This window comes from Neolamprologus multifasciatus, chromosome 3 (assembly GCF_963576455.1).
Source record: "Neolamprologus multifasciatus chromosome 3, fNeoMul1.2, whole genome shotgun sequence".
NCBI classification, from domain to species: domain Eukaryota; kingdom Metazoa; phylum Chordata; class Actinopteri; order Cichliformes; family Cichlidae; genus Neolamprologus; species Neolamprologus multifasciatus.
Window position 1 is genome coordinate 20,112,300 of NC_140441.1, and position 288,358 is coordinate 20,400,657.

At 41.7% G+C, this 288,358-nt stretch overlaps 5 protein-coding genes and 2 long non-coding RNA genes across 8 annotated transcripts; 2 read left to right on the forward strand and 5 right to left on the reverse strand.

The window, feature by feature from the left end:
• Window positions 1-14,729: 14,729 nt before the first annotated feature.
• Window positions 14,730-18,735, reverse strand: LOC146521955 (uncharacterized). Of its 2 annotated transcripts, none has more exons than XM_085141426.1 (4): window positions 18,004-18,735; window positions 17,667-17,858; window positions 17,293-17,571; window positions 14,730-16,649 (listed from the first exon to the last, which is right to left on the reverse strand). In XM_085141426.1, exons 1-4 carry the CDS (start codon window positions 18,242-18,244, stop codon window positions 15,616-15,618), a joined length of 1,746 nt encoding a protein of 581 aa, XP_084997552.1. In that variant the 5' UTR covers window positions 18,245-18,735; the 3' UTR covers window positions 14,730-15,615. The 2 variants fall into 2 exon arrangements, with proteins under 2 accessions (XP_084997552.1, XP_084997561.1); XM_085141435.1 differs by having other exon boundaries at window positions 14,734-16,658; window positions 17,305-17,571.
• Window positions 18,736-25,306: 6,571 nt separating this feature from the next.
• On the forward strand, window positions 25,307-66,081 carry rell1 (RELT like 1). Its single transcript, XM_085139933.1, has 8 exons — window positions 25,307-25,861; window positions 36,475-36,672; window positions 40,548-40,619; window positions 46,888-46,942; window positions 52,623-52,871; window positions 54,883-55,015; window positions 59,606-59,649; window positions 59,728-66,081. The coding sequence occupies exons 1-7, from the start codon at window positions 25,837-25,839 to the stop codon at window positions 59,639-59,641; spliced, it is 768 nt and encodes a 255-aa protein (XP_084996059.1). The 5' UTR covers window positions 25,307-25,836; the 3' UTR covers window positions 59,642-59,649; window positions 59,728-66,081.
• On the reverse strand, window positions 60,757-101,680 carry LOC146521957 (uncharacterized). The gene is made up of 3 exons (XM_085139948.1): window positions 101,558-101,680; window positions 80,923-80,975; window positions 60,757-74,171 (listed from the first exon to the last, which is right to left on the reverse strand). The coding sequence occupies exons 2-3, from the start codon at window positions 80,952-80,954 to the stop codon at window positions 73,454-73,456; spliced, it is 750 nt and encodes a 249-aa protein (XP_084996074.1). The 5' UTR covers window positions 80,955-80,975; window positions 101,558-101,680; the 3' UTR covers window positions 60,757-73,453.
• On the reverse strand, window positions 81,253-164,649 carry nwd2 (NACHT and WD repeat domain containing 2). Its single transcript, XM_085139918.1, has 10 exons — window positions 164,004-164,649; window positions 162,450-163,017; window positions 161,295-161,466; window positions 150,096-150,184; window positions 138,358-138,474; window positions 123,903-124,106; window positions 122,778-122,928; window positions 120,307-120,896; window positions 101,558-114,719; window positions 81,253-89,929 (listed from the first exon to the last, which is right to left on the reverse strand). Exons 2-9 carry the CDS (start codon window positions 162,462-162,464, stop codon window positions 110,823-110,825), a joined length of 5,235 nt encoding a protein of 1,744 aa, XP_084996044.1. The 5' UTR covers window positions 162,465-163,017; window positions 164,004-164,649; the 3' UTR covers window positions 81,253-89,929; window positions 101,558-110,822.
• On the reverse strand, window positions 130,589-138,318 carry LOC146521959 (uncharacterized). The gene is made up of 3 exons (XR_014870539.1): window positions 137,136-138,318; window positions 131,420-137,037; window positions 130,589-131,378 (listed from the first exon to the last, which is right to left on the reverse strand). It is a non-coding gene; the product is annotated as an uncharacterized LOC146521959 (long non-coding RNA).
• Window positions 164,650-202,841: 38,192 nt separating the features above from the next.
• Window positions 202,842-203,789, reverse strand: LOC146521960 (uncharacterized). The gene is made up of 2 exons (XR_014873279.1): window positions 203,675-203,789; window positions 202,842-203,639 (listed from the first exon to the last, which is right to left on the reverse strand). It is a non-coding gene; the product is annotated as an uncharacterized LOC146521960 (long non-coding RNA).
• Window positions 203,790-238,011: 34,222 nt separating this feature from the next.
• On the forward strand, window positions 238,012-238,713 carry LOC146521961 (protein FAM200C-like). Its single transcript, XM_085154113.1, has one exon. It carries the CDS (start codon window positions 238,012-238,014, stop codon window positions 238,711-238,713), a length of 702 nt encoding a protein of 233 aa, XP_085010239.1.
• Window positions 238,714-288,358: the final 49,645 nt, after the last annotated feature.

The window sequence follows — 288,358 nt, forward strand, 5'->3', positions numbered from 1 at the left end:
TCGCGCGACTGGGTTAGTGTCCCACAACTGGGTTAGGGTCCCGAAAGACTGGGTTAATGTCCCGAGCGGTCCGGTGTGAGTCCGGAGTAGGCCTATTTTGTGTTGTTGTTGTTGTTGTGTTTGTGTTTGAGTGTGTTTGTGTGAGCGGGTGCGGAGCAGAACACGTGGTCTGTGACACCGGCTGTTGTTGTTATCATGGGTTCCTAAGCAACCAAGAGTGCGTCAGAGGGTGACAGACATTTACGCTGGACTTTGGCAGCGCAAAGTATTTAAATAAAAGAGAGCGACGGCTCCTTAGCTGCGTGGGTTTCACGCGGACCTGAGCCGTGCGGTTAATCGCAGGCTTATAAATGGAAGAGATTCAAATGTTAGAAGTTTTCAGAAAACACACCAGCCTTGAAGAGCGTGTGGAGAAGGCCAGCCCACATCAGCAGCACTTAAGATATGCTCTGGTGAATGGCTTTCCCCCACCCCTTGCTGACACAAAATGTTTATTCTTTAGCTTGCCCTGATCGACAACGGCCTGTGCTCCAGACCATAGATAGTACAATGACATATGAGATGAAGTAAAGTAGGTAAATATTTAAACTAATGATGTGCATAGAGGCATTTGACCTGTGTGAAAGACTGTCGTCTTATTATGAGCCATTGTTGAGATATAGAGCACACCTGTGAAAACAACTAATATGCTGAACCCTGTATGAAACAGCTGAAAATTACATGATGGAGAAACTGAATTGAATATGAAAGTGCAAGTCTTTGCCACTGTGGGGCAAAGCACACAACCACTGTGTGAGGTTGCATTGTGGTCTCTTGTGAGCTGATGATCAAGCTACACATTATCAGATCAGGAGCTGGCTGAGAACTCTTCAAAGAGAGGGAAACAGAACTATGATAACTGTGATAACTGGAGTGTGCAGAGTTTCCGTGAGCAGTTTTCCTGCATCTTGACTCATGTGTGTAGAGAGTTCATAGCATCAGCATCATGTTTTTGTTTATTTGTTTTGTTGGGTTGAAAATAATTAAATAAACTTGTGATCATATTTATGGATCACCATGGCACATGCCATTGGCCAAATGATTTATTTACGCAGATGAAAAAAGTGAGTGTGAATGTGTCTGACGTCACAGTGTTTCTGTGCGCTGTGTAAAAGTAATTGCCTCTGATTGTGAGAGCGGTGATTCTGCAGGTCACCAGCTATTGTAAAGAAGAAAAAAAAAAAGAGTAGAAAAGAGACAAAATTTACATTGTAGATGAAAAATAATCATAGGAAAAAGGTTTTGTGTTGATCAGCCAAGAACAACTACAATCTCATTTTCTGCTTTTAAGAAAGGAGAGTTCACAAAAACAGAGAGAGAGATGTGTGTTGGTTAAGCAGTGATAATAATAATGAACATGTCTTAGTTTGTCACTTTCAGATGAAAAGCAGACCTGAATCAATTTTCCACATGCAGCAGTCGGAAGAAAGTTATAGTTTAACATCATTGGAAACGTTCAGGCCAAGTTTCTGGCTGACTTATTTACAGCTCCATGTGTCCCTCAATCTCACAAGCGAGCTCTCACTCCTCCCTGAAGACAAGGAATGCAGCTCCAAAGAGCAATGACATGGCAGATAAAGAGACAGCAGCAAAGTCCTGAGCAAAGAGTCCCAGCAAGCAGCAGCAGTGTGGACAAACAGCATCAGAGAAGAAGAGCAAACCCATCATCCTGAATGATTGGATGAATGGCACTGTGTTTCCAACAAGCTGCAACTTCACTGTGCATGTGACAAGAACATTTGAGGAGAACTGAGGAGACTGTTGGAGTTTGACATTTGCCACCTTTGGAGTAAAATGGCAAGAAGAGACAGTGGAACACAGGACAAAGCTGAAGGAGAACTGCCTGCTATTGGACTGTTGAAGTGGGAGAGGACAACAGAGTGAGAGGGGTGGTGAGAACACATAGGAATTTTGTTTTTAATGTGGGAAATCAAAATTTGGGTTAGCAAACCTGGGAAAAGAAAACTGACTGCTTAAGTTGGAAAATTGTGAAGGAGTCTGAAACACTGCAAAAAGAAACATACAAAATCACACACACAAGCAAAACATGCATTAACCCTACTAACACAAACACAAGAGAGCTCATGAAGATTAGACAACATCTTAAGCATGTGAGTCTGTTTATCATCTTGTCCAAGTCACTTAGTGTGATGCAAAGACCAGTGGACTCATAGCACATTAGTTAAGAAATGATCAAATAATAGCAGAGAAGTGTGTAGGAAAGGCAGCTTTAAGAACATGCCCTGCTGGAGATGCAGCTCCACAGACATTGATTAAACCTGCCTAATAACACAAACACACATGCAATGAAGATCAGCTTGTTGTCTCTCATCAGTGTTAAAATAGTGTTAATTTAACAGACACTTGTTATCAAATACTGAATTTATCCAATGCTGACAATTAACTCTCTAGGTTGCAGGACAACAGTTTAACTTTTGTGAAAAAAAAAAAGGATTCTGGTTTGACCACCCAGTGATCAGACAATAAATTTAGTTGTTAATATAGTAAATTGGGAGGTGCTTCCTGCTTGATTGATGCAGCACAAGTAATTTACTGTATGAGGGAAATTCTATTTTTGTGATTACATTTTGAACATGCATTTCTGTTGTCCTGTCATCTTAGTGGGTTAATAGCTGATATGCAAATTAGTTGATCGTTCTTAGATTGAGGAAAGGTGACTGAATTCTAGCACGAGTGAATGGGATGTGTTGGAGTTTGTTGTGTGTTGAGTGGAGGCTCTAAAACACTGAGTTTCCTGTTTTGATGTGCGAGTGAATCCTGTACCTAAATACACAATTCTGAATACGTCAGAACAAACTTCTTTTGTGAAGTGCATGACAACATGTCACGTGTTTTATGATGAAGGGAAAAAAGGAAAACTGAATAAAATGGGTGTGTGTGGCCTAACTGAGTGAAGAGTACAGACCTGTGGATTAAACTCATAGCTAATAAGACATTAGGCTTATGTTGTGTGTTGTGCAGCTGATGGTTGGTTTGGAGTGAATCTAGCTGATGATTTTTCTTTTGTTGTGAAGTTGAGCCTGCCAATTAGTATGATGGTATGATAAACCATGCTGATGGTATGATTTACCCTCCTGAGATGAGGAGCTTGTGTCATGACTTAACAAGGCCTTTTTATTTTGATACTTTCACAGTGCACTGAAAGTTTTGTTCGATAATCTCTGTTTGAGCAGATCTGCACGATTAGAAGCGCTATACGATACGTCGTCGAGAAAATTGTTACAAGTGAGTTTCTCCACATTAAAATGGGCTCAGGAGAAAGTCACTTATCTGGGACAATTAGAAAGTAAGTTCCTGTCCAAAGAGGATTCAGCGAGGTAATCCGATCTAAAGTTCTTCTTTTTCTTTTTGAAATGACGTCATTTTGCTGAGAGTGGAAACGTCATGCGACGATCGATTCCACTATTAGCAAAGAAAGAAAGAAAGAATGAATGTATGAATGAATGAGTGAAAGAGAAAAAAAAAAACTGATTGGTAAAAGCTGACAAAAGCTGACAAGGCTTGACCACTACTCAAGGTTAACCTCCACCTAGACAGGACAAAGGGTGGATGAATCTATGTGTGTTTCCTTTTACAGGAGCAGAAAGATGACAGCAACATTCGAGGTTGCGTGATGATTTAACCTTTTAGGTGCCACTTTCTGTGTCTGTGCATCTACCAGGGGTGTTATTCACTACCTTGTGTTGCTCACAGAGGAAACTGTGAGAAAGAGTGTATACATCTGCGCAGCGCTAACATTTGCATTTTCTTTTCTACAGCATTACAGTTCTTCATGTGATTTGATCATGTGATTTATACCAGGACAGCTGGTTGATGTTTTTTCCTACTACAGGATTTCAGGGTTTATGTGTGAAGAAAACTGTGTTTATAGGTTATGAGTGGTGATGCTGTTACACTGTGTTTTTGGGAAAATGTGAAGGTTACTTTGACAATGTGAATAACATGTGAGAAATTTCCTGTGTTGAAAACTAGTGTCACTTCTTTCCACAGCTATGGATGGTTAACTTTATGGTCCTTTTATAGCACCTCTGGAACCTGTCGACCTGCGTCTGACCACTGGGATGGTCAATGTGTATTGCTAATGTTTGTTTTTCTAAGAGTACATGTAGAGGATTCAGCAGAAGCGGACAAGTGACATGAGAAAAACAAATAAGAGATGCAGTGTTTATGGAATAGTTGAACATGGGGCTCATTAGCTAGCCACTTTTGAGCTCCTAGTGATTGATGAGTGGAGTGACTTTGCTTAAGGGAAGTCACCGATTACATTAATGTTAACTGAGTACATGGGATGATCCATGTCTGAGGCAAATTATGGAAATACTTGTAGTTTACTGATTTGAGAAAACCTGCACATGACACTTGTCCTGCTGATGTTGAATGCTTTATTTCTCTTATGATACAATTGTTTATAGGTGTGAAGTTTGATTTCACTTCCAGATCTTGTTTTTCAGGCCATGATGGTGTGTATGCAGGCTCCTGGCAGAGCCAGTTTTTAAGCAAACTTAATATACAAAACACACTAACATTTTTTTATTGCAGGGTTATGGAGCTACTCCAGAGGAGACACCCTGATGTTGCCTGGGACATGATCTAGCTAACCTTTTTTCTTTAAGACAGGCATCTAGGTTTGATGAGTTGACTCATGGGAGTGTCCATGCGTCAAGAGGAGGGGTCCAGGATTAACATGAAACAATGTTTTCTATTATTGTTGCAGTGATTTGTGTGATTAACAGTTCATTTATGGGTATTAAACCTATGCAAGTGGTGCATCCATGTTCAGATGAGGCTTTGATGGCCTATAAGTGAAGTTCACTGAACTAAAGAATGTGGTTTGATGATTGTTGACATGCTCTCCAAATAGAAGTTTTTCCTCCTAGCAAGGAAATACAGGTGCAGCAGTCAAATTATTGCTGGAAGGAATCTCCTGAGAAATCTCCAGAGGCCCAGTGAGAAACAAGAACCATTCCAGGCATAGCTGACAGCCCAGGCAGTGGTTGAGGTCAAAGGTCAAGCTGGTTGGGGCCCATCATGAGATCAGACTTTGGAGCCACAGCAAGGACCACGAAGCTGCGTTGGAATGAGAGTTGTGCCAAGGGGGCTTTCCAGAGGCCAACAGAGGAGATTGTGGACAACAGACGGGCACCTGAAGGATGAGGGGAGCGTGCCAAGCTCCATCGACAGCGCAGAGGGAGTCCAAGGATGGCATCATGATTCTGTGAAAAGCACAGGAACCAGAAGCTATGGTGGTGATGACAGCAGTTTCCTATGAACATCACCTAATGCTGTGCCACTGTACTGTGCATATGATGACACTCTGAAGACTGCTGGGATCTTAACAGCAGTAAGATAACTGGACCCAGCACCCTTTCCACAGAGGGGTTTTTCTGCAGAGCATGGACAATGGAGGAGTCATAAGTATCTCCCTCGCAGGACGAAGGCCTGAAGTGAGGTGATGGGGGTTGGTAGAGGCCATAAAACTAGAGTGCTGACAAGGCCTGCAGCTTTCAAGATAACTGAGACCCATGTTGACAAACAACAAAACCAACTGGTATGTTTGAATTTCTATTCTACATACATTTGGACTCTGGTCCTATGGACAGTGATGGAAACAACTGGAAGAGACATTCATGACGACCTGCCGAACTAAAACCACTCTGCACAGATGATGGGTGATCATCGCAGAGCTGGAATGTTTTTGAAAATGTTACTTTCTTATTTTAACTATTAACTTAACAATTCATTTGTTTGCGCGTAGGATGCAGTTTGCCATTGGATGAGATCAATGAGGAATGGGATAACTGCTAATACATTTGTTAAACTGTGTACTTTTACAGTAATTTAGGGTGATTGACATATGCTGAGTATAAAAATGTTTGCATTGAAACTTTCAGACATGAGGTGATCATACCTGGGAACTTTTCTCGCATAAAGGTCAAAAAGGGGGGAATGTTAGGTTTTGCAATGTTGATTGTCATTTATGCTTAGAAATATTTAACCATATATGCTTAGAGGTGTTTAATTAATTGTGTAGTGATAGGATGTGTGATCTTTAGCAGGCTGCAAAGGCTTGGTGTGCATTCCAGAGTGTTCTGGAATCCACACCTACATCCTGGGAGCATGGGAAGAGGTCGTACCTTGTTTTATTGTTTTATGGTAGGATAAACGTAGCTATATCAGTTTTAGTCTGAGTGCCTTTTGTTTAGATGAACTGGTGGACTTTCCAGACCAGTAGGTTTAGGGAAGTCATTTATGGGGTCACGCTCTGACCCCCCACACACACACACACACACACCCACACACACACACACACAATCCTTTGTTCACATGTATACCTATGTAAGATGTTATATGTTAATGACCCTATGCATATTCATGTAACCACAATAAAATGAGTGCTATGGGGAACCTGGCTGAGAGTCTGATGGAGGTCAAGTGGTGGAACGACACTTGGCTCCAGGCAGGTCTCCCTCATGCATGAGTAACATGAAGAACTTTGCCTACTTTGGGTCTTGCTTTGCTGTGTAATTATATTGTCTTCAATGTTCCAGCGAATAGGTTTAAGCTACAAACCTATCAATCACCACCACCAACACCAATCCCTAAACCCAACTGCATGCCACGTTATTTTGGCAGCAATGCAACAGTTTTAAGGAGATATTGCAGGACGTGCCAGGATGCTGGCATCCCGAGGGTGAAAACCCCAATTTATTGTAGGGCTTTATTTCTCTGTTCATGTAAACAGTCATCCAATAATATTTAATATTCAATTATGGTGAGTAACTATTAACAATTTAGAGGTATCAAAGCTGTGTGCTTAACTTCTCCAACTCTACAGACCTATCCATGACAGAGAACTGCTCCAAAAATGACCCCCTAGTTACGTTAGACTCACTTGGAAATGAAATAAATTCTTTTTAATAATTCGCATACACACCCAGAGACGCAGAGGCTTGGAAGGACCTTTGATGATAATGTCATAAGGCCAGGGAACTCCTCACTGTAAAAAACAAGTTTATGTTATGGTTCTGAGTCTGAGGACTCAGTGTTTTGTTTTAATTAATATTGTCTTATGTTTCGGTTTAATTCTGGTTATGTCTTCTGCTAAGATTTTTAGTTCTTAGGTTTTGGTTCCCGTGCTCCCTCTGTTCTGCATCTAGTCTGTGTCTCTGTGCCTGTCGTGTGCTTCGTGTTTTATTTTGACAGTGCCTGCTCTGCATTCAATCCTGAAGTTTGTTTTCGACTAAGTCTTTGACGAGAACGCTACACAAGTTGACATTTTTGGAACACCATATTGGAGAAGAACACGGATACTGATTCGTTTGAAAACGTGAATCAGTCCCTGAAGGCTGATTTAACTCCAGATCCTCCAAGTACCAAATCTGAACTCTCCTTGGAGAAGGGTCTTATGGCACAGTTGCAAAATGTGTCAGAATGGCTGACAAAAAGACTGTAGCTATTAAAACAATGAAACATCAGAACCCAAAAGACCCGTTGGAAAACCAAGAGGTAAAAACAGCTGCCAAAAATTTCAGCTAGAAAGATGTGTGGAGTGAATGTAAGGACTGTGATGAAATGCCTGTAAAATGTTTGTTTCTGTTACACTAATGTAAAACCCATCTGTAACCTATTCTAGCTCACTGCCTTGTGAAAACTTAACACCTGTAACTCCAACAAACACAATATACTTGATTGGTACCAAGCTTTTGCAGACAGTGGACGTCTATGCCTTGAGTTTGAATATCTTGAAAAAGGTCTTTTTGACTTTATGAAAGAAAGAAATTCAAACGGCTCAGTTTCAAGGCAGTTCGTCCCATTGTCATGCAGGTATGTTTAACTCCATGATTCGCTACATTAATAAATGCTTTTAACATGGATACTGATCAAATTTGATCATAACATGACATATTCTTTGATACCTTTCAGATCGCAATAGCTCTTAGTCACCTCAAGTCTATTGGAACAGTACACGCAGACTTGAAATTAGAAAATGAAATGTTGGTGAAACATCACCAAGAGCCATACCGAATTAAAGTAATTGACTTCGGCCTGGCCTGTGACACCTCAGCTGCCAAAGTGGGCTCTTACATTCAGACCCATCCGTACCGGCAAGTAGCTGGAATCAAATTTAATCTCTTCCTCGCACTATGACACAAAATCCAGTGTTTGTGCTTTCTGTTATGGGTTTGTCAGCTGTAGTACAAATCATACTTATCCAAATCGTCAATAATAACAAAAAATGTAACAATCATTTCTCTTTGTCATCCACCAGGTCTCCGGAGATTATTCCAGGGCTTCCGTTTACAGAAGCCATAGACGTATGGTCTCTGGGCTGAATGGCACTGGTTTCTTGCTGTAGCCTGGATACAGTGAATAAGTAAATCAATATGACTAAATGCTGCTTTGTATTTCTTCTGAAGAACTTGATTTTAAGCTTTATTGAAATGATTGACAAGAAACTTTTGTGTTAATCCCTGTGATGGCATCAGACATGTCTTCCCAGGACAAGTTAGTCCCTAGGGGCTGATTCACCTCCAGATCCTCCAAGTACCAAATTTGAACTCTTCTTGGAGAAGGGTCTTATGGCACAGTTGCAAAATGTGACAGAATCACTGACAAAATTTCAAGCTTTATTGAAATGATTGACAACAATTGTATGTCACTTAGGCTACGTCCACACGTACCCGGGTATTTTTGAAAACGGAGATTTTTCTATGCGTTTGCACCTTTCGTCCACACGTAAACAGCGTTTTCGATCACTGAAAACTGAGATTTTAAAAAACTCCGGCCAGGGTGGATATTTTTGAAAACTCCGTTTTTGCATTTACATGTGGATGAGAAAAACCCAAAACTATAAATAATATTTAATATTTATAATTCAGGCTGAAGGGGTTTTAAAAGACAGTCATTTAAAGTGGAAAACAATAGTACAATGTAATACTTTTAAAAGCAGTTTTGTGGAAACTGCCATTTTTTTGTCCTTAGATCACGAATGTTAGTTTTACATTTGAGATAACAGAAAAAGTAAAAATGCACAAAAATCAATTTTGCTGCCAATCATTGACCCATCTAGGGCCTAATAAAATACAATAATTATAAAATCTATGAAATGTGTTTTATGGAAATTTTTATAAATAAAAAAAAAAGCAAGCTATCTAAACATACTAGCCTTTAAAGTGTTAATAATACATTTTTTTATATGTAAATTTCAGGTTGAAGTAATTTTAAAAGACTGAATCATTTAAAGTGGAAAAGAATATTACTATATAACATTTTTACAGGTGTAAAAAGAGTCAGGATTTTTAATGTTTTTAACCTCTAATGGTGTGTTTTTTTTAGGCTAACCTGTAATGGCCTCAGGCTACGTCCACACGTACCCGGGTATTTTTGAAAACGGAGATTTTTCTATGCGTTTGCACCTTTCGTCCACAAGTAAACGGCGTTTTAGGTCACTGAAAACGGAGATTTTTAAAAACTCCGGCCAGGGTGGATATTTTCGTTTTTGCATTTACGTGTGGACGAAGAAAACGCAGCGTCAAAGGTGTTTTGACGTCACACTGTGCGCCACGTTATTGTTTCGGTGAAATGAATTTTTACAATACTGTTACTGTTAATTGTACTCTCTGCAGTGTTTAAATGCTTATATATACACACAGTTACTGTCCCTCCACACATACAACTTGGTTCTGCTTCTATGCCCCATCTTTGTTTACTATTTCCCACGAGGCTTCTAGAGTTCTGATTGGCCAACATTTCTACACGGTTAGGAATATATCGCCACCTGTTGCTTTGGCATGTTCCTAGCAGCGTTTTTGCTTCATTTTAGCGTTTACGTGTGGACGGGATTATTTTTTAAAACGGAAAATCTCCGTTTTCAAAAATACCCGTGTACGTGTGGACGTAGTGTTAGTTGGCTAGCTAGGATGAGTAGTTGGCTCTCAGGGAAAGCCGTGGTCGTCAGCTAATCCATGCACATGAATGAATTTCCCATGACTAAGGAAATTGCTCTGAGCTTAAATGTAATTCAGAAATTGGCTCTGCTGATCTGAATGAACTGAAGGATTTTCAGACATGCAGTTGAAGTTTTTTAAAAAAATTAAGATTTAATTTCATTTTTTTTATGCTGTTACGTTTCATATGTCTGTTCAGTAAGTCCTCTAACACTGTGATATGCCAAAAAAACGATATCTACCTACCTTAGTTTAATCAAAAACACTCAAAATATGTTGGATGTTTTTTTGATTTCTGACTTCCTGGTTGGGAGAGGGGAAGAAGAACCAACTGTTTACATTTACAGTGCCATCTGGAGGATCTTTTCAGCATTACATACCTTAACCAAGTAATACAGATGGCTCAATTAGTTGGATTGAGGTTAGGCACTCTTCTTATTGAAATATAGTGACTCAAGGCATCTCTAAAGGTGGTCAGGGTGTCTGCGTTGTACCTGATCAACCAGCACCCAAGTTTAAACTCCACAACTGCAGCTTGCTGTGGAGCTCCTCAGTAAAGAGTCTGATAGTTAGCAGAGGTTGCAGGATGGAGTTCATGTATCACGTCTGGTTAGTAAATTCTTAAACAAAAGGTCAGAGCTCTTTTGAGCCAAACATCCCTTTAACGTTAACTAGTAATGACTTCATGAACTTCTTCACAAATAAAATTTTTATCATTAGAGAAAAATTTACCAATAATCATCCCACAGATGTAATATTATCTACAGCTACTCTTAGTACCATTGATGTTAAGTTAGACTCTTTTTCTCCAATTGATCTTTCTGAGTTAACTTCAATAATTACTTCCTCCAAACCATCAACATGTCTTTTAGACCCCATTCCTACAAAACTGCTCAAAGAAGTCCTGCCATTAATTAATTCTTCGATCTTGAATATGATCAACCTATCTCTAATAATCGGCTATGTACCACAGGCCTTCAAGGTGGCTGTAGTCAAACCTTTACTCAAAAAGCATCTCTAGACCCAGCAGTCTTAGCTAATTATAGGCCAATCTCCAACCTTCCTTTTATATCAAAAATCCTTGAAAGAGTAGTTGTCAAACAGCTAACAGATCATCTGCAGAGGAATGGTTTATTTGAAGAGTTTCAGTCAGGTTTCAGAGCTCATCACAACACAGAAACAGCTTTAGTGAAGGTTACAAATGATCTTCTTATGGCCTCTGACAGTGGACTCATCTCTGTGCTTGTCCTGCTAGACCAGGGGTGTCAAACTCAAATACACAGTGGGCCAAAATTCAAAACGGGAACAAAGTCGCGGGCTAACATTAATATTTATTGAAATATGTTTATTCCTCCAGATATAAGAATGAATCTTTTCTCATGGACTCAAACACATTTTGCTGAAAAACTGAATATGGAACAAGCAAAGCTTAATACTAAACAATACATATATTAACTGTATAATACCAGTAGGCCAGCTCTAATAGTAATTTGGTATGGCCAGAGTTTGACACCTATGTGCTAGACCTTAGTGCAGCGTTCAATACTGTTGACCATAATATCCTATTAGAGTGATTAGAACATGCTGTAGGTATTACAGGTACTGTACTGCAGTACCACAGCATGTCTTTATCCTGTCTTCCTTCTCTCACCCCAACCGGTCGCAGCAGATGGCCGTCCCTCCCTGAGCCTGGTTCTGCTGGAGGTTTCTTCCTGTTAAAAGGGAGTTTTTCCTTCCCACTGTTGCCAGAGTGCTTGCTCATAGGGGGTCATATGTTTGTTGGGTTTTTCTCTGTATCTATAAAGCGCCTTGAGGCGACTTTTGTTGTGATTTGGCGCTATATAAATAAAATTGAATTGAATTGAATGAGCACAAAGAGGATGAAGTCAGATTTTCTCCTCCTTGTATATGTTCCTGTTGCTCTTCAAATCACTGACTTTAACCTGATATTTGGCTCAAAACTGGCAGGAACGATTTATCTGTCACAGCTTCTTTCTCAGGTACAGCTTTTAGGGTTAGGAGATTTTAGGCTCAGGAGCTGAAGTGATGAAGCAGCAGAGTCTTCTTCCGGAAAAGCCCAAAGCACTTTCTCTTCTTTTTCAGGCACCGTTCCTGCAGATCTTTGTTCTGTACTGAGGTTGGTCATCTCACTGAAAAGTTCCTCATGCTGCAGCTCCAGTGTGTGGGACCGTTTCTCCAGTTCTGTCAGTGCTTCTTGCTTCTCTTGGTCCTTTTCTTGAAGTTCTTTGTTTCTCTTCCAGTTCTTTATAATTCGTATCCTGTGCTTTCTTTGATGTTGTCATTTTTTAGTTGTAATTTCTCATGCATGGCTTGTAATTTCTGATGTCTCTTCTGTATTTCTTCAAGCATGTCTTTATGTTTTTTCTCCTGACATTGTTTCTCCTCCCACATTTCAGTATTTGTGTACTGACTTTATTGCAAATGTGTATTTTTGGTCACCATTTCTTGAGTACTGCACTCAATTTCTGTGCATTTTGTCTCCAGTTGTTTCTCCTGCTCAAATCCAATGTTTTTCTCCTTTTCTTCATTATAAAATACCTCCAAGTCAGAATTCTTCTTGTCAAACTCGTGGAGAAGATCCTGCATCTCTCTCCGTGTCTCTTCCAGTTGTTCCTTCTCTTTCAACATCTCTGTTTCTTCTGAGTGCTTCATCAAACATCACTCTCAGCTGTTCATGTTTTTTTCTCCATGTCTTCATCTTGTTGTGTTGCCTCTTGCTTTTCCTTCTCTTTCAGCATTTGTAAAAATTTTTTGACGAGCTGCATCAAACGTTGCGTGAAAGCCTTGATTTTTCTTTTCCATGTGTTGGAGCTTGCATTGCATCTCTTGATTTATAGCTTCCATTTCTTGAATTTTGTACTTCATCAGCTGGCATGTTGCCTCCTGCTGTTCTTTGTCTTTCAGTGTTTGTGTATTTTGTCGCTTCATCCAACATTACTCTCAAGCCTTTCACTATTTTTTCTCTGTGGCTTAAGTTTGCAATGCACCTCTTGGTGTATAGCTTCCATGTCTTGAAGCTTGCACTGCATCTGTTGTTGTATTGCCTCCTGGTCTTCCTTCTCTTGGAACAATTGTGTATTTTTTGTTCTGATTCCAAAGTGTCATCTCTCTCTCTCCCTTTTTCCTTCCAACTGCTGTCAGATTCTACAACATGGTCTCTGCAGATGACCACACATGTGCAACACACACAAACATCCAATACACCATGATAGCCTTCGCCCAGTCTCCCTTGTATGCAATATTAGGTGCAATACCAAGTGCGTTTTCTTTTCTACTATAACAGTTACTGTATAATTTTATTTTATACAGTATTTTATTCATGTTGTAAAGTCTGTTATTCTATTTTATCTTATTCTATTATGTTTTTCTTAACTTTTACTGCTCTTTAACTTGTACTTTCTGCCTTGAACAAAAAATTTTCCACGCGTGGAACTAATAAAGATTTGTCTTTTCTTATCCACAGTATTCTTGAGTTCGCACCATTACCCCTGATTCATAGCAGAAGATGGCTTTTTCTTCCACTTGCGCTATTGTTGACAATTGCGGAATTACACCTTCACTGTCGATAAAGGTTTCTCTCACTGCAGTTTCTTTTACTCAGCATCAATGGCAACACATGGTTGGTGGATACACAGTAGAGATGTTTTAAAAGCAGTGAGGACAGTGCAGTAGTATGACGTTATTTTTGTGCCACTATTCTGAGCGCACATAAAAAAAATGTGAGCCCACATAAAAAAAATTTGCAGGTGCAAGTGTTGCATTTTAAGGAGAAATTTATTTTGAGCAAAGAAAAGCTAAATTTGAGTGAACAAAATGCATTGCTGCGTGCAAAAAATGTATTTCAGTGTTTGCTATTATCCATACACACCAAGCCTCTTCAAATGGTGGCCTGCGGGCCACATGCGGCCCAGAAGCAACCTCCAAGTGGGCCTGCCCATGGTCCTAGCAGAAACACAGAGAAAACAAAAATATATATATATAGAAAATACATTACAGAAAATACAACATAGTGTGGACTATGAATGCAACACTCCTAGTAGCCTAGCAATATTACACCCACAATGCACCGTGTTGTAAACAAATTAAGCTATCATCGTAATGTATGATGCGACAACAGCATGTCATTTTCAATCCACAAGCGTAAAATTGACAGTGAAAACCGTCAGTTTAACCCTGCCTGGACTGACAAGTACTTATTCATTTTACCGCAAAATCCAAATGCCAAACCAATGTGTTTAATTTGCAGTGAGTGTGTTGCGGTGTTACAATTTACGAAGACACCACAATGACAAACACCAGACTTTCTGCAAAAACTTTCCAGAGGGATCTCAGGAGAGAGCTGCAAAAGTACGGAGTTTAATTGCATCTTACAACCGGAGCTGTACTACCATGGTGAGGTCATGTACAGCCCAAGAGAGAGCTGCAGCAGCTTCCCTTCGTGTTTGCTGGATCCTGGCAAAGAAGAAAAGACGTTACACAGATTCTGAAAGAGTGCATGCTGGCCGTGGTGGATGAGGTGATAAACGCTTAGCTTAATTATAAATAAATTATTTCTCCTAATTATGTCCTGGGTTTTAAGTAATTAATAATACAAAAGGAAAAATCACAAAAAACACTTAAGGTCATGAAAATTAATTGCGATTTAGCAATTCAATGACACATCCACCTTATTTATTGAAAAGTATCGGTATTGGTATCGTTTCACTTCATCTGAGAAGCTTCTTCAGTTCTAGGGTCAAATGGTGAAGAGTCCCAGATTAAAGCCTGTGGGAGTGTCCCCCTGAGAGGGACAACGGACCCCCTAATGATCCTCAAATTAATCACATGAGCCAAGGTGTGAAAACAAGCGTGGGTCACAATCACCCAAGGTTTTGGGTGAACCCATTGTGAAACCTAGCCCCACCCTATCATTTGACTGATCGGGTCAAATGGCCCAGGATGTGAGTGGGCGCTAAGGCATCTGGGAAGGGATCTCAAAACTGGATTATAGATGGCAGACAACCGTTGTCGTAAACCACCGCCTCTGTTCCACTGGTCGCTCACTGTCCCGTCAGTTTTAACTGCTCTTAAATTAACATAAGAGACATTTTTCACCACCAAATTCAGTTCAGTGATTGGGTCAATGGGTCGTTCAGTAGGTCGTAAAACTGGGTCTTTCATTTTGTCATTCAGTGGCAACAACAACTACATTTTAGCATATAGTGGGATATAAATAACAAACTGACAACACTAACTGTTGAAAATAGTTCTGTATTTCTGTAATTTTCCAAGATAATAACAAAATGTCAAGAATGCACAACTAATTATTGTAGCTTTGAGAAAAACATTTGTTTCCACTTGAAGAGCACATTGTGGTTGAATAAAAAAAGTACTAATTGTTCAGTTGATTGCACTATATGAGCGCTTTCTATCACATAACCTTTCTTCTACAAAAATATTTACATCGTGTAGAACATAAGATAAAAACAGAGACCTGGAATCATTTACTCCCTCCAAATATGTACATCAAAGTTCTACCTTAAAATAAAATTACATTGGGTAACGATCTTGATATCCCTGAGTTTACGCTTGTTTACAACATGCACAGTTATTCTGTATCACGGATGAGATCCTCTCGTAGGTTGACTAGAGCAGCACATATCCTCAGAATCTTGTCTATTTTAGGAGCCATGCTTATGGGAACGATTTGTGAGAGTATTTTGTAGACTTTCAAGCGTCTGATTGCTCGTTCAACGTGGATTCTTACATTCGCAATACGACGCGTGTCTGTTACCTGTTCCTTAGTTAGCTGTCCACGTTTTTTTGTGAAAGAGGGTATTACTAATCCAACTTCTCTTTCAAAGAGCAAGTCTTTTAATGTTAAATCTCCACCTGTCATGACTTCATCACCAGGTTTAAGGTATGTTAACATTCCAGAGTCCATTGTGATAAATTTGTCACTACATTGACTGCCATATGCCGCAGACACAAACATGATTAGACCAGATGGTGCAACAGCAACCAAATATTTGACCGTGTTGCGTGAGTAGTAATGGCTGTACGAACGCCTTCTTGAGCCCACATTTCTGGGTTTCTGCAAAAGGGTCTCACTGCAGTCTATAATGCATGTAGTATTTGGAAAGGTCTTCTTGAAGGCTGCAGGCATAGTTGCTTGAATAGTTCCTCTTGGCAGCCATGGAATTAATGGCTGGAAAACCTCCTCCAGTTTGTCCAACCAGTGTAAGATGATCTTGCTGGCCATGCTCTGTGATATACGAAACTGGCGGCTCAGGTCGCCTATTACACGGTTACTCTTTAATTTCATAAGAGTCATGAGGACTTGATCTCGCACAGGCATGGTAAATTCATTGTCGTCACATCCTTCCAGTGTCGACACAAGAGTGTTAAATGTTTCCAAGGGTATTCCAGTGTACAGCAAAGCGTCTGCATCATTTTGAAGAATGAAATATGCAACTTCATCACACTGAGTCATCTTATCCTGCACTTCTTTTCTGGGAGACCTGTTGCAGTATTGGTGATCTTGTTGTGAAGGATCCTCCCACTGTGTGTAGACTGAGTGCACATGTGGCTCAGGGAGTTGTTTGGAGATGCTGACCTGGTCTAAGATGACTGAAGGTGCCACTGCACAGTCTGAATAACACAAAAATTTGATCAGATGTGCACTCAAAAAAACTTTAAGCATAAGAGAAACTGTCGAGTCGCACGCATTGTATTTTTGAGGGACATTTCTCATTCTACAATCTCTCAAACACATGGAAAATCAGAAACATTTTGACATTTACAAGTCCCCTGAAAATGTGTCAAAGTTTTATTAAATTGTGACTGTGATTAGATTTTAGTTTTCATTTTTAAATGAAAAAAAAAATACAAACTTTGGTTTGCAAAGGTTGCCTTTAAATTATTTTACTTGGGTTTTCATACAGTTGCAGTTGCTTTAAATACATTATAAAATAACTGCCTCTAATAACTTATTAGCATGTTCTTTATAAACCCAAACCTGAGACTTTTACAGCCATTGGGGCTAATCTCTATGGGACAAATAAATGAAGACATAGTTTTGTCAGCATGCGGCTGGTCTTAATTACTAACCATGGGCTTAAACTTTCTTTAAAATTAAGAATTAGCTGCTAATAACCTGCTAACATCCAGCCTAACACACTTGTTACTGCAACCAGCTAGTGCTGACTAACGCCATTCACCATAGCCTATTATTTAAGAAAAATAAAGAATTGCATGATTAAAATGTGAACTGTGGACACACCACATTTACACTCACCAGGTAAAGATGTGTCTTTGTTTGTGTTGCTGGAAGCTGTCTGACTCACAGTGGTCTGAGTGAGCTTTCTTTTCTTAGGTGGGGGCTGATCATAGCCCAGACAATGCTGAGTTGCTGCTACTACCTCTGCCTCCACTTGTCCAACACAACTCTTGCCCACAGCCTCCATCACGTGGTGATTATGGTGTTGGTCTTCTGTGGTGTCCATCTCTGGCAGCTCTTGTGCGCAGGCCTTACCCTCAGACTCTGCTGCTTCATTACCAAAGCCTGTGAGATGCAATGAGTGCATACATATGAGGCAAATGTTCACCAGAAGTCCAATGAAAAGTGCATGAATCGTCAAAAAGCTATGTGCTGATTACCGGACAGTGAGAGAATTTTTTCCATCTTGGAAGTGGGGGGGTTGTATTTTCCTCCGACTGCTGCTCTTTGTTGTTTTCGTTGCATTCGCCGACGGTGCCGGTCCAAGCTTGAAGCCGGGATTCCAGAGTGCCCCATGCGTAGCGTTGGAACCCAGTCAGGATTAGTTTCATCCATTTCATAGGCTGGTTTGCCTGCAATAATGCCAAATAATTAGCAACTCTATGAATAGAACGTCGTTCTGTGAAAATAGTCATTCATTGTTCTAATTTGCCATGACCTCGGAGCGTATCGAAAATAAAACCATTAGGCTATAAAGAGTACTTATTTAGAACTTACCCGAATGAAAATGTCTGGAACACACCAGCAGATATCTGGGGATGGTAGAGAATTGGATATCAGCTCGTCCCACAGCTGCTATCCAGGCTTGACGCCTTCTTTTGGTAACATCCGATACATGAGCTCCCTCATGTTGCTTCCAGGCGGGGAAAGAATGAAAAGAAAGCCCATTTTTAAGCTTATTCCCTTGTCGGTCGTGCGATCGAACATTACAGAAGACCACACAGCAAGTACGAACCATAGCTGATAATATTCGTGTGCTTTAGCTTCTCTCAATTGTTAGCACTTTGTTTGGCCTACACAAATGGCGCCTCAACCAAAACTCCCGTCCACGCCCCCTCCCGCTCAAAGCCCTATAAAATGAAGGGAGCCAACATAGGGGCTGTCTCGTACGTACTTGGCGTACTTGCGTTCGCGTGTACTCGTGATACGTCATCAGTCGGAGACCAAGTACTGTTCCGAGAACGCGAAAAATTCCCGGATGTGTTCTCGATTCTCTTCGGAGGGTGTTTGAGTCTTAAAGCTTCCAGCCACGCTAGTTTCCGATCCTCCTTCCGAGGCATAGCGTGCAGTGCGTATGGCGCTGGGCACGGCCAGGCCTTTCGAAGTTGTTGATGCTCTAAGCAAAATATTTCTAACGCGTTTTTCAGTTTTCTTGTATTACTGTGGCAGCCGATAACAGCACACCTTGAACACGATATCATCCTCGAATAGGTAAAGCCGCTAATTACAGCACAAGTGCCCTTTCTCAATTCTCAAGTACGCGAGTACGTACTCGCGTTCTCGGCGGGTACGTACTCGCCGAGAACGCACGGGAGTACGGACTCGCCGAGAACGCGAGCACGGACTCGCGATTTGTACAATTGGAACACCAGCGTACTTGATGATGTCACAGGTCCGGAGTTTTTACTGCCGTCCTTAATTTAACTGTGAGTAATATGTTATGAAGCTTAACTTTAATCACAGCCAAACCGGTTTACTCAGGAACAAATAAAAAGCCGAAATAAGCCAAACATTAACATTTAGAAGTGATCTAAGTGACTTATATATCATGTTTAACCTCAGTAGTGAAATCTCTATTAATAAAAATAGTGTACATGTACATACCTTAATAAAAACAAGCAGGTGAGATGTTAGAACGCTTTTATTTTTATTTTAGTGGACACTCAATACAATAGACAACTACTGGGGTTTGGGGTTTGTTTAACCTGAGTAGCGAAAAGACCGCGGGGGGGTTGAAAACGATCTGCCGAGAGTCCGCTGTTCTCGCCAGCTGTAATAATCCTCGACTTCGCTGTCTCCTATGGAGCTGGCGGGTCACAGACGTCTCCGAAAAACGTCGGACCTCGTTTGGAAATATATGATATCTTGATAAACTGAGCAGATATTCGAAGTTTACACAGCTACATTCTCGCTTGAAAAGAACTTAAAAGTTTATTTTGTGACCCAGAAAGAGTAATATTTAAACGTTTTTAGACCCGCTCGTCCGCCATTGCCGCGTTTGAGTTTTGGACGAAATGCATTCTGGGATATTTAGCTGTACCAAGTCCACACAAGTCACCACCGATGCATGCTCGATAAAACGGGCGGAGCGAGAACACATCCGGGACTTTTTCGCGTTCTCGGCTTGATGCGTACTTCGAATTGGAACAGTACTTGGTCTCCGACTGATGACGTATCACGAGTACACGAGAACGCAAGTACGCACAAGTATGCATATTGAGAAAGGCCCATGCTCTCGCTTTGAGTAACCGGAAGTATTAAAGCGAACGGCGGAAGTACTTGTCTGTTGTGGCAGCCTACACACGCTCTTACAGAAATCTGTGGATTTAAGAAAGCCATTGCCAAAGTGAATAATGCGGAGGCCAATTAAAAATATGACGGAGCCCACCAAACCTAAAACTTTATTTATTCAAAACAAATGTAAATGTTCCCAAAGATACTTATTTCAAGCCACAGATTTGACTCACATGTCCTGAATGTGCAGAAAGTTTTGAACATAAGCAGAAACATATCCCAGACATAACCCCAGTTATAAGTATCTCGCCTCCCTTACAGCTAGAAATGGACAGGATGTCATAAAAAGCTCCTGGAGGTGTAACGTGTTGGTGGTCTAATACTTCTGTTTCAAATTGTGCACGTGTACATATAATCTAACATCTTAATGTACCAGAAATGGAAGTCAGGTTAATAAAAGTGACTTTTCTGCTGCTTTCTGCAAACCTACTGTATACCCAGACCCTGCCCCTTGGGAGGCACTGCAGTTCATTACTAATTAATTAAACGTGAATTGTAATTGGTTGTTTGAATTCAAGATACGGTCAAATAGTCAGTTTTCCAAGTGCTGCAACCAGCTGCTCTCTTACTGTATCACGTATTTGGAGTCAGTGCTTTAAATTTGCATGTAAATATGTGTCAGAAATGTGCAATTGACAAAACATCATGTTATCACACAGAGCAAATCTGCATTTTGTTTTATTTCTTGTTAAGAAATGCTGATTGTATTTTTTTTTTTAATAAAATAATCTGTAAATGAAGTAATAACCGCATCGGTTCTGTTTATTCTGCTTTTTAGTTTAAGTACCTTTTCAGTGTTCATTCATTATGGGTAAAGTGCGCCACCTTGTGTACAGTCATTTGCAGTTCTATTTGAAAATGAACATTAGAAGGGATAGTTTATGCTCATTGGATCGGGGTTGGGCTTTTTTAGTGATCGGTTAAACAATACTGAAGTGTCTGTGTGGACCAAAATCTTTAGGTAGATCTTTGACTGATGTTGTACAGTAGCGAGGTACCAATTTATGTTTATTGGAAAGGGGAACTTTCAACCCATTTGCATTTGTGCTCAGGGAAAGGGGGAGACTGTCTTTGGTGCTGTTTGTGTGTTAACATTTTTGGCACTGTACAATAGAACCACCAAGAAAAAGGACATTTTCACCAATCTGTAAACATTTTGATCTCATAATACCAAATAAGGTTGGTGTTTTCCCTTTCCTGTTTCCATTTTTGCTCACTTGTCTTTGGAGTGAATTATGTTCCAATTCCTCCCTGAAGGAATCTTCAGGAATGAATATTATTATTTAGTTTATTATTAATTGATTATCCATTTTAGTATATCACACAAATAAACTTAATTTTAACTAATTCAAACCGCTCATCCTTAATATACATAAACCCTGCCCTCACATACATGTACACAAGCACTCCCACTGTCACGAGAACTTATATTTCACGTTTTTCACTTTTACTTCCTTGCAAAGATGATTTTTTTTTTTTTTTTTTTTTTAAATTTTGCATTTGATGCTATGTTAGTCAATGATATATTTTTTGTTAAGATCAAATACATTGGAATATAGACACAATATAGCACTTCATCACAACCTGGTAATGTGAAGCTTTCATCACTCATTTGGTGTCCAGACATCAGAATGAAAGAACTTAGTTCAGTCTCTCCCCATGCTCTTTATCCAAGTTGCCTGCAGTGGTTTTTGAAATCCTGCAGATGTCGCTCTTGAGCGACACACGAACACAGTGTCGACACAGCATGGGGAATGTGCCACAAACTCCACGAGGCGTCATCTACCCGTCACTAGCTGTTACTGTCATGTGGGGAACAACACAGAGATGAACATTCTGGACCAGTGTGTCCCAATCTTGTACAATAAGGCTAATTTGAGTTTTTGAACACAAAACAGGCTCTTGACCTGCAACTCAGAGGAACACATTCAAAGCACATGAGTTCATGTATGTGCTTGATAAGGTGTTCCTAGAATTTGCATGCTCTGCTTGTGTCTGTCCTTCCCATCTACGCTTCCTAACTTTGAGTTCAAGTGACTTTGTGTTATACTGTGATGATCAAGTGTTTCATCAGTTTTGTTTGTTTGTTTTTCTTTAGCGGTGAATGTGAATGAGGAGATGGAGGAGCAGTGGCTGTACTTTGAGTCCTTCTCAAATAATTTCTAGTACTTGTAACTAGGGCTGGGCGATATGACCCAAAATTCATATCTCGATATTTTTTACCTGGACGGCGATATAAGATATATATCTCGATTTTTTTTTTTTAAAGCCATAAAGTAAGAACAAAAAGAGAGTTCTTAGTCAAAGCTGTGTCCCAGATGTCACACAGGCACTTTTATTAACATAGAGCATAGATGTACATAAAATTTACTCCAAAAAAAAGTTATGAGCATTTATTAAATAATAATGCTCCATAAATAAAAGAAAACTATGTTGTTTTTGTGCATAACAAAAAGCTCACAATTGTGCAGTCAAAATGTAAACTAAAAGACGCTGAGCATAGTAACAAAGACAGATTTCACAGCTGCTCTGTTCCCAACTTCTACTGTGTGACTGACAGCATTGAGTTTGAAATCCTCTTCATAACCACGTCTCTTAACAGGTGCCATTTATGGTCCTTATACACAGTAGGGTAATATTACGTTGAAGCAGAGTACGTATCACTCCGCGAGGCTCCTCGGTAGCCGTAATGCTCTGACAATCTATCAACCGGTGCAGCACCGTAGCTTACCAAAGTCGTATTAAAACATTTTTGACAGATTGCTGAGCGCTGTGTACCACATAAAATCGGTTCGCGGCCATCAATCACAACCAGAATTCATACATAAGGCGCGCTGTCAACTTTTGAGAAAATGAAAGGATTTTAGGCTGTGCAGGGCCTCTGGGCTGCATGGCGTTAGCGTGGTTAGCTCGTTAGCGTGGTTAGCTAGCTAACACGTTGACGGCGTCCAGCCCCACGCACGGGGCGATGCGCAGTAACTCGTTAACGGAGATTTGCCGTGTCCATCTTGTCGCTTGCAGGTGAGGCGATGGGGGAGGAGGGGGAGTTGTGGACGAAAGAGAGGCAAACTTGCGGCTCCACAAGTATAGTTATAACGTAACATAGACTATATCGATATAAAGGATATTGTCACATCTTATATCTCGTATAAAAATATATAGATATTTTTTAAAAACTCGATATATCGCCCAGCTCTACTTGTAACCGTGCCCTCATCTTTCATTACACCCAGAGCTTGTGACCATAGGTGAGGGTGGGAAAGTAGATTGACCAGTAAAGTAAATCCAGTCTCCACTTAAAACGCTCTTGCTGTCCTTATTATTATCATTATTAATAGTAGAGCACTGAATTTACTAATGGATTTCTATACTCTTTCCACCACTGAAAGCCAGAAATGAACAGCAGAATTATGCACATTTGGTCAGATCTTCTGTACATTTATGATTTATTTTCTGGTGGTTTTCTACATGCATGTGCCTATAGAGACACTGTGGATGTGTACGAGGATGAGTAATAAGCACTTAACTGCAGTTAATAAAAATATAAGGAGTTTATAACAAAAACAAAATGCCTGAAAAACTAAATCAAAAACTGATTAAACAGGTTGTGTTTGATAGTAGTAAAGAAAATTGGCTCCATCTGCGAGGATGAAATGACCTGGAAGAGACAGACCTAATGGTACAGTGGGATGTTGCGGAGCACCCTGGAGTCATGCACTGACCCAGGAGGCAAAACCAGGCCAGCCCACATATGTATCCATGAAGCAGCCCTGATGGTCACAAACTGCCCGCAGGATTATGGAGGGGAACAATTTCCTGTTCCTGTAGCACTGACCATCAGGGCCACTGGGAGGCTTGATGCAGACATGGCAGCTGTCAATTGCATCAGCAGCTTTCAAAAAGACTCTGTCTTGCCAGCCCTGCTAACTCATGAGACACGACATCTAGTTCTTCAGGTGTCTGAGGGAGGTGGATGACCCGATGACGAACAGCATACCACCCCTGTCTATGACCCCGTGGATGATGCAGTGAACTGTGAAATGAGCTATTGCAAACACTCTGGAAACAACTCTGTAGGACGCTCCACGTGTCAGTCAGAAAAGAAAAACAAGACCTCAACTGTGGCACCCCAACCATGTGTCCGGTCCTGGTTAATCAGATTCAGCGGCACTTTTAGAGACTCCCTGCTCAGGCGAAAATCAGGTCTAGTGTCCTCATTATTAAAAAATCTGTCCAGGACTGGGACACTCAGTTTAATCCTGCAGTACAGTGGTCCGGCCTGTTAAAGGAAAAAGTGGAAAATAACAGAAATTGTTTTATTGTTGTCATCATTATGAATGTTGCTGTTCTGGTTCTTTAAAAAAAAGATTTTATGTGTAAATCATTGTTTTGATTATTACAGTTTGGAACAGCAGATGATGCAAATCTGAAGGCTAGACCGTCCCATGTACCTCTCACTTTTGGCATTCGTGTTATTGGCGGTCTTAGAAGGACCCGCAGCCTATGAATTGGGACTCAGCTAATGTATGTCTGCAAATACTAACTAATCCTTCCTATGTGCTTGAATATGTAGGCAATTATAAATGTGCTGAGTAGTTAAACGGTAAGGTTAAACTAGCAGGCTTTTCTTTTCCAACTGTTTTCAGAGGCTAACGTTAGCGTTTGTACTCAACAGCAAAAATAAGTCTACAACTTGGGCTCCTCCACTGAAGTAAAACATAAATTAAGAGATCGGGACTTTTATTAGAGTCTTAAACTATTCCTTTCTACCTGTACAGTTGTTGAAAGATTCTGTCAGTTTATGTAACAGCCTTCAGCTGTTTTAGCTAACTGGCACTCACAGCTAACTTCAAAAAATAAATCATGTTGAACCTAAAATTACCATCATAAAGAATAAGTCATCAAAATATTCCCCATTTATCTAGTAACCGCAGGAGTTAAGATAAAAAGATAGCAACTTTTTCTACATGCATACATTTATTGGTGGATTGTGTGTAAATGTTAATTAAAAGTGCTCTGGTATAGATAGTTGATGGAGACTTATTATAGTAAGTGATAGTAAGTGAATGACTGATAATTGTAGTACTGGACCATATACAGTTTAAATTAAAATAAAAATAAAAAAGTAGTCACTTAGTAGTCACTCTCCAAAAAAAGAAAACACACACAGTGTACTGAGCGTTTTGTTTTATTGCAATCCTTTTTGGGTTGGAACACACTTCTGACTTTAGCTTTCTTCCGGCGTTCTGAAGGAAAACCTCCCATCCTCTCCACTCCAGCTTCACTAAAAGCAGTAGAGAACTTCTCAGTGCCATCACCACCACCTATCCTCTTACCTACCTGGCACCGCCTCTTAAACTCACGGCCACCCCTCCTCTGCAGCTGAGCCAGGGGCTACACCTCTGTCACAAATACATTATGTCAAATGAAATTTTTTTACCTCAAACATGCGCTATGAATATTTTTGTATTGTTTTTGTGACCCATCTTTTTTTATTTGTAGCCAACAGCACATTTAAACAACAGAAGTTGACCCAAAGTGCTTCAGAGACAGGCACATTTACATTTCAGGTTTTACAACAAACAAAAAACAACAACAAACCCAGTTTCAAAATACACGAAAAGGTGAAAGGTGCGTTTTGTTGTGTTAACTAATAATTGTGGGGAAAAATAAACCAGTGATTTTGTGGTCACTAAGTGTGTTTAAAGCTTGCAAATTGATGATGATTCATCTCATAAATCATGACACATCAGTAGTTATTGGTATCGGCATTTTAAAAAATGTGCAATCAGGCACGGCATCGCTTAAGGCGACAACGAATGCGGAAGTGTCGGTGAGTGAGTGCTCTCGCTCCAGCTTGACTCTCTGTCGGGGACACTACAGGGCGTATCCGCTCTCTGAGAATCGGGAAACACGTTGATATTCGCTGCAACTTTCCGCTTTATTTTGATCAGTGTAATCGCTCCGTAGTGCTGACCGTCAGCGGCTGCCTAGAACATCGACACCAACACCAGCCTGCTGGATATCAGCCCAGCAATGAGCGACACGACCACTTCTAACGGTTGGTTTCTGAGCTTTCTGTAACTTGTGTGGGAATGAAACCGTGTTTCACCGCTGCAGTTCATGGTATATGGTACATATATTGCGAAAAGACCTCTGTAGTTTTCCATGTTGTGACATTGATGTCAGCCCTCCTGGAAAACTAACTTATTAAGCCCGCGTGTAAAGTTTCAGGAGGATATTGCGCACCTACATCAGATGCGCTGCAGAGCAGAGGAAAGGGAAAAGCTAGTAGAGTCTCGTCAGAGGCTTTGGGAAAACTATTGCTTTTGAATTATCAGACACACCTTATTAAGCTTTATTGAGCTATAATAACTTACATGCTGTCCCATTGTCACAGAAAGACTGTTAAAGCGGGTTTGAGCGATTGAAATATGTTTTTGTAGGTTTGTGGTATTTCGGCATCATCACGGCGCTTGCAAAGTTAACGTGTTATGTTAAGTTAACTCTTTGTATTACTTATCCTATTCTGCTTTTTAATATAATAGCTCTTTCAAGATGTAAGGGGGCGATCGTGGCTCAATAGTTCGTCTTGTAATCGGAAGGTTGCCGGTTCGAGCCCCGGCTCCGACAGTCTCAGTCGTTGTGTCCTTGGGCAAGACACTTCACCCGCTGTCTACTGGTGGTGGTCAGAGAGCCAGTGTCCGGCAGCCTCGCCTCTGTCAGTGCGCCCCAGGGCGGCTGTGGCTACACTGTAGCTTGCCATCACCAGTGTGTGAATGGGTGGATGATTGTGTATAGTGTAAAGCGCTTTGGGGTCCTTAGGACCAAGTAAAGCGCTATACAAATACACACCATTCATTTACCATTTAAATGTACTCAGTGTTTGTCCTGCTGCAGATTTTCCATCACAAAACTAATATTACTCAAAGCTGACTGAATAACCTGTAAGATTAAACTGAGTACTGATAAACTGAGTGTGTAGTTGAATATTTGCTCATCAGATAAGGACTCTTCGAGCTATGTTAATAACGGTTTCACAATGTCAAATCACGCTTTACTGCTTCCCGTGAGAAAATGTTTATTTCTTTCTTCTTCTGGTATAAAACAGAAAAGCATGAGTTTTGTGGTTTACTGTATTAATCAGCAGATTAAGAAATATTAACCATAAATGTCAGCTGCTTCTCCAAAAGTGCATCAAGTTTAATTTTATGTCAGAATGCCTGTGCCTAAATGTGTGAAGGTTGCTTTAAGGGCTCAAAACCAGAACCAGACTGACCCTGGATGTTTGAGGGTTGAGATCAACACTGAACTGCCATCAGTGCGACGCCGTCACATCTAAATAAACCGAAGCAATTAATGTTGGATTATTTTCTGTAAAAACAAAAAAGTATTCAAGGCAAATATAAATCATTGCTGCAAAAGGGATGGGAAAAAACAAATAAGAATTTGGAGATTCTCATTGGCTCTGCTTTCAGAGTTTCTAAGCAGCATATAAAGACATTACATTCGCTTAAATAATTTGCACGTAGTAAAATGTTTGTGCATGTTGGCGATATTTCCTCTCTGTGTTGTGATCAGTGTTGGAGTCATTACTACACAAAATGCTTTTTCTTTTTTAAAAATAGCGCAGTACCTCACTTAATTTCTCCCAGGACAAAGTCTATAAATGTATTACTCCTTAGATTACTTTCATGTTTCGCCATAAAATAACCTGAAAAGCATTATGCATAATTACCACTAACATAAATCCCTATCCTAACGAGGACACACGTGTGATCTTTCTCTTAGTACTTAGGTATGAGCACAAAGCCGATGACAAAAAGAAAAAATTAAAACTAGCATAGAGACTTCAAAGTGATCTCCACGGTGATTCTACCTTAGAAACATAGACAGGTAGAAATAGATGCCTGATTGCTCATCAGTTTGTTACCTGTTGAAGTTCATGGTCTGGCTGCTGGGCAGCGGTCGGCATTTACTCAACTTTCACCCTGGGTTTTCGGCTAGCTTAGCATTAGCATGCTATCTGTGCAAGGTGCTTGCAAAGAGCTGATTTTGTATTAACAGCATAATGCAGCTGTTTCTGTCTTGGGTGTTTGCACTATACAATTACTCTGTCCTCCTTTTGTGCAATAAAATATAAATGTCCATATGCACGCTGCAGACTGTGCCCCGATTTTCCTCGAATCAATAGGCAGGCAAACTTACAATTCCAAGGAATTGAAGAAATTGTCTCTCTGTAAGAACTGGTTCTCAGTTGCCATCTCTACCCGTAATATTGGGCAACATAGGAAGACATCTCATTTGGTTAACCAAAGCTGTTTAGAAAAATTGGTTTAGAAAAATACCCTTCTACCCGTGGGAAATTTCAGTGAATATCAGTGTTTGGGTTTGTGCCCATGACTGAGATGGTTACCACGCCTTCCAGAAAGACCAGAAAGTTCAGGTGGGAGCTTTGCAGCAAGCAGGAGTGCTTAGTTAGTAGGTTGCCCCTAGATCAATGTGCAGCTGCTTCTCTGAACTTTATCTGAATTTGTTAGCATATACCAATAATCTGTGCTTTTAAAATGGATCTCTGTTGTTATATGCTTGCTGACTTCACCCCTCTGAAGTTGCCTTACATAAGTGTGGCGTTGACTGCCTAATTGAAGCTTTGTTCGGGCTTGCCCTCACAGCCACAAGGAGGATTCAGTTACAGTAGACAGTAGAAGTTGTTTTTTTTTTTTATTCTTTTTGTTCCACATTATTTATAGTTTTTGACGTTAGATGAAAACACACAAAACGGCACAAAACCCAGATGTGCAGTTCACTATCCTCCAACACTGTGTACAACCATGAAGCTCCTTATTTACAGTGTCAGAGACTAGATGTGAGTAGGAAGAAAACAGCTGATCTGTCTTACATAAACTTTTATGTATAATCTTTAAAATATTGACTGTTTGACTGCAACAGCTTCTGAGGCATTTCCTTAGACAGATAATGAGCTTGGGTTTTTGTTTTTGTGACTTTAGTTTTCACAATCTGATCTGTGCATTTCATTATGCTAACTCTGATAGTATTCTGTATTTTTATGAGGATCGATGGCGATAAATAACTTATAAGCAGTGATTATTGCGATGCCTGTTGAACGGCAGAGTGCTGTAGTGTCAGTCTCGCTCATTTAGTTCCAGCCGATGTCTTCATAACCTTTAAAAAGTGGGGACTATTTCCATTTTTCCATGAGAGGTCTGTGGCTTGAAGAAGGCCAAAGCTCATTCAATTAGACCCACTCATCCAGTCCCTTAGTTTGGAGACAGGAAAACACTCGTATCACATGTGTTTGTTTATGTGTGTGTGTGAGTGTGCAGTACAAGTGTATGCCTTGGGGTAATTTAAGCTGTCGCCATGTCTTAATCCTGTCCTAATTACCAGGCAGAATGTAAACTCACTCCAGTTTCAGCTGGACACTCAGGCAGTCACTGGTGTGTGTGAGTCTGAGAGTGGTTCCCAGTTTAGTCGAGCAAACTCCCTCAAAGTGATTCAAAGAAAAGAAAAGTGTGTCTCAAAAGCTAGAAGGAAAAAAATGAGACTGGACTATTTTAGGTTTTTGAAGATGTCTCACCCAAGAGGTTTCTATATTTCTTTTTTCTTCTTTAACTGAACTTGATTTAATTAATCATTTGTGTCCTCACATGAGCCAGGGTGTGCAAACAAAAGCGTGGGTAATCACCACCAGAGGTTTTGGAGTGAAACCACCCTATCACGTGACCTATTGAGGTCACCTGAAGTAAAGCGTTTGTGAGGGTTGAAGGGCCTGGGAAGGAGCCTCAACGCTGCACTGTAGGAGGACATAGATTGCCTTCTTTACTCCTCTTTCACACCGTTGGTCTTCTCGAGCTAAAATATGAACACTGGCAAACTCAAATGTGTGACCTTTACCCTCTGGGTGCAGGTGCACAGTGTTGAGTACACCTGAGAGCTGAGTGTTGTCCTGTCGAGGTGGCTCTTCTCGCTGTCAGCCACAGAGTTTAAACGACCTCCTAGTGATCTTTCAAATTAAAAGTGACTTATAAGTTGTACTACATACATAGCTGGTCTCTAGCCACATACATCAGAGAAGGTTACCCCCCCCCCCCCCCCCACACACACACACACACAAATGTCACCACCTGGATTTAACTAAGCAAATACTTAAAACCCTTCCACTGGTTTGGAGGTCTAAGTTTGGGTAATGTTTTGTTGTTGTGTGCTTGAAAAATGTGGTCAACTGACTGCCTGAATATACTGAATGACCAGGTTTTTCCGTCAGCCATATTATTCCAAGATGTAATTGCCGGGATTCATCGGGCTTAAATTGTGAAAGAGTGGCTCAGGGACAAAGAGGCAACCATCCAGTGTATTTATCGTCGCTTCACATGTCAACGATGAGCATCCTTCAATCCAGCTGGGTAAGCTTGAGCCAAGATGTTGGAAAGAGTGACCTTTGGTCAGCTAGAAGCTTCTTTTTTTAAACACTTTGGTGTCAGTTAGGGGAGGAACAACAAATGCATTTTTTGGGTGTTAAACATTGGGAACTGGTTAAACTTTTTAAAAGTTCAGACTAAGCAGCTCAAATTGTTAGCCGTGTCAGCTGCTCACCTTAAAGCTTGACTCTACCTGGCTGCTTTACATTGTTGAAGTTCATCAATACAAGTTGCTAAATTTCATTATCATCTGTCGCTGTCTGGTTGCCACATCGCATCTCGTCACTTCCTGTCATGCATTTTCCTGAGTATGTGGAAATGAGAAGCCACAGTGAACAGAACTGCATCGCATTCAGTTGAAAACCTATTTCCCGTAACTTACCCGAGGGATAAATAAAGTTCTATCTCTCTTTAATTTCCTGAACAGTAGCAGTACTGTGCTCTTTCTTTATTTTGCTGGGAAAATGGGAAATAGTTTCCACATTTGTTAAAACTTGTACAAACATACATGGTAGGGCTGTGCGATATGACCAAAATCTCATATCCCGGTATAAGACATTTATCGTCCTGACAACGATATAAATCACAAAAATGTAATATTTTCTGTAAATTCTGTGAATCTCGGGCAGCTCGACTTGCGTGAAGTGTTTCCAGCTGGGCGTCCTTTAGCGTCCATCGTTTTGATGGTCACTGCAGTGGCTATATTAATTTTTTAAAGTTCTCTCTTTCTCTTATATTTAATATAACCACACTATGGACGGACAAGCGCCTGTTTTTACGTGTTGTCGTTAGCAACAACGACGGTAACACCATTGCGTGGCTCCGCTGTCCACTTGTTTGTTTTCCACGTAAACCTTTCACAATAAAGCTCAAGATCCTGTTGAGACTTTTCAAAATAAATGGAATCACGTGAAAGAGTATGCAGAGAGTTTACGGATGAGAAGCAAAAAAGAGCCGTCAGGTGCTAAAAAAGAATAAACCTTAGACTCAAACTTTGAAAGAAAACGGTGGCCGTTACAACTTATGTCTAAAATGTGTAGTTTCATGCATCGGTTAAAACACTCGACTCCAGGAAAAGGACGCCCAGCTGGAAAAACTTCACGCAAGTTGAGCTGCCCGAGATTCACAGAATTTACAGAAAATATTACATTTTTGTGATTTATATCGTTGTCAGGACAATAAAGGTCTTATATTGGGATATGAGATTTTGGTCAAATCGCACAGCCCTATATATATATATATATGTACCAATACATCTAAAATTGGTTCTTTGCTAAGTTGTCTCTTATGTGTAGACACAACACTGAGTCATCTGTTGAGTTAAGGTGACCTTTTAATACTTGAATGATTTACAGGTCAGTGTTAAGTGGTTTAATAAACAAGCGTTCCTCTTAAAATGATGGATGATGGACTGAAAATGAGTGAAAATGCAGCCAATGTCCAAAGAAAAAGTAACCATGTTTATGGTCTCAGGTGATTACGTCCATGCATGTCAGTACCTCAGGACCGAAACCTAGTGAGGAAACATTACATATGGTGCATTTTCCTATTGTATCCATAATATTGTTGACATTTTTATTTACTCCAATAAACGTATGACACTAATGTTATTTAGGAAAACCAAATGAATCCATTTGAGTGCAATCTGTGGAATTTCCCCCAATGAAAGAGAGGATATTTAAAGGTTAATGTACAACGTTGTGCTCCTTACTCATTGTGCTTTCACGAAATCCTGTGGACTTTTGAATACAATGAATCATCAAACATAGACAAAATGCAAAGAGGAAGCGATGCGGAGTAAACGTCATTAGACTGAAAGGGCACCGAATCCACAGGAATAAATAGCAACAGAAGGCTGATTATTGCATGTGGTCGCCTGCCGTAAATATTTCCCTGTAGCTGGCATCCAATAGTGTGAATATCGATAAATGGCATGAAAAGTGCTTTAATAATGTGCTTTTTCGCAATCTGATATTTGTTGAGGTGTTTGAATTCTTGGTTGAGTCAATATATAAAGTAAATACTTGTTAAAAACCCAATCATGACATCAGAAATGGGAATTTGGATAGAGTTTGATTGGTGCATACTCATTGCATTGTGCAATCAGGACAGGAGAGTGAACAGGTGGAAGGAGCAGAGAAAATTAAGAGTGCGGCACATTGATGAGACACCAAAACAGCTGAAAAAGTGAGGAAGAGGTGAACATCAATAAAAGGCAAGACAAAAGTGACTCGGCAGGAGCTGCGATAGCAGAGTTGGTAAAGTTTAAAAATTAAACTAACACGTCAGCATAAAGTCTGGGATACTCTCTGAGTGCTTCATAGACACGGTTTTAATGTTTTTCTCAAGGTTTAGTCCCTGCTGCTTAACAACAAAGCTGAAGAACTCAAAAAGATTCATTAAATGTCTCTTTAGACTCTTTCTCTGCTAGGAAGCTTTCTTAACTAACTTCAATCATTTCTTCCTGTAATGATCCACGTGTCTCTTAGGCTGTTCAACAAAGTCTTCCTATTAATTAATGCTACAATATTACATACAATCGAGTTATCTCTATCAGCAGAGTGTGCGCCATAGACTTCCAAGGTGGCTGTAATTACAGCACTACTTTAAAGTCTGTCATGGATCCAACTGTTTTAGTGGATGTTCACGAGCCGAACAAGGGTCAGCGATCAGATGACATGCACTTTACATTTCCACCCGTGTGATGGTGTTGCACACAAAGGGTCAGATTACTAACTGAATGTAGCTGAGTGCTTTAAATCTTGCAGCCGTCTCCGATTCCCTAGCTTACACTTTTTAATGCCCAGTTGCCAAGAAGTGACTCACAGAGTTTGACATTAAAACGAAAAACTAAAATGAAACTAAAAGGGCTCAAAGGGCTCAAAGAATGCAGCGACAGCCAGCGTGCTGCTCTTTTGTACAAATGACCCCAATTTAATGGCCTGTTCTTGGTCCCTCGTTGCCCTCCACATCTGCACCATTAATCATGAAAATTGAATATGTTTTGGTCTGCACAGACGGTTGGATAAAAGGAGAAACTTTTAGATATCAGCTTGAGTTCTTGGAAATGGTTATCGCTGCTGATATTTTATCAGTAATTTAAAAAAAAAAAAGCTCACAAAACTGCAACTTTAATCAAGAACAAAAAGAAAACGACCTCTTCATTCTACAGAAAATCCAAAAAGTCCAAATGTTTCTTAGAAGTTGTAGCTGGAAACAAATGTAACCCCCGCCCCGCTGTTGTTGCCGTTTAAATTCATTTTGTTAATCCACTTCTGTGAAGTGCTCATGTCTCTAGCTTTAGTTTGTAGTTCTCTCTCTTTTATAGGAGCTCCACCACAGCACCAGCTGTGGTTACAGAAAAGATGTCTGGTTCCAATTCAGAAACTCCTCAGTGATCAAGCCATTTGCTAGTCTCCAGTCTTATTTTATTTTAAAACAGTCATCTAATTGGCCCGTGATTACTTCTGAGTCATTTTAGAGGCGCACAGGACCGTGCTGTTCCAACAGTGTGGTTGCCACTGTTATTGCAAGCTCATAGACATGCAACTTTTGGTAACAGGCTGGTCAGTCAGCAGACAATGATCAGTGTGTTCAGTCTTGGGCACCAGGGAACTGGGACAATGGAGGAGCACAAATGTGTTTATGCATCGGGTGCACATAAGCTAGTATTTAGATACATGTCTCCGCGCGTGGTGTTGTTCTATAGTTCGTGCAGATTAGCTGTCGTGCAGCCCTCTCTGTCTGCGTCTCTCTATCAGACCCACCCCGAGTCTCTTTGTGCTGTGCACACACAGACCTGAGCAGACAAAAGCACTATTGTTTGTAGAGCTGGAATGCGTCATGTGGTACCTCACTTTTGAACTTTGACCTGATCGAGATGTTTGGTTCAAAATGTAATATTTCATAGTATCATCTGATTTATTCACACTTACGCTTTTATTGTTTTTACATTCAAACATTTACAGTTTTAGTCATTTTACAGTTTTACAAAAGTTGTGTTCTGAAAATATTGGCATCAGTAGCATTATTGACATTTCATATGTCTTCCATGGCTTAAAATGGGGAGTGGAGTAGTTAAGGTAGTGATAGTACTTATTGTAATAGTCCTACTGCAGTAGGCCTATGTTGGTGGGGTTGCCCCATGATGCACCTAATGTATTCACCTAATGTGTATATACTATATATATAATGTTCTTCCTCTACCCCCCCCCCCCCCCCCCCCCCCATTTTTACACATGTCGAGGAGCATGTCAGGTTACATTTCACTGTGTGTTATACTTGTATAACTATGCATGTGACAAATTCACTGTCTCTTGTATTATACACCAGTATTGCAGTTATTCATTACTGAACTGTGGCTCTGTCACACATAGTGTGTCTTTTGTCCTGTTCTTCTCTGTGCTCGCTTCCCCCTCCCATCAACCCCAACCGGTTGTGGCAGATGGCTGTCCCTTCCTGAGCCTAGTTTTGCCGGAGGTTTCTTCCTGCTTGCTCATAGGGGGTGATGTGACCGCCGGTGTTTCTATCTAATATTGTAGTGTCTTTACCTTTTAGGATATAATAAAAACCTTGAGGTGACTGCTGTTGTAAACTGGTGCTATATAAGCTGAATTGAATTGAATTGAAGGGACTTGTATTGTACTTGCAACAGCAAATCTAATGGAAGTCAGGTTAAAAGTTATTTTGCTCATGGTGTATTTTATTTATCATAATTAGCGGTGACACCATGGGTTCAGTGGGTGGCTGGTTTGATGAGCATCCCTGCTGTCACAGATTAGTGCAAGCAGTCCTCTGTTGACCGTGCAGCGTAAATACAATGAATTATGATTTTTAAGCTATTTCTTTCCCCCATGAGCTTTGGGTGAGCTTATAAGTTCATTCAGTGGAAGAGTCATCACTTGCTATCATGTGAATACTACAGTAAAAACTTACTTAGATCAGGTAAACATTAACACTGTTTACCTGCTTCAAGTACAGGCCTACCACCACTAAGGTAAATGTTACTGTTCAAGGAAATGTGGTATCTCTGTGTCTTTTAACAAGTAATTAAGTAATGGATACACAACTAAATGACAGATAGGTGCCTGTTTTTCACAATCTACATTAGAAATTTCTGTTTTTTACAATAAGTCCACAGTTTTGGGAAAAAGAACATTTTTTTGTGAAGAACAAAAACTTTCTGTTTTATAATTACTTGAAAACCTGGGCACCGAGCTACTAGCACATCATCTTAAATTTTGCACATTTATTTCTTACAATTTAAATGTAAGAAATACACGTGCAAGGCCTGCTGACAGGTTTCCTTGATTTACTGCAGCAATATTTCTTTGTCATGTAGAAAAACGGAGACATTCTGTTGAAAGTGCACTTCTTTTTTTATGATATGAAGACGTCTCAGGGTTTGAATGTGTAGTAAACTGGTTTGGGATTTGAGATCAAAGGAGGCTGTGTGTGGCCCATGATGTAAAGTGAGTTTGACATCCCTGGATGACTGTGGCAAGACCTCCTGAAATTTTTTTTATCTTCAAAATATATTTTTGTTGTTTTAATTGAAAGTACAGGATTTGGAGCCCAGGAGATGTTTATTGTACCCAATCCAATAATCTGGACTTTAGACCCCCGGGTAGGCAGGTAGGAGTGGGAGCAGAGGCAGATTGAGCTAAAATGGTGAGATGTTTACTGTCCTTGCGTCTGCTTTCTGCTGTAGTCTGTCTGATGATGTAACCGCCCCCTACGCCCAGGTTGGGTTACATCTGTTATGTTTAACATGCATTAAAGTCAGCTTAAATAAAACATGTGACTGACTGCTATCTCAGTTTATGGGACCCTTGTAAAGCTGGCTTACAGCAGCCTTACAGGAGTACCTGCTCTCCTCTCTCACTCAGAAATAAATCAATAAAAGGGGAAAAAAACAGTCGAAGACAGAAACTAAAAACCTTGGAAAACATTCCCAGTGTTCTTCACAGCTTTTGTTTTTGAAGTTTGCTTCCTAAATGCGTGCTCAAAGTTGTAAATGCGTCAAGTTCATGTTGCAGCTGATAACATTTGAATCCCATCAGCTGCTCGGCTCACCCTTCATGTGTTCTCCTCACACCCTTTGTAGAGATCAGGTTGCAGTGAAAGGTGCTGTGAGGACAAGGGTTTTGTTTTTCAGCGCCGCCTTACAAAAATGTATTGAATTACTGCTTCTTTTTTTTCTTTTTTCTTTAAATTGTTTCTCATCCTCTAGCTGGTGACAGTGCTGAAAAGAGCGGCGGGACCAATCCGTACTACATCGCCTTTGTGCTGGTGCCTATTCTCTTCCTTCTGGGCCTGCTCGGTGTGGTGATCTGTCATGTGTTGAAAAGGAAGGGCTACCGGTGCACCACAGACCATGATGAGGAGGAGGAGTGTAAGGAAGAGGTCAAAGATCCCGAGTTGGGCGGAGGTAACGTTTCAGAGATTCTGGTGGTCATTGGAGGTTCTGAGAAATTTGACAGTATCGTTGGATTTATGTTTTTATTGCGTCTAAGGCTTAAATCATCCATCGCCTATATACAATACAAGCCAAAGATTATCTCACAGCCAGGTCATATTAATCCAAGTGGACGTGAGGGAGGACAAAGACGATTGTTACATCGTGTTGTTGTGTTGCTGATGTGTCTTCTCAGAAAAAAAGGGCCTTTTTTTTCTTCTTTAAATAAGCTAAGGTAACACCAGTTCATTGTCAAAGATAGGACCGGTTAAATTAAAACAAGCCTTACAGATTCAATTTAGTTTTGACTCAGGTTTTAACAGGAAGAAACCTCCAGCAAAACCAGTCTCAGGGAGGGCCTAGATCATTTGGCGGATGCGGGGGAAAGGAGACGGGGGAAAGAAAGAGAAGACAAAAGAGAGTGCAAGGAGACGGGACAAAAACCCAGACTGAGGGAGACAGAGGGCAAAAATGTAATGATATGTTGCAGTGATGCATAAACACGCGGGCAGTTTGAAGAGGTGAGTGAAGGAGTACCGCTCAGTGCGTCACGTGAAGTCCCGCAGCGGACCAAGCCTGTCGCAGCATAACAAAGGGAGGCTTCTGATTCAGCCCTGACTATCAGTTTTATCAAAGAAGAAAGTTTCAAGCCTAATCTTAAATGTAGAGATTGTGTCTGTCTCCCAAATTCAAAACTGGGACCTGGCTTCACAGTTTCAGTAGCAGAACATGACTATGATGCAGATCCATGCGTACCCGGCCTCCTGCAGGCAGTGTCAGTGTTGTCGGTCCTTTAGCTTAGCCTCTGCACAACCGAGAAAACAATGAAATCAGTTCTCTTCACCCACTGTCTCTATTTCCCCTTTCTTTTGTTTTAAACATTTGTCATCTTTTTGGACCCCGCTGACGCTCCATTTCCAGCTTGAGACCGTGATTCAGGTCTCATGACATGTTGAGCTGGCAGCACGATTAGAGCTGTAAACCGAGAGGCTCTATTGTGTGCATTGTTTACCTCATATCCCTTACTCATCCAACGTCCGCATGATTCGAGGCACTGCGTAATTACGCATTGCTCGTCATAAATACTATCGTTAACTGTTTCATAATCTAAAAGGATTTAAAGTATTTATGATCACGCCTGTCCATGTCTCAGTAAATCCACTGTGATGCTGTCGCACAGCAGATGATTTTTTTTTTGCACGAGTTTCCAAATTAGTCATCGGCCCATGTGAACTTTTCCATTTGCCTGTCATGTGGTAATAAGACGTCTAGAAGGCAGAAATCACCTTCGTTCTGGTGCTTTCAACCCTGGACTACATTCCTGAATCTAATTACTTCGTGTGTGTTACTTAACGTAGACGCAGGCGGTGGCGTGTGACGTGAATGGCATCTCAAAGCAATAGCATTTCAAGCTCTTCCTGTATAACAGACTGTAAACAGACTGAACTTATTACGTTATTCTGTGTTTATGCGTTCAGAAGATGAAATAGACAAACGTGAGCTTAAAAATGCTTTTTTGGAGGTTGGGGTGCATTTTTAGAAGGGCTCTGTCATTTTATTTGGAAGCAGGCCAGCAGAAACCAGGAAGAATTTTCCCTTCATCCATTCATGTGGAGTTCAGTGAAGTGAAACGTAATTACTGTGGGATTTGTGTGCGCACTTCACTCAGTTTTCCTCCTTCTACATCTGCCGTGCCTGCTCATCTGTCTTTCTAGTAATTCTTGAGCGCATATGTGAAATCTCTGCAATCACCCTGGCTCTGTCGCAGGCATGAGAAATGTTATGGAAAGAATAAGCTGTTTACGCTGCGCTCTCCAACTTCCTGTCATCACGCAATGCACCGCACGCAAGTGTTTTCCCTTACATATGATGTCCCCACCATTCCCATTAATCTTTCCAGTTAACTGTGTGAATTACAACTCAGTTTCTTACGTCAAGCGCTGGTATTGGAAAAGTACAGGCGTGAAGCGAGTTTCGCTCATTGAGTATGTGCAAGCTCCCTCCCTGCCGGCAGCACAATAGTAATGAGTCCATTAGGGTTTTTCCCTGCCATCTATTTGTTTGTGTGTTTGTGTCTTCAAAAAGCCCTACCCTATCGTACGTCAGAACAAAAACACAACACTGCTTTTGTGTTGCGGCCTCGCTCGGTCAGTCAGTCAAGTGTTCCATTTTTTTTCTCCTCAGTGTCAGGTTTCCTGTTTGCAGTCAGCCTCGGCATACCAGAGGATTCCAATTTACGTTTATCAGCAGCGAGGAAAAACTGAGGAAGCGATCAAAAGGAAACTCCAGGAAGTGCCTCACAGGGGTGTGTGCTGACCAGTGGATTTGTTCTGCATAGTTGAATGATTACTGCGAAGAATTTGCAATGTTATAGAAATCGAACAATTTCCTTTTGAGAAATGGCAGGAAGTATTGTCCGGGGACGGCGTGAGCGAGGGACAGTCATTGATTCTTCCTGGCAATAATCACTCAAAAGGAACATTTTAGCTCTGTGTGTGATCGATAAACATCTGCCACAGAAGCGTTACAGTTGTGCTAAAACATATTTCTGATGTCAACAATGGATCAAAGTGCGATACGGTATAAGGGCCACAAAAAATCCACAGTGAATTTTCCCCGTCCCTTTAGCTGTACGGAGACTTTTAGCATCAGCTTGGCTTTACTTTGCTGTTTCGAATGCTGGCTTTAGACATAAAGAAATATGGAAACCAGAATTCAGTCCTAAAGAATGACCTGTTTTAGGTTATAGGCAACCTAAATGTGCCCTGTGCATCATTTTCCTATGCCATTAGGCTCAAGCCCAACCGCCTGAGCTGAGCTGTTTTTAGCTCCTTTTCCTTTAAGGCCACCTTCCCCTTTAAGCAGACTTTCTTCTTCTTTTTTCTTCTTCTTCTTCTTCTTACAAACGCAAAGCTTTATTCCTGAGAAGTTATAGAAATCCACTAACTTCTCTCTGCGCCATCCTGTAAAGCCAAGAATAGAAGAACCTGCATGAAGAGAGTATTTTTAGTCTGCGCTTCTAATTCTCTCTATGCATACTCTACACACAACATTGTAGTGTGAAATGTGTATATATATGTAAATCTGTATATTAAAATCCGATCAGTAAAGTAAAGGAGAAAGTGACTGGAATTAGTTCAGTGCAGCGTGAGCAGGAGACTGCAGTGACTGAACTGGTGCTGTGCTTTTACCAGCCTTGATTTGTTTATTGCTGACCACTACTTAACCACGATTTAAATACCAGCTTTTATATGAAAATTTACTGAAGCGCCATCCATTTTTTATCCTCTGATCCAACTCAAGGATGCCGCCTGCCCCAGCTGTCACTACTCACTTACATGGACCAGCTTCTCTTTTCTGATCGTCTCCATAATTTTCCTTATAACTGCTTTGATCGTTTGCTCATACCGAGGCTGCTTGTGGCTAGCTCTGAGCTCTGGATAGCTTTAGCATCAGCCACGTTGCCTTTGTTAAAATTCTGGGTGAGGGTGATTTAGGTGTCTGATTAAGATTAGGATTTTCACTTTGGAGATTTTTTCAGTTTTCACTCATGTAGAAAACTTCTAAACATCAGATGATATCGGCCTCTAGCCAATCAATCAGTGCATCTCTGCAGGAGGTTATAAATATAATTCAGGGTGAGGTTGGATGTTGGGTCCTCAGGAAACCCCTTTAGACTTTTTTCCTCTTCAGACGCAGGATTTTAGGTTTTAAGCTGCAGGAGTTGTTTGCTCCTCAGTGCCTGGCATAGTTGTGTGAGGCTGACTTTCTTTCAACATGTATCATGTTTCTGTAGCTCAGTGCCTAATAATACTGATGTTTCTATTCGTGTGTGTTTGTTTTTCCAGAGCTCAATGACACCTTCAGTGACAACAATGACACGGTTGGACAGATTGTCCACTACATCATGAAAAATCAAGGTATGAATTCAAGGCTTTGTGTTTGTTTTTTACATAAGAGCACCTGTCATTTCTGGTTGAAGGTGTGAACCTGTGATTTTGGGGAAATGGCCCCTGTTTGTCCTCCTTCCCTGAAGCGATTACAGCTGGCATTATTGTTTGGTACATTGTCACACGCTACTCGGGAAGGAAGTCAGTTGTGGATTCTGAGCTGTGTGTGTTTTCTCAGACGAGTCTGGCTCAGAAATGAAGCTTTTAGTGGAAGTTCAGGACAACGGCAGAAGAATCTGAGACCATTTGTTAGGACGTAGGTGTTTTCACACTTTCGAGTACAAGTCACACGAGTGTTTCATCTGCGATTTCATCCCATTCCTTCCCTTTGCAGGAAGCTAAATTCATGATAAATCACTGCAAACGCTTTGTAGCGTGTTATCCTCTGTAATCCTTTGTTGAGCCGCATTCAAACGCGGCAGCAGGAGAGACGAGGATCGATGTGGCATCCTATGTCTTTACTGACAGTGTGGATTGTTTTCCACAGCACCAATTAACTTCCCATAACTGTGAAGCGATGTTGAACTCAAAGAAGGGTAACAGCTGTCTGTGACTTTACTCCTTAAGAGAGGATGCTTTCATGTAATAGAAGACGTCCTGTTCCACTTGTTCACCCCCACCAAAGTCAAATATGCACATTTTTTTCCACTGGCCGAGCAGTTTATCCATCTTGATTATTTAGTTTTGAGTTGCTCCGGTTTTGTAAATACTGGCTGTAGATGTTGGCCTGCTTGTGAATAAAATGAAACTAAATTGCAGGAGCACTTTGCATTGTTGTGCTCAAGAAAACAGCACCTCTTCAAGAAGTCACGACCCCGTTACTCAGGAAAAAAGGAATGTTAGCATTATTTTCTTTTTTTGGACTGAGCAGTGTTCCTGTCCTGGCTTAGCTTGAGCCTCGTTTCACAGGTAGATGGACGCTTTCTTGTGCACAGTGATATGACTGGTGAAAGACAGCAGTTCATATATATTTAGTAACCAGGTCATGGCTTCTGCAAGGAGACATTGCTGCAAGAAAGGTGTCATTTAGTTCCATTATGTTCAAGAGAAGACAGCTAGCTGATGGCTCCAAAACTTGGCATCTCACACCGATCTATGGATGGCAACTAGCACCACAGGGCAAAGGAAAAAAAATGTTTTGGGGTTGTTTGGGTTTTTTTTCACGATATGGCCTTTTTAAAAAGTTGAAAAAATGCAGATGACTCAGTCTAAAGTTCAGTTTTAGGTCATTTTTAATCTAGAATTTTTCAAACGAAATATTTACTTCATAGGTTTTCTATTTTTTTTTCTCTCTCATCCTACAAACAGACCAGCTGAGACATTTATTTGCCGTTAGCCGTGATCAGCATTTTAAGAATTAGGTGTTTAACACAGAAGTGGCACTACCTCTTGCAGCGGAGGAGGACAGAAGGATTTATTCAAGTGTTTTTGCGGAGCCCAGTCTGAGTTCAGGATATATGTCTGTTCAAACTAAGAGTCAAAACAGACTTTTAAATGTTAAGGCCGAGAATTATACTGAGGCAGGAGAGGAAAGAGAAGAAAGAGACGGTTATACTTTGAAGATTAAACAGTAAAATTTAGCAGCGTTCTGCACCAGCTGTTAGGACGCTGTGTGTAGTCTAAGAGGCTGGAAAAGTAGCTGTTCACCCCGGTGTTTGGAGGGTTGAGGGCAGACAGAGGACTCGGTCTTTGACAGCGCTGCTCAAACTTTCCACCAACACTGTTACCTCACACCACTGTTCAAATGTACTGGTAGCAGGACACAGCGCTTAACACATTTATCAAAACGCCACCATAACTGAGACAATTATTTACTTGAATTCTCGAACAGGAAAAATTAGTCTTACTGGTTTAATGTTGTGCTTAATTAATTACTGTCAAGAATTCCAGTGTGCCGGCTCAAATTTGGTATAAAATGCATATTTGCATAATGAAGAATAATAATACAGTGGAACCCCGACTTACGAATACCCCGTTTCACGAAAAATTCAAGTTATAAAGGCACTGAGCGGCAATATTTTTGCCCGTGTTACGGTGTTGTGCCAAAAAGTGATTGTCTGCCAAAAAGTGATTTCCGGTATTTGCCAAAAACTGATTGCTCGTATTTAAATTGCTATAAGTAACTTGTTGGGCTATAATATGTGAAACATATGTCAAATGCATCCCTCATGGATGACATAAAGTCATATTGAGCTACAAACAACATTAGTGTAACAAGGTAGAAGCCGCAATCAGTCTTTGGCAGTGACTTTTATATAACCTTTATTTATGCCGTTAAGAAAAGTCTAATTAACATTAAAAATGTCTTTTGTAAGAAGTAGTTGGACAGCAGAAATGGCTCAAATATTACAATAGTTCTGTAAAAATATTTAAAGTGGGGATAAAGGACTGGATTGGTTATAATGTAAGTACAATAACACAGAGTTGTAAAGATACTTGAAAAAACAGATAATTTTTTAATGCCATATATAGCCCCTTTGTAAACGCTGTTCACCGAAGTCTATTTACCAACATAGATATTACACATAAAAAATACACGCAAACATTGGAAATCAGTTTTTGGCAGGCAATCACTTTTTGGCACAACAACGGCAAAATGCCCGTGTAACAAAATCTGCTGGCTCTTATTGGCTGAGCCTTCAATGCCCACAATGACTTCCAAATCATGTGACAACCCCTTCGCTGTTCCACTTGAACAGCGTATTGTTGTTGTAGTTAGCAATTAGCCTGTAGCCTATCGTTCAGCATCGCCTCAGTCAAAACGCGCGATGGGTGCTTCGACTTACGAAAGACCCTCGGGAACGAATTAATTCCGTAAGTCGGGGTTCCACTGTAATATGATTTTTTTGTTTTAAAGAAGTTTTTGACAGGCTTGTAAAAATATTCTGTTTTATTGGTTTTATGACAGGTTGTTTGCTAAATGTAAGCTCTGTATAGAGAATTTATAAATACCATATAGCAGCAATCCCCAGGCCACTGACCGGTACCAGTCCGTGAGTCTCAAGAGTCGAGGCGTGAAATTTAAGGTTTTCAGGGTTTTTATTGTTAACTCGGTTTCCCTGGGTCTTCTCCAGAATTGTAGTTGTGTGTCTTATTTTAAAGACATATTTACACGTTACCATAGCGACCAGAGAGCATTAAGGGGCGGAGAGGAGGACGTTACTCTCAATGTTGTTGGCGCATTTTCAGGAGGACGCTGCTAATAAAGTTACACAATTACACAGTGAAATTACGTTTATTATTATATTTACAAAATACCACAGTTTTTGTCTTGGTCGTATCATTTTATTTTGCTGTATTTATCCGCGACACCTTAAAGGCCTGTGAAAATATTGTCTGACATTAAACCGGTCTGTGGTGCAAAAAAGGTTGGGGACCGCTGCCGTATAGCAGCCATCTATAAGAAGTTATATCATATAAGACTTGAAAATGTGCCATGTCACTGTTGATTCTTTAAGTGTAATTCAATATTGCACTTTGACCCAATCCTGTGATACACAAAGGCTGTATCGTCTCATGATGGTGACTGGCCATCATTGTCCTGAGCTGTACGTTTGCTCTGGGCTGATTCACGGCTGTTTTATGAAGCAGTCATGCTCGTAGGTTTCTGATTATCGTGACTCGCCTACACGCTGTCAGGGTTAGGGTTAGGCTGTAGAGTCAGCACGTCATTGTGCTCTCTTTTTATAAATATCTGTTTTACTACGCCTTCTCTCACCCTTCAACATTGCTCAACTGATGGAAACTTGGCCGATGGTTAAGATTTAAAAGAAATCTCAGTAGCTGTTTTTTTTTCCTCTCTCTCTCTAATGAAAACAGGAAGTTGCTGTGTCCACTCAACATTTTTGAGTCTAAATAAAGAGAGGAGGAATTGACTGCTATAGCATGCACCGCTCTGATGGCTGATCAAACAAAGGAAAACACTGCCCTCTACTGATCAAACAAAGGAAAAGTCACTACCATGTTTGCAACCAGTGGGAAGTACTTGAACATGTACAGTGTGGAAAAACTTTACTAATTTTTATTGGTATTGTTGGTCAGATATCATTTAAAAGTAAAGTTCTTCATTATTTGAAGTTAATTTCACTTTATATTTTCCACCTGGTTTTCCACGCCCAATAGTGGGTCCCACTCAACAGTTTAAGAACCACTCAGCTACACTATTAAGACAAGTAAAGAAGAGAAGAAGATGTTTGAGAGTTTGAAAGCTAAAGTTGCTGAAATGTTTACTGCAGTTTGCTTCAGCAGTGTCACATACCTCACATTTAGGCACATAACTGCATGTTTTTAACCTCAAGATTATGTTCTAGGAATATTTCAGAAAGTCTTTCAGGGAAAGTTGCCTTGAAGTTGAAATCTTCAAAATGATCTTCAGGGAATGTTTTGTAAAGGGTTACAAAAACGTCTACAAGGATAATTTCCTCAAAATTATTCTTTTTCATCCAAAAGTTTACTTTGTAAAAGACGTAAAAGAACATTATCCGTTTCTAAAGTGATGACATAGTGACCCCTTTTTCCAGGTTAGTTTCACTTGGTTTCCAGAGTGGGTGTCATTATTTAGTTAGCAAAAAGTAAGCTAAAATTCAGGAGCAGTACACAGTTCACTACTTCCACGAGTTTAGAGGTTAGCCAACTGCTGCTAGTCAAATACACATGCATGATTAATTTACCATCAGCAAGTGTGAGCACCTCTATAAAAGCAGAGGTTTTGATAGTTTGCTGCTCTGGAGCATTCAGGTGTGTTTAACTATCTGTTAGCACAGTAGCAAGGAGGAAGGATGACGATTTTAAAGAAGCAACTGTTCCTGTCCATCCGTCTGAGAAGGGTTATGAGGGCATTTCCAAACAATTTGATATCCATCAAAGATTATTAACAAATGGAAAACATTCAGCTGTCAGTGATCCCGGGTGTGGGCGACCCGGTAAATTCACTCTGAGGTCAGACCCTCAGAGAAACAAAAACCCAGAAGCTGTATCTGAGACTCTACAGGCCTCAGATGGCATGTTAAATGTTAAAATTCATGACAACACAATTACAATTAGTTACAATAAAAAAACTGAACAAGGTTGCCAGGGGAAACCCTCTTCTAAAAAGCACATGACAACAATGTTTAACTTTTGTAAAGTTGCATCTTAACAAACCACAAGACCTAGCTAGCGCTATGTTTGGAGGAAACCAAATCAACCATATCACCACAAACACCTCATACCAGCTGTGAAGCACGGTGGAGCAGGGGTGATGATTTGGGCTTGTTTTGCAGCCACAGGACCCGGACACCTGGCAGCCACTGAGTCGACCAAGAACTCCTCTGAATACCAAATTATTCTAATGTGAGGCCGTCTGTCTGACAGCTAAAGCTTGGCTCAAACTGGTCATGCACAATGATCCCACTGTAGCAAATCTAGGAAGGACTGAAATTAAGAGAGCTGTGCATGAACCAACAATAGGCCAACATTTTATTTTCTTTCTTCTGACCACTACTCTTGCTAGGGCCTTCTTCTGGCAAAAACAAGTAGATAATGTTTTTGCACTAAAATTAACATCCGTTCACAGAGGCTTCCTTCATGACACGAGGAGGAAATTTGAGGCAGACGTTTGTGAACGCTGATGTGAAATCTTAACATGAAACTCCTACGTCCACCTACATGAGTCATCTGTGTTTGTTTGTGTGTGTGCAGCTCATTTGTCTCAAACTCTGCACAGATTTCTTTATCTGTGTACACAGCGGGCTGTCAGTGAAGTCAGTGAATGCATCGAGGCCTGGCCTTGGGGAAATGTGTCTCTGGGAGCAAATTATGTAAATCTGCGCCTGAGCTACTTTGTCTGCAAGCAGAGGTCGGGCGCTGTTGATCGTGCGCACTGTGAAAATTTTTCAAACTTTACCTCCGAAGACTGCGTTCTCGACGGTTATGTGGAAGTTTGAAACTTTTCTGAGTCACACTCTGAAGCAACTTTGCTCCAGACAAAGGTTTTCACGGTCTGGCAGATTCCTCCCACCCAGCCGAGGTTTTCTGTGTACAGTTGTTATGTGTTCAGTGATTGCATGTGATGTGCCGTTTCGCTGTGTTAAAGAGTTAATCTGCTCGAGCCATCTTTCAATAAGCGCTCTGCTTTTGAAGTCACTGGAGCGTACTCCTCACTAATTCCCAACACGACTTTTATCTCCCCCGTCTCTCTCCCTTTTTTCCCCCGTCTTTATAAGCGTGTAACTTTCTCTCTCTCTTTCTCCCTCTTTAGCAAACTCTGATGCCCTAAATGCCATGATTCATGAAAACAGCATTGATTCAGATGGGTAAGTGTGATCTCACGCTGTGAAGAACAAATCCATCTGTTATTAAAAAGGCTTTCTGTCTGTTAATTGGGCAAAGACTCTGTGTACTAACTGGCTTGACCACCAGGTGGCACCATAAGCCTCCTTGAGACTCTATGTGTCTGAGTGTGTCTGAACTGAGAGCATTCAGAGCAGGACAAGAGGCAATGAGGCCACAGTTTCCTCCTGATCCTATCCACATTGGCAGGGTCCGATTGGGGACACGTAGCTGGGGACCATTCCCAAAAAGCCACTGTGCGCCACTTCACTGTATTGTGGGATTATTAAAACATAGTAACTGGAGCTGCTGACATATTTCCTCATAAGATTCTTGGCTGTAAAATCAAGTAATTAAACAGAGTGAAAATATAAGAAATGCTGGAGGCTTAAGAACAGCAGAAGCGTCGGATGGTTAGTCAGTCGAGTCACTTGTCACTTATCACTTGTTAGAAGAATAATGTTCACTGTAGACTTTGAACTTCTGGTCAAATATAGAACTATAGACATTTATAGATCAAATCCACAGTTAATTGTTGGTTAACAAAAACTTGGCCTTAGCAGATGGCTGCCTCTCTCTTAGCCTGGGTCTGCTGGAAGTTTCTTCCTCTTAAAGGTAAGTTCTTCTTCCCCACTGTCACCAAGTGCTTGACCAAAAGGGATTGTTGGGATTTTCTCTCTAGTATTGAAGGGACTTGACTAAGCAATACAAAGCATCTTGATGTGTTTATTGATGTGAATTGACTTTATATAAATAAAATGGTATTGAACTAAATTAAATTAACCGACAAAATAAGTGAGAGTAACTTTTGAAGTTAGTAAACCTTAGAAGGTCTTTCATATATATAGTGTCTAATCTGTTAAGCTGAGTTATTAGCATATTGGCTGTATAACTTTCTAGTTTGGCTAAGGGTATTTGTAATTTATACAGTTAAAAATGTGTATTATGTAGCATTATTAAAACAGTTTTATGACAACTAAACTCATCATCATAAATGTCTTTTCTAGTAGTAGTTTGAAAATAGAATAGAATAAATATTAGATTTTGTTGCACATGTACAATGATAGCAAAGTCCATTCTAATCTGAAATGTGATGTTACCTTTGTTTTGTGGTTCCCCTTGTGTGTAAATCAGGCTGCCAAGCAAACTGATCTGATTTAAACTTTTGTTTGGTATTAGCTTTAGCTTGATGTCGCAAATATAGAAAGTTCCCGTTTTAAAAACCTTTAAGTTGTTTTAGGGTCAGTTGAAAATATAAAGAAACTTACATAACATAATGCTAACTAGCTTAAGTTAGCTTAAGTTGGCTAGCTAAAGCCAAAGTCCTTTGAGTCTTGCCACTTAGCAGTGCTATGAAATACCTGAAGTTCCTTATTTGGTGGTCATTTTGGACTATTTGAATTAACTTTACTTTTGAAGGTCACCACAGCATAAAAGCTATATCTAAAGAATCGGCAGTCAAAACTTGTTTAGCCATTTGATCTGAGCTGCCTCAAATAACATTCAAAATGTTTTTCGTAAGATGTTTTGACCAGTAAATGTGGAAAGAATACTGTTGTGTATTCATCACCCACTTTCACAGTGTAGATGGTGGTAAAAGATATATATCTGCTACATAAATTTTTTCCCATAGATTATCATTCTTCATTGAATAGCAGGTCTCCATGTTAAACGTGTGTTGCGGCTAACAAAACACAAAGCTGTTGGTCTGCTAGAAATCACACTATATACAGTATGAGACAAGAATTATTACATTAAATCACTTCTAATAGCTGCTCTTGAGATTAAATGGCATGTCTAGTATACCATGTGAAAACTGGGTAGCTATGAGCTAAAGCAGCTTTAGCTTGCTGCCTGTGGCCAGGATCACCCAGTAGTATAAAACCTGATGGCCTGAATGCATATGGAGTGTCTCCCACCACCCGTAAAAGAGCTATGACACGGTGGAGTGTGGAGGTGACGTAAAGACATTACTGGGAGTTCATAAGAGCTTGTTGTGCAGCTTTAAGTGCAATAAAAGCTGCTGATAGCAGGGAAACAAGCCACGGCTAGACCACTAGTAGCTCTCCCGCTGATAGCGTTACAACTGGACTCCCCCAACCAGCAAACACAGGATGATGGGCTTTGACCTAATACTCCTCTATAATCTAGCAGACTTATTTTGGTGAGGTCGCATGCAAGCCTGTAACTTAATGTCTTTACTCCTTGGAGCAATCATACCTCCAACAGAGAAAATCAGTGCAGGGGAAACACCGCTCACCATCCCACATACAGAGCCATGAGCAGAGGAGTGTACATTAACAAGTGTAGTGGTGCTTTGCCTCTAATACAAGGGGAGAAGGAGTTGGGCAGATAGATGGATTAGAGGAGGAGATGCTTGTGACAGTAGGAGTCTAAGTAAATCGAGTTAGTGGAGTATGTTTCCCCCTCTCTGTATCTCTCTCTCTCCTGCTGTCATCTTTCTCTCTCCGCTTCATATTGTGCTGGGCGGAAAGGAGATAAGAGAGGAAAGGTGTTTTCTTTTGTTGGGAGAAAACAGTGTGGATAAATGGTAGCCGTGTTGCATCTGTCAAGGATTAGGTACTGAGGTATTCTGCTGTGTCACACCGAGTGTCCTGTAAAAAGCGTATTAATACATAAAGGGGAAAAAAACTAGAAAAATCTGAATTGACACACAATCCCCAGCGTCACTTTCATGTGTCTCACTTCTTCAGTTCTCTCTCCAAATGTTTTCCTTCACATATTTCCACCCCTAGTTTGCCTTTCACTTTTTCATTTTGTTCAGATGGCTCTCTGTGGTAGTTTCTCCTGCTGTTATGTCCCACATCTGTCTTTCTCTCTCGCGCGCTCTCAGCCAGGATGGGCAGCCTGCCAGTGGATCACTTAGAGATGGCAGAATAGGAGGGGAAGAAAGGATATCAGTGGAGGTAATTTATTGGATACTTGGAGAAGGAGAGAGGGAGGAAGCAAGAGAGAGGGATGGAGAAAAGGCTTCAAGGAGGAGAGTGACTGACTGTAGTATCGCCAGGGCTCACTATCTGCCTCTCCAGATTCAGTGCTTAACTTCCGTTCTCCTGCCATCAGTCCTCCACCACCTCTCTACCGTCCTTTAGTCCCTCTCATCATCTTTCCACAGCAGTCCCTGTTCTCGTCACTTTATCTCCAACATCACGTCTTTTGTTCTTCCGGTGGACCAAAATCACATTTCGTACCCTATTATTGGCCAATGACTCCGTCTGCAGTGGCTGCATATGTTTATGAGCTGTCACATTTCTTGGAATAATTTTTAAAAGGCATTAAAGGCTTTCAATGTCCCAATAACCAGATTTGTTGAGGCTTAAAAGTACATAGTGCTCATTAAATTCGATTTAATTTTATTTATATAGTGCAATATCAACATCAACAATAACAACTCTCGTCTAAAGACCCTTTTTATCCATCCATCTATTCTCTTCCGCTGTCCTTATCAGGGTCGTGGGGGGGCTGAAGCCTATCCCAGCTATCATAGCTACCAGAGCCATGAGCACAGGTATCAGCAAAAAGCAAAGATGACGATTGATTCTACTATAGAAACATGAAGAGGTAGAAGCTGAGGCTTTAAGCTTCATCACTGCCTTTGTTACCTGTTGAAGTTCAGGCTCTGGCTGCTGGGCTGGGGTCTGCATGTGCTCGGCTTTACCATCACTCTAGGTTCTTGGCTAGCTTAGTGTTAGCGTGCTGTCTGTGCAGAGGCTTGCAAAGAGCTGAAGCAGTAGAATGCAGCTGTTCCTGTCCTGGACGCACACGAACTGAAATCAGCTGATTGTAGCAAGTACACATGTTTTTTTTTTTTCTTTTCTATTTGCCAGGCATGGATAATCTTTGTAATACAAGTCACAACGTAATTTTAACTGTAGCACGATTACTGAATTTAGTAAGATAACGCATTACAATACTGCATTACACAAATATGTAACTTTGTTCCAGTAATGCCACCTATGCACCCAGCACTGGTAAAGACTCCACAGTATTAGAAAAAAAACCCTCAACAAAGATGGCCTCCTTTGAGCAGCACTTGGTGACAGTTGATAGTTGTAGTTGAACTACTTTTAAAAGGAAGAAACCTCTAGCAGAACCAGGCTCAGGGAGGGGCAGCTATCTAATTCAATTCAATTCAATTTTATTTATATAGCGCCAAATCACAACAAATGTCGCCTCAAGGCGCTTCATAGATACAGAGAAAAGCCCAACAATCATATGACCCCCTATGAGCAAGCACTTTGGCGACAGTGGGAAGGAAAAACTCCCTTTTAACAGGAAGAAACCTCCGGCAGAACCAGGCTCAGGGAGGGGCGAACATCTGCTGAGGGGTGAGAGAAGGAAGACAGGATAAAAGACATGCTGTGGAAGAGAGACAGAGGTTAATAACAGATACGATTCAATACAGAGAGGTCTATTAACACATAGTGAGTGAGAAAGGTGACTGGAAAGGAAAAACTCAATGCATCATGGGAATCCCCCGGCAGCCTACATCTATTGCAGCATAACTAAGGGAGGATTCAGGGTCACCTGGTCCAGCCCTAACTATATGCTTTAGCAAAAAGGAAAGATTTAAGCCTAATCTTAAAAGTAGAGATAGTGTCTGTCTCCCGAATCCAAACTGGAAGCTGGTTCCACAGAAGAGGGGCCTGAAAACTGAAGGCTCTCCCTCCCATTCTACTTTTAAATACTCTAGGAACAACAAGTAGGCCTGCAGAGTGGGAGCGAAGTGCTCTAATAGGGTGATATGGTACTACAAGGTCATTAAGATAAGATGGGGCCTGATTATTTAAGACCTTGTATGTGAGGAGCAGGATTTTGAATTCAATTCTGGATTTAACAGGAAGCCAATGAAGGGAAGCCAAAACAGGAGAAATATGCTCTCTCTTTCTAGTCCCTGTCAGTACTCTTGCTGCAGCATTTTGGATTAACTGAAGGCTTTTCAGTGAGTTTTTTGGACATCCTGATAATAATGAATTGCAGTAGTCCAGCCTGGAAGTAATAAATGCATGAGGCGACGGGCTGGGTGTGAGGGGAGGGAGGACAAAAGTCACGCTGTGGAAGAGAGCCAGAGATTAATAATAACTAATGATTAAATTCAAAGTGGTGTGAGAACACACGGGGAGTGAATGAAGAAGAAACTCTCAGAGGAGGAAGCTGGAGACAAACATCATGTGACTCGACACCCTTCGTGTCTGCGTTGCTTCTATTTGTGGGCTTATCTAATTGTTTACTTATGGTGTGTCTGAAACTTCACCTGCAGCCAAACTCGGTGCAGAAAACTGCTTCCATTTTTCTTTAAAGATAATCACTGAGGGTGATTGTTCTCAAAGAGCTTGTCAGTAATTGTTTTGAAGTATGAAATATTGATGTGTCATTTCTGCAGCGGCGGGCTGCGATAAGGGAAGCACTGCAGAATTCAGCGAGCTTAAATGCTCTGGGTAAAATGGACTGAAGTCTTTAGCTCGTGTTGGGGTTTGTTCCTCTTACCTCACATTTTGGATGTTTACAGTTGTTGACCTATAAAAGATTTTAGTTCATTTCACAATATCAATATTGTATAATTAATTCATGAAGGCTTTTAAAAAGTGGCAAACTGAAGAAAGAGCTGCGAGGATCACACATTTCTCCTCCTTTATCTTCAAGTCCTCCGCTCACCCCCATCTCCCCCGGCACTCCCACTCCTCCAATGACACCTGTATCGCCGGGGGCGCCCCCGGGAGCAGCCAAGCACACCTGTAACCACCTGCACACCATCGGGGGCCTGGGAGGCAACAAGAACATCTGCACCCGCTGCAGCCAGAAGAAATGGCCGCTAATGAGGAAGCCGTCGGCCCGCAAAGCAGAGCTGCGGCACAGTCACTGTGTGGAGGTCACAGTCCTGGCTGTAGGCAGGTGGGCAAGTGTGTGTGTGTGTTTGAATCATAACTGAAGGACAAGACTGGGTGTATTACTGCCTTTTGATGATTTTCCTGCCTTTAAAATGTTCTCAGAATCGCACCACGAGGTGGTTTAATTAGCAGAAGTAAATGAAAAATGACACACTGTTTGCCCCAGAGGGACACTAGGCTTGAGTGCACACAGACACACACACGGTGCTAACAATCAAACATTAACTCTCGAAAATATTCACACTTCATTTAAAAGGCACAAGCCTCTCCTGCACTTTGATACCACACTGGGAGGTCAGAAACTTGTGGTCAGACTGCTCCACGTGCCACTGTTAGCAGCACAGGTCCTCACAAAACTGAGACACAAACATTAATAAGCAGACTTCTAATATCTTATTCAGGATATCACCAGGGCTGTCATGTTGACTAGTGAGTGTTCACCTAACTCTAAAGCTTTAATCGATGACAGGAGCTATTCTTACAATTTAATAGACATCAAGCTGCTTGCAGAAAGCATGTGTATTTGGTCCCCTTGTAGAAAATCATCACAACCACAGACGGTATAAAACATGACCTGGCTTCAGGTTGGAAAAACAAATCCTGAAGTACCTGCATTCTCTCTTAAAGCCACCAGATGGCGATAGCTGTGGTTCCAAAAAGAGTTCTGGTCCTGTAGAATTGTGTGAGAAAATTAGTTTCTGATATTACATGCTTATTGGCTAATGAGTTGTGGCTGACAAGTCATTAACCAGCGAGAGACATTTTGCAACAAATGTGAGGGTACCATAGACAGATAAAACGGTGGAATCACAGTGATGTCACTGGTTAGTGTCCTATTTTTTTTTAAAAAAGTAAAAGTATCAAGCATTTTTGCTGTCGCCTGCTTGTTGTTTAGAAACTGGACATGGCAAGGAGCAGCTCTGACTGAGCTGTGAGAAACCATAGACACTGCATGTTCATTGGCGAACAACTTTTGATTGAAAAGTTGTTCGCCAATGAACATAATCCTATTTTCTGGCTCTGGTATTGACCTGAAACTGGCAACTGAGCGCATAATGTAATCAGAAAGAGAGCAGAGGGCTGTTGAGGAGGACAAGTCGCCCCCTACTGGTCATGAGGGCAAAGGATGCAGCTTTAAGGCACTTCTCCACCGGGTTCACCTATGTCCATCTTTTACAATGTCTGTGCATGGAATTTGGACACCCTCATTATCAACCTGATGATCCTGCAGTGTGCAGGAATTTTTCTGGTTCTTCTTGTGTTTGTGTTCAATGTCCAGACTTTTAGTTTCAGTAATTATAAGAAGCATTCACCACAGTGAGAATTAAATCCTGGCAGTGTACTCCCATCATAAATCTAGTCCCGCTGTGTCCTAGATCCAGTTTAAAGTAAAGAGACCATTTCTCAATCCACCAGTGAGGCCGGGAAAGTGTGCAGCCTCTTCGCCATCACGCAGCCTTCCTCAATGTCCCGCTGAGAGCTGATTGGGATGCGAAGAGGTTTCTTTTCATTTGCGCACTTAGATGAATGCTGCCGTATGCAGAGGGGTCAGCATGACCTGGATACAAATATTCATTTGCTGATTTAATTAAAGCTTTAGAGTGGGCGGATGAGAGAGATGTCATGTTTAGGTGAGTAAGAAACCAAGAAAGAGTGTGTGTGTGTGTGTGTGTGTGTGTGTGTGTGTGTGTGTGTGTGTGTGTGTGTGTGTGTGTGTGTGGCTCTAAGAATGGCTTATGACCTGAGTTTCTGTCCTAGATCATTCAATAACAGACCATTTTCTGTTTTTAACTTGGTCTTTTTCCATGTTAATATAATATTTATGAAGTGCCACCTAAATTCTCTTTTATTTTTAGGTAAAAATACGATTCTTCATACACTCTACTGTATATATGTAGTCATTGTCATGTCAGCTGCTTAAGAACAGGGGTTTGAGCCAGCTCTGCGAACCTGGACCAGCTCTCTCATTTGGATCACAGGCTGCACAAACATTCAAACCCTTCTATCGTTCTCAGGTTCCGCGTGACAAAGTGTGAAAAACCAGCCAGGGAGCGGCGAACTCTGCTGATATTAGATTCTAACGGGAGCATCCCCGCATCGCCCACAGCGGTGGAGCCGAAGAGTCGACCAACATTCAAGTTCCCTCAGGTGTGTGTGATGAAAATGTTACCTGTTTCTGCTTTTGTCTTCCCTGCACAAGAGCTCCGTTTCTTATGTATCCATAAATATTTGTGTGCACATATCTCACATTCCTCTCTTTATAATATGCACTACATTACTCAACCATCCACATCATTGCATTTAGTTGTTTCAGTCACTTCAATAACCAAAGGTTTATAAAATCAACCACCTCACTGCTATGGTGTGGGGCTGATTTTCAGCAGTTGGTCTCAGCCCTTTAATGCTTCAGCATACCGAGATATCTCGGACAATTTCACGCTCCCAACTTTGTGGGAACGGTTTGGGGATGACCCTTTCCTGTTCCAACATCACTGCACACCAGTGCACCAAAGAAAGGTCCATAAAGACATGGATAAGAGAATTTGGTGTGGAAGACCTTGACTGGCCTGCACAGAGTCCGGACCTCATCCTGATCCAACACCTTTGGGGTGAATTAGAGTAGAGGCAGTGAGACAGGCCTTCTTATCCAACATCAGTGTCTGACCTCACAAATGTGCTTCTGGAAGAACAGTAAAAAATTCCCATGAACACTCCTAATCCTTGTGGAAAGCTTTAGAAAATGCCTGAAGGTACTGAACTATACGCGACCTGTCATTTCGGCTCTAAACTTTGTGCTTTTAGGTAACAAGTCAGTAAAATGCCTGCAACACTTAAAGTAGAAGTCTGCAAACACTCAGGTCCAGATGGAGATTTGACCTCAAATGCAGCGTCTTCTAGTGAATAAATATAAACACATGGCACCACAGAGAAATATTACTTCTAGTATTTTCAATAAGAATAAATGAGATGGAGTAAACGCTGCATTCATGGACAGTAGTTTTTAGTTTCTGTTCACTGATGCTGTTTATTGCAGTGGCTGTAAGAAAAAACGAATAAACGAGTCTTTAAAAAATTCATCACACTGAGGTGGAGAAAAAAAGAAGACCAGCCTCCGGCCTGCTGTCTTCTGTTTACATCACAGGAAGTCTGGTTTATGAAATGCTGTGCTCCAGGTGATCGTGAGCAGCATTCGCTCGTCTCTCCTCGATGTCTAATTTAGTGTTTACAGGAACAGGAAGCTGCATCGTCCTGTAGCTGCCGTTAAACAACAGAAATTTCCTCGCAGATAACGTGTTTTCATATTCTTCAAACAAAAACAAACAGTGAACAACAAAAAAACGGTGCTTTCAGGCGCTTTGCAGCAAACTGCAAAGTAGGGCTGCTCAATTAATCGAATTTTAATCATGATTACGATCTGGGCTTTCAACGATCATTAAAAATGACTGAGCCGATTATTAGCACCTCCCTCATGCTTTACTCTCGCGCTGCTCCGTGTGGCAAATCGAGCGCACCTCTCTGCATTTCCAACACGCATCACAACAATTAAGAGGACCCGAGGGAAGCTCAGAAAGCTAAGCAGAAGTTATTTGGAGAGGAGAGTGACTGCTATTGGTTGAAAAGAGAGATAAAAAAAAACTTCAGTGGTGTGGAAACATTATGGGTTCGCGGAGTCAGACGTGGATCAAGTAGACATAGTGTGTAAACTTTGCTACGGTGTAGTAGCTGCACCACAGAGCAACACTGCAAAGTTCACTAAACATAGATGTTTACATTTTTCATTTATTTCTTACATTGTAAACATTTGCACTGTTATCAGTATTTGCACACTATTTTATATTATTTTTTTAAAGTCATTATTCAATACATTGTTATTGTTAACCCTTTAAAGCCGGTCAGAGCGGCATGCGCCGTTTTGTGTAACTATTTTTAAATCCCTGTAGAACCTGAACTATGTAAGCTAGCGCAATAATTTTTTTTGCATATCAAACTTACATCTTATGCCATCAGCTTGTCCTAGGTCACGGTTTCCTTCCACATAAAGCTTTGCAAAAATTGCATAAAAAGCGCTTGCAAGAACAAAAACATAATATTCCAGAAACACGCTTTGCCGATCTGATCAGCTGTTCGTAACACTTCCCACATTAAAACAGACGTCAGCGCGAACTATCGCATGTCCGCCATTTCCTGCCCGAAACTGAAAGTGATGTCATTTTCACAGAAAATGTAGTTTTTTACTTGTAGGCCTTAAAAGCCTATACTGGTGTTTTTATAAGTCATGTTTGACTTTTCTGAATAGTTTCTGGGATGCTTAGAACTCGAATTGCACTGCTGGAAATAGTTTATTTTGATGCACATGCTGTTTTCTTTGCAAATTTGCATCATAGGATTGTTTTTTTTTGTTTTTCCTGCAGTATATAAAAATTGCTATATCTCCAAAATAAAACTATGAAGACACTCAAAATAAATTTCCTGTTGTTGTAAACTATTTTTTGCAACTTTTTTGTATTTAAAGTTTTGAGGGAGAAAACCTCTTAAATTTCTCCAAGTAGAAATATATGTAAAAAAAAACCAAAAACAATTTTAAATTTTTTTGTAGTTTATTGTACTTCTTTGCAATTAATGTAGTTACTATGGACTTAATGCATACATATTAAAAATATGGGCTATAACAGTTATATTGATGTATAGCAACTTGAAATTTTCCCACAAATGGCACTACAACATGTAAAAATATAATATAAGCTCTGGCGGACTTGGTTCTATAGTAGGTCATAAAGGGTTAAATAAATATTGTCAATAATCGAGATCTCAATTTCAGTGAAAATAATCGTGATTATCATTTTTGCCATAATCGAGCAGCCCTACTGCAAAGGTCTTTAGAGAAATCGGGTGGGTGGTGCTCCTACTGTGAAATTAGCCATCAAGGTGAATCCTTGATCATCACATTTAATGTTCATTCACACATGTGAATGCCACTTTCTTCTTGATGGATGCTAGCTGTAAACAGCTTGTCCTAATCGTCGTGTGACTCTGTTTTACGTGGCTGTGTTTTTGTTTTTTTGCTTGTTTGCAAAACCAGAGAGAGTGAAAGATACCGCCGAGTGACATATGACATGGGTGGTAAATACTTTACAGGGTTACCTAGGCAACCAGAGACTGGAATGTCTGCTAGTGACCGATGATTCAAAGCCGGTAGCTTCCTGTGTGGATGCCACTTTGGTCACTCTTAATAATTCATAGTGAGAAGTAAAATTTGGGAAATTTAACAAAACATTCATGTTGGATTTTTCTGCCTAATTTAGGTTTGTTTAGGTTCAGTCTCATGCTCTACTTTTACAAGATGAACACTTATAGGGAAGCTCTTATTGCATGAACAGCAACCTGACGAGTTGTTCTCTACTCCAGTAGCATTGAGGTTGGCAGCAGACCATGAGAACTGGACGGGTAACCAGCTCTGACGGGGGCACTTGGCTCAAGTTGCTATATGTATATTTACAGCCATATACAGACAATGCACTCTCTGAGAAATGTTGCCAGAGACACAAAGGTGCAGAAATATCAATATCAGTTGCAGAGGCAACGCCAGAGATGAAAAGGAGAGACGTTTTCTCCTTCTGCATTAGTGGATCAGTGAACTCACCGCACACTGAGTGCACAGTCCTCAACACTTTTTTGTTTTGAAGTCTTTGAGTACGGTCATTCTTTAAAAGTGGCTGCACATGCTGATGAATGAGACATGAGGGCTACTTCACAAAGCACTAAACTAGAAGGTGTCACACATAAGGGCCCGGGGCCAGGATTGGCCCAGGAAAGACTCCATTCTGTCCCACCGGACAGCTTTGGAAATGTGAAAGAGGTATAAATTTTTAAAATTTAACCGTATTTTCATAAATTTTACAGTTTTTCCTGCTGATAAAGATCATTCACACAACACCAACATGATCCAGTAATAGATAAACAATTAAATGACATGAAAAAATCAAGTTTTTCATTATTATTTTTTGGGGTAAAATAAAAACAAAAATAATATTCAAATAAAATAGGACATTTTCTGCGAATAAACAACATCTGTGTTTTATAATGACAGGACATTGTGGGTAGTGAATTCCCAAAACATTTACTGTAATTTTACTCATTTATTTCTTACAGTGTAGGCCCAAAGAGTAATGCTAACAGGTTTCTTTCATACAGCCTGACAGTGTAAGCGGACTGTGACTTTTCTTCACTATGACTGCGAACCCAATAACCCAATTTCCCTGGTTTCCCATTTGGCAGTTTAAGCTATTTCCTTGACTTTTTTGGCTTCAAAATATATTTAATGAATCATTTGACTAATTCAAATTCCTTTTAAGATGCACTTCAAAAGGGTGTAGACTGGTTTTACTCTCGTCTAACTTTGTGATGCAGAGTTCCTTAAATTTGTCTTTCACAAGAGTTCACCCTTTAGTCATAGTGAAAATCCCCAGCAGATTCTGGGTTATTTAATATGAGAGTCTTTGCTTCAGGCTTTAGTACGCGCCTTACACTGAATTGACATCCTAACCAAATTTGTTTTAGGGTAGAGAAACGTCCAGAGATGTTCAATTTGAAGCCTTAGAAAACATTTAGCATCCGCGTTTGTTTCATTTTCTGTCAGCTTTCATGTTGACTTTTACCTTTCTTGGATGGATTTTATAATTTTTTATTATTTTATTTGTTCAATGTGTTAATTAGTCTGTGTATTTTTCTCTCTACCAGGAGCAGACAGACAGCGTGGACCAGGGTAAACGATAGAAAACCAGGTAAAGTGTGTTTGCATCAGCTGCACGCGTGTCTTAATTTTTCAGAGCTGTTTACATATTCTTTTATATTTCTTACAGCTATTAAAAAAGGAGAAGAGGAGCAACATCTGGACACTTTTTAAACCCAAATAAGAACTTTCAACATCAGTGCAGGAGGGACAGATGGATCCGGGAATCGTCCCCCTGTCCTGTCGCTCCACAGGGAGTGATGCGCTGCTGCCGCTGCTGCTGATGGTGGTGGTGATTTTACAAGTAGAGATGGCTTAGGTGTGTCTACTTGAAATGGTAGCTGGACAGCAGTGGCTTGCCCAGTAGTGTCAAAAAGTAAACGGGGGGAAAAAAAAGCCGGGCAACTGCTTGATGTAACGATGGAGGCTCGACCAGCGCTGTCCCTCCCAAAAACTACAGTCGTACTCCTCAAAAAGCAACTGGTCCGTGATGTTTGTGCATTACAGTTTCACAAGGAGGTTCTAAACACGTCATCACTTGGTTTATTTGTAGAACTAAACCCCAGGAACAGGTAGAGCCAGTCTGCGAACCAGTTCAGGCCATCATTTACCAAATAGGAAGGACTATATCGTGGCCAGACGCTAAACGGGAACATTAGCAGGCGTGACCAAAGCAAGGTTCTCACATCCTGTAATCATATGAACAGGATGATAAACTGTCCTCACAGTGCATGTCAACCTGATCGTCCCTTTTAATAAGAACTCCGGGTCAAAGAGCAAATCGGTTCAAATATTCAGACACGAGCCGCTCGCTGGATGTTTTCTGTTAGTCTGTTATTTCTGTTCTTTTTTTTGTCCTGTGCAGTATCCTGCTAATACATTCAACTTAGAAGATATTAGCATACATTTGGAGTCCCAATTCTGACTATCTAGCCTCCTTTTAGCTCCGTTTTTGGTCTCCACCACCGTGACAGAGAATTAAAATGAAAAAGCAAAACCTAAAAGACAAACTGAAAGCAGCTGATACACATACTGCACTGGTCCCACTCTAGATTTGTTTTGTTTTTGCTATAATGTATCCTTAATAACAAAAATACAGTTTATATCAGTGTTGTGTTATATTAGTGTAGAGAACACGTCTGAAACACATTCTGAGTTAAAACCTTTTTAAGTAAAAAGGGCGACGCTGTGATGTAGTGAGCCTCAATATGAACCGTTGATTTTTATGAGGCTGTTTGTTTCCTTATCGACTTCGTTCTGCCCTGACTTAATTTATCAAAGCCTTTTTTTTTTTTTTATTTAGCCTGGATTTATCGTATTTTAGCGTGAGCTGCCTTTATTATATTCCATCCTGAGAGCAGATACTGCACAAATGGTTTAATCCGTTGTGGATTATGTTATCAACGGGCCCACCAGGATGTAAGCCTTATTTTCTCTTTCTTATGAGATGTGCCTTTCGTTTCTAAACGTGCTTGTGCTCGCACACGTGCGTTGAGGCAAAGGTCAGATGGTAGGTGCTGTGATTCATTCTGTTTTCTGTATCAAGAATCGTTTACTGTGCAGAGCAGTGTACTGAGTGAGTTACATCTTTAAGGAAATGGTCTTATTGTGAATGTAACCTCTTAAAGTGAGTACGTGTGGATAGACTAGCGCCATGGGCTGATGCAAGATGAGGTGTGTACTCATTTTCACTCTTTATCCTATCACTTTTGTTGCCATGCTAACTTTGCTCTTAACCTCTAAGGAAGTGGGCAAAAAGCCTATAAACACAGTGGATCATGTTGCTTGTGGCCATAATTTCGGCAGGTTTGCTCTGTGGTCACCAAACCAAAGACATCTCTGGAACATTGTACTAACGTAGATCAGCGTAAATATGATGTTATGTCAGAGTTTCATGTGATGCTGTTATGTCATCAAATACAATATTTTAAAAATGTAAATGTAACGCTTTTCCATCGTGATTCTGTAATGGTGATCCTGGTCATGTACCAATCAGATGGTCGGCGGTTCTATCCCCGGCTCTTCTGGTCTGGAGGTAAAAGTATCCTTGGACAGGATGCTGAACCCAGAGTTCCCCTTAAATAAGGTTAAAAGCACTTAAGCATAGAAACAAGTGCTTACATGAAGGTTAAGCAGTGTCACAGGAAGTGCTCGCCACAACAGTTGGTCATGAGCAGCCGTTCCAGGCTCCTGTTGCTTAGGTAACCCTGTTGTATGTTTTTACTAACTTATCTAATGTCAGTCAGCCGTTTCCTGTGCTCTCATTGGTAGTCGCTTCTCTCACTATTGTCCAGGCGGAGAAAAGTTTAACTCAGGACCCGGCAACTTTTCAATGTGTCTTTGACGTTCAGTCGTCTCTCATCTCCACGTCACTTTTAGTCACTTCCTGTGTGGACGCCCCTTAAAGAAAGATGTTATTAAGACGTTTTTCCCTGTGGTTAAAACGGTTGTATTGATTGGCTGATTTTTAGCACCTGATGTAGTCCTATAGCAACAATGTTTGTATCAGAGATGTTTCAGTTATAGTCTGGATTTTTCTCGTCTTTTCTAAATCGTATTGCAGATGATGCAGGTGTCAGCGAATTAGTATTTACAACAGTCTCAGCAGCATCTGCAGCTCATGTTGCAGGACAGCGTGACAGAGGCTCAGAGACGAGCGATCGCTCCAGTTGAGTTGTGTGCAGACTGGAAGCAATTAGCAGCGACGTGGCGACCAAAAACTGTAGAAAGTGAATGCTACTTGGCAACTTCAGGAGATTACATGCAAAAGATCCAGGTGAGCAACTGAAACAACTACCAATGAGAATAAAGAATACCTATGACTGAGATACTTCCTGGTAGCAAAGACATTAGGGGGTTACCCGGGTAACCATATCCTGAAATTACTGCTTGTGACCAATGATCAGCTTCAAAGTGATGAGCCGGTTACGTCCTTTGTGGACGCAGTTTAAGCTTTTTGCTAGTTTCAGAATTTACTGCTGGATTGGCCCGTGAACTAACACCAACTTATTTTTTACTTCAAAAATATGCATCTGCCCCAAAACTCCAGTATTGGTCTCACCCAAGTCAAAGGTTTCCCACCTAGTCAGCATCACTGACTGCACCCAAAGTTTAATCATACTTCCCTACAACCCGGGGAGAAGCTGAACTACTGAAGGATGTGTTAAGTTATTCTTTTTACCCCATAAAGACATTTTATAAGTTCCCCTGTACCTTTAATGACAACGTCTGACACCTCAGTGTGCAACAGTGTGTCATCGGTTTGATGACATTTAGAATAGTTTCCAAGGGTCGCTGCAGAGGCAGAGAACACTCTCGCTATCTTCTGATGAAGATGAACTTCAAAGGTTATTCCTAGAAGATCTTAAACAGAAATAAAGGTTGTAAATTTTTACTTTTTCTACGATTACCACGTAACAGCTGATTTATGTGGTGGTTTAAACACATTTTAAAGGGTAATTCGATCAGTTGTAGACATAAAAGTTTGTTTGCCTACTTGCGCAAAGTTGTCACTGATGTTGTCGGTGTGACGTCATCTTTCAGTTTTTAGACCGTGACTAAAACCAGAAAGCAAAAGTCCCTCCCCAGAGTGGAGAGCCATGCAGATGTGTCATGTATTACATTTTTTATTTATTTATTTTTTTAAATATGCATGCACTTTTTGTTCTTGATATTATGGGTCTGTCTTTTTTCCTCATTGTACAAAGACAAAAATAAAATCGACTAACACATTTTAAACCATGAAGTCGCCTCTTTTTGTGTTGCCCTGCACTGCATCGCCACCGCATTGCAATGATTAAAGCCAGTGTCCGCTGACCTGCAGGCTGACGTCTCCCTCCCCTTCCCTCGTGCGACTGAACCATCCGTCTTCATATCCTATTCTGTCTCATTTCCTTCTTTGCTCACTGCCCCTCTCTCTCTCTTTTTCGGCGCCGTAATGAAAAGATGATTTGTCTTATTCATCTCAAGGAGGTAGTCTGTCGACCTCCGGCTCTCTATCATATTATTTCCACATAATGGAGATGAGATGGAGATGGAGGGGTGTTTTGAGCGCTAGACGGAGGATTAGCAATGCTCGACTCCTTTTTTTTTTTTGTCTCCTCTTGACCTTCTGAGTCTTATCGGGTTAGGTCGTGCAAAAAAGGCACAAAGGATGCCCGAGCTGGTGACCTTAAAAGAAAGGGCACAGGAGAGCTGAGGAAAAAGATACAAATCTGTTAATTCAGGTTATAACTTCACTCCGAACAACAGCCAGGATGTGATTAAACGAGGCTTCTGGGTGACACGTTGTTGCCGCTCGACAGCGCTGGATTGACGACTGACTTTCTGGCTGTTGACAGCGACCGGAGATGTTTACAGTGTGGTCGTGGGAAGGAACGAAACGGAACTACACTAGAGTCATGGCTCAAAGCTAACCCGCCCTTGATAAACGCAAAGCACAAAGATGCCTTCAGAGTGTTAAACCTGTCAGGAAGGTTGTGCATGACGGTGCAAAATGCGAGTAAGCTACACAAGAGCGCAAATATGGACTCCTGTTGCATGTGTGTTTACTTTTGCTATTAGAGTCGAGGTTCGGTCTCTGCGAGGTTTTCACACCAACAAAACAAACAAAAAAATTCAATCTCCTAATTAGGTATTCAAATAAAGAGAGCAAAGGTAATAATGCTGCTCTGATATGTCTTTTCTGCATGACTTCATGAGCGGTAAATTTATCTCAGGCGCTGAATTATTCAGGCCTCCGGGCGACAGGGCTCCCATGCTGATGCCAGGCTAAGTGCCCTACATCTTATCTTTGTCTCTGGCTATCAGCCAAGAGGACGGAGCTCAGGGGGGAGAAACTTCTTTTATTTCCTTTCCTTTTTAAAAATTTTTTTTAAGGGAAACAGATGGGACTAAAAGGGAGGAAGTCACGTCAATGTTTCACAGCGTTTGAACTGCGTCAGGGCTTTAACTTTAAAAAGATGATTCGACTGTCTTCATAAGTGTGAGAAAGAAACTTCAGAGCTGTTTAAATGCACAGAAAGTGGAAAAAAAAACATGAATGCTCCAATTTATCATTCCAGTATCTGAATCATCAAATATATCAGCGAGATGACAGCTGCTGATGTGAAGATCAAGTCTTCAAAATATAGTTGGAAAAGCTGAAAGACGGTTCAGTTGTTTGGGTTTGTTATTATAAATACTCACCAGCCACTTTATTTAGATAACCTGCAAATATCTAATCAGCCAATCACATGAAAACATTTCAGTACATTTGGGTTTATAGACACGATCAAGACAACCTGCTGAATCTCAAAGGGGACTAAAGGTGATTTATGTTGGTTGTTGTTCACAGACAGGCTGGTCTGCTGGGTTTTTCCCACACAACCATCTCAAAGGTTTTTTAAGAGAATACGAGAAAAAGAGAAAATATCCAGTGAGCGGCAGGTGTGTGGGTGAAAATGTCTTCTTGATGTTAGTGTTTAGAGGAGAAAGGCTGATGGGAATGCAGCAGTAACTCAAATAACCACTCATTACATCCAAAGTATGCAGAAGAGCATCTTTGAATGGACTACAGCAGCAGAAGACCACACTTAGTGCCACTCCTGTCAGCTAAGAACAGGAAACCAAAGCTACATTTAACACAGAATCACCAGAATTCGACAACAGAAGATTAGAAAAATGTTGCCTTAATTTCTGTTGTGACATTCAGATGGGAGGGTCAGAATCTGAAAGCATGGATCCATCCTGCTGTTTACGAACAGTTCAGGCTGCTGCTGGTGTGATGGTGTGGGGGATGTTTTCTTGGCACGCTTTGGGCCTCTTAGGACTAACTGAGCATCATTCAAACACCAGCCTACCTGAGTATTGTTGATGACGACGCCCATCCCTTTATGACCACAGTGTACACATCGTCTGATGTCTCCTTCTAGCAGGAGACCAGTAGAGCCAATCCAGTAGAGCACCGTGGGGAACAAGTGGTGGAGCAGGAGGTTCATATCATGGATGTGAAGCAGGCAAATCTGCAGCTACTGTGTGATGCTGTCATGCCAACATGGTCCAAATTCTCAGCGGATTGTTTCCAGCACCTTGTTGAATCTGTATATCTGAATAATTAAGGAGGCCAAAGAGGGTCAAACATGGTAGTAGCAAGGTGTCAGTAAGAAAGTGTGTGGTGAGTGTAGAACAGCGGTCCCCAACCTTTTTTGCGCCACGGATCGGTTTATGCCCAACAATATTTTCATGGACCGGCCTTTAATGTGTGGCGGAAAAATACAACAAAATAAAACTAGTACTGGTACCGAAAAAAAGAAGATTTATTCATAACACACATGAAACGACCCAGAAAAAAAAACGATAACAAAATAACGCTAAAAACCGATAAAAACCCTGAAAACCATACATTTCACACTCGAACCTAAACTCTCGCGGCCCGGTACCAAGCGACTCACGGACCGGTACTGGTCCGTGGCCCGGGGTTGGGGACCGCTGGTGTAGAGGACAAGGCAGATTTTTTTTTAAATTTCCAACAGTTTCTACAAGTAAAGCAGCTGCTTTTTAAGAAATAAAAACCTAAAGCTGGAAAACCTTACATGGGATCTCTTTATGAAAACCTCCAAGTTGGTTTTCTAATGAAAGAGTTCATATTTAACTTTGGTGAAACATTAGCAGGTTTCCCAGGATGGGGGGAGGTGGAGTATTTTTGGGCTGTTTTCTCAGACGTTTAAAAGGTTAAAGATTACATTCAGTGTTGACACTAATTAAGCAGGTTTATAGTTTGTTCACTGGGTTTCCAAGAGCGTGGGAGGATAAATCAACAGACTCACAGCTGGATGACCGACGAAATCCTACCTTAACAAAAGCGAGACCAAAAAAGAGAAAATCCCTCTTTGTGCTGTTTGGTGCGGCTCCAGAAACACTCATTGTGCTTGTAGCTGCTGATAACTAAAACACATCTAACTTTTGTTTAAACTCTTATCTCGACTCATGTTCATACAAGCCTAAAGACGGAAAGAATAAAACCTTCAAACCGTGAAACAAACATGAACGATGCTTTTATTTTGTCCTGTGCATTTTCCTTTAAGCTAATACTAAAGACAACAACAGCAACAGTTTTTTCTCTTTACTGAGAGGTGGATATTTTCTCTTTAAGTATAAATTTTCCTCTGAGATGAGGAAGTGTGTTTGTGTGCCGCAATAAAGGCTGACATCATTAACGCCAACAGAGCCTTGAGAAAAACAAACACGCTAACTGAGCGCGCACACCTCAGGGACTACAGCCGGCTGCCTAATGGACCTGATAAAAACAACGCAGAGGAATCCGACACGCCGGTGCTTTTTATTTGTCCGCACTCGCTGTGTGGATGTACAGCACAAATTAACTCGTCGTGAAGCTACTTTTGAGCCATTATCTCGAGTCGCTCTGATGACAGGGAAGAGACGGTGAACACTACAGAGATGCGAGCTTGGCTTACAGCGTGTAGAAGACTAGGTGGTAGAAAAGTGACGTTCATTCATAGAAATTAACAACAATTATTTATGGTTCTGGAGGAGAAGTTCAATAACAGGCTCCACGAAAAAGACTTTTTTCTTTCTGCTCCTGCTAAATGGGAGAAAAGACCTTCATCGGGATGAATGTTTGACTAAAGAAAAACCATTGAATGCACCTGCCTCTGCTTTACAGGCAGATGGGAAATGTTGTTCACAAAATGTAAATGCACATGTGCGAAACAGGAGATATACCTGTAATAAAAAAATGTATGTCTTGGCCCCGAGAGGTCAAACACACCAGCAACTAGAAAAAACGCTGCAGAAGCACACAAATCACGACTGCAGGAATTAAGAAAAGACAATAGCAGGAAACTAATAGTAAACATGTTTTACTGTTATATACAGCAAGAATCATGTGACATGTTGTGTTTTCTAAGGTTTTTGTCCAAATTGGGTTTTGTTTTTCTCGCTTTTGTGGCTTTTTTCTATTTGCTGACATCTAATTAAGTTGCAGTGCGTTTGACCTCTCAGGGCCGCTGTGCTGTTTTCTTGAAAATAATCTTTTTAACTCCTAATAACAAACCAGACAGTATTGGAAAGGATCCTGTGTAGTAACTATGTGGTTGACTTTGTGGACGTGGACGACTGGAGAAACATGAAGTCACTCCTGTTGTACTTCTCTGAAGTCCAATACATGGGCTGCATGCATAGTTTGTGTGTTGTCGGTGTAAATTACCCACCTTGACCTTTTGAAGCTGAACACAAAAAGCAAAAGGTGGATCTGACTGAAACTGAGGACACTGCACAGTCGCTGGCTAACAACTTGAAAATGAACCTTCGTTAACAATGAGTGTACATCCCAAAATGTTGATTCTGTTCCTCTGGATGATAGCATTTTCAGTCGGAGAAACGTTTTGTCAGTCAAACAAGTGATGAACAGAATCAACCTTTTGGGATTTACTTACTTGGATGACTGAGCATGCATCAAGACAAATGAGTGTGCACACATTCAGCCTCCTTTTTTGACTCAAACAGGGCGATTTGACAGCATTTTATTCAGTTTTGAAACTGCTGATTGAGTCAATGAAATCCTCTGAACAAGAGATCTTTCACTGGCCATCCTTTGCATATAGTCTGTAGCCCAGATATCCAGATAACCAGCTGCAGCTGTCTCGATTGGGACTTCCTGTTCTGCCCTCTGCTCGTAGCTGTGGATACGCTTATTTAAAGCCTGTTAAAATGTGATGGGTCAGTAGCACTCGGACACAAACTGAAACCAGAAAGCTTCCTGAACCAAAGATCAACAGATTGTACGAGGAAATACATGCATATGCATACAAATGTTGCTTTATTTTTAGTTTTTAATTTCTGCAAGAGCAAAAAAAAAAAGATTTAGAAATCTAGTAATTGCTAAAGACTGGAGAATTTAAAAAAATGATTTTAGTAGTTTTGAGATGGTCACTACATTTAAAAAAGTAAAAGCATGGATGTGGAATAAAACAAGCAGTGCGTTAGAAGTTAATTTGGTCCATCGCTGATCCAAAAGATGATATAAGTACATAATCCTCTGTTATTAAGGAGATGAGTCAGTCTCAGTGAGAAAACTCATAAAGTGCTGTTTATGTTTGCTTGTTTTTATCCTGATTATCTTTTTTACTTTTTGCTTATGTGTTAAAAGATTTAGATTTTCAACTATAGTTGAACTAAAAGTTCATAGGATCCTAGGAGCTCTCACTAACAACTGTTTCGATGAGAGAAGTGATCAGGTTGAAATTCACAAACTGCACGCTTGACTTGTAGCTGGAGGTGATGTTAAACTTACTGAAAGGAGCACTTACTGTGGAGAGCTGGCTGGTTAACATAAATCTAAAGCCGTTCTCCTCCTCTGCTCTGATGTCATGTGATTTTTGTTTGCTTTCCAACACCTCAAAGGCTTCTACCCTCCTCTGCTCGTCGATGCCTCTTCTCAGCTGACAGCAGCTCACATGTTCCCTTTCTGCACAAACAATAACACGTAGCTTGTGCTGATGTTACGCTCGCCGATAAAAGTTGCTCACACCGACACGTGTCTCTTTTCAAACTTCGTGCTCTGCTGTTTGTGTGCAGGTAAAGCCTCAGCTGTTATTTATCTGCCTGTGCAGAGTGTATAATCTACCTTTCTGTGTATCCTTGAACCGAGTGAAAGGATCAAAGTGAGGCGGTGACGCACTAGGCGAGCTCAGCTCTGATGGAAAGATGAGTCACTAGTTTGATTAAGCAGATCCTGTTGTCATCACGCTGCACGGGAACATTTTTTGTCTTTAATGTCTTTGATCGTAACGTTGAGAAGCAGGGTGTACGTTCAGAAGTTCATAAAGAAAACTGCTCTTTTTGATTTCTTAAAAACAACAACAACAACTCAAAACAGCCCGCCAACGAGCTTTTGTGCTCATTTGTGCTCCGCTTGTGATTTCACCTGGTAGCTGAACAGCCGCCCACTGCAATGCACAAATTATGTTGTCCATGGGGGGAAAAGTAAAAATAAAAACATAACAGGCTGTACTGTTCGCTCGCTCCGAGGCATTTTTGGATCAAAGCTTTGGCTAAACTGTGAATGCATTCGCACACAGGCCTCAGTGTGGATTGGAGGCTGGTAGTCTATCCCGCTGTGGTGCAGCACGCCGTATGTGACATGAAACCGCCTCTGGTCTTCTGTGGTTTTCCTGCAACGTCTCAAACTCAGCGGTGAGTGGGACGTGCTAAGGGATTTTAGTGAAAAGTCAGAGAGGGAGAGATAGAGTCTGACAGACCCACGGGATCGTGGTGAGCGGGTAAAAAACTAGCGACGTGCTAACAGCAACTTCACCTGCTCGAAACAGTATCTTAATAAACCAATGAATTTAAAAATTGAACATTTCATGTAAAACCAATGAACTAGCCAGAAATCCAAAGGTTTAAATAAAGAGCCCACTATAACACGAAGAGGAGCACAGAGGGATGAAGATGGAAAGGCGGCGGCTGAGAGGAGTAGATAAATCACCAAAGAAAGAGCTATTTTGGGCGGCTCTGTTCCACCCCTTGTGCTCACACAGACACCGAGAGCCTCTCGGTCAGCCAGTCGATCAGGATTATTGGCTGCTGTGGAAGTTCCTGAGGTGTGTACGTGAGATGTGTGGGGTTCAAGCAAACACCCACAGGTGTTCATTAGCCGAGGCCCCGAGGCCCTGGACGCTGCCCGCTGAGGCTCTAACTGCTGCGATGGCGAGGTTTAAACACCCGAGTCCCATGGTGATCACACTTATTATGAAGACGGGAGCGAAGCGGCATTCATAAACAAACGCTTAGATGTTGTGGTGAATGGCGAACACCGAAAAGTGACTTTAAAAATGTGTTCGGTATGTCATCTGTTCGTCACTTAAATGAACTGGTATACGTTTATTGGATGTTTTAATTGTGTAACAGAATTGGTGCGGAGGAAAATCACGAGTAGTGACTGGAGCAGTATTTTTTTCCATGCCCTTAGGTTGGCAAAAAACTGCCTCCTTAGGGAAACGACCACTTTCCCTTTGGCAACCAAGCTGTTATCTGGCAAGTCTGCTGAAATAAGAAGAGCTTCTGTGAGGATGATTTTATGTCTTATTTTGTGAGCATTAGGTGATGGAGAATATTTTTGAAAGAACTGAGCTGTTTGAGCTGTCGGTCCCCAGCAGAGCAGTTTTTAACATCATAGTTAGAAACCTGCTGGGTTACTTACAGGAGCTGTGCTACTTGTGTTACTCCTGTAAAATTACAGCCACTGGACTATTCATTTACAACTTTTGAATAATAGACCCTAAAAATGAAATTACAGTTCCTTCCACTACACTCAGGATCTGGAATTAAATAAAAAATAACTTGTTTTTAGTGCTCCGAATCATCACGGGGACAATAAGCTAGTGCTCATCACACATTTGCATAGATTTCTATGTAAAAGTTAGATCACACCTCAGTCACACTAGACTAAAAATAGGATGGCAACTTCCTTGTGACTAGGACAGAAATGGTGGTTTCCCCGTGAGTGTGTTTAATTTCTTTTGCATACGACGACAACAACAAAAAGTTTCACAGGTCCAGTATGCATCAGTCCTCTTTGCAACTGCTTTCGATTGCTAGACCATGACACCCATCGGGAGGTGGGAGGCAACCTGTGGGGTCCTGTCTGCAATCACATTGGAGAAGATCTACAAATAACTGCCGAATAAAAACAGCCAGATTACCAACATGCTGCAATCAATCTGAGGCAGTCGACACTGATGAGCACAACTTATATTCCTATATAGATGCACGGTTGACAAGTGCCTATGTCAGACTGACTTCGTTTTAATCCTGTTTTACTCATGGCCATTGATCAGTGGTTGTTGATCAATGGTTATGAGATTTTGCATAATTATATTGAAGGAACTGACCTCCCAGCCCATTGTTCCTTCAGTGGGCTGGTTTCAGTCATTATGCAAATGTACTGTTTATAAGATTGGGGAAACTTGCAGTCAGCTAAGACTGAAGAAGTCACTTGGATAAGTGACGAAACGTTTCTCCCACTGAAAACGCTACGTCCAGATAAACAGATTCAACTGTTGGAGAACACAGCAGAGTCATTTTCAGACATTCATTCACTCAAAGTCCAAAAGTCTGCTTGCTGCTAATCTCAGTAGCGTTTGGCTCTTTCTCTGCCCAGAGATCTGCAGATGCAGGTCAAGGAGGGGCAGCCACAACAGATGAGGCCTCCACAGGAAAGCAGAAGCTTACTTTGACATGCAGAAATCTACCGTAGCGGAATATTTATCCTTTATTAAACTGGCAGCACGCTGAGTGCAAGCGGGGCTTTAATTCAGGCACATTAAAGTAGCAGTTATTTGTTTGTATTCTTTAAAATTTAATGTCCGCAACAGGAAGTTGTGAAACTTTAAATACTGTGATTATCCATTTACATTGTTGTTAACGTAGCGATTACAAGAAGTTCAAGTACTGAACTTGTTTAGTTTATAATTCTATAAACGTTCAATCAACATGATAAGATAAAATAAGATAAAATCTTATGACTATGTCCTCTTTCAGCTAGCTGTCAAGTGTAGCGTTAAATCCACAAGATACACAAATTAGACACAATTTTTCAAGTACTTTTATTTTAATTTATAATACAAACAAATAGAAATCATTTGGCAGCCAAACCATGACTGAAATGGGGGCAAATAGGGAAAATAAAATTAAAACACAACTGATCAGAACAGTTTATTTATTATTTGTGATTAATCACCATTACTTGAGTGTGGTTCCAAAACCAAAGTACTGATAAAGATAGCTATAAGACCTTAGAGCTGAATTTGGCTTACATTTGTATGAGATTCAGTGAATGAGACAGAAGCGTGTACTTGGTTATGGAGCTATGATGAACACTGAGCAGCCATGGGGGAGGCTGGAGTTAAAAAAAAAGCACTCTGTACTGCCGCCCAGCCTCAGTTAGGTCATCACCGAGCTGAGCTAACGTCACAGGCTGGACGAGAAGCGCAAAGCCTTAAAGTGGAATAAAAATTAAAAGTAAAAAGCTAAGAAGGTGAAGCTATGACCCCTCTGAGGTTCACTCAGCAGCAGTTTGACCTTAGCTGATCTTACATTCACATTGACTAGAATAAATGGTCTTGTTTATGAAATGTTTTCACACAGTCATAACGTGCATAATAGCGACGATCAGCGAGTGAATAAGCCTCGATTAAAAGACCGCTCCTCATCCTTCCTTTACGGAATATTCAGTAGATCAATTTTAGAAAGCAGTGAGATTTTATAAATAACAGCAGAACAAAATATAAGGAACAAAACCATGATGACCTCTGATTATCCACGTGCTCGGTTCCTGTACAGGCTATGGCAGGGACTGTGTTTGCAGAAGAAACACTAAGATCCAAACATGATAAAAGCAACATGTGGTGTATCACTAACTCTCTCTCTGTGTGTGTGTGTGTGTGTGTGTGTGTGTGTGTGTGTGTGTGTGTGTGTGTGTGTGTGTGAGAGAGACAAAGCAGGGAGTGAGCACATCCAGGCTTATTGGGACTGTGCGGAGTGTTGGGTGCACTGCAGGTCAAACTCAGCGTGCACTCTGACGTCTCTTTGGTTGTGGCTTCATGCAAAACTTGCAGCTTTGAAAATGTAGCCTCCTTCACAAGGCACACATTATCTTCTGTCAGTATAACCACAGCTTAAAAAAATATCCAAGGGTTCAAAAATATATCTTTGTTGTAAACAGAGTTTCCATTCATTCCCGTGTTCTTAGATATGAGCGTTATTCTCCAGAAGCGTGGCAACGTCTCATCGTGGTTTCGATGCTCTTTTGAGTCCTCAGAGTTTTTTATGTTGTGGGTGAGCGCATTCGCCCTTCACTCATAGTCCTCTCCTGCCGTGGCGGCCTCCAGAGCAGCGAGAGCCTCTGCCACCATCGAGTCCGTGACGCTCTGCACCTCCTGCTCCTCGTCCTCGCTCTTCGACACCGAGATCCCGCTCTCCATCGTGGAGACGTCGAGAGTCTTTGTCAGCGTGAGCTCGTCCCTCGTGCCCCCTGAGGACAAGCTGGTGTTGCTGGTTTGGATGTCCACTGACAAGACGCTGCCCTCGTCCCCCGTGTCACACAGGTACTCCGGGGTCCCTCCCACGCCCTCGTCTATCTCGTCTGCTGAAAGCTCTGTGCTGCTGAGCCGGTGCTCGGAGCTGGTCCACCCGTTACTCGTCGCCTGGCTCCTCTGGGTCTCGTAATTCTCTACGCTGGGGTACACGGGCACCTGGCTCAGACCCTTTTCCTGCGTCATCCATTGCTGCCCCACCCCTTGTGGCTGGATGATGTAGAGCCCTCCCTCTGTCGGTGGTATACTCCCCTGACGGTGTAGTCTTTGGTTGACATGGTTGTTGTCAACTTCTAGTTTTAGTGTGCTCTCATTGGACTTGCTGTAAGCCATGTTATGAAAGCCATGCTTCTGCATGGCCTCACCATATAGGTCCCTGTTTGGGGCCCCGCCCGGGCGGCGATGGGGCTGGTAGAGCGAGCTGCCTGTGGAGTCGCTCTTCCTCACGTCCACTGGAGCTGAGGGGTCGTAGACGTAGCTGTGAGAGAGCAAGACCAGAAAAGTCACTGCTAGAGTTACAATGATCATAGACTGCTCAAAAAAATATAACTACAACTTGATCATGAGGGTAAAGAACATGCTCAGGTAAAGTTCAGGGGTATCAGTCTTTATTGTTAGGAAGGACAAACCACTTCACCTGTAAATCACTTTGCAGAGGAAACAAGACAGGCCCCAAAAGTGAATGGCACATCAGTGTGTATGACTGCAGGGAGGTTCGCTTTGTCTTAATGCTATGGAGGCTATACAGTCAGGCGTGGAGAGCTGGACATGACCGCAGAAGGGCATCAAACCCATCAGCAGGACCAGTGTCTGCTCCTTTGTGTAAACAGGAGCAGGAGGAGCACTGACAGAGCCTTTCTGACCAAACAGACTCCATGAGGGAGGCATGAAGTCCCCTTTAATAGGATGTATGCTCAGATTAGCACGATACAGCTCAACTGGCATCCCCCAACCCAGTCATGCTGGGTAATGCTGCAGGCGGCATCACGTTCGCCACGGCATCTCCAGACTTTTTCACTTCTGTGCTCGGTGTGAACCTGCTGTCGTCTGTGGAGAGCACAGCAACCACACCTACCTGTTCAAAGCCAATCAGTCAGTCGGGAGAAAGTTCAAGCTTAACAGGAGTGGTGAGGGAAGCAACATGGCTTATTTTGGACATGTCAGGGAATTAATAACACAAAGCTAATAAATATGCTAATAACAATTTCACATTAAAAATCAATAATAATGTATAATATTTTTTTATTTAATTATTAAGGTTAGGAGCACAGGTGAAAGGATGGAAGTACTGCCTAGTCAATCAACCATTTTGAAGCCTGACAGATGAAGGCTGATGGTAAACTTGAACCAGTGTAAACAGTACAGTATCTCGCTCTGACACGAAGTGCTGTACAAGTATTAAATATAAATTTGTACTTAGGAACAGTACTTGTGTGTACTTTAGTGAGCTACACTTTGCCGCTGGGTTTTAAATTGCTAATGTGACAAACTAAGTGTTTTAAAGAGGTCACTGTGGGCTACAGACACACGTGAGAGACATCTTTTGTAAACCTTCAACGACTAGATGTAGTGAAAACACACCCCACAGTATTTAAAATGCAAGCTCACATTCAGTGTCATTTTAACTTCTTATTTAAGCACAGATGACTTCTGACTGCTACAAACAGAAGATGAATTTCGAACTTCTAGAAGAGCGACTCCTCGGTTTTAGCCTGCGGATCACCATGGCGACAGACGAAGAGGGCTTTCCGTCAGTCTGACAGGGCTCCTCGGGTCAGATGCGCCGACGACCACATACTGTACACTGACAACGACAAGGGTACTTTATTGTGCGGCCGCTGCACATTTTCAAATGCAATGTGATGTCCGGGGCGTGCATGCTCTCGATGTTTACAGAGGCTGCCTAGAGCCTCAGCGGCGGTAAGTTCTGCACTGCTCATGTAAATGTCAGATATATTATGCAGAGCGTTGTAGGAAGGAAATGTGCACAGGCCTGACTGCACTCTTCTTTTGGGTTTAAAATGTTTAGTACTCCCTTTTACTTCCAGATGTTGGTTTATGAGAGGCGAACAGTGGAAGACACACAGATGTTTAGTCTTTCTGTTTGACTGTAAGCTTAAAGCTAACCTTAGCATAAAAGAAGTGTTTCTTAGCTTCCATTCAAATAACACATCAGGCTGAAAAGTAAAATGAAGAAATTGTTTTAGGTGAAATAATGTTTGCTTTCTAAAGGTTAGCTCAGCCGGAGGATGCTACTTTAAGGTCTGTCTGTTCAGTACGAAGGTGAAGTCACAAGGCAATTAGCCTAGCTTAGCTTAAAAAGCAAAACCTAAGTTAAACAGTTAATTAGGCCAACTTCAGAGAGCACAGTAAACAAATTCCTCACAAATCAAAGCTGTCGCTTTAAATTAAGTATAAAGTAAATTAAATTTAACTATAATCAAATGGTTTTTTTTTGCTAATGCTAAATTTTACAAGATGCTAACTGTTAGCTAACTTCTTATATGCAAGGAAATGTATTATTATGAATTTTATTCCAAGTACATACAAATAAAGTCAAGTGTTTTAGAAAAACCTTTTTGTTTTAGAAAAAGGTGCTCAATTGGCTCTTTGGTATGAATGATACTGAGTTAAACAGTGGCATTGTGACAAATCAATTTAACGAGCGTCTGTTTTCAATCAGAATAAGAAAATGCCATGAAAAGTAACACCGACGCATTACATCGCCCTCATGTGTCGCTGCCTCATTTGATGTTTCTGCTGAACCTCTGCTCTCACCTGCTTTGTTATCCCTGCTGTGAAATGACTTTCACTCTGTACATCGCAGCGATACGCGCGGCCAGAGATTCGTTGATGTCATCCCAATTCCTCAAAAGATGCTAGAGGTCAGCAAAGGTCTGAGACTAATTAAAGCTCATTTATGGCACAGTAAGTATCCCCTCGCGGACATAACGACAACCTGATACCTCCGCTTTGAAGGATGTTCTTACAAGGACACGAGACGAAGTAGTAAAAGCAGTACAAGTACAAGACGGCTTGCTATCACACGCTCACGCACACGCCTCGACAGGTATTACAAGTGTTGGCGAGGGTGGGGGGTTTGCGGTGGGGATGGCGCAACAGTCTGTCAGACATCGCCTGCTGCGAGCAGCTTGTGTTTTTCACGCCCATATTTTCTTCATTTCATGTGTTTTTTCCTCCACCCTGCCAGCCTCCATCTTTCACCTCTCCAGGAGCTCCTGTTCCAAAACAACCTCCTCCTCCTCATGTCTCCTTCAGCGTCACCGTTGTGTAGCTGCAGCTCACTAATCTTCTACAGCTTCGCACTTGACTTCTCCTTCATTTCAGCATCTTCCCTCAAGCTTTTCTCACCTCCCGCCTGCTTCGTCTTAAGTTGTCATGTTCACTTGTCTGTGTTTTTTTTTTTTTTTTTTTTTTTAAATCTAACCCTCCTTTGGCTTCACTTTTCACTGTTCAGTATTCAACATGAGCTTGAGAAGTCCTTAGAATTAAGAAGATAACTTTCAAATGTGCAGATCGATTAAATTGCAGCATTCTGTCTTCCCTCCCAGTACGCAGACACACAAACACAAAGCCACCTGCCTACACTGTTACAGTCACACACACGTGCGCTCACCCACTGACTTAAGCACCTCTCTCTCACCCTGCATCCTTTCCTTCTGTCTCCCCTCTCAGTGGAAAGCTGAGAAAATGAATGTTTTCCATTTCTTTTGCTCCTGGGCAGCACCGCTGCCAAGGTGAAATTTGAGGTGTACTTTCAGAAAAGTGAGAGATGCACAGGGCGTTTTACTACAGAAAAAAATATAATTCATAAAGCTGGACAAAAAGACTTGCGGGGGGGACAACAGGACGCCTATCACCTGAGAGCAAAACTAAATAAATGACACATTGCTCCAACTTGGGCAGCACGGTGGCACGGTGGTTAGCACTGTTGCCGCACAGCAAGAAGGTCCTGAGTTCAATTCCAACATCAGGCCGGGGTCTTTCTGTGTGGAGTTTGCATGTTCTCCCCGTGTTTGCGTGGGTTCTCTCCGGGTACTCCGGCTTCCTCCCACCGTCCAAAGACATGCAGCTTGTGGGGATAGGTTAATTGGAAAATCCAAATTGCCACTAGGTGTGAATGTGTGAGTGAATGTGAGCGCGAATGGTTGTCTGTCCCTGTGTGTTGGCCCTGCGACAGACTGGCGACCTGTCCAGGGTGTAACCCGCCTCTCCAGCGCCCCCCGCGACCCTGAAAAAGGATAAGCGGAAGCGAATGGATGGATGGATTGCTCCAACTTTCTGGTTTTGGTCTTTTGCTGGAGTGGACGGACCAAAAAAAATAAGAGGCAACATATTCTTTGCATACATGTTGCTCAAGTTGATTCTTCAGGGCGCTCGCTTTAGAGCCGATGGCAATCATTCACAGGCAGTTCAGTGATTAGACACGTGCACAAGCACAATACTACTTTCCCTCATGTGCTACAGAAATTAAAGCTGATTGCATCTGTTCTGAAATACAATGGTGCAGAGGTGCCTATAGATTTTATGCCAGTGAAACCATTAGAGCTGTGATGAACATCCTAATTTTTTCAATGTGAGGCACTTTGTCCTCTTAAGTGGATGAGAACTTCCACCTTGCACTGTGAAGTTCAAAGGAAATACTCCAGCGAAGGGTTCGCAAAGCGTGCACGCCCAAGATACCCCGATCAAAGATTTCTCTATTCATGCCGACTCCATCTACCACAATAAGTCGGACTTGTTTGTGATTGTTCCTCTTAGATTTGATGCATCACTCCTACTGCTGATCCAGTAATCTAAAGGCCCAGCCATGCCAGCCCCCCTCCCCAATCCTGTTAATCCCAGAAATGTGACACTCCAGACAATTACAGAGGAATGCGTGCTTGTCACAAGCATTCACATATGTATCTTTTGACATGAGAGAGAAAGAAAAAAAAAAAAAACAGCTGTGTAGCGGGATTATGACTCTGGTATGTGAATAGCTGTGTGCACATTCATTAATCTGCAATCAAGGCCTTGTTTCTCTGCCCTATTCTGTCTCCTCAATCGCCTCACAAAGCATGGTGATTTCGAGCCCTGACAATGATGTCGTGTAGGCTTTAATGACTAGGCAGCCCTGCAAAAAATAAATTAAAAAATACAGTAACATGGAGGTGAAGGCTATCGGCATATCGACTCACAGTTTGTACTAAGTATCCACATGGGGCTCGCAAAGCAGACGTATTATAAATAGGCCTCTCACTATCGGCATGAAACAGACAAGAAATCATTAAGTGGCCAAGAAGACATTAGAAGTGGCACTGACGAGTAACATTGGGAAATCAACAGTGAGAGGTTGTTATTGAGGAGCTGTTTAATGGGTCTCCATATACCTCTAGAGTGAGTAAAAAATTAAATACTGTATTTTTTGGACCATAAGGCGCATTAAGCGAAACAAAACAGTCAGATAAGTCAAACTTTACTCAACTCATTCTTCTTGCTTCCTCCACTTCCCTACCATTGATTCATTAATGTTGAATTCTCTCGCAGCTGCTCTATTCCCATGTTGTTGCAGTATATTAATAACTAACCTCGTATTGTGGATGGATTATCTCAGTTGTTCTCCCGACTGAAGTTTGGTCCGTTTACAGCATCCTGCCAAGCGATTGCATTTGTCTCTAACCATCAGGAACCCTCACATTAACTTTTGTTGAGTGGAAAGAAGTTAGCGTTCATCCTCCAGCTTCACTGTTTATATTATGCTAACATAGCTGTGTCGCTAGCGATCACATAGAGCATCATTATATACCAGCTAGTCCAACTTCAGTAACCCTACAAACGTCGCTGCTGTTTAGTTTTCTGTCTTCATTTATGTTGGAAGTGATAGCAGAGCTATATGTTTTAATTTTTTCAGAAATCTGTCAGTCAGAACATGCTGTATCATGTTTAGGTGGAAGCTAGCGAGCTAACTTCCTGCTAACTTCTAACTCCGTTAAATGGAATAAATTCTGTTTTCGTGGATGCCTGGATGTTAAACTTAATTGTTAACATCCAGGCATCCACGACTTTACACCCGGTAAAGCAGCAACACTGATCATTTTATTACAGATGAAATAATTTAGACAGTTTTAACTCTCAGTGATGCTGCGGTGTTCGTTTGACTTTGGGACCTGAAGCGGACGGAGTTTTGGACCCAGATTACTCCGTGAGGCTCCTGACTACGGTAGCCATAATGCTCCGACAATTTATCAAGCGATGCAGCGTCGTAGCTTAGCAAGCTTACTAAAACAGTTTTTGACAGATTTTTGAGTGCCGTGTATCAAGTAAAATCGGTTAAAGGTCAGTAAACACAACCAGAATTCATACATAAGGCACACCGGATTATTAGGCGCACTGTTGATTTTTAAGAAAATTAAAGGATTTTAAGTGTGCCTTATAGTGCGGAAAATACGGTATCATATATGTGGGGGTTGTTTTCCTAGCTGTTCTGCAAGAAAAGATCAGGCAATCCCCGTTCAGCTAGCGGTTACACCAAGACAGAGTGAGGAAAAAAGTGGGAGACAATTATCTGAGTGAGCATTTTATATAGCTATAAATACAGCTAAAAATCACAGCGCAGGCATGATTAACTTGTAAATAGGGATTCTTTTAAGTGATACTGCAGTTGTGAAACCTGACTTTATAACCCCTGATGAAAACCTTGAACATTGATCAACCCTTTTAATAAACAGAAACAATCAGCTTTAAGATAAAATGTACCCACTGGAAAACCCTGTGCCAACACCAAACTCTGTCTAAAATAACATTTTGGCCTATTCCAAAATCAAAACTCCTCTTTTTACTTTAGTCAAATCATCTTTTTGGGAAGAAAAACAAATTCCTACTTGTATGAAAGTCTTTTAGTTTTGTAGCTGCATGACACTACTTATAAACCCTTAGCAAACTCAAAGTGACCCAACAGGTAAATATGGAGGTGGTGTGACATCTTTATATAGTTTTCTTGTAATTCTTTACACACAGCCCTTCCTGGTAGAGCAACCCTTCCTCTTTCTCCTCCCTCCTCCTTTTCTCCGTAACAAGAGTTCTTGAGGGAGTTCTTCCTGATTACTGTGGGGTTTTACTGAGCATCAGTGTTGTGACAATATACAAAAAGGACGATGATTGCATAAGACAGAGAAGTGACGCACAAAGAAAAGAACAGACACACAACAAGAGGAAACACTTCTCACCTTTTAATCATCCGGCAGCATTGGCACCCCATTTGGCTAGCTGTGTCGTGGAACTGCAGAGAGACATGAACAAAGTTATCAAAGTTTAATCGCACAAACACCCTTCAACTAAACTGAGCACGCAAACTCTCAGGTGTCAAAACGTGCACATATCGTTTTCACCGCAAGGAAAGGTTGCAGTTTACTCTACTGGACACACACACACACGCGCACACACTGCTGTGGATCGGACCGTTTACCACCTCTGACATACCGATGGGTTTAGGAACCAGAGCTTTTTCAGGGCTCTCCTGAAGATTTCAAACCATCACTCAAGTTTTTTTGCCTTGCCCTTGCTTTTGGATACTATTAGAACATCGGCATGAAAACTCTGTCTGCCTGAAGTGCCGATAGAGATGTTATTGCCATTCATCACTGTTGTGTGAGTGTGCTGTACCTATGTGCAGGATGAGAGTGACCTTTTCTCTCCTGGTGGTATGTTTCTTCAGCCTTTGGCATTTCATTGCCTGGGTAAATAATTAATCACCGAGTCTTGAACGGGCTTGTCTGAACGCGAAGGAGAGAGGCAGAGATCGAGGGAGGTGGAGGACACCCTGTCTCTTTGGCGAGGAAAAGGAAAGGCTGCGTGGCCACCTGAGAAAACAACTTCTCTTCCTAACCTTACCTCTCTGACCTTGCTGCGCTTTATTTTTGGTTCTAGCTGACTCCTTCGATCAGAATAAGCTCCACGAGTGTAATGTGGTGACAGAAATTATAGGGTGACACTGGCGCAGAGACACATTGTCAACAAGGAATTAATTATAGGGGATAATGTCTTTGTCATTGCTGAAGAGAAAATTGTACACCATATCATGATGTTAGGGAGTAACATAAAAACACTGCTGGACTTCATTTAAATGATCTGTCTGGTGTTATAAATAGCAGGCGACAGGCTGCAGACCTGTCCGGGGTCTACCCCGCCTCCCTGTGATAGCTGGGATAGACTCTAGCGCCATCCCGGGACCCTAAATTGGATAAGTGGAAGAGAATGGATGGATGGATGTTCCTGTTCAGCTTGGAAACCTCTGAGTAATTTTTGTAAACACAGAAAAAAAAAGATAAATAATTTAACATGTACAGTAGATGCAGTTCATATAATTGGACTTAGATGGAGGTAAACTTAAATGAGTTGGTGGGATTCAAAGTCTATCGTTCAAGGTGCTCTGCTACCAGCCGCAGTCTCCTTTAAGGCTCTTCAAGAGACCATAAGCCATAACTGTATTGAAATGTTTTCGCATTTTTTTTGACGACTGAGTGAAAGTAGTTATGGAGACGGTTTGCAAATAACTGCAATCTTAATAATGAACGCAGAGACACCGCCAGCACTTTGCAATCAGTCTGAGTCGGTCTGTGCCGATGAGCACAACTCATCTGCAACGCGCCTCTTTACAACAGGAGACTCAACTTAGCCGGTTGCCAACTGGTTGTATTCTGGTTGTGGTTTCAGATGCTGACGTCATTATGCTGTTCATTATAGAATCACAGATACCTCGTGTAACTTTTACTTTCTCTATAAAGATTTTGCATCTTTGCTCAGGTAAATCTAAAGAGCGCGTGGGTGTTTGGGCTTTTAGTGATGGAGAAAAATGGGTGGTGCTGGATTTATAACCCAAGACAAAACCAGAGCATTGCTGTGAAATTAAATGCAGCACAGTAGTTTTAATTTTACCTCGGTTATCTTGTGTTTATACATTAAAAGAAAGCTGAAAATAAAATCTGACTAATCACTCAGCACTAGTAGATGACCAACCTACAACAAGCATCACACTGGGATCAATTTATTGTTGTGCTGCGGTCATTTTATGATTTGTTCACCATTAGAAACCAGCGCAACTTATGGAACACATGAACGTGCCACCGCTCGGGCTAGGGCTGGGCGATATATCGAGCTTTTTAAAAATATCGATATATTTTTATACGAGATATAAGATGTGACAATATCGTTTATATCGATATAGTCTATGTTACGTTATAATTATACTTGTGGAGCCGCAAGTTTGCCTCTCTTTTGTCCACTTTTGTCTCTACGCAACGTTACTCTGCCTCGCCTCTCCTTCACTGAACACAACTCCCCCATCGCTTCACCTGCAGGCAGCGACAAGATGGACACGGCAAATCTCCGTTAACGAGTTACTGCGCATCGCCCCGTGCGTGGGGCTGGACGGCATCAAGTGTTAACGAGCTAACCGTGCTAACGCCATGCAGCCCAGAGGGGCTGCACAGCCTAAAATCCTTTCATTTTCTTAAAAGTTGACAGCGCGCCTTATGTATGAATTCTGGTTGTGCTTGATGACCGCGAACCGATTTTATGTGGTACTCAGCGCTCAGCAATCTGTCAAAAAATGTTTTAGTACGACTTTGCTAAGCTACGGAGCTGCACCGCTTGATGGATTGTTGGAGCATTACGGCTACCGAGGAGCCTCGCGGAGTGATACCTACTGTGCTTCAACGTAATATTAGCGTACTGTGTGTGTATAAGGACCATAAATGGCACCTGTTTAGAGAAACGGCTACGAAGAGGATTTCAAACTCCAGGCTGTCAGTCACGCAGTAGAAGTTGGGAACAGAGCAGCTGCGAAATCTGTCTCTATGTTATTATGCTCAGTGTCTTTTAGTTTACATTTTGACTGCACAATTGTGAGCTCTTTGTTATGCACAAAAACAACATTGTTTTAGTTTATTTATGGAGCATTATTAATTAATAAATGCTCATAATTAATTTTTGTTTAATTTTTTCATGTACATCTGTGCTGTATGTTAATAAAAGTGCCTGTGTGACATCTGGGACACAGCTTTAACTAAGAACTCTTTTTTTGTTCTTACTTTATGGCTTAAAAAAAATATCGAGATATATATCTTATATCGCCATCCAGCTAAAAAATATCGAGATATGAATTTTGGGTCATATCGCCCAGCCCTAGCTCGGGCAATCTGTACCCATTACTCCTGAGTATTTTTAAGCTGCAGTAAGACCAGGCTTGTATGATGTAAAAGATCACAGGTGCTGTGGGACTCGATACATCTTTGTTCATAGTCCTGAAGGAAATGAGCCAAGACCTCAGGTGGACTCTGTTTGGGGTATTGCTTTGAAAAATGCTTGTGGGACCGGCAAATTTGCTTCTCGTGTTGGATCGATTGAAGAAAAGCAAACAAGGGTGTGTTGATTTATATAATGGTACAAGCTGCCATACAAGCAAGGCTATCACTCCATCACAGCTGGGTCACTCCTTTTTTTCATTCCCCCACCCCGTTTTTTAAGCATGCAAGCCGGCATTATTTGTGGAAAAGCAACAAAGCATGACTTAGCTCTCCCAAGACGTCTAATTATCCTCCTACAGGTCTGCTGCTGTGTGCAAAGACATATAAAGAATCCAGAGCCAGAGGTGGGTGTACGCACTGAGCACGCAGGAAAAAAAAACCCAACAAAAACCTCAGCATGCACACAGAATCAATCTCGGTAGCACGCTCTCGTCTCAGAGTGGCCTCAAATCTTCTCTCACGATTTGAGGCGGGCTTGACTCTAACATGGCTGAAGCCATCTCCTCAGCAGCAATTCATCTACATTTTCATGGGGACCTCTGACACATTCGCAGCTACTTATGAGAAAGCCAAGGGGGTGCAAAACGCTGAGTGCAATTCATAGCGGCAGAGAGGCCCAGCGGTTCGACAGGCTGCGCTTTAAAAAGAGGACCCCGTTTCACACACTGTTGCTCTGGCGAGCACCCGCCCTGCCGAAGTGTCCCTTATCTTCTGGAAGGGGAGTGAGAGAAGAGGTAATTTCCCAGCAGGTTTCAGGAACTATCGCATTAATGGAGAGCCGAAATCACTAGGAGCTGACTTTTACAATTACAAGTCACATTCAGGCAGGTCAATAATCATCTGACAAGCTCCTGCTCTCAACCCACCGATCGCTCAGGCTGCTGGATGTGCAGCCTTCTCCCTCCTCCTCCTCCTGTTTTCTTGTTGTGCCGTGACATTTCTTTCCTTGTGCATTATGTATATTCCACATCTCAGAGACTTGTGTCTGCTGATTTCTGCTCTGTATGCCCTCGAGGATGTTTTAATGTGCTGCAGTCTTGCAGGCTGCTGGGACTCTTTGGGGAGCATTCTCAAACTCGGGGCCTCCTCTGCCAAATACTGTATCTGTGCAATAAGTGGTCCTAAACCCTTTTGCATAATTGCATCTGTCTCAATTGTTAGAAATTCATTATGTCTATGAATAACTTGAGCACATTCTTGGCACCTCGTTTTCACTCCAGATTAAAAACAACAAAAAACACAACAATGTGGGAGCACATGGATTATAAAGTGCTGTGACAGTGGACTAATTAAGGTAATTACTAACTTCAATTTGACTCACTCCTCTGTGTTTTTCTTTATTAAAAAAATAAATAAAAGCCACATGTGGTAAAATGAAGATTTCAAACATATTTCAGTCAAAAGATCTTTTTTTTTTTTTTAACTGAACAAACAGCAAGTGTTACAGTCCCATGGCTTTGCGCCATTTCGGATTCTTGTTTGACATTACCGAGTCTCTGATTACTGTTTTACTTCATGGTTATTCTAATGATGAAGGTGTGGTTTAAACATTCACCTAGTACGTAAAAAAAAAAAAAAAAAAAAAAAAAAAAAATGCAAGATCACATGTCTCCCCCCCAGGATTGACCTGGTATTTAAAAATGAATTTCATTAAATACTAGATAGATAGTAATAGGTGAACGACTGTGTTAACTTTACGTGTTGATGTTGGTAACCAGCTTCGTGTGACCCCTGTATGCTAAACTTGCTTTATAGTACCGGGCCTGGAGATTTTTTTGGTTTCTGTTTGGAGCCTTTTGCTGTTTAATAACAGCGGTTAATTATGGCGTCTTGTTTACATCGTGTTTTTTTGTATATTCTGGCCCAACCCTGTACAAACAGAAGGATAATTCAAGCAGATAATCCCATTTGAGAAACTGAAACATGTATTTTTTTCTTCTTCTTTACCTTTATCAGTCAGGATGTTTATGGTTTTGTTCCCTGACTGTCCAAAAGAGAAGCGTCACATATTACCTACTATATCTGACATTTCCCTACAACAGTGTTTATACACAGAGGGCTAATGTTTTATCGCTAGACAAAATCTGCTTACGCCAAATATTTGAATATGAACAAGGCAAAGTCTCCAAACAGAGCATTAAATGCTAATACTGCTGATACTTGCTGCAAGCTAAGCTTTTTGTACAATTGCATAACTTAATTCTGCTTTTTTGATCTGCTGCTCAAAAGATAATAATTTCCATTAAGTGCCATATTAAATTCACCACAAAGACAAGACAGCACAAGATCTCAAAAATATTTAGCCCTGCAGTCAATCTCATGACTTTCCCTCTCATGTGTCAAATCATGGGAATTGGAAAAGGTTAGGAAAACCTGAGAGCGTGATGCATGCCACACTATTTTTATGAGTATTATTTTATGAACTTGTGGCCATGGTGAGTCCAAACATTTTTTTATACTCCTATAGTTTGGTCACCTATAATCAAATATCCCACAATTACTCTGGTTTTGAGAGGAGTTTTTATGAGAAGCCACACAAAACAAAAACATCCGAATCATTAAAAAAACTCTCAAATTAAGGTTTACAGTATGTTATGTAAACTACTGAGGAAAGATGTTGAAATAAAGATTCAAACAAACAGTAGAAATTCTGACTATTTCTGTTTATTCTCTCCAGAGGAAACATACACCTGAGGGCCAGGTGCCTGTATATTTTGCTGTGTTTTGGTTTACATGCAGGGAGGACACACCGTCAGGCGGAATGACTAATGGCTGGCTGCCTGGGTCGGAAAAAGCTGTTTTGCATCAGAATGGAGTTGGGTTGCAAATTTGCAAGGCAAAAACTGGTTCTAGGTTGTGTCAGTGCTGACAATGTGATTGTAGTGTTACCTGCCTCGGGCTACTTCTTCTGCTGCTGGTCAGCACAAACGGCTCGCAGTCAGAGGGGAACTAGTCCTGCCGGCCAGAGATGACACAAATGCTTCTTAAAGCGGCAAAGGGCCAATGAGTAATTCAACGGTTACGTCACAGCTCCGATAACTAAGAGACATCAGCATTAAAGACCAAGACAGCTCCCAAAACCCCGGCTTACAGAAAACTACTAGACAAACACGATTAACAGGGCAGGCTCTTGTATGTTCAGGCTCCTCGGTGTCTAGTTGCCATGCTGTGTTTGCAGAGTAAATAGGCACTGATACGCAGGGAGAAGGGAACAAGTGCAGTGCACATCCGTGAGTTCCCATCACTATTATGTGTTATAAGATCAACCTTTGGTAAAGCAAATCGATTGTTTTTAACGTGGTGCACGTGACGGGCAGTTAGAGTCTCGTTTCCACTGTTTTTCTTTTTTATGCAAAGATTTTGTGTATGTGAAAGTTGTCACTCAAAAAAGGATCGCCCGTCTCTTCTTCTCAACGTTTAAGAAACTTTACGGCACGACTGAGGCCACGCTTTGGCTTCAGGGTCAGCCGAGGGCACTGGATTGATCTGGGAGGTGTGGGAACAGAGGTCAGACTGATGACCCAGCAACTCAAAGATACGCCCTCTTACTACACAAGCAACCGCTGCCACAGTCACCTGTTCACACGCTGTGCAACATGTCTTTAAAAATGTTGAGCTAGAAATGAAAAATAGTGTTTCATGTTAGATAATGATTCCCTCCCATAAACAACACAAAGGACTGATTTTACAATATAGTTCAGGAGGAGCTATAATCATGATCTCAGTCTTTTTGGTGTTTACAAAAGGTCAGTGCTAAAGAGCCTCACTAACCTGAGTTAAACCTGAGTTAAACAGAGGAAAACGCAGCAGGTTATTTAGCCACTATCGAGCTCAACAGTTGCTGTTTTAGACTATTTAAGGTTAGAATAAGCTGGCAAATGGCCATGTTGATTTCAATATTCACATCAATATGACCATGCTGTTTTAAAGCTCCTTGATGTATATAAATATATCTGTGTGGTTATTTTCAGACTGTAGTTTCTAGAAAATTCTTCAAATATTATATTTTTGTCTTCAAATGAAATAAAACTGTGGTTAGCACTGTGACACCTTCATAGCAAGAAGGTTCCTGGTTTGAATACCAGCATTGGCTGGGGCCTTGCTGTGTGTAATTTGCATGTTCTTCATGCCTTTGTGCCTCTGGGCTTAGTCTTGTAGTCCAAAGACATGCATGTTAGGTTAACTAAAATGTTAAAATGTGACTGGTGCTCAGCTGGCTCCAAAACCAAGTCAATCCCCACAGACTCGCAGGTTAAAATGCATCAGAAAATGTGTTTATGGCCTAGTAGAAAAGTTAGTTTTCCTCTGTATAGCTTGTTACACCCTTTATTAATATTCATACAACTCATTTGTTTAAATTTAAATATCAAGGCTCATAACTGATTAAGGGCATGGATGCTTTGGCTCAAAAATATGTGCAGCCACTGGTTGTTGTAGCTTTGAGTCATACAAGTATCTGAGATGGACCTTGAAATCTTGCTTTTTTTGTTGTTTTGCACCAATTTTCATTAATTTATTTGAAGAATAATCTGACTTGGTGTGCACTAAGAGTCCTTATACTTTTTTTTTTTTTACAGTGAATGTTAGGTAATACTACTAAGCACGTGTCTTTGACTGTTGGCTTCAAATGAACCCCCGATACTCAAAATGCAAGAGCCGAAGTTTCCAAGCAAGAGTTCAAAAAGCAATAGGGAGGCTCTGTTCGTCTTTTCTATACATGTCCAAAACACACAAGCAGCATGCTTCTCATGCGGAGCTGAGGTACAAGCCCATCTGTAATGAGCCTTTAAACCCTCCACCAGGCTTTACAGTTAGTAACAGACTCATTTCAGAACATCCAAATGACCAATCACGTTCTCCTGGAGACTTTCCAAACTCATAATGAGACTGACGATTCAATCTGTGCATCAAATGACTATCATTCATTCAGATATTTGCCATTGTTGGCTGGCAATAATAGTCCTTTATCTGCTCTCTGGGCCACTCAATAGATTATATATTGCTCCTGTTTTTTACGATAGGGAAGATCGTCGGACAATTACTGAAGGGGAGAGATATTTCAGCTCAGGCAGCTTGGCTGGGCTCCCATTTTTCTCGCTTTCTGGGTTTTCTTCAGGGGAAATTGAAACATTTCATCTTGGAGAAACAGGTGCAATAAAGGTGAGATTGCTGTAGAGTGTCCTCTAAATGTGGAATGGATTGAAATCCAGGGGATACCTGAAGAACTGGCAGGCAGAGCCATTTGTGAAGGGTTGCTGGAGGTGGAAAAATCTAATCTGGAAAGATGAGGCTTGAAATAATTCTTCCTACAGAAAGAGTCGGGTTAAAGGTGATTTGACCTGTTCAGAGTTTTGTTTGGAAACGGAAGGTATTGTCTGTGGGTGGAGGAGTTATTTTTATAATAACACGAGATGAGTGGTTGATACAACAACTGAAAAGGTGACTTGTACTCTCTGTATATAGGGCAGCAATACAGCAGGTACCTTGATTACTTGGGTAAAAACAGCTAATACAATTTTAAACCAGTCAAGTCAGGAGTTAGAGATGAACTCTAAATGTCTGTTTTCATTTCAGCATTTATAAAAGAAGTAAATAATTACAACTCAAAAGTTTCAAGGGGCAGAAACACTAATATTACAAAGTTACAAGCAGATGAGAAATAACATGAATGTTGATTTAATTTGATCTGATAACTCATTGCTCACGAGTCGCACAGGCCTAAAGACCGGCTGACGACCGTTAGGCAGCCATTGACACTGCTTTCTGTCCAGTTGGTGAGCAGTTGCTGGTAGTCCTTAGCTGAAACTGGTTGCACAGATGTTCAGAGTGCTGCACTGAAAAACTCCTTGTGATTGCTTTGACAGCAGATTGCATGGAAGATAACTTGTCTGCAAACCTTCACCAACTGCTCATCGAGCAGTAGTGAAACCTGTAAGTGCAACACAAGCCAAAAACAGAGACAGTTTGCCTCCACGAAAAAACATTTGAAACATGTTTGTTTCAAATGCGTTCAACATTTCCAGTTTGCATAACGGGGAAAACACATTTTAGTGACCAGAGTTTGCCAGCTGGTAGCCAATCCACCGCCAGTCGATCGCTAAGCCTACGTGATGGAGGCATAATAAGTATAACCAAATTCACAACATATCTTATAATGTTTTAATGAATACTGTAGAATTGTTATGTTGCTAAGATAAACAGGAAGCTTATAGCAACTCAGTTACATTTCATTCCAGAATCACCAGAACCTTTTTCTTTAACAAATGAGGAGCCTTTTTTTAGAAACAGCTACCAGATCAAATCATTGTTTCCATGTCTTAGTTTTTATTTGAATTGCACTATGCCATACGAGAGGCTCAATAAAATTTTATTTGAATGCTATTTCCACGTTAAAATCATCAGATGTGTTTAATACTATAAGACACAAACTTTAAAAGACAGACATGCAAAGGTGTCACTGTTGCTGAAACCCTACCTCAAAACACAAAAACCTCTTTGAGATAACCTTCCTTGAGTGTCATATATCTGATACCATCAGTTTATAACGTAGGGCTGAAATCCATCCACAAATCGTTTCTGTTTCAATGAGAGTTTAGTTGCTGCTCCAAATATTACACATACCAACACTATAGCCCTAAATACTGGTAGACAAGGGTTGGATACCAGAACAGGGAGCTGGAATAACAATAGGGGTTTGCTAATAGGCAAAGTAAACACCCTGTTTGCTTCTCTGCTGACAGTCTTTGAACAAAAATTCACAAAGGTACTGCCTGAGGTGCAGATATGAATATTTCTAAGGAAGGTTTCTAATGAACGCTCCAACAAAGAGGCCGAGTCTTTTACAGACAACATGCTTCTGTTGCTGTGTGAGTCCAGTCATCTGATAGATCTCTGAAAAGTTTGCCTTATGTAACCTGTGGGTCACATTATAAAGTCATAATATAATAATAATAATAATCTTGACACTTGCTCCGGGCTAGTTGAGTGTTTCTGTGAATTTAGGCTCAGTGAGAAGGGCGATCGTGTTCATGCTGGTGACACTGGTAAGGTGTGGTGATGGGAAAAGTGGGCCAACTGGTCTGACATTTATCTCTCTGACTGTTATTTCAGTTTCTTGTTTATTTTCTCTGTCTGCAGTGGATGTTGTCATTGTGCGCATTTCCATCACTACGATCCACGTATCCACGCCGCATGTTTTTCTCCTTTACTTTCACATGTGTAATAAAATGAAACGATTATTTTATTATTTAACGTATATATGAATATCTCTCTATTTGTACTTCAAAAATGTTGGAAACATTCATCTAAACTCAGAAGTCAACTGTGACGCTTTGATTCAGGGGTGTCATACATGGCAGCTTTTCCTATTGATTAGACCTCCTTCAGGGCCAATTATACTACAAAGTAATTAAGTATAGATGAACAATAAAATGACAGAAAAAGTTCCAGTTTCTTCCCTAGAGAAATGTTTTTTACACTGGTTCTTTTTAAAATTTTCACCAAACTTTTACCAAATCTGTTTTTAGGTTCTCTGATAGCTCACTTGGTTGAGCAGGTGACCCACGTGCTGAAAAGCTGCAGGGCAGCTGCATGTCATTCCCCTGTGCCCTGTCCTTGGTTTCCTGCCTAATAAAGGCTAGAAAAGCAATTTTATTGGATTTGACTGATGAGTTTTTATTTCTTGGATCACGAGGACCTTAAACACGGCTTGTACAGTTACAGCTCACACCCTGTTCATTGAGGCAGGCGTTTTAAAATAAAATGCTGATATGAAACAAGACAGCCGCCCAGGTGTGAGTTGGCCTAAGGGGCCGGGGCGTGGGACAGATATTCTTAGGTTTTACTTTCAAATATCAACAAAGACATTTAAAAACAAATGTTTTCACTTCTAAACAAATACAGGGCAACATTGGTTAGGTTTTCATCAGACAAATCGCAGCAGCTCGTTTCACATCATCCAATTAAATCTGAGTATACATGTCATGGTTCAGAGGTTGTTCAGCAGAGGAGTTAAACTTTTTTCTAACATTTACACCAGAAAAAGCCAGAGCTGAGAATTTCTGCTTGTTTTATATCTCCTTGAAAGCACAGTTGATTTCTATCTGGATTTCTTGATTAACCTATACAAGGATGCTGCATTCAAGAGCGTCTGTGGCCTTCGGCCTTGAGCTGATGTCATCAGATGGTGCCCAACTTTCACTGGGTGTTTTGACCCTTTACTGTGACACCCTCCAGTTGGCGACTCAGCAGTGGTGGCCAAATCACTGCCAACCACCCCCAGGCTTCCAGCACTCCTCCTTCCATTTATACCAAACCAACAAGGGCTCTTTCTGCTGCTTCCCCAATCATGCACATAGTTGTATTTTGCTTATTCCATGAAACTCCGAGTGCAGTGAGCACCGCACTGTGGATGCGGACTGGGAAACTTGTACGGAAACAGCCACGGTTGCCACCTTTTGTCTGTACAAACCTGGAGGTCGTCTTGATATTTTAGGCTCTGCCTTTCATACGCTTCACAACCTTCACAACCACAAGCTGCTTAGACAGCTCTGTCCAGACGACTACGTCAGACTTGTCTGAATGATCATGTTCCATCTTACCAAGTTAATGATAAGCCAATAAAATTACAGCTCTCTCTGTTGATAGAAGTCAATGTAGCATCTTTCTCTCTCACCTATATGACAGTAATCATTCAAATAAGATGTTCTTTGTTTAATTACACTTTGGATCTCGTGTTTACGTGAAAACAACAATGATATATCGGTCACTGTTCTCTCAACTTACAGACATGCCCTGTAATAAACAGAAGCAGTTTGGTGATTTGGATGTTTGAGTGTTTTAAACTCTGGAAATATAAACTATGTCAGCTTGTATGCAGGAGTGTGGCTCTATTCATTCAGTGAGTGAGTGAGAGTGCCACAGAGCAGCTGAAACCCACCAAAAAGGATACTGCCTGTGGACACTGAATGAATATCAGGGTATTCATATATTTGCGTATAGCTCTAAAGAAATATGTGACAGTGTGGCTGTTTTAATCAGTAAACACGGGCACAGATAGAGAAGCTCTGTGGACATGCTGATTCAGTGTGGACAGTGTGTCAAAACCAAAACACCAGCAGCCATTTGCTGCAACTGCTCTTCCCGAACACAAAAAGCAAGAGATCTCAGAGGGATCGAGACAGGAGGAGTGCGGTGCTGTCATAAGACTGGACTGCTCATGACAACTGTGACTGCAGTGTCACCCTCGCTTTGGCAGTTTGAGCAGGTGTGGGGCAGTGAGATAAAAATGGCCATTTTATCACCTGAACTTTCAAGCTTCAGTCTGTGACATGAGATCATTTCCTTGCTGTAAAGCAGAATAACTTGTTAACTCAAATAGATGAATTTAAAATGTATACACAATATGGGTGCACCTGCTCGTTAACATAATTATCTTATCAGCAAATCACATGGCAGCAACTCAGTGCATTTAGACAGGTAGACATGGTTGAGACGACCTCATGAAATTCAACCTGAGCATCAGAAAGATGAAGAAAGGTTTGAGCTGATCTGAAGGCAACAATAACAAATAACCACTTGTTGCATATTAAGACATGCAGAAGAGCATCTCTAAAGGGGGGGCAGCAGAAGACCACACCTGGTGCCACTCCTGTCAGCTAAGAATAGGAAACTAAGACTACAATTGACGTTCAAAGCATGAATCAAACCTGTCCTGTATCAGCAGTTCAGGCTGCTGCTGGTGGAATGGTGTGGGAGATAGTTCGTTGGCACACTTTGGACCCCTTATCGCCAACTGAGCATCGCGTCTTTTATGACCACAGTGTACCCATCTTCTGATGGCTGCTTCCAGCAGGATAACGCTTCATGTCACAACACTCAGATCATCTCAAACTGGTTTCTTCAACATGACGATGAGATCACGGTGCTCAAAAGGCTGTGGCGGCTTAGAAATGATCTTTAAATAAAAAAACAATATCTCTGATAAATAATGAACTAGTCATAATGGCACTAAAGCCGAAATAAGATAAAAATAGATTTGGAGACTTAACCATCCTGTCAGATACCTGTATCACACACATTAGAGTTAAACTAAACTAAATTAAACCGGATCAACAACCGATTCCATTTTGCTGAGCTGCGAAGCTGCTGGCTTTTATCACACACATATGCGTGCACGCCTTAAAACAAACATACTCCCAAAGCAATACTGAAAACAAAGCAATTATTGACTGGATTTCCTCATAATCACCAGCGACTGTTGTCACCCTCTGCATTTCCCCGCTGAAAGGAAACTGTAGCCTTCGATAAGGTGGTCAATTTAGGCCTCTTATCTGCCCGAAGGCTTTTAAAATCAAGCTGAAATGTCAATACGCTATTTTAAAGTCGGTGTAGTGTCCCATGGCTTTATCCTGCTTTTCATAACTTGCTATACAACGAAGATGAGATAACCTTGCACACCTGATAATGCTTCCCACAGAACTTTTGAGCATTTCATCAGTATTTTCTGCAGCTCGCACAAAGACGGGAAGAACTCTTCAATGTGTGGCACGAGACAGACAGAGTCTCTCCTTCAAAGTGACACTCTGGATTTTGTGTGTTTGACAAGTGAGCTCGGCTAGGTGACGCTGAGGTGGCTGATTTGAATGAGCCAGGTGTGATTAGGTGAGTGTATCCATGGTGAGTTGTCAGGGCAACCCATTTACGTGAAGTCATTCCTCATTAGCGGACAATCTCGGGCATTCTTTTCACCTTAAACTCCACGTACGGCCTGCTGTGTAAAAAAGTGCGTGCACGATCACACAACGTGTTAGCGGTGTGTCATTGCAAAATATGAAAATATCTCCTCTAATTTTAGCTGCGAGTGCATGCGTGTGTGTTTGCGCATGTGTAATATGATGTGCTGTGTACAAACATCCTTTTGTGATGGCCTTGGGCGGCAGTCTGATGAAAACAAGTCCTGTCTCCTCTCTAATACCCAGCAGCCCACACTGATCAATAGCTCTCCCTTCACCTCGCTCTCTCATACTGCGCACAGACCTGCTGCTGTTTTTCCTCCCGTGGATCCTCCTGACCCAGGAGCCCTCCACAGCGCTTTAGCAAGTAAACAAGCCCACGAAGAGCCTGAGAAGAGTTCAGTTTTAAATAACGCACAGCCAGCCAGGCAGAACTGAATTTAAAGAAGTTCAGCTAATAAAAAAGTGGACTAAGGCCTGCAGCTAATATGAAGTGTTTTCATTTTCCCCACGGTGATGTCTTCAGATGTTATTCTTTTATATGTAAACCACTACAAAACTCAAAGAGATTCAATTTACCATAAAGTCAAGTTTTCACACTTTTTATTTGCTTGGTTAAATCACAATAATCATTTGCCTGCTACCAAAACAGCTGCAGATGATTTTTTAAATCTGTTTTCATTAAGCGTTTCCCTGTCTCCTGAGCTCTTTCTATGAATTTACAACAGAAATAAACCTCTCAACTTCAAGATGGTTTTTACACCTATAGGCCTTTTGCTTGAGTCCAAATCAGTTGATGAGTTTCAAGTGAACTAAAAGGCGTCACTGCAAACCACGTGAGAACATTCTGTCTGCTTACTGGCCAGATGTGTACAAGGTCAGAGCAGGAAGAGTTTATACTGGAAGAAGGTGCTGTGTTCTGGACTAGGGGTGGGTTTTTATAATCGATTTATCGATTAAAATCGATTCTGGCTTGGATAACGTAAAATCGATTCATTAAAATCCTGAATCGATTTTTTAATATAAATTTATTTTGCCCGAAATGCCAGAATCTCAGGTGAAATCTCAACAACCACTAAACAGCTAAGACAGTAAATGAGAGCAGGAACACGGATTCTGCACAAAGGCTTAAACACACAGCGCCCCGCGGATCAGAATCAGTTAGATGTCGCCTTTCTCACGGTCGGGGCTGAAAGCCGACAGCTCGCTGATTCTGATTTGTCGGCGGTCGGCGCTTTGTTTACGCCCTTTATGCGCTGATTCTAAAGCTGCTAGTTTGATGTCTCTCCAAACAATATTGACCGAACCAGCAGCAAAAGAAGATCCAAACTACGCTTCACATAAACATCGTCATGTAATCACTCTGACTTTTACTGTTTTGCTTCGACCACGATGCATAGCTCTCTCTCTCTCTCTCTGTACTGTTTTCTTCATTATTTGCTTGCTTGTTACGCACAAGTCTACCGTTGTTTACAGCGCTGTCGGCCAATGTTTTTTTTTTTTCGTTTTATATACTTCCGAAAAGAAAACCTAATTTCTGCTGTTCAATACTGAACAAATTTTAACTTTTTAAAATTATGCAAAATGCTCAGCTGTGTCTCTAATAAAACCGCTGTAACTTCAGAGGTAATGTTTATGTGTTGATTAATGGTTTTCTTTCGTTTTTGATGTACTGCAGAATATTTTTATAAAATCCCAGGCCAGGAAAATCGCCTTCATGTTTTTCTGTGTTTTTATCCTCAGCTACTTTGACACAAAGGCATCTGCTGTGATGCTCACACCTTTGATAAAGTCTTGCGTGTGTCAGCTTCCTTTTTATAGATACAAAAATATGTAAATGTACTGATCTGAATTATAATATTTCTGACTGTCAAAATTTCCCAGATTCAAATCGAAGTGAATCGAATCGAATTAAATCGAATCGTGGATCGAATCGATTCGGGACCTTGTGAATCGGAATTGAATCGATTCTAGAAATCAGTGACGATACCCAGCCCTATTCTGGACTATTGAACAATATGGAAGATGTACTGCAGACATTCTCTGCTACATCCCAGGATGCAAAGCATACCTGGCTGCAGGAAGGTGTTAAGCTCAAACATGTGTACACCTAGTAGTTGGTTTCCGTCACAGTCACCCATAAAGTAACCCTTCTGGGGTTCGTTTGGACCCAGACTGCAAAAACCTCCTCTCAGCTGTCACTCTCTACACCCGAGTGCGACTATAGTGTTCACATCTGCATAAACCAACTGCACCATGGTGCACAACAGGAACACTTGAAGTGCTCTTTTTCCCTTTGACTGATTTTTAAGTTGTTGTGTGTAGAAAAGTGAGAATTTCCTGGTGCCCAAGGTGACCCACTGTGGGTCAAACAAAACAAGTTAATAATTAAAAAGCAGGGACTGGCACATGTGGGATTTGTGGAGCTCCTGCTGCTGCTCCGTTCAGGCCCTGTGCCGGTGTTTTTGCCCTCTCCGTTCCTTGCAATCCTTCCATTTGTGTTATCATTATTTGCTTTTCACGTGCACGATATCTCATATACTTGTGAGCTCGTGCAGGCACCCCTTTTAACCACTGATATGGATTTGGACATATTTAAAGTGACCAAACTGTTGATTAATCATTCAGTATAATGAAGTATAATGAATCGTGGTCTTTGCAGCAGCCCGAAGTATCATCTTGAAATTAATTAATGAAAGCAAAACAGATGATTTTTCTAATAAATTTAAATGAATGTAAAATGCACACTGGTTCGTGTTTTCTTGATGATTGCTGCCCTTGAACAGAAGTCAAACATTTGAATAAAAATAACCCTCTTCTATAAAGAAAATAAAGGCCAGATGCACATCCAGTGACAGGGCGTTCAAAGGAAAGTCAGATTTACACAATAAATGTTAATGATAAACCAAAAACAAACAGACCACAAAGTACACAAACACTGCACTGCCTGCTATGGAACAATGTTTTGCTGTATAGCTACTCTGACAATAAAGTCTTATCTCCTGAAGGCCAGATTTACATCAATGGTTTATTCATCACAGGGTCACTATCATTAAAGTAAAGGCTTCAGATCATCAGCTAGCAGGTAATAATAGATCAGAGCAGAGCATGACAAACTGGTCTTATGTAGTCCTGATACTCCCAAAATGTTCTTTCACTCAACCTCAATCTTTCCATCAGGCTATAGATTAATAAATGCTATCTACCTGCTATCTTGCTGGCAAATACAGAGGCTAGCATCATGTGAACTTTAAGTGCTGCCAATGATCCTGATGACCCTTTTGATGGATTCTCTAAGGGCGTTTTCACACCTACAGTTAATTTACTGTGGTCTGAATCGGAAAAGAAAAAACTCCAAGAGAACAAAAACACATCACTACAAACCTTGTGATCTCGGACAGTTAGTTAGCTCATTGGTCGGAAGCACAACAAAAGCAAAAACAGGAAGAAAGCAGTGTGGCCTGGTGGATAATACGGATAATTTACATTGATTTTACGGCCAGTTGCTTGCCCATACTGACCGTGCATGTTCATTTATGTAGTCAGAAGGACTTTTTTATTACATCAGAAGTTAGCACGCTAGCTTCTATGCAAAGCCGATATACCAAGTTCTCACTGAGAGATGTCTAAAATCTGCTAATACTTTAGACTTGAATAAAGACAGAAAACTGAACAGCAGCAACTTTGGAGGAGTATTGAGGTTGGGCTAGGTGCCATTTAATTGTGTGGTACCTGGTGGCTAGCTACAGAGCTAGTTAGGATAATATAAACACATTAGCACAGGGGTAGGGAACGTTAGTCCTCGAGAGCCGGTGTCCTGCAGGTTTTAGATCTCACCCTGGGTCACCACACCTGACTCAAATGATTAGGTCATTACCAGGCTTCTGGAGAACTTCAAGAGATGTTGAGGAGCTAATTTAGCCATTTAAATCAGCTGTGTTGGATCAAGGACACATCTAAAAGCTGCAGGACACCGGCTCTCGAGGACTAACGTTCCCTACCCCTGCATTTAGCAGAATGAAGATGGAGGATGAACATTAAATTTGTTCCCTTCAGTAAAAGTCAATTTGAAGGTCCCTGACAGCGAGCCACAAATTAAATCATATGGCAGGAAAAAGATGGCAAAAACTGAGCCAATTTCAATCAAAAGAACGGTCGAGATGATTCATCCACAACATGAGGTTAGTCATCAATATGCTACTGCGTGGTCTGGATGACTCACTATGAAAAATTCCAGATCCTAAGCTTCGTATATCCACTCAAAATCTTAGTTAGGCTCAGAGTGATTCGTTTCTGAAGGGTTCAAATATTTTGTGCCTGTCACATCACGAGCCGGGCTGTAGTTACATGGTGGGGTTTTAAAACATGACCTTAAAGATGTGCTGCGCATGAACAGGTAAAGTTGAAAAACAGAAAGGCCGAGAAAAACCACAGATTATTTTTAGAGACTTGTTTATATTAAATAAAACACGATAAAAGCTTCAATTAACGCAGTAGGAGCCTGGACACAGAAGCACGGTTGACACCTCATCACTTAACAAGTAGGCGGTACCCTGCCACGTCCCAAAATGCAAAGGTGTTTAAATTATACTTGTACACCTCAGTCCACAGCTTAGTGCAACTTCCGTGTTCACACCTGCACATATAAACCACACAGAGGGGGAAGAAAGAACCTGAATTCGATTTAAATGGACTAAACTTCAAAGGTGTGAAAAAGAAAGTGAAAATTTTCACTGAACCTACACAGACTAAATTCCACTATTGCCACCATTAAAACATGCTTAGGTCAATCAGAACATGACTAACACCAGTCTAAGAAACCTAAATCAATGTTTTGTTTTGTTTTTTTAATGTACTGATTTCACAATCGGTGGATGTCGGACATGCAGGTCGTCTATGACTCAGCAGCCCTACATTCACTGCCTCGTACAGTACGTCAGCCTTTATACACTGAAGGCTTTTCATGTTGGTTTAAGCCTTTTCCCCTTCTTATTCTGGTCATTTTAGTGCTACACCTCTTTGTTCTGTTATCTTATTGGCCTTTTAGTGATTTCTCTGCTCGTACACTTCAACACATCCAAGTAAAAGAGACACAGTACCTGTGCCAGCTATTTTCTACACTGTAATGTAAACAGCAGCACTGAGTTATTCTCATGTTTGTGTCCTGATCCTGCAGCACAAAGCAAACTAGACCTGGGGCGAATGGTATTTGCATGCACTTTAAATGTCTGGGTTTGTGTAATAAGCTGCCAGTGGGTGGAGTCAGCCACTAAAGGCAATGGGCTAATACAAACCACTGTTGATGGTAAATCACCAGCCAAGGCATGGTGACTCTATCCTGCCTCACTCCACCAGTCTCCACGCTAATTTTTAGGGACATAATTTTACTCAACAAAGAAAATACTTAAAGGAGCTAAAGTTAAAGGAGCTTTTAGGGGTGGAGCTCACACACCTGAACATTTTGCACCTTGCTGTAATCGATGGGTTTCTTTATCAACAAATCTGTGGAACAATTTGCACAAAACTGCAAGTTGAAGGAATCTTGAAAGCGACTTAAGAGTCAGTCTTTAAAAAAAAAAAAAAAGAAAGAAATCACCACCAGGGGGTGACTTGTCTGGTTCTGAGAAACATTTTTGGTTGTCTAGGGGGAAGAAAAATCCCTCGCTTTCCTTTATTTGTGACTTTCATGATGGGTTTATGGTCTCAGTTGTGAGGTTTAGGTCATATTGAATCATTTATGGTCACTTTTAAAGTCAGAAAATGCTCATCGGAAAGCTACTTCTCAGTCACACGCCATTAACCAATGAGCGTGCAGTGCTGATGAGTTTCACATTCAGACCAAGATGGCGACAACTGGAGGCTTTCCAAGGTGACTTCCATAACCACTGGGTGATGTCAAAGCGGGCCCCATCCATCTTTCATACTCTCTATAATAATCTAAACACCATCACTGACATATAACAGCTGTACACGAGGGCACGGACCCAGAAACAAAGTCTCCATTGACCCTGGGTTCACTGAGCCAGCGTGTTAGATGTGCAAACACAGCCCAAGGCCATGTACATGAGTGTGTGTGTGTGTGTGTGTGTGTGTGTGTGTGTGTGTGTCTGTCTACCTGTCTACTCCAACTCAACAAACCTCAATAACAACAGTTTTCAACACTCTCATTCAGTTCACCTGAACATGACCAAAGAGCTCAGGGTATTATGGAAATTTTTAGCCTGGCTTACATCCACCGAAGCATGCTTTAAATTTGAATTACAAACACTGTAGTTAAACTTCTTACACCCACATGCCAGGAAAAGACAGACAAGAATAATAACTATTTTTATTATTATAATTATTATAAAGCTTTTTCATAAATGGTGAGGGCTACATTGGGAAAATATCTTATAAAAGATTATATGAGATACATATATTTACTTTAGTTGTTTTAGCGCAGCAGGTGCACTCACACTTCCACTGTCACTGTAAAAAATGCCTCAAGTTGTAGCTATGCTAATCAAAATACTCTAAAACCATGTGTGTGTGTGGGTGTTTTAAACTTTAAAGTTTGTTTTGCTGTGGCAGAGCACGACTGTAACACACTTGAATTTTATTTTATTTTATTTTATCTGTGCCTGTGCTCTGTCTGCTGTGCTTTCTGATGTGGACACTTGCGCCATATGGCTGACATCACAGCACCGGTCCACCTGTTGACGGTGAACAACCGTCAAACAGCACTTGAATAACATCTCAGCAACACTTTTCAAATTCAGCTTTTTCAAACTCACTGTAAGCAGCAAACGAAGATTAGCAATAAAACAAACACTGTTTCAACCTACCTGTCTTGGTGAGCGAAGGTGTGGCACTTTGCCCCAGGTAATCAAAAATGCACGGATGTCATTTATCTAGCTTCTCTTCCGGTCCTTTTTTTTTTTTTAAAGTCACTGAGTTAAAGTTAAAAACTCAGGTAAGAAAATTAAGAGTCCGGACGACATGGTGAGCAACAGCTGCTTTCCTTAGTTTGGTTTGTTGTGTTGAGTCGCTGAAGAGTTTCCCCCTCGGTGACTCCTCAGTCCCATGTCTCCGGTGCGGGCAGGAGCGCGCTGATGGGGAGTTACTCCGGGAAACTAGTGGACCAAAGCGGAGCTACTTCCTGTTACACCCTTCACAGTAAAAGCTACAAAGCAACGGTCACTTTCAGCACCCTTCTTCTTTGCTAACTTGATTTTAATTTTATTTAATTTATTATAATAAAAAGACATAAGAGAGCTGCTACTATCTGCATATATAATTAATTAACGTTCAGCTTCTTATAGCGTCTTTTTTTTTTAAACCTTTTTATCAGCTTTATTTTTATAGTTAATTCGGCTTCTTATATTTTGTCGTTTTTACCTTAGAGAGGTGTATATTGTATTTTATTTTATTGAGGTGTTAAATCTTGTAAAACCTATTTTATTATTGGTAATTTTAGAGTATTTGTCATAATTGATGGATTACAAGAAAATGACACGAGATTTCCTAACATTTCGATTAAAAAAGGTATTCTTTTTTTTTTTTTAATATATCTATAAATTGGCATAGTGATTTCTTTCAGTGTCTTTTTTTAGCACTAATTTCCCTCCCTTGTTTTTGATTTAAATATCTATTTGCATGCCTGCCTTTGCATTTTTTACACACTCTGACGTCAGTTTTTAAACATGCCCATAAAAGCAGTATTTGACCCCTGAAACAGTGTATCAAGATCAAAACTTTTAAAATTAGAACACGTAAATAAAATAATTTTAGTAATGATATATTCACTATATACATGTATAATGTTTTGTGGATTGTGAATCTGTTGCCAGATAACATATTTTCAAATTTGGAAATACATTTTCTTCAATTTTTCTTCTTCTTAATCCTCTCTTTCTTATCATTCTCATAATTCTTATTCTTCTAGTTTTGACAGTTTATTAATTTACCTTTAAATAAAGACTCATAAAATAACAAGAATTATTTGCCTTAAGAGATCACAATCGTGAACATATTGTAGTGATAAAGGCTATGTACTTCTGTTAAAAAGCACAGCATCACTGTAATTCAGACTAGTACCAGATAAAAGTCATCTCTGTTCAGATCATAACAGACATATTGATATCTGGCACAGTGGCTTAAGTTTGTGTGAAGCTTTAATGAAGTGGGTCCAATCTGTGGGTGAAGGAGTTAAAACTGAGTGGAATGAACGTGATTTATGTTTAATGTGACTTCCTGTCTTGACCACCTAACCCACATCCAGCTTGACAAGCCACCACCTGACCACAGTTAATCATATGACTTGGAAGTGATTAGAGTTGAGACTCCCTCTCCCCTTAAAGCAGCCTGGCAAATATCCAGAAAAGAAAGAAAAAGGAAGAAGTGCACTTCCTGGATGAGTTTGGCTTAAAAGTAACTCTCACATTACTTATTATTGTGCAAATGAATGAAATCTTAACTTTTTTTAGAGGAAATCTCAGGAATAAACAACAAGAATGTATATGTGTGTTGGTCTGGATCCTTAAGCGACACTCTTATTAAATATTGATTTATTAGCAGGATGGACGAGCAACTTTTTACGGGACAAATTACTTTCCTGATAATGACATGCAACTAAAAAAAAGGTTTGAGTGTTTACAGATGCACAAAGTAAGTTCATCCTTGAAGGGATCAAAGGAAAAACTATTTTTTTAAAACTTCATTGGAGCTGTGTTACAAAAGACAGTAATGTAATAACAGGAACAAAGGGTCTTTTGGGTGTTCTCCTTTAATTGTGGAACAAGGCTTAAGTGGCAGCAGTCTAGTGTGTGTGTGTGTGTGTGCTTTTGGAAAAGAAAAACTTGGAGGCATTTTTCCACTCTGGCAGCTTTTGACAGGATGACATCTAACATTCCGGTAAAGAGACAAAACATGACAACAATGTTACGCATTGGATGCAAAGTAGTCCCCTCCTAGACATTTTCAAAGATACAGCCTGTGGTGCCGCATAAATACTTTCCATCTGTTTTCACTCCACTGCTTCCTTCTTGTTTTCTATGTTTAACTTTCATTCTTGAGCAGAATGAAGGTTTCATGCAGACGAAGGATGGACACTTTAAGTCGCTGAAAAAATACAAGTCGATAGTTTAAAGAATTTGGGGACATGAGTTCATTCATTATGCTGTATGGATCAGATGTATCTGCTAAATATGAAGCTGAACCGTAAAGAACTTCTTGTCATGTTTACACCTTTTTATTTCTTTAAAAAGTTTGATGCAGGCCGATTAATATCATTCCTGTGCTTCTACTGTGTTGTTATTTTGTCACAGGGTTCTGGGAGACACTTTGGACACTTTGATAGATACCCTTGTTCAACTGCTTGTTAATGCAAATGTCTAATCAGCCAAACACGTAGCAATAAGTCAGTGCTTTTAGGCATGGTCAAGATGACGTGCTGAGGTTCAGAATGGGTGATTTAAGTTGCTTTATTAGTGCTAATGCTTCTGCCATTTACCAGAATGGTCTGAGAAAGAGGAAATATCCAGTGAGGGGCGGTTCTCTGGGAGAAAATACCTTGTTGATGTCAGAGGTCAGAGCAGAACGGCCAGACTGCTTTGAGCTGATAGGAATGAGACAGTCGAATAACCACTCCTATGCAGAGGAGCATCTGTGAATGCACAACATGTTGAACTCTGAAGCTGATTGGTTACAAAAAGCAGAAGATCACACGCTGCTCCTGTTAGCTAGGGAGAGAAAAATTGAAGCTACATTTTGCACAGATTCAGCAAAATTGGACAACAGAAGTTTAGAAAAATGTCGCCTGGTCTGTTGAGTCTCAATTTCTGCTGCAACATCCAGGTAGAGTAAAGATTTGGCAACATGAAAGCATGGATCCATTCTGACTTGTATTAATGGTTCAGGCTGCTCGTGGTGTAAGGGTGTAGCCATGTTGTGATGGCTGCTGCCAGCAGGATAGCACGCTAAGTCACAAAAGTCAAACTGGTTTCTTAAACAGGACAATGAGTTCTCTGTACTTAAGTAACCTCCACAGTCACCAGATCCAACAGAGCATGTTTGTGCTGGGCTCACTGTTTGCAGACGGGAAGACTGGCATTAAAGATGATGCTATCATGTCAACGTGGACCAAAATCCCTGAACGTTTCCAGCATCTTGTTGAATCTATGCCACAAAGAATGAAGGTAGTCCTGAAGGAAAAAGGTCCCAACCCACTACTACCAAGGTACACCTAAGACATGTATTTCTCTCAACTTTCAAATACTTTACGTAACATTTAAACGCCTATATTCTTACAGCAAGATTTTGTTTTAACCTAAAAAAAATACTTATATTTCATTGCGTTTCTAAAATAGCTCATGCCACGCTATTAAAACTGTTCCACCACCTTTAGTATCTGCGTAAAAAGCTACTAAATGTGGTCCGATGTTTTTCTCCCTTGCTATTTCCAAGGTCAAGGATTCAGCTTTGGGCTTTCTAAAGGCAAATATTCATGGTTTCAGAAACCCCGACTTTGTGGTCTTGACCTTTTCTCCTGCCAAAACAACAACACTTATTAAAGCTTAGTCACTTCTGCAGTTTCAGAAAGCTTTGATCCCATGTCAAACACTGTTGAATATCCTCATTGTCGGGCGTGACGTGTCAGTCTGCAGAAACGTACATGGACTTTGACATGAACTGAGTCACGGCTAGACCAGCGTTTGCCTCCTAAATTTTGTCACTGATCCAATCGATATAAAGCAAGAAAACAGAAGAAAAATAAGAACAATTAGTAAATGAAGATTGCTGTCCACCCCATATAATGTCTGACTTTCTCTTCTGTGATCACATCAACTCTCCCCTAAATGCTGCAGCACACGGCAGACACTGTAATCTCTTTAACCTGTCACGAGCAAACAGCTCCTCGAACATCTCCCATTTCCAGCTGTTCACCTGGAATGGAAACAGAGGCGCAGACTCGGAGAGGAGCGCCTTCCTCACACGTCTCTGCTCCCGGCGTGCTTCAGAGGAACTAGGTCAGGGCTTGTTGGTAGTTGTAACTGAAGTTTGGCGCTTCTGCAACGGGCTGATGAGAGGAGAGAATACGAGATAATGAGAGATGAGCGGTCGTGCTCCATTGATGGGATTCATTGTAACTCTCCTCGCAGATACAATATTTGCCCGCAACTGGCACAAAATTGATGTGATCTCCCTGTGCAAACACCCCGTATTTGGCCAAAAGCTTTTAGTTAGGCAAATACAAAGCGTCTTACAACCATAGGATTCAGGGTTTTTTTCTCTCTTTTCTTTTTAAGCAGAGTTTGCTTAAATTTCAGGTGCCCGTGGGGTTAAAGTGTTTAGTTGTGGCTGGTTTATCTGGTGTGCCACAGTGTACTTGTAGGGAGGGGGAGAGGGGAAGATATGGGTGAGTCACAGGCTTTTCCATCACAGGAAATACAGGTCACACTTGAAAAAATACAAGGATGACAAAAGGAGGGCTCAATGCCGCTGACAGTGAAGTGGCTATTTATAGGGCTGGGCAAATAAAAGGTAATGACAAACTGTATCTACTGTAGGACACACATGCATGCACGCGCACACATCGGTGCACCATGTGACCTGCAGAGACCTCCCACTGAACAAACAAAGTGGTGTAATTATAGGCCCGTGTGGCTCTGCAGGTGGAATGTGCTAGCGATAGTCAAGCCCTTGTTGTCCTAATGACTGGAAGCAGCCCCAACAGCCAACAGACATGAGCTCACCGTCATTACAATAGGAGGCGTGGCCAAGCCTGTGACTGCTGTGGACCTGATGTTGCTGTGGAGACAGGACACACACACACAAAGTCACACACACGGATCTGCTTAGAGTTAGACCACTGGGAAATTAAAATGGTAGCCCAAAGCAACAGGATTTTATTGGCTAATCACGGGTTGATCCTGGATGTGTTTACGGTGCAGGTTTGTGTGCATGTGCAGGGCAGCGTACAGGTGCACCACACACGCATCGCCTAATTACAATGACAACGTCAGCCCGCGTTGGAGAGATATTCGCCACACTTGTCTGGCATTGGGCATCTTGTGCAGAAGAGCAATTACTGACCTATCAAATGATTTTACAGCTCGGTTCCGTGTGTGTGTGTCTAAGGCTGTCAGCTCTGTCAATGTTTTCTGGCTCTCCGGGAGAAAAAAAAAACAAACCTTCATGAATTTCCTGTTTCACAGCATGCTCTGCAACTTCATTTACAGCTACCAGCACTTCAGGAATGAGCTGAGCAGAGAATCTCTCGACACACAAGAAGAAGGCTTTCATTTCTAAAAGAAGACACTCGATGACAATGTGGTCCAGCAACCTCTAGTTGCAGAAGGAAAAACGAAAGAAAAGGCCAGAGGCGGTGGCAGCGTGGAGGCAAAAAGTGAACCATTTTATTACATTAAAATTTTCATACAAACAATGCATACACACTAGGTTCATATTGCTTCAGACATAAGTTTCTTTTTCTCTTTGAATTTCCAGTTAAACAACTCTGTAACAAAATGTAAGTACAACATTTATGAAAATATAAATCTCTAAACAGGTAAGTCAGTCCTGACGATAAGAACACATAGAAACATTCATTACCAGTATGTCAACTATGAGTTGCAAACATGTAAGTTATTAAAAGTCATTCAAGTTACTTAACATACAATAATACCATTTTACTGGCTTCCATATGGACACATTCAAATATACTCTTAAACTGGCATTCCGATATATTTTATATTTTATTGTTTTAAACTTCTTTAGCAAAGATAGCAAGTTTTTCTCTATCATAAACATAATCACAGTCGAACACTGAAACAATTTGGTAACAATATAATTACAGTACAAGCCTCAGAAACAACAAAAGTAAATCACAAACTATAATCGGGACTTTGGCAAATTACTTGAAAGAATATATTTTTTTAAAGTCTTGAGTCGGAGGGAAATAAAGTGTTTTAAAGCTTGGTGCTGCTACTTAGTTTGAAATTATCCAAGGGCCTTTATCTTAACTCTTCAAAACTGGTAAACATAGAATAAGATGGAATAGCCCTTTAAAAAGTATATGTCAAAGTGAGAGTGTGTGTTTTTTGTTTCTGTCATGCCTCGGTAAAGTTTGGACTCACCACAGCTCAACACTGCTTGAGACAAATTCAATTACAGTCATGCTTTGAAAAGAGAAAAAAGAAAAGCCACCCATGGCACCTGCAAGGTACGAGCTCAAAGATGTTCCAATATTCCTTCAGACTGTCAGCTGATCTCAACAGTTTTAACATGTCATAATGTTATCAGGGTTTGATTTATCGAGCAAGGGTCAAAAAGATCAGAGAGAGACACGAATGTTTAAAGATGGCCGTGCTTCCCACCTCTCCAACGAGCTGCAACAGAAGCTGGAAATACGCTACGTGGACGAAAGTACTGAGCCAGCAACACGCTACAGCGACGGGAGCTGCTCAGCCATGCAAACCCATGCGACGAAGCTCCCAGCACACAGCTTTTGTGCCGACGTTAATGCCAGAGGAGGTTTGGAGCTCAATTAACAACCGTGCTTTTTATTGTTAGGTAGTCTGCCACTTCCTGCCTGTGCTGCTGGGGTTCCCAAACTCCTCATTCCCACCCACACTTACAACTGATGGTGGAATATCCTGGAAGTTTTACAGATTTTTTGAAACAGTGGAATCCCACTACAGCACCACGCTCAAATTCAGTGAGCTCTTCAAGACTCATTCTTTCATAAATGTTTGTAAAGGCAGACTGCTGAAAATTAAGAGCTGCTGTCCAATACTTTTGCGTGTGCTCTCTCAGAATGATCCAGAGCTGTTGCTCATATTGGCACTCAAGACTGAGCCATAAAGTTGTGCAAACTTAGTAAAAGCAAAGTCACTAAACTTTGTAACTGCTGTTGCAGATGATCACTCTAAATGGGCATAATTTGATGGATGAGCTGATTCTCTTCTGTCCATCCTATGTGCAAAATTCAATAAGTGGCTTCATAGTGTGGTACTTTACACTTTTTTCTAACAAGCGAAAGACCCCTAGTTTGATCCTGGGAGGAGACAAAAATGCCTCAGCGGTTGCCGGTATAAAAATCTGCCAAATCAAATATGTGGAACTACACGCTGGGACCCCGTTTGAATAAAGGAGTGGCTGAAAGTAGCCTTCAGTTAGGGTGTGCTATTGCATCTGCAAGATTCTTTGCAACCCACTATTGGCCAACTCTGTCTAATGCCACTGGTGCTCAGTCTGCTCTGTTAAGGCGTTGCTGCTCCCCTCCCTGCTTTCAACATACGGGTTGGAAGGTCCCAGGCACCTTGGACCACATAAAAGTTACTGCAGACAGGATACAAATCCCATTTTGGCTGAAGTGGCCTTGACAGGATTAAAGTAATGGGTCTCTCTCCACTTACTTAAATAAGGGGTTGGTCTTGTTAGCACTTGTTTTAAGGGCCCGGAGGTGTTAGCAAGATGGCTGCTGAGTGGTGAGATTTTCTCCTAGAATGACTTTAATAGAGCTCAGAAACAATTTAGAAATCCCCTTCTGAAAAGTTGTGAAAAAAAAACACAGCATGAAAACTAAAGTTGGTGAATGTGTAAGAAAAATGTAACGGTGTCAACGTGGCACGCAATTTGAAATAAAAGCAGGAAGTCCAACTTAAAAATGCACATTTAAAATGTAACTTCTGCTTTACATCTGTGCTGAAATATCCACCACAAGATACATTTTCCCTCCACATTCACAATCTTCAGTGTCTTGTCCAAAGTTTTTACACAGGGTGACAAACAATGTCAAATACCGACCCATATTTAATACCACTGATTACCAAAGCTGTTCCACTATGACGTCAGCTGCTAAAACGACAGCATCGACATTTGTAATGATACCAGGCACATATGAAGAGACTAGCATTTCAAGTGAGCCCGCTGTAGCCTGCAAGTGCCTGAATAGCTTGTGTCTTTCTGTAGATAAATCTTAAGACAAATCTAGATCACTTTCAACAATTTATACGTCTCATATGAATAAATCTAATAATTTCTCACAAAAACCACTTATAAAGTGCTTCCACCTACAGCCTACACTTCTAAATATATTCACACGGCCGAGCTGTTTCAGAGAAACATTGGGCTAATCACTCTTTTCTTTAACACTGAAACACTTGAACAAACGCCACTAAGCCTAAAGCAAATACACTGGTTAAGGCGTGAATGTGCATGGTGCTATGCTACTTTTATGCTCAATAGTGGTGTTTCCCTTAAAAAACGAACAGCAGACAAACTGATGGAACTGCAGGCAAATTCACATCCAATTTACGTAAACTGTTCCAAGAAATTTCTACAACTATCGTTACAGAGAGCAATGCTTTCCATCTCCCGCGTTGTTGACCAGTACACTGATCGTTCACATCTGGCGTCAATGCAAGTATTATGCAACGGTGCGTAGACTGTGTGTACAAATTCCCTGCATTTTCATAAATCTTGTAATCTGCACATAAAGAACATTTTAAATTCCAGGCACTCACTTTGATTGCATTAAGCACAACATAACTTTTTTGTTTAGTTTTTTTAAGGACAAATTGCAGCAGCCAAAAAGAGACATGTACATATGTTCAGAGTTCTTCCATTTTGTACAGTACAGCCTGATATTAATACAAACATGAATATACTCTTTTACGAACAACAGTATGGCTTAATGTGCACAATATAAATAAAGATATGGTAGGATGATAGTGGCTAAGATCACTGGAATGGCTTTGTAAATGTTTGAACGAGACTTCTGAATCAACTTTGTTCTTCAAATGCAAAAGGACACATAATGGCAAACTAATACTTCACACGATTTACATGTGTTTTCTTTTGAAAAAACAGTATTTTCTAACAGTCTTAATGCGTAAAACAAAGTGTGTCGTAAGTTGGAAGTAATCATACATAACTTGAGTGCAGCGATAAAAACCGGTCGGCCCATTAACTACCCATAGGGCTGACATCTGCAGCTGAATCACGTGGCTGTAAACAAGAATCAACTGCGACCCCAGAGATTCTAAGCTTTGTCGCCTGTCTCCGCCCTCCCACCTTAGCTCCTCCCACTCCTCTGTTCTCCACCTGTCACTGCAGCAGTTCAGTCTTTTTCGTAGGTGTTGTCGACTCACCTTCTCCAGAGTCGGACACGTTGATGGGGCTGTCCCTGGAAAAGACCTCTGTTGACTCTCTCCAAATGCAGTCGGCAACAGTCTTAAAGGAATGATTGCTGCATTTGGGACGGACCTTCTGAGAGGCATTGTTGACAATCTGGCGGCTGTTGGAGGTGGCTATCTTTATCTTGAGGGCAGCATCCACACGATCCACTACTGTGTACGTGCCAATGCTGCCATCCTCAAAGCCGATGATGATGTTTAGTGCTCGCTGGGAGAGAGACAGGAAGGTGGGGGTCTTGTAAAGCGAGCATGTGCCAATGCTCTTGCCATCGGCAAGGCGCATCACGATCAGGTTGGACACAACGCCCGCGTCGTCGTCTTCGTCACAGTTCCGGAAACATATGTATACAAGGTAACGCCCATCTCTTGATAACTTCTGACGCCAAATTATACCGGCGGCATGAACAAGCCTGAGCTTCCCACTGTGAAGGTCCAAGACGTTAATATTCTCGTCACCTTTGGAGACAATTCCTAATTTCCCGTTGGGTGAGATTTGAAAGTCCTCTAGATTTTTGAGGAAATTGGCTGGCAACTGGACTCTCCTGCAAACGGACTCATCTGCAACGCTCCAGATGAAGACTGTCTCGGTGGACGTGATGAAGACTACACAGTCAGGGCAGTCGGGAATGAGTTTGAAGTTGACAATGGTAATGCCATCATCGCAGACAAACTTCTTTGATACGCTGCCTGACCACAGGCTGACAGCGAGAAGCTTGTTTTTTGACGTTCCCACAAGGAAAGTGTTTGCTGTGGTGATCAGTGCATTCTGGAGGGTAACTAAGATGTTGCAGACTTTGTGCCCTGTAGCAAGCCTCCACACTCTGGAGGCATTCTGCTCACAAAGGGACACCACAAACTGGTCATTGTGCGTAATTAACAATTGTGATATTCTCTGTCCATTGATGCGGAAGATGTTTTCTCCTGTGTTGGTTTGCCAGACATACTGACTGGACTTGTCATCCGAAGTCACCATGAGATCCCCTGAGGAGGTTAGGACACAGTTCTCTACTATGCCCTCGTGCTTAAAGACTGTCTCAATGAAGCCAGTGCTAAAGTTCCACTTGTGGACAGCTTCTGAGCCGTCCATGGTAAACACATAGTCCTCTCTGCCAGACAGCTGCAAGGTCTGGATCTTCTTCCCTGTTTTGTCAATGTTGGACATGGCGGTGATGATATCAATGTCCCAAACAGACAGAACTCCACTGCTGGCAACTGAAAGGAGCAAGTTGTGGTGGATTGATTTGATGAGTTTCACGATAGCCCCTGAGATCTCAATCAGGCTAGCCATGCACTGTCCACTGTCTCTCCTCCAGACAAAGATAGAGGAGGTATTTTCCATGGAGGCCACAATGCTTTGGCCATTCTTGGAGAGTACAGCGGCAACAAAGCGTTCACTACGTTTGGCTTTAAACTTTTCTACCATCTTCCATACTTTTGTGTCCAGCACCTCTATACTTCGAGCCTTGCAAATGAGAATGGAACGTTGGTCTTCCGCTAACTCAATGCCCACTACTTCGGTCTCATCCCCTCTACAATCATAATCCTCCATCAGCTTCGGGTTAGTGACCTCTTTGGTGTTCCACACGGACAAACTGCCTTCATTGTCAATCATCACCATTTGGCTGAGAGTGTCGAGTACAAGAATGGACTTGACAAACCCTCCAGAAAACTCAGACGTCACAGTGGCCAACTTGTCACCATTTCCAAGATGAAAGATGGAGACCGTGTTGAGGTACTGGCCACAGAAGGCATACATTCCATCTGGCGAGCACTGGACACAAGTCACCTCATACCAGCAGTGGAACTGGTACAAAGGCCAACCATAGAGGAGGTCAATGACGTTCACATCTTTACTAGCCTCAAGCCATGCCAAAGCATGATGGGTAGATAAAGTAAAACCGTTAATGAAAGCAACGCCACCAGTGATGCCAGCATGCTTGGAGCCCTTGATTTCAACCTCAGATAAAAGGCAGGACTTGTGATTATCATAGATGAGCAGTGTGTTTTTAGTTGTGGCCACAACCAGATACTTCTCATCAGAGGTTAACCTGATTCCCAGCACAACAGATCTGGCTGTGTCGATCTGCCGTAGAAGTTGCCTGCTCTCTACATCCCAGGTGCTGACAGATCCATCTTCCAGTGCTACAAGGACTATATTTGGGGCTAGAGTGGGCAGGATCTCCACAATCTGCATGTAGCTGGAGCAAAGAGGAAGCCTCTCTGGACTGTAAGTAACATCCATAGAGGAGTGGAGAGGCACAATAGAGCAGTACTTTGGGCCATCTTTGTCACACTCTAGAAGGAGGTGTCTGAGTTTAGGCAGGGAGGTGACAACTGGCAGAAGTCTTTGCTGCAGCTCTGCAGACAGCGACGCCGGATTCTTCAGCACTTTCACTTTGATGCTACGGAGAGTTGTGGCTAAAAACTTCAGCTCTTTCTCTTGGGTGTAACTGTAAGCTAGGTCAATGTCTGTTAGAGCCTTTTCAAACTGGCCAATCTTGACCATTGTGTAGAGCCAGCTGAAGTTCATTATGACACCAAACATGAGGTCATCTGTACGCCCACTCCTGGTAAGGTGGTACACCAGCTCTGTCATTTTTCTGTGGTTGACAAAGAAAATGTCAGGCTCCAAAAGGTTGCACTGGAACACCCAAGGTTGTTCAGGAGTCTGTCTGTCATAAGAGTACTTATCAGAAGATGTCTTTTCATGGGACTGCTGATGGTGAGGGTTTTTGTGATGAGAAATGTTCAAGGAAGTGAAATGGTTGTTATCATAGGTAAAGATCTTCTTTCTGCCCCCTGACCATGCCCCTAGAAAATACTCAGCTAAGAGGCTATGCATCTGATGCACGTCCTCCTCATTGCTAAGGTACAGCTTCTGGGCAATAAGGTGCAGGTGCCTGTTGGCCCAGACCATCAAAGTGACGTTCCGTACCTGACGTTCCACCAGATACCCCTCAAGCTCCTCTCTGAGCTTCGCAATCAAGTCATAGGCGATTCTCAATGGGTTTTTGAGGTAAGTTGCCACAATGACATCACCAAGAACTATGTTATCAAGGGACAGGATATCTTCCAGCTCAACTTCAGTTAACCCAGCCTTGGCCATGGTGATATACCCTAGTGCTCTGAAGACAAATCGTTGGCCTAACTTGTTTTCCACAGAGTAGAACAACTGCTCTATGCTTTCGTGCACCGTCGAACAGAGCGACTTATCGTCCACATCTTTATGTGACCTCCAGTGAACTACTTCCCTGTAGATGAGGTTAACAAACATTGGCAAAGTACACTTGGCAAGTGCCTCATTGACATAGATCTGTTGGCCTGAGGTGACCTTTCTCTTCACCCCCAGCAGTTGCTGCTTTAATGTCTGACTGCAGACTTTGCGGTCTCTCTGGATTAATTCAACGTAATACCCCTCATCATGGATGAGGTGGCGAAGCTTCTGCAGGATGCCATGTTTATTGGGCAACGTTGACACCACAATGCGGACCGTCCGAGGGAGGTGTATGGGGAGCCACCACAGCTTGCGAGCTTCATCGGCTTCAGAGAGCTGCTCCAGGGCATCTAGGACAATGACCAAGGGCCTGTGGAATGACGGTTCCCCTAAGAGGTTGATCAGGAGTTCCTTCATCTCCTGAATCTTGTTAGGCAAAAAGTGAATCAGGCAGCGGTAGTTTAATGCAATCTGTTCACAGATGCTCTGGAGGAGGGTTCGTAGGTCTGTTGAGAGCTGGCTGGAGCCGATATAACGAACAATGACCACTGGGTCGCTTTCAGGGCCCATCTCTTTCTGCAGCCACGTATAGGCCTGAAAAACAGCATTGACAGATTATTACTGTGGATAAATCCAACATGGAAACCCTTTTTAATCATTTTCTAGTTACTGGACATGTGTAATGTGTAACACTCAGTTAAAATATTCTGTGAATGAGAGCTACTCTAGTTTTGAAGCTATAGTGATCTTATAATTTCAGTCATGAATTCATTAAACGGCCCAGAAGAGATTTCATTTGACATTAAAAATGTTAACTGACATATTCAGGGCAACACGAAAACACTCAACATTTGACTTTCAGTGAGTTTGAGAGAGAGGGAGAGAAAAAGACAGACACACACAGACAGATTCGGTCTACTGCGTATTTAAAATGTTATGTTTTACATGTGTTTGCATCTCCATTTCTCATTCTGCGGGTAAGGAATGTGAGCAGACGCTGAATTTATAAAACTGTAAATATCAAAGACCAAACATATGTGTAGAAAAATCATTTAACATTTTTCCTCAAACAGTGTCTGGCACCTTTATTTAACTCAGCAGGCAGAAGATAACAGCCTTTATTCTCAGGCAGGTTTACATTAGAGCACGGCTTTTGTTTCTAAGACCTTCTGTTTGAATAGTATACTGTCAAATACAAAGTCTCAGTTTCCTGTGCTCAAAGATAAATATTTTTTAAAGTTACTGCATGACACTAGCTGTACTTCAGCACATTATAATGATAGACATCATCACAACAGGCTGTCTTTGTGCACAATTGGTTTATTTTAGCAACGCTGCGTTCAAGGTGTCCAGGCTTTTATTACCAACATAGAAGTAAAAAAATATGAGTTTAAAGGACTTGAAATGCAATAAAACAGCAAACTCATAACACTGTAGAAAATGTTTAAAAGCTTTGCTTCTGCAAACCTGGAACACCAGGTTAGTGCTGGGTGTTTATATGGTAATGTAAAGAGCCTACAATAATACAGAGAAATTATAAATAATCACCTAACTCCCTACGAGCAAGCACTTGTTGACAGGGAGAAGAAAAAATTCCCTTTTAACAGGAAGAAACTTGCAGCAGAACCAGGATCAAGGAGAGGTGACGTTCTGCTGCAAATGGTATTAACTGTGCACGCTTCTCGCTCACAGCTGTAATCACATGACTGACTTACATCAATGAAAGACGACAGTTAACAGTAACACAGAAGTTGTTCAGCAGAGCAAACAGTATGGCACACAAAATAAAGGATTTCTAACACTAGGAACTGCACATTTACAAACTTTCACCACTCAACTGTACGCAAGGTAATGTCAGTGAGTCAGGCAACACAGCGGTGTGTTAGCAGCTGTGAGGAGCTATGTTCACACAGATGCAGGATGAACAAAAGAGAGCAGCACACACACACACACATAGAGCACCTGGGCACCAGGTGAGACAATGACAATGTGTTTCTCACGGCTAACAGGCATTTTCGTGATAGCAAAATAATCCGTTCTGTGAACTTATATAAAAGAGTTAATTTCTTATTGTTTTGGCTGTGTAGATTTTTCCACCTGCAAACCTATATAAAGGGCAACTTCGTTGTTATAGTCTTCGTTGGTGTTTGTTTCACATGTTACATTTCAGTAAGAGAATAACAACCATGTCCCAATGTCCCAAATGAAAACGTGTCAGCAAATTCCTGAAGGGAGCATTTCTGAAACTATCAAAAAAAGAAAAAGAGGGAGTATCCAGGAGAGAATCTATGTCATAACTTAACATAACCAGAAACCTCTTTTAACCCTTCGCCATAACCTTCGACACTGCTCAGTCGTCCTGGCGTGCACTGACCCTGCGTGTAGTTACATGTCCCGGGAAGAGCATGTCAGGTTACGTGGAAGGTTATGGCGTAGGGTTAAAAGGGGTTTCCAGTTCCATGTCCAACTGGAATGAGTCTAAATCGGCTGTTACAGGTTTGAAATGTGACACTGACGACGAGGTGCCTTCAACCTGCATTCTTCTTAATGGTCACCAGGGGGCGAGAGCTGAAGAAGAAAGACTGTAAAGAAGTCTATGGGAAAGCGGCCAATCCAGTCTTTGATTATCCAGGATATGCTCATTGGCTAACAAGGTGATTGATAAGTGATTAGCCAATGAGCACGCTGTTTCACTGTCATATCCACGCCTGGCTTTTAAAATACCAATCAGACAGCAGGGAAAATGTTGATCTCGAGGCTTCAAAACAGGACTTCTGAAACCACTGAGCGTAGCTACATCCATCTTAATTACAACCAACTAATATAGCACATACATAAAATGCAACATAACCGCAACAGAAACACCACAGAACTATAAAACACACATTTGTTTTGAAAGTGACTTGATTCTAAATGTGCATAACTTTAATTAACCCAATCCTTAAGTACACTAAATGCCGACGATTATCACGAGCCGCAAACTCAGCAGCCTCTAAAGACTCATTTCTGCATAGCCAGTAATCTCTAACTGTGCCAAAGCAGCCATTCCACTGTTAGGAACCCATTACCTATTGCTGTGTATTATGCTATTAAAGTCCCCTTAATGGCTAGTTTAATTTATCATCCGATATATTTATCTTTATTCTGCAATTGTGTGTGGTTTGTGTGATGATATGAAAATCTGTTTTATTTCCTCGCACATCTGTTATCATCATAAAACACGACCGAGGCCTAAAGCTACTCTGAGAACTGAGGTATTTAAGCTCCAAATAAAAAATCCAGTCTTTGTCATTTCATTCTTTTCAGCTACTTCCTTAAAGTGTTCAAAGAAAATCAGTATTACTAGAAATAACACTTAATAAAACAGTCCAAACTCTAACACCAGCGTAGGACATTTTGACTGGGACTGGCTAAATACTACATTAACATCAAAGACATGGTTAAATAAATATGCAGTGCACCTCATCTTCAGATGGAAATGAAGATTGTGTGTTGGCTGTCCGGGTCTTCTCCATCACAGATGCTTTACAGAGAAGCAGGGTAATAAAATATGCTATTTAGAGGAAATAGCTGACGGTTATTAAATAATCATTTGTAGCGTTTACATTTCCGCTAAATTGTTTCGTAATAAAAATGCTCTTCTCTACACCTTATTAAGCCCCTTGAATCTAACAGCATCCCTTTCTCATCAACCCCAGGCCCGCTGAACAGTTCAAATTAGGGCTGGGCGATATGACCCAAAATTCATATCTCGATATTTTTTAGCTGGGTGGCGATATAAGATATATATCGCGATATTTTTTTAAAGCCATAAGTCACACTGTGTCCCAGATGTCACACAGGCATTTTATTTACATACAGCATAGATTTACATGAAGAAATTACTCAAAAAGAAATTATGAGCATTTATTAAATAATCATGCTCCATAAATAAAAGAAAACAATGTTGTTTTTGTGCATAACAAAAAGCTCATAATTGTGCAGTCAAAATGTAAACTAACAGACCCTGAGCATAATAACAAAGACAGATTTCACAGCTGCTCTGTTCCCAACTTCTACTGGTAATACGGTAATATTACGTTGAAGCACAGTACGTATCACTCCGCGAGGCCCCAGACTACGGTAGCCGTAATGCTCCGACAATCTATCAAGCGTTGCATCTCCGTAGCTTACCAAAGTCGTACTAAAACATTTTTTGACAGATTGCTGAGCGCCGTGTACCACCTAAAATCGGTTCGCGGTCAGTAAGCACAACCAGAATTCATACATAAGGCGCGCTGTCAACTTTTAAGAAAATGAAGGGATTTTAGGCCGTGCAGCCCCTGTGGGCTGTCGTTAGCATGGTTAGCTCGTTAGCGCGGTTAGCTCGCTAACACGTTGACGCCGTCCAGCCCCACAACTCGCTAACGGAGATTTGTCGTGTCCATCTTGTCGCTGCCTGCAGGTGAAGCTATGGGGGAGGAGGGGGAGCTGTGTTCAGTGAAGGAGAGGCGAGGCCGAGCAACGTTGCGTAGAGACAAAAGTGGACGAAAGAGAGGCAAACGTGTGGCTCCACAAGTATAATTATAACGTAACATAGACTATATCGATATAAAGGATATTGTCACATTCGAAATCTCGTATGAAAATATATCGATATTTTTTAAAAACTCGATATATCGCCCAGCCCTAGTTCAAATACATTTATTTTCTTACTAATTTGCTGTAAGTGACTGGAAACTAATACACGGGTTAATGCTGAAGTTCAAACTGAGCATTGTTGTTGGTACCAAAGATGCTGGTGTGAGTATTCCATAAACTGCCGATCTGCTGGGAGTTTTCCACTAACCATCTCTAGAGTTTAGAGAGAACGATCTGACACAGAGAAAGATCTCTGTGCGAAAATGCCTTGTTGACATCAAAGGTCATCAGAGAAAGAGCAGACTGGTTTAAGCTGATAGGAAGGCAACAATAAGTCAAATAACCTCTCGTTACAGCTAAGATATGCAGAAAAACACCTGCGAATCCCAGAAGCAGATGAGCTGTGGCAGCAGAAAACTACACTACGTGCCTCTCCTGTCAGCTAAGAACAGGAAACTGAGGGTAACATTTGAAAAAAGATTCACCAAAACTGGAAAATAGAAAATTGTAAAAATGTTGCCTAATCTCATGAGTCTCGATTTCTGCCGCAGCTTTCAGATGTTGGGCCAGAATTTGGTGTAAACAACGTGAAAGCAGTTCAGGCTTGTGGTGGTGTGATTGTGTATGACCACAGTGTACCATCTTCTGATGGTAACACAATCATCTCAAACTGGTGTCCTGAACACGACGAGTTCACTGTACTCGGACGGCGTCCACAGTCACCAGATCGTAGAAAACAGATAAGCAGTCCTATAGCAGTTAATGCTAAAACTGCTAATGATTAAAGGTGTAGTTAAATTATTTAGAACCATAGATCGTTTTAATGTTGCTGTTTAAACTGCAGCTTCTTCTTACACCCTCCCACTCATCCTTTTACTTTTAAGTTTAAAACTTTTCCTGTCGTCTCCCGGAAATCTTTACCACTGAACTTTAGGCTTTCATCATCATTTTGTTGCACCTTGTAACATTTTTATACCACCTCTATAGCTCAGCTTTTGGGCAAATACTTGAATGGTGCGTAAAATAAATGTGAGATTTATTACAAAGGTTGGACAGGCGGGGTGGATGTGTGGGTGTCTGCTGTGTGATCTTGGCTACAGTGTGATCTTAATGTAGCCGGGCGGCCAGATGGCACACAAAAGCCGGAGAGTGAACAGAGAGTGGGGTGCGTGTGCACAAAGAGATGTCCACACACACACACACACACATTGGCTTCCACTGAACAATAAATGTACCCATTGCAACTGTTTTAATAAGCAAACTTTCCAGAAGTTCCACACAGATGTAGGCAAACGTGTACACACACAGTTGCATGGCTTCATGGGAAATTAGAAGCATGTGCATGGTGATGGACTGCCTCTTGGCAGACACACAGATGGTCAAGCAAGCGTTTGATGAGAAGAGATGAATAGTTGCACGCCCCCTCATGCTCTGTTGTACAAAGATGGACACATGCTTGGATCAGACAGACAAGCGTGAACGCACAGCGAGAGCCAAAATGAGAGGAAAACTGAGACGTGGGTGGCACAAAAAAGACGAAGTTACCGCCTGTATGCCTCACCTGTTTTGCCACCTCGGACAGCAGCAGCGTCTTTCCGGTGCAGGGTCCCCCGTACACCACTAGAGGGCTCGTCCTGCTCCCCTTAGATGGCATCAGATACTCCTGCACGTAATCCAGAGACTCGGTCTTGTACTCGTAGAGGGCCGCATAGGACTTACAGAGGGACAGGTGCTGCAGGATCTCGTCGTACAGCGGGTCAGACTCCGTGTCAAAGTTCTGCTGGACCGTGGCCTGGATGATATCCACCATGTCCTCGTAGAACTGCTTGCACAGACCTTCTACATAGTTGCTCTCCACTTCTTGGGAGTAGCCTAACTTCATGTCGCAGTGGGTGACAGAAGAATAGACGCGGAGATTGGAGGCGGCCACGACCGTGGGGATGAACTCATCCCGCACCTTCAGGAGGCGTTCGTAGGCCTCCTGGTTGCGCATGACCCGATCGCTGCTGACCACAATGTCCATGTAGCGAGCCATGTCAGGGAGTTTGGCGAAGCGGTCAAAGTTGGAGATCTTGCGAATGTAGCAGACACATTTCCTGAGAAAGGCAGGCGTTTGTTTCCCAAGGGCAAAGTCTAATTCATCCTCCAAGGCTGAAAGAAGAAAAAAGACATTTTTTAATTGATCATATTCGAGTAGCACACAAAACCCACGAGCAACCTGCAAAGGTAAAAATTCATGACATGACATGAGCAGAACGGAACAGGTTTAAGGAGCTTTTAGCCTTCCATTATATTTCTCTTGAATCTTATTCACAAGAAGGTTTGTAAAAATCATACAATGCAGCTTTACTGAACTGTATCACAGGCTCGCCCACAAAGAGCCCACTGACTGAAAATCTGCTTTCAGCTGAGCTCACAGGGCAGTCTGCTAATGATGGAGGGGAAGAGACAAAGAGTGAAAGGAATGCTGGGAGTTCTGGGAGACGGCACAACTTCCTCCACAGACTCTTCAACTAAATTGCATAAAACTAGAAGCTTCCTTGTTATCTAAAATGATAAAACTCTAAGCGACACTCCTTAATTAGCTTGTATTATTCCCGATTTCCACAATTTAAACGACTAAACTGTGCCTGGTTGATAAGACTGTCATTAAAGTGTCATTAGTAGTGTGTTGCTTGCACTGTGACAGCATCAGAAAAGAAAAGCAGATGGACCGCCTTTTATAGAGGTGACTTTTAATGCAGAGAGAGTCAGAAAATTAGATGCAACTTCAGCAAGTTGTAATGATTTTAATTTCTTATTTTATTCATTTTAAACATGCATGAGGAAATATGGCTGCCCTGAGAGTTCATTTAGATTTATATTCTATTACTCACATTGTATACTTGCAATGACACATTGTTCTGCAGTCACACTAGAAAAACACCATGGTTGGAGACTGCAGCTGCAACTGACCAGAACTGCTGCTGCAACTTTGTGCACTTAACTCGCAATCCTTGCCTTTGAAATAACTGCTTCTGAGACGGGGACCAGGTCTGCACCAATTGCAGTCAGTTGCTGTCTTCGAAGCAACTTTGGTGCATCAAAGTGGCAATAAATAAGAAACAATCAGAAGCCAGTCTCTAGTATTCAGTCGGTTTGTGATTGAACGCAGTCACGTTATCAACTGTGTGAAATCTGCTTGTGATGAATGAAATGCAAAAATCTGTTGCCGTCGACTTACAACCAGGGAAAGTGCCACCACATACATCTCCATTTAGACACACCCCTGCTGCTATGGGGCACAGACAACACAGAAAACAGACTCGCGACAATAATAATAATAATAAATAATAATAAAAAGTTGTGAAAGGCAACCATCAGCTTCTTTTTGATTAAAAAAAGGTTGTCTGACACTGCGACACGCTGCTTGGATAAATAACTCGGAAGAGAAGCGAATATGTGATCGATCAATCACTGTCGTCCGCTGAGGTGACTCTGATAGATCCTGATTGCATCTCATCTCTTGTTATCAATTTAGTTACAAGATGACAGGCTCACTTATTAAATATACGGCCTCTGCTGTGTGATTTTCTGTTCCCCGCAAAGGTTAATGTTGTTTTTATTCCAGCCAGTTGCAACTTTGGCATATAAGTGTTCTTTAATTGGGTATTTTATGTTGTGTTTTATGTTTAATTTATTGATTAGGAATAAACTCACTGTGTGTTTTATTTACTGTAGCAATCGAGGCTGCGACTAACAAACTTTTTTCATTATTGAAGAATTGTAAGGAGAAATTAGTTGGCTTTTTTTGTAGCATCATTGTAACAACCCCAAGCCGACTTTTTAAAACTTGAAAACATCCAGCGAGGTATCACAGAAGAAACAAATCAATTTTTTAAAATCTAAAATTCCAATAATTTTCAAAAACCAAATGAAAAGCCAGAAAGATAAAAGTGAGCAGCAGTCCAGCAGACAGAGACGTGATCCTACTTGAAAAGAAGGTATTGAGAAAAGTATCACACGAACAGAAAAAGCAGACGTGAAATTTACCAGAGCAAAGGAATTTCTTGGCCTGAGCGCTCTTCATGGTCCCTTTCTCTTGCAGCTGCAGCACCGCCGTTCGGAAGATCCTCTTGATCTCCTCTGACACGTTCCTCCAGGCCTTGTCGTTCTTGGTCTTGACTGCGCTGCTTGACTCCATCTAAGCAGAAGAGGGGGCAGAGAGAGGACAGTCTGACTGTACAGCACGGACTCTTACCATGTACGGAGCGAATGCTGTCACTTGCTTCTGTGCAAGAAGACTGCAAATATGTGCAGCAACACAGGAAACATTCAAGCGTTTCATATAAAAAAAAGCTCATCATAAAGCTGACTTTAGCTCCTCTCCCTTTAGGTTCATTTTATTCCGATTGGTTGCCACATGCAAACAGAAGGTTTGAAGAAAAGGGGGTGGGGCTTCTTTGCTCATAAAGATGAACATATTAGAGCTATTCCTCTAACTGAGAGTCACTCAAAAACTGTCTACAAAGAAGCATGGATGGTCTGAATAGATTACTTGGACTTATTATATATGCCTCACTAGTACCAGATTAGACCCTGTTTTGCCTTCAGAACTGCTTTAGTTCTTCATGGCACAGATTCAACGAGGTCCTGGAAACATTCCTCAGAGATGAGGAATGTTTCCACAGCTCCCATTCCACCACATCCCAAAGATGCTCTACTGGACTGAGATCTGATCACTGTGGAGATCATCTGAGTACAGTGAACTCATTGTCATGTTCAAACAACCAGTGTGAGACATTCTGAGCTTTGTGACATGTTGTTATCAGAAGATGGGTTCACTTTGATGCAAAGTGTGCCAAGAACATATTGCAGCAGAAATTGAGACTCATCAGACCAGACAAGATTTTTCTTGTCGGTGTGGTATATATGACAGCGAGTTAAAGGCAGACCTTGGACGTTTTATTTAAAATAAATGTTGCTAACAGATTCTTTAAGTGGCTATTCAGGCTGGTTTGCAAGGATGTGAAACATTTAAAAAGACAAAGTTCCCTCATCGACCTCAAAGAAGAGCTGCTCTTCTTCTATTTAATTCATTCCACACAAAAATCAAGGACACAAACGGCTCGAGCCTCCTGTTAGTGTGACTGAGTGCGATTGAAGCTCTGGACTCACAGAGTTCTGGTAGTTCTTGAGCATTTGGGCTTTGGGTTTGAGGTAGTATGCGGGTGGCACCGAGTTTTCATCCCTGCAGTACCACTCTTCCAGGATGTGTGTGTCCAGCCCTGCCTCCACCGCTGCATCCAAGATCATCTCAAACTCCGCCGATTCCACCTCCCCTGGCACTCGGATGCTGCCGTACTTTTCTCCCACCAGACCCTGATGGAAAGAAAAAGGAAAGAGAGAAAGGAAGAGGGCGTGCAAGGTGAGAAGGAGAGGCAGGAAATGCGTCTCGTCGCGACAGTTTCGGGGGGTCTATTTTTTGGATCAGTGGTGCGGGGTGAATGGCAAAGTCAATGATGCGCACAGCGCGACTTATTTAAAGCAATTTCAGAGCCACGGGCGCACACGCAGTGCGGTGGGCACATCAAGCAGCCACTTTGTGACGGCAGGGATGTAACTGCCACTGCAATCCCCACTCCCGTGTGCACCGTGCTGAGCGATGACAGCTTTATCGAGGATGGAAATTGCTTTACGCGACAGTTACAGTAAGGAAATGATGCGCCTCTTTTCCCCACACAGAAATATTTAGGGTTCAGAAATAATGCTCACCAAAAGTTATTCACTATCACACAAATATCACAACATACAGTGCTGTGACAGAGAAACCTTTAGTTTACAGAAGGAGACACAAGCTTTCCACTAGTTAGTTATTTTATTAGTTACTGTTTGCTTAGCGCTTCATACATGAGCCAGAAACACTCAAGACATTAAAAAAGCAGGTAAAGAACCATGAAAATGTCCTAATACTGTTTCACCTGTTCTGCTGACTTCTATACACTTATGTTCCCTAACAAGTCTGTCTTTTGTCTGGTCTTCTTCGCCTCATCCCCAACCAGTCGCAGCAGATGGGTCTGGTTTAGTCAGAGGTTTCTTCTGGTTAAAAGGGAGGTTTTGCCTCCCACTGTTGCCAAGTGCTTGCTCACAGGTGGCTGCCTGATTTTTGGGCTTTCTCTGTGTTATTATAGGATCTTTAACTTACAATTTGAGACCTCTGCTGTAGCAATTTGGCACTATTTTGATAAAACTTTTTTGAATTTATGAATGGATCCAAACGAGGTTAAAAAGGTAAATGGACTGGTTCTTATTTAGTGCCTTCTTACTATACATGAGCACCCAAAGAGATTAATACATCATGCCTCATTAACAAGCTTTTTTTTTTGCACAAGGAGCAATTTTGGTTTCGGTTTCTTGCCTATGGGTACTTTCGTATACAGACTAGAGCAAATCGTCAACCTTCTGATGAGTAGATGAGTTGCTTTACATCCTGAGCATCAGTCAAGACAGTGACTACTCATGTTTGTGTGTGTGTGTTCAGATGCTTGTTAATGCACATATGAGCTAATTACATGGCAGCAACTTGATGTTTTCAGCTGCTATATTGATGCTATATGCTAACCTGTCAGGATGGACTGATGATTACACCGTGAGGTGGATAAGCAGTATACGCTTTTACCCACAGAGCTCAGAAACTTTTTTCGTGACAACTCAATCAAATTTTTGTCTTTTTACTCAAACAAAAAGACTTTTTTACTTGTTATGCCAACCAAGTGCTAGCAACTTGTTACTAATGAAGTGGCCGGCAGGTATGCATGATTTTCTCTTCATGCTGTATGCAGAGGTGCAGACAGGCAACCCCTGGGAGTGATCTGTATTGCAGTGGGTGGGCAGTACACAATGAATACCGTTGCAGTATTTTTAATATTTCCTAAACCTATGCTAACACGATGACATGAGAAAAATACACTTCAAATTATTTTGGTGCCTGTTAAACAGTATTGTACGTGTCCACAGGCAGGTTTCTGCACGCAAGCATGAAAACGAAAGTGCTCCGACTCTCCTGCAGGCACAAACACAGGCCTGTCGGCATCCTGCTTTCAAACTGAAACCAACCCGGTGGCTAACATGCAAACATTCTTATATATTATGGAAATATATACACCTGAATATATGTCATTTGAAGAGGGAAATAAGGCATGAAGCTGCCATATTACACGACCAATGGTCATTTTTCAGGAGTTTGCAGAGGCATCTGATTTGCATAAAGCAGGTTAGGCTTCAGCTTCATGCAAATAAGCAGCTGCCAACTCGGCCCTTGTTGCTCGAAACTCAGTGTAGATGTTTTTATTATAATACCTGTTCTGATTTTTCCTGAATCTTGCCTCTGACATGTGCTTTCAATTCAGTAACAATTAAAATGACTTAAAAACTGAACATTTTCAGAGGTTAGCGCTGTTGCCTTACAGCAGGGAATGGTCTGGGTTTAAATCCACCATGTGGCTGGACTGCGTTTGTGTGGTTTTACCACCTTAGGTATTCAGGTTTCCTTTCAGAATCCAAAGAGATGCAGGCTGTACCCCGTCTCCTGCTGTCTCCATGCAGCTGGAATAGGCTCCAGCCCACCTGCAACCATGAGGGTGATCGAAGTCAAGCATATATAGATATATATATTCAAATAAAGCAGAGTGCACCCTTAAACATAAGCGACGATCTGAAAAAACAGATTTGTTCTGCTGGTGCACAAAAACATTTGAATGACAAGCGGCTGTAAAATGCACAGACATGGACCAAATTTTCTAATTCTCAGTAATAAGCAGTATTAGGGAAAATAAGCAGATTTGCTTTTCATATAGAGCAGACGGGGCTGTTTTGAAGGAAAGGAACTGAATGCACTAATTAAGGGGAAGTGTGCCGATTTTGAAGTTAGGATTGTGAAATTGAATTTGTGTGCTATAAGTAAAGGTTATTATCACCACCATCATACGCCAAGCCAATACCCACAATCTCATCCACAATCTTCTAAGTCAGATGCAAGAACACTGCAAAGAGTGGACGAATAATTAGGCGGCATCGAATCAAATCACAGCCTCTTCATCCCGCTATTATCTCGAACTCCGCGTGGCATATCTGCCAAGAGTTCCAGTGAGCCGTCGAGCTTTCCGTCAGCTTTGGAGTGACAGCACATTCAATACCACTAGAAATCCTCTGGGCCATTTTCTGGCGCCTTTCTCGCTGCTCTCTATCAGCCTCATCTGAGGACAATGAGAGCAAAAATAAATAAGACACTAGAAGAAATTCTTTGTAAAACCAGCTGATCTTTACTCCCCGTGTCATGACACAGACCGTGCGAGCTACAAGCCAAATGACGGCGAGCTCCGATGAGCGGGAAAGCCACGGCGACAGTACGCCCCCCTCTTCAATAACGATTCAAAGCCGCTCCACACTGGACTTCTTGTTCTCTTGGCAGTCGCAGTGGGAGCAGATGCAGAGAACGATCAGATCAGTAGGATGGCCTACTGTCGCCTGTTTGAGATTCATTTACATTCAACCAGTTTTGTGTCCATGTAGCGAGCGTTCGTTTGAACGTACAAGATGGTTGTGTCAGTTGCTTCGGAGGAGGAGGTGTGCCATGTTTGAGTGCAACAGCAGATTAAAGATGGTGCTCTGGCAACAAAAAGCAAAGCTAAGGGCTTTTATGAAACAACGGGCTTAGCGCTACTGTGACTTTATTTCCAATAAAGCAAGAAGCCCGTTAAGACAAGAATGCCAATGTAAGAGCAAAATAAGTGCCAGGCAAATTTAAAAGACAGACACAATACAAGCAAGAAATGTCAGGAGAAGGCTGGGATTCCCCCCGTGTGCGCGACTCCCCGCCTGCTCTTCCTGCCAAAATAAAGAGTTTCACAGAAAAGTAGGGCAGGCTGCTCGCTATCTTCAGTTGTGTCATGAGCTGGATCCAAGCCCAAAATGTTTCAAGTAACGGATGAACTATTTGACTCAGAGTGCTGCAAATAAGAGAATGAAGAAACCCATGTGGTTTCTTGTCTTTTTTAACATTTGCACTCCAAAAACAAAGACAAAAATATCGCATTTCCTTTTGTTACTTAAACCAACAAACAGCCTGAAACCTCGCTGAGATCAATGTGATAAAACAGGTTTTGTGTTCTTTATAAGCAGCAACATCTGAGACTGAGCTACTGGGACAGCATGAAGATACAAGTGCGGGAAGTAAGTGTGCAAACTTTCAGCCACCAAACTGGATCTGTGCTGTGGTGTTGGTGCCTTTTGGAAAGATTTTCAGTGCCCTTTGACCTTTTCGTTAGGAACATTGAGTTGGACCCAAGTTTGCGCCTTCAGAGCTGTTTTAATTCTTTATGGTTCAACGAGGTGTTCCAAACATTCCAGATTCCAGGTTCATGTTGACATGTGGTTCTTATCCTGATCGAAGCAGCGATCGGAAAACTGGTACACTCTGTTCATAAAAGGATGGACATGGTTAGTAACAATATTTAGGTGTTTAAATGATGCTCTGCTGATACTAAGGGGCCCAAGGGGTGCCAATAAATCCCCCCCACACACATACCATTACACCACAACACCTGTTGTTTACACCAAATTCTGATCCTACAATTTGAATGTCGCAACACAAATCAAGACTCATCAGATCAAACAATGTCCCGTGAGCCCACCAAAGCTGAGGCCTTAGTGTCCTGTTTTTTAGCTGACAGCAGTCGCACTCGGTGCGGTCTTTTGCTTTAAGGTTCAATGTGTGTCCAGAGATGCTCTTCTGCATTTAGGTTACTCTTTCTTTCCTGTCAGTATGAAGCATTCTGGTCACTTTCAGACCTTTTGCTTTAAACCATAGAGATGGTCATGAGGGACAATTTCAGCAGATCAGGAGTTTATGAAATAGACTAACAACCATGCCACATTCTTGCTCATTGTGATGCTCAGTTTGAACTGCAGCAGGTCGTCTTAACCGTGTCTACGTGTCGAAATGCACTGAGATGTTATGTGATTGGTTCATTAGATATTTATTCCAATGAGTAGTTGAACAGGTGTACCTAATAAGGTGGCTAAAGTTTTTTCTTTTTCTGAGGAGAAACTGTCCAGTGGGCTTGTACAGAACTAAAACAACACTCAAACCAACTGATGATCACGTTTTCCTTTTTAAAGTGATCTTGTTGGGGTCCCTTGAAGATTTTATAAATTTAACTCTTTGTCTGATTGACAAACGCTGTGAGAATCTGTTTTTCTCATGCAGTGAGTCTATTTGCTTTAATAACTGGACAATCTAATTTAATCTGGAGGTTAAATTTGTATTTCAGCATTTGTATTTTCAAACATATTTTAAAAATGTAAAAGTCTTGGATAGCACTGCCTATTCTTGTATATCAGATTGAGTTTAAAGTAGCCTGGCTCTATTGTAGCAGCAAGTACAACAGAGTAGAATACAGTGGATGTGCTCTAATGAACTATAATAATAATAATAATAAGTGCTCCCATTGATCTTAGAATGAATGGCCATTGGTTGTCTTTGTAGTTAAGCTAGCTGATGGCTTTCTTCAGAGCCAAAAGAATCACAGATGTTCTTCCACTCCTCCAAACTCTATATTGAACTCACCTCTTGCTACAGCACCATACAGGCTGCTCAGGCACATGGAGAAAGCCACAGAGTTCAGCAGTTATCCACATTGGGGACACTCGGGTGGGCAGTGACCATTTTGATCCAGCCATTTTTTTTTACTTTATGTAAGATCAACCTACTTCAGAATCAATGTTTATGTGCAGCTTAGATCTTCCAGGAACCTGCGAACACTGAATTGCCCTGCAGGTCACCTCATCTGCCTACCTCAGATGACCTTCTGTGACTCACGGCACTGCAGTGATGTGTCGGAGAGGATGGAGGCACTGGGCTGAGCTATAGTAATACTGAGTGTGTGTGTGTGTGTGTGTGCGCGTGCAAGTGTGTGTGAGAGAGAGCTAGAGAGAGGAGAGAACAGTCACTCTCCAAGTTGCTGACAAAGTCTCTGTCAGCTTGCATCCCAGTGATGTAGGGTGAATGGAGTAGTTGTGTGCATGCATGTGTGTGTGTGTGTGTGTGTGTGTGTGTGTGTGTGTGTGTGTGTGTGTGTGTGTGTGTGTGTGTGTGTGTGTGTGTGTAGAGATGGGGATTAGGATAAAACCATCTGATGTTTCCTATCAAGATTACAAAATCAGGTGTTCAGATGCCTACACAGACGCTCACACCAATCCACCCGTCTGTAACTTCTGTCACCCACTTAGCTTACTCGAGTCAAACTGTAAATGGAGAAACAAATTGCAAATATTGTCCGGGTGGCTTCAACACCCGTGTCTTAGTCGGAGAGCAGACGCGCAATGGTGGATTACTGCTTAGAAGCTGACAACTTCCTTCTTGTGTGTGTGTGAGTGTGTCACTCCATACGCTAGTCTTTTGAGAGAAGTTACTTCTTATTACACTTTAGGAGGTGCAGAAAACACATGAAGCTAAAGTGGCAATAGCAAAGCACACAGTGGCCAAATGGCAGTGCCAACTCTGCCTCCCTCCCTCTTTCTCTACTCTGTTTTTTTTATCCTTGAAAGGGGGGGGGGGGGTGATGGTAAGGGGCTATATACTCTGACTAAGTGCACTTTATCCGATGAGCCAGCTGAGAGAGGCAGCAAAGATTTTGTGCACAGCTACAGTATGAATTAGCAAATCAATCACTCACACGGTCAATTAATCAATAAAACACACAGTCAACTGTTCGGGTATTTGCTGCATAAGCTTTTGCACAGCAGAGGGAAATATGGCTCTGAACAGAAGCAGATGATGAGAGAGAAAAACGTCTTTTTCTGACACTCAGAGAGCTGTGTTACATCTCACTATGTGCAAACTGGAGCCTATCAGCATGTAGTATGCGCCAATCGTCACGGTAATTTTGCAAGAAATTAGTTTTGCACCATCATTTTGACTTCACTAGAACAGAACGGTTAAAAAACTGTTCAAATCTGAACTGATTTGTGTATCATCCACGTCATACTGTTTCTTGGTGCAGTCGCCTTCTCCTCTGATTCATCTACTGTCCATTTATTTCTTCTGACTGGCTGTCCTAAATAGATAGAATAAACCAAAGGTCCAGCCTTTAGAGCTTATACATGACGCCAATGCAGAAGTGCAAACACAGCATTTTTTCTAGGATCTACTTGAGACTGGCTCCAAAAGGACTCCTGTGTTACAGCATGAAAAAGCATCTTTGGGCCTAAAAATAGTTTTTGCTTCCTGGAGTGGGGTGAAAATGTTTTTTATAGCCCATCGATCCATTACTGAGTGACTGATAGGTCTTCTAACACAGGCAGCTGAGACTCATCCACGACTTGGATTGGACTTCTTCAATGTGAGTATGCTGTTTGTTATATTTGGAGCACAATTAACGTATTATCTAACGAATGTTATGATGTTGCATCCACCCAACATGTTTGTGCTTTTTATGGGGGAGTGAAATTCTTGGATTTTTATTAGTTGCTTAGCACTAATCTGATATGCATCTCTGTGCATTGCACATATGCAGTTTATAAATCCAGTTTGATAGCCCAGCTAAACAGCACCAGCTGATTAGGGCACTCAACTCTCTCATCCATGTATGGTAACTTGTGGCTTCAAAAAAACAACACTGTTAAAAGCGAAAAACTTTTAAATGCAGATTTCGAAGTACATGTATGATACGCTAGTATATAATATGAAATATGGTAAGTGAATCCAAATGCATAAGTGCCTTAAACCTGCCCTTTTTTAAATTCACTTAATTCACACCCCTGCAGTACCTTTGCAGCCCACCAGGGGCCCGGGCCCACACTTTGGGTTTCACTGGTCTGGGAAAACGGCCCGATGACTCTGTGAACACTTCCTGCAGAGTTTATGATCCATCTTGTAAATTTGGGTCATTCTGAGTGTCAGAAAGGAGGGTTGTCCAGGATGTGCTCATTGGCTAATGATTTGATAAATCATTAGCGAATGAGTGGGTGGGTTCACATTCAGATCCGCCCCCTCACTTGTTACAATTTTGATACACCAAGAGGAAAAAAAATAATCTCATCTAATGAGGCTTCAAAAATATGACTTCATTAATGGCCTGGTGACAGTCTATAGTATGAGCAACAGGAGGGCGGAGCTTCTTTGCAACCTGTGTGTTTCTGTGTATTTAGGGTATTTACTTCCTTTGACATCAAACAGAGCAACGAGTGAAGAAAACTGCCTCAAACTCAGCATTTAAAGCCGTCTGAAGGCCGAGCTTTGCACATGGGAGGTCTTCTTTAAATGAACACTGGAACAATATTTCAGTCCCACATGTGTTTTCCTACTGCTTTAAGAAGCCCTTAAAATATATCCTAATTACTCCTGCATGAGTAATGCATTGTATAAAAAAAACTGCAGCAACCATTTGAAATTTATGAGCCTTTTATAAAAATGAAACTCCATATCTGTGGCATGATTTTTTTTTAAGATTTGCAGCTGAGTGGGAACAAATGCGTTCAGGAGAGTAAGAAAATATATCCAGATGGACTAAAATAACAGTAGATGATCTGGATTTTGAGTTGAAGGTTAAGATAAAGAAATAAAAGGTCAAGAAATGTTTCCACCACTTGAAAAGCATTTGATTTTCTGAAGCTGTGAGGAGCAGCTTATCAGTGCAGTCAAGAGCTGGGCAGGTTTAATACTATTATGCATCCTGACCCTCAGTACAAACACTGTGGCCAAAACTTGCTTAGAATAAGCGCGTCGGATGGATTTGCATAAACACATCACACTGTCCAAGAAGCTACGCTTGAATCGGAGCAATCTTTCCACAAGCATGAAGACACAATTTCCAGTATCATTGAAGAAAAGAGGTCTGGGATATCGTATTAGCGCTTACATCATGTTAACTGAATGGAGGAGAAGCAGTGGGAAACAAACGCGAGCTACAGTATCCTCAACTATCCTCTTACATCCAGTAAAGCTGCCGTGCGGGCAGCAGAGCCGGAGCAGTTTGCTGATACGTGTCCTTCAGGCGATCGTCAAGTTTTAGTTTTAGTTTAGTTTTTTTGTAACGGGGGGAAATCTGAGACCACTGGAGAGCGGAGGACAAGAAAAGGAAAAGGAAAAAAAATAAGTCATGGCTCATTGTCATGCTTAATCTCCGGGTCAGTGACACCATCACCATGCCAACCCCTACCATCGCCATGGAGACCAGCTTTATTGCATCGACAGGTTGGAGAAAAGCCCCTCGTAGCCAGGTGTGTGTGTGTCTGTTTCACAGCCCCGCACTGCCACCTGTCTTGTGTTGAGTTGTGCATTTTGAGTGACGCTCGCTGCAAGTGACTGAAAGACTGACACATCCAATAACAAAGCTGGTTATATAACAGTCGAGCCTGTCTTATGAAGTGAGGCGACTCCAAATCTAGATGGCCGCACATTCTCTGGTGTTTCTCTCGCTAACACGTGCAGTGCTGTGAAAAACATATTTGTCACACTGACATGTTTCAGATCATCAAACACATTTTAAATACAAAACGCAGTTTTTTAAATCATGTCTTCATTTCTTAAGGGAAAAAGAGATCCAAGCGTACTTGGCCATGTGTGGAAGTAACTGCCCGCCCTTGTTAAATCATGAATTAACTGTGATTAGCTGCATTTTTTTTGACACACACAGGCCTGATTACTGCAAACCTGCTGAATCACCTCAACAGAACCTGTGTGATGACGTGAAGCAGGCTGAAAGATCCCAAAAAGCAACATCACGCCACGATCTAAAGAAGCAGCTGAGAAACAAAGTCACTGACATCTATCAGTCTGTGTTATAAACAGGTGATGCTTGTGTGTGACAGGTGATGCAGCTTTGCTGATGTTACTTAAAGCTGATGGTGGGAGGAGCTAAGATGATAGAAAGGCAGGAAACGAGGAGGCATGTCATCCTAATTAAAAACAGCCTGCATGTGTGTGCTGCAGCTGGGACACCTGCACCTCATCATCTCATCAGTGAAAGCTGTGATGCCAGACTGAAGCTCTCAGCCCACCTTCATTTTGCTTCTTTCCTTTCCATCCACAGTTACACGTCTGCCTGTTCGGCTCCTTCTTCAGCCACACGCTCCTGCCAGGTTCACCGCCATTCCCCACTCCCGTTCCCACCTGCTTCAGGCTCCAGCCATCATCAGTCTTTCCAGACCAGCCACATCTCCAAGAGTCTTTTACAGTAAACATCCTAAAAGGTTTCTGCGTCTGGGTCCAATTACTTCATTTATTTTCCAATTTTATTTTGCTAATTTACTGTCACTGAGACTTCTATTCAATTTAAACAGTTGCCTCAAGGCACTTTTAAATATAAAATAAAGACCCTACAATAATACAAAGAAAACCTCAACAATGAGACGACCTTCTTTGAGCAAGCGCTTTGGTACGGAGCCCCACAAGGGATATGGGAGAGAAAAAATGAAGATAAACTTTTGCAAGATAGTTTTAAGATTACTCTTTCTTACTCTAAGTAGCTGCCACCATGGTTGGAAACTGGAATTGGCTGGGCTATGAATTATGGGATAGGTTGAAGAACGAAGGATACACCGACCCATCCATCAAATTCGGGGTTAATGAAGGACGCATTTGGAGTGGCCTTCAAATTGGAACAGCCTATGTCGCCTGGCTGTGACGTAATCGACCTTCAAATGCGACCTGCGAAGGAGCAGCCTATTTTGCAAGATCTCGCAGAAGTTAATCTTTATTTTTTTTCTTCATTGTCCCTTGCGGGGCTCTGTACTTTGGCGACAGTGGGATCCTTTTAACAGGAAGAAACCTCCAGCAGAACCAGCTTCAGGGAGGTTGGTTGGGGTAACCCCCACCTCCAACCATATGGGTTTTCTGCATTACTGTAGGGTCTTCACCTTGCAATGTAAAATACCTTGAGCCAATTATTGTTGTGTTTCACTACAGCACTAAAATTGAACTAAACTGAAACTTGACAGCAGAACTCTGTAAGGTTGTGGCTTGTTCTGCTGAAAACTTCACATATTGTAAGAGAACAAACGTGGATCTTTACCTTATAGTATAAAGCACCTTGAGGCAACCATTGCTGTGATTTGAATGTGAACATGTGGCCATCTCAGTAGCACAATATTGCAGTAGTTTAGTTAGTGCATGCAATAGTGTCGGTTACTGCATTCACTGGGCACAGATCAGTCAGGAATGGCATTAAAGCTGCCAAACAAACCATGCAGCGCTACCCGCTGTGGCGACCCCTTGTGGCAAGAGAGAAAATGAACGTTTTTGTTTCAGTTATTAGAAGCGAGATATGTTAGACAAGGTGTCAAAGCTGTGAGTTAGAATCTGAGTACAGCACAGCATGGAAGCATATGTAGAGAGCCATGTATGTACCAAACAAAGTGTAAAAGGTTTCCTGTTGTTTCACAGATCCTCTGTAGCAGCAAGAAACACACCTACACTACACGTCAATCCTTTCCCTCTGTTCCCTCTGTTCCCTCTGTAGTGTCTGCATGCAGAAAGAAAATGTAGCTTTTCATAGTTTATTCCTTCATCTCTTTCCTTTCTTCTGGCCATCCCTCCTCTCTGGTCGATGCACTGGGTTCTGTGACAGTCATTGTGGGCTGCATACCCGGCAGACCTGTCTGTCTTTGAAGTCTCCTCTTACTGCCACGTGTTTGTGTATGTGTGTGTTAGCTGGGGTGACACTTGGACAGCCCCTGAGAAGGTCTGAAGATAGTACATGTGTCTGGAAACCACGAGAGACTGCGGCTGAGTTTGCAAGGATGTAAAACACACAAAAAAATAAGATAAATAAACGTAAAGGATGCAAAATGAGAAAACGGAATCCACACACAGCCTCACATCCTTAAAACCTACAACCTACCTTGTTGTTGAAACAACAAGACCTTAAATTCTGTTGACATGCTCCCCATCCTCACATATATATCTAGGTCTACCGCCCTGTAAAAATAAACGGGACTCCAGAGACAGCTCAGACAACCCAGAACTGTCATAAATGAGGATCCAAGTCCCAGATCAAAGGGCCCGCCGCCGCCACTTTGAGCTCCCCAGTCCTGGAAACGGGGCCGCCATCCCGCCCGAACGGCCTGTGTGGTGACGACAGGGAGCCGCGCTGCAGGGAGCGCAGCAGCTGGCTTTGACAAGTCTGAATGGGACTTAATCCTGTGGAGGTATTGCGGACTCCTCGGCATAAATACATTCACCACGGGGAGCGCAGGACTAGAATATTCTATTAAAGATTTAAGCAGCCAGATGGGGGAGGATGTGTGCATGCTTGTGTACGGGTGTGTGGAACAGTCTCGATCACCCAACGTTAGAAAACACCCGAAGTGATTCTCAGTCTCCCTCAGGTCACTGTGCTCTGTTTGCAACTTCCTGTGAGGGTGTTTGTTTGTAAGCTTGAAAGTGGGATAGAAGAAGAAAGGTGGATTGGAGACAGAACAAAGAGGTGTGTGTGTGCACCTGTGTCTACTTTCCCTGAGTGTGCAGTGTGGTGTTGCTTGGAGGTCAGTCGGGGTTAAATTGGTGAAATTGCAGCAGGGACAGAGAGCGGAGAGGCCGACGGGAATGAATGGAATCAGTGCGGCGTGTTCAACACTACGACCAACACCGGGCAGCGGCACAAAGAGGAGGTTGTGCCACTTCCTTTTAAATCGCATGTGATCATTTTAGGCCAGTTTAGCCTGATTGGGCTGTCGCTACATCACAGAAAGATTAGGAAACGCTGCGACAGAGTGCCGGGAGAAAAGATGTCGCAAGAAGTGCACTTGCATAGAAATCTTTGAGCTTGCAAACTGTTGCATATCCACTCAAACCGCTTACAATGGTTACAGCAGCTTCACTCATGCTTCAAGGTGCTACTCTCTGCAACCACTGCTAATACAGCACTTCATCTAAAAATGTGTGGTGGAGTAAATGCTGTGGCATGGGCAAGCAGCACCACCAGTGGAACCAAGTCACTAGTGTTTATTGATGGTATATTTGGTATATAAGGTATATTTGTGGATGTTCTTCAATGATCTCAACCAAACTTTTGAGTTATAGAAGACAAAACTGAAGGCAGAGACCTCCAGACAAGCAGCAACTGCAGGTGTCTGCAGTAAAGGCCTAGCAGAGCATCTCAAGAGAGGTAACACAGCATTTAGTGATGCCCACAGGTTCTAGACTTCAGCCAATCACTGACTGGAAAATATTTTCAACCAAGTATTAAAACCAATCCTCATATTTAAGATAGCGAATCTGTCCAGTTACTTTTGAGCATCTGAAAAAGGGCGGCTACGTATAAAAATGGCTGCAATTTTAACATTTTAACATTGTAGCCTGTGGAGGCTGATGTGCACTTGGTGGACTTTTGAGGAACTGCACACTTCAACTGCAAAGGCTTCATTTTTCAGCTCCAAACAAAAGCTTGACTCTGGTTTCTCACTTACTTCCTCAGCTGGGCCGAGGTCGGTTTACGTTCAAGAAAACTGATGAGTTAGGAGTCTCGATGCCATATTAAGAACTATTAAATATACTGTATCCGTCCAGCGAATTAAATTTCCCCATGCGGCAGGTGTCTTGTTTTAATCAGCTGGAGGAAGTGCTCGAAATAAGTAGCATCACTCCACTGGATACGAGGTACGATGAATCTGAGATGTAGTGAAATGTGTTTGTGACAGACGGCGATGACAACAGCTGAATTAGAATAGCAGTAGGCAGCAGTGCGTGGACGATAGGAGAAGAAGGAAATACATTCCGTGGATGGGGATTATTCCCCATAGAGACCAGCGCTCCTGCTACACCCATAATGCATTATGTCTCCCTGTGATCTCTCACCTCAATTTCAACCTCTAGAAACGGATCTGTTCCATTTGAATAATTCACCATCAATTTCTCTTCCTGTCGTCTTCCTCGGTGCAGTCCTGTCTCCATCCTTTCCTCCTTGGGCCTGGTTTTTTTTTTCCTTTTTATGTGCCCTAAAATTATCTAAAAAAAGATCACTGAACTGTCAAGCGTAAAGATGTATCACGCCATTCTCTCTCCTTCCAGACGTCTTCACATCTTTAAGCGCATCTTTAAGTTTGCATTGAGCTTTCAGCGCTAATACAATAGCCATTTGTGGGAAATACTTTCATATCATTCATGCTGACAGGCGACAGAGCATTTTTGTTACTTTGGTGAGGTAGTTTTATTTTTGTTACCGTTCAAATGCTATTCTCTGAAAGGAGGATGGCCCCTTTAACAACTGTACACGCTGAAAAACAGAAAAAAGGCAGACCGCGTGTTGTCGTATTGTCCGCTGTCAAACAGAATAAACACGCACACGCACTGCTTGCACACACACTGCACACAAAAGCTGCACAAAAGGATTTCGAAGGTTCGTCAAAGTCTTTGTTTCAGCACAAAGACAGGTCTAAAAGTAAAATGTGATTTCACTCAAAGGCACGTGAGCCCAAAAACAGCCCAGTTTTAATCCCACATCAGAGGCAAGTAAGGAAATCGAATCACAGTCGCAGAAGGAAACACTTTCTTCACAGAGTTTTGCACTTATCGTGTAAACACAAAGTCAACAGATCATTAAAAAGGATAACCTACGCAGTGCACCATACTCACGACAAAGCACGGTCCAGCCGAGGTCTTCAGACATTCCTCCAGGAGTTTCATTCTGAGTCGCTGCAGCTCTGGACTGTCCCACTCCTCTGGATCGACTCCCCAGTACAGGTCCACCACCTGAACACGCAAACAAGCAATTCTCAGTTTTAATAAGAACAAAGACAAATTAGAGACATGCAGAATCATTATTTTTCTGGAAATTGTGCCTTGCAGCATCTTAATACTTTTTAATTCATTACCAGTTTAGGCAAAATATATTATTATTCCCATCTGCACTCATTTAAATTCGGTGCTACTTTTGGAGCTACAGTTAGCATGGCTCATGTCTCAATAGCTTGTAGAACCACCTTCAGCAGCAATGATTTTATCAGTGTGTCACATGGTTGTGGAGGATTTTTAGCCCAATTTACAGAGCTGCTGCCTCAGTTCATTGAAGTTGCATTTCAGTCACGCTGAGGTCTGGACTTTGACAGCAGTTTGATTCTTTTCTTTTTCAGCCATTCTGTTGCAGATTTGCTGTTGTGCTTGGGCTCACTGTCCTGTTGCATGACCCAGTTTCAGCTCTAGCTGTGGGACAGATGACCTCACATTTGACTCTAGAAAACATTGGTGTACAGAGGAGTATATGGTTAATTCAATGACTGCAAAGTGCTGAGATCCTGTGGCTGCAGAACAAGCCCACTCCTCCACCACTGTGCTGACAGTTGGTATACGGCGTTTATTCTGTAATGCTGTTCCTGGCTTTCGACAAATATGGCGCTGTGCATTACAGCCAAACGTCCTCACTTTAGTCTCGTCCGTTCTAAAGGACGTTGTGTCAGATGTCTTGTTGCTTGTTTAGATGCAAATGTGCAAACCTAAAATGTGCTGCCAAGTTCTTCTTGGGGTGTTTTTCACACCTGCAGAGTTTAGTCAGTTTGAATCAAAGTCAGGTTTGATTTCCCCTTTGTGAACACAGTAATTACACCTGGGTGTGGACCAAAACAATCACACAAAGACTCTGTAGAGGGGGTGGTAGTGGCCCGGTACCGAGCTCTAGAGCGGTCTGTTTATGGTGTGAATTTGATTTGAGCCAACTACCAGGTGTACGATGAAAATTTAAGCTAAACGCCTACCGTACACAGGTATGCTTTACTTTCTGGGATGCACCAGACTACTATAGATGTGCAGAGTATACAAATCATCAGTACGGGCTAGCAACCAACCATAAAATTAATGTAAATTCTCTCTGTATTTATTCTGTCACCCACAAACAAAAGAAACTAAACCAAAGCTACAACTTTACAAACGCATCAACATCATGAGTTCGACCAACGTAAACCAACTACAGGTGTGAAGACCATCCGACTGCCAAAATGTATGCTTTAATAAAGGTGCTCACAATTACTGATGAACAGTTAAGTGTATTTCTTCATTCCTATGGAAGCAGTAAGGGTGTAGTTTTTACGGAAAACCTTTCAGAAGAGAGCAGGACACAACAGCAACAATTATGATGCCACATCAAACAGAGTGGGTTGCAAAGCAGCTTGCAGTGGTAAACGAGCCATCAGCTGAGGCGGGCTGGCACTAAGCTCCATCATCATTATCTAACATCCTATAGCTTACTTAAACTAATCTCATAATCAGTCTCCATAAGAAAAGATTAAATAATTCACTGAAGCGTTCTCCTTTTCTTTAAAAAATAAAATAAAACTATGGATCTCGTGCTGTAGCTGGAGAATCTTTGCAGATCCCAGAAGCCTCTCTGTTTGGCAATAATTAAAAAACTTACAGAATGGCCAGTTTCTGTGGACACACTGAAGCATAATAAGCTTAGCCATATAAAACAGAGGAAATCATTTAAACAAAGTAGTAATGTATTCACGGAAATTTAAGGAAAACTGATGCCAAGTTTTGTCATTTCACAAAAGGGACCACGTATAATTAAACAAAGCAAAACTGCTCAAAAGGGGATCAGCGGGATTAAAGTCTGCAAATCAGTTGAACCAAAGCCAGTACTTTCTTTAAACACACACACCTGCTTGCTGTCAATGAAACCCACTACACCAGTCACACACACACTGATCCTCCCTCAACACATTTGTCACAAGTTTTGGCAGTTGAGACAAATCCAACTATAAACACGCCGCAGGGAGGATTTCTCAGTAGATGAGGGAAGGCTGAGGGAACGCCTGTAAAAATGTGAGTGTGTGTCTCCACCACGATGCTGCTGGTTCAGGGCTCACCAACTACCATCTTCCTGAAATCAGCCCGCTGGATTGGGCCTGACTTGTGAAGACTCAAGAATAATGGATGGATGGATGGCTACACATGATAGCCTTTTACTACTTGGAGCTCACGTTTCAGCAGCCTTATTGTATGAGCATCATCCCATGATTCTTCCCTCTTCTGCTGCTCGTAACTAGCTGTTTTTCCAGACTGACTGCATGCTTGCTGAGCGTAAGGAGCAAAAAGGAGGTTTTTCAGAGGGTTGAGATGAAGCCAAAGTGATACAGCATCGCTGCTGTCTTCCTTCATGCTCTGCTGCTCACCACACTTGCTAGTTCAAATGACTTTAGCCTGGCACAATGACTGACACATCCGCAGCTTGGCAGAGAACAGCAGTGACTGGCAGGCCTATATAACTGGACAGCAAGGAAATTGAGAGTGTGGGACAGTCTGGGAGATATTCGCTTCTCCCATTATTGGTAAGAGCAGCAGGAGGGCTGGAACTACGCCTCAGCTCATCTGCTTGATTGTTGTGCACCTGCGAGCAGCTGTATTACTGTGAAAGGCGACAGCTGTCAACAGCATATTTATTTCTTCCACAGCCTCAGGCAGGCAAATATTATCATTGGAAAACAAGCCAGTTGCTCTAACCACTCAAGTTTAAGATGCTATAACCAGAGAATATCTTCTTTTTTTGTTTTAGCTAGATGGTAAATAAACAGACTGTACATGAAAGATGGAAACTGCTTCCCATGTTGAAGCTAGTAGCCTTGAATATGCTTTCTGTCTAATGGCCAGCAGGGGGCACATCTTCTGGTTAAAAAGAGAAGTGTTTGCAAAGAAGTCTATAAACTCCAACGCTCTATTTTGTAAGTGATGGTCTTATTTAAATTAACAGACATAATAAAGGGGGTTTAAAAGTTAGCTCTTGCTGTTTGGCAAGTTTCCCCCTATGATTGTGCAGTGTCTGTTTAATTTGTAAGAGCTGCGAGAGTAACATCCCAGGGAAACAGAGTTAACGATAAAAACCCTGAAAACCATAAATTTCACACCCGAGCTTCAACTCTCGCAGCCCGGTACCAAACGACTCTGGAGTTTGGGGACCACCGGTATAAAACAAGGATGTAGATTTTGGGTTGGAAATCTGAAGCCAACAAGGAAGTACCTTAAACCTGCATTATATCAGAGACCACCAGACTGCGATTGAGACCCAACCCTCTTCATCACAATACATTTCCTTAAAAAACGCTAACCATGAATGTCCAAGTCCATCTTTTAAAAACAGTTTATGACAAAAAGACAAATTAATTTGGCACCACTTGCATAAACATAAATAACTGTGGCTTTCGTTAGATAAAGACCCTTTACCTTATTTCCTCAACTACCAGAAGACTATAAGTTGAAAGAAAGAAGAAAAAAAAAAAGGGAAAAAAACCCTATCCCACTTGTTAGTGGGAACACATGATTAGCATCCGTCGAGTTGGCCTGTTGTGTAAAACTCATCATTTGGCATCATCAGTCACTGCGTATCAGCGCCACTAATCTACTTGCCATTGCCGTGAACGGCAATCGTCTGCGTGTTGACAAAGACCGGAGGGAAAAGGAATGAAGTGAGATGAGCGCCCCTGATTACGATAGGTTTCTACTGGGCTTCAGCAGGTGATTGGGGAGGATGCACTGTAATTAAAAGCTAAATGACGGCATTAGTCATATCTGTTCACTGCGTGCATGTGCGTGGGGGAGGATATACTGATTAAATTTGCCCCGTCACCTGCTGCGCTTCTCCGGAGTACAGAGGGATGGGGAGAAACAACAAAAACAGTCAGGGGGAATGTTGATCCAAAACAGGCAAGGACACGTAAATGAAGTTAAGAGGGAAAGCAGTTGGCTGGGGGAATAGTTATGAAGGTTTATTGGGTTAGATGAAGAAAGCTTCCAGTGGGACTGGATTTGGCTGGAACCGTTTCACAGTTTTCTTGTGTCTTTTCGCCCTCCTTCTCGCTTTTTCTTTTATGCCAACTTTGTCTTTGCCGTTCCTCTCTCTGATAGCTTTCCCTCTCCCCACGCTTTCCCTAAACTAGAGTGGTGGGGGTGCCGTTGCTTATGTAAGAGATGGAGCAGCTTCTGCTAAGCAGCTTTCTAATGCCCTTGGAAGGCGTTTGCCCGTGGCGGGTCAAGAGCAGGAGAAGCCTTTTTTTCTCTTTTTTAATGTATTGAATGCCGGACTATTAGACTTTGGGATTATGCAGGAAAAGCAGGAAAAAAAGGGCCTGTAATCAAAAAACCCCACCAACAGAAGCACTCTCAGGCTAAAAAAAAAAAACAAGGGTAAAAATAGATACAGTTCTAACATGAATATGTGTTAAGCTCTGTGCTGCAGGCAGTTTTATTAAGAATATGTAGTAAATCTCTAAGAATGTTTGATGAATACCGGCCCATTTTGGAGCTCAGGTTTAGCACCCAATGCATACCCAAATATACATTTCTTGCAGTGATTTAAACACAAAGTGGCCACCTAAGGGGCAATGGGGTTAAGCAGAGATTTTGACTTTTATGTTAGCTCTCTTAATGCCGTGGTTACTTTCTTATTTTAGCAATGATAAGAGGTTAAACTCTCGACTCTAAAGGCTAAAGCTGTCAATAATGAAGGCAGAGAGAAGATGACTTTGAGGAAAACCTGTCAAGCACTGACACACCGGGGTAATTTGGGCACAGTGTTTCAGATGTTGCAGCTCAGCCACCGAGAGCTGTCAAAAGTGTGAGGTAATAAGATCAGCAGCAGAAGAGGGAGTGGGCTTTTAGCAAAAATGGCTGGGGAAGATGTATATTTTATGGCAGAGGGTTCTGCACGGTGCACTCCGAGGATGCCAGTTTCCTCAAACAAAATCACATTTCTTCTTATTAAGAGGCTGTCGAACTCTGCACTGGGACCAGCGTTCCTAATGCGAGATGAGGTTTGTTTGCTTAATGGCGTCCACAACAGATGGAAGTGCTTGAGAGCTAAATGAGAGCGGGCGCAGCTTGGGAAGCTCCTCAAACCAATAAGCAAAACCCAAAAGAAGGCCTGTTGACCAACGTGGGTGTACTGTGGAGTCGTAAACAAAGGATCCATTTATGCCAGCTGGCCTGCGCGCGCTGCTGTGAATGAGAATAAGTCTGCTTCTTGTAAGCTAAATACATTTCCATCAGGTCACCTATCATGAAAAGCTATTTATATTCGGCAGCGGCCTCCGTGCCTGAAGGCGGGGGGACAGGAGAAGCAACGGATGTGACAGGATGAAACGCAGGAGGAACAAGATGAAAGCCAGGAGCTGGGCTGCAAAGCTGCTTGCAGAGGTGCAGCAATTGTGGGCAAGCTGAATGCACCGATGTGCCTCCGTTTCTAAAACTTGTCTGAAAGTGTGCAGTTGCCTCTTCTGGGAGGTTCAAACTTGAACCACAAAGCAAAACATCTGAAATTAAATTATTATTCCTGCAGCTAATCTTGCCTGTGGGATTCCTCAGTCTTTATCCTTTTGATTGTGGATTCAGGATACCTGGCTCGGGAACTCGTATGCTATGAGTGAGGACAAAGAATATGCTTCTCATGAATACTTCTCATCTTTTTTAGACGCCCCATGGCCCAATCAATGTGGAAATTTCTGCAGACGGCAAAGAAACAGTTATGCAAAACATAAGCAGTTTGAGATAAATTAAAGTGTTTCAGAGACTGTATATCCTGGGGCATACAAGCTGTTTTGCATTTTAACCACTCATAAACCTGACAGCACAGACTCGGCAAGTCAACTCTAAAGGTGTAAACACACCGCTTGCGCTTGTGGGAACCAGTTGCTCTGAGTCTATTCATTTCTCTAATCGAGGAAACATTGCCCAAAGAACATCATCTGGGTAACATCGCTCTTTTAATTAATTTATTTTTTGCTCCTCTTAGTCAGGCTGGCCACCGGCTATAAGAAGGCTGAGGTGAGCTCAAACCTCCCGACGGTTAGGAGTGCAGGAGATTAAGCGTAGGTGTTGCTGGATGGCATTTGGAAAGCAAATGTGAGCAGCTTATATGTAGTGATTCGTGTAAATATGCAACGTCGTAATCATCATCATGCAAATATTAGAATAAAGTCTGTGCTTTTGTGATTACAGCCCACCCTCACTTATTTTTCTGTCCATCAAATTTCCCACAAACACTCTCCTCTGAAGCATCTGACAGCAGCGAACATACAACCGTCGTGGCGGAGGTAATGAGGGGTCCTCAGTTTGTGGAGTGAATAGTTCTCTATGTGACTGGAGCTGTGTTTTATATTTGATTCTGATTATCTTTGTCGGTTGTCGTATCGGTCCTGTGGGGGCTGTTTGTTGGTATGCTGACATGTTTCCGTTAGAGATTAAAGAGATGTGAACGGAGATGGCAGCCTGCTGCCCACGTGTGAAGGCGCAAAATCTGGAAATACTGGCATCCAGGTAAACAGACGGAGAGTGATAAATAAACCAGAAGTCCTGCTATACTTTTTGAATTGCTTTTTATTACCAGTTTCGGTGGGAAGACACGGAATGAACGTGATGAAATGTCTCCCGGGAAATCGCTTCTGTCCAATTTTACCTGCGTTTTCCCGCAAACTCGTGCACAGAACCGGATTAAAAAAAACTTTTAAGCGTGTGACATATTTTGAGAGCACTACATCTTTTCCGAAGAAGCCAAATTGACAGCCCCACCCCTCGTTTTAGCATAATAGAATGCATGAATAGGCTTTTTAATCATCTCGTCTCTCGTCGTGCCGCTTGTGTTGGGAGATGTAAAAGCCGTCAGAGTGACAGCCGCTGAGCAGATTTGCGCAGTTGTGGCCAGAAAACTTTTATTGGAATTGCACTGAGTGAGTGTCTGTGTGTGTGCGTGTGTGTTTGTGTGTGTGAGAGAGACGGCCAGTAAGTTTGGCAACCACATTATTAACAGAACCGCTTCCACTGGCCTCGAGATTCAGTTTGACTTCAGTCTGTGGGAGGAAGCGATTGTATTGTTATATGATTTATGAGACTAACAAATGCAAGATGGGTTGGAAGTAAGGGGGCTGGGTATTTTAGAGCAGCACGAGATGAGAAATTGACAATAAAAACTGGACTAAGGAGCAAATCTATAGGCTAATCAATGTGGTAGGAGGAACCGGTCGATAACGGCGAGGAGGACTCGCTTATGACCCCAACAATAACACTGTGGTGTTTTCCCTTTTTTCTTAAAATGGCTTTTGTGGAGATTTTGTGAGCCTCTAACATCAGATCCCCACTGAACCAATCCGAACTAAAGCAGAACACCGTAACCTTATGGAGGCAGGCTTGGATTGCTCAGCATTAATTTTGATTTCGGCGTGTCTAATAAGCTGGAAAGTGTGTGCAGTGTAGCCATCAATGCCGGTTTGATCACCAGAAAAGCTTATTATTGTCAAGTGCTGCAAATGACCCGTCTTTTAAAATCAACTCTCTTAATATGTTAGAGTACTAAGTATATAGAAGTATATTTGTTAGCAGCAGACAACATATAAGCATGAGCAGCTTCACTAAAACTCATTAAAATATAAAACAAGGGGACATTAGAACTCTATTAAGATGCAAGAAATCAGAGCTACCAATATATTTATTATCCATCTATTTTGCTCGTGGACAGTATAAAGGAAGGGTGTAGCACTGTGATGTCATCCATTGGTTTGGGAGTGAAAAGTGTCCTCGTATGGATGAAAGGGTGGAGAAGTCATTTATCAGCTAGTTTGGTTAAAAAGCTGCATTTATAAACTGCATGAATGAAAAGCTAAGGCTAGGTCCACACGTACACGGGTGTTTTTGTAAACAGAGATGTTCCGTTTTAGCTTTTTTTAAAAATCCCGTCCACACATGCAGTTTTGAAAAAATATCTCCATCCACATGTAAAGGCTAAAAACGAAATGTTGGCCAATCAGAAGTCTAGAAGCCTGGGATGGAAAGAGTAAGCAGGGTTTTGTACCCTCACAAAACCTTAAGTACTTCTGGAAAGTGTTTGTTTTTCTGACGCCTCTGACTTTCTAAATGGAGGAACAGTAACTGCATAAGTGTGTAAAAACTGCAGATAGTCAGAATAACCGCCACTGTAGGAATTTAACACCTGTAAACAATAACATCGCGTGCAGCATGGCGTAAAAAAATTTCACACCTTGCAGTGCAGCACACCTTTCACGTTGCGTGAGTAAATGTCCGTTTTCCTCGTCCATACCTAAACGCAAAAACTGAGTTTTCGAAAATTTCCACCCTGCAAGGAGTCTTTAAAAATCTCCGTGACCCAAAACGCCGTTTACGTGTGGACGGAGCCAGCCTCAAGTGGCCATTAAAGGAACTGCAGTTTTTGCTACTTCTTTGTTCTTTCCGTGCAAGCACAAATCGTGCTCTGTTGTCGCTCCGGCAGGTCATACATCTCTCAGTTTTTGTAACCTTGCTTGTTTGCTACTGTAGCTATTTTTTAAAATAGACAAGCTTGAGGCGAGACTGTGAACGAGTCCACCTGTACAGGCATTTATACGATGCCCATATGGCACCAAACTCCTGGTGGAAGATCTGCAACGGTGCTGGGAAAGATTTGAAAACGGACCAAAATGTCGTAACAGTGACTATAAATGGACGCAGCTGCGTGATGATGTCACATTGGTGCAAAAGCAACAAATGTGTTGAGATTAAATGGACCACAACCCTGGCAATTTATGTAAAAAAAAGTGATCACACACACATACACATGGGAGATGAAAGAGAGAGAGAGAGCAGGAAACACTGGGAATAAAAATGGTTAAAAAGGGATCATGGCACCTCATCCCCCCGCTGCTGCTGAGCGTTGACTGAATGAGGACGTGGCTCTCGGCCCCTGGGCTGGATTTCCGTGCCCTATCCCCCCCCGCATCTCCTCAAATCCATCCTCCATCAGGTTCTGGATAGAAACTGAGTCAAGTGCTGAGGGACCTGGGAGAATTGGGTTTCGCCAACCTGGCATAGTACACGTGTGTCAGTGTGCGCCAGCGGAGAAACGAGGCGCGTGTGAAAGGGGAGGCGGGATTATGCATAAATTACAAATCAAAGCACAAGAAAAGAGAAATGGAAAAAATGTCTTCGTCCTACAAAATACTGTGTGGAAATCATGTATGGTTTCACACGTGAAAGACGTCCTCGCCACAACATTGTATCTACTAGTAAAAATCATGATCAGGCTCCAGTTTTATCCAAGGTGTTCTCACATGGTGTGGGTGAAGTTGAGGTGTGGGGGGTTTGGTTGAGGAGGAGGATGAGCAGCGTAAGTGAGTCATGGTATTAACTCCCAGGCCTTCTGCTTAATCACAGCGAGCTGAATCACCAGACAGACACGTGGCCACGGATACCAGAGCCAAAACGTCTCTGCAACACTTTGCTTCTTTTATCTCGTAATTCTCCGTCACGTCCAGTCATCTCAGAGATGCTTGTAATACTGGAAACTTGTGTAATTCATGTGAGGTTACTCAGCTCGCTGTAGGGTTAATTGTACTGTATATTCAATGTAGGTTTTTCTCCCAATACTGTGCTGTGTACTTTGCTACAACAGTGTAATGAATTTGTCTGTGGTTGAGCACATATAACACAGAATTTGGGAGAAAAGGTGCTCAGATGAATTCAGTAATCACAGAAGACTGTGAGCTAAATAACAGCTGATGTTTAAAACATGCAAATTTCCTAAAGGCAAGGAGTCTTCATTCCATGTTTGGAGGAGGCTTGCTTCTAAATTAGCAGTCACGTATCGCACCTGTGAGGCGTGTCTATGGTTCACTACAAACTGTGACATGGTCAAATGCCGTCTTTGCAAATAAATCAAATCAAGTTAAACAAATGTAGTGTAAATCAAGTAAATGCTGTAGTGCCATTTTTAGAGCATTTCAGCTTGCTGTACATCACTACAACCTTTATATCTCAAATTGTATTAATGTGTATATAATAAGTCCATTGTAAATAAACAACTTAAAAGGACAATAAACCATAAAAATATTACAAATCTTTTTTTTTAAGTTGACATGCATCCAACAGTTTTAGCTAACAAGCTAATATGCAACTAGCATGTTTTGCTAACAATTAAATGTTTTTTAGCAATACTTGTAGCTAACATTTTTAATTACTGACCATTTTAAGAAATAGTTCCCAATGTTGTATTCATACTGTTAGCTAGTTATTTTACCTGTCAGAATATTTAGCTAAAGTTTTCACTTTATCTATACTGTAAGACAAAAATACAAACAAACCTTATCAACAGCTTACATGCTACTAGCTAACAATTTTGAACATTAATCCCGCTTTAAGCTTGCTATTTCAGCTACTTCAATCATGTATGCGTTCCTCTCTACTTCATATTACTTTCTTTTAGTTAAAATTCATGTGCAAACTTGTTCAGAGCCCCTGAATTCTTTATGTACTGTGGTCCATTCTGCTGCTCCCTTATTTCCCAAGGGTTCGCCACAGTGGATGGATCCACATATTTGATTTGGCACAGATTTCACACCAGATGCCCTCCCTGACGCATCCACCCCATTTATCCAGGCTCGGGACCGGCACCAGGAGTACACCAGCTTGCAAACCCCTGAAGCTGGGATTGTGCCTTATCTTTCCCTTGCAAGGCGAATGTTTTAACCATTACACCATGGAGCCACTGAATTCTTAATGTACTATGGGTTTTTAATCGTAGGCCACATTTAATATCCATTTCTCTGGGGTGGTCATTTTAAGTTTTATGATTAGAAATGATAAAATTTAAAACAAATGATAATTCATTATGGCGCCACTTGGTAGTTTGCTTCCATAACCCCACTGACAATGAGAACATTAAAAGAGGATCTGGAAGTACCACAATCACGATACCCAAGTGTCTGAGCAACTCTTATGCATACAGGGGGAGATAACCTAAACACATATGTACCAAGTCTTTCAGATGGTATGTGCTTGGAGCTGTTTTGATCCAAACATTCCTGGCGTGAAATGAGAATTAGCTACCAAAACCCCGCTGATTACCGTTCTCTAAAACAATTCATGGGTCATAAGCCCCCTCATCGGAAACAAATCTCCACAAATCCTTCCAGGAACAATCTGAGGCAGCCCACCTGGATTTGTTAAGCAAACAAAACTCTGATAGGAATCTTTCTGTGAACACTGATGCTAATTTGCAATGCAAATGATCTCGATCAGTGGACACCGCAGGGAGAATGCAGCCGTCCTCTGACAACAACAAAGGGAAAGCCCTTGCATCATGCTGCCTTATCCATAGCTAGATTTGTGCCAGCCTTCACCGATGGAAACCTTATCTCTGCTGGCCTTCTGTCCGCTTAAAGGGACGGGCGCCTCTGCTAGCAGCTCCGGGGTTCCCTCCAGGCACCTTAAAGCTGTGTAAGCTATGATGTAAATATGAAAGCACTAATGCTCTGGAAGTCACAAGAATCTGCAGCTGTTAGAAGGTGAAACGTAAAAAGAATAAATCAACGTTAGAAAGAAAGAGAAAGGAGAAAGCAGCCATTTACCTGGAATTCAATTCCATAATTCTCCCTGCAGAAGTCTCGTAGTTTGGGATAGACGTGCTCCTTCAGCGCGTTCCTCTCCGCCTCTGTGTCTAAAAATAAAAAAATGGATAAAATATTAAGAGGTGCACATTAAACCGTTTTTACTCGCAATCTAATGAGCTCCACGCCTGTGCTTCTGACTGCAAAAAGAAAAGTGAAAATAATAATTTATTGTTGGGGATTTTTCCAGAAAACCATCACTTATTTCTCAAATGCATACAAAAAAAATTAGCCATTAATAATTACTATAATCTGCTTAATAACAATTCATATTTCTGCAAATCTGCCTCCACGCTGCCACAGTTTAGAACAGGAATACGTATTTAACATTAATTGAATCTGGCTGTTACTTTTCTTATTTAACAAGCTGAGGGTCATGTATGTTTTTAAATTCCCTCTTTTATTCATCCAGGAGTTCAGAATCCCTAACAAGGAACAATTTTGCAATCACATGTTATCTGCTTGTGTTTTGATGCCAACCAAGGGTCACCAAGGTCACAAGTTTTGCGACTGTCCTTTACACAGCTGACAAAATCCTTTCACAGACGTAAGGATTCAGCAGCTTTCAAAGTACTCAAAAATCTATATATTAGGTGTCACTTTAGCAATTTAGCATCTGAGTCTGAAAATTGAAGCGAATCCATTTAAGATCCTTAAATGCGACACGTAACATATTACGCTATTTGACAAATTTTCAGGATGTTACGCTTTCAGCCACCCAAACGTTGGGAAAAAGGAGGAAACATGAGAACCGTTTGGACTCAATCTGCACGTGTACATGTATTTTACTTTAATCGCTTTGGAAAACACTACCTAACACCATTCAGGTCAGGGTTAGGGCTGGAATACACGGCTGGAACGTCTGTTACCGCCGGGAGCGTCATTCTATTGGATTCCATCCACAATCGGGCGCGTATCATAGGGACGCGGTTACCTTTCGCCTTCCCGTGGGACGCCTCAGGACGTGACAAATTGACGGCATGTTACGCGTCGGGAATGAGAATGCTCTGCAAAACTGCCGCTTTTTCCTACGGCCAGCAGGGGGCGACTGCTCTGCTTACACAAACAAGTCAGTCAATATAAGTCTGACAAAAAAAGAGTTTTCACTTGATGTCTGAGCTGAGTAAACATTTTCCTTCAGAGTTTGAAGTCTTTACTTAAACATGATGTTCATGCTATGTTCACATTTAGAGGAAACAGTAAGAGTTTTCTCAGGGGCGTGGTCACCTTGTCAACAACAAGCAGCTAACGTACACGGGTTCCTCGTATCCTTAAAATCAGCCAGATTCCCTCCAATCAATGGATAAATGGATGATGTCATGATCTTATGTCCATCTTTCATATACAGTCTATGCAACACGCATATGCAGGGCTTAACAAATTTATTAGACCAACTGTCATAATCTCTCATAAACTAAGAAAAAAACCAAACGTGTTGCTGTTTACTCAGCAAATAAACCGCATTCATGTTCTTACACTCAAATTTGAACCTACACACTCGACGTCTCTGAGAAGTCAGAAATTAATCAAGCACAACATTCAACCACAGAAACCAATTTTCCTGTTCAAGAACACGAGTAAATAGCTGTGTTTTGACACCTTGATCAAAAAGTAATAACGTGTTTGACTATTTTTTCTGCTTCTTTGTAAAGCAGATTTTAAATTGATAAGAAGAATTGTTCTTTAGCATTAAAGATATCATTTAATTTACAGAGCTTGTGCATAATGCTGGATTAATCATTACAGAAAGAAAAGAAGATTTCAGTTATTTCCAATACTGTTAATTTCAGGCAGCTGTGGTATAAACATCACAGTGGGACTGATAGTTTCACCTGTCAGCTCAAATTCAGCCAGTGTGTCAATGTGTATGTAACTCTCAAATGTGTACCTCACCTTTCTTTTGTTTTTACACCTATAAAAACATGATTAGCTAGAAGAGCCAGCAGTGTTCACACTCTTGAAGAATGTGGGATTATCCAGAATTACACAGGCAGTGATGATATTGGACAGTCAGTGTCACAGAGCGAGTGCCCAACGGCTTGTTTTTGTGTCCCACTTTCTTTCCTCCTCTCCCCTCTTTTTCACTATCTACCAAATGGTTACTGTAATTCATTTGGACAGGCCCGGCCTCTTTCTCCCTCTCTTTATCTGAAGGGTGTGGACGGATAGTTAAAAACAGAATATGCCCAACAGAGAGGCCCTGTGTGACCGAGTAGCCGGCTCGAACACGCGCGCATATGCGGGCACGCGCGCACACATGGCGGGTAAACAGCCCTTCAGCTGCTAACTGTGTCATATGCAGCATGAGTAGAGGAGCCCACAAATTTAGTCTGACGTATCTATCTCTCATCTATCTTTAGTAAGGCTTCGGGCCGTGACCGTACATGTATCTGCCCACGGCAAACCCAGCAAAATGTCAGCTCAAAAAACCGAACGTCTGTAATCGTATGCAAATTAAATAAATGGCAGTTGCTGCATCAAAGGAGCACTCATCTCATTCCATCAGCGATACGTTTGACAACAATAAACGTGTAATAGTTTACAGTGACACGGATTGGGGGTCACAGCAGAGGGAAAACAGCTGAATTTGTGGATTTTGGCCTGTCGTGTGCTCGGGACGACGCAGAAGTCCAATCCAAATCTGCATCTCGCTCGACCTGACAGACTAAACTGTGTTGTTGTTTGTTTTTGTGCTGATAACAGTGAGATGCCTTCCTCTCCCCCTCCTCCTCTCTCTCTCTTTCTTTCTTTTTATTTATTTTTTTGTGGGATGATGATGAGTTATGGCAGCCTGATGTATGTGTGTCTGCGCTCCCACGTGCAAAGGGACAAAGACTAGATCCTTCACTCGCCCGCGTTCTCGCTCCGTGTGTGCTTGTGTGTGTCCCTCCCTACAATTTTCCAATCTGCTCATTTCAATAGCACCGACCAATCTATCTTTCCTTTCACATATGTCCTGTCAACTTGCTTTATTTTCCTTTCTAACTTCCCTTTCTCCTCTCTCCCTTGTCCTTTTGGGTAACAAATGGGCAGTCAGTTGAACACAGAAAAGCAGCCAAATGTCCCCGGCGCTTTCCCTGCTCTTTTTTTTTTATCATTTCTTTCATCCTGACTTATTTTAAGCATTAAAAAAAAAATTGAAAATAACAGGAATATCCATCAGAAGTCCAAGATGATGGCGTCAAATTGCTTGTTTTGTCCAAAAAAACGTCAAACGCCCAACTGGCTTGATTGAAAAATGATACAAAAGCCACACTTTGGAAAGCTGCAACGCTCGGTATTAAAATCTCCACATTTCCCTCTATAGTTGGTTATGCTTGACATTGCTTCTGCTGGTCATTCATTCCTCCAGATGGCGGTCACTCTACAGCTGCCCTCTCTGAGTCTCATCAACAAGGCTCTGACAAAGCAATCACTCTGCTCTCATCAAGCTTCACTCCAGAGGCACTCGGTGTACACAACTGCTTTGGGGATCTTTGATTAAAAGAGAGAGAGAGCGTTGTCCACAAGACGGGTGTCTGAGCAAACAGTAGAGTGGACAGAGCGGTCATCCTCACTGTCATGACGATGTATGTGTCTGTGTGTGCGTTTCTGATGTGATTTAAGGGTTTAAGGGCCAGGTTTAATCTGTCGCTCAGATTTCTGCCGGATACCACAGAGGTCAGTGGAATTTAATATATTCAGGAGAAACTCAGACTCGCTGCTGCTTTGGAGGATCTACAATGCATCAGTGCTTCCATTCACCTCCACTGTACTGGAGCAGAGAAAGAAAGTCTGACAGACACAGTGAAGAAAATTACGGTCCTTTTTTGTCATCTTTGGTTCTGTAGGCTGACCTAATATGCTCATTTCCAGCTCCATTTGTATATATTTTTAAACTACACTAGAGTAGTTTTTAAAAAGTAGTGATAATAAGTATCCTTTGTTTGGAGATGCTGCCAGGTGAAAGCCTCTTCTCTCTGAAGAGAGCATGGCAGCATGGCTTAGCTTTGCAAAGTTGCATCTCAACAAAGCTCAAGACTTGTGGAACAATGTCCTTTAGACAGATGAGAACACATTAACCCTAATGCACAGGGCTATGTTTGGTGAAAACAAGGTACAGCATATCAGCACAAAGACCTCGTACCAACTGTGAAGCACAGTGGTGGAGGGGTCATGATTTGCGCTTGTTTTACCTCCACAGGCTTTGAGTCGACCATGAATTTGTCTGATTACCAAAGTACTCCAGAGTCTTCTGCCATCTGTGCGCCAGGTACAGTCTGTCCAAAACTGGGTCATACAACAGGACAATGACCCAAAGCACACCTGCAAGGTGCTGCTATGCTCCAATCAAAGTCCTCAAGACGACTGAAATGCTTAACCACAAACTTCAATGGTCTGAAGAACACAGTAAAGAAGAGTGAGCTAGAATTCCTCTGCAATGGTGAAAGAGGCTGATAAAAGTCATACAGAACTCTTAATTCAAATTATTGCTGCTAAAGCACAAGACTTGTGGAACAACGGGTGATCGTGGCTCAAGAGTTGGGCGTTCGTCTTGTAATCAGAAGGTTGCCGGTTTGAGCCCCGGCTCCGACAGTCTCGGTCGCTGTGTCCTTGGGCAAGACACTTCACCCGTTGCCTACTGGTGGTGGTCAGAGGGCCCGTTGGCACCAGTGCCCGGCAGCCTCGCCTCTGTCAGTGCGTCCCAGGACAGCTGTGGCTACAATGTAGCTGCCATCACCAGTGTGTGAATGTGTGTGTGAATGGGTGGATGACTGAATGTAGTGTAAAGCGCTTTGGGGTCCTTAGAGACCAAGTAAAGCTCTATACAAATACAGGCCATTTAGGTGGTTTTACAAGTAACCAAATCTTATAATGTAAAAAAAATAATGACATGGCACGAAACAGAATGGTGACCTAACCAGGGCGTACCCAGCACCCCCGTGACCCCGAGTGGTTAAGCGGAATAAAATGGATGGATCTGTTAAGGATCAGGTGTTTTTATTATTATCTTCTAATATGTAAAACCTTAGAATTTTATGGGGTTTACATTTTCACAAACGCCTCTCGGTCATACGCATACATGAACAAGATGGTGATTCATAACAATCATGCATCTGCACATATCCTCACTTTAATTCTTCTTTAACAAAATAAAGTCTGCGTAGAATGTCATCATACCGCATTAAGGTCACTGATTGGGCTGATCAGTATCTGTTCTCTGATGACATCATGAGCTTCTGAAAAGTCAATTTATGACGTTTTTAGTTGGACAGTTTAGTTTGACTGTATGTTGTGAAGAATGACCAAAAGTCTGAGTCAGATAAAAACTGAAGCACAGATGTTTTCTAGGATGATACTGTGGATTGTGTCTATTTGGACGTAATGACACGAACACAGACGAGTGACACAACAAACTGCGGTTTAGGGTTTACACTTAGACTTTGACTGGATGGTGATGCAATGGGCTAAAAGAATTAAAGCATTTCCTTCTCAGGCTGTTCGCTGTACCACACACTGCGGAAAAGTAAACGCATAGTCAGTGAGCAAATCAATACCGAGTGACCTGGAAGATACTGAAGGCAAATTGTGGCTGTGTAAATCGGCCATCCATAAAGGCCAGATGTTCCTGCATTCCCTGAGCACAAGGAGACCGAATTGGGATGTAGGAAAACCCGCCAGAGGTTACCGCGGCCCCTCCACCCGCGCTTGATGACGCGTATCCAGGGAAAACAGCCATGTACAGTAATGGATGGTACCTCGGTATTGGATGTAACCGTGACTAGAGGACTCCCCACGGTCTCTCTGCCAGCAACTTAATTTGCATTTGATTTAATATCCACAACAGTGACCGCACGCACAACCGGTCTACCCAACATGAAAATGTTCATTTTGTAACATCTGTGCTTGCAGCTGTTCACTGAAAAGCCACTCGTGCGGGGCAGTTAGGGCTTGACATGTTCGCATTCATGCCGTAATGCACAACCTTTTACAGCTATGTTGCAGCGAGCCGCAACAAGCGGAGAATTTCAACATCTCACAGCCTCTCCTCCGTGTAGAAGATGGCAGTAACCATGGACACGGCATGCTACCTTGTAATTCATGGAAGTTTCAGACTAATATCTTCCCTCCTCGCTGAGACTCACTCAGCTCTCTGGTTAACCCCTTAAGCACCAGGGCTGAAAAATACCCAGAAATTCAGCCCCAAAGACTGAAAAGCTGTAGAAATTACCAACACTGGGCTCAGATCAGCCGGCCCAGAGTTCCATTAGCATGTGAATTAAAGAGCAAATAAACACCTTTTATACCAATGAGTCACAAATTTCTAATGTTAGTGCACCTGTTTCAGTCTCATCTGAAAAATTACCAAATTTTAGACAACAAAAATGAAGTACAACAAATGCTCCAAACATTTTAGTCACAGTAATATCAGGTGGAAACCCTCTGTGACCCTCTAAAAATAGAGCCAGGTTGCATTATTACACATTTTATCCATGGCGGACGGGGTAAGGTTTCCTGAGTTATCGTGGCGCTCCACGTGTTAGTAGGTGGAGATGACTTCCTGGATGTTTTTGCTTGTTTTGTAACATCAGCAGATGTGGAGGATGTCGACGCTCCTTTTATATAATGTGCAATCAGACGCCTATTGGGCTCGTTTACATTTGCTTTGGATTTTTAATGTACTGTTTATTCAGACTCATTTATTCCGGCTTACAGTGTTTACATCTACTTTATACCAACATTTTCTAATCTTAGCATTCATTTGAATCCTGAAAGTATCCGTTTTAGGCGACTTGCATGCAGTATGACCTTTGTGAAGACAACTGCAGTGTATTTACTAAGTGCTTGATGGAACTATAGAGGAAGACCAACAGCTAGGTTTGCTATTCTATGCAGAGTGTAAGCTTTGCATGTGCAGCTGGACCATGACCTCATGGACTGACGATGGTCACAGGATCGCCAGCAGCTTCCCAATCAAGGTGATGTTTTTCTATCAGTTCCATTAAAGCTATATTAAAATAATTATAGGAGTCATATTAAAAGAAATCTACCTCGTGTCACCATCTCTGCATATAACTCCAAATAAAACCAGAGAAAGAGTGTCTCCATCTCTTCATTTGACTTTCAGTTAGAACTTAATGTAACCGTGTGCATGCGGAGGCGCTGGTTTATCTCCTCTCATCAACTGTGTTTCTACCAGGTGTTTGTATTTGTTGGTGAAAGACTCGGCTGTGTCTGAGGAGAGAGGGGTCAAGCATCTCTGTGTTGAGTCATCTTAAGCTGCAGGCTCCACTCCTGGTGACTGAACAGGTCAGCAGAACTATAAGCTTACAGAAAAAAACAAGTATAAAGGAGCAAAAAGGCAAATATTATGTCTATATGATATCCCGCCATTGATCATTACTAATTTTGGCACGCTAAATTGTTCAACCGTGACTGTGAATGAGGCTCATCATCATGGAACAAATTAAACTCCCAGGTGTGCGCCTCCTCTTGCTCCTGCTGTGTGGAGAGTCTGCTTTATGGAGGGTGTGCAGTGCCAATTAAACCCTCCCCGGACCTGCCCCAGTGTGTCAGTTATTGGCAATCTAACACGGGATGATAGGACAACGTAACTACAGAAACGATCCACTAACTTTACCTTACAGTATAATGCTTCCACCTGTTTGGCTGTCATTATCTCGCTATTTTAGTGTTCTTTCTTTAATAATATCCATTTCCTTATCCAGTTCAGAGTCATGGTGGTTGGGCCGTGGGAGGGGGGTACACCCTGGACAGGTTGCCAATCTGTTACAGGACTAACAGAGAGACAGACGCCCATATTCACACCTGCTGTACATTTAGACTCACCAATTAAAATAACCCATAAACGATTTATTACTGTAAATGAACTTAAGGTAAAGTAGGTGCTAAATAAGTGTTGGAGCTGCAGGCTTTTTTCCACATTTCCATTTCTGCTTTGTAGTTTATGTATGTGACTCGTCTCTGTCTCTGAAGTGCAGTTTATGTGCACATTCACACACAAACACAAAGATTGGGTTATTTAATATAAACTGATTACAAGTCGCATCTGTTTTCCAGGAATTATGGGAACACGTTGCTTCCTTTCATCGCCATCACTCCTGACAAAATATTTTACAGTGCGTTCCATGAAATGGCTCCAACACCCAGGGAGTTAGACGGGCATGACAGGGCAGCTGCAGAATTTGTCAGAACAACGTTCCCGGAGGGAGGTTGCCGAACTGCTCCGCAGCACTCTGGAAAATTCAGAGAAGAGGTCACTGAAAACTGCTGCCAAACTAGTCAGTGTGAGCTTCCTTTCTACCCTCAGGAGGAAAGCAGACGCCACAAGAGGGTAAAAACCGCCTTGGCGGCACGTGTCATAAACTCGCCGCGTAATGGGGTTGGGCTCGTCCCGAAACTCCGGCAGTTGCCGGGCCCAGGAGGAGCAGTTCACTGAACAAAAGCCACCCTCTCCACCTGCCATCTCCCTGCAGCTCCTGCCTGCCGATCCCTCCCACTCTCTCTCTTTTGTTTTCTTTCACCAGACTCAATCCCAAAAAATTAGGAGAGAATTAGGGAGAATTTTTTTTTTTAAGGAAATCTGCGCTCAGAAGCCGCAAAAAAAGCTGAAAAGAAAGTTAAATAGAGCCAGCTGGAACACTGGGAATAATTGCAAGGTGAAATGTAATATAATTAGTGGTCTCTGTGGTGACATGCTAGCCTTGATGGCGGCGCGTTGGAGGTTTAGGTGATTTCATGCATCGTATCCCTAAAGGCCTGGTGCCTTTTATCAACTTTAAACAGCTTAAGTGATGTGATAGCTTGCATACAAATACCTCGCTATAGTGCGTACCCAGTAACAGAGCCCCTGGGGTGACTAGAGCAAGGTAATGGAGTTGTATTGATATGTTCATATGAATCGAGACACAAAGATGGGCCGGTAAGACGGGCCAAAGATTTCTCTTTGGTTTGTTGCCGCCGTCTGACCACTGGCAAGAACAGATAGTGGGGATTTTAATTGATCGGCTGTACCCACACACACAGATCCACCTGAGCCAAGATTCATTAAAATCCACAGGAGGAGGGATTTCTTTGCTGTACACTGTGGCACGGACGTGAATACCTCTATAGAGTCTGTATCACTGCACTGGCGAGTAAACTTTCTGCAGTGATCTTGTGCTCTTTTTCTAAATTACTGCTCAAATTGAGTGTCGTGCCCCTTTTTAGGCGATGTAAACAAACACAGCAGAGGTCTGCGAGGGCGAACGCACCGGAGACCGTGCTCTGCGGTCATCTGTGGCTTTCTGATTAAGGTGCATCAGGGTCATTGTATTCAGCAGAGCCTACACCGTAACACACGTTGCAAGTGTGTGTGTCTGTGTATATATAAGTCAAAGCAGAGATCCCCGGATCATCAGGCGCAATAAAACCAAGCAGTTACACTTTTACGACAGCGAGGTGATCACTTCCAAATGCGCTGTTCCCCTTTCTAGTGTCTGACATTACAAATAGTAAATCTATTGCGTTACATGCAGCATATATTTCGCTAACTGTTACCAAGGGAAAGACTGAGTGAGTCCACCTGACCATCGACTCCTGCATGTGGAAGCAGAGCTCATCTTCTCATATCTGAATGCAGCTCAGACAAAGGGCTGCAAACTTGACCTTTGTCTGAGTTTCCAGCCTCAAGCCCGACTTGCTTTTTCACTACATGATGAGTTGCGGAAAAATGACATAAAAGTGTGATGTCGACGTGCAATAATGCACAACGGCTGTCTGAATGCACGTACAGTCGTGTGAAGTGCAGTAAATAAATGCATGGATAGCCCCCTCTAGTGAACATGCAGAAAGAAGCTCTGCAGTCAGGCTGTGGGCTGACCTGGGTGACATCCACTAATAACAGCCTGTCTTTTATGCTTTCCTTGCATGCAGTGCCTGCAGACATAAACAAGAAAGTTTAAAAGTATGGGAAAGTACCTGAGAACAGTACGAGCGTGTTATGTAAGTGATAATGTGGCTAATTGCCTGATCTCTGACCAAAGAAACCAAAAGAAATGCACAGAACTGCTGTTTTATTTGACCGAGGTGAGGCCGACGGAGAATTGGCTGTGCGTCTGCACCTCTACGGCTTCATTACTAGAAGCTGGATACCAGGCATCTCGAAACAGCAGCTCATAATTAGCTGTCTTCGTGCCTCGGGCTGAGATGCGGGTCTTTCCATTAGTGCGATCGGTGTGAAAAGAACTCCTCGGAACGTCTCCCTCATCCTTATTTTCAATCCACGTGTAGACTGAAGCGTTAAATTCGTGCTGAGGCGGGACGGTTTAAACATCTGCCTCAGCTACAGGTGGCTAAACAATGCCAGACTTTTCAGCGGTGAGAGGCCATTACGGTGCAATAATCCAGGGTCAGCTCATTCAGGTTTTTCTGGGCTCCAGAGCAATTTTGCTCAGTGAGGGAAGGCAAATGACAGTGACGTATCGACAAAGGCAAACTCTCTTTTTAAATCCTTGGCATGCCCTGCTTCTCTCCTCCACTCTCCCTCCATCCCTTTCTCTCGTAGCCTACTCTACTTCCCTTGCCTTGTTTACTCCAGTTTTGCCGAGCCTATTTTTACCCCCTTACCCAAAGGGCATATTCAAATACAGAGCTGCAACTGGGTGTCTCCCTCACGACCTGACTGTCTTGCACTCTGCTAGGTTGAAAGCAGTCTGCTCTATATTGCATCAGTGACATACACAATTTCACTTGAGTCAAAGTTGTCACATGGCCTAATGTAACCTCATCTGAGACGTCGCCAGCCGCTAAAGTAAGCCGGTCTTTAAATGTCGCAGCTTGTGGCTCAATCTGAGAGTCCTGACCCGTCTTTCCAAAGGAGACCTGAATCAATAGTGGATCACAGGACCGCGAGCTTCAAAGCTGCGGAGCTGCACGAGCCTCTTGCTGCACTTTTGAGACGCTGTCTTGAAATGAGCGTGGCTGATTTCACCCAGAAATTCTTTTTAAGCCAGAGTACAGCTCCAGACATGAAGAATATGGTGAAATACTTGAGAGCATTGTGTCACTGTGAGGGTGCACGGGCTTCAAAAGAGAGAGACATAGAGGAGGAGGAGGAAGGGGTGGTGGGTAGGAAGGCGGGGGGGGGGGGGGGGGGGGGTGTCACGCTGACACTCTTACCGTCGGGGTTGGCACAGATGAAGACCCGGACGCTGCGGCCGGTGGGGACGTGGTGCGGCGGCAGGGCATTGATGTTGCCGCTGATGGCCGCCCTGCGCAGCGCAGACTCCCGCGGGCAGGGCTGCCTGCTCCCCACTCCCGACGGCCACATAGGAGGCGACTTCCAGCGTGGCTGTACACACGCACAGAAAGGAGGGAGGGAGGGAGGAGGGCATGTTAGCACGGCCAGGCAGGCACATGGAAAACACATGCATGTTTGCGCGCAGATTCACCTGATCCATCCACACACACACACGCATGCAGGGAGCGTTAATTATGGCAAAGGCATGGAGCTGTGTCTAATAGCTGTTTGCTATTATTTTATTATTATTATTTGCTACTAAGTTTGACCACCTTTACTGGCACTGGTATGGCATGAACCCTAATTAGTCTTAAGGTGGTTTTGCTTACTTAAAATACTCTAAAATCTATTTATAAAACATGATCTAGTAGTCTACCGTGTCATAGTCATAACGTCCATGCTTCACACACACACACACACACACACACACACACACACACACACACACAGCAATCAAGTTAGGATGGATCTGTCAAATCTTCTCCAAACACAGGTATGAGACTGAATGTGTTTGTTATTGCATTCGTGTAGTAGGGGTATAATAATAGGATATTACGCACAGACTACTACCGTCATGGTGCATGCGTAATTTGTATACATGTCCTTGGACGCATTCATGAATTTTCATGCCACTGTGGGACAAACAGACAAACAAGAACGAGACGATACAAAACTCGTATGGACGAACAACGCAAGCATCAGTCGTGTTCCCACCCCAGAGAAGATGCTTGTGAAAGGCGAATAACCGCTAACAATGGTTATTCCGCCGGGAGCAGATGTGAAGTCGCCGGTTTTCCGGAGTTGGTCTATCCTGAAATCTTTGTTTCAAAGACGGAAAACCTCAAAAAGAAAAAAATAGACAACAAAAAGGCGGGAGGGGGAAAAAGTTGGGTAGTCCACTACTGATCACTACATCAAATCCTCTTAAGAATCAGACAACTACAACCACTTAGAGGCACCGCATCCACAGAGAGTACTTGACTACTAGTGATGCTGGAGACAGGGACAACAACAGGATACTTCTTGTTGCTCACATTCATTCGCTTCATTTCGTGGCTTCCGAAAATATCCAAGCGTCGAGGGCGGTAAAGGCAAGATAAAAACGCCCATCAGAGTTGCCGTGACTGAGAGACGACGTAGAGAGACGGTAAAACGGACGCCGTGTGCCGGAGTGCTCCCTTTGGCATCCTGCTATCTCTGCGAGCCGACCGAGCTCTGAGAGGCACAGGGAGCGCGAAGCCGGACAAAATAAGAGCGCGGCTACCGGTGTATATTTTCAAAATAAAGCCACAGCCTTTGATCATGTCGCTTTTCAAGGGTCTGCCAAGAAGTTTAGACTTCGTTAAACGTAGGGATATAATTATTTCCCACATCGTATGTTTGTTAAGCAAAGAAATATGCACAGCCTTCAGCTCAGTACTCACCTAGCCTTCGTTCCGTGAAGTTGCGCTTTTATGTTGAAAGTGAGAACTTCAATTCCGGTAGTGCCCCAGCTTTTAACGTCTGACTTGACGGCGGTGACAGACGAGAGAAGCTCTGCTGGATGCTCTTTTTCCACTGTCTCCCTCCACTCCAGTGGACGGACTGGTGCTCCCTCAGTCTCTATTAAGATTGCAGTGGACCGCGAAGTCAGCAGTGTGCTGCCGTAAATGACGTTACAACTCTTTAAAACAGTTACGACGCAAATAAAGTAACGAGCAGCGACGTTACATTTACCCAGAAGCCCTTAGTATTAGGCTTTTATTTATTTTTTTAACCCAGTAGACGTCAAGTAAAGTTTAAGTGCCTATTTAAATTAATTCTATTGTAACATCTCGTCATTGTATTTTGACTTTTTTTTCACCATATCTTATAACTTAGCCCAACTTTATGGCCTTAAATTAACCTTTTAATTAAAAGCTATATTACTTTTTTTTTTTTTGAGTAACAGGTACCTGAAAGCCCCTTTTTTCCAAGTTTGGAGGAGGCAGCAGCCAGAGGAGAAGGAGAAAGAGGAGTGGTTTGAATTAATTGCTTTATCGATAAAAGTACCTCTGCTCTGCAGCCTCTGGTTATTCGTGCTGGAAGTTTAAGTGCATTGGATTTGTACTAAACGGAATTGATTACTGTGCTGTTCTTGTGAGGTGGGTGGATTGGTGGGGGGGGGGGGGGGGAGAGAGAGAGAGACGCTGAACCATATATTTTTCTCTCCCTTCTCAGTCTCGGTGTTGAAGCATTTCTCTGAACCTGTGTGATGAACAGTATGTCTGTTGCTCGGAGCTGCACAAATGCTTTTGAATTACGGACCCACACAAGAAGAAAAAAGGCCTGCGGATGTATAATATCCATGGCTACAATTTTATATAGGAGTTTAAGCATATTACTAACCTTTAAGATGTCTACATGGATCCATATCATAAGTAATGGAAACAAAGGAAAGATTAAATCTTTTAGCAGCCAGTTATACAGACAAATTCACAATGAGATTAAAAAACAAAACAGCTCCTTTACCTTATGCTTGGCTGATTCCTAAGCCTAGGCAGAGCAGGTTACAATGAATGCAAACACCAAATTAAATACATTAAATAATCAGCTTCTATGTGACTTACTTACAGCTGCAGGTCTCGAGGATGATTCAGGCTCTGACGGCTCGTGCCGACCCATTTAAGGCAGCCTGCAGGGCATCCAGCTCACACCAGAACAAAACAGACTCCGGAAAAGCACAAGTGGAGCACCGGAGACCGGAGCCTTGTTCCCAACAGCGGTGTGACCTTTCTTTACTTGGTTGTTCCGCTTCCTCTTATCAGTCATCATGAGCGCACCTGCGCTGGATTAACGTACCACAGTCTTTCCAAAAGACTTCACACAGCTGACTGGGCAAAATGTGATGTGGCAGGCCAAAAACAGGGTTTCTGCACATGCACAGAAGTTAAGCACCATTTGGAAGTAGCTCTAAGAGTGAAAAACAACAGCATAATGTGCGGTATGTTCCGGGGCTGCTGTCCAGCTCTGTCTCCTTAAATCATTTAGTATCGCTCCCTGGTTTGGTGCCCCTGAGAGTGAGCAAACACCTTTGGGTGTGTTTGAGCATGTTAGTGCATTCATGCGCAGACACAGTAACGGCAAGTCGCTGGGTTTGTAGCCATGTGCTTCTCCTCGTGTTCCCGCTCCTCAAACCTTGGACCACTCTGAGCGAATGTGAGTCACCGTTGTGACGAGATGCGATGTGTCACCTGGGAGACACACGCAGGCGAACAAGACAGACACTAGCTGTTCACTTGGCGCAGGTCCACACGCACACCAGCTTTTAAAATGGCTGGTGATGGATGGTTGTTTCTTTAAAAACAGCTGGAAACAAGCAAGGGGAGTGGGAGTCAGGGAGGCAGTTGGGAATGTCTATTTCTGTATGCTACCCACTGGCACCACTACATTAACTCCTTAATTGAAATCCTCACTCTGGATTTATTTTCTTTTTTAGGTAGCTGACTCAGAGATCAAGGGTGTAAGTGAACAAGAGGAAATTGTAACTTCATATATTCACGTATAGATTAAGAAGAGCAAATTGCCTCTCAAAATCCAATACTCCCTGTGAACACTGCAAATAAAACCTTAAAGCAAAAAAAATAGAATAAATGTACAAATGACCAATTCATCTCCATTTCTTTTTAAAAAGGACAAATAAATAAAACACCAAGGTCTCAAAACACTAGAAAGTTATGCTGGCTTCACATGCTGGACCACCCGCCACAGAAGGTAAGTGATGCTTGGTGACTTGAAGCGACTACGACCACTGGCCACGTGAAATTGGCAGGACCCAAATATGCTTTTCTCAACTTCCAGGCGAGTGTTTAAAGCGACTACGAATCAGGTTAGCATTGACTAACATATGACCTTGCTGTCCATACTTTAGAGTGTTACCTAGGTAACCGGAGCTTGGAATGTCCACAAGTTACCAGCGGCCAACTTCAAAGTGAAAACAAGGAGTTGCTGCAACCTACCACCTGAGCTAATCTGTGGCATTTTGTCCACATAGGTCAACACTGTTTATATTCTGCAGCTTTCTGTTATACTTGTACTGGAAATGGTACTGAACTGGGCTTAATGCCATTATAATTTACCAACACTTGTTCAACAACAAAAAGGATCAAAGGATTATCCTGAAGTGTCTGTACGAAAACCTGTGGCAATTTATCCATAGTTGCTGAATTATGTCAGTGTGCTGAGTGGCATGCTTTTCCTTTCAGATAAACAGAATATACAGTAGCCAATATGGGAACTCACTCCAATGAATACGTCTCTCCACATAATCAAAAAGCCAGAAGACTCAATTAAATCTGGAATATCAAAAGATGTTCATGGATCCCTTGAAATGCTGTGAAAACTGTTCCTGTGATTTTCCCCTGACAAGTCCTTGAATCCCCCAGTCTGCTTCTGGGAAAGCATTCTCATGTTACCATGCACTGTGACCCCACCTCATTTCGTTGCTTAGTGTTCATTTCCATAAAGTGTTGAATGAATTTGTATGAGCAGAGATATTGCCTGTGTGATCACAGTTCCCTTTAAACTAGCGCTTTCATGAAAGCCTCCCTTCCGCCACCCCTTGCAGAATTTGCATAGAAAGAAAGCTCATTTCTGTAATTTTATTTACATGTTCAGGTGTTTCTGTAGTGTATAAATAATGGGGTAATTTTCTGAGTTCCTGACTTCCATTTCAAGCTTGTCGAAGGAACAGATGCGGCTTAACAATTTATTTATGCAAAGCAGATTAACTTTGGCACCTTCCGAATCACTGGGTTTATTCATGAGTGAAAAAATCTCCACAATCGATAAACAAGAGCTGCTATTCCAGCTTTGATTGTGATGCATTAAATGATTTGGCCTCTCTGAGCATTAGATTTTTTTCTGTGGGAGGATCTGTCCACCAACCTTTATATTCAGACATGCAATGGGTCTTTTCTCATGATAAAAATGAGGCATATTCACAGGATGTAGCTGAATGAAAATGCAACAGTGCTGGCTTAGAGCGACTCAGTCATAATCCCGCTTTTAGCCAAGACAGGATCCCAATCACAGCTCGACAGCAACGTCCCTCACCCCCCACTATTTAACCTGAAAAACACTGCGGTGACAGGCAACGCCCCCCCCCCCACCACCACCACCACCACCAGCACCCACCCGAATCAATATATGGGATCAGTAAATCGCTGGGAGTTTTAAAAAGTTGACCTTTTTCAGTCGCAACCAGTTCAAATACCAAGAAAAACACTGATCTCTATCATGGTACTGAATAAAAGACGTCTTTTATAAACTGCAATAATCCAGAAAGATAGCACATAAAGATGAAGCAGGGTGTTTGCTCCAGGGCTTTGCATCAGACTGGCCTTCTTAGATGTAGTTAACATTTCTTATAGAATATATTTTAACTCAAATCATGTAGTTTTTTCCCCCTAAACCTAAGCAAGGTGTAACTGAAAACTACAAATAACATTAGAGAAAAGATGCTTTCTGCCCTATAGCTAATGCTAGCACCTTTCTGGTGCTAGCATTAGCTAACGACATGGTGAGCATTTAAGCTGTTTAACAAATTGTATATACTATAAGCACCTTATTATTTTAAATGACAAATGTATCACTAATAGATGCATTATCTTGAGTAATTGCTCGACTCCATTTTTTAGAAATCTCGGAAAAAATATAAGTATATAAACAGTCTGTGTATATATGAGAAGTTTTAAAGCTAGCAGATTTAAAAGTATGACAGAAAGGTGCTTTGACCTTAGGGTCAGTGTGGTAACAAGGTTGCAATTATATGGCTAATGTGCTAATACTTTTATGATAGTTTATGATATGTTTACGGTGTTTATAATTTTGCTTTTGCTAGTTTAGCATGCTAATGCTCGCTAATTAGCACAAACTGATCAAGAGCAGACTTGCAGTTTCTTTAAAAGAAAAAAAAACATAATACAAGAAAATGCTCTTCAAAGTAAGTCACTTTAACTGCACAATTTTTTACACAGTAGCCGTGGTGCATCACTGATATCCTGATATCAACAACCAGACCTGTGTTTGACACAGAACAGCAATATTTCGAGGAGTTTTTGTGACTCTGCTATAAAGCTCGATGCTCTGAATTCCTTTCTTTTCTCTTTTAACGGTAGTTTTCGCTGTAAATCGGCGGTGCATAGGGGTTTAAAAAGCACTATAGCAGAGGTGGGACAAGTAAACCACAGAGGGTGGGATCCCCACCAAGTACTCTATTACTGAAGATGCAAAAACCCCGGCAACTCAGTTATCTCAGTTTATTCTGCAAAGATTAGCAGCCAGATTTTTTTGGAGCCAAACTAGTGAATCTTGAAGACTTGTAGCCAAATTCAAACAGACTTTTGCACAACATGTACATATCTCCTCCTACTCCTCCTGCTAACTTCCCTTGGAGTGTGAATCCTCCACCACAATAAGCATCAGCCAAGGCACTGTAGTTATATTTGGTCACTGGGAGGGTGAGATGCAATTTGGCTATGTTTGCAAAACCTCAATGCCAAACTACAGTTATTCATCCGTATTTATAGCCATATCAACTGAGCCACCTTTCATCGCTCACCAATTAGCAGGTGTTTGTGCTCCTGCTCTGACCTTTGGTATCATTTGGACCTATTTTTGTTTTTTTAATTTCTTTTAAGTGTGACTGAAGGTGTAATGACTGAAATGGAGTCTTAAACACACAAACACACCGTACACGACACATAGATGCATATGCTTGCTTCCGTTGCGTAATGCTCATTCTCACAGGAATACAGTGCTTGCAGATATGTACACATAGATTCACAAATGTGTGTATACCCGTGCACAGACCTGCATAAGCAGGAATACCCACACAGAGGAAAGGTTCAGCAGCCATGTTTAGCTGCGGAGCCTTTAGATGGAAATTAACACTTTAGAATTAGATGAAGACAGATCAACATGGAAATTAGCTTCCTCCTGTTTTGCAGCGAAAGCTTGGCTATGATTTGATTGCTTTAAAATATTCCTCTTTACTCAGTCTGCTGTTCATGAGCTCACCAGTATTACAATTGCACTGCATTGGATATGACTGCAAGTGCATAAATACGCATATACAGAGTGAGATTTATTGGTTGGAGAACATTTTGTTCTGGTCTCTTGATGGACGCACTTGAATGTGCAAACTTAAATCCACTAATAAACATATTCTTGCTCTGATGCGTAATGTTATTATTTAAAATTGTAATTCATTGGAAAATCCTAGTTTATATTTGCTTGTGGCTTTACACTATATCATCTAAGGTTAGTGAAAGATACAGCTCACCTTTGTGAGCTGATTAGGCTTCTTTTCACAGGAGGAAGAGCAGAGGTTTAAATGATCAAATTAAGATGCGCCGTTGTCAGGAGGTCCGAACTTTAAGTTCTTGTGAAGTGTACTGACATCCCTCTAAACTGGGATTAGTTGGAACAGAGCCTCTGTTTATGTCAGAGTATCTCCTGTGAAAAGACCAGTGATCACTGCCTGCTGCAGTCATTCAGACCCAATTATGTGCATGATATTGACGCTGCTTTGCTCCAAGTTTTGCAACTTTTCAGTCTCATATTTCTACGTGCGTGATACTACATCTGCACTCGTTGCCTGAATCACAAAGAAATTTCATATTTGCCTGGAATTTTTAACTAATTAACTGTTTCCCATGTGTCCTTGTGCACTTTACTGGAAAACAAATGATTTGCCAGCAAGTCTATAGCTTCAAATAGATGCAACAAATTATGCAATCAATCTTGTGTTCAGCACATGCTGAGACGGCTCTGGCACTGGAAGCTGCACTCGGTCCTGCTGCGGAGATGCCAAAACAAGTCCTTGGCATTCACAATCTTGTATTTTTCTAAGATACAACATTTTTGTGCATTGCAGTGATTTCCTCGCTTTGAATGGAGGTTTTATTGACGCAGAATCAACGGCAGTAGAGCAGACTGGCCCCAGAACCTGTGCTGGTTGAGTGAGTATGGGTCGTGCGATGGTTTCCTCTTTAGATCAGACCTCACGGAGATGTTGTTTTATTTTCTTTGCTTCCTGAAATTACTGAACAGAGGAGTTTGGAGTGAAACCTGTGAGGAGGTGGCAAAAACAAAGTGTGTGAGGGAACCACTGGGCAATCTAGCTTGAGTAATGTTAAATGAAGTTGCTGTTTCTCTCTCCACAATTTAAACTGTCAGGCTGCCAAGCGCAGGGACGGCTGTAATGGCTACATATCGGCTAATGCGGAAAGAACACAGCCCTCTGCTCTGTCTGTCATTAAGCCGCTTTCTTTAACTAACAGCGGGTGGGGGGCAAATAAAAGACCATAAAAAACCCTTGAAACTGCAAATGGGAGATCAATCCACTAAACAGATGATTCTCAGGTTTCCCGTCATGCACAACAGAAACAATACTTGTGTTGCATGTTTGCATTATTTATGTGCAAAGCAGGAGCAGAAACACAGCTGCTTTAACACGTCAGATCCAATAAGGGATCAGACTTGCATGCATTTGCTTTAGGAGATGCAGTCAAGCAGGAGGTATGCATTGTGTGCAAAAATGGCGGCAGCATCGAGAAACATGAAAGGATGTTCCCCCAACAATAAATAAATTAGAGCAATAAGGAGCAGCACGTGTGGGTGAAATTAACAGGGAGACAGTGACAGATAAAAAGTGACAGATCAAACAGCGATCCATAATACAGAGAGATCCTTACAGCTTTTGTTGTGATCGGCGAGCGAACACATTGTGCCACATGCCTCATGATTTCAAAGAAATAAGCTTATGGAAGCAGATTCCCTGACGCTCCCGTCGTCCTGCTGATAGAAAACAAAAAGAGTAAACAGCCTGTCAAACTTGAGAAGAGGAAACAATAGCTGGAGTAATAACAGCGCCTCTGTTCGGCATGCTTGGTGAAGGCGTGACAGCAGCATGGACGTAACCTATTGTCACATTAATCTAAGGATGATGGGTAGCCTGCGACCTGTGCTTCCTTGTCACATGGGATTAATATGATGTCAGGACAGGAAATATGAACCTCCATCCGGTGGTAATTAGTTGTGTCAGCTGCTTCCTGAAGAACTACTTCAGAAAGAAAAGTGTTGGGACTGTTGCAGATTTGTCAGGTGCAAGTCTCCTGTTCCACCACATCCGAAAGGTGCTTTACTGGATTGACTGGTTGTGTTCAAGAAACCAGTGTGAGATGATTTGAGGTTTCCTAAAGTTATTCTTCAGGAATCAGCTGATACAAGGCAGGATGGATCCTTGCTTTCAAGTTTACACCAAATTGTGACGTTACCATCCTCATATCACACGGCAATCGAGACTCATCAGACCAGACATCTTTGCAATCTTCTAGTGTCCGATTTTGGTCAGCCTGTTTGAATTGTAGCCTCAGTAGACGTATCTAGTGTGGTCTTCTGCTGCTCCAAGGTTAGACCTGCTGTATGTTCAGACTGCAACACGTGGTGATTCAAGTTATCGTTGCCTTTCAGCTCAAAGCAGTCCGACCGTTGTCCTCTGGCCTCTGCTTCAGCAGCTTGTCTCGACCATATCTAATTGCCTAAATGCATTGAGTTGCTGCCATGTGATTGGCTGATTTGGTATTTGTGTTAATGAGCAGTTGAACCTAATAATGTGGCTGGTTATTGAATATGGTGGCATTTCTGTATACCCAATAAAACCTACAAATTTAACATTAATGCTCCAGCAGTATATCCTCATGGATATCTAGCTGCTGAAATGCTGATATCCACCTGATAGTTCATAGGTCATATATTTCATATATATGTGAAGAGAGGTGTCGTGTATCTGGAAATGAAACCGATGAGTGTGTAAAGCCAAAGCAATTAGATGAAAGATGCTAAAATGCCTCATAACTCTCTTTTCTACTTAACAAAGTCATCAGTGTTTGTCTCCTTGATATTATTGATATGTACCCGTGGGTTGCGTGATCATGTGGGAAAACCTGGAGCATCTTTCAGCGGTGCCCGGTGGCTGATTCATTCAGATTGACATCATGCGTAATGCACTGTGGTGTAATTAAGGTTAAAGATGTACAGTTTCTCTCATACATCAGTGCTTTAAATTGGTAGAAATAAAATGCTACTGTTTTCTTAGAAGTCAGAGTGAGTTGTTTAAATTGTGACATCTGTGGGTGTATTTCTGCTACGATGAGTCTCCACCGTATGCGTGTCTTGGTGCCGACAGAGAGAGGATAACCCTCCCCCGCTTGAACCTATTCTGTGTATGCGCTTTAAAACTGTGTGTGTGCACAGGTGAACACGGCATTCCCAGAAAAACAAGAAAAATAAAGACAAATTTGAGTCTATTGTTTGAAATCCCCCATCGTTTGTCATCTAGCAGCGAAACCGTTTCGTCTTTCAAGTCAAAGCAGTGTTTACAGCTGCAGCATGGTTTTCTTTGAGTTTAAATAATAATGGTGTTAAAGACAGCCTCTGTGAAACCTGTTACATGCACATGCATTTAAAATTTATATTATTACACCTGAGTATACTCAGGTGTAATAATATAAATTTTTTAAGAGATAATATAAATTTTTAAGAGATGCTGCTGTGTGAACGAGATCATGCGAGAGGCGATTGGCTCATATGAATTCATCTCATGGTCGTCCCCCACCCTGGTTCAATAAATGAGCTCACATGTGCGATGGTGCTCTCTGTCTCATATGATTTTATCCCTATTCATGTCGCAGCTTTGCTGTCCGCTGGGTGGAAGAGCCCGGCAAAACCTGCAGGGATTCAATTGAGTGTTGGAAGTCACGGTAACGGAAATAACAATGTGCATCGATTCCAGCTGCAGACAATCAACGAGCTTCACACCACTTCCCTACAAATTAAACAAAACATTTGAATTGCTGCCATTTACTTCTAATCTTTCTCTGATAATGTAATAAAATAGTAATAAGACAAATCTAATTTAAATTTGTCACATTTATTTCAATTCAGTACAGCGCTATTTTGCATCTATATCAAAATATTCTCGAGGTGGTTTGCATTGTAAGATAAAGACACCACGATATTAGGGGGAAAACATCAGCGATCAGATGATCCACTTTAAGCAAGCTCTTGGCAGTTGGGGCAGGGTGTAAAAACTCCCTTTTAATCAGCTGTGCATGACAAAAAAGAGCACTGGTTAAGTAAGGTTAGGGAAAGATGAAGGTTTGGGTCAAAACACAACAGTATCCTGGTTTTAAAACACTTCATGAAATAAAAATGAGAACAGGCCAGCTTTTATTACCTGCATTCTTTGCAATGCCCACCAGGGGGCGACTCCTCTGGCTGCTAAACCAAGCTAGATTTTATTGTTGATGGTCAATGGTAACATCATTGTCCCCTATGGGAATTTGCAGCATGTCCACCCAGCAAACAACACATAGCTTGTTCAGCACTTTAACACGTAACATGCTAACTGAGTTCTGTAGAGTCTGAGATCTGCTTTAACACAGGTTCTCACTCCCGCTGATAATCTGATAATCAAGTGAATACTGTAAGGTATACTGTTGATTACTTGTGTACAATAGTTTGGATCATCACCCATCGTGGGTTTTGTTCTTTTTTTGAAGTCAAAGTAACCTTACAATCCCAGATGAAATTTCAGACAAGTTTCATGGTATGTGTTTGCATGTTTCAAACATCCTTTTACCTTTTTTTATGCATAAAAGTACTTTTCTACTAAGGTGAGGCTCTGTACGTATGACATATGCAGCAGATTTCTCTGCGAGACAGGTGAAGCTTCAAACTCAGTTGTGTGCATTCAGGTAGACAAAGCCTTCAGTGTGTGTGGTAATCACTCACTTTATCCACTGAGGGGAAAAACAGTAAGCATAGAATTCCAATGACCGGCAGGGAAACGCTGATTAAAAAATGAATACGAGTAAGTAAATGGGCTTTGATGTCGCTGCTCTTCAAAGATAGTCTTGCCTCTAGGGTGCGCGACCCTCCACTGTAACTCAGCTCTGCTCAAAAATGACAGGAAGTATTCGCCATATTTTCTTTCCTGTTTTCTTCTTCTGTTCTTTTTACCAACATAAATCTTTGAAACATTTTTTTCTTCTTCTCAGTGTGTGTGTGTATGTACAGCAGCTTGAATGGGACTGAAAGAAATGCATGTGAAATATGTCGGAGAGGATTGGGCTCTGATCCCCGGCCCTCCCCTGCTGATCCTGGCTGGTTCTGTTCATCGGATTTAGTCTCCTCTGTACCATTCTGTAATGATTACAACCTTCTCCCTGGTTAAACTTGAAACCTTAGCAATAGAAGAGCTTTAACCCTCTCCAGGCAGACGTTGCAGATTTGCAACAGTTAAGACCTAACAACCTGATTACCCCACATACATATTTTATGAGTTTTTTTTACTCAGAAGTACCACTGCAAGACTTAGTTGTACATTAGCAACAAAAAACTTAATTTGGGCCTGAGAGGGTTAAGTGCAAATTTAGTCTTAACCTTCTTGCAGTGTAACAAAGTTTGAGTCATTTTTATTCAGTTTTCTTGTTGTTGTTGCGTGTAGATGCAGTTTGCGTTGGGATCTCGGTGATTTCGAACAAATCGCTCGGCCATTTCCCCTCAGTGAACGTTAAAGTGACTCACAAATGGCAGATCTCTTGATTAATAATCCAGCTGCCTGTCGTGTTGCAGATGATGTGTGAGCGGTGCAGAATAATGCATGCCATCCTGTGATTGTATATGATCAAAAGCTCCTTTTTTTTCTGATGCATGCAGTGCAGTGACAAGTTTCCTTCTTGAAACTCTAAAAATTCCCTACAGTGGAGGCGTGAGGGCTTTGATATTCTGCTCTCCAAGAACTGCTGAATAATGGACGTATGCTTTCACGGAGCTCATGGGCCAATATTTTCACACGCAGTTTCACTTTTGTGGCTCTGGGGCTTCTTTGTTTTCCAGTGGTGTCATCTGAATGACAGGTAAGGAAAACTTTGCATCTTCTAAAATATTTAAGTGCACTTTAACATGGAATATTTTAAAACCTGGCATGCTCTTTAAAGAAATTGTGTAGCAAAGGCAGCACATCCTGCAAGAAGTGGCCTGACTGGCTCTAGATCTGGGAGCAAAGTTTGATTTTCACAGAGGTTCCAGCTTGGGAATTCCCTCTTTAATAACCTGCTAACACAGCTGACATATCAGTTAAAAAGCCTCTAATTAAAGTCCCTATATCAGGATCCACTCATTCATTGCTGTCAAAGAGCACTACTCAGATGAGACGTCTTTTTTCAAGTGAGAATCTGACTTTTTGCCTCTGCAAGTCTATTAACAGGACTCACCTGTCTTTTGTAGCTCGGGCCTCGAAATAGTGCAGCTCCACTGCTGCACGGCGTAGATGTAAACATCTTTCTAGCTGTCAGACAGAGTGGGCTAATTGTTAGGGAGAAACAGATGGTGCACCAAAGCTCCGACAAAAAGGAGAAAATTGTTAAACCTGAGAAAAATGCTTTATTTTTCTGTTTGAGCTGCCATTAAAGTGGAAGGAAAACAGTGAGCAAGCCGAGTGAAGCGGCTTCAGTTGGAGAGATGTTTGAAAGGGCCGTTTGGCTCATCGGCAGGCATTTTTGGAGTGAAATAGATTGAGAGCGAGATGAAATAAAGGCATCACTGCAAATAAGGAAGAAGATAGGGAAGTAGGGTGGGAGGCGTGGCAGATTGGTGTGGGAGGCAGCGCCACGAGTGCCTGTTTCCGCCTTTGTGCTTCCTTCATTCATGTTGGGACCACTGAGGCAGAATGCTAAGCTAATGAGCTCCCGCAGGAGAGCGCCAGTTTGGCACACTGACAGACTACCCTGTCTCCCGGCTTAGCTTTAGCTTTAGCTTAGCTCGGCAAACATCACAGCTGCACAGGCCCTCAGACCCTCTTCAGTTCTCTGAGTTACAAATAAAGATGCCTTTGCTTCATATATACACATATTTATGCTTGCATGTTTATTCCTATCTCTGGTAGCAGTTGCCCAAAAGAAAAACACAGGTACATCTCTGACAAATTTAATTGTCTTTCTAATCTAATTTTGCTTTTGGTCGTCTGCCAAAGTATTAATCACGCTTAGCACACCTGGCTGTGTGCGCTCAGACAGACGCCGGCAAACATGCTCCCAGTCACACACTGAGCTGTGCCGAACAAAGACCAGAATTAATTGTAATTTGCTTCCAAAGACCAGCGACAACCACGTGGAAGCATATTCATCTGAGACCGCCGGCTGCTTGAAGAAAATTCTTTAACCTGTAGCAAAGACCTGATTGCTTTAAACCACCTCGGTCATTTTCTGCTAACAAGTGAGCAGGTTTTGTTATTGGCTGACTTACTGCATCTATATTATCAACTGAATGCTGTCCAGGAGCCCATCAGGGTGCACTCGTCCTTTACTTTTATTTACTTTTGGTTTCCTGAGAGATTTTTGTACCCAGCGGCTGTGAAGCGAGTCCGATGGGGAACAAATCTTAATGCTGATGGTGTCATTTTTCTGTGTGCACTACTCCATGATTGTTAGTTATTCCCACGGCTCTGGTGCCGGCCTGCCTTTCTCTGTGTCTCTAGCTGTTCCTTTAATAGACAGTATAAACAATGGTTGTAACTACATGTAATGTAAGCCACTGATTTGTGGCCTTCCCCTGCTGATCCTGGCTGGTTCTGTTCATCGGATTTTCTCCACTGTCGTTAGCAAACGACGGGTCAGTCACAAGTTGCGAGCCGATAAGGAGATCCTGGAAAATCCTGCTGTAAAATGGACTTCATGTTTTATTCAAGGTGGCCTGAAATGCACGTCTGACAAAAGTGCTTACTGAGTTCAGGTCTGAGGGTTGTTTTCCAATAGTTCCACTGGCACTTTCCACCCACCAGGTATCGCCCCCTGATGGCCATTAGAAAGAATGCAGCTTTACGAAGTTACTGTCTCGTCATTATTTTTCAGACGTGAAAGCTACGTCGATTTTTTTCCACTGTTGATGTCCCCCCTGTTGATTCTCATTCCCAGTATCTGAATGAGTGCATTAAAAATGATAGGTTATGTTTTATGTATCGCACCGTGCCACAATCAGCTGCAGCTGGCCACGACATAGCAAATGCCCACCTGTCTACCCTCCACTCATCACAGGTGTAGCAACTCTGGGACAGACATTTTTGGGCCCTGAAAGCCACGTTGTACCCATCTCATTCTTTCTGTCTGTCTCGCTCTCTCTTAGTGCAGTGCAACATATAACCTCAGCATATAGAAATGATCAGCATTATAAACAGCATCCTTCCAGTTTTTGATATCAGCACCCTGGACAACACCTGCAGTCAGAGGTTGGGAAATAGAAACATTTATCTAAGCTTTTGCTACGAGCACGATTTTTTCCATTTAGACTACCAAAAGCCCCAAAAACAGATTCGGCTTTGCTCAAGTAACATAAACACAGCTGTAGAGAGAGGCCCATTAAGCACAGGTCACCACAGACCGACTGGATGGGTCACCGTATAACAAGCACACTTATTTATTGAATTCCTGCTTTATAAACATTTGTGCATTTGTATATACCACATGCACATATAAATTACAGTATGAGTGCATATTTTCAACATCTAAGTGCTAATAATCATTTTTTTTTTTTTACAGAAAAACAAACTAAATTACTCATCCTTCATCTTTTGAGCTTTTCCTTCAGAAAAGCCATCGACAGCACTGCTCAAATGCAAAGGGACTTGAAACATCTTAACATACTTACATTTACTTTCAATTAAATGTTGTGCAAATATGCTGGGATAATCTGATAATTGTGTCGACTGGGCCCCTTGTCCTAGATAAACAGTCATGCATCTTTTTTATTTAGAAAAAAGTTTATTTCGCAACCTAACAAACTCGTTTAAATAAATTCCAGTTTAAAATATAATAAAAAGATTATTATCTCAAATAATAAATGCGTGGACGGTCATATTTTTGCTTTTGGATGTCATGGAAACCCTATATTTTACACATTCACATTCCCAGATTGACCTCTGCTCAGTCACGCTGCTAACTCGTGTTGTTTTAGCTAGTAACTCAAATAAGGTAGTATTTTTTACTCAGTGTTTTAAATCAGGACTTTGTAGTTTAATCTGTAGGGAGATAATTGAGAGAGAGGAGTATGCCCTTGCCTTTGGTTTGGGTGATACACCGCTGCTCTGATTAGACAGCAGAGAAGACCATGGAGGAGCGTCTGGAGACACAAGGCTGACGTATGGAGGAGAAGCACGCTGGATCTCAGGGCTGCTCTCAAACGTAGCAAATGAAGATGGATTCCACGGGGATGTGGCTGCGTATATGTGTGTGTGCCTAAAAGTGTGTGTGTCCAGAAGAGAGTGAGATGAAAGTGAAATCTACTTATAAAGCTGTCAACATGATAGAGTGTGTTTGTGCATTTGTATAAGCAGAGAAGGCATACGCTATAAAGATGTTTACAGAGAATTTGTGGATACTCAACATTAATTTTGAATTGTTATTTGCTCTGTGTGCGTGTAGGTGTGTGTGTTTGCACAAAGTGCATTTGTGTAAACCTCAAGGTCTGAGGCGGAGCGCCGAGCTTGCGTCTGCCAGCGACGTGCAGCAGTTTGAGGAGTCGTCGTTGTTTTGCCGGAGAGTCATTTGGATTGAATTGATAAGAAGGCCACTAGCTGCCGCTTCAGCTGGTTGCCATGCCGACGTGTCTTCCACGGAGAAAGAAACGGTGCCTCAGGTAGCTCTCCTAAGAGAAGCTGTCGTGTGCATGTGTGCGTTTCATGTGCTCCTCTGTGTGCGTCGCATCCCTGAAATGTTTGTGATCGATTTTAAACCAATGCTCTCGTCGGTTTATTTCATTGACATCACAAGTGACATAAAAATAAACTCCCCGGCACCCCGTGTGTGCTTTTACACATTTCTGCGCGCAACAGCATGCGCGCATCTACACCCGATCACCTTTTAAGGTGTTTTGGAACATCTGGACCTGCCACTCAAACCATCTCCTGAGCGCAGGTAACATCTGCACATGCCACTAGCCATCCCATTGGCCCAAAGCACATCTGTTTGTAGTAATGCGCCCTATGATTGGCAGGAGGTGTGAGGGGAGGGAGGTCAGGAGTTGCATTTAAACAAAAAAAGATGGCTGTAGTAGAAGCTTAAAGGTCAGAGGCGCTTTGTGGCTGGAATGTAGGAAATGTAGAAATGTAGGAAACTTGCGTGGGAGGAAATGAATAACCAACAAGTTGTAGCCCCTGAGCAATGCAAAGGCCGTTGCCTTTACATGGAAGCTTTAGGCTGCTGGTGAGTGCAGGGTGGAAATAATGAGGAACATTGTATTGAGTCATAACCTTGGAGGAGAGCGGCTGGATAAAAGCACTTGTTTTTTTTGTTTCTTTTTTTTGCATTTGAAAGCCACGGATACAGATATGAGGAACCAGAAGGTCAAACTACATGGTATCCTTGCTGCTTCATACTGAGAATGAAAATACGTCTAACCGTGGAGGTCAGAGTGCTGCTGCATCAAGCTTTTCTTTGTAATTAAAAAGGTTTTCAACATTAGTCAATCATGGTGTTGGAATGAAGTGTTTTTATTTAATTGAGCTACTTTTGCATCTTTTTGGTCCTTCACCTTTTCCCCGTCTGTCCTCTGCTCTGATGTCTGTCCCTCTCTAACTGTATATATTAATCTACATGAGCGTTTAAATTTTCATTTTCACCCGCAGTCTCTCGCAGGTTTACGGCATACAGAGACATACTGAGCATACAGTATATACAACATACTGCTAATAACTATCAAGCAAAAATACAGAAAAAAAACACATAAAACGTATAAAAGTTAGGGACCGTTTTCCGGCAATGGAGTAAGGTGTGTCGGCCACTAGCACCTGCCTAACTTTTTAAAAATTTTATTCTCTGAGCCCCATTTTGCTGTTAGATACAAATTTTTTGGGTCATTTATGAGTGTCACGCTGGAAGGATGTCCAAGGGAAGGAGACGAGCCGAGAAAAACCTTACTGGCGAGAGCTGTGCTAACGCTGGCGCAGCAGAGATGCTAGTGCAGCCCTGAACCCGGCGCTTGTCGCCCTGCTCGAACAGCACAGAACAGCCATAGCTGCAGATTTTAAGGCTACATCGCATGTAATTAACGGCAAGCTGGACAAGATTCAAGCGGAAGTTGCAAATCAAGAACTACGTATTGGTGAGCTTGAATCAAACGCAGTGGATGTTGTTCAGCGTTTAGCAGCGCTCGAAGCTAAGTATGATTCACTACAGGAGGAAAACAAACTTTTCAAAACTAAACTTTCCGACCTGGAGAGTAGAAGCAGAAGGCAGAACATCCGTCTGGTGGGTTTGCCAGAATCGGTGGAGCCGGGTCCACGGCCAACTGAGTTCTTTTCCCGGCTGCTGGTGGAGGTCTTCGGCGCACAAACTTTGCCATCCCCCCCGGAGCTTGACAGAGCCCACCGTAGCCTTATGCCCAAACCGGGCCCTGATGGAAGGCCGCGCTCAGTCATTATCCGCTTCCACCGCTTCCAGATTAAGGAAATGCTGATGAGGGAAGCACGGAGACGCCGAGGGACGTTAGAGTACTGCGGACATAAACTCCAGTTTTATGAGGATTACAACGCCGACGTCCAGAAGCAGCGAGCCCAGTATAAGGATGCCGAGTTATACCGGAGAGGCCTTCGTCCTTCCCTTCTCTTCCCCGCCAGGCTCCGCATTACTCTTTCAGATGGGAAAATCCGGCGATTGGAGTCAGTTGAGGAGGCCTCTCGCTTCATTCAAACCATGGAAGAAAACCGAAGCTCTCCATCCTGAGTTGGACACTGTAGCCGGTTAGAGCACTCACCCTAATTTACAACTATAACGGGTCGGACTAGCCTAAGCGGTGTCCTCGTTGTGACTGACATTATACAGCCGCGCTGTTGGCATAGCAATATATTCTTTGCTGTTCATTTTAAGGTAAAACTGGTTCGTTGTTTGGTTGATTTGTTTTTTGTTCTTCTTTCTCTTCTTCGTGAAAACTGAGACCCTGGCTCGAGTTTAGGGGCTACTGTTCAAGGGTGCAGGTATGATGCTAGTGGTACGGGGAGTTCTTGACTAATATGGGAAGAAAGCAGGGGCTTACGCGGTTGCTTTTTAATGCAACCTGCTGGGTGATATTGGTGGGTGGTATTGTTTTAGGGTTTTTTTTACACAGTGATATGTTATTGTATTGCATTTTCTTTCTGGGGTGGGGTTGGTTGTCATGTTTTTTTTGTTTGTTTTGTTTTGTTTTTGTCCCCTCCCTTCCCTCCTTGGACAACTCTGTACATAAAAATGTGGGACTTCCTTGGTGAGTGGTAATCTTACCTTTGTTAGCTGGAATGTGAGGGGGTTGAACCACCCAATAAAGCGAAAGAAAGTCTTATCACGTCTGAAGCAATTTAAGCCCGGGGTAGTTTTTTTGCAAGAGACTCACTTGCAGGATTCAGATCACTCACGCTTGGCAAAATGTTGGTCAGGACAGATGTTTCACTCTAATTTTAAAGCAAAGGCTAGGGGTACAGCTATTCTTATCGATCGGAACATCCCATTTGTTCCATCTAATGTTGTGTCAGACAAAAACGGACGGTTTATAATAGTGTCTGGCAAACTCTGCGACAGGTCTGTGACTTTGGCTAATCTTTATGCACCCAATTTTGATGATGTGCAATTTTTTTCAACGCCTGTTCTCACACCTCTCGGACTTAAATACTCACTCTTTGATTCTGGGGGGCGATTTTAATTTTTATTTGCATGCGGTATTAGATCGTTCATCCCCCAAACCTGCTACTCTTAATAAATCTGCAACTTATGTCAAGTCTTTTCTTGAAGATTATGGTCTCATGGATCCCTGGCGGTTTTTATTCCCTACTGGTAGAGATTATTCTTTCTTCTCACACGTACACCACACCTACAGTAGAATAGATTATTTTTTTTATTGACAATTTGCTAATTAATAATATTAGATCCTGCAGCTATGAAAGTATTACTGTCTCTGATCATGCCCCCCTCGTGCTCAAAATAGCTTTTCAGGGCTGCGACTCTGTGAGAAAGCTCTGGAGATTGGATCCATTGCTGCTCACGGATGAACAATTTGTTTCTAACATCTCCTCTAAAGTTAAAATTTTTCTTACTGAGAATAGAACACCTGGTATGCCAAACAGGACTGTGTGGGAGGCTCTGAAGGCATTTCTGAGAGGAGAAATCATCTCAGTGGCAGCATTTAAAAGACAGTGTGCACAGCGGGACCAGAGGCTAATTTCAGACCAGATTTTAGACATCAACAGGCAGTACGCTCTGTCTCCATCACCGGCGCTATATAAAGAACGCTTAAGTTTACAAACCAAACTCAATCTACTTTCCACTCGACAAGTGGAAGGATGTCTGATTAGGAACAAGAGCGATTTTTACGAACACGGTGGAAAGACCGGTAAGCTTTTGGCCACCCAACTGCATGATATTAGGGCTAAACAAATTATAACTGGCTTGAAGGCGGATGATGGAGTGGTGACTAGGGATCAGAAGTCGATTAATGACATTTTTTCTTCATTTTATTCTAAGTTATATACATCAGAATCTACTGTTAATGTAAAAGATTTACATGGTTTCTTTGACTCCATTGATGTGCCCTCGCTTTCCCCAGAGCTCAGACAGACTCTGGAAGCCCCTATCTCAAAGGCAGAAATTCAGGCGGCAATAGCATCTATGAAATCTGGGAAATCTCCAGCAATCTCCTGATGGATTTTCTGCAGACTTTTATAAAATATTCTCGGACGATTTGGCCCCTTTCCTTTGCGAAGTTTTTACAGAGTCGCTAGACTCTGGGGCACTTCCTTCATCATGCTACCAGGCCTGTATCACAGTGTTACTTAAGAAGGGCAAGGACCCGACTGACTGTGCTTATAGGCCTATATCTCTGTTAAACACGGATGTTAAAATTCTGTCTAAGCTACTGGCGCACAGGCTGGAAAAAATTCTTCCTGCTATAATATCTCCCGACCAAACTGGCTTTATAAAAAATTGGCACGCCTTCTTTAACATACGGCGACTTTTTAATATTATCTATGCCCCCAGCCATGTTGTGCCTGAATGCCTTATTGCTATGGACGCGGAAAAAGCATTTGATAGGGTGGAGTGGGAATATTTGTTTTTTACTTTAGAAAGGTTTGGGATGGGCCCCTTAATTTGCTCATGGATCAAACTTCTTTACGCAAGCCCCACAGCTTCAGTGGTAACTAACTGTCGCTACTCTGACCATTTTAGGCTCCACCGTGGAACGAGACAGGGCTGCCCTTTAAGCCCTTTGCTTTTTGCCCTTGCAATTGAGCCATTAGCAATTGCAGTCCGTGGTAGTGGGGACATAAAGGGCATATGGAGGGGGAGGGGGGATTGAGCATAGAGTTTCACTGTATGCCGATGACCTTCTTCTATTTCTTTCAAACCCGCTTACCTCCTTACCTGCTGTACTTAATATACTGAATGCTTTTAGTCACCTCTCTGGATACAAAATTAATATGAATAAGAGTGAACTGTTGTTGATTAACGAGAGTGCTCAAAATCTGGATTTGGTAAATGTTCCCTTTAAAATAGTCACAGATCACTTTGATTACCTTGGGATATGTGTCACAAAGCAATTTAATTGTTTGTTTAAGAAGAATCTCCTCCCCCTGCTGGAACAGTGCAAGCACATGCTGTCCAGATGGTCCCCATTATCCTTATCTTTAATAGGTAGGATTAACTGTGAAAATGATGCTACTTCCAAAATTCTTATGTTTTTCAATGCCTCCCTATCCTGATTCCAAAATCATTTTTTAAATCTCTAGACTCACTAATCACTTCATTTATTTGGAATGGTAAACCTCCCAAATTGAAGAAATCTATTCTTCAAAGGCCCAAGCCGGTTGGAGGTCTAGGCCTCCCTAATTTCCAGTACTATTATTGGGCCGCCAATATCAGGTGTTTATTGTATTGGAGACACTACCATCTCGAACCGTCACCACCAGTTTGGGTTGCCATGGAGTCATATTCAAGTGGGAAAATTTCTCTACCTGCGACTTTAGGTTCATCACTCCCTTTGGTATTGCCTCTACCCAGTAACAATAGAGTTGTCCAGCAATCTCTTAGAATCTGGTCTCAGTTTAGGAAGAGTCTGGGTCTCCGGGCTTTCTCACTTCAAAGCCCAGTTGCAGCAAACCACCTATTTGTTCCCTCAATGGCAGATAATGCTTTTCATATCTGGCATAAAAAGGGCCTAAAATCCTTTGCAGACTTATATGAAGATGACAATTTGTAAGTTTCTCTCAAATATCCGCCAAATTTGGCATAGCTGCAGCTCAGTTTTTTCGGTTCTTACAGGCCAGACACTACGTGCAGAGTGTGACAGCAGAATTCCCCCAAAGGCCTCCACACAATCCAGTAGATGATTTTTTAATGGTAAACCCAACCTCAAGGGGCATAATATCAGCCTTGTACAGCTCAATTTCCAATTTACAAGGCTCTTCAGTAGCTGCTATCAAATCTAAATGGGAAAAGGACCTTACCTTTCATATTACGGATGAACTGTGGGACTCTATCCTTGGCCAGGTTCACAATATATCAATGTGTGCTCGACATACACTTGTTCAATTTAAGATAGTTCATCGGGGGCATCGGTCCAGGGATGGACTGGCACACATATACCCAGGGGTGGACCCAGCCTGTATAAGGTGTGGGGGTGCTCCTGGTACATTGTTTCATATGTACTGGTCCTGCCCTTCTTTGTCCACCTTTTGGAAATCTGTTTTCCATACCATCTCTGAAGTCCTGCAGCATCAAATTGAACCAGAGCCACTTTGTGCTATGTTTGGTGCGGTCCAGAATCTGAATCTGTCCAACTCCAGACTCAAAACATTAAACTTTTCATTATTGTTGGCCAGGCGAGCTATACTGCTGAAGTGGAAAGACTCTTCTCCCCCCTCACACACACAATGGCTAAAAGATATAATGTCTTGTATGGATTTAGAAAAAATTAGATATACAGTTCGTCGGTCTAAAAATAAATTTTATAAACTGTGGTCCCCCTTTCTGGACTTCTTTGAAAGGCCCACAACTACTGTTACTGAGTAGTCCAAGGAACCCCCCTGTCTTGTGTTTTTTTTTTTTTCTTCTATGAGTCTTTTGACTCATAAAAGTTTTGTTTGAGTTTTTTTTTTTTTTTTTCTGTTTGTTTTTTGGTTTATTTGGGCAGCAGGCTGCCAATTATTTGTTATTTTAAGGGTTAGGGTGGGAACAGGATTGAAATTTTGGAATATTCTGAAGCATTTTGTGTTATTGTATACATTGTATTGGAACCTTTGTCTAATAAAAAGACCTTTGAAAGAAACGTATAAAAGTTAGACATTTATTTGCATGTCACTGAGTGAAATAAGACACAAGTTAGCACTGAATGAAGAAACCCCTGTTGGTCAGCACAGTGGTCGGATGTTTTTGTGGTGGTGGAGAGGTTTGAATGGGAGGAACAGGTGTGCTTTGTACACGTAACAATCTGAGATCAGGAGTATTTGTAACTGACTGATTGTAATGGCCCAGCCTGTGGCAGCCAGAGTTCTCTCTGGGTTGTAGAGAATCAAATATTTACTTCACTTAATGATGTTCAAAACAAGTTTTTCTAGATTTTTGGTTAATAATTTGTCTCTCTCAAATAAAATCGCACTACCATAAAAAATTAGAGACTGTTCACTTTGTAAGTGACCAAATGTACAAATTCAGCAGGGGATCAAATAATTATTTCCCCCACTGGAGTCAGCAACTCACAGATGCATGTTGGCCTGGCCATGTGGGCCTTTTAAAATCCGGCAATAAAATCTTCAAATTGATTCTAAAACTAACAGTAAGCCAGTGAAAGGCTGCAAGGACTGATGTTAAAAGCCTCGTGGTGGCATTTCGAGTTAATTGTAGCCTGTGTGTGTTACGATGACTGATGACTGTACGGTGTACAGGCTACAATAGTCAAGTATGGAAAGAATGAAAGCACAAGTGACCTTTTCTAAGTGAGAATGAGGCAGGAATGAGTAGATTTTAGATTGCTGTCTAAGCTGAATGAAAAAGGCCTGCGTAGCTTTAGACTGCATAAGCTTTTGAAACCCAACCTAAAGCAAAGATCAATATTGTTGTTAGTGCTGGGTGAGAAGTGTGTAACAACAGTTATTTCAGGTTTACAGTCAGATATTCAGTTCCTAACGCCAGTAGATGAGACCCGATGTGTGAGACGAACATGGCAGGTTGACTAAGTCTAGGCTTGAATTGTGTTTTTATATTTATTCTCTACTTCCTCTCTGACCTTTAAACCATTCTGTTTGAGGATGCAGCTGAAGGAACAAAAACTTTAGCTTTTAATTGAATATAACAATTATAATTCATCAGATTCCTGCATGTCTTAATGATAGATGAGAAGTTTGTTAATTTGTCCAGCTGGCATGTTCGCCTTCTTGCTTTTGTGGCTTCAGATACGTGTTTTCCACTCTTACTGACCAAAACACTTCAGCATGCACATTCTGTATATACATATACTCACACACACAGTGCAGATTTATCCACAGCAGGGGTTATTTTCATCGACTCTTACATGTTTTTAAACCTCTTTACTAATATTAAAGAAACCGCGCTGCTGTCGGGACATTTATCCAGTCAAAGGAGCTTGGAAAGTTCCCTTGAAGACGTTTCACCTCTCATCCGAGAAGCTTCTTCAGTTCTAAGAGCAATTGTTGGCAAGTCCCAGATTTTAAGCCCTATGGGAGTGTCCCCTTAAGAGGGTCATGGACCCCCTATTGATCTTCTACCTAATCATGCGAGCCAAGGTGTGAAAATGGGTGGGGGTCACAATCAGCCAAGGTTTCGGGTGAGCTCACCTAGCCTCACTCTATCATGTGATTGACCAGCCAGAGAGGCTAGGTGCCAGGCCACGCCAGGCTCTACCACCAGCTAACGAGGCTAGCTGCCAGGTCACGCCGGGTACCAACACTAGCCAGCTAACGAGGCTAGCTGCCAGGCCACACCAGGCTCCACCACCAGCTAACAAGGCTAGCTGCCAGGCCATGCCGGGTACCAACACTAGCCAGCAAGGCTAGCTGCCAGGCCACGCTGGGCTCCACCACCAGCCAGAGAGGCTAGCTGCCAGGCCACGCCAGCTTCGTGTGTGTCCATTTAGCTCATTCTGATGCCATTTAACCTGATTACCAATGTTAGGGTAACTGAATCCAGACAAGATAGTGTTAAAGTTGCTTCATAGTGCAGGTCCCAAATTTGAACACAAATAATTAAAACCAAAGCGTCAAAACTTTGGACACCTGTGCATCACCTTGCATGCACGTTTGTCAGATTAATATAATACATTGGAACACGTTTTGTGAGCAGACGAGCAGACACTAACAAGTCAGATACAGATGGAGTTTACAACCACTCTTTGAACTAACATGGCTAACTTCTTTAATTAATTACCCAGCATCTGCTCAGGCTTCTTATTCTTAAGACTGTTCCTCACTTTTTTTTTTTTTTTTAAACAACCTCAAATCCACATTCATCATTAAAAACTACATATGCTGTGTGAAAACAGAGCGGCTAAGGAGGAGCAGCTGATAGAGACGGCAATTATTCCTGATTTTATAATTCAATACCATCATAATTCAGGATGGCTTTTGTCTGCGTTTGAATCCTTTCACCAGCACATGTGTGTGCACATGAACACACACGCACACGTCTTTCTGTCTCCATGGTCCCTCCTTCCTAATTTTGTCTTTCATGCTCTAGCAACTTCTGGAGCGCCCTCAAATTAATCAGTGTTTTAATTGAAGCTCGTTAAATATTCAAATTTGATAGCAAGTTTCCTAACACATCTTCAGCTGGCTGCTTTCTTCTTGGCTACGAGCGGTGCAGCTGCATCTCACTATACATTTGGTAATGCAGTTTAACACACACACACACACACACCCACACACACACACACACACACACACACACACACACACACAGCTATTTATCACGCATCACAGTGTGTGTTATTAGATTAATGGTGAACCTTAAAAGATTTTCATGAGGTCAACTCAGATGCTGTCACACATTTCAGTTATTTTTTCAAAATACAGTCACGGTAAAAAGAAAGTATTCACTCTGTCGATGCAGATTTTATATAAGAAGACGTGAAAATTTAACTTAACATTTTAAAATTAGATGAGCTACAACACTGTGTCATTATTCATTTAACAAAACATCAACCAAAAATGCAGAAGCAGTTTGTCAAATTATACGCCCCGTGATTCAGCTTGTTGAGCTATCTTAAGCAGCAATAACTTGAAGTCATCATTTTCTGTGTGATTTTATCAGTGTCTCACGTTATTGTGGGGAAAGTTTGGCCCACTGTCTGTTTATTCACAGCTCTCTTAAGGTCTCTTTCATGCAAGGCTGAGGTTTGGACTTTGACTGGACCATTGCAACACTTTGATTGTTTCATTTTTCAGTCATTCTGCTGTACGTTTGCTGCTCACACCATCGTTCCTCCACCACCCTGCTTTTTTGGTTTTCTTGGAACTATTATAGCCAACCATCTCCACTATTGTCTCATCTGTCCAAAGGATGTAAAGAAAGAGAAGAGGCTTTCTCCTGGTAACCCTGGTAACTCTGCTCTGTGTGCCAAGTGTCAAGTCATAATATTCACTGCTATCACAGGTTTGGCATTAACTGATCGGTTTGATTTCAATATCAGTAGGTCAGCCACAGAGCAGTGCTTTGATGAGAGGACTCTAGTTTTGGTTTTCCACAGCAGATCTACATTTACATTTACACACAAGGGCTAAGTGATGGCTTCACGCTATTCCAGTAATTGACAGCTCGGTGGTGCAGACAGTGGTATGAGCAGCTACTGTCACACTCTCTGTGCCTCAGATGGAGAGACAGTGAGTTGGATGAAGTTTTGACAGTCACTGGAAGCCCTTTCAAATCCCTCAGAGAGAGTTGCTGTGTGGGTACCTGTGCTGTAGCTGAGCAGCTCTCCCAGGAGGGGCTGTGTTTGTGTGTCTGTGCATAATCACGGCGATGCTGTTTACTGCTTGTCAGCCCTAAATGTCTTTTTAACTCTGAATACACTGTTGGCAGGCCCATGGGGTTCATTTACTGTAACTCATGTGCTGTCATTTTTCCATCAGTGCTAATCAGGCATGCTAATTCTGATGCTAACAGTACAGTATGTGTGCAAACAGATTCAAACAATCTGTGTTACCCTTTATAAACACTTGGGACAGCAGCTAATATATAACGTGGACCAATCTGGTGGTTCTTCCTTGAATCAGGGCATGCATACATACACAGAATGATGCTGTATAATGCCCAGGACCACCCATGTGTCTTTTTTTTTATCCAATTCCTTTTACATTAAGTGTTTTCTAGTTGTAAAAACTGTACAAAGACAGACAGCTTGATCGAAATAGTGACACTGAGACAACTCAGATGCAAAACTAGTGAAAACACAGTTAAAAAAAAGATGAGGAGGGAAAAATGTGAGTGGTCTCCACCTGTTTGGGAGGTTGCCCCTCTAGTGCAGCTGCTGAAATCGATTAACCCCCTAATTTAACTCTAATTAAAAAATGTTTTTTGTCTGTTTCACCTCAGTTTGCTTGTCTTTGTCAACCACGTTGCCATTTTCTTTCATGTATTTTCTCTTTCAGCTACAAAGATGGACAGAAATGCTACCCTCTTGTGTTGACTTTTTTGTTTTGAAGAGCAATCTCACATATTGCACCTTTATTTTTCCTTTTTTCTGCTTTGCTCTTGTGTTGTGAGACATCGAGTGAGATATTTATCTTTAGAGTCCACAAGATCCATGTTTGATCCCTGTAGATGTCAATTCATGCCACTGTACAACATGTTGAGCTTAAACAGCATCGGCTTCATTTTAGCTGCATTTCAGGGACACAGAGTATCAGCAGGTGCACATCAGCCCAAACAGAAATACTATTTTTCAACAATGCTCCATGTGACACACGTGCTACAGAAGAACACAAACCTAACACATCCCGGATGAAAGATAGCATCTCCTGCACGAATGAGGAGGTATGCCTCTTCACCGATCACAGGCTCAGCTATACTGAAACCTCCAGAAATGGCAGAGACGCTGAGTTGTTCTTTTATAAGTTTCTATGGACGTCATTCTCCGCATTCAGTTGTTTGACAGTGTTGTGGGGGAGACCGCCTGTCAAATAAACCATGACCGCTGCAACCTGTCACGAGCCCTCCCCCCTTTTCCTGTTAAATGTTGTGCCATGTTGAAGACCCTGTCACTCTGACACTAATACACACACACACAGTGGAGTGAAAGTGCAGGCTCTGCTAACAGCAGTCTGCCTCTTCTGATTGATGGGACAAACAGAAAATTGCGGTGGTTACAGACCATGATTACGTCATGATGTCTGAGCGATAATAAAAAGCCTGGAATAAAATCTAACATTTTAAAGACGTATTTGCACTTATAAATTTGGTGCTACATAAATAAAATTGAATGAAATTGGATTATAAATAGAAACTGTAGCTAATAAACTAAAATTAGAAATGGATCTGTGTCGTGCTGTCAGACTGATACATTTGCTTCGTGGTTAGAAATCCACTTTGTGGGGAAAAAATAGGACAAAAATAAAAACAGCCTCTTCCTTGAGACTCACATGAGCTCATGGCTGCTGCTAAATGAAGATCTGTGAGCTCCTAAAAATAGCCTTCTAAGTGTGTGTGTGTGTGCAGTGGGGTTTCCGGTATCTGATAAAAGGCAGTACATGTAGCTCAGGACCTGGAAAGTAGGTCTGTGGAGTGAGCAAACACTAGTGCACATGACAGTGTTTGTGCAAACTGTACAAGATTGTACTCATTTGTTTAGAACAGGGAAATTAATTAATACAAATCTTACACATTAATGAATATAAATATAAAATAAATGCATTTAGGAACCAATCAGTATTAATCTTAATGTGACATCTTTGTTATAATTTCATCTAATACTCTTGTAATGGAATTATAATCAGTTTTATTGGCCAGGTGTGTGCATGAGCATTTTTCTTTGCTCTCAATGTAAACAGAATAGACAAAGAAACAGTACAGACGATGAAAACATGTGTAACATTTACCTGTGTGCAGTGGTGCAGAGTGAAAAGATGTTCCCATAAATTACAGAATAAATGAGAGTTTGATAAGCGTTTACTACACCAATCGGTCATGATATTATGACCGCTGACAGGTAAAGTGAATAACACTGATTATCATTGCTGGAGCATGTGAATATTTTGTTTTAGAAGCAGGAAAAAGGGGGATGCATAAGTTTGAAGAGGACCAAATTGTGATGGCTAGACGACTGGGTCAGTTCATGTCCAAAACTGTGGCTCTTTTGGGGTGTTCCTGGTTTGCAGTGGTCAGTATCTATCAAGAATGGTCCAAGGAAGGAAGGAAGGAACTGTGGTGGAGCAGTGAACCCACATAGCTGAAAGTGTCAACAATGGACACATGAGTATCAGAAATGGACCATGGAGCAATTGAAGGAAGAGTCCTGGTCTGATGAGTCACGTTTTCCTCATGGATGGCTGCCTGTGGGTGCATCACTTACCTGAGGAACACCTGGCACCACGATGCATTATAGTATGGAGGCAAACAGACAGTGGGAAATTGCTGGGAAACCTTGGGTCCCGTCATACATGTGGACATTACTTTGACCCCACCTAAGCACCGTTGTGTGTACATCGTTTCATGGAAACAGTTCTTCCTGATGACTGTGGCCTCTTTCAGCAGGATAATGGTCCCTGCCACAAAACAGGAATGGTGGAAGAGCACAACAATGAGTTTGAGGTGTTGACTTGCCCCACCTCACAGGCTTGATGGAACTGTTGCTAACAGCTTGGTGCCAGATACCACAGACCACACACCTTCAGGGATCCCATGGAGGCCATGCCTTGATGGGTCAGGGCTGCAAAAGGGGGACCAACACAATATCAGGCAGGTGGTCATGATGTCGACTGGGGTAAATACTCCTGTATTCTGCACATACTGCATGTAAGAGTATTCAGGGTTTTCTGGTTCACAGCAGGCATGGTTGATGTTTTAGTAGAGACAGTATGCGAATGATCTAAGTGTTCATCAGTATGACGACCATAGGATTATGGTCATGGTTGCTATGGGCTACAGCATCATGTTGCTGCTAACCAGCAATAGAAAATGTAGTCAGATATGTGAGAAATATTAAAAGTGAAAATACTTTTACTTTTCAGTCAGGTGGTACTGTCACAATGTTTGCAACTAAATGTCACTGGAGCTCTGGAGATTATGCCTTTCATTTTTTTTTTAGCAATCTAATCCACTGTTGAGACATTTTCACTCTTCCGGCGTTGACTCATGTGGAGTTATCGTCTGGAGATTATGAATATCTTCTATTTCAGTCGGGATCGCAGTGGAGGTCTGTGAATGCTGTCCCTAGAGTGATGCTGTAAGTATGGCTAATAAAAACACATCACACCATTATTTAGATGTCACAAGATGCACGGTCCCCCCGAACAGTAATCCTGAGTCCAGCAGTGCTGCAATTATGGCCTTTCAGGTTCATAAATTCTGACCTTTAATTGTTGTTTCCCCACTGGACTGATTCCTAATCCCCAAGTCAAAATGAATCCTAGTGCTTTTTATGTTTTTGTAACACCAACACTAGATTGAAGTCAACTAACAGGTTAGAACCAGTTTTATAAAAAAGAAGTAGATGCAGTTTTGCTTTAAATTGTCACCAACTCTGCAATCAGCCATCCAAAAGTCATCCAGTCCTGTTGTGGAGTTATATTCAAGGGCTCTGGGAGAATCAATAACAATAGACTTTGCATGAGAAGTGCACACGAGTACGCACACAGTCACATATGACCACTGTGTGTCTCATGGATAATATCTGGATGCATGCCCTTTATTTCCCAGAGGTATTTTTCTGCAATTTGTCTTCCTGACCGGCACACCCGAACCAATTAAATCTTTTCCCCCGTGGCCTTTCAGAGAAGAGTGCCCTGACAATAAATATGCCCTTGTCATCTCTGGGGTAAAACCATCAGATGGTGTGGAAACGCCAGGTTCAGGGTGACCGTGTAGCATCTTGGGATTGTGTGTAAAATAAAAATAAAAGAGAGGTCTGCGTACCTTTGTTTGTTTCAGTTATTGGATTCCTGTCTTTTGGTAGTACCCCGTTTTTTATTTTGGGGGCAAAAAATGGAAACATAACGAAACAAGAGAAATGAAAAGACATGCACGTGACATAAAGAATGTTTTCTTTCCCCCTTTTTTTATTGATCTTGAGGATTATTAAGCACATTTTTGCCACTGTCAGGGAACTGTGCAGCGTTAACCCGCTGCACCACAGCACTGTCTTCTAATGATCGCCAAGCCTACTACAAATAGCACCAGGCTGTCCTGATATTGATTGGTATTGATGTTTACTTGGAATGGATTGCACCTATTGTGCATGCGAGTCGGAGAAAGACACTGGTCGGTGTGCGCTGTTGGTGTCTTTTTCCCTGAAAAGCAAAATTGTGAATTGTTGCATTTCAAAGACTCTGTGGCTAAAAGAAAAGACGTTTGTGCTGAAATAATGATTTATGTGGTGTGTTAACCAGAGTGTCAAAGCCTCTCGTGTTTTACACAAGCTTGTAAGACACAGAAACTTGTTAATGACCTTTTCGTTTCACACCAAAACACGCTGGATAGGTGTCCTTTTTTTCTGCCTGCAGAGTTTCATTCAGTGTGTAAAGTGGGTTTGTGTTTTCATAAGAAGGCTCTTCAGCAGATGTCGATCAAAGCCTTTAATGAATGCAGCCACAAAGAGCTGGTCACAAGGTGGGAGTATGGTGACCAGAGAGCGAGCAGGCAGGTATCTACAGGAGGTTAAACAAGTAGAAGCCTCTGAGGTTATCCATAGGAGGACAAGGCCAGATCAGGCAGGTTAAATGTCAAAGAATCAAAACCACAAGTGCTCCACTAGATCTCAACTTCTCATAGTTAGCCAGGCGATACTGTTCATTTACAATAGCTGCCTCAAAGTACTTTATATTGTAAGGCAAAGATCCTACAATATTAGTGAGCATTCAAGTGCTTTTTTCTATACCTTAACACGGACACAATATTAAACAAACAAAAAAAGGAAAACAACAATCAGATGAACCCCTGTGAGGAAGCGCTTGGCAACAGTGGGAAGGAAAAACTCCCTTTTAACAGGAAGAAGCCTGCAGCAGAACCAGGACAAAATACACACTGTGAAAGACAAAGGCAGAGATTAGTCATTAATAAAGATTAAATGCAATAGTGGTATATCACAATAAGGAAAGCGAAAGGAGGTAAGTGGAAAGGTTTAAAGCCTAATCTTGAGACAGGGTGTCTGTTTCCTGAAAACAAACCGGGAGGTGAAGGCTTGGCCTCCCATTCTACTTTTAGAAACTCGAAGAATCACAAGTTAGCCAGTAGTCTGAGAGGTCTTTTGGGGTATATGGTACAATACTACTACTGTACATCTCAGTGTAGACGAGTGATGAATGCCCATTACATTGCAGAGAGTGGATGGTGAAAACTTGTGGACCAGTAAAACTGCCATGCACCCAGTGAAACACAAAAGCCACACTCACAGAGAGAGGAAAGATGGATAACAAGTAGAAAAGATAGATCAACACAGGAGGCACTGATGCCAAGAGCTTGCAAGTGCCTCTGCAGCACATTGTGACAGAACGGCAGTTTTTGACGCCCCGGAGTGAGATCGCATTGGAGCTGCAGCTCCAGATGTAGTCAGCAAAAGTGTGCGAGTCAGTTTAGTTCTTCTTACAACCCGATATCTTCTTCATTACTAATTTTATAATATCTGTGAAGAATCAGGTGACACTGATAATATGATTTCCCCATCTGCTCTAATGGAAGCAAACCGCTACCGCGATGGTTATTACACCGTACAAACCAAGCTGAAAAATACTGGGAGGCAATCATGTCCGGCATGGCGCCGAACGACACGCGTGACAATAAAAAGCCTAATAATGCACAGGATCTCAATGACCATCACATAATTACATCACGTTACACGCTGCATGTTACAGAGTCAGAGCACTTTGATTTCGTTCTCGCTTCGTCCAGCCGAACGGGGAAGAAGGAAACTGCGAGACTTTTCACACCAGACAGCGATATTCTCAGTCTCATCTAAAATTTAGCCCGAGCTGCGTTAGGGCTTTCACCTCACATCTAATGTCAGCGGATTTTCCCGCTGCCGTTGGACGGAGTCATTTTAAAAGTCTTGAGGCTGACAGCTGTGGCCTTTGCAGGACAGGAAAATCAACCACCAGCACTCACAGTTTCTCTAAAGTGTGCCCGTTTTAGATTGTTTTTTCTTTTTCAGTGCTAGATTTATTTATTTGTTTGTTTTTTTGGTCACAGTAATTTTTCTTTGTTTGATTCCAGCTCTGCACAGGACAGAGTCGACCTTTTTATTTAAATGGTAAATTTAGATCTTTAGTCACAAATAATAAGAAAACAGATAAAAACACCCAAGTATATTACATTTATTTATGACAAGCACACATGGATAAAATACAGTATATGTGCAAAACAAGTATAAATACAAATATACTAGGTACATCTGTTGAACTGGTCATTAATGTAAATATCTAATTAGTAGGGGTGCAACAATACTCGTATCGATATTGAACCATTCGATACAGTGCTTTCGGTTCAGTACGCATATGTATCGAACAATACAAAATTTTTAATTTATTTTATCAACTTTTCTTCTGACGATGCTGTCTGTGTTGAGAGCTCAGTGGATCTGCGTTCGACTACTCCGCCTAGGCTGCACTGTCGAGCGCAGATCCACTGAGCGCAGCGCAAGCTAGCAAGACAGAAGTTAATCTCGTTGCAACATGGCTACTGCCTCAACGCTACCCGAAACGGAACCTCCCCCAACCCTCATTCAGATCTGGCCTTTGGAACTATTTTGGTTTTCATGTGACGTATGACCCTGAAGGTAAGCGCGTCATGGACAAAAGTAAAACAGTATGTGGGATGTGCCACGCAATGCTCAATTGGTGGGAACTAGTGCGTTAGCGCAGTTAGCTCGTTAACGTGTTGGCCGTCCAGCCGCACGCACGGGGCGATCCGCGGTAGCCCGTTAACAGAGATTTGCCGCGTTATGGCGTCAATGTCATTTCAGATTAACGCTGTCAGCTCTAGTGGGAACACAACAAATATGACTGCACATTGACGCCGACATCATCCTAGTGCAAAGACAAGTGGAAGCAGACAAAAACAACAAGCACGCATGCTACAGACTTTACCCGAGTCATTTAGACCGCCGTTAGCACATGATTCTCCCATTGACTGTAGAAAACATGGACGACGCGACAGCTTCCCAAAAATGAAGCCAAAACAACTCTATCTGGCTGACTGTCTGGCTGCAGTATAGGTCATAAACCCCGCCTCCTCCATGTTAGCGGATGGGACTGGGGTCCTTAGATAATTTTTTTCCAAAGATTCTCTCTTTTGTTTTCAATAGTTCTCATCACGCTGATTGATGTTCAAGGGGTCTCCTTTCCCATAATTTGATTCTAATTCCTACCGCGGTGATGTTAAATTAGGGTGAAACGTCATCATAAGAGCTTTGACTGACAGCTGCAGTCACGGAGAAACTTGCGTATCTCTGTTCGCGAATAGCAGATAGAGCGTAGGCTCTGCGAGGACGCCCAGCGTTTACGCTACGAAAACTAGTGATGTGCGATACCACTGATTTTCTTTCCGATCCGATACCAAGTAATATTCAGGGTGGTATCGACGATACTGATCCGATACCGATACTTTGTACAAAAACTTATTTTATTTATTGTATCTCAAATTATATCGTCATAAGGATTACAGGACATCAGATTACTTGTTCTTATCACTTAATAATGCAGAGTTCATCATATAGAAATAAAAAAAACTGAAGTTGTGCTATTTGAACACCTTGCCTTCCTGCAGCACTAAAGGACTCCGTGAGAGACGTCTGTCTCGCCCCAGCAGCACCTGTCCCTCTCCTCCTCTTCAGTTCGCCTCAACATACGCTCGTCATATTCTGTGATATGATTTACTCTGAGGTGTTTTTGACGAGGTTAGTGATGTTGCCACAACCATACATGCCAACCCTCCCGATTTTTCCGGGAGAATAATAAATAATAAATTTCAGTGCCCCTCCCGAAAATCTGCCGGAGCCACCATTCTCCCGAATTTTTCCCGATTTTCCACCCGGACAACAAAATTGAAAAACCATATTGCAGAATTCATAGCGCGGCCCAGCCAATTCCAGTTTCCAACAATGACGGCAGCTACTTAGTTTTAATATTACTCTTATTTCTCTTTCTGGGTCACAAAAAAACTTTTAACATATTTTCAGGTAAGAATGCAGCTGTGTAAACTTCAAATATCTGAGCCGACCGACACATCGTTTTCAAAACCCGCGGTCTTTCACTACTCGGGTTAAACATGATATATAAGTCACTTTGATAACTTAAAAATGTTATTGTTTGGCTTTTTCAGTGTTTTATTTGTTCGTGAGTAAATCGGTTCGGCTGAGATTAAAGTTATTAGATTAGATTAAATTAAATGTAACTTTATTAATCCCTCGGAAGGGTTCCTCCGGTTTTTCACACAGCTGAATAAACGTCAGATGTTATTCAGCTGTGTGAATATATGTTAGATAGCAAGGAGCAGACGGCAGAGTTTCACTCCACCGAGGGAGCGCGTGACGTACTACCCGGCTTTCTTTAGACCGCGAAGGCCGGGTCCTCAGGTGGAAGCAGCCTCTGAATTTGGACACCCCCGCTGTTTCCGGGCCAGCCAATAATAACGGTGACATTTAACGTATTTTATGCGATAAATAAACCCTGTAAAATGTATCCCTTTTTTGCCACATGTATTGCAAACCACGTCTCAGCTGTTTGTGGAGGTAAAATAAGTCCGCACACGACGCTCAGCCATTGTTGTGAGTGCGCACGCCAAGGGGCTGCGAGACATTTATACAGCCGTATTTCGCACATGACTATGAAAGGCGGAAGAGGAAGTAGGTCCTTTGAATGTAGACAATCCGAATGTTATAGTCTCTTTCCACTGTGTTCCTGTTAATGATAAACTACAAATTTACTCTAAATTACTAAAATATCGATATTTTAATGTGAGAATCGATTCTAGAACATAAATGATTGGTATCGGAGGAATCGATATTTCAGGATCGATCCGCACATCACTAACGAAAACACGACCGAGTGTGTTAACCTGACAGCCTGAGGTGTTCTTCAGTAAACTGGACTACCAGACAGAAGGACCCGAGGCCCCGCTGCACTTTTTCGGTAAGTTAAACGTGTTTGTAAGCTAATCCGTAACTGCCGTCCTTAGCTAGGTCCTGAGACCTAGCTAGCTAAAATGAGCACTCGGCTGTCAGGGTTCGTTTAGCTAATCTGTGCAGGTGAATGAATTTACTAAAGAAATCAAGAGAAACGCCCCGGGCTGCTCAGTCACTAATTACTGTACTTTTATTACAAGTATTATACTGTAAAAGCAACAGGCTGCACCCTGCTTCAGCTCCTGTGCAGAGCTGAATATTAAATATGTGCAAACAACAGCATGTTTTCAGTCTCTTGCCACATCTGTAAAGACAGTAACACATTTTTTAAAAGCTTGTACTTCATTACCTCCTCATTAATCAGGAACTATGGATTAAAGTACTGTAGTGTACTGTAATACTGAAAAAAATGTAAGAGAAGAACTTCAGATCCTGAGTGTGTGAGGACAGAAGAATCAGCTTTATTTCAACATTGAGGGATAAAATTTATATTTGAGTTTCATGGTTCTGTTGTCTTTGTGATTACAGGAGCTGCCCTCAGATTCAGTCCTCAGCCCCATCGAGTGACAGCAGACAGATCATCCAATGTTCACATGTTAACTGCAAAATGAACTGATGAAAACAGTACAAAGGTTAAAGTACCACATGTGCTGTAGTGAAAGCTGCAGCTGTTTTATTGATAAAGTTAAAGACAAAAAAACAAAAGGATTAATCACTCATGTAACTGTGTCACTATATATCAGCATTAACAGGACCTCAGTTTGGTGTTTCACAAAGCTGCTGATCTCAGACCTGCACAGCTTCCGTTTTAAACACTTGATGTACTCAGCTGGATGAAGAGCATATGAGATTTTCTCTAACACAATTAAATAAAACCTGATGAAGGTCAAAGGTCGTCACTTGTATGTTGAACTACAAACTTGTCATCTGGAGTTTTTATTTTTATTTTTTACACATAGTGTGTTATTTACCATAAAGTGATTCAGAGTTATTCATACCAGAGTAACCAGAGAGGATCACATATTTTTAAATATATAACTTTCTACAGGACTGAATATCTTTATGTAAAAGTCCGGAGCCTCTGGGGAGTAGTGATGTGCGGATTGATCCTGAAATATCGATTCCTCCGATACCAGTCATTTATGTTCTAGAATCGATTCTCACTTTAAAATATCGATATTTTCGTAATTTAGGGTAAATTTGTAGTTCATCATTAACAGGAACACAGTGGAAAGAAACTATAACATTCGGATTGTCTACATTCAAAGGAACTTCCTCTTCCGCCTTTCATAGTCATGTACGAAATACGGCTGTATAAATGTCACGCAGCCCCTTGGCGTGCACGCTCACAACAATGGCTGAGCGTAATTGTGCGGACGTATTTTACCTCCACAAACAGCTGAGACGTGGTTTGCGATACATGCGGCAAAAGAAGTGAGGTGTTGTGGCCATACTTGCCAACCTTGAGACCTCAGAATTAGGGAGAAATTCAAAAGGGCTGTTGGGTGGGTGTGGGGGATAAATACATTTTACAGTGTTTATTTATCGGATAAAATACGTTAAATCTCACCGTTATTATTGGCTGGCCCGGAAACAGCGGGGGTGTCCAAATTCAGAGGCTGCTTCTACCTGAGGACCCAGCCTTCGCGTTTTAAAGAAAGCCGGGCAGTACGTCACGAGCTCCCTCGGTGGAGTGAAACTGCCGTCTGCTCCTTGCTATCTAAAATATAACCGTGCGCTGACTTAAACTCTCGACCATCTCGCACTTCTGTTTAATCAGTTTTCTGTTTGACGTTTATTCAGCTGTGTGAAAACCCCGGAGGAACCCTCCCGAGGGATTAATAAAGTTAAATTTAATTTAATCTAATCTAATAACTTTAATCTCAGCCAAACCAATTTACTCACAAAAAAATAAAACACTGAAAAAGCCAAACAATAACATTTTTAAGTTATCAAAGTGACTTTATATATCATGCTTAACCCGAGTAGCGAAAGACCGCGGGGGTTTGAAAACGATGTGTCGGTCGGCTCAGATATTTGAAGTTTACACAGCTGCATTCTTACCCGAAAATATGTTAAAAGTTTTTTTGCAACCCAGAAAGAGAAATAAGAGTAAAATTAAAACTAAGTAGCTGCAGTAGTAGTAGCCATTGTTGGAAACTGGAATTGGCTGGGCCGCGCTATGAATTCTGCGATATGGTTTTTCAATTTTGTTGTCTCGGGAAAAATTTGGAAGAATGGTGGCTCCGAGAGATTTTCGGGAGGGGCACTGAAATTCAGGATTTTCCCGGAAAAATCGGGAGGGTTGGCATGTATGGTTGTGGCAACATCACTAACCTTGTCAAACACCTCAGAGTAAATCATATCACAGAATATATATCGAGCGTATGTTGAGGCAAACTGAAGAGGAGGAGAGGGACAGGTGCTGCTAGAGCGAGACAGACGTCTCTCACGGAGTCCTTTAGTGCTGCAGGCAGGCAAGGTGTTCAAATAGCGCGCAACTTCAGTTTTTGTATTTCTATATGATGAACTCTGCATTATTAAGTGATAAGAACAAGTAATCTGATGTCCTGTAATCATTATGACGCTATAATTTAAGATACAATAAATAAAATACGTTTTTGTACAAAGTATCGGTATCGGATCAGTATTGTCGATACCACCCTGAATATTACTTGGTACCGGATCGGAAAGGAAATCAGTGGTATCGCACATCACTACTGGGGAGTATCTGAGTATTTATAACATTACACAAACCAAAGGTCTCATCACAGTGTTCATGAAATGCTGGGTTAATCCATCTCCTGGGGTGGGCCTACGGAGGAATGCTGAAGATTTCCCTGTGAGGGAGTTGCTGGTGAAGATCATGAGTGTGCTTGATCAATGCCATGAGCTTCAGTCTTCCTGGTGTTTCTTAAATGATGCCTCTTACAGCGGGTCAACAGAACTTATGGCACAGGACAGCTGTGATGAAAGAAAGGCAAGAAGTTTCTCCAAACCTCTGGACCCAGGAAACCCAGCTTGGTCCTGATGGTCTCCCTCACTAGTTTCTCTCCAGGGTGAATGTAGCAGTTGATATAATATGGACTCTATTATTAAATGAAATGCGTATGCTAGCGGCTAATCTAACTAACGAATTAACAACAGAGTGATTTTAGAACTATAAGATGATAAGCTGTGTGTCTTTTTATAACAGTGACATGGTTGTATTTACCTTAATTAAACGAGTCGTCAGTCGCGGTAAACCAGCAAAAAAACTCAGTAGCCGGGCTACGTAAAAAGTGTAGAGGGGCGTGTTTGCGGTCACGTCCAGCAGGTGTGTGGGCGGGAGCGTTACACAGTCGCTCCACCTCAAGTCACTAGTGCGCAGACTCTGGCTCCAAATTTGCAAGATGGCAGCCTCCACAAGCGGGGTATTTTGGCTTCGTTTTTGCACAATGGTAGGAGGCGGGGTCGCGTCGTCCATGTTTTCTACATTCAATGGATTCTCCTTATGGGGACCTGATATGTTTAATATGCTGCTGAGAATATAGCCCAGAAGAAGCGTATAGTATAGCTTTTATTTTGGAAAGAGCCATTTCTGTAATAAACTCTATTTTCCAAAGATGAGTGATTTCTCGATCAGATAGATTAATTTTTTTATTACTTTGTTGTTTCAGTAACATTAAATTTAAAAACTGTACTTTTGAGTTAAAATATATATTTATAATTTTAATAAATGACAAATTAAAAAGGCATGAACATTTTTTTGTATCGAAAAAATATCGAACCGTGACACCAAAGTATCGAACCGAACCGTGAATTTTGTGTATCGTTGCACCCCTGCTAATTAGCCAATCACATGGCAGCAAACTAATGAAAATCAAGCTGAATATTTGAGTGTAGTCCATTTGAATATGAACTGAAAAAGAGGAAATATCCAGTCTGGGAGGAAATGCCTTGTTGATGCCAGAGGAAACAGCCAGACTGCTTCAAGCTTACAATCGCTCTTTACTACAAAGGTATTTTCTTGGCACCCCTTGGATCCATTCATCCATCTCATGCAGAGCTAATCTCTGAATGCACAATATCAAAAGCCTTTAAACAGATGCAGCAGCAGAAGACCACACTGGATGACATCCCTGTCAGTTAAAGGAAACTGAGGATACAGCTCATAATTACATCTAGTATCTAGTCTAATGAGTCTAATGAGTCTCGATTTCTGCTCCAGCGTTCAGGTGGTAGGGTCAGAAATTGATGTAGACAAAATGAAAGCTTGATCTCCCCTCACCTCCAACCCTTTGTGGCACATGGCCGCCCATCCCTGTGCTGGTGTTGCTGGAGATTTCTTCCTGTTAAAAGAGAATTTTTCCTTCCCGCTGTCGCCAAAGAGCTTGCTCATACGGGTTCTTTGAGTTTGGGGGTTTTCTCTGAATTATTGTAGGGTTATGTTAAAGCCCCTTGAGGCGCCTGTTAGTGTGATCTTTCACTATATAAATGTAGGATAAATTAAAGCACAGATCAAACTGCCTTGTATAAACAGTTCAGACTGGTGGTGTAATGGTGTGCGGGACATTTTCTTGGCACACTTTTGGCTTCTTAGTTCCAACTGAGCATCATTTAAACACCACAGCTTAAATGAGTGTTGTTGCTGACCATGTCCTTCCCTTTCTGACCGCAGTGTACCCACCTTGTGATGGCTTGGTTTCTTGAACATGACAATAAGTTCACTAGCCTCCACAGTCACCTGATCTCAGACCAATAGAGCACCTTTGGGATGTGGTGGAACAGCAAATTTACATCATTGTGTGATTTAACCCTTGTGCTGTCCATGGGTCATTTTTGTCCTCTAAAGAAATCTTTTGCTATCAAAAATGTGTTTTTTATTCATTAAATGGTCTGAAAATAACAGAAGTTATTCATTACTATACTATGCGTGATTGGAATAAGTTTTAAGTAATTTGATTTATTTATGGGGTTTTTATTGGATTTTATAACACCTGTGGTCCTCAGGGGTCAAAAATGACCCCAAAGTACAAAGTGTTGCAAAGAGCCGTATTTTCACAACATACTGCTTTCAAACATCTTTGATCTTGGATCACTGATGTGTGGGGTCAAGCAAAGGTCATAACAACCACAACAACAACAACAACAGGCAGCACAATGAGGAGGCAGGTGCTCTATATTCAATGAAAGTTTATTTACACAGCACCGAATCACAACAACAGTCGCATCAAAGTGCTTCGTATTGTATGGAGCCCCGCAGGGGACATGGGAGAAAAAAAAATTAAGACGGACTTTTGCGAGATCTCGCAAAAGCTTTGCAAGATCTCGCAAAACTAACTCGGGATCTCGCAAAAGTTTTGCGAGATCTCGCAAAACTAACTCGGGATCTCGCAAAACTAACTCGGGATCTCGCAAAACTAACTCGGGATCTCGCAAAACTAACTCGGGATCTCGCAAAACTAACTCGGGATCTCGCAAAACTTTTGCGGGATCTCGCAAAACAAACTCGGGATCTTGCAAAAGTTTTGCGAGATCTCGCAAAACAAACTCGGGATCTCGCAAAAGTTTTTTTTTTTTTTTTCCCTCCTTTTTTTTTCCCTCCTTTTTTTTTTTTTTTTCCCTCCATTTTTTTTTCCCTCCTTTTTTTTTTTTTTTTTTTTTTTAACTTTATTTAACAAACAATGAGTATACAACATACGAACAGATGAAGTATACAAAACAACAAAACATGAACACAAATAGCCAGTTGTAAAAGAAAAAGGTAACAGTTATAAGAATACATCTCGCAAACGTTTTAGCCGCACGAGGCACGATGTGCCGGGAAAGCGGTGTTCCTCCCGGCTGTAGTAGGTCTCGACCTCCCATTAGCTCGAACCTAACGGGAGGTCGAGACCTCCCGTTAGCTTCGAGCTAATGGGAAGAATGCGGCTAAAACTTTTGCGAGATCTCGCAAAAGTTTTGCGAGATCCCGAATTTGTTTTGCGAGATCTCGCAAAAGTTTTGCGAGATCCCGAGTTTGTTTTGCGAGATCCCGAGTTTGTTTTGCGAGATCCCGAGTTTGTTTTGCGAGATCTCGCAAAAGTCCGTCTTAATTTTTTTTTTCTTCCGTTTTTTTACCATGTTGTGCAAAGCAATGACCAGCAGGACAAAGCACATATTGTCCTCTAGTATAATGAGGAGGAAGAATCAATGTTCAGGAAGATCCAGGGTTAGAAGATAATGAAAATATAGCTAATATTTAGAGCACATGTTACCCTTTCTCTGAAAAAGCACATCACCCACCTGCAGAAGTGGAAGAAGGCTATGAAGTGAAGAAAAGTGATGAAGAATCTGAACTATGTTCAAGTAGGTTCTCAGGCCTCCAGGACATGGTAGTCTGAGAAGCTTGGAAAGAAAGTGACTGGGCTTCTTGAAGTTTCTTGAATTTTCAGAATGTGAAACTGAAATAGAAGATGTGTCAGAGGACTACACATCTTTCATTTCAATTATGATGAAGACAAAGAATCAAGCAGGAAAGAGGAGTCAGCTGAGACAGAGGAGTATTTGCAGTAATGTGAGGAAACATTGATCTGGTCTTCTATCCTTCCCAGTGTCAGACGATGCATGAGTCTCTCATGTGCCTCAGAGAAAGACGATCTACCACAGTCCAAGCACATGTGCCAGGTCCCATACTCCTTCAGTTGCTTTTCTACTCGAGTACTGAAAGCATTACACACAGTGTATTCTGCTTGTATTCTGCCTTTGAACGTTTACATGCCAATGGATGCATCAGAGACCAAGTTGGGGTTCAGTAACTTGCCCAAGGACACCTTGGTAAGAACTCCAGACTAGAGCACACAGAGATTGAACCAACAACCATCCAATCAGCAGATGAGCTGCTCTGCAGCCAACTCAATGACAAAAAAGGAGGGACAACGAGAGAGGAAGAAAAATGGATCGAATGCAGCTGTAGGCGTATGTGGGTGTGTTGATTCTTACTGCCGTGCATCCAGTAGAGTCGCTACGGCCAGTTTATGACATCCTGAGTCTGGTAGAGAAGTTTTAAAGGTGACACAAGATTAATTATAGAAGCACAAAAAGGATATAATTTCTTGATAAAGACACAATAGATGATCATCGTTCATGACACAAACGTGCTCAAACATGCTTGTGTCAAATATGGACACGTCTTTGTCCTCATGAAAGTTTGCCTTCACTCAGACCCATGCCCTGGTGTTCCCACCATGCCAAAATATAGAAAACTGTCAGGTAACGAGTTGGAATAAAGTTGAATAAAACCTTGAAACACAGAGATGGATGATATTTTATACTTCTTGCTTTATAAACAGTCAAAGCAAACGGGGTCATTTTTGAGCCCAGAGGACAACAGATGTGATTATTTGCTGCCAGTAAAAAAACTTGAAGTAGTTTAAAAACAGCTTTCTAAATTAACTTTGACATAAACCCGTCTGTGATCATCTGTTAAAGCAACCGACTCTGGTTGTGAAACGATAATCACGATAACTGATGATTTAATTTATTTTTTACCCGAAAACAAAGAAAAAATTCCTTTTTATGAGGTTTTTATCAGACTTAAATTTGAAATGGAATAAAAAAATGTTTAAAAATGTTTGAATTAAGTTTTAATTAAAAGTGGGGGAAAAATCGACTTCATATTAATTAAGTATCAATCAAACCAGATGGGGACATTTTTGACCCCTGAGGACCACAGGTGTGATTATGTGCTGCCATTTAAAATTTATAAATGGTTCAAAAAAAACTTTCTCACTAAAGTTCAACATACAGCACTCTGTAGTTAGTCAGATAGTCAAAATAATTTGAACATTTAAATATTTTATTTTCTCAATTTGTTTTTGCTCAAAAACACAGTGTATTTTTTATAAACAAGGTGTGGTGGCCCTAAAATGTAAAATGTTGGGTAAATTATGTGTTAATGTGTTGGTCTTAAGTAAAACTAAGGTGTAACACTGAATTGATTGACAATTTATACTTTATACTTGAAAAAACAGTCAAATGACGTGGGGACATTTTTGACCCCTGAGGACCACAGGTGTGATTATGTGCTGCCATTTAAAAAATTTTAATGGTTCAAAAAAAAAATTCTCACTGAAGTTCAACATATAGCACTCTGTAGTTAGTCAGATAGTCAAAATTATCTAAACAATTAAATATTTAATTTTCCTGTTTTATTTTCGCTTAAAAACAGGGTGTATTTTTTGTAAACAAGGTCTGGTGGCCCTAAAATGTAAAATATTGGGTAAATTTTGTGTTAATGTGTTGGTCTTAAGTAAAACTAAGGTGTAACACTGACTTGATTGACAATTTATACTTTATACTTGAAAAAACAGTCAAATGAAGTGGGGACATTTTTGACCCCTGAGGACCACAGGTGTGATTATGTGCTGCCATTTAAAATTTATAAACGCTTGAAAAAAAACTTTCTCACTAAAGTTCAACATACAGCATTTTTTAGTTAGACAAATAGTCAAAATTAGCTAAACAATTAAATATTTTATTTTCTTGTTTTATTTCCACTTAAAAACACAGTGTACTTTATGTAAACAAGGTGTGGTGGCCCTAAATTGTAAAATGTTGGGTAAATTATGTGTTAGTGTGTTGGTCTTAAGTAAAACTAAGGTGTAACACTGACTTGATTGACAATTTATACTTTATATTTTAAAAAACAGTCAAATGAAGTGGGGACATTTTTGACCCCTGAGCACCCCAGGTGTGATTATGTGCTGCCATTTAAAAAATTTAAATGGTTCAAAAAAAAAATTCTCACTGAAGTTCAACATACAGCACTCTGTAGTTAGTCAGATAGTCAAAATTATCTAAACAATTAAATATTTAATTTTCTTGTTTTATTTTCGCTTAAAAACAGGGTGTATTTTTTGTAAACAAGGTGTGGTGGCCCTAAAATGTAAAATGTTGGGTAAATTTTGTGTTAATGTGTTGGTCTTAAGTAAAAGTAAGATGTAACACTGAATTGATTGACAATTTATACTTTATACTTTAAAAAACACTCAAATGAAGTGGGGACATTTTTGACCCCTGATCACCCCAGGTGTATGAAAATCGGGAGGACATTATGAGGGTTAAAGCATTTACTCTGAAATCCTGTCATGTCAACATGGACCAACATCTCTGAGGAATGTTTCCAGCACCTTGTTGAATTTGTGCCATTAAGACTTAAAGCAGCTCTGAAGGCAAAAAAGGGCTCCAACCCAGTAATAGCAGGATGTACCTAACAAAATGGCAGCTCATAACAACCCTGCAATCATGCTGATGTTGCTCCCACCCCACCCAATTTCTACTGCACAACCTTCCATCCACCACCTTCTTTTAACTCACCTTGTTTTTAGACACTTTAAACAAAGCTCTCTGGTTGGTTTTTAAGCTTTAGACAGAGTGATACTAGCTGTTTTACCTCTTAATGCTAATGGTAAGTTAAGCATCTCCTGGCTGTAGCTATGAATAAAGAGAGATATTAAGCTTCTCATCATCATATTTCCCAGAATGCTAACTAATCCTAAGAAAGTGACACGGATCCTAACAGGCTTAAGCATGATTAATATGGCAGAGATTCCTAATAGTGCCATTAAAGCACAAGAGTGTTTCTGTTTGTTTTATTTTTAATGGTACACAACATTTAGTCCAATCACACAATATCACTACATGGGCGTAGAGCATAATGGAGTCACATGCATACTGCAAGGATTAAAGATTGACAGTGTGAGATAGAGGCACACTGCTACACCACAATGAAAGGTGGATGTGCCGAAACTGCATGTGCGTGCGTGTATCTGGCTCCGGCTCAATTTAAGTCGAGGGACTCCCCTAGGTAATCAACAGTTTATAAAAATCTCCTCCTGTCCCCTCTGGACCCTAACCTATACACTAATTCCAATACAGAGATGGATCCCTGTTCTCCCAAAATGAACCTTTCTGGACACAATGGCATGAAGGCACAATAAACACACAACTCCTTCACACATAGACTCACACACACACATATATCTCTGCGCTCCGACATGCTCGCACTCTGTCAGCAGCGGGCAAGTGTCCAGCTGTGAGGCTCCCTGCAAATTGCCAGTGATTACAGCGGTTTTGCAAAAATTCAGTGGAGGGAAAAGAGAGAGAGGAGGGAAAAGAAAAGGAGCAGACGGGTGAAAAAAAGGAAGGCAATCAATAAATTCTGAGCAGCGCGTCAAAGACTTTGACTTTCTAATCCATTTCTCTTCATCCGTCTGTGGTTTGTGTTTTGATGAGGCAGGGCTCTGTTGTGCATGGGCAGAATCAAAGATGTTTGTTGATGGATGAAATTTCTGAGCTGTCTTTTCATGTCTTTGGGGCCTGTGAATATTCTAGATGGGAGAGAATATAGGAGAATCCGATCGATAATCATTTAAACCACAGATTTTATTTCTCACAGAAGAATGGCTTGTCAAGGTTGTGTGCTTCGGTTACACGGGGAAATGTTATGTCGATTAGCATAAAAATGGTGAACGTAATGGTTATACTTTCACTTTTTCTGACAAGAAATTTTGATTTTAACCTGCAGAATGGTGGACATTGGCTTTGCTAGCTTGTTTACTTCCCCTATACAAGGAGCAACATCTGGAGCTAAAAAATGGAGCCAATACAGACGTTGTGAAAACTGCAGTTCCTCTAGCTGCCACTTGAGGCAGGCTCAGGAGGGAGTCGATCCCTGTGGTCAATTTCATGTTAAAATCTCAAACTTTACAGCATTAACACTAAAACTGACCTGTCCTGTAGCAATGAAGCCATTTTGATAAGATGCGATTGTTAGGATGAACTGAACATATTAATAAACAGAATCAATCAAGTTATTTATTGGACTCTGAGGGCCCATCACGGATTCCCATCGGTGACAGGTATTAGACAGAAGCCCCTGGAGTCTAGAGGGTGGTGGTGATGCAGATGAAGGCTTAGCTGGAACTATGAGTAACATGAGAGAGGCGGAGATGGGAAGAGGAGTCTGCATGGGAGAATGACAGGTAAGCAGTCAGATCTGAAGAACCTGGAATCGAGGCTGATTGGTCTGAAGATTGCGGACAGACAGATGATTGAACCACACCAGTGATGTCAGCAATGAGCTTGATAGTGTTGGAAAGTTGAAGATATAGACTAGCCACCAAACACCCAGGAGTAGATAGATGTGTGATTACATATGTTGCTTACTGAACTTATGTATAAGCTCCATTTCAGGGATTAATAAAGTATACATTATTATTATTATTATTTTTTTTTTTTTTTTGAAGAAGTTTTTATTTTTTATCAGTTTTTTCCTTATAAGTAAAATTTGACAAAATTAGCATTTAAGATTAAGGTTTGGAGGTTTATTAGCGTTACAAATGACTTTATTTCTTTAAACATCATAAAGTGAAATTATATATTCGACGTTGTTAAAAAACAAACACTATACGTCTGTAATTTGTCATTTAAATATCGTAAAATAAGTTGAAAATTTAAAAAGTTGAAAAAAGTTAAAAATGAATTTTAGGTGGTGCCATTTAAAAGAGAAGGTATAAAAACAAAGCCGACCTCACAGTTAGCTACAACAAGAGTTGGCTCTGCTTTATGTTATTGCAACCTTCATATCAAATTTTTGTAAATAATTGCGTCACCAGGCAACCCGACCTGCCCAGGTTTTTGTTTTACATGAATTTCCATTGGGTCAAAACAATGTCCTGGACGGTTACAGGTGTAAGTGAGCGGATTTTCTTTTTTTTTTTGCCAAACACCTCAGAATTTAATATTTGATGAAGATGGTAAGTTAGTGGCAGGCAGGATGTGGGCCCAAATGGAGATACCCAAGTCCAAATTAATAGGAGGATGGAAGGTGCAAGGAAGTCCAAATACTAGGACTCTTAGGGGAAAACCTAGAAACAAGAGGGATAACATGACAAAAGACAAAGGGAGACACATCAGGTAATGAGGGGAGGGCTAACAGGTGGGAAGACAGCTAATCTGGTAAACGAGACAAATGATGTAAAACCCGACACATGTCAGAGAAAAAAAATCACCAAAATTAAACAAGACACAAGTGATAGGGAACAAAAGGACAAACACTAAGACAAGACTCAGGGAACAGTAAGGGAACTATCAAACCCGTCATCTGAATCTAAACTAGGAACTACAGGCACAGATAACAAGAAACTCACGAGCACGTGGAATAATAACGAGGTTATATTGAAGTAGTTTTTTGTGCAGGCCATGCACCTCTGTGTGATTAGCTTCATAATTTTAAATGCTGGCTTACTCCAGCAACCACTCTCCAACCAGCCAGAGAACAATAGGTGGTCTTCAGGGAGTTGGAAGATTTTCCAATCTCAAGGCTTTTACACACGGAGCCCATTGCAAAAATATTGAAAAGAAATTCCAGGATTGTGAACTTGTGATGTAACGTATATACACATCGAAAACATTACGATTTTGCAAATGATTCATCCTCAAAAATGCACTTTGATAAAACGGAGTCGACATCAAGTGATGACGAGCTGGTCCTGACGTTTCAAAAAAGAAAAGGAAGAAAATGGATTCATCCATTTCTCAGGAGAAGGTAGCAACAGGGAGAATTTAATGGTTTGATCCAGGAGTTGAAGCTGTAAAACGGCTGCTTTCGTACAGATTTCAGGATGTCAGTGGTGAACTCTTGCTGGTCTGTATCTGAGGAGGCTGAGAAATCATTCCAGAGAGCCAACTGATCACCATCTAGCTGGGTGTCCACTACTTTCATGCCATTGTGTATGCAACAGAGGTGCACGTCTTGAGTTAAGAGCACACTTGTTGCCAAATGCAGTGATCTGATTGGTCAGATGTGTTTATTCTGATCTGAAAAAAGGAAGCTTCATCCTGAAGCTACTTAAGAAGAAGGCTGAGTCCAAAAATATTTTTAATTCACAAAATAATCACACAAATTTTACACCTCTGATGTGTAAAGACCTTTAGTAGTTTACACAGTCGCCAAGTAAGTTAAAGATCTTTACGAGAGACCAAACCTGTGCAGCTCTGACGACTCCTCGTGAAGAAGGGACCAGGCGAAAATTGGTCATACTGAGCTAATCAGCAACCGGCTCCAGCTGTACAGTTCCTGGGAGTAAAGTTATAATGGTGTTAATCTACATCGATTAACAAAAAAAACCTCTTTTCACTAAAAAGTCTAAATACAAAAAGAAATACGAGGCTTCATAAAAGTTTTCTGTGGGAGACAACAAGGCTGAGCAGGCAAAGGTGGAAGATGTGGAGATATAAAAGTTTTTAATCAAAGTCAGATCCCATTTTCATTTCAATTTACACCTTTCCGAGGCGAGTGGAGCGCAGCGGACGCCTGAAGGAACCTCCTCTCTCCTTTTTCCTCTTGTCTCTCTTGATCTCACATAACTCCACTCCTTCAGTCACTCATAAAAGAGCCTCATAGAAACGCAGAATCAGAGAATACAAAAAACGCTTTGAATACAGGAAGACTCCTACAGCTCACCTCCATGTGCTCTCACATCCATTTGGCAACTCACAGCTGGCCTTTTTGCAGCATGTTGCCATTTATGCTAAAGCGGGAGAAAAGACAGTTAAACTCAAAGGCCATTAATTTACTTTTTTTCTTTTTCTGCTACAGTAGGTCCTTATTTATGCCACAGTCTGCATTTCTCTTGTATTTATGCCCGCTTTCCCTCCGTCTCTTCGTCCTTGTCACATTCCTTATCTGTCATTTCTAATCTCCCGCTCACTGCCCACACCCACCCCGCTGTGCACACGAATCACATGATTTAACCAGTTTCTCCTGAGCTGTACTGTCCTCTGCCTCCCCACCTCTCTTTCTCTCTGTCCTTGCTTTATTTCTGTTTTGCGCCAGAAGCGAAGATAGACTCATACTCGGTGGTTAAAAGCTCCAGCTCTGTCAGACCTTTTGCTTCTTTCTTTTCCCTGTATGCGTGTGCTCCCCGGAGCCCAGACCTGAGGCAGGGTGGGGCTGAGCTGTCTGTATCTGGGTATTGATCTCACACAGACACACACACTTGAAACACACATACTATGAGCAATGCGTTGCTGATGGGAGGCTGGCTGACCCGAGATCAGATCAGACACTGATTCAGCCTCCTTCGGAGATGAACACACCTTTGATTTTCTGCGTGTCTCTCTGATTGTGTGTGCGTTTGTTTGCTGTGATGTACGCATGGGTCAGAGGTATCGAGGCGGATAATGATGGCTGCTGGCTTTGTGTCCCAAAAAAAAGTGAGCTCAAACACGCAGGGCGCCAGTCGTGGACGAATATCAATCCACCGACTATAGCAGCCTATAGTAACAGCGGACATAGCAGGCCAGTCTAGACGCGCCACATGGTCAATAAATTGCCTCGTGCAGTCTCTGTTTATTGAAAGTGTTTCAAGCAGGTGTAAAGCTTAATAACAGTTTGTCCATTCAAGGTGACATTTGGTAGTTTATGATTTGGTTCAATAGCGCTCTCACATCTGCGTGGCGCGCAGCTGGAGCCCAGTTTAACGTGAACACCCGGCCATGCTCTGTCAAAGCAAAAAAGAAAAATACACCTTTCTCTGCAAAGCTCACTAATTATTGTGTTGTTCCCCATTTAATTTGTACACAAACAGAAATGCGAGAGCGGTCTCATGAAAATTAATCTTCATTTTCTACCCTTGGTCCCCATTTTCTCGGCATTAGCCGTTTAATGATTTATTTTGTGTAAATTAGCTGTGTGTAACAGCATTCATTGTAGGCGAAAGCCAGCGCAGTTTCTGTGCTGGAATCAAATTACCTACATATTAAGGAGCGGTTCACAGTAAATTGTGTAGTGTGTAATTCACAGCTCCTTTTTTTGTCTGTAATTTGCTCTTAATGGCATCAAGCTGAGAACACGCTGCAGCTGAGGGTACGTGGCACTTCATATGATGTAAGCCGGGCAATAATAAGCCCCAAAAACATTTAACATTGATCATCCGACCTAAAATAAAAGTGTACATGTAAAGACTTGCCGGCTGCCGCCGCAAGGCAGAGGTCAGAACTCTGCCTGCCGCTATCCTAGGCCCAAGCGTGTGTCAGGTATCTTGCCCCTCGCTCGATACTTCTCTTCCCATCTCCCAGCGGTGAATCTCCAGCACGCTGCAGAATATATATATATATATATATATATATATATATATATATATATATATATATATATATATATATATATATATATATATATATAATATATCTCCTGTACAGGCCAACACAATCTATTTGTCTTTTCAGGTTGTAGTGTTACACAACATTTTCAAATCCAATAGAAATAACATTTATTTTATTTCTATTGGATTTGAAAATGTATTTCATTATGGTTTAGTAGCTGCTTTGGTGAAAAACAAATCAACACTGCAAAACACAACAAACATTAGCCCGCAAAGCCACAGTGAACAAAGCAGCATAGCGCAACGAATTTAATTCAAATCAATATAAGATTTATTTGATAAATTACATTTTAACTACAACAAAAGACTTACCTTTGTGGAAATGCTTGGAGCAGACCGGCTGTGGCAGTTAATAATACAACAGCTTCTTGCCATTATTTGTGTCTCTGTTTATCTCTGTGCGACTGTTGTCTTGTAACAGCCCGTGCGTGCTAGTACCACTTGCCACTTGTACATGCAATCCTTTGCGGTTTTACCCCGGAAATGACGTCACATTTTCAATTGCTATACAATAAAAATGCAATAAAACCATAAGAATAAAACACTGTACACTATTAAAAGAATAACTATTAAACTAATAAAACACAGCAACTTATGCAAAATAAAAACACTTAGTTAAACTTGTCCATTCCACGCCGTGACATAAACAGTCATTGGCCTTTCAGGTACAAAAGGTTTGTGACGTGGCCACTCCCGGCCATTGAAGGCAGGATAGATCCATACTTTCATGGAAGAATATCACAGGACCACCAGGTCACGTTTCTCCAATCTTTTATTCTCCAGTGTAGTTGAGCTTGTGCAAAACTGTAGCCTCGGTTTCCTGTTGTTAGCTGACAGAAACAGAACAGAATAGAACAGCCCTTTATTGACATTGTACATTTACAAAGGAATTATGGAAAGCATTGGCACTCAGTGTGGTTTGCTGCTGTTGTAGCCCATCTGCTTCAAGGTTCAATGTACATTCAGAGATGCTCTTCTACATATGTTGGTTGTAAGCGCAGACTGCTGCACGTTGGTACTGTAGAAGGTCGTTATCTAAATCCTGCCCAGTTTTATTCTAATGTTTGCCTCTTATGAGGATCAGAATTTATTAAATGGGGTTGTTGGGATTGCAGGAGGTAGAGCGGGTCGTCTGCTATCTGGCAGGTTGGCGTTTTGATCCGTGACTTCTCTGGTCTGTATGCCATAGTATCCTTGGGCAAGATACTGAACCCTGAGTTGCTCCTGGTTTGTTTATCGGAGTGTGAATGTTAGATGGAAAGCATTTTGTGACATGTATGCTTAGGTAGAGTAGAAAAGAATAGAAAAAACCCCACCATATAAGAACCAGAACCACTAAAGTGGATGTCATGTTGTAATCAGCGAAGCTTGAAACTAGTGATTGAAGCCATTAGCTAATGAGGAAGTACATAGAAAAAGGGGGCCAAGGAATGTTAAATGTGACTACTTTTTCAAATTGGAGGATTTTGTTTCCTGCTGGTCATGGAAAAGAATTCCATTTCATTTTTCCCATCTTGAAGTCACGGCCATGTCTGTAGAGGCATCTTGCAGATGACGTTAGCTAGCGTTAGCTGATAACTTAGCAGCCTCTTGTAAAAATATTATTTCTTCTAACTCCAATAAATGAAAAATAAAACAAACTAACAAAACACTGATGAGTACAGATTGGTGGGTGACATAATGGCTAGATCCAGTTGTCCGACGTCCAACTCGTCAGCTAGGTAGCATGTGGTTGGGAACCTTGGCTGTGTTTGGGCTGCAATTTTGCAACAATGTGCTAACATTAGCATCTTATGGAAGACCAGTGAGGATTATAGCCACTCGTTTTGTTTCCCTGTGAGCTCAAAATAATTATCTTGATCTCAACATAAGCCTTGAAAAAATAACATTTGTTTGATTATGAAAAAAATTCTATGTATATATATTTGTGCTAAATATGTATTCTCTAGTTCATTATGTTGACATCATGAAATAAGCTGAGTGTTTGTCCATGATTATAAAGTAATCTCTCTGGGATTTCAAGAGGACAAGCTTTTTATGCCCATGTTGTGAGCATTTCCCCACTCCTTGCAGGATTTCTTTCTTCCATCTGAAGACAGTTTTATCAGCTAATTAAGTTCTCTTTACCATCTGCGAATGCTAAATGTATCTGCACTGGTTGCTTTGGGTCTTCCCTGCTTCTTTTCCTTCCCCTCTTGGCATGTCTTAACCTCGGACCATGCTCTCCGCCACACATTTTCCCGCTCCACTTGCAAAGCCATCATAAACAACCCTCAACTGCTAATTATGCGCTGACAACAGTGCGCTATAAAGCAGCGGCTGGCTAATGAATTCCAGCAGATTCAGAACGTGTGTGTGAGTTTGGAGGAGAGAGTAAGGTGGTATGAATGGAAATAGCACTCTTGTTTTTGCTTAAGTCTCCAATAATTTTTTGCATTTTCATTCATTGTGCTGCCCCCCATATGGAGAATGGCAGGAGGACCGAACGATTGTTGCACACACTGTGTGCAGGCATTAGTGTCTGCAAATATGAGAATGCGCAAACGGCATGGATACAGCAGTCAATGAAATAGTTTCTTACCCAGAGAGTCCATTTTAAAAGGTAATCATTTAACATCAATGTCCATTTACCCAGACTACAGAAATGTTTCACACCTGTATAAAACTAGCAGCTCAGGTTGTGAAGCTGTACAGTACAGTGCTGCACTGACAAAACCGCTGATGATGCTATGATCTAATCAAATGTAAATAAAAGTGCTGTGTTGCGATTTAGTGAGACCTGCAGTGATGTATGGTTTGGAAACAGTGGCTCTGACAGAAAGACAGCAGGCAGAGCTGGAGATGCTCAGATTTTCATTGACAGTGACCAAAGAGACATGAGTACATCAAAGGGACGGCTCAGGCAGAGGGGTTTGGAGAATAAGTTTGAGAGACAAGGCTGGGATTAGGGTTGCCAACCGTCCCTTAAAAAACGGAATCGTCCCGTATTTAGAAACAAAAGTACACGTCCCGTATTGAGCTGAAAAGGGACGCACTTTGTCCCGTAATACAGTGAGAATCAAAAGTAGTCTATAAGTTTTAATGTAATTAACGCTTTGTTTGAAAACATAATTCCCAGCCCCGCTCCTGCTTTGTGACCAATGAGCTGACAGCACACTTATGACAATTCGAGTATGACAATTCAGATTACCGCTCATCTCATTGGTTGAGGAAAGGTCGCTTGCAGAGAAAATACCAGAAGACAACAGATGACCACAACAAAAAGCATGGCCAACAGGGAAACAAACGCCGACACTGCGGTGCAAGTCTCAGACGACAGTACACCTGAAGCTGGGCAAACACTGTGCGATTTTCAAACTGCACGATTGGCTCGCATGGGTTATAAGTTCGTAGGTCACGATGCAGGGTCTCACACTATACCGCCCGATGCTCTGATGCGACCTGAGTCACACTGTGCCTCCATAAAATGAAGGTTATAACAGAAATTCTGTCGCTCGCTCTCCCTCTCTGTCTTTCACTCACACAGACACACACCACCATCAACTTTGCTAAATTGCTAATGAAAAACACTGATCAGGCAGCTGTGATTGAGCAGCAATGTAAATCCGACTATTTTCACGGTTGTTGTGGTCGTGATAATTTGGTGATGCCACTTCGAAAAGGCTTGGATGAGCTTTCCAAAGTTCTACAAGTTGTGCCTCCATCGCTTGTGTCCAGATCACACGCTGCACAGCTGTGCTGCTCCGTCTTTTTCACCGACGTTTACGTGTTTGCGTGTGAGCAGTGTGAGCGGCTGCGGTGACACCCTCATGAGCGATTGATGATCGGGAGCTGGTCGTGAGGTGTTAATCGCTTCTCGTTACCCCACGTATACACGATGCACGATGAAGGCCAAAATCGGGCCGATCACCAAATTGGTCGCACGACTCAAAAATCGGCTCAAAATGGGCCAAAAATCACACAGTGTGAGCCCAGCATTAGACCAGCAATGTTTGTTCCTCTCAGAGAAAGAAAAAAAGGCTGCAAAAGTACAGGGAAGAATGGGAAAAGAAAAACACCTGGCTGGAAAAGTGCACGATAACACCTATAAAGCGCACTGCACTGTGTGCCGGCGCACTTTTTCCATAGGCATGCTTCTAATGGTGGGCACATGAAGAACATGAGGGGCGTGAAAGCTCGGGAACCCTTAACCAATTTTTGTCCACCAGTCCACGGCAGAAGCAGATATGGTAAACACTGGTTTGTTTGTTTTTAAACCCTCTGGTTAAGGTTAAAATGGGCATGTGCAGTGAATATCAGCGCTATGTGGCCAGAAGTGTGATAATATAATTTATTTTGTGTAATAAACAACTGCAAGGATAGATGATTACAACAAATAGATGAGTAATACATAAAAGTAATACATAGATGAATAATGATGATGAGTTATGATGCGTAATCATGGGAACAAGTGGGTTTACAAACGGGAGCAAAAGCTGAAATAATGCCTCTGCTGAAGCCAATTGCACTAAATGCACTAAATGTGCACTGTTACAAGAATATTTTTCTTTCTATTGTTTTCTATTAATTTATATAATTTTAAGTTAAGCAGGACAGAGTTCTTTTAAAGAAAGATTTACTTTTATTCTCAAAAGTTAAGCATGACAGGCTTCTGTTTAAGAAAGAGACCTGTTTTATTGTGTTAATGTTGTCATTTTGAGCTAAAAATAAATGGCTAAATGATTTTAGTTTCCCATGTGTTGATATCACAAAGAATATGCATCTACTTAAATCAAATTCAAGTCAAATGGTTAAAAAAATAATTTCACACACAAAAAAAGAGCTAAAAAATTCACCACACTGGGAAGGGTGAAGACAACTGGGTCGCCCGGCCTTGGCCACGAGGTGTCCCTTATTTATTTCTCAGGGAGTTGGCAACCCTAGCTGGGATGGTTTGGACATGCGCAGATGAGAGAAAGAGGACATATTGGACAAAGGATATTGAAGATGGAGCTGCCAAGGAGGAGGAGGAGAGGAAGATCTCAGAGGAGGTTTGTCAGTGTAGTGAAGGAGGACATGAGGGGAAGGAGAGTTGGTGTGACAGAGAAGGATGGTGGAGATGAAGGTAGATGAGCCACTGTAGCAGATCATAAAGGGGGTAGTCAAAAGACAAGAAGAAGAAGAAAGAAGTCTGACATGAGCTGGCGTCTCTCTTTAGAGAATGGTACAGAAGAAGAAGAACAGAGGACATGTATTTAACACCAACATTAATTTAGGAAAATACAGGCGAGCTTAAAGTCTAAATATTCTCCCTGTTAGTGCTTTTATTAACCTAATTACTTCGAGTGAATGATTGTGGGGGATGCAGTGATCTGTAGTCTAAAAATAGCTCGGGACAAGGCACCACTGCTTCCAGTGCCCTTGATTAGCATCTTAGCGTAGCATGGGAACATGCTCACAGTCGCTAATCAGCTTTTGTAATTTGTCATTAGCTGTGCACATCTGTAGCCCTAAACAGAAGTATTGAACACACAGAAGTGTTTACTGGATGATGACAGTGGAAGAAACCTTAAGATCACCTTCCTCTTATTATTAATCATCCTAAAAATAATAATGCTGCTCCTCCAGAGCAAAACATCCCCAACCTCATCCAGAATCACCCTGAGGGGCGTGAAGGGATGAAAAGTCATTCGATCCGCCCGTATAAGCAGCATTCATGATCTGGGGACAGTGAGTGATTGCACAGAAAATAATGACGATGCACTTAGAGTTATGCCAATTTTTTTTAAGTTAATTTAGTGAGAATAGTAAGAAACTCCTTCACATGCCTCCTCAGCGTTTTTGGCTCCATCTAATCCACTGTAGTGACATCCGTGATGCTTTCCAGCAGACCACCGCTTTGGCCTGATGCCTATTGTATCGTGCAAAAAGAGGGTGGATGGGTATTGTGTGTCTATGCTAATGGCAGGGAGGCCATAAAAATAGCAGCTAAAGTGCGAAGCCTGTCTCGTACAATGATTTATTCACATTAGATTCAACTGCATACGCAGGAGCCATATGGGCGCTCGCTCCGTGTTTACGCCGGGCGCTTTTACACAGCTACTGCATTAATGTGTTTTCCCCAGGCAGCACGGGAGCGCTTTAGGACGGTATTCATCAAAAGTGCACTGGAGCCCCGTTGTGAGTCAAACTGAGCGTTGTTGTGTTTTGGCAGCTGAGTGATTTTCACAAAGGGCACTCTTTCCTTTCAATTGTCTGGACGTGTCCACGACAATCGAATTGCTTCCAGGTTGCACATCTTTTTTTTCCCCTCTCCCTGTGAACGAGCTACAGTCCGCTGACATTTCAGCAAATGTCACTGATTAGATGTAGCGATGTTTTGTCAGTGCAACACCAATATTTTTACAGCGCTGCCTTTTCAAATACTGCTCATTTACATCTTAAAAGCTGAGAACAGTCCTTAAGAAGTACAACTGTTTAAACCCTGAAGCTCTTGTGCCTTTGCTCTCTTTGTCTCAGTCTCCCTTTTCTACTTTTTTTTTGTCTGTGTGTTTTGGATTTTACTTCGAAACCGTCTCCCTCTTGCGCTGTTACTCTTTTGTCTTCATTAACTGATCCTTCTTTTTTTAATTTGCTCAACTTTCCCCCCCTCAACTCTCTGACCAACCATTGCCTCCATCTCTCTCCCTCTCGTTCTCTCGCTTTTCTTTCCTTCCCGTCTCTCCAGCTCCTGACATGAGTGAAGAAGCCCGCTGAGATAAAACACAATGTCAGAGCATGCCTCAGCTCTCTTCGCTGAGTGGGAAAATTGACTGGAATTGTCTGTGGCAGTCCCCACTCGCAGCAGTCTGTGGCCCGTGATCCTTAAAGTGCTGCGCTAATTAGTTTTCTCTGTCCCTGCCTTCGTCCTAACACACACACATATATTCCCTCTCTACACACACACACACACACACACACACACACACACACACACACACACACACACCCCAAAATAATCTTTTCTTTTGTGCTGCGTAGCTTCTTTGCCTATCTATTATGTAACAGTGTACGGAAAGCACAGACTTATCTACTCAGGGGTTTTCGTTGTATGACGCACGAGCGGCACATGAACGTAGCGGTAGGGGAAGAGGTTAGCACGGCTGAACGGCTAAAGTCGAGATTCGGTGGATACAGTATTTCTTTAATGACTCTTTAGAAGAGGCAAACATTAAATTAGCAGCAGAGCAACAAAAATCTCACAAAAAAGATATGTTGTGATGTATTTTGACCAGTCGCCTGCAGCTGAGTTAGCTAACCCCAATCTGTTTAGTTTTGCTTTTGGTCCCAGATACCAGAGACAGTCCTACAGGCTGGTTGTGAGGTTAAAAGAATGACTGATTGCTGATTGGTTGTCAAGGGTTGCTGGGTGTTTCGTTGTGAAATTGCTTGCATATGCTACACCAAACACTTACTTGGGATTGCTATGGTTGCTAGCAGATTGTCACGGTTGACCACACACGGACATTGCTACAAATACTTCATCCTGCACATTTCAAAAGCTGCAAAATTTACTTTGAATATTTTTGTTGGATTTTTCACTATGCTTTTGTGTTTGCAAACAAATTACGGCAATCTACAAGAAACCAAAGCAATTACAAGGAGGTTTTCAATGCAGCACAGTATGCCTCTTTGCAACCAATTTCACTACCAGCAACTCCAGGAACTGTTCACCCAGCTGTCAGGGAATGAGGCCTTAATGGCTCACTGCTGAGTGAAACCTCTGTTGCTGAGTGACAGGTTTAAAGGTTTCTTGTTCCCATCTTCACCGGGTCTCCATCAGTGTAACCAGTTTGGTCAAATGGGTATGTTTTTAATTTACAGGCACACTGTTAACACTGTTAACACTGCTAACACGGCTTTGTCTGCAAAAAGCATGGTTATAATGAAATTCACAGTTTAAAATATCCAAGAAAGCAATCAAAAAAAAATCCATCAGCAAAATGAGTCTGGGCTCTGAAGCGGCTCCCTAAATGAATAGCATTGTTAATGTGCTTACATTGTGAGCTTTTAGTTGGAAGCAGCTTTGTTAGCAAATAGGCGACGCAGAGCTTCACTGAAATCATCAGCTGTTATGGAAACGGAAATGTGCTGTTTCAGGGCCTCCATCAGCTTTTCAATGACAGCTTCAGCCTCACTTTTGACACTCTGAGCGAGCTGCCACTCACAGGCTGCAAAGCAAACACTGGAGGCAGAGACGCAGTTTGCTGCTGCAGCTGTTGGCACGGTCAGAACTGACTCAGTGGGGTGTAGCGACCGATGAGACACCTGTGGAAACCATCTCAACAGTACTCTGAATCCATGCTGGCAGGGATAGATGAAGAATGCAGTTTGCATTGTTTAGCCTGTATTTACCTCTCAGCACTGATGGTGCCTTTCCACATGGAAAAGCTGACAGTTTTAGGCACTGCTGCCAACTGAGATGCATGAATTGAGGTTTTAATGGCAATCAGGCTCCAACTCAAAATCCAGCCAATATTTAAATGTCAACTTCTTGAAAAAAAGAAGCCAGGAGCTAAAAAGTGATATTCATTATTTTCGCATTACAGCCCGAAAATTAAAAATAAGGGTTAGAAGCTGTGTTAGCTGTTAGCTAGCAAGTGTTAGCTGCAATCACTGCCTGTCTTGTGTGAATATGCTCATAGCTACATTAGGAAACTTGAGTTAAATAAAAAAAACAAATACTTATTCACTCCTTCATATTTTCCTCATCAACTTCAGTTTTCTCCTGACAACATGTGCAAAACTCTTTGGGCCCTTTGACACCAAGCATCAGGTAACCCTCAAGTGTTGGCACTGAAAAGGTGCTTAGATTCTCAAAGGGAAACAGTGGCAAAGCAGATTTTATCAGGGCAGAAGTGTTGTTCTCACTGTGTGGCTTCAACTCACCAGAGCCGATCTGATCACTGAGGAGGAGGCAGAGATGCAAAGAGCACCGAATAAGCTTGAGAGACATAATCACACTGTTTGCAAACAGCAGTAAACACAAGCAACTAATGAATATTACATCGACAACACACTGTGCCAAAACAGGTACTGTATGCTTGAGAAATTATCGGTATAACATTGATACAAAGCAATCTAGCATAGCCTTGTTAGAGCTGATTCACTTGCATTGAAATTCAAGCATTTGGGATCGATATAAGAATAATGCCTGGAGCTTATTATGGGGCTTTAATAGTTCTTACATTCCATGCAGGGTACAAACCCTGTTTTCCAAGGAAAGAAGAACTCTCCAGATACACGCAAGGTGATTTTTTTCCCCCCCAAAGTTTAACTTGAATGTGTTGTTGATTGATCCTACTGTTGAACTTTCGTGGATGAAAGTGCTGAGAGAGAATCCACGAAGATAGCACCAGTTATACCCAGTTGTGCGTTGGGAGGTTATATAATATTTAACTGCTCCCTAAAACCCTCCAGATCAGGGGTCTCCAACCCCTGGGCGACGGACCGGTACCGATCCATGAGTCTTTTGGTACCAGTCCGGAAGAGTTGAGGTTCGCTTGTGAAATTTATTGTTTTTAGGGTTTTTATTGTTAACCCTGGGTCTTTTCCTGTTTTATACTTGTGTGTCTTATTTTGAAAGAAATATTTACACGTTACCATAGCGACCAGAGAGCATTAAGGGGCAGAGAGGAGGATGTTACTCTCAATGTTGTTGGGGGACACTGCTAATAAAGTTACACAGTTACACAGTGAAATCGCATTTATTATTATATTTACAAAATACCACCGTTTTTGTCTTGGTCGTGTCATTTTATTTTGTTGCATTTATCCGCGACACCTTAAAGGCCGGTCCGTGAAAATATTTTCTAACATTAAACCCGTCTGTGGCGTAAAAAAAGTTTGGGACCACTGCTCCAGATCCATCGTATGTTAGTCAGTGGTATCATTTGCACCTGTTGGAAGTCATTTCATTTGTTTACTTCAAATCTGACAGCAGTTTAAGTCATTACCTGCCCGCTTGGCTTCATTATACAGTCACCTGTCATCACCACAAGTTAGCAGGCATCTCAACACCTTGGGGAATTTATTTAGAGTAATCATCTATTTAATGCTGCACGTGTCATGATTGGCTGCACTTTGTGGGTAGATTCAGTTTAAGTGATAAACAATCGCCTTCTTTGAAAAGATGGAATTCCCATATTTGATTTTAAAGCATTCTTAACTCATCACTGTTGGCTAATGGTGAATATTAACATGGTAACTTTATTTTACAATCCTTCAGCCAGGAAGACCACGGAGAGTCGGCATACATTTAGGAATTAAAGACAGGCATTTCATACTTTTTATATGATACTGAAAGCCACTCCTCCACGCCACCAGTTTGAGAAGTAAAAACATTTAAAAAAACAAACTCTGTTATTAATAAGAAGCAAATACAGTCCGGAGTTAGGTAACAGAATGGGCCATACTGCAATTAGCCACTGTTAACTTCTGTACACATGCTGCTCTGTCCTTTGAAAGCATTTTCCTCCTGTAATCACATCCAAACCTCTAAAGAGCAGGCTGACACATTTTCCTGACACCCCGTCTTTGCTGCACACACACACATGCACACGCACTTGCCGCTTCGCCGAAGCACTCTGCATGAACAGGCAGATTGCTGCGAGAACTAATGAATTGTGCTGTCAGGGAAGTAACAGATTTATTTACATCTAGAAATGGATATCTCTTCCTCCCAATCCTGGAGAGCTGGGCCGGTAGAGCTTTACGCCATAGGGGCCCTAATGGATCAGGGAAAAGTAATGAGAGAAAAAAATGGAGAAGTATCCAGGAAACAGCATGGGGCCCGGATAGCGTGCTGTTACACTGCAATGCTGAAAATTTGAGTGGAAATAAAGTAGCCGGAAGGTGGGGAGAAATAAGTTGAAGGGTATTAGTTGGAAAATCCACTTTAAGAAGTGTCATGCTGCAGACACACAAGTTTAGGCGCACACTCGAGTGTCTCGGAGGAAGGTGGAAAGCACACATGTATCTGATCTATTCTATTTAATGGTACAGAAGAAACCTGCACACACACACACACACACACACACACACACACACACACACACACACACACACACACAGCAGATTATAGAAGACTTCAAAAACAGGGAAAAGAAGGTGAGACAGCAAGGATGCAAACACACTCTTCCACAGAAAAGCCACATCTCATATAACTCAACACACAAGCCAAGACAGAAAACGGGTAAAACTGAAGCACCAGTCGGAGCAGGGATAATCTGTTTCCTGCTCTCTCTCTCTGGAAATCTCAATTCATCTTTTGATCTCCTTCTTAAAATCCCCATCTCACTCTCGTCTTCTTGGTGTTTAGGTGTTTGTGTGCAGTGCAGGGTGTGTATTTTATGTTATTTATCTGTCTGTTCTTGCTGTTGTAGCGGTGTGGAACCCTGCTTTACCTGTTCAGCTCACTGCCGGATTCGACAGCGTATGCAATTTTCACTTTAAAAAAACAAACAAACAGCCTGTTTGTTTTGTTTTTAATCTGCGGAAGGAGCAGCTCACTGCTAATCAGGGTGCAGCGTAGTCTGGTGTAAAATTAAACCCTTACAACACAGTGAAGAGTATGTTTGAGAGAGCGGAAAACGATGAGCCTCTGGCAGTGTGCGAGCGTGTTCTTGGATGTTATCGGTCATGTCGGCTGCCGGCCACAGATGAGGTCATTAAGCCCTTTAGCAAGGCAGATTTCTTCCCTCCTGTCCGATGCTGTTATTAAATCTCCTCGGATGCTTGCATGCTGTGGTCAAATGTGCTTGCGCAGGCATGTGACTCTGGGTGTGCTGTTTGTGTGTGAACTGTGTTAAAGTGTGCTCATTCACTCGTGCATGCGTGTTTGTGTCAGCATGATTGTGTGTCTGGGGAATCCCTCTCTTTGCATTCTGGCTGTATGTGTGTGTGCGTGTTTGATGCAAGGACTTTGTCTAGTTACATTTTGGTGAAGCGGCCCGGGGATTCAGAGCAGCCAATCCTGTTGTGCCGTGGCGCTTTGTGCCTGTGTGTGCGAGCGTGTGTGGGTGTCGCGTTTGTGTAAACCAGCATGGAGTCTTGCATTGTTTGCAAATGCCATAAAACACTTAGTAGGCATCCATAGAGAAAACAAATTAGCATAGATTATTTACTGCTAGCTGTGGAGTTTGCATTCATAATTTGTTGTATTTGCAGCAATTTATTGGATTTGTCTGAAAAGCTGTGTGAGGGATCATTCTGAGTGCCGCTCTGTGTGCGTCTGTGCGTGCTGTAATGTCACTATGGACGGGTAAATATAACAGCAATCATTTCACCTTCAACATTTGATTTGTACACTTGATGAAATTGTACATTCATGCAGAGGTGAAATGACATCGCAAAAACTTGGTGTGCTATTAAAAGTCGTTATTCTGTTTGCTGTTTGTTGAACGGCCAAATTTCCAGAAAGAAAATTCCACAGGGAAAAATCCAAAATACAAAGATGTGCTAGTGGGGATTGCCCACAATACAGGATAGCTAATGTTTGCAATTCCAGCTGAAAAAAATGAGTAGAAGAAGGTGTTACATGTTATTTTTAGTTAAAAACAAATACTGTAGCAACATGAATAAGATAGAAATTCAATAATACAAAAACTTTGGCTATAGAGGGTTTTTTATGTGACGTCATGTGCACGTTTCTTGAGAGTTGTGCCTTATGTTGGACGTGATACAACCACCGGTTACGATAGAAATAGCGCATGTGTTGGCGAGTGGTTGCTGGCTGTCGCTAGGTGAAACTGGTCCCATATCGGTCAGAAATAAACGTGTTTATTTTTTGCCATAAAGCTAGCTTTTGAACATGGGAGTCTCTGGCTCAACTAACTTTTAGAAGCAGCCTAAAGTGGCCATTTAGGACTTCCCATTTTAAATGGAACAGACTGGTTCACACTTGTGGTAGTTTCTATGAGTTCAGTTGATTTTATTGGCTTAAAAAGAGCTTTCTTTTTCTTTTTGCTTGTCAGAAACTAACTTTTGAATAAAATGTACTGGTTACTCAGCTCAAAGAACTAGCTTTAGCATGCTATTGTTAATATTAGCTTTTAGCGCTTCCGTTGGAATAATTTGCTACTGTGACAACTCCTCGTGTTATTAAGCATTTAGTGCTTCCAGTGTTGTTTTGAATAAAGTGTACTGGTTACTCAGCTCAATGAATTAGCTTTAGCATGTGTTACGGATTCAAATATTGGGGATGGATACAGGAGGAAAAACCAAAATAACAACACTGGTTGGTTGGTGGTCAAGTCAAACGATGATTTAATGAACACACGCGTGGGAGATGGACACCATACACCAGACAGCATCAGATCTCAAAATGGTGGAGCCTTGATCAAACTCTTATAGCCTCTAGTGGCCCCCACCTAATCATAAAAGCCTAAACATTCACATTCTTTCTCTTACACAGCGCCTAAGCTACGACCTTGGCTCCCTGTTTATCTGCTCCTGCTGAGATGGGGCAGTATGCTCTGTTCTCTTCTAATCAGACAAATAAGGCGATGACTTTCTGTGAACAGTATTTTCTTATAACTCAGCAGTATAATGCATCATAAAAAAATATCATTCATTCACAATAAATCAGCAGTCTAATGTAATGCAGATCAGTTTACCAAATGTAATAGTTATCACCTTCTTCTAATTCAGGAAAATAACGCAAACTAAAACTACATAATAATTCACAATCTTTAATTAGGGGTCTAACATGGCATAAAATAATATTATAATCCAACACATGCTATTGTTAATATTAGCTTTTAGCGCTTATGGAATAATTTGCTACTGTGACAACTCCTCGTGTTATTAAGCATTTTGTGTTGTGTCATTTCACTTGTATCAGGCGAAACAAAAAAGTAAAAGGTGAATCATTGAGACAATCAGCAGCCTATTCACACCCTCCCAGTCCTGACAAGCGGTCCAATCAAGAACAATAAGTGAAAATTTCAGTGTAGGTGTACCAGCTGTGCAGGGGCTTTAAATAAAAGGCATTATGTAAGCCAAGAACTATTTAGAGTTGGGCTGGATTTTCTTTTCTAGCTACAGCATGAACTTGTTATTTATTGTGCCGCAGTTTTTCCACTCAGAAGAGCTGTAAACAATACTTTAATAAGGCTTCATACAATGTCACAAACAGTGTCTCATTACAGCTTGCTGTTGGGAGAAGGAAACCAAATAAATGCTGGCGAGATTGAACAAACTTGGGTGGAAAGTATCACCATGAAATAAAGTGTCCCCCTCCCCTTTGGATTAGTTAGACGAAAATAATTTTAAAGCAAGCACCTTTTCATCCTCATTAAATGGATATATCTAAATTAGAAGCTGCTTGTTGTTATTACAAGATTTTGCAAGTTTAAGCAGCTGCTAATGCTGCATACTTAATTTTTAAAGAGCATGTATAAAGCTGGCATGTGTGTCCATTACAGTTCTAGCAATCTTTGTACTTCGTTTCAAGGTACAGCTGCTGACTCTTTGTCCGTGTATAAGAAAGCTGCGTTTACGTTTGATGGCATTGTGAAGACACTTAGGCATGACTAACTTGCAGTAGGGGATGGGAGAATTAAAGATGAATTACCTCCTCAATAAGCACTAAGTGCTGTATCTACCAGAGCTGTCAGGATTAAATGAATGAATTCCAATGACTAGGCAGCAACGTAGGCAAGGGAGGGAAGGAAATGAAAGGAGGGGGGAGAAAAATGGAAGACCTGCTGATAAGAGAATAAGAATGAGATGAGGAGAGAGTGTCTAGAAAGTGACAGCAAACAGCATAAAATTCATCCTAAAAGCAAACGCTCTTTCGCTACATGTAAATATATCACCTCGTCTCCTTTCTCTGCGCTCTCATGTTCCTAGCTTTCATCTTTTTGCACCTTTCACACTCCGGCCCTCCTCCCTTCCCTCGGCTCATTGCTTCCATCAGCACGTCGCTTTGCTCTCATTTGCTCTCTACAACTTGTTTAGGAGAGTAGCAGTGCGTGTGTGAGTGTGTATTTGCTAAAATAATGTACGGTGGGGATATGACATTTCGCTGTGTTCCATTCTCCCTGATTTTTTCAGGCTCTCTTATGCTCCAAATGCTCCATTTATTTGAGCGAGGCGCAAGAATAGCCAGACATCAAAGAGTCTATAATAACTGGGGGTATAAAAGAAAGGCAGAAAGAGAAGGAACGTGGAGACGAGGAAAGAGATTTGTGTGTTCAAGTTGACAGGAAGGAAGGGAGGAAGGAAGAATGGGATTTTTAGGATGCAACCCAGAAATCATAATGAATTCCAATCCACAATTTTACAAGATGACTGCAAAAGATATATATGTATGTGAACGAACGGGCGCAGTTTATAGAGATGGATTTGTTTGACTGCAGCATGTGTCACATCCTGTAACGGGAAAAATATTTAGTGAAGATTAACATTTCATTGCAGTGTGGCAGTCTCCTGACAGAGGCACACGAGGAAAAAACACCAACTCCAAATGAGACCGTAATCCTTTGACACGCGGAGCCGGGGAGCGAGAAATGCATTAATGCTCGGAGAAGAGGAAAAGAAGGAGCGACAAAACTTTGGCTGGTGCCGCCGCGGCTCATTAACTGTGTGGCCTGTGTGTGTGTTTGTGCATTGGCGAGATTTCTCCTGGACCACGCACCGTAATTGGATTTACCGTAACGCGTGGAACCACATGTGTGCTCATGTTTAAAGCAAAATATGTGCACACATTCAAATGCATGCGCGGTGGATGTTTTCTCACGTACAAATAAAGCATCTGAAATGCCTGACTAATGAGGTGTTTGTATTTCAGATGTGTGTGCGTGTGGAATAGGACTGGTCATTGTAGAAATTCATTGCATTTTAGCTCTTTGTTGCTCTCCTACTTAGACTTGCTTTACATGCAAAGCGTTCCTTGGGCTTGCTCACCGTTTGGCATTAATCTGCCCTGTTGTTGTCAGCTGTTTACCAGCAGATGCTGACAACGGTGCGGGTTCAGCACCAAGGCCAGCTACTACCAGAAGGAGGAGAAAGACAGAGCAGGGGGGGATGCAATATGCAACAGCTCAATAGTATTTCAACATCAGAGTGAGTCAAAATCAAAAAGCAAAGACGTTAACGTGTCACTCACAATGAAAAGTGAGTGCCGGGATTCTCTAACGGCGTTTTCACACAAAACGGGTTTAGTATGTGTGTGATTCACAAAATGCTGAAGGACTGCAGATCAAAAGAAGCACTGAGGACTGTGGATTAGAGATGTGCAGGACTTGACGGTGAAATATTGCTGGACTTGCAAGATGACACCATAAATACTATTTGGTTAAACTAAATGCTAACATTACATTGATCTACAACACCATTTAAAACTCTTTGCGCTAACATTTCATGAAGCCATCTGCCATTGGCTGACATGTGGATGTTTAGTACAGGGACTTACAGGACTCAGTGCAGGACTGTGAAAACTTAAGTACACGCCATGATGTTGTTGAACCACCTTTAGCAGCAATATCTTAAAGTAATTGTTTTCTATATTACTTTGTCAGTATCTCATCATATGGTGGAGGAATTTTTCTGATCATTGTCCTGTTGCATGATATCATTTTGGGCCAAGCTTAACTCTGGAATATTTCCATACAAAGAGGAGTTCGTGGGAAGTGACAACAAGGTTCCGAAGTCCTGTGGCTGCAAAAGAAGCCCAAGTCATCACCCCTCCACCACCGTGCTTCGGTTGGTATGAAGTGTTTTTTTTTCTCCAAACGTGGAGCTGTGCATCATGGCCAAACATCTCATTTTAGTCTCGTCTTTCCAAAAGGTCCTTTTGTTTTTTCTTCTGAATACACTATCATGAACTTTTACCATTTAATGTGCTAACTGAATCCTGTAGAGTCTGAGACATAGCTCTCTTAGTTTCATTGATGTTAAGTTAGACTCTTTTTCTCCAATTGATCTTTCTGAGTTAACTTCAATAATTACTTCCTCCAAACCATCAACGTGTCTTTTAGACCCCATTCCTACAAAACTGCTCAAAGAAGTCCTGCCATTGATTAATTCTTCGATCTTATATATGATCAACCTATCTCTAATAATCGGCTATGTACCACAGGCCTTCAAGGTGGCTGCAGTTAAACCTTTACTCAAAAAGCCATCTCTTAGCTAATTATAGGCCAATCTCCAACCTTCCTTTCATATCAAAAATCCTTGAAAGAGTAGTTGTCAAACAGCTAACAGATCATCTGCAGAGGAATGGTTTATTTGAAGAGTTTCAGTCAGGTTTCAGAGCTCATCACAGCACAGAAACAGCTTTAGTGAAGGTTACAAATGATCTTCTTATGCCCTCTGACAGTGGACTCATCTCTGTGCTTGTCCTTCTTGACCTTAGTGCAGCATTCGATACTGTTGACCATAATATCCTATTAGAGCGATTAGAACATGCTGTAGGTATTACAGGTATTGCACTGCAGTGGTTTGTATCATATCTATCTAATAGACTCCAATTTGTGCATGTAAATGGAGGGTCCTCTTCACACACTGAGGTTGATTGTGGAGTTCCGCAGGGTTCAGTGCTAGGACCAATTCTGTTTACATTATACATGCTTCCCCTAGGCAGCATCATTAGAAGACATAGCATACATTTTCACTGCTATGCAGATGACACCCAGCTCTATCTGTCCATGAAGCCAGATAACACACACCAATTAGTTAAACTGCAGGAATGTCTTAAAGACATAAAGACTTGGATGGCCACTAACTTTCTGCTTCTTAACTCAGATAAAACTGAGGTCATTGTACTCAGCGCTGAAAAGCTTAGAAATATGGTATCTAACCAGATTCTTACTCTGGATGGCATTACCTTGGCCTCCAGTAACACTGTGAGGAACCTTGGAGTCATTTTTGACCAGGATATGTCCTTCAACGCACATATTAAACAAATATGTAAGACTGCGTTCTTCCATTTGCGCAACATCTCTAAAATTAGAAATATCCTGTCTCAGAGTGACGCTGAAAAACTAGTTCATGCATTTATTACTTCCAGGCTGGACTACTGCAATTCATTATTATCAGGATATCCAAAAAACTCACTGAAAAGCCTTCAGTTAATCCAAAATGCTGCAGCAAGAGTACTGACAGGGACTAGAAAGAGAGAGCATATTTCTCCTGTTTTGGCTTCCCTTCATTGGCTTCCTGTTAAATCCAGAATTGAATTCAAAATCCTGCTCCTCACATACAAGGTCTTAAATAATCAGGCCCCATCTTATCTTAATGACCTTGTAGTACCATATCACCCTATTAGAGCACTTCGCTCTCGCTCTGCAGGCCTATTTGTTGTTCCTAGAGTATTTAAAAGTAGAATGGGAGGGAGAGCCTTCAGTTTTCAGGCCCCTCTTCTGTGGAACCAGCTTCCAGTTTGGATTCGGGAGACAGACACTATCTCTACTTTTAAGATTAGGCTTAAAACTTTCCTTTTTGCTAAAGCATATAGTTAGGGCTGGACCAGGTGACCCTGAATCCTCCCTTAGTTATGCTGCAATAGACGTAGGCTGCCGGGGGATTCCCATGATGCATTGAGTTTTTCCTTTCCAGTCACCTTTCTCACTCACTATGTATTAACAGACCTCTCTGTATTGAATCATATCTGTTATTAATCTCTGTCTCTTTTCCACAGCATGTCTTTTATCCTGTCTTCCTTCTCTCACCCCAACCGGTCGCAGCAGATGGCCGCCCCTCCCTGAGCCTGGTTCTGCCGGAGGTTTCTTCCTGTTAAAAGGGAGTTTTTCCTTCCCACTGTCGCCAAAGTGCTTGCTCATAGGGGGTCATATGATTGTTGGGCTTTTCTCTGTATCTATGAAGCGCCTTGAGGCGACATTTGTTGTGATTTGGCGCTATATAAATAAAATTGAATTGAATTGAATTGAATTGGGTTTTTGCAGTTTTTCTCAGGATAGCACGGTCGGATTTTGGGGTGAATTTGCTGGAACATTCCAGTCCTGAGTAGATCAGACCATTAACACACACCTAAATGCTCTAGATTAGCAAACTGCCAAAACGGCCCTTTTTCACATGACTGCAGGTAAGCTGGATGGATGGGTAAGGCTGTATAAAGTATAATCTACAGGACAAAACTGATGCTATAGAGCTACATTTGTAGCTAGCTGTAACATAGACTTAGGCGTCTTAGGCTGGGTTCATAGCATATGACATTTGAGTTGGATAAGACACACACAGAGTCAGGTTAGCTGCTTATATGAAGACTACAGCGTCGCCCCGGCCTGCACATTAATCATTTACGATTTGAGTTATATCATCAAGAAGGAAGTGACAGGAACTAATCCTTGTCTATGTAATGAATGTACACAAACACCATTCCTGACTGGCAGATCAGATCCTCTGAATCACATCAAGAGGGCTTGTTTACTGATCTCCAGGCTCTTATTGGCCAGTGTCACAAACATTTTGTGAATGTTGCTGCATAATAGAAAGTCTTGAAGTGCCTCAAATATTATATCAGTTGCCATCAACAGTGATACACCGATGATCAAGCACACTAGCTTACCTTCTGTGTTAAAGACTCTCTGCTCTTGAAGAGTTTTTCCATGAAAGACTCAGTGACACAGTACGGAGTAGGAATTCTGGGATTTGATAATTGCCTCTAATGTCCCACACCTGTGTACCTCGGCACAGCTGCTCCTAATCAGCAGTTGTCTTAACAGAGTGCAGAAAAAGGAGAAGGACGGACAAAGGTGAGCATCTGCTCAACCTCGCAAACTTATTCCTCTGCAGGATTATCCCTTGAGGACATACGAAGACCGCCAAGGTGACTACACTGGCAGCACAACTCCAGTTTTGGTTTCTGTACTCTCTTGCTCTGGTGCACTCAACTTCCAAGGCCTTTGTTTGCATGCTGACAGTAAAGCCCCAAAGGGTTACAGTTTATCCCCGTACATGCTTTACCCTCCAGGGTTTGCCTACTCCGCCATGAGATACAAAATATCGATTGCAATCCCCAGGTTTGAATAGAGAAAAAACACAGATTAATGACCCTCCCTCCTGCAGTTTGTCTCCAGACCAAAACAAAAGTCAGCCAATGTTAATAGAACTGAAAATTCAGAACTCCGACTCACAGTTCACTCATGAGGGATCAACTTTTTTGCAAACACTCCAGAAATTACCCACAAATCTTACAGTCTCGATTGTGGCATTTGATCTCAGTCTCAGTAAGCACTTTTTCCCGTAGCATTGCCGATCCATCACGTTGTCATGGATAAAGGCCTCATTGTGCAGATTCAGTGATAACAGGGAGCAGGTTTGATAATATCGAATGATGATTTCTGCACATATCTGACACCGTGTCCCGATTCTGTACTGCAGTACAAAGTGTATCTAAACTTCCTGGAATAGGCTCATGACTACACATAGCTGGAAGTCTTGATTACCACTATTTTTTCCATCTATTTTTTCCATTTCTTTTCATTTTCTGCTTTATGTGAACACCTGGAAGAAATCACTTTCCTCTAAAACCAAACAAATCATTGGATTAAATTAACAGTGTGTGCCTAACAAGATAAATGGAGACAATGATGCATGCTGCCTCTTTTTATAGCTAAAACAACTCCTGAATCACAAATGGCTCGTTTTGAAATATATATTCAAACTTTAATGTGACTCAAAGAGCAACTTTTGCTCATTGAACCAGACCAGAATATAGAGTGCAGACTCCAAGGTTTTGGACAGTGATAGATTTTCTATTGATTGGCTTTGTCCTAGAGAACAATTGAATATAAGATTCAACACTGACTGTAGTTAAAGTGCTGAATTTCAGCTTTCTACATGTTCTTGCAGTAATTTAGGAGAATATTGTTCAGGTCCAGTGTAGGAATATCTATGGACGAGTCTAACTATAGACCCATGGCATGGCAATGAAGTTTGGACTGCTCTGAAAAGATATATATGGAACTTTTAAAAGAGCATTCGCCCCGTTTAAAATATTTTAACATAAGTACAAGCACACTTAAGCAAGTAGAACAGCCAGAGATCCAGACAGTGAGTCAAAGGCGGATCTACAGAGGGGCAAAGGGAGGCAACTGCCCCTGCTGCTGCATAGCCTTGCACCCTAACCCTGTGTCCTTAAAATACTTGTAAAAACGAATTGTCTAAACCTACCAACCTAAAAACTGTCTTTGTTTTCTTAGAAGAGATAATGATACAATAAATAGTTATATTATATTATACATATAGGGGATGCCACCCTGCCTAGACCTCTTGCCCTTCCTTTGCCCCCCATGTAACGTTCAAAAGGTTATATTTCTGTATAAAAGAAAGGTCTTGACACACCAAAGTCACTTTGGAGATGCAAGATGAGCGGTCACAACCTGGTGCCATCTTTAGAGCCACCAGGCAACAAGATCCTAATATTATGGCCATGCCGCAGTCTCCAACTGCTGTTTTCCCTGGTGAGACTGTAGTATAGTCAAATAATAATTGTAATAAAATTTATTATAGAGACAAATTTAATCTTTCCTCCGAGGTAAAGGTTGCACAAGTGTTACCTTGACCAGCGAGAAGCAGTTATGAGCTGCTTGTGTAACCCAGTAGAGAAAACAGCTTTTGTTGTTATTCTTTCTTGGTTTCTTTTTATTTGTATAAATGTATTTTCATTCTTTTATTTTGAAAAGCAACATTTATTTTGAAAATAGGAAGTGTGATCCTCCAGCAAACTTTATTTTTCTGTTGCCGAATCACAAGTGGTAAATGCTTTTTTTTCATTGGTTGAAAGTGGGTTTAGCCCGTTTTCCAAAACACCAGACCATCATTTCACATGAGCTAGGTCTTTTCGCACGTGGAAGTAGATGAGACAGGCCACGGATAGCTTGTGCGGAATTTTCTAACATTTTGGTGAGTTGAGCCCATGGGTTTGAAAAATTAATAATGTGTTTGTCTGTTGCTAAAAGTTGTTTCTTCTGTTCATACCGATTTGCGAGTGGTAATTTGTTGTTTAAAAACGGTTGAAAAATCTATTATCTTGCTGGTTATACCTATTAATCACAATTTCATGGTTGAAAAGAGAATGAGAAATTCATTTGTTGTTTTACATGTGGTTAAAATAATTTCATGTACAACGAGAGATATATTCAAAGCATGCATGTAATGTATTACTGTAGTAATGTGATAGAGATGTGAAAAGAGATAAAGAACTAAAGCTATAGCTGTGATACAAGAGAAGAAACGGAGCTGGCTGTGTGCAATAATGTTAATATTGTTGTGCAGGCTAGGTTTTTTTCCTTGTTCGTGTGGAAGGAACTAAGATTTTGGATTCCGATGGATTCTCTCCGGATGGAGATGGCGAGCCTGAGCCCAGACTGAACTTTGCAGAGGAACTTACTCTTCTTCCTCGACGGAGACTCCCAAGTGGTAACACACAAACCACAAACGAAAGAGAAAAAGAACTAGACTAAGAATTTTGGACTTGACAAATGACCAAAGACAAAAAGACAATTGAATATTGAGCTCAAACAACTATTTTTGGGATTATTTTTGTTTTGCCGGCTTATTCTTATTATTGTTATTGTTATTATTATCATTACCACTGTCAATGTGGAATTTGTGTCTTGTTTATTTTATTTTTGTGTAAACAATAACCGTTGCTGCTCAAATTCCTGTCTCCAGCCATTTCATTCTGTATTCGCCTCGCTTTCTATTGTAGCCCTGCCGAACCTAGCAACTGGTCCGTAGTTTGGCTGTCCTAAACTATTTAAAATGAGTCAGTGGTTACACTTGCATATATTGTTCTTCATCAGCTGCACCACTTGCAGTTTTATTAAAGATTTTGACTGTACAGTGTGAGGCTGGCGCAGCCAAAAACACATCATTTCCAATTCTGTTTAACTGTCAGACTTTTCGGGACCGTTGAAGAGGCTCTTGTCAAGATTATTTCCAATCATGGCGAGGCATTTATTATCGGTGACCCCTTATCTGTCCCTCCATGTCAGATAATGACAGTGCTAGAGAAAACAACGGGTTGACCTTCATCTAAACCCTCCACTGGGGAGAGTCTGACAGCCGTTATGTACGCATTTGCGGCTCTTCACGGTTGTACCGCTTGTGATGGACGTTGGTTGTAATGCGAGGGAAATCACAGTGTTTAAAGCAAACGTGGTGTTTTCCTTTCGGCTTTGTTACCTTTCTTTTTATTCCCCGTCTCTTGTCAGCACCTTTTTTTTTGGGGGGGGGAATGTTTTTCTGGTGACAGTTCTCAGAGTCACGCTTTAGATTAACTGCATTTATTCATTAACAAAACCAATATTTTAAGCTGCCCGGATTCCCATTATTTTTCTCCAGGAGACTGAACTCTGTCATGCATTAATTTAATTCCCTCATGTATGAAATAATATCCTGCCTAAGTCAGCCAAGCCATTAAGGCTAGTTTTGCTGCAGTCTGATAAGTGGATGTATGAGGAACAATGATTAAACGATCTCAGCAGCCTTCCTCCCACTCTCTCATTAGGGGCTTCCCCTCGTCCTTTCCAGCACAATCACGCCAAGGACCTTTTTCACTACAGCCTTAGATTGGGATTTTCTATTGATTGTCTTAAAGAATGAAAGGACACAGCTTTCTAAGAGCAGCTCGTCATTTAAGAATCAGCAGTATTGACGGCTACAAGGTTCGGAAGAGTGTCCTGATATTTAAAACCCACTTTTATTCCCAGGCTTCCCTTTCAAATGAAAAGCTGAGGTTATATTTCTGTAACAAAACAAAATCAACAATGCTTTCAAATATTGACTGTCACTGTGGCAGCCCCTCTTACTCATTCATACACACATATATAAATGAGAAATGTGACCTTCAGAGAGATAAATGAACAAACACCTGCAGCTCTGATTCTTATTACAGACTGTGCAACGACTGAAAAAGTAGATAGAGCTGTTAATGCTAAGACTGCCAGTGTTTTGGAGTGTTACTTTGTACCTTTTGTGATCCTGGATAGACCACACATCTCGCAGAGTCCCCTGATGAAAGAGAATAAAGTGCTACAGAAGTTTCTGAGACGCTGGGACTGCTTTCTGAATGACTAAATACTCTGTGTACAGCTTTTAGTGACTGAAACTCCAGTTATTTGTTTAAAGCATAAACACTGTGTGTGCATTGTTCCATGACTAATACAATTACAGCCTCACTGCTGTTTTCCATTTCTATCTTTTCTTTGTATTTTGCAATGAATTGACAGTGAGGAGACATGAGGAGAGATGGGGAGTTGGGCTGATTAGAAGACGCACCAAAGATTTGAACCATGAACCTCTGCAGATATGTGCCTTGACTCCGATGCTACAAGGATGCTATGCATAGTATAGACCAGGGGTCACCAACACGGTGCCCGCGGGCACCAGGTCGCCCGCAAGGACCACATGAGTCGCCCGCGGGCCTGTTCTAAAAGTAGCTCACCATAACAACTTACCAGTAAGCTGCATCTATTTTTATTTTTTCTTGCTGTTTTTTTTTTAAATCACAATTGCATTGGTGTTAATTTGTTAGAGATAATATATATATATATTAAAGTTTATTATTAAATATTAGATCATGATCTAATATTTAGTGCTAGCTGGTCTCCACAGAAACAGTTGCCGTGAAGACCAGCAAAGGCAAAGGTGAGGAGATGAGGAAAACATGGCGGAAAAAAGGAAGAAAACATGTAATTTTCACAGTGAATGGGAGGAAGAGTTCTTTTTTACCACCGTGAAAGATTCATGTGTGTGTCTCATTTGCGGGGCAACTGTGGCAACGGCAAAGCGGCACAACGTGGAGAGACATTTCCGAACGTGTCACACAAGCTACCATGCTAACTACCCAAAGGGCAGCACACTGCGAGCGGAAAAGGCCCGCGAATTAAAGGCAGGTTTGAGCAAACAGCAGTCTTTTTTCACGAGACCGGTGAAAAACTCTCAAAAAGCAACCGAAGCCTCATTTAGAGCTACACATTTCATGATTAAGAAAAAGAAGGCATTTTTAGACGGGGAGGTTTTCAAAGAAGCAATGATGATAATTGCAAAAACTGTGCTTAAAGACGAGAAATATGGAAACGATGTAATCACCACTCTCTCCGATGTCCAGCTGGGGGCAACTACAATTGTTAGAAGAGTGTCGGCTATGTCCGGGAACTTGGCCGATCAGTTGGATCAGGATCTGGCAAAGTGCAGTTGGTTTAGCATCCAGTGTGACGAGTCCGTCGACAGCAGCAGTACAGCACAGCTGATAGTCTTTATCCGGATGGTATTTGATGGTTTTTCCACAAAAGAAGAACGTCTGACACTACTGCCGCTAAAGACAACTACGAAGGGAGTTGACATCTATAACGCGGTGAAGGAGTTTTTCGCGAAGAAAAAGGTACCGTTGGAAAAGCTGGTATCAGTGACTACCGACGGGGCTCCTGCTATGATCGGCCGACATACGGGATTCATCGCTCACTGTAAAGGTGACACAGAGTTCCCAAACTTCATGCATTACCACTGCATCATTCACCAGCAGGCGTTATGCGCAAAGGTTATCAGCTTCGAGCACGTCATGACTCCCGTCGTGAAGATCATAAACAGCATCCGCTCCAGAGCTAAACAGCACAGAACATTCAAGGTGCTATTGGAGGAGCTGTCAGCTGAATATGGTGACCTGCTACTACATACGGAAATCCGATGGCTCAGCAGGGGACGGATTTTGCTTCGTTTTTTTGTCACTTTTGGGTGAAATCAAGGAGTTCATGCAATCCAAAGGGGAAGACACATCTCTGCTGGAGGACACTGAGTGGACACTTGACCTTGCGTTTTTAACAGACATTACTGGGAAACTGAACCATTTGAACTGTGAGCTGCAAGGCAAAGGTAAGACTGTTGCTGACATGATAAGTGCTTTAAATGGATTTAAAGCCCAGATGAGCATTTTCTCTGTGCATTTACAGAGAAAAAAGGTGCTGCACTTTCCCTCTGTGCAGATGGTGCTGAAAGACAACGCTTCTGCATTTGAGACTTTTGACAAAGTTGCAGAAAAGTACACTCAAGTCATAAACCGCCTTGGTCAAGAGTTTGAGAACAGGTTTTGTGACCTTGATCAGCTTGAGCCATGTGTCTCATTTGTTTCCAATCCTTTCATGAATGTGGACACAACATGCATTGCTGAGCAACTAAGTTCAATGTTCAGCTTGGATGCTGGACAGGTGGAAATCGAAATTGTAACATTGCAAAATGACGTCCACCTCAAAGCCTATCAGGGTGCACCAAACTTTTGGTGCCTTGTTGACACAGAAAAGTACAGTGGTGTATGCACAGCAGCTATGAAGGTTGCCAGCCTGTTTGGTTCAACCTATCTTTGTGAATCAGCCTTTTCTGACATGAACTTCATCAAGAACAAACACAGAACACGCCTCTCTGATGCACATCTGCAAGACTCACTCAGAGTTGCAGTGTCAAGTTACACCCCAGATTAAAACACACTGGTGAACAGCATGCAATGCCAGGTTTCCCACTAACAGACAAAGAAAGCCATATTAGATGTTCTCAGTGGAAACATTACAGTGTCATGTCAAAGTTGAATTTAATTATTGAAAAACAAATGTGTTTGTTAAGTGTAACGTGACAATTTGCTTTAAAATGCTGCCAATTTGGTGAAAAGTTCTGTAAAATTTGAAAGTTGATTTTTTTGTATGTTACATACATACAAAAATAATGTATGTAACAGTGCATGACTTGTTAAAATCTGTTAGTGGTAAGTGAAAATGTTGTAGAAGTGATCACTTCAAAATGTAAATACTTGCAAAGATTTATAGAAATAAAGCGTTGCATATTGATATTTATATTCCTACCTTGTTTCCTACTTGCATTCTTTATAATTATGGTGAAAAATAATTAACATAATTAGTGTCTTTACATAGATGAATATCATTAATTATTAATGATAACACATAATTAAGTTAAATTGAGGAAATTTGTTATTTGAGAAGTGTGTGTCAAACTGGTAGCCCTTCACATTAATCGGTACCCAAGAAGTAGCTCTCACTTTCAAAAAGGTTGGTGACCCCTGGTATAGACAGTATACCTTTTTAAACTTTACAAAAAGGTATGTTTTATGTTGTTTTTTTTTGTTTTTTTTTTAAGATGTTGCTCATGTGTCACCTTTACAAAAGATGTTTGTAGTGCCAAGTCAGAAAAACAAAACAAATGTGCCTTAAACCTGCATTCTATCCCACGGCCACCAGATGGCGATAGCTGTGGTTGCGAAAAGACTTCCAGTTCTATTGATGTCTATGAAGAAGCAGTTTTCTTGACTTTTGTAAACACTTTCCAGAAGAGTTCCTGGGCTCAGTCATTTCTTTCATGTTCTGTTTCATAAAAGATTAGATCAGTTTTTTTTATCTTGTCATCTGGGATAACATGTAACTGCAATCACATGCTATTAGCTAATATTGTTATTCTTTTATTTTCTTTTGCCAGTGGTAATGGCAGCAGTGCTCATCACAAAGCTTCCAAAGGTGACATCTCAGTAGCTACATCCATCTTTTATGCTATGTATGCTTTACTAAATGGGGCAAATTCGCATGTCAGGGCAATCCCCAATGACCAACTGATAGGTGTGGTTAGTTTTTATGGGGGATTTACAAAAGTTGCCATGTTTTCTAAACACAGGTGCAGTCAGATGATTTCAATATCAAGTGAAAAACCTCAGCGTTGAATATCAGAGCAAATCAGTTTGTGCATTTGAGTTACTCATGACAAAAGAACTCCCAGAGATCCATCTGAGAAAGAATCATTTGTAAAAATCTCTGAATTCCCACCTTGTATGTGCAATCTTGTTACTGCGTTTGCTTTGAGAATACCGGCAGTACTTCTTTAAGGTTATCAATGGTGCTATCACTTTCATTTAGTTGTTCAGACTTGATTAGATATAGGCATTCAGAGCGTTGAGACAGGGTTAGGAAAATACTGGGTTTGGAGTGGGGAGTGATCCATCTCACTGTTGCCTTTCGATTATATGATAGGTTGGGTTTTTGTTTGCTCATTTATGTATCTGCTCGGTTCTTCCAGAAGCAAGCAAACGAGTTTGATATCAGCATTTAACTTTAACTTCTTTCTTGATCTGTTTAAGCTCATTTAACCAATAAATGCTCAGTGAAAATTTGGTTTGTGTCTACATCATTTTCTAATCCTCCTCACTTCAGTGGAACATGAGAAAAAGTGAAAATGTGAAGGTGAATTCATAAGGACTGAGGAAACGAGAGCTTCAGTGCTCAGAGACCTTGAGTGCACAGCCACTAGGCTGCTTAATAATGGCATTTTTCACCAATTCCCTTGAACATGTCTGTGTTGCAATGTCTTCTTACCCTCACTAAACACATACCAGTCTCTCACTGATGGAATATGGTTTTCCAGAAAGCGCTACATGTCCTGAAGCCCCTCTGCCTCCCTGCAGATCAGTTATTAACCTTTTGCACAATTAAAACGATCAATCTTAGACGACCAGAGGCAACGCAAACCCCAGGATGGGACCCGTTGCTCTCAGAGATGCTGATTCTCTCCAAACCAAGCAGGCACTTTGGAAACCCCATTGATCCCCCCCCCCCCCCCCCCCCCCCCTTGTTTTTTTAAGGGCCGTTTATTCCACCGACTCTGAGAATGATTTACATTATCTCCTCAATTAGCAAATGAGAATGAAATCTGCTGCATTTTCTTCCTCACCCATCTTGTCCCGGCCTTCCTCCCATGGGTTATCGTGCCTGTAGGGCTAGGCCGGTGTTTGCCCCCTCCTCGCTTTGGGTTTTATTCATTTTGTTTTTAATTACTTTCGATTAGATTCTTGCCTATTATTGTTGTTTATATTCCGAGGATCAGCACCGTGGATTTTCCCTCGCTGAGATGCTCGTACATCACTGTCAAACCGGCAGCCATTTTATCTCTGGCTTCTGAGTGGAAAATAAATAATGAGTTAAGGCCTTTTCTGTCCGAGTGGGAGAAATTCACCCATCAATAACGCTTCTTCCATCGTCAGGTAATGAACTTCCTGTAGAGAGTAAATTTTTCACATAATTTAAAACAAAAATAGCTGCAATCTTCTCAGATATCATGTTGAGCTTTAAAATACTTGTAAAAATGGCATTTATATAATTTTACAGGACTTTTTTGATGTTGGTGAGGTAAAATTCATCCTTTTAACTCTCTCGCAGCAATCGACAAACCTTCACCTCATCAGTTTTGTTTTCTTTCTCGTTCTCTTTCAGCAGAATACAAATACACAGACCCAGAGGTGTGAGAACCGAGGCTGGACCGACCCACAAATTGAGCTACTAATTATTTCTCTGATGTGACATTTGCTATTTTAGCTTTAAGCTTGACCCTCGACCTGCAAAAGTCATACCCTTGTCTCGGCTAATTTAGTATGAGGGCGGGTACCTGAATGCAAGTCATTTACCTTTTTCTTTTTTTAGTGCTCATGTTACGATGGCCCTCTCATGCATGACTGCATATCACCATCAAAGTGATTTGAGTGGACGGCTGAAAGAGTGTAAGAGGGAGAGAGAGCAGGTGCGAGGAAGCGGTGGGAGGACATGAGAGATATCAGCGTGAGGTTTGTGACACAGAGCATTACCTCGACCGGCATCAATCTCTGAACATTTCTTTCTTGGAAAAGAAATCTAAGTTCAAGACCCTTTGTCTTTTAAAGACAAACCTGATCTTTAAGAAAATCTTCTCAAAACGTGAACCAAATGGTAGAAAAATCCATTTATCTCTGCTTCCTCAGTCTGATACCATCATGTAAACCTAACAAAATCAATACAACTTTCATGCTTGTCATTGCTCATTCTGCTGTCTGCGTTCTCTTATATGTTGTCAAATGATTGCCAAGTGGTTCACAAAGATCGTGACGACCTCCTTTAGGAACGCTGAACTAATTGTATGTCTTCATCAGACTCTCGCATTGTTATGGAGGAATTTTTGCCCGCTCTTCTATGAGGCCCATTGAGGTTTGTGGCCATTTTTTATGCACAGCTCTCTACCTGCAACACCTTTTAGGATTGTCTTGTTGCATGACCCAGTTTCAGCCAAGCTTCAGCTGTCAGACAGAAGGCTTCACTTCTGACTCTTGAAAACTTTGATATACAGAGGAGTTCATAGTCAAGCAATGACTGCAATGTACCACTGTGTACAAACAATGTGTTTGTGCTGATGTGCTGTTTGTATTCCTTCAAAAGCAGCGCTGCAGATGACAATCAAACATCCCCACTTTGGTCTCATCTGTCCAAATGACATTTTTCCATTAGTCTTTTGGTTTGTAAAGATGCGAGTTTTCAAAATGATGCCATGCTCATACACTTCAGTCTGTTTATAATCGTTCTGTAACTTTTAACACACTGAGGTTTAGAGTCTGAGATGTTGCTCCTAAGTTTTACTTGAGCGTTGCCTTCAACTTCAAGTGAAGTTGCTAGAAGATCCACTCCTGGGTAGATCATACCATTAACACACACATGAATGTTCCAGATCAGCAAAGTGACAAAACTTCTGCTTTTATAGAGGTGCTCACACTTATTATTTCCCTCGATGTATCATTATCAATTTATGAATCAAATACCAACTGCATGCTCAAATGCAACTAACCTGTGAACTTTTACCCTTGAATAATTCAACAGTTACAGGCATGTCTTTGTCAAATGTGACTCCCATGGCTCTCCACTTGGCCTGATTGGCTGAGGAATGTCAGGAATAATGCATCTATGGTGAGGTTAGACATTTCCGAGTTGTCAGAAAGGATAACTGGACCTGCTCACTAATGAGCTGCTGGGTCCAGCCAGCAATATCTTTCCCCTCCGCTGGCTGATTGGATGTCTTCACTCGTCTGCAGCCTGGGCTGGGCTCTTATTATGTTCAGGTATTTATAATAATAGCCCGGCAACCACAAAGAGATGTCAAGCTTGGGCCCTAGAGAACATTGGATAGCTTATTAGCGCTATGAGCATCAGCCAGGCAGAATTCAACAAGAAATTGAAGGCGGCAACATCGGATGAGAATTACAAAGCACGTGACTGTCCGTCAACCACGTCTTCTCTTTGCATGAGCCGAGTTCAGCTTCATTGCTTGCTGTTAGATCTGCCATCCGAGAATTGACTTTTAAGCATTCATGCAGATAAGTATTGGCTTTTGTGTTTAGGTTTGAAAGAGGGTCAGAACTGATTATGCTAATTTTATATTCCATTGTAGATCTGTATTGTGACTGTCTTTCCCTTTGAAATAACCTGCAAGAGCTCAGTGTGTTGGAAACAACACTATTGATCTGCCGGTTACATTTTCATTTGCTTTGAAAAGCATTTGTTGTGTTGTATGATTTCAGTTTCCAGCGCTAATTCAGAGTGAAAAACACAAGGACTGAAGCAATCATGGCATAAAATTACAAGGAAATGGCAGCATGGCTCTGGGGTTGGAAACACCACTTTCTTGATTGATTTGCCATTTTGGTTCAGATTGAGGTATCTATGGGTTGATTGCTTTGAAATATTGTGCAGACATTTTTGGTTCCCAGAGGATGAATCCTAGTGAATTTGCAATAGACAAAGGTTGATCTGTGGCTGAACAAGTCACTAGAAAGGAGAAATGGACAAATTTGTGCTTTCATATGACTGGCTTCTATGTTTGTTTTTTTTTACTTGTTTATTCAAATAATACAAATATGCAAAAATGAATGTGCACTAATGTTATTTTGCCTGATAAAGGCAAAATAACCTTGTATACATCATTTGGTCTCTCTTTTGTCTTCTCTTTCCCATCACCAGAGGTTTCTTCCTTTCTTTCTGCTTGCTCATAAGAGGCCATCAGATTGTTAGGTTTACTCTGTATTATTGCAGGGTCTATACGTTATAATAAAAAGAGCCTTGAGACTGTTGTTATGGTTTGGTACCACAATGGTCTCTAAATTTATGGCTCAGAGAAATCCAGCATGCTACAATGCTGCTGCTGTTCAACAAGCTTTTAATAATGGAAATACAGACACTCCTAAAGGACAAACAGAACCAAAAAGAGATGAGAGCCTTGGCTAAAGCAAACAAAAGAGGAAGAAGACCAACCACACAATTGGCTGGATTCAGGCTTCTCCACTATTCTCTTTCTTCTCCTAGTCCTGGAAAATCTGACCAATAGAAAGTAAAATCAAAAACAGCAGTGCTATGAAAACAACACTGATAAAAACATTAAAGCAATATGAGTTTAATTTGTATCATATTTTCCAGATGTGGCATTGTTTTGCAATTTATTGCTTTAAATTTATCGTGCAATTTAAAAACTGCAGATTTCCGGGGGGTGGGAAATGACACCGATGATGTTGAGGTCGCAAAACACTCACAAAAACTCATGTATCAAATATGATAGGGTTACAGGTACCTTGTGTGCTGAAATGTAACATTATGGAGGGTTAAAGCAAGCCTCAAAATGTGACAAAGTGAGACCTTGAATGTACCGTGGAATACTATACAGTGGGGCAAAAAAGTATTTAGTCAGCCACCGATTGTGCAAGTTCCCCCACTTAAAATGATGACAGAGGTCAGTAATTTGCACCAGAGGTACACTTCAACTGTGAGAGACAGAATGTGAAAAAAAAAAAATCCATGAATTCACATGGTAGGATTTGTAAAGAATTTATTCGTAAATCAGGGTGGAAAATAAGTATTTGGTCAATAACAAAAATACAACTCAATACTTTGTAACATAACCTTTGTTGGCAATAACAGAGGTCAAACGTTTACTATAGGTTTTTACCAGATTTGCACACACAGTAGCTGGTATTTTGGCCCATTCCTCCATGCAGATCTTCTCAAGAGCAGTGATGTTTTGGGGCTGTCGCCGAGCAACACGGACTTTCAACTCCCGCCACAGATTTTCTATGGGGTTGAGGTCTGGAGACTGGCTAGGCCACTCCAGGACTTTCAAATGCTTCTTATGGAGCCACTCCTTTGTTGCCCGGGCGGTGTGTTTTGGATCATTGTCATGTTGGAAGACCCAGCCTCGTTTCATCTTCAAAGTTCTCACTGATGGAAGGAGGTTTTGGCTCAAAATCTCACGATACTTGGCCCCATTCATTCTGTCCTTAACACGGATCAGTCGTCCTGTCCCCTTGGCAGAAAAACAGCCCCATAGCATGATGTTTCCACCCCCATGCTTCACAGTAGGTATGGTGTTCTTGGGATGCAACTCAGTATTCTTCTTCCTCCAAACACGACGAGTTGAGTTTATACCAAAAAGTTCTACTTTGGTTTCATCTGACCACATGACATTCTCCCAATCCTCTGCTGTATCATCCATGTGCTCTCTGGCAAACTTCAGACGGGCCTGGACATGCACTGGCTTCAGCAGCGGAACACGTCTGGCACTGCGGGATTTGATTCCCTGCCGTTGTAGTGTGTTACTGATGGTGACCTTTGTTACGTTGGTCCCAGCTCTCTGCAGGTCATTCACCAGGTCCCCCCGTGTGGTTCTGGGATCTTTGCTCACCGTTCTCATGATCATTTTGACCCCACGGGATGAGATCTTGCGTGGAGCCCCAGATCGAGGGAGATTATCAGTGGTGTTGTATGTCTTCCATTTTCTGATGATTGCTCCCACAGTTGATTTTTTCACACCAAGCTGCTTGCCTATTGTAGATTCACTCTTCCCAGTCTGGTGCAGGTCTACAATTCTTTTCCTGGTGTCCTTCGAAAGCTCTTTGGTCTTGGCCATAGCGGAGTTTGGAGTCTGACTGGTTGAGGCTGTGGACAGGTGTCTTTTATACAGATGATGAGGTCAAACAGGTGCCATTCATACAGGTAACGAGTGGGGGACAGAAAAGCTTCTTACAGAAGACGTTACAGGTCTGTGAGAGCCAGGGATTTTCCTTGTTTGAGGTGACCAAATACTTATTTTCCACCCTGATTTACGAATAAATTCTTTACAAATCCTACCATGTGAATTCATGGATTTTTTTTTCACATTCTGTCTCTCACAGTTGAAGTGTACCTCTGGTGCAAATTACTGACCTCTGTCATCATTTTAAGTGGGGGAACTTGCACAATCGGTGGCTGACTAAATACTTTTTTGCCCCACTGTAAGTAAAAAGACAGCTTCATTAATAAAATATGTGTACTTTAATGTCTGTTGAAAACAACAGCACCAGAGATGCATCACTTCAGAATTAGTATAGTGAAGCACTCCAGCCAATCTCAATGACCAAGACCCACACGGACAGAGATTGACAATCTTATAATGTTCTCAAGGTACAGTGACTACTTTTTAAGATTATTTAATAGAAAAAAGGAATGTTGTACTTAAAAGGATCCACTGATGGTGTGTAATTATATCTTCCAACAAACTGATGTTTTCTTGTAAACTTAGAATTAATCCATTAAAATACATAGGAGTAGGCACAGTTTGTGGAAGTCCCACCATTTCAATACAGTGGCCAAAATGGACATTGGCATTCTTCGATGGGGTTTTATAGATGTGGCTACAGACCCACCACATACATATAAAATCTTTACTTTTAATTTAAAAATCACAAATAACTCTTTAAAATGATTTATGGCTATTTTCATCATCTTTTTCTCATTATGTCTTTCCTCCTCTGCACCAGTGCTATACAAAAACATGCATAAACATGTTTATTATTCCTGATATGGTTGTAACTACTTATTGTCAGCAGATTAGACATGCGACCCTCCTGTCTCTGGACAACGATCTGGCTAAACAACATCAATAGCTGTTTATCAGTCAACATCATACCAGCTAATGTCAGGCTGAAGTATCCTAAAAATCTCACTTTACCTCTGACAAATAGTTTGAATGTATCCTCATATCATACAAGAGCTTATTCACTAAGTGTCCAACATTGTTAGACTCAGACTTTCCTTTCAGATAAACTGTCACTAATGCTGGCTAACAGCAGCTAACAGCAGCTAACCGCGGCTAACAGCAACAAAAACAGAGCGCTTACCAACAAGAACGTTCAGGATATCCTCAAGTACTCACCTCAGTATCACTGATAATGAACAGAAGTGAGCTCCACTGACTCATCACAAAGTTTTACAGCCCCCTCCAAAGCAAATACATGGTGGGCACATGCAGTATTGGCAGCTGAGGTAAACAGCAGACTGACAGCCTACACTCACCACAAATGAAGAGCGGTCACCGTAGCTCCGATTATGCATTTGAATTAGGAGAGGTAAGAAAACAGAACTCATTTGACTGCGGTCTGCACTCTACTGACATCTAATGGTGAGATTTTACTCACTGTACCTTTTAAACAAACTCAGGCATTTTAATATCTAAAAACAATTGCAATCACCAATAAACAAGTCCTTGTAAAACATAATAAAAATAGCATAATACACATATCTTTACAAAAACAAATCTCATCTCACAGTATTAGATGTTATCAGCTCAACCATTTCTTCCCTAGGACCAGTTACCAGGCAACCAGTGGATATGTTGTGTCCCAAATAGATCTTACACACTAATTCTAAGGAGGTTTTCAGTATTTAGTGTGGTCACACTGGAAACAAAAGACAAGAAAGTGTACTCCCAACGGCGTGTAATGACTACAACATTGTGTGTGTGTGTCCTATCGTGCTGTTAAATGGATAGTATTCTTCATTAATGCATTGCACAAGAGAACAGAGGAGCTGCTCTCAGCCAGAAAACAAATCATACTAATTGTTGATGTCGGTGGAAACAGTTCCAGGAAAACCAAAATAAATAAAAAAAACAAAAAAATAAAATAAAAGCATTTTTGATCAAACATTTTGTTGTCTTTGCTTGCATTAATTGGCGCTTTAATTCATCAGCACAGAGTAATACGAAGATGAGTTTATATTACGGCATGGAATAACTATGATGGAATTGTGGAATAATAGAAGGAGCTTAATCATTTTTATTCCTTTTAAGCATGCACACACAAACAGAGTAGTGTAAGCATATTTTTCCACCTCACTGAGTCTCCGCCACCGCTGTCATCGTTCATGTCTGCTGTGCTCCAAGCTGCTGCTGAGTAGATATGTGTTGGTGACTCATGGATGCTGTCACGCATTGTCCTTTTTGTCCCCTCTTCTCTCCCCCAACATGTCTGGCAGGAATGAGCAGGACTATTCAACTCTCTGTAGATGTCACCAAGTGACTGACACACACACACACGGAAATCCAGCAGAGTGGTAGACTCCTTGGTCCTGATAGTGGCATATATATTCATATAAATCACCTATATTTAATTTCATTTTTCTATATACTCAGATTTCAGCTTGTATTTGCTGAGCATAATGGAAAAACGAGAACTGGAATATGGGAAATTGCCAGGGCAATGAATTCTTAATATGAATGATGATTAAAAACGCATTGAGCTCAGTCCAATCACCAGTCTGCTGCTTTCTAATAACATCATATTACAAGACTATCATGAAGTTCTTATCTGCTTTGTTCACAGTTATTATCTCCGTTGAGCGTGCAAGAAGTAGCATCATGTTTGTAGCGGGAATATCCTAATTGTGTTTCAACAAGATTGATTTGATCTGCCCTTTAGTTCGTGACACAACATTTAAATGGAGCATTTAACCTCCCATCTTCGTGCCCTCTCATTTGAGCACTTCGGCGCGCACACACACAGAGGTGCACACACGGTTGTGCTCACGTATGCACAAACCAGCCACACCAACCTGAGAGAGAGGCAGCTGGAACTTGTTAATTGCGGGCGCTAAATTCAAACGCTGTCGTTATCTTGGTTGGCAGAGGCATAAATATTAATATATCATAAAGAGCCACAAAAAGCTCGCCCAGCCTCATTTGGATCCATATATATGCAGCTGTTAGTGTCTACTGGCGAGAAAGAGACCATCGGTTATTGAAGAAAGGGGTGGGGGGAGTTAGAGAAGGCTGTCACAGAAGGAGCCTTGGCAAAGATGGCAGGAAATGACTTGCTCTCGAAACGGAGCCACTGAAGGGAAGCGAGCAGTGAAGGAGGAGGATGCTGGGAAATGGGAGCTAACAGTGTCGTCCAGGGGCCCAAAAAAACAAAATCTAAATCGTGATTCAGACTGAAGTGGAGGCCTGCTGAAAAGAGAACGTGCAAAAACATCTGCTTTGCAAAAGTTTCCACTCGATCGATGCACGTGCACTTCTGCCTTGCTTTACCTCCTCTGTAGAGATTCATATGCCTTCACACATACACGCACAGACACACACTTGACCCGTCCTTGGCACTCAGCTGTCCCGGGCGCACCAGACGGCAGAAGTGCTGTTGCACTGCGCTGCTGTGCTTGCTGTTCCTCTATCTGCCCGGCCTGGTGCCCGCCTGCGACTGCTGAGCAGAGCGGAGATGGCAGGTGTTGAAAGAGTTCCACCTGAAGGCATTTTATCACTCCCGAACGCTGCCGCTCCCCAGCTGCTCGCCGCGCTGCTTAATCAACGCAGACGTCAAAGTTAAGAGAAAGATAGGCGCTTTGGGTAAAAACAATAGCTCTCGTTTGGATGCGTGCAAGAGGAAAAGGGGGAGGAGGGATGCGAGGGAGTAAGGGGGGGTATTTGATGAAGGACAACACTGGTTCCGTCTCCAAATAAACACAAACATAATTAGCCATCAGCAGGCTCATTAGTCGTACCGGACAATACAAACATGTCGGGAAAACCAGCACAAAACCAGGAGACTGGGGCAAAGCATGAACGGTTAGATTTGCTCCTAGAAAACGCTCAGGTTTTGAAAACACAACTGTAAGGTAACAGTGACTAATTAGCCTAGCTGCAGTCACTTTATGAGCTAATTGGTGGCGGGTGAGTGGGAGGACTGGATTATTTTCGCTGGCGTATGTCAGAGCGAAGCCCATTTCTTTGACATGTGAATAGGCTGTGGGAAATGGAGACAAATTATTCCAGCATTATTGATTGACTGACCAAAATGAGATGGAAAAGCAGAGAGAATGAAAAAGTGAGTGGGGGGGAGACAAGAGTTTTTAAAAAATAGGCAAGCGTGGAGGAGGTGGTACAGAGGAACGGGTGGAAGGTCAGAGAGTGTATCTAAAGGGCTATAAAAGCTCAGTTTTTAACTTAAAGTATTTGAACCATAAAGAAAAAGTTGGACTTGGTTTCATAATTCTAAAAACAAAACTGTGATTTGCTTGACTTAAATGAGTAATAAAAACATGAAAACAACAAACTGTGATGACTGACAAAGTTAATTTATATGACGTTTGATTAAAAATACTTCATTGGCTTCCATAAGAGCTAGCTAAAAACAATGTTTTAAAGAAAATGAGCCATCTCGTCATGGCTTTGACTACAACTCTGAACAGAATGGAACCCATCAGATAGACAAAGCTGAAAAATGAAGCCATCTCAGAAATGCTTTACATTTATTCACTTTAATGATGAGCTAGGAGCAAAAAAGACTTTTTTGAGGTCACAGAGAAAGATTTCCCCACAGATATCTTTATAGAAAAACACTTTCAAAATGAGTTTATGAGCTCAATTGCTAATTTCAGGTCATGCTAAAGACAACAAGAAGCTAATATCTGTTAGTTTTGTTCCTACAAGCCAGTCTTTAAGCTCCTTGATTCTGTTGGGTGATGCCAAACTTTCATGTTTCACACCGCCATCCCAGAAACAAACTTAACAAGCTTAGCATCTAGGTGATGATGAAGGTAGACCATGTAACTGCTTTTACGTAGATATTCCCTGCTCGATCCAAAGACAACACTGAGACAAGGTAGAGGTGGATGAGTGGGCCAACAAACCTTCTCGCTTCGACTTCTGCAACAGTCTCTACTCTGGTGTTACTTCGTCATCTATTGGCCGACTACATCTGGTTCAAAATGCTGCGGCAAGGCTTCTGACTGGCAAGCGGGAGCGAGAGCACATATATCCCCTATACTTGCCTCGCTACACTGGCTGCCAGTAAGTTTTCAAATTGATTTTAAGGTCTTGACGCTTGTTTTTAAAACATTGCGTGGACTAGCTCCTATATATCTTTCTGATCTTTTAAATTGGTATACTCTGGCGAGATCTTTGAGGTCTGCAGACCAAATGCTTCTAGTTGTCCCTAGGTCTAGATTAAAACACAGAGGATATCAGGCTTTTGCGGCAACTGCTCCGAAACTGCAATAAACTGCCTTTACAAATCAGGACCTCTCCAACACTGGATACTTTTAAAACTCGTTTAAAGACCCATTTTTACTCTTTGGCTTTTAATTCTCTTTGAGTCGGTCATTATTTTATTCTTAGTATTTTCTTATCTTTTATTTTACTTTCATTTTAAATAATATCTGATTATTTTATTGTACAGTACTTTGGTCAACAGTTGTTGTTTTTAAAAGTGCTATATAAATAAAATTGATTGATTGATTTCCTCTAACCGTGACTGTGTGTTACAGCCACGAAATAATCGAAACCACATCCGTGAGCTGATTTTCTGCCTTAACGTGTACAAACGTATACGTGTTGTAGCATAGGTGTACTGTATTACGCACTCTGTATTTGAATTTTCATTGTGCGCATCAGCATTTCTGATCAGGATCACACAAGATAATGCAGATTTTTCTTCATCCCTCATCCTTCTGATCTGCATGTGTAGGTACAGTAAATGCAGCATGTACTCACATATGAATTAAAGAACCCCGTTACTGCATGCAGAGTTGTTGTTTTTTTACTTTGAGGAACCTTTTAATGTGTGTTGCGCATTACTCTAATTGATTTCTTTGGCACACGGAGCCGTCTTGCTCTTCACAGCAAGACTTCTTTATCTTATTCCCCTGCTTCTCTTTTCTCTTCACCGTGGTGATTTATTTGTCCATGGGTTAGAGGCGTCACTGCCTTCAGAGTCTTATACACTCACAATCAGTCACAGTGAGGTCTAAGGCTCCCAGCTGTCTGCTGGGCTTTCTCTTAAGAAAGACCTTGTGAGGTTGTGCGACTGTATGTGTATATGTGTAAACAACAGAAGCAGATAGTTTGAATATAAGATACAGAAAATGCGCGTGAACATTAACGCACACACGCTGGAGCCTCAGTGTGACTTGTTTTATTACTGAAGCTGTTTTTCTCTCTTTCCCTGTGCGGGCAGCTTGTTAAGACTAATGTGTTTATTGCATCGCTTCGCTGCCAGAGTACCTACATCACACAATCCAAATGCATGCTGGGACACGGACCCAAGTTGCATGCGTGACAGCTAATTCCAAATGCTGGCACAACACGCATAAATACTCACACGATGCTTTCACATTTAACATTTAAAAAAAATATTTTTTGCAAAGCGTCCACATGGCTCTTGTCTGTTAATTAGGTTTCTGTGTGTGTGCATGTGTGTGTGTTTTAACCCATTTCCCCAGCCAGCAACTCAAAAGGAATGAGCAATGAAAGAGGTGGCGAGGGATTCTCTAACTGACAGGCTGTCTAATTCACTCTGTCTTCATGTATAAGCACACCGCCGTCATCAGCGACGCACGCAGAGAATATGCAAAAACTAATTGCTCTAGACAGAATAGTGCTGGAATTCTGCTATAATAGCTTTAGAAAGCCTAATGAGTGTGGCCCTGTCATTGCTGGGCTCCTCTTTCTTTGTTCCCCTTTTCTTATTCTCAGAGTAGCATTCAGGTAAAATGACACACACACACAGACGCACACATACACACAAATCCGTGCGTGTAGATAAATGGGATCCAATAATCTGGGTGCTGCCGAAGCACAGGGTCCATTCTGTTGAGAGGTGTTTTGAAGCGCAAGAGACAGAGAAAATAGAGCTAATTTAAATTGCCAGTTGTGATTGGGTGCTATTGTGTGGGCTAGGTTGGCTAATGGGTGGCAGTGAAAAGGAAAGGCAGGAGGAAGGAAAAGAGTACGGGAGCAAAGCGGAGAGGGGGGGAAAAACAGAAAAGCCTTGATGTGCAGAGCTTATTAGGGCAGTGCTGCTGAATTGGACTTGATCACTGGGGATTCTTTGGCAAATCCAATACATTAGAAGACGCCGGTGCTGAAATACTGCAATTGTGTTTTTTGCCCACAAATACACACTCATACATTTTAAATCACAAAGGATCTTCTCATGAGGATATTCTGTGCATACAGTTCTCTTACACATTAAACAGATATAATCGCTTCATGTTTGCTCAGTCAGAAGATTGCCCGGCTTTCCCCTGAACTTATCACATGTGTGGTATTTAGAGGAAATGCTGTCGAGGGATCCAACTGGGCTCCAAATTAGTCCTGCAGAGCTCCATTCTCCATCTCAGCTTGCTGAACAGAGACAGTGTATATGTGCAACTTTCATATGTCACACCAACTGTCATCACATTATATTCTCTTTCCTCTTTCTGGTTTGTTCTAGGACAACCTCTATTTTTCAGACCTTGCTTGAATTAACAGTGATGTTTTATGATGTGCTGTTAAAAAGAAACCTTTTACTATTAATTTTCAGTCCAGTTCTCGTAGGTTTTTTCTTTTTTTGAGGATTTTCTTTTTCTTAAACCACCTAACATTGACCTATGAATCATACAGGCATAAAAGCTATACTTAAGGGACGACAACAGGGTTAGCTTAGCAAAGAACCAATTTTACAAAGGACGTTATTAGCAGTCTGATGCAAAACCATATTATTTGCTCCCATCTATTTAATTGAATCTACAAAATATGCCAATGATAACAGAGTTTGACAGGCAGGAACCATTCATCACCCCATGATGAATGGTTTGGGGATACATTTCAGCCAGTGGTATTGGGGATCCTGTCAAAAATAAGAATTATGAACACAGAAAAGAGATGTGAAAATTTCATCAGTTTTTCCAAGTCATAAACACAATTATTCCAACTATCATATTTAAGATAATGAGCTGATTTTAGTCCTAACGGGAAGGAAAATAGTGACATTTTTAAAGGTTGAAAAAACACCTTTAACAAAAATACCAACTGTCAAAGCTGCTGTCATCTCTGAGACATGCGCAAGTTTTCCTTTGGTACCAATCTGATCACTAGTGCTGTGGGACACTGCAAGTTTTTATTAGCAATCTGATAACAACTAAGTACAGGGACAGTATTGCTGATACCAATACCGATTCTGTTATTTTCTACTGATTAATACAGCTTATGTAGGGGAGAGCAGTGTGTCATGAGTTATGAGATGAATCACCATCAATTTGCCAAAAAATCAAAACACATTTTAATGATTACTAAGTCAAAGGGATTTTTACTTTCCACGATAATAATTTAACACAACAAAGACTTTTCAGCTTTTTATGGAAACTCTTTTATTAAAAGATTTAACACAATTTAGTACCAAAGTTGGAGGTTAGAAACAAAGTATCGAGCCTATCACGGTAGTATCGACTCAATACTCAGATCGATATTTGGATCAATCTACCCAGCTCTGCTGTTCACTGCAAAGCTAAATGGCAGAAAGTTCTTGTTTGGACAAAGTGACAAAGCACAGAAAACCAGGGGGAGAAAAGGCTTTTAATGGCATACATCAAAAGGCTTCAAACAAAAAGGCTGTAATTTGTGGACCATGTGGACCATTAGGTTTAAGAGAAGAACATCTTGAGACAAAGTGCACCAGCTCACCAAATTAATCTGATAAGATACCCTATATAACAGAAGTACCGGGCCACCTACAAATGATATTGACAAGAGCTTCTTGGACAGGGAAACCCATGAGATGAAGAGCCACCTCAACAGGACAAGACTCTGCAGTCCATCTGCATCTAAAGGACAAAGGTCACTCTTTCGAGGATGCCAATGTTCACATTTTCGACAGAGAGGACAGATGGTTTGAAAGAGGCCATCTATGTCCACTGTGAACACCCATCTTTGAACAGAGGCGGTGGTTTACGACACCAACTGTCTGCCATCTGTCATCCAGTTTTGAGATCCCTTCCCAGACACCTTAACGCCCACTCACACTTTGGGCCAGTTGACCTCATTAAATCACATGATGGGGTGGGGCCAGGTTTCACAGTGGGTTCACCTGAAAAACCTTGGCTGATTGTGACCCACACCAATAGGGGAATCAATAGGGGGTCCATAACCCTGATTGGGGACACTCGCATAGGGCTTCAAATCTGGGACTCTCCACCAGTTGCTCTTACAACTGAAGAAGCTTTTCGGATGAGGGTTGCTAACATGTAGAATATCTAGCAAATGTTTCTAAAAACCAGTCTGCATACCTAGGTGCTTGATTTTAAACACCTGGGGCCATGGAAGTGATTGGAACACCTGAATGTAATGATTTAGATGGGCGATTGAATACTTATTGCCATCTGCTGTACCTGTGGGAATGGGACTAAGAAAGACCTGAATTCAAAGATTAAGAGGTGTTCCCGAAACCTTTGTCCATATAGAGAGTTTATGTCTAGAACCTCTACTTCAGCAATCGAATTAAAGCAAAAACAGCCTTCACAAATATCACAAAGTAGACACGTGCTATTTGATGGAGAGGTTTTCACACCATTTAGCGGCAGCACTTTGATGACTGTAATCGCTGCCGGTGAGGCTTCAAAGACAAATATAAACAGCTGCTGCAAAAATGATGGCCACCGGGAAGGCAACATGTTGGCGAGCAGGACAAGAGGAGAAGATCTCTTGTTCTTTCTTATTCTCTCCCATTTGCTTGTACTCCCTTTTATGTGTCCAACACAGCATCCTTTAATGACTTTGATTTCGAACACTGGCCCCTAATGGCTCCCAGAGGTTTGTTACATCAGCGATCTTGACAAACTTCTCCTCACTGGGATGGTGACTGATACAGTTTTAATAGGAGATCTGTAGCCCATATCTCACATGTGACGATGGAAAAATGATGAAAAGCTGCATCAGGGGAAACATTAAGAGGATGAGAGAAACAAGCGTCTAATAGACAGAACATGATGTGCGATGAGTAAGCTTAGCTAGTGGTTTTACGAGGTTTAGGCTCGATCACTCTGAGGTGTGATTATAGTACTTTAAGCTGGAAGCTGTCTCATCTATTGTTCAACTCTCTGTCACTAGTCCACGTTTAGTAACTAATAAAGCAATTGTTTGATAAATCCCATCAAATCTGTAACCAGAAAGTGTCTCCACATCTGAGAAAATCACAGCGGCTGCTGTCACACCTCCCTTGGAGTTGCTTACTGTCAGCGGAGCAGCTAAATGACATTTTTATCCCAATCTGCTCACATCAATTAAAGTAAAGCTTTAAAAATTTTGAGCTCAAACTGATATTGACACCACTTTATCACGGAAATAGTTTCTCTTCACTTGGTAATCCAGCTGTGAAATATAATAAATCACCTAATAACTGCCGAAATGGTTATTACGGAGCATACAAACTCTAACAAAAGGATTCCTTGATTGAAAACACACATGATTTACAAGAAAAATCAAGCGCTTTGTATGTGGTGCCTCTAAAAATCATCCGGCGCACTACAGGGTGCCGCCTTTGACACGTGCCAGTCTGACTTGTTTACACTTGTTAATTGCTTAAAAGCTCTTCCTCGCGACGCAGTGCAGCCATGATGGCATCAGCACACTGTGATTACATGGTCCTTGTTTGTGCTGCTGGAGAAAACACACAGTTCAGAGAGGGAACAAGGCACTGCGAGGTAGCTAATTATGTCTGTTTGTGAATTCAAACAGAGGTCCAAAGGCATGCATGGTACATACATGTACTGTTGGGACATCCATAATTTTATGTTAGGGCAAAAAACAGGTGGAAAATGGCTCCGATGAGCGATAATGTTATTTTCTATATGTTTTACCGCAGTTATATTATTAATTCATAGTATTTTCCTGGATAATGAAAGGAATTATTATTATATAGAGTATTGATCTGATTCAAAAATCTAATGAACACAACAATATATTTTGGGATGAATCCATCACCTTGTGCTGGCCTGGCTTTTTAATATTCCTGTTTGCTCACATTCTGTGGGGGAAATACTTCTACTGTGAGCCTTGAGGCCCGACTGTCATCACAAATAGAGTCTGAGAAGGCCCCGTGGGCTTAGTTAAATGTAATTTTCCCCAAATGACGCTCACACAGTGAAAAACGTCATTCACAATCCATTGGGGTAAGGTAATAATGTTTCATTGTTTCATTTTTTTTTTGATAATGGTATAAATGTAGCTGTGCTTGTTTTTCCTCTCTTTGTCTCTTCAGCCTGCTGCACTCTTCCAGCATCATCAAAATGGTGTTAAATAGGCATTTACTGCACGAAGCTGGATAATTGTGTGGGGATGCTACAATGAAGGTCAATTCAGACAGTTATGTTCTCACTGTTATTGAATGTCTGACAAGCTCAGTTTCAATTCGACTAATTCTGAAATGAATTGCTGCCCAGCAGTTTTCTTAATTACTTCTTGGAGGGTTTTCCAACCAACTTAATGTTCTGCAATCATGCAACACGCAGCACATTGCCGTGGCTAATAGCACAATGCCTCATTGACTGTTTGTTAATCTGCTCATATGAGAATACACTGGCCAAGCAATTTGTTGAATAAAGTCAGAGATTAAGCTCCGCAAATGTATGTGAGGTTCTGACTGGGCTTTTGCATCCTCTGTGGTTATTATTGTCTTGTGTTCATGCTAGTGGCTAAAAGCTAAATTAACTAAACAATGTGAAACAAAATGTTGTGTTGATGCTTTTTTTATTATTTATTTACAGCTGAGCTTTTGCCAGTTTAACATTTCTCAAAAAATAAACTCACCTTTAGAGTATTATATAAATGTATATGTACTGGAAACTTCATTAGGTACACATGCTAGTGCTGGGATGGAGTGCATTTTTGCCTTTAGAGATATTTTTTGTGTCGCAGATTCAACAAGGTGCTGGAAACATTCATCGCACAGCTGCTGCAGATTTGTCAGCTGCACATCCTCCCGTTCCTCTACATCCCAAAGGAGCCCTTTCGGATTAAGATCTGGTGATTGTGGAGGTCATTTGAGTAAAGTGAACTCATTGTCATGTTCAAGACGTTTGATTTGAGCTTTGTGACATGAAGTGTGAGCCGGCTGGAAGTAGCCATCAGAAGATAAAAGGATGGACATGGTCAGCAACAATACTCAGGTAGGCTGTGGTGTTTATGAGTTGGTACTAAGAGGTCCAATGTTACAGGTCAATCTACATACTCTAACCTATGGGTGAGAATGTCAGTCATTTGGACGGGGCTCAGAGTAGAGACCCTATTCCTCCATATCAAAAGGAGCCAGCTGAGTTGATTAGGACATCTGACTAGGACTGAGGATGCATCCTGAGCAATGTTCCCTCTAATTTTTCATGTGTCTGAGCGAACACACAAACTCCCTAGCGGTCCCTTGGACCACTGTGAGCAACAGCAGACGTGTGGACTGTGGTCACGCCAGCATCGAATCCATCCAAGTTACATGGTTTATTAAAATAATCAAATTACAGCATTTACATTTATGTTAGACTACTTTTAATTAACTGCTTCAGCCCACTTACAATGAAAATTTAAAAAAAATCTTGTTCATGACCTGTTATCACTATTGGAAGTAAAAATAACTTGAACTCCAATTTTGAAAACACAACTTTCTATTTTTTTTTTTTTGTAAAGCTGTAACTTGTATTATGAGTCTGTGGTCTGGGAGAGAGTCTGTAACTCTCTGTCTGCAAAATACAGTATATAATGACCAATGTTGGACAATTAATTATATAGTTACTTCTTCAAAAAAGTTACTGAGTTTTGCAAACAACAGCTGCAAAGTTTTTTGCAGCTATTTACCCAAAAATGCAGCCAAGGCGTTTTTTTTAAACAAACATTTCAAATTATTTACAGAACAATCAGCTGTTCTGCATCAAATTTGATGCCACACAAATTATTTGTCACACCAAAAAATAATTTCTGTCCACTATAAAGGAGAACAACAGCCTGATACCTGCAGGCCTGACAACAGTAGACGTATCACTCCTGTAACACCTGTAACATTCAGCAGTCGCCTCATTGTTCTGACACACACAACAAAACTATTGACTACACTACACACTAACTACACAAGATTTGCGCTAAACGTTGCAAATCTCTCACATCTCAAAACACTCCTAAAACTACCCCCCTTCCTGAACAACTTCTGCCATATCATTTTTTGATTGGTTGACATGGTACATTTTTCGACCAATAGGAAAGGGTGGGGGTCTAATCCCATACGGGAACAGCCAGTCACTTACTGACTAACACTGCAAAACTGAATTGTTAAAGTTTTAATTTTAATTTCAATTCAGGTTAGATGTTTTTTTTTTTGTGTGCGTGTGCAACGCAGATTTTCTGTGCGCAGAGACCATGCCAGCAGTGTGCAATTGTGCACGCGCGCAATTTAGAGGGAACATTGCCCCTGAGTGAGGAGTTCTGGGCATGTCCTACTGAGGGGAGGCCCAGGAGTGAACTGAACCTTAAAGAGCTGGAGGAGGTGGGCGAGGAGAGGGAGATCTGGGCTTCTCTGCTTATATGTATTGTATATCAATTATAGGTGTACAGACTGCACTGTAAGTGTAAAGCAAACCCACTTTTGCAGCATTTAAACATCATTTATTTTATGGGGACAGGCTCTGTATGGAAGGACAGTCTGTGCCTCATCATCACAGTCTAAAGTCTGTGCCTCATCATCAAAATTATTGTAGCGCCTTAGGGTGTCATTAAAAATCCTAAATGATGTGCTAATCTGAGGGGCGCCGCCTGTGTAGCTGGGGATTGTCCACATTGAGATGCAAAGCTGGAATGGAAAGCGCCTGTTTGGCTCTCTGGTTGATGCTGGAAGTTTCCTGTTTGACACAGGATTAATAACAACAATATGGAGATTTATTAGCTCGCGTAAGCTCACGGTCTCCCTTGCTCTCCCTGTGTCTCTCGTCCTCCCTTTTTAGTCGTTTTAATATTTGACTAATTCTTGTGCAGTGTTCAGACTGAAGATAGGAAGAATGCTGTGGAGTGCACGGTGTAACTTTTTAAAGTCATTATTTGCCTCAACGTCCTTTGATGCTGGGGTGTCGAGCAAAAGCGGCCTCTTTTTGACAAAAAAACATAAACCTGTCAAACTTGTGAAACAAGCATCTCTCTGGCAGTGAATGAAATCTCATTGAGATGCATTCTTGTGGACTAATGAAACAATACTTTGAGAGGCAGTGGTGGCTTCCTCAAAGCTTTTAAGAGCTTGGCCACCATCTTTTCTGTTTTGTCTGTGCAGAACTTAATCGAATTTTGCCAAGAAAACAATAGATGAAAGCTTGTCTGAGGCATTTCCTATCTGTGTGTGCATAGCTGGGCTTCTCTTTTCTTCATCTGTGTGCAAGTGTGTGCGTTTGTGCGTGCGTGTGTGTGTGTGTATCCGTATCAATCTATCCAATCTCCTAGCCGACCAGCCTCTTGAGAAGTGCTGTGGTAGCTCAATTAGTAAAGCAGCCAGCAAATTACCATGTTTTCCTCTTTCCTTCTGGCTTCCATTATTTTCTTCTGCTTTCATACACACGGTTTTGCACAACAGCCAACAAGTGTAGTTAAATTAAATAAAATCACTGTTCTTTTCACATTCAGACACACACACATCTTCGCAGATATGAGCAGACACAAAGGCACAGAGCATACAGAGTACCGAATCACCTTTTGGCCTCAGCCATCCACACCACTGTACTCTGTGTCTGCTCAGACTCAATGGCCTGTGAAGGTGAAAGCCTGAGGAGCCAATTAGAGCACACAAAACACCCAAGCCTCCTTTTCTTTCTTCTCCATATATCGAGCTTCCGCACTCAGCAGCTCCCGAGTCCCGAAAGACATTCAGAACCTCTTAAATGTTACATTTTGTTGAATTTTTGAAATTTGTTACCATTACTTTTTTTTCTTTCCCATCTGACCAACTGTCTTTTGTTCTTGGGCTCCTTATTGGCCACAGCCAGCTCGACAACCTTTTGACCCAAGAACAGAGTGGCGTCACTAGTGGCTAATCGATTCTAGCATAATTTTCTGGTGCGATTAGACTCGCGAGTCCCTGGGAGGGCTCTGATGGAAGTATAGACCCTGATCTTCTGTACAAAGCTCATTTTGTAGAGCAAGTGACCCAAATGTCATGAAGCTAATGCAGAAGCCTTTTTTAAAGTGTCCACACAGGAAGCTGTTTGCTTGTTGCACATTACTTTGCAACTGATGGTTAGCCCCTAGCAGACATTTTAGGTTTCATGTGCTTAGGTAACCTCAAGTAGTCAAGTAAGGATTATATTTCCTGTCTCCATAAGTCCACTAGAGCCTACTACAGTTTGCTAGGATACCCCATATAAATTTCGTCATCAGAAAGTAAGCAAGAGGGTCCATGTGGATGTCTGCATGCCTGCCTGTTTTTGTGACCTCACGGACTTATCCACAGAGAATTTACATTACAATGCACCAACTACACTTGCTCCCCAGACGGTGGACTGCAAGTAGACTTGAAGTCCACCATCACTTATATTGCTCACCGTGAAGTTGAATAAAGTTTATTTCTGGCCTGGCCCGCTTGACTGCTAGTGTTTTCTTCCCCCCGTCATCGCTTGAAGTTGCTGAATGTCATTGGCTGTCTATGGTTTCTGGTCACCACATCACTTCCTGCTGAGATAAAGCCTTAAGGCTGTTGAAGACATTTCTATACCTTTACTGCTTGAACCTGCTTGGGATGTTGTATTCGGCTGAATAGCTCTCTCGCAGATGCCACCAGTAGGTGCTCTTCTATATCTACTCATGCTTAAAGAGTGAATTGTTTTGTTTTCTCAGTGGTTATGTAAAAACTCTAAGGAAGTCTTCATCCCAGTCGCCAAGCAAAGTTTTACAATTACTCCATGTTTTTTTTTAACCTAAACCCTAACAAGTAGTTTTGGTGCTAAGACTGAAGCCATGTGGCTGCACACCAATATTAACGCTTGTTTTGTCACTCCTTTAGTTTGTGTTTTGACTTTCTTCTATTTCTCACCAACCCATAACTAGTTTAATAGATTGCTGCTTCTCCTTGAGCCTGGTTCTGCTGGGGGTTTCTTCCTCTATAAAGAGTTTTCTTCTTTCCCACTTTTGTCATAGGGTTGATCATAGGCGATTATCATATTAATGGTCTTCTCCCTCATGTCATGTGGCTCGCCAATCTGGCAACATCAAGGACATGATCACTATCGACATCAACCATTCGATGGATTGATAACATGGTGTTCATTGTCCCCTCAATCGATTGAGATTCTAGTTTTGGTAACAGGATACACCTTGTGTTATACTACAGCATAGCAGTGCTGAAATTATAAAATGCATATTCCTGACATTATAAAGCATGTCAGCAATATGCAAACAATGATATTGACATTTTGAGAAATACTAAGCGGGGGGGGGGGGGGGGGGGGTCCAGTATCACTGTTATGCCTAAAGTCACACATGTGTACAGACCAAATGGCGACCATCTGGTAATCACTGGTCAAAAGGTTTATTTTCCAACCGGCTGCGAGTGGTTGTTTGAAGTTTCTGGCAGTTGTTCTGAAACTGAGTTACAAAAGCTTAGAGACCTGTCACTGACCACCTGGCAACCACAGGTTTTATTCTGCAGCAGGTTCGTGAGTGATTTACGGATGCTCTTTGATCATTAGCGGGTGTTTTCCAGTTGTTTGCTGTTTTACTTGTAGTGTGCATGGACGAAAAAGACATTTCTGCAAACTACTTACCAATTTAAGCAGTGAAACTGAGAAAAGTACAGCATAAATCAGAGACTCGGACAATTTGCTTTGAAAGTAAACATGTCAAACTTTTTCAAGTTTCACTTAAACTCGGAGAAAAAATTTTGAGTGTTTGCATATCAGTCAGAGTCTTCCAAGCAACAATGGAACCATGCAATCTGTTAGCAACCAAAGCAATTGCAGGGAGGCACCCATTACACCCATTGTGGGTGGCTGTAGCTCAGGTGGTAGAGCAGGTCACCTACTGATCGGAAGGTTGGTGGTTCGATTCCTGGCTTCCCCTAGTCTACATGCCATATATCCTTGGGCAAGATACTAACCTCAAATTGCTCTCCAATGCATCCATCGGAGTATGAATGTGTGTGAATGTTAGCTAAAAAAAACAACACTTAGATGCTTGTGCGAATGGGGGTGAATGCACAAGTTGTATAAAGCGCTTTGAGTGCTCAGAAGAAGCTATATAAGAACCAGTCCATTTACCATTTACACCCGGAAAAAGTCTACAACCTCCAGAAACCACTACCAAGCAGTTGGAGAATGCACATCTTTCCCTTGCTGGAGGGTAGCTAACCAGTCTCTAGTCCCTTTTGATTGAGACCTAAGTTGATTAGTTTAACATAAAGGAAGGGAAAGTGTTAGCTTAGCTGTGTCCAGATCCTATCAGGATCTGATATTAACCTTGTTAAAATAAAAAGAAAAAAACCTAGATATCTAGATAGATAGAAGATATCTTGTTCACATAAGTGATTTAGCTACTTTCTCCCCTTGATATAGATGATAAAGGGATGTCATCTATATCTTCTATATCACGGGGGGAAAGTAAAACTTTAAGAGAAAGAGGACTAAAGTTTCCTTTAAACTGCTGGTTGTTATGACGACCTGAAACTGTGTCTTTGTAAATGCTTCATTTGCATTCAAATTATTACCTGTAGGAATCCTTTTATTTACTGTCGGGTACAAGAATATATTTCATCTAATAAGAAGCAGCAGCTCTTTGCAGCTTTGTAAATTCTTCAGTTTTGACCTGTTTTGTCTCAGCAGTCGTGCGGGTAGCAGAATACACAAACAAGGGAATTAAATATTCACTTAGGCCAACATGTAAATAATTCCCTTTTGTCCTTGGATTATTCTGTTTGTCTCTTTAATGAGTGCACGGTTTGCACCTATTCAAAATGTAACTGCAGAAATCTGACAGCTCTGCGTCCTTCATAGTCCCAGTGAACAAAACAGACACATGAAAACAAGCCAAAAGGTCATGCTGGTGCAAGAATTCTGAGTGACGCTCAACACAGCTAGGAATTTCTCATTTATTTATTATGCTAAGTGAAAATTTCTCCCTTTTTTTAATAAAACAACCTTGCCCTGCATTTTCAGTGATTATCCTTTAAGTTGGTGTTTACTCTCCTCTCACTTCACTTTACAGTTTAAGCATATAAACCATACTCTGGACACATTTTAATGTAGGGGAGTTAAAATTAATTGCACTACAAGCTAATTTTTACATTTTTTCATAGTCTTCTTGTTCCAACTCTTTAATCATCAAGTGCTATTTGGATTTTTTTGTTTGGATTCTTCTTGTATCCTTGTAATTTTTGCCAAAAAAACAAAAATGTAATGGAAACAGAGGTTTGAAGCTGGTGGTAGCAAGAGTGGAAACACAATTTGACAGGGGTGTGATGGTGATGAGGGGTCCGTTTTCTTCCGGTCATTGCACTCCTCGCTCTGGGTCGGCCTATCTCTTACGTGCACAGTCTAATGCCTGATCACATGAGCCAACAGGCGGCTGCAAGCTGTGCGTCTGTGCATGTGGGTCTGAAGTTCAGCTGTAGAGCGCACGATTTTTCAGCTGACTTGATTCAGCTCATGGCTGCTCTCATAGTCGGATAAAACAAACGCTGGCCCCTCTCTCACCCTGGCAATCAGCACAGGCGTAAATGAGGGAACCACCCGGGATCCTCATGAGATATCAGGTCAATCAAGCTCGGTGTAGGCGAGCCGTGCGTGGGCCTCTGGGCTAAACGCTGCAGTAGGGAGCTCAATAATCAGCAGTTGGCCTCAGGGGCAGCTTACTAAATGAAAGAGGATGTTGGGGAGATTGTTTAGCGCTATCATTGTTCATCATCATTCCGTGGTTGGCCATAACAATACATTGCTTGGTTATTGTAGCCTCCCTGAAGAAGAGTAGCAGCTGCCATTGATGAAGATGTATGAGCTGATTGTAGAGGCTGGAGTGTTCAGGAGGTTCAGTAGGTAATGGAAGTAAATGAGAAGGAGAGGAATGAGGAGCAAAGAGATCAGTGAGTGGATACATGGATATTTCAGATTCTTTTCCTGCACTGCTGCGCAAAAGTCTTTGGCTACACCTTATTTTTTTTAGCTTCTGTTGGAAGAAAGGGAAACAGCTGCAGCGTTTTACTGAAACATGCAAACATTAAAACAGCATTTGTACAATTCCAACAAGCTTAAATGTCAGTATTTGGTTTGACCACCTTTAGTCTTCAGCACAGGCTGAACTCTCTGAGGCAGCGGTCTTGTCATTTCTTTACGTAGTCTTCAGGAATAGTTCTACAGGTCTTTTTGTTATGATCCCACACTGTTTCAATAATGACTCTGGGAAGGCCAATCCATGACGCAGAAAATTATTGTCATGCTGAAAAAATGAAGCTGTTGTCAGTTAGATGGTTTTGCACGGTGAATCAAAAGCTGATGGTACTTTTCTGTGTTCATAATTCCATCCGTTTTAAAATGATCCCCAACACCGCTGGCTGAAATGCAGCTTTAAACCATGACAGAGTCTCTGCCGTGTTTACTGATGGGTGTTTCCCTTTTCCTTCCTTAAGAATGACTTCTTGGCAGCCACCTTTACACTGAGACCATTTCTGATGGGGTTTCAATGAACAGTAGCAGTACCAGTAACAGTAGATCAATTTAAGGGCCAGATGCATCTCTCAGGTCCTCTGTCAGGTCTTTGCTGGATTGTCTGCTGTTTCTTTTGTAAGGACATGGATTTCAGATACTGTTCATCCACTGTAGTTTTTTGGGTCTGCCACTTTTTCTTTAGTCCTCTTCTCAGATCTTCCGAGGACACTGCACATCGTGCTGAGGTATTCCAAGCTTTCAGCTAATAGCTCTTTGGGAATCACCTTGTTGATGCAAAATTTCTGTCAAAATGTGTTATTTGGGGGATTTTTTTTTTTGCAGATTTAACTAAAGAAACTGGAACGACTGATGTGTTTTGTAACAGGCTGCAGTAAAAAAAAAAGTGCCTGAAGATACAATTTAAAATGAAAGTTGTCTAATATGTGTAGACACAATGAATTAAGTTTCTTTTTTAAATGAGTGATTCATAGGTCAGGGTTAATTGGAAAGCGTGATCTGAAGTAAACAGAAGAATAAAGAAAAACGTTCAGAGGAGCCTGTGTCCAAAGAAAAACTATGAAAGACTGAGAAATCCTTCAGAACGATTTCTCAAGACCATTGTCTTGTTTGTTTGTATTGTTAGTGTGGCCAGTGTGAGGTTTTGTTTTTAGTGAGGCAGCAGAATAACTGCGATACACACAGAGTACAAACAGACTGATGAAGTAGCGAAAGAAAATGGGACAGTTCTGCCTGGACACCCTTGAGGCAGCAGAATAGAGGATGAGGATTAAGCTGAACTCTATCTTTAACAGCACCGCCCACCCTCTCTTTAGCGAGCTAATGCAGCTACGAAGCACCACAGCCACTGCCTCGTTCCTCAAAAGATGCAGTCTTGTGGCATTACACTACACACAGGCTTTAGTTTCATCAGTGCCAGTTCAGCAAGCTGTCACAGTCAAGAGGTAAAAAAAATCAGAATAAGAGCGGACAAAGATTTTCTAATATGAACTGCTCTGTTAAACAACAACGGGTGAGCAGAGAAAGATATGACAGACAGAGCGAGATGGTAGGTAATAAAGGTCACAATCCGGATCCAGACTCATTGTTATTCAAGTACATGATGGGAATGAAATGCACCACAGTTAACAAACGGCAGTTATTCCTTAAAGCAGTCCCATTTTTCCACAGCAGCTGGTCCCAGCTGGCACTGCTGCAGAGATAACTTTAGTTTATCTTTAATTTAGGCATTTTTAGGATGTGTCATTGTTACACTGCATTTTGAAAATGGTTAATAAGTCTGCTTAAAATAACTCAGCTACTGAAGATGTAGAAAGATCACAGGGAATATTACACAAATAACTATCGGTTTTTACTTTGATGTGACAGCATTTGTCTGCTTTTAGCACTTTGTTTTGGTTTTAGTGTGCTGATACACATCTACCAATCATCAGTCTCATTAGCAGGCACCCATTCTCAGAAAAATATATATATATATAAATATTTCTGATAACAGTATAAAGATATGAATATCTTTTCCTGGTGGATCACAAATACATGTCCAAATAAACTCCAGGGGTTTGACAAGGTGGCAAGTGGCTGCAGGCAGTCACTAGGTGAAATTGCTTGATGCACCAAAAACCTGGTGATTGCTTTGGTCACTAGCAGAATGCATGAAAATCTTGTCACTCACCAAGTACTCAGTGAGCAAAAAGGAAACTTGAGAAAGCAAACGGGAAACAGAGGCCATTCACCTTAAAATTAAAAGTTTATGCCTTACCAATGCAGTCGACACCTTTCCATAGGGTGAAGCTTTTACTTCACCCTAAGACCAAGACAGACTTTTAATTCATTTGAAAGCCTGATGCTTAGCATTGTCCACCCCAGCTGTGAAACTCAGAAACCAGTCTTACTTGTTATCATCTATCGTCCACCTGGGCCTTACACAGAGTTTCTGTCTGATTTCTCAGACTTTATATCTAATTTAGTTCTGAGCTCAGATAAAATAATTATTGTGGGTGATTTTAACATCCATGTAGATGCTAAAAATGACAGCCTCAACATGGCATTTAATCTGTTGTTAGACTCAATTGGTTTCTCTCAAAATGTAAAAGAACCCACCCACCACTTTAATCACACTCTAGATCTTGTTTTAACATATGGCATAGAAACTGAACATTTAACAGTGTTTCCTGAAAACCCTGTCCTGTCTGATCATTTCTTGATAACATTTACATTTACAATAATTGATTACGCAGCAGTGGAGAGTGGACTTTATCAAAGTAGATGTCTTTCTGAAAGCGCTGTAACTAAGTTTAAGAATATAATCCAGCCACTGTTATCATCGTCAATGCCCTGTACCAACACAGAGCAGAGCAGCTATCTGAACGCTACCCCAACAGAGGTCGATTATCTTGTTAATAATTTCACCTCCTCACTACGTACGACTCTGGATACTGTAGCTCCAGTGAAAACTAAGGTCTCTAATCAGAAGTACCTGACCCCGTGGTATAATTCTCAAACACGTACCCTAAAGCAGATGACTCGTAATCTGGAGAGGAAATGGCGTGTCACAAATTTAGAGGATCATCATTTAGCCTGGAGAAATAGTTTGTTGCTTTATAAGAAAGCCCTCCGCAAAGCCAGAACAGCTTACTACTCATCACTGATTGAAGAAAATAAGAACAACCCCAGGTTTCTCTTCAGCACTGTAGCCAGGCTGACAAAAAGTCAGAGCTCTTTTGAGCCAACCATCCCTTTAACGTTAACTAGTGATGACTTCATGAACTTCTTCACAAATAAAATTTTTATCATTAGAGAAAAAATTACCAATAATCATCCCACAGATGTAATATTATCTACAGCTACTCTTAGTTTCATTGATGTTAAGTTAGACTCTTTTTTTTCAATCGATCTTTCTGAGTTAACTTCAATAATTACTTCCTCCAAACCATCAACGTGTCTTTTAGACCCCATTCCTACAAAACTGCTCAAAGAAGTCCTGCCATTGATTAATTCTTCGATCTTATATATGATCAACCTATCTCTAATAATCGGCTATGTACCACAGGCCTTCAAGGTGGCTGCAGTTAAACCTTTACTCAAAAAGCCATCTCTAGACCCAGCAGTCTTAGCTAATTATAGGCCAATCTCCAACCTTCCTTTCATATCAAAAATCCTTGAAAGAGTAGTTGTCAAACAGCTAACAGATCATCTGCAGAGGAATGGTTTATTTGAAGAGTTTCAGTCAGGTTTCAGAGTTCATCACAGCACAGAAACAGCTTTATTGAAGGTTACAAATGATCTTCTTATGGCCTCTGACAGTGGACTCATCTCTGTGCTTGTCCTTCTTGACCTTAGTGCAGCATTCGATACTGTTGACCATAATATTCTATTAGAGCGATTAGAACATGCTGTAGGTATTACAGGTATTGCACTGCAGTGGTTTGTATCATATCTATCTAATAGACTCCAATTTGTGCATGTAAATGGAGAGTCCTCTTCACACACTGAGGTTAATTATGGAGTTCCACAGGGTTCGGTGCTAGGACCAATTCTGTTTACATTATACATGCTTCCCCTAGGCAGCATCATTAGAAGACATAGCATACATTTTCACTGCTATGCAGATGACACCCAGCTCTATCTGTCCATGAAGCCAGATAACACACACCAATTAGTTAAACTGCAGGAATGTCTTAAAGACATAAAGACTTGGATGGCCACTAACTTTCTGCTTCTTAACTCAGATAAAACTGAGGTCATTGTACTCGGCGCTGAAAAGCTTAGAAATATGGTATCTAACCAGATTCTTACTCTGGATGGCATTACCTTGGCCTCCAGTAACACTGTGAGGAACCTTGGAGTCATTTTTGACCAGGATATGTCCTTCAACGCACATATTAAACAAATATGTAAGACTGCGTTCTTCCATTTGCGCAACATCTCTAAAATTAGAAATATCCTGTCTCAGAGTGACGCTGAAAAACTAGTTCATGCATTTATTACTTCCAGGCTAGACTACTGCAATTCATTATTATCAGGATGTCCAAAAAACTCACTGAAAAGCCTTCAGTTAATCCAAAATGCTGCAGCAAGAGTACTGACAGGGACTAGAAGGAGAGAGCATATTTCTCCTGTTTTGGCTTCCCTTCATTGGCTTCCTGTTAAATCCAGAATTGAATTCAAAATCCTGCTCCTCACATACAAGGTCTTAAATAATCAGGCCCCATCTTATCTTAATGACCTTGTAGTACCATATCACCCTATTAGAGCACTTCGCTCCCGCTCTGCAGGCCTACTTGTTGTTCCTAGAGTATTTAAAAGTAGAATGGGAGGGAGAGCCTTCAGTTTTCAGGCCCCTCTTCTGTGGAACCAGCTTCCAGTTTGGATTCAGGAGACAGACACTATCTCTACTTTTAAGATTAGGCTTAAAACCTTCCTTTTTGCTAAAGCATATAGTTAGGGCTGGACCAGGTGACCCTGAATCCTCCCTTAGTTATGCTGCAATAGATGTAGGCTGCCGGGGGATTCCCATGATGCATTGAGTTTTTCCTTTCCAGTCACCTTTCTCACTCACTATGTATTAACAGACCTCTCTGTATTGAATCGTATCTGTTATTAATCTCTGTCTCTCTTCCACAGCATGTCTTTATCCTGTCTTCCTTCTCTCACCCCAACCGGTCGCAGCAGATGGCCGCCCCTCCCTGAGCCTGGTTCTGCCGGAGGTTTCTTCCTGTTAAAAGGGAGTTTTTCCTTCCCACTGTCGCCAAAGTGCTTGCTCATAGGGGGTCATATGATTGTTGGGCTTTTCTCTGTATCTATGAAGCGCCTTGAGGCGACATTTGTTGTGATTTGGCGCTATATAAATAAAATTGAATTGAATTGAATTGAATACTTTGAAGGTATTTGCTGACAGGTCAGCATCTTCCATGCAAACTACAGGCAACTGTGGCAATCTGTAACAACTAGTACAATCACAAAGAGGTTTTTGGTGCAGCACCCTTTCACCGAGTGTTTGCCAGTAACCTCGAGTAAGTACCTATCATTCAGTCTTTGGACACACATTTTCCCCCAGCGACCTGTGGTTGCCAGGGAGTCATTGACCGGTCTCTAGGCCTGCTGGACCGAGCAATTAATTTCACTGCGACAGCCAACAACCTCAGCAACCATTTGCCAACCAGTTGGGGAATACTCATATTGCCCTAGCGACTGGTGGTTGCCAGGAAGTCGAGGCCTGTGTGATTGTGAGGCTTGAGTCCACTCTCAGTGGTTCGAGCATCTTTGGAAACATTATAAAATCCTGCGTTTAAGCTTCACAGGAGACTGTGTGATCATTCAACCCTGTAACGCCTGCTGTGTTGTATTTGATACATGACTGTTTGTGACTTTTGTCATATTTTATATCAGGCTTCAGACTCATTATTAGAATTTTGGATTACTTAATCTGTGTTATTTTAAGTGTATTGCAGCTTGTGCAGCTCCTCCTCCTCCATCTCTTTTCCTTCAGAAGGGTTCAGAGTCGTCATTGCTGTAGGGATAGCCTACAGCTTGGCTAGTTTCTCCTCCCTTCAGCGTTAGTGCTAAGCTAGATTAAGCATGACTCGAACTCTTCATCAGCTTTTCCTAATCTGAAGAGAAACTTTTTCCGGAGCTACTCCTTTGATAAATGTGATGTGAGCTTGTGGAGTGTTGCGGTTGGCATCACGACGCACATGTGTTCACAGCGAATCACGCGGAACCTTTAGGATGACACATCTGTTTGTAACGATGTGAGGCCGAAAGGAGAGTGACATCGTGACGGAGTGGCAAAAAAAAGCTCCTCGCAGTCGGTGATGTCACCATGTCCCCAAGTGATGTCACGTGCGAGGGCGCACGGTCATCCTTTGCTGCTCTTGAAATAGCCCGCCGTCTTCCTTATCTTTTCTTACCCCCACTGCTCATCTCTCACCCCTCCTTCCTTACTCACCGCCTCCTGTCATTCCCTCCTCCACGGGTTTGTCCCCTTCGCCTTCTCTCCGCCACATTTTCTCCACTCACTGGACAATACAGTGGCAGCTTATCTCCGTATCCCTCTTTCTCCTCCCTGCCTCACTCTCTCTCCCTCTTTCCCAAGTCTTGTAGCAGGCGATGGGGAGGTGGGCGAAGGGGAAATGGAACGTGGGAGGATGGAGGGGGGGTTCGGCGCCCAAGCTCTTTGCTAGATTAATTTGCAGGGGCACTGGGCTGCACTGCGCTGCTTACTGTACGCAGTGAAAGTCACTCAGGGATTAACGGCAGGAAGGAAGGCAGCGGCCCCCACCCACTTGCTGCCTCGGCAGAAAAAGTAACTCCCACCCCCAAAACCTACCCTCCAACTCTCTTTCCTCTCACACTCAAAACCACTTTCTGTATCTCTCATTCCTCTCTCTCTCTCTCCCAGCCCTCTTTCTTTCCTTCCTTCTCTCTCTCCATCCCATCAACCCCCTCGCTAGTTAATTACTGTAATGGGCTGGCTGCCCTTGGGGGGGGTGGCTGCAGGGCAGGGGGTGGGGGGAGCAGGACCGGAGGAGATGCTGTGCGGTTCAGCTCCGTCATGCTTCTCGCCTCCAGCAAACACAGCCCACACTGTAAAAAGACACACAGATATGCTAGAGACACACACACACGCAGCCCATTCATAAAGTTACATACTATATGTAGAAACGTGGCTCACATATATGAGACACATTGCTCCTGTAGCATATACAGTGGGGCAAAAAAGTATTTAGTCAGCCACCGATTGTGCAAGTTCCCCCACTTAAAATGATGACAGAGGTCAGTAATTTGCACCAGAGGTACACTTCAACTGTGAGAGACAGAATGTGAAAAAAAAATCCATGAATTCACATGGTAGGATTTGTAAAGAATTTATTCGTAAATCAGGGTGGAAAATAAGTATTTGGTCACCTCAAACAAGGAAAATCCCTGGCTCTCACAGACCTGTAACGTCTTCTGTAAGAAGCTTTTCTGTCCCCCACTCGTTACCTGTATGAATGGCACCTGTTTGACCTCATCATCTGTATAAAAGACACCTGTCCACAGCCTCAACCAGTCAGACTCCAAACTCCGCCATGGCCAAGACCAAAGAGCTTTCGAAGGACACCAGGAAAAGAATTGTAGACCTGCACCAGACTGGGAAGAGTGAATCTACAATAGGCAAGCAGCTTGGTGTGAAAAAATCAACTGTGGGAGCAATCATCAGAAAATGGAAGACACACAAGACCACTGATAATCTCCCTCGATCTGGGGCTCTACGCAAGATCTCATCCCGTGGGGTCAAAATGATCATGAGAACGGTGAGCAAAGATCCCAGAACCACACGGGGGGACCTGGTGAATGACCTGCAGAGAGCTGGGACCAAAGTAACAAAGGTCACCATCAGTAACACACTACAACGGCAGGGAATCAAATCCCGCAGTGCCAGACGTGTTCCGCTGCTGAAGCCAGTGCATGTCCAGGCCCGTCTGAAGTTTGCCAGAGAGCACATGGATGATACAGCAGAGGATTGGGAGAATGTCATGTGGTCAGATGAAACCAAAGTAGAACTTTTTGGTATAAACTCAACTCGTCATGTTTGGAGGAAGAAGAATACTGAGTTGCATCCCAAGAACACCATACCTACTGTGAAGCATGGGGGTGGAAACATCATGCTATGGGGCTGTTTTTCTGCCAAGGGGACAGGACGACTGATCCGTGTTAAGGACAGAATGAATGGGGCCAAGTATCGTGACATTTTGAGCCAAAACCTCCTTCCATCAGTGAGAACTTTGAAGATGAAACGAGGCTGGGTCTTCCAACATGACAATGATCCAAAACACACCGCCCGGGCAACAAAGGAGTGGCTCCGTAAGAAGCATTTGAAAGTCCTGGAGTGGCCTAGCCAGTCTCCAGACCTCAACCCCATAGAAAATCTGTGGCGGGAGTTGAAAGTCCGTGTTGCTCGGCGACAGCCCCAAAACATCACTGCTCTTGAGAAGATCTGCATGGAGGAATGGGCCAAAATACCAGCTACTGTGTGTGCAAACCTGGTAAAGACCTATAGTAAACGTTTGACCTCTGTTATTGCCAACAAAGGTTATGTTACAAAGTATTGAGTTGTATTTTTGTTATTGACCAAATACTTATTTTCCACCCTGATTTACGAATAAATTCTTTACAAATCCTACCATGTGAATTCATGGATTTTTTTTTTCACATTCTGTCTCTCACAGTTGAAGTGTACCTCTGGTGCAAATTACTGACCTCTGTCATCATTTTAAGTGGGGGAACTTGCACAATTGGTGGCTGACTAAATACTTTTTTGCCCCACTGTATACAATTTATATAATCTGGCACACACACACAATCACAGCAAGTACAGCAGAGGAGCAACTAGTGTTGGTGGTTTCAGTTAAATGTCACTAGACATCTTTGAGGCACTTACTGACATGAATAATAAGGAGGGGCAGTTAGAGTCGATGGCAAGATTGAGATGAGTTCTCAGATAGACGCATCAATACAACCATGATTGTGGGCTTCTTGTGTAGGAACTTATTGGCCCAGTTTAGGGATCAGTCAGCTGAAACACTTTGGAAGAAGCTGACAGCTGTTTGAGAAATAGTGCAACAGCACACACACACATATACAGAAGCACTCGTTAGCTATCTATCTGTCTCTCATATCCACAAAATGCCTCTCAAATACTCCAGATCACGCTGAAATACTGTATACACACATGCTTTCACACATGCATGATTACAAATGCAGCACGCGCGTCCCGTTCAGTGCACACAAGCAAACATCCGGCACTGTAGGCACGCTCTCAGAGGATCGTTACCACTGCCAATTACAGATGAGAGAGCATATGTCTGCGCTTACAGGAGACACTAAACAGACATGACTTTTCTCAATCAAGCCGGTTAACTTGATCATCCGTCTGGCTGACTTCTGGAAGAAATCCTTAGAGATACAGTATTTCTCATTCACCTGCTAGCAGCTGCGCATTACTAAAAGACATGAGGGAAATGTTAGCAGACTCCCTTTTTTTTTTTTTTTGGAGCCGGTCCATTAACAGCTAAGAGAGACTTGGACAGGGGGAGAGTATATAACTGAGAGATTCTGGGGGTTATTGAGTACAACGAGCTATAATGGGGACACTTCTAAAGGGTGTTGGGTCCATTTTCTAGGGGAAAATCTGGGCTCTTAACTTGTTCACAACTATTAGCGATTAGAGAGATAGTGTGTGCTATTTCAAACTTCATGGATGTGTCCTGTTTTTCTTTGCTAGGAATATAAAGCAGTGATGTCAGTGCGTTGTCATTAAATACTGTCTTTCTGTCAGATATAGAGCTATGTACAGAGAGAAGTAAGACATGCAAATAGGTTTTAAGGTGCAACTGCAGCAGCTCCTGACCTGATGTATTCGGGCAGAGCGTCCGGCCCTGTCATTTTCCAGTGGGCCACTCTGGATAATAATAATAATAATAATGGATTGGATTTATATAGCGCCTTTCAAGGCACCTAAAGCGCTTTACAATGCCACTATTCATTCACTCTCGCATTCACACACTGGTGGAGGCAGCTACAGTTGTAGCCACAGCTTCCCTGGGGCAGACTGACAGAAGCGAGGGTGCCAGTAGGCGAAGTGTCTTGCCCAAGGACACAACGACCAGGACAGAGAGCCCGGGGATCGAACCGGCAACCTTCCGGTTACAGATGTGCTTCCAAACCTCCTGAGTCACGGTCGCCCCCTCCAATCAGATTGGATGAAAGACTCAAGGATCTCAGGGTACGTTCTGGTGCGAGCTCAGAGATGTAGATGGGAGCAAGACCTTGAAGAGCATTAAAAGTGGTCAGCAAAATCTAAAAATCTATTCTAAAAGCTACTGCGAGCCACGTAAAGTTGCCAAAACAGGAGTGGCGTGCTCCGGTTAAAAGACTCGCAGCTGCAGTAGATTTCTTTGGCTACAGTATGTGAAAAGGCTGTTGTACTAATCTAAGTGTGAAGAAATAAAAGCACGTAAAAATAGCTAACTATGTGTTTATCTTTTTCTCTTTGTGTTTTTTTTGCATGTCTTCTCCTTATACAATCATTTGTGCTCACACCTTCGGCCAATTATCCGAACATGCACATCTCTGATCTGAGGGAGGAAAGCTAAACAAGCACAGGGAAAGCAGCAGACAGTAAGGTGGCAGTGCTAGCCATAACACAACAATGCTAACCTGTTTTTTTTGTGAACACTTTTAAAATGGAAATATTAGAACAAGTTCATTAATTGCACTTTTTTTTCATTAACTTTTTTTTTTTACTCATTTATGTGGAGTTGAAGCCAAAATGTGTTTATGGGTAATCATCCTGTGTGGCAGAGGAACAGTGTGGGCTAACGGTGGCAGATCAAAGGGATATTTTTGAGTAAAAATAAATCTATTTAATTATCCCAAATCCCAAAGTGCTGCTGTGCTGAGGAAACAGTCTTAACATCAAACTATTTCTGCTGTATTGTTGTGGAGTCAGTATTGTTGAATCAGATTATTTTTTATTTATATTTATGTATTTTTTTCAGTAAAGGTAATGCCTCACCCTGTCCTGGTGACACACCTATGGAGGTATGGAGATATATAGAAGAGAGGGCAGTGGGTGTTTTAACCAGATTGTTTGGCACAATGTTGCAGAGGGAGAGGACGTCAGAGGAGTGGAGAAGAAGAGTACTGGTACTGATTTTTAATAACAAGGGTGATGTGTTGAGCTGTAGTAACTACAGAGGGATAAAACTGATGAGCCATATCATGAAGCTATGGGAAAGAGTTGTTGTTGTTGTTGATCTAGAGAAGTCCCAAGAGAGGAACTCTGGTGCTGCATGAGGAAGTCAGGAGTGGCAGAGACGTATTTGAGGGTGGTGGAGAACATGAGGAAAGCAAGACAGTGGTGAGGTAGGAGTGGCACATGGGTTTGAGGTGGGGGTGGGATTGCATCAGGGATCGGCTCTGAGCCCCTTCTTGTTTGTGACGGTGATGGACAGGCTGACAGGAAGGAGACTCTGAGGGCTATGAGGTTTGAAGATGACACTGTGATCTGTAGTGAGAGGAGGGAGCAGGTGGAAGAGAGCCTGGAGAGGTGGAGGTATGCTCTGAAGAGAAGGGAACGAATGAAAGTCAGAATGAGAGGGTGACAGGTGTAACAGTGAAGCTGAAAGGAGCAGAGGTAGTGAAGGCGAATGAGCTTAAATACCTGGGTCGACCATTCGAATCAATGGACAGTGCACAAGAGAGGTGAAGAAGAGAGTGCAGGCAGGGTGGAGTGGATGGCGACGAGTGTCAGGGACAGAAGGACAGCAGCAAGAGTGGAAGGAAAGGTTTACAAGGTGGTGAGTGAGACCTGCTATACTGTATTGTTTGGAGATGGCTGCAGGAGCTGAAGGAGGGCAGGGTTAGGGTTAGGCAGGAGGACAGGAGGAAGACCTCAGAGGAGGTTCATGTATGGGTTGAAAGAGGACACGCAGAGGGTTGGGGTGATGGAGGAGGAAAGATCCCATCGTGTGACCCATGGTAAACACATAAGAAGACCAAAGGCACTGAAGATAATGACAGTAAAGTAGCTTGGACCTTAACAAACCAGCGTGCTTTACTTCCTTTCATCACCCAAGGCTAGATTTGAGCCTTCACAGATTTCTGTTGCCATCTGCCTACGGCTATTCATGCATTTTTCACCAATTTAAAAGCGTCTCTCAACTTGAAACTCTTAAGAGAAGAGGAATGACAAGGAATTTAGGATTTGATATGCATAAAAAAAAAAAACCAAAACAGTTAAAAGGGATGAAAAATATGTCCTGGATAATCAGACAGGAGGCGGGAAAGACCTCACAGCACACTGCTCTGGTGCCACTGATCATTAAGATGATTATGATGTGAATATTTACTGTTGTTCTCCTGCTACTATTACTATGCCTGCTGCGTGATAGCCTGCAGCTATTAACTTCTCGACTGTGCCATTTAGGCTCACAAACACACACACTGCATCAAAATTTCTTCACACAAACAAGCTGACTTGCATGCATGAGCGCACACAGAGTAATGGAGTATGTCAATAACTTACCCCCTTACATGGTGTAGCCCATTACTAATGCCACAGCCACTGCATAATTTTCATTTCTGCATTCATCCTGCATCACTTGACTTCAGGGCATTTTCTCAGAGAAAGATTAGTAAATTACCAAGCAATTACTGCTGTAAAGTCTGTTTAATTTGTTGGAATATAAAGAACTGACCCCTGTTTATCCTGGTCTATCCTATCACAAAAAAGTTAGTTTTTAAGCTCCATCCTGTTGCTTCTGCTAGCCTACACAACCAAAGTGAAACATGGAAGGTTAAAGGTAGTCCTGTTGGGCTTGGCCGTGGTTCAGCTGAAGCTAATCACAGCTGCGATTGCTAACTGAGCCCAAGCGCTGAACTCAGACACTTCCTCAAACTCGGGTGGCTTTTATAGCAACATCAAAAATAATAAGTCATGTTCACCCCCATGTACCGCTGCACATAAAACGTCCCCAAATGGGCCTCAAAGTAAATAGGATCATTAACTCTTCAGCACAGTCTCCTCGATGAAGCGTGCCGGTGTGAGTGCGTGGTCAGGGAGAAGGGCAGTGGAGTGGCACACGGGTTGCAACAGAGACAAATTGAAATGTACTTAACAAATGTTAAAAGCAATGTGAGTGCAAGCCACATGGTGCTGGTTATACTAGACACCTGTTGCAAGCTGTTTAGTATGAGTAACACGTGAGCCTTCTAATGTACTTTAGAGTTAATGACACTTGGTAGAGATGCAGTGGGTGCTAATTTAAGGCTTTAAAAAAATGGGTGATTTAAATATGTCACACATCTAATGCTGGTGTTAAGCTAGCTGGAAAACCAGAAGGTTCCTGCTCCCATTGTCCTATCATGTGTACGCAGCGCTATGCAAATAACAGCAAATAACAGCAAATAACAGCATATTAATTAGTGAGCAGAAGCTGGATGGTGTATTTTTTTTTTTTTAAATAATGATATTAGCTGTTTTCCCATTCATGAGCCAAACCATGTGTGATAAAATCCAGAGGGCCACGCATCACTAACACTAGCATGCTAGCGACAGTGAAAAGATTACAGTATAAAAAGCTCCTAAATCCCAGTTTTTTCTGATATGGATCAGTGATGACACACACAGCATTAGAGCTGAGTTCAATGCAGTATAGACTTACTGTAGTTAGGTCTTTTTATTTTTTGTTTCCCTTTTAAGATGTTGTGGGGGAGGCTGAAATGGTTGGTTCTGGGTAGGGTTGCCAACTCCCTGAGAAATAAATAAGGGACACCTCGTGGCCAAGGCCGGGCGACCCAGTTGTCTTCACCCTTCCCAGTGTGGTGAATTTTTTAGCTCTTTTTTGTGTGTGAAATTATTTTTTTAACCATTTGACTTGAATTTGATTTAAGTAGATGCATATTCTTTGTGATATCAACACATGGGAAACAAAAATCATTTAGCCATTTATTTTTAGCTCAAAATGACAACATTAACACAATAAAACAGGTCTCTTTCTTAAACAGAAGCCTGTCATGCTTAACTTTTGAGAATAAAAGTAAATCTTTCTTTAAAAGAACTGTCCTGCTTAACTTAAAATTATATAAATTAATAGAAAACAATAGAAAGAAAAATATTCTTGTAACAGTGCACATTTAGTGCATTTAGTGCAATTGGCTTCAGTAGAGGCATTATTTCAGCTTTTGCTCCCGTTTGTAAACCCACTTGTTCCCATGATTACGCATCATAACTCATCATCATTATTCATCTATGTATTACTTTTATGTATTACTCATCTATTTGTTGTAATCATCTATCCTTGCAGTTGTTTATTACACAAAATAAATTATATTATCACACTTCTGGCCACATAGCGCTGATATTCACTGCACATGCCCATTTTAACCTTAACCAGAGGGTTTAAAAACAAACAAACCAGTGTTTACATACCATATCTGCTTCTGCCGTGGCCTGGTGGACAAAAATTGGTTAAGGGTTCCCCGAGCTTTCACGCCCCTCATGTTCTTCATGTGCCCACCATTAGAAGCATGCCTATGGAAAAAGTGCGCCGGCACACAGTGCAGTGCGCTTTATAGGTGTTATCGTGCACTTTTCCAGCCAGGTGTTTTCCTTTTCCCATTCTTCCCTGTACTTTTGCAGCCTTTTTTTCTTTCTCTGAGAGGAACAAACATTGCTGGTCTAATGCTGGGATTACACTGTGCGATTTGTGGCCCATTTTGAGCCGATTTTTGAGTCGTGCGACCAATTTGGTGATCGGCCCGATTTTGGCCTTCATCGTGCATCGTGTAGTATACGTGGGGTAACGAGAAGCGATTAACACCTCACGACCAGCTCCCGATCATCAATCGCTCGTGAGGGTGTCACCGCAGCCGCTCACACTGCTCACGCGCAAACACGTAAACGTCGGTGAAAAAGACGGAGCAGCATGGCTGTGCAGCGTGTGATCTGGACACAAGCGATGGAGGCACAACTTGTAGAACTTTGGAAAGCTCATCCGAGCCTTTTCGAAGTGGCATCACCAAATTATCACGACCACAACAACCGTGAAAATAGTCGGATTTACATTGCTGCTCAATCACAGCTGCCTGATCAGTGTTTTTCATTAGCAATTTAGCAAAGTTGATGGTGGTGGTGTGTGTCTGTGTGAGTGAAAGACAGAGAGGGAGAACGAGCGACAGATTTTCTGTTATAACCTTCATTTTATGGAGGCACAGTGTGACTCAGGTCGCATCAGAGCATCGGACGGTATAGTGTGAGACCCTGCATCGTGACCTACGAACTTATAACCCATGCGAGCCAATCGTGCAGTTTGAAAATCGCACAGTGTTTGCCCAGCTTCAGGTGTACTGCCGTCTGAGACTTGCACCGCAGTGTCGTTTGTTTCCCTGTTGGCCATGCTTTTTGTTGTGGTCATCTGTTGTCTTCCGGTATTTTCTCCGCAAGCGACCTTTCCTCAACCAATGAGATGAGCGGTAATCTGAATTGTCATACTCGAATTGTCATAAGTGTGCTGTCAGCTCATTGGTCACAAAGCAGGAGCGGGGCTGGGAATTGTGTTTTCAAACAAAGCGTTAATTACATTAAAACTTACAGACTACTTTTGATTCTCACTGTATTACGGGACAAAGTGCGTCACTTTTCAGCTCAATACGGGACGTGTACTTTTGTTTCTAAATACGGGACGATTCCGTTTTTTAAGGGACGGTTGGCAACCCTAGTTCTGGGCCTCAGACTGAATTTTGTGGGCTAAGCTATTTTAAGCTAAGCTATGCTAAGCTAATTCCTTGCGCCAGCTCCGCAGCCAGTTCAAAAAGATAAGGGTAGTAGAAATAGTCTTTTTTTAAATTAAATGTATATATTTTTTAACTATTTGTCTGGATTTCCCCGACAGCATATTTACATTTCTCAATATGGAAGCTGCTGTTCTACAAAGAATATTATGATTAAGCATCAATGGGAAGATAACTGAACACGTTTTGTTTTTATTTTATTTTTTGTAGTCTGCTCTTTGTTTTCTTCTTGTTCTTTTTCTTCTACTTTCTTTTTGCAAAAAATGTCGTTTGTCTGGACTGAACTCTAAAAACACAGTGTAGTGAATTGATTGCTATTTTGCCAAAACCTTAAACAATTGTCACTGAGTTAGAGACAATTTGCAGATTTCATTTAATCTTTTTTCAAAAGTGCGAGCACATCCTCACGCACTGAAAGACAGCCATTCATTTGTACTATGTAATATAGCCACAGGTGTCATTTCTTCACACAACTCAAAATTGCTCACATTTGATGTCAGTGTTGAAGACAGAGAGAGGCAGAGGAGGAAGACGATAACGATTTCTCTTTTTGCTTAAATGATGCTTAGCTGGTACTAAGGAATATCCCCCACACTACTACATCACAAACACCACCCTGAATTATTGATACAAGACCGGATAGATCCATGTTTTAATGCTGTTTACAGGCATTTATGAGCCAACCTCCTGAATGTAACGGCAAAAATTGAGTCTCATCACACCAGGCAACACTTTACCGATCTTCTACAGGTTATTTAATAACTACAGGTTATTAAGCTAGACAGGAGCCTGTCTAGCTTCAGTCTCCTATTGACATGAGTGGCATCCAGGGTGATCTTCTGCTCCTGTAGCCCATCTGCATGAAGGTTGGATGTGTTGTGCATTCAGAAATGCTCTTCTGCTGTTGTAACAAATGGTTATTTTTGAGGTATTGTTGCTTTCCTATCAGCTCAAAGCAGTCTGGCCATTCTGCTCTGAGAGAACTGCCACTCACTGGACGTTTTCTGTTTTTTGGACAATCTCTGTAAACTCTAGAGACGGTGATTTGGGAGAACCCCAGCAGTTCAGTTTGAACTTCAAGCAGGTTGTCTTGACCACATCTGGTTGGAAAGACTTGAGTTAAAGAGAAGTATGTGATGAATGTTTAAGAGTGTTATTATTTTTTAGTGGTTTGGGGTATAAGACCCAAAGTTACTGTGTCCTTTTGAACAGCAAAGAGAAAGACTTTTCTGTGTGTTTAGTGTTAAAGCCTGCAAGGTTTCACGGAGAGTGTGGAAAGTTGAAAATCAAATCCTACACACCTGACCTTGAAACAGCACAGACTGCTTTTGTTCAGCATCACAAACGTATAGGCGTAGGACACACAACAAGTACAAAGCAGCAAAGTCAGTCAATTCCTTGCGTCCACTAGTCGCACTCGCTGTGAATATTTCCAGGCTTGTTTCATCTCTCTCTGCAACTGCTGTGCCGAGTGCTGGCCAAGGTGTAAAGATCAGAGGCCAGGGAGAGGCCAGCCAACCAGACAGACTGTTGGCTTTCCGCAGAGAGACTAACAAGATGCTCATGTAATGTAAATGGCTACATGAAACCAGTGCCCGGGGCAGAGTGAACCCAAGACTTTAAATGCACTGCCGCATGGTGCTAAAATATTATTAGCTGCACAACACTCCACTCTGAGTCTCAAAGAGCCCAGTAACCAAAAGGCTCAGGTGGACATAAGCATTGCTTATTGCATTCAAAGACTCTGGTCCCTTTCCACTGAGCAATGACTGCGGCCTCCATAACCATGGTCAAACAGGTGTTGTTGATCAGAAAGTATTGCAGTGCGACCAGGAATCCGTGTTATTGCCTCCGGTCATCTGAGGGAAAAAAACCCATGAATCATTGTCTGCTGGGAGAAGTGTGGGCGATGTGATGGGGTTCTCATCTTTTCTCCATCGCCACCACGCTCGCCTGTGCATCATAATGTGCAGTGAGCCGCCTGGGTCATAATAACAGCAAACATACCATCAAAGACACCGTCCTAAAGGGAAACACTTAACCGATTCTGATGCATCTGCAGTGTATAGACGACTCTCCAAAGCAATATCTGTGCTGTATTTACAAGTGTAAAAAAATAAACCCTGAAACAACATGAATAATGAAAATAAGCCTTTTTGGAAATCTAATATCCTCCCACCTCAGCCCCACTCTAGCAGCCACATATTGAAGGAAATGAAACCACTTGACTGCAAGGTCATCTGCAGTGCAGCGTCTAACGAGGATTGGTGGAATTAGTAAGGAAAGTGGACAGCTGGTTGTTAAAGAGTAAGAGGGGACTTGTGAGATGTCCGCGCTACAAAAAACATCATCTGTCATCTTCTCTGAGGCTTTGGAGTCTTATCTCTGCAAAGTTTGCTCCATTTTTGCTCCACCATTGGTTTTATTTAAATCAAGTGTTTTGCAGTCAGTTTTCCTGAGAGTATTTCAACAGATTTCTCCAACACTACTGTGGATGCTGTGCAAGCGTGTGAACGTGCCCCTCTGCAGAAAAGGCCTGCCCCGGCTCCTGGGATGCAACCGAGATATCGGCTAATGATGGACAGGTGGAAGTGAGGGGGGGAAGCAGAGCCAGAGACGTGAAGAAAAGAGATCAGAGGTCATCAGACAGAGCATGGGTTACAGAGAAATATCTTCATTGACATGCCAAATTCTCATTTCTTCCTTCTCTCACTCCAGCTACCCAGAGATTTCCCTTGTTTTTTAAAAACTCACAGGCCTACATATATAAGATTCAAATCTGCTGTATGACTAATAAATGTATTTACAGGAATTGGAGGAAAAATGGAGGGAGGGCATGATCCACTTTTAGTTTTTAGTCTACATTTGGGGATGGACAATAAATCCTGAACAGAAGAGCTGCGGGTCCTGAGAGGGATAAACCCACTGCATGCTAGGGATTGGCTAGTGGATGAGTGACACATCTAGGTGCTATGCACTCAGAGATTTCTCGTAGGTACAGAGTCAGAAGATTTTGGTCTAAAAGAAGACGATATGAGGCTGACATTCATCAGCTGGAAACAACACAGTTATTCGCTTTCTACCTGCTGGATATATAAATAGGGAACGTTTTGCTTAAAACAAATCATCAAATCAAGTTCAAAAGATTTTGTAACAGGAAAAAGTATCAATTAATTTAAAAAAAAGACATACTTGAGGTTTGCAACCTCCAAAACACAACTACTATTTTTATTTTACATCCAGTTCTATAGAAGAAAAACTGAGCGTCCTCTCTAATTAGTCTTTATACATTACATTATACTTTATACAAGGCAATTACAATGTTTTTAACTCATTATCATCTAGTCGGACGATAAAGAAGGGTATGTTTTTCCATGTGATTGACAAATTGTTAGCCAATGAGCTGTTCAGTGGCCCTGGGTTTTTCAGGCAAAACCGTCCCCACCACTGATGATGTCTGCCTTCAAAAAACTAGCAAGATGATGATGAAACCTCAGCTTGAAGCTGTACAACATGACTCAAACCAGCGACTAAGACCATCTTTAATTATTTAGATATTTGGAGTCGTCTTAATAGCCCACATGAGTATTGTGTAAAGTATGCTGTCCTCAGTGGTATTGTTAGCGTCCATAAAGTGGACTGAACATAGTATTCCCATGTATAAGTATACATTTTGGGATTTTTCCATATTTTCCAATGAATACAAAAAAATCTGAGATTTCCGAACTTCTTTTGTTGTGACTTCTACAATCCATAAACAATAATAATTACAACATGGATTGTCAAGAAGGCCATTTCAAGGCCAACAGAGCGCGCTCTGTGCGTGTTCAGTTATTCACATCACACACATGGATGGTGGGGATTTTATCTGAGAGTGCAGAGGAGGGAGGAGAATCAACAACTTTAAGACTTGAATCCCAGCAGGAACCAGCAGCAGACACATGTTTGGACAGACAAACATTTTCGTCCTCGGTGAGACAGATCCTGCATATAAAGTTGGTTTACATGAACAAAGCGGCAACGACAATTTTCAATCATTTTCAATACACTTGTTTTCTGTTGAAAAAGCCTTACAAGGTAGTGTTTAGAACAACTGTTATTTTCCTCAAAAAGTATTTGCTCAGTGTCTTGGGGTTTGTGTTATTTGACCGGAAAAACACACAAGAAAACCATTTTACACTAATATCTATGGCGTGCTCCTGCGTGGCTTCATAGTGAGGTAGTGTATACATTCACTCAACAAGTGAAAAGTGACTGGTTCAAATCCAGCTCAGGACAAAACGCTCCTCTGGGGTTGTGTCAGGAAGGGCGTACCTGTTGTGGCAGCTCTTTAAGACAGGAGAGCAAATGAAGGAAGCGACATCAGTGCCTTACACCTGTTTAAACGCGCAACACTTTTCCAAACGAACAGTTTTCATTTATTTGGCTCACATCTCGATTTCCTGCACCGCTAGAGACCAACAAAAGTAATCTCAGTACAAAAAGGACACTGGCCAAGGATCAATCTTTGCTCCCTTAAAAAAGAGCCCACTTGTAGATTTTAAAATTAAGTCAAAGAATACAATAAACAGAGGATTTAAACAAGTTTTTGCTTGCCAAAATTTTTTTTGGAACAACAACTCGTATTTGATAAATGTGCAAAACAACTTTAAAGAACCGTTTGGACCAGCCTGAACTGTTTAAAGCTTCTTAAACCTCCACATATACTCTTACCAGTTACTTTGTTTTGGCTGCTTAGTTGTTGGTGCCAAATGAGTTGATGGACTGACATTTTTCTCACACTACCATCTCTATGGTCTGAAAAAGAAAAAATATCTAGTGGAAATGTTTTGGTTAGACTTTAGAGCTTTGAACAAATTGGAAGGTAAAAGCGACTCTATTAACCACATTTTATATCCAAGGTACGCAGACAAGCGTCTCCTTATACATCCAACTTTAGAAGCTTGTATCCACAGTGCCTTGTATCAAAGGTTCAACCTGCTGGTGGTGTAATGGTGTGGAGGATATTTTCTTGGGCCCCTTAGTACCAAGTGAACATCATTTAAACACCACAGCCTACCTGAGTATTGTATCCCTCTATGACATCGGTCCCCAAGCCCTGGGCCACGGACTGGTCTGTGGGTCATTTGGTACCGGGCCGCGAGAGTTAAGGCTCAGGTGTGAAATTGATGGTTTTCAGGGTTTTTATTGGTTTTTAGCGTTATTTTTTTTATCATTAACTCGGTTTCCCTTGGTCTTTTCCCGTGTGTTATGAATAAATCCTCTTTTTTTGGTACCGGTACTCGTTTTATTTTGTTGTATTTATCCATGACACCTTAAAGGCCGGTCCGTGATAATATTACTGGACATAAACCGGTCTGTGGCCCAAAAAAGATTGGGGACTGCTGATTCCTGCAAGATAACAGTTCATGTCACAAAGCTCAGATCAACTAAAAATGGTTTCTTGAACATGACAATGACTTCACTGTACTCACATCTCAATCCAATAGAGCACCTTTGGGAGATTGGCATCATGGATGTGCAAAAACTGTGTGATCCTATCAAGTCAACATGGTCCAAATTCTCTGAGGAGTGTTTCCAGGACCGAATCGACACAGGTCGAATCTGTGCAACAAAGAAAATTAAGGGATTTAACCTGGTACTATTAGGATATACCTAATATACTGTCCAGTGATTTATGTGCCTGATATCATTTTTTTGTGCTCAAGCATCACCATTTACAATCAGACATCTCACATCCTTATACAGTTCAGCTCTGAAACTACTGTATAAGAAGCCTGTAGGTGTCAGTGTTGTCGCATCTTTAAAGGATATGAGCTACTAAACTTTGAGTTTCTTTCCTTTGTGCGTTCTTAAATTAGTTCTTGAATGTGTAAATATACTAATCAGCATTTGTAACTGATCATATCATACATTTATACTATGTATTTATCCACATTAATTACAAAAAACTATGTTAAATGTCCGTTTAAATTCCACTTTTGTCCTCTGTGCAAAATTCCTTCAGCTGCGAGTAATTTTTACATTTCTGCATGTATGTCAATATTATTTGTTTTGATGGGTGTATTCTGCTTTTTAACATGACGGGGGGGGGGGGGGGGGGAGGCGTAGCTTTGCCTTCTCTTTGACCTCCTAACCCTGAAAAGATCCTCTCAGTCAAACACCACCAAAGTGTTTGTGTGGTGTGAGAAGACGAAATCGACCGCGTCTTTACTCGCTTTACAATCACACTTGTATAGACGTGCCGCGGATGTCAGGACGGTTTCGTGCACCACTGGAGACGCTGCTTTTCCACCTTCTCCCCCACACGTTTCACCATCTCCCATCACGTCACACCTTCTCCTCTTGTTTATTCGCTCTTCCGGCACTTCTACGACACCTCTTCACCCGTGCTGACACTCCTACCGTTTCCCTTTCCATCACCCTGACCTTTTTTCACCCTCTTTCTCCCGCTCCACCTCACAGCGGCTCATACGTTACCGGAGA

Coding starts and splice junctions, on each gene's coding strand:
- LOC146521955 (XM_085141426.1), bottom strand. CDS start 18,244: ATGGTTCGTACTTGCTGTGTGGTCTTCTGTAATGTTCGATCGCACGAC. Junction 17,859..18,003: donor TTCCAGACATTTTCATTCGG/GTAAGTTCTAAA, acceptor GCATTATTGCAG/GCAAACCAGCCTATGAAATG. Junction 16,650..17,292: donor TTTACCTGGTGAGTGTAAAT/GTGGTGTGTCCA, acceptor CAGACTGTGCAG/TGGCACCTTCAGTCATCTTA.
- rell1 (XM_085139933.1), top strand. CDS start 25,837: ATGAGCGACACGACCACTTCTAACG. Junction 25,862..36,474: donor CGACACGACCACTTCTAACG/GTTGGTTTCTGA, acceptor CTCATCCTCTAG/CTGGTGACAGTGCTGAAAAG. Junction 55,016..59,605: donor CAACATTCAAGTTCCCTCAG/GTGTGTGTGATG, acceptor TCTCTCTACCAG/GAGCAGACAGACAGCGTGGA.
- LOC146521957 (XM_085139948.1), bottom strand. CDS start 80,954: ATGGGGTGCCAATGCTGCCGGATGATTAAAAG. Junction 74,172..80,922: donor TGCTGCCGGATGATTAAAAG/GTGAGAAGTGTT, acceptor GCTCTCTCACAG/CTACGTCTACGACCCCTCAG.
- nwd2 (XM_085139918.1), bottom strand. Junction 138,475..150,095: donor ATTATGGAATTGAATTCCAG/GTAAATGGCTGC, acceptor TTGCGTGTTCAG/GTGGTGGACCTGTACTGGGG. Junction 120,897..122,777: donor CAAGAAATTCCTTTGCTCTG/GTAAATTTCACG, acceptor TTCTTCTTTCAG/CCTTGGAGGATGAATTAGAC.
- LOC146521961 (XM_085154113.1), top strand. CDS start 238,012: ATGATAATTGCAAAAACTGTGCTTAAAGACGAGAAATATGGAAACGAT.